General features: G+C 38.2%; 3 protein-coding genes and 1 pseudogene across 8 annotated transcripts; all 4 read left to right on the forward strand.

The window, feature by feature from the left end:
* Window positions 1-332: 332 nt before the first annotated feature.
* TBC1D12 (TBC1 domain family member 12) lies at window positions 333-96,912 on the forward strand. 4 transcript variants are annotated; one of them, XM_055560692.1, is made up of 14 exons: window positions 333-1,389; window positions 44,044-44,167; window positions 45,755-45,814; window positions 68,891-69,006; window positions 73,576-73,658; window positions 75,648-75,765; window positions 76,987-77,093; window positions 85,493-85,573; window positions 87,867-87,955; window positions 88,835-88,906; window positions 91,220-91,348; window positions 91,609-91,718; window positions 93,920-94,178; window positions 95,050-96,912. In XM_055560692.1, the coding sequence occupies exons 1-14, from the start codon at window positions 461-463 to the stop codon at window positions 95,116-95,118; spliced, it is 2,346 nt and encodes a 781-aa protein (XP_055416667.1). In that variant the 5' UTR covers window positions 333-460; the 3' UTR covers window positions 95,119-96,912. The 4 variants fall into 4 exon arrangements, with proteins under 4 accessions (XP_055416667.1, XP_055416668.1, XP_055416670.1 ...); XM_055560695.1 differs by lacking the exon at window positions 45,755-45,814 and adding an exon at window positions 47,541-47,577 and having other exon boundaries at window positions 1,258-1,389; XM_055560693.1 differs by lacking the exon at window positions 45,755-45,814.
* A 5,478-nt stretch (window positions 96,913-102,390) lies between these two features.
* HELLS (helicase, lymphoid specific) lies at window positions 102,391-140,459 on the forward strand. 2 transcript variants are annotated; one of them, XM_055560690.1, is made up of 22 exons: window positions 102,397-102,597; window positions 103,060-103,181; window positions 107,840-107,962; window positions 112,734-112,790; window positions 115,161-115,197; window positions 115,287-115,351; window positions 118,287-118,328; window positions 122,086-122,310; window positions 122,684-122,866; window positions 123,457-123,600; window positions 124,313-124,509; window positions 126,523-126,619; window positions 127,886-128,047; window positions 129,104-129,243; window positions 129,336-129,474; window positions 131,001-131,084; window positions 131,168-131,287; window positions 131,888-132,004; window positions 132,309-132,468; window positions 135,392-135,488; window positions 135,570-135,646; window positions 139,904-140,459. In XM_055560690.1, the coding sequence occupies exons 1-22, from the start codon at window positions 102,567-102,569 to the stop codon at window positions 139,996-139,998; spliced, it is 2,514 nt and encodes an 837-aa protein (XP_055416665.1). In that variant the 5' UTR covers window positions 102,397-102,566; the 3' UTR covers window positions 139,999-140,459. The 2 variants fall into 2 exon arrangements, with proteins under 2 accessions (XP_055416666.1, XP_055416665.1); XM_055560691.1 differs by lacking the exon at window positions 107,840-107,962 and having other exon boundaries at window positions 102,391-102,597.
* A 31,673-nt stretch (window positions 140,460-172,132) lies between these two features.
* LOC129636672 (cytochrome P450 2C18-like) lies at window positions 172,133-215,513 on the forward strand. 2 transcript variants are annotated; one of them, XM_055560244.1, is made up of 9 exons: window positions 172,133-172,300; window positions 179,811-179,973; window positions 180,147-180,296; window positions 183,431-183,591; window positions 188,428-188,604; window positions 192,963-193,104; window positions 195,663-195,850; window positions 213,130-213,271; window positions 215,004-215,513. In XM_055560244.1, exons 1-9 carry the CDS (start codon window positions 172,133-172,135, stop codon window positions 215,183-215,185), a joined length of 1,473 nt encoding a protein of 490 aa, XP_055416219.1. In that variant the 3' UTR covers window positions 215,186-215,513. The 2 variants fall into 2 exon arrangements, with proteins under 2 accessions (XP_055416219.1, XP_055416220.1); XM_055560245.1 differs by lacking the exon at window positions 188,428-188,604.
* A 2,522-nt stretch (window positions 215,514-218,035) lies between these two features.
* Window positions 218,036-242,456, forward strand: LOC129637097 (cytochrome P450 2C42-like; annotated as a pseudogene).
* The last annotated feature ends 21,643 nt before the right edge of the window (window positions 242,457-264,099 follow it).

Consider the following 264,099-nt stretch of genomic DNA (forward strand, 5'->3'; position numbering starts at 1 on the left):
AGGGATGGAACCCAGGTCTCCTGTATTGGCAGGCAGATTCTTTACCATCTCAACCACCAGGGGAACCCGATATAGTACATCAAGTGAATTTTTGCTAAGGGAGCCATACCCGTGCTTCCCTAATGGCCGTCCTGTTTGGAGTGGGCCAACCAGCCTCCACTGTCCAGAGGGCTGATCCCAGATTGCCGGTCGCAGTGTCACGGAGCGGGTCTCTCTAGCTACCGTCTCTATGGTTCGCGGAATCTCCAGGTTGGAGCTTGACCGGTCTGGCTTTTGCGCGTGCGCGAGCCCAGGCGCGTGCCCGCCCTCCTGCAACTGCCCGAATTCTCGGGAGGGAGGGGTGGGTCTGGGAACGTTGCGGCGGTGGCCGCCGCGGCCCCAGCACTCAGGGATCTTCCCCCGCCAAGCCTGAGCTGGGGACCTTCCGTTGCCTCCTCCCGCGGCGCTCACCCGGGCCCAGATGGTGGGTCCGGAGGATGCCGGAGGCTGCTCGGCAAGAAACCCCAAGTTGCTCCTTTTGCCGGCGCCCGATTCCGCGGGCCTGGACGGGAAAATGATTCGGGCCACAGGCGGCTTTGGCGGAGGCGTCGGCGCTGTGGAGCCTCCCGAAGAGGAGGAGGAGGAGGAGACGCCGCCGCCTCAGCAGCTCCTTCAGCGTTACCTCGCGGCGGCCGGGGGACAGCTGGAGCCCGGGCTGTGCTACTGTCCGCTGCCCGCCGGCCACTCCTGTGCTCCGCCGCCCTCGGCAGCCTCGCGCTCGGACGCCTGCCAGCCGGACGCCGGCTCCAAGCACCGCGACGCGGAGGCGGCGGATGCTGGCTCGGCGCGACACGGAGGCATGACCAACGGGGACTCGGGCTTTCTGCTGGGCCAGGACTGTCGCGACCTGGCCCGCGCGGGCAGCCGGGAGCCGGTCCACCGCCGCCTCCGTCCGGACGGGCCTGGCGACGAGGGTGCGGACGGCGCGGGCATCCTGTCTGACTGGGCCGCGCCGCTCGAGGACCCACTGCGGAGCTGCTGCCTGGAGGCGGCGGACCCCGAGGAGCCGGAGGGCGCGGGCAGCGGCGCGAGGGACAGTTCGTCCAGTGACGGCAGCGGCAGCGAGGACTTGGAGCGGCTGGGAGCCGGAGCCGGGGGTTCCGAGGAGGGGGCATCGCCCATCACCTCGGCGGAGAGGACTAGTGGGGGCGCCGGCGCCGAGCCGCGCGTCGGTTTCTCCGACGTTCACTTGAACTCTCGGAATACGTTCGAGGTGAGCCGCTGCCAAAGCGCCCGCGACCACCTGCCGCCGGCGGGGGCGCCGGTGTCCTTGCCGGCCGCGGAGGAGGGCCCTGCCGGGACCTCGGCTCGGGCTCGACGGAGCGGCGGCTTCGCCGACTTCTTCGCCAGGTATAGCGCAGGCTACGCCCGGGATCGGGGCGGGCTTGGGGCCGGGAGCGGGCGGAGAGCGACGTGAGGGCAGCCTCAGAGCGTGGCTCTCGCTGGCGTTAGGATTGAGCTTTGATTTGTCACAGGAGGGACCAGGAACTAGGTCTGCATTGTGTTGTGCGTCTGGATCGGAGAAGTTGTGAGCGCGGGGAGCCAATCTTGGTGCTTCCCTGAGCTGGACGCTCTACCTGCCATTCACATCTGGTTTCTGTGAATTTAGGCCAGCATGCTAGTGCCGTATCTACAGTTTTGCCTCTTCCGGAGAAATAGACAGCCTTCTTCGTCCGCGTGTACTATACTGTTAGGATTTAGGGGCGGGTGGCGGTGCGGGGTGTGTGTGTACAGGTGCGGTTGTGAAAGAGAAAGGGAAGTCATTTTCAGAGCTGTCTCTTTGCGTGGAGTCTAAACCCATTCAAGTAGTTTGGGAATTATTGAAATTAGAGGTGATTTAGCGTTTAGCAGCCTGTTTCAGTGGCCTTTATTAAAATACCGTCAGTTTAGTATTTAAAATTTGATCCAGCCTTTAAAACCAAATTACTATGGCGCTTTATCTAGAAAAATCCCTTTTCCCTCCTTTTGCTAGATAGACCTGTACTTTTTTCCGGCAACTTCTGTTAATTTTTTATGGTGTCGTATATGTGATTTGACCTGCTAGTCTTGAAGTTAAATTGTGGTGCTGGACATTGCAAGTTTCTCAGTGGGACGTTGATAGGGATACATATGTCGTTAGAAAATACTCATCTTAATGCACCTTAGTAACAAAGCAGTTTCCTGTGAGTCAGATTTTGACACGCTTTTTTGAAGTCTTTAGATAAATAGGAAAATATTCCCAACTTGGAAAACCCTCCCTTTCAAAGTTCTTTCTCCTTTCTTCTGTGTTTTTGTTCCCTTTTCAGGGTCATGACAAAAACCAGAAATAAAGAAACAAGTAATGAGTCTCAGATTTGAGAGGATTATACAATTAGCGTGCATATTTGTAGACTCACAGACAGAGTTTTCTGACTGAAATTAGTGTTTCTTATTCCCTTTTCTGCTCTATTAACTGTTGTTTAAATCAAGATTGGGGAAATCCTAATTATGTTTTAGTCATGTGTGTGCTTAGTTGCTCAGTGGTGTCCGACTCTTTGTGACCACAGACTGTAGCCCACCAGGCTCCTTTGTCCATGGGGATTCTCCAGGCAAGAATACTGGAGTGGGTTGCTAGTGCCTTCCTCCAGGGGATCTTCCCAAGCCAGGGATCAAACCCAGGTCTCCTGCATTGCAGGCAGAGTCTTTACCAGCTGAGCTACCACAATCTTTACCAGCTGAGCTATCAGAGAAGCCCTGTTTTACTCATAGGACATCATATATAGTAGTGAAATGTGCATTTGTCCCTCAAATTATGCAAAGATCTGTGCAAAGAGACATACTTAAAGCTAGTAGTGGCAATATTTTTAAAGCTCTTAAGGTGTGTGAAGCTTGTAGGTATTTTTTTTCCTTTCTTTTTTTTTTTTTTGTGGAGCTTGTGGGTATTTATTGATCATGTTTTGATGTCAGGTATCAGGCGGTTTTAGATTTGAACAGGGCTTTGGAGAGCATAGCTAGTTGACATTCATATGGCTTAGTTGATGTTCATGATATACTTTTCATGTGTATCAGAACACTGAGTGTAAAGTCAGTAAACTTAGGTCCCCTGAAGTTAATTTCTCTAAGCTTTGTTTCTGAGATATGAATGTCAAGATTCTAAGCATCATTGCTTCCTTCATGTAACATTCTTGGGAAAGGACAGAATCAGACATTAGGACTATTTTTCTGTTAGCCTTTAGTCAAAACCTTAACTAGATGCTGAACACCTTCAAGGCAAAGACTATGACCTTCATTTCTGAATCTAAAATATCTAGTGTTGCATGAAGAATCCCATTCAGATTGTGTTGAAGTGACAACTTTCATGGACTCTCCCTCTTTTACTGTTCTCTAGGTAGTGTAATTTTGAACAAATCTTCTATTTCCAAAAAGAATAATCAGAAATTTTCTCTTCTCCCTACAACCTAGGAGTGTTTTTCTTCCCATAAACAGTTGTCAGTTAATGGCAGAGCTGGGTTAGAAACCAGGGTTCCTGATTTTCATTCCAGGAATTCAATCATAACTCTCTTCTTTCCCACCTGATTATCTAAATCTTTCCCTTCTCCTTTCCATTTCCTCTCTTTCTCTTAACTGGGTCAAAAAATCTATAACAAGAAATACTTTAAAATACTAGTTTCATATTTGTTTTAACCTTTTACAAGTAAAGAGAGTGGACCATTTTATGGCTCTGTTTATCTGTTACTACAAAAATTTGTTCAATCAAGACACATCATTTACAGAAGCCTCACTGAGTAGGGTAGAAATCATGTAGGAAAAAAAGGAATTTGGTCCAAGATGGGACAGTTCTCATTATCTCCTTCCTGCTTGCCCTCCCTTCTAGATGAAGTGAGTTCTATTTCAGACTCTGTTGGGAGCTTGCCTCAGCTGCACATGGGCATCTGTGTTTATAGTGACTTGATTATGGGAGCCCTAGAAGTAACATTCAGGAGAAGGAAATGGCAATCCACTCCAGTATTCTTGCCTGGAGATCCTGTGGACAGGGAAGCCTGGTGGGCTGCTGTCCATGGGGTCGCACAGAGTCGGACACGACTGAAGTGACTTAGCAGCAGCAGCAGCATGCATTGGAGAAAGAAAGGGCAACCCACTCCAGTATTCTTGCCTGGAGAATCCCAGGGATGGGGAGCCTGGTGGGCTGCCATCTGTGGGGTCGCACAGAATTGGACACGACTGAAGTGACTTAGCAGCAGCAGCATAAGCAGCAGAAGTAACATTCCCTCAGGTCCTTGGCCTTTTCCTGTCTCCAAAAGTTTTGAAGTGCTAGGTGCATGCCACTGCTTCCACTCGCACAACTTAGCAGTGAGAAGATGAAAGTTAAAAGACAAATTTCTTGTGTTTGTAGGCTAGCCTTTGTTTCTCAGGGGTATGTTTATTATTCTGTTCTGAAAGTGAAGTAACTTTAAACCATTTTTATGGGTCCTTTAAGCAAATCCATGTCTTGTTTTCAAACTAGAGTGATGTGTTTTTTATGTATGCTCTTAATAGGTGTATTTTAAAAGCCATTTAATACTTTTGAGTATTAATACTCAACTTGAAAACTTTTGTTCTGATTGCACTGGCAAAGTCACTGTTGTTTAGAAGCGCACAAGTATGTATCTATGTCTCCTGATAGTGTTAATTTTTTTTTTTTTTTTTTTTTTACAAAATCTGCATGATAAATCACAAGAATTTAGTAACTTAAAAGGGCATGACTACGGTAGGCAAAAAATACTAAAGTTTTTTTTCCTTCTATCTGAAAGATAAACTTTATAGATTCTGGAATTTATATAAATCTTTATAGATTGATTTTATAGATTCTGGAACATAGAGATTTATGTAGCTTACCCTGTAGTTACCAACTCTGAAACTTCCTAAACATTGCACAAAAATTTTTTTGTGGATCTCTTTTTATTATGGGTAGCTGAATAGGGAAGACTAGCAATGGTAGGCTCATTTAGTGGTTTCTTTTCACATATTGGGTGTCCCTTGTGGCTCAGCTGGTAAAGAACCTGCCTGCAATGTGGGAGACCTGGGTTCGATCCCTGGGCTGAGAAGATCCCCTGGAGAAGGGAAAGGCTACCCACTCCAGTATTCTGGCTTGGAGAATCCCATGGACTGTATAGTCCATGGGGTTGCAGAGTCAGACACAACTGAGCGACTTTCACTTTCATATATAAGCAGTCTCCAATCTCCCCACTGAAAATTGTTGAGAATATATATTCTTTTTGTTATGATATTGAGAATTTTGAAAATTTGTTATAATTTTTCTTAATTTAAGATTCTCAGAAATAACAGAATCAACCATATTTTCACTACCACTCAAAATTTAGTTGATGTTCACTGCTACTGCTGCTGCTGCTAACTCGCGTTAGTCGTGTCCTACTCTGTGCGACCCCATAGACGGCAGCCCACCAGGCTCTGCCATCCCTGGGATTCTCCAGGCAAGAACATTGGAGTGGGTTGCCATTTCCTTCTCCAATGCATGAAAGTGAAAAGTGAAAGTGAAGTCGCTTAGTCGTGTCCGACTCTTAGCGACCCCATGGACTGCAGCCCACCAGGCTCCTCAGTCCATGGGATTTTCCAGGCAAGAGTACTGGAGTGGGGTGCCATTGCCTTCTCCGTGATGTACCGTAGTTGATGAAATAAATCATTATTCACCTGACTGAGCCACCATTGACTTTCGTCAGATAGGGCTCCCTTATTTGTCCTACAGTGTGTATTCTTCCTAGTCAACTAAAATAAGAGCCACAGTTTCAGGACCAGTTTCTCAAAACAAACAAACGAAAAAAAAAACCAAAAAAAACCCTTCTTTAACACTTCAGTAAAGAAAAGGTAAAATATCAAACCTCTGATAAGTTTGAAAAGATTTTTATAGCTCCCCAAAGCAAACAGTTCTTTATAACAGGTATGGTATGATTATTTAAAAGAAGAATTAAGAAATATCTTGCTCTAAACATTAATTTTTTGTTATTATAATACTATAAAAATATTCATTAATGTGTCACTAAGGGAATTTTGTTGGACATTACTTTTATATTAATATAATTAAAATGTGTAAAATTTTAGAAAAACTGAAAAGAATGTGTAATTAGTTGCTTTAGAATAAAAATGAGTCTTTTAGGATTTTAGAGTGTTGTGAAGCTATCCATTATAATATTAGATTGGGGAGCTAATGGCTGAAGAGTCTTTGTTTCCTTTTCTTATATCTAGCCCTTTCCCCTGCTCAGATCCAATAATTGCTTAAAAAAACCAACCAACTGCAAAACACAGTTATCTGTACCAAACCATTAGAAATCCAACAGTGATTCAAGGAGTTCATGGTTAGAGATGTAATCATCTGAATATAAATTCAGTAGAAAGTATTGGGAAACTCTAATTTTTGTGGGACTTGGTTAATTTTAATCACTCAAACATTATTTCGAAGTGCTAAACTAAACTAACATTTTAACACTAAGTCCCAGTTAGCAAAGCAGACTCTAATATTAACTAGGAATTGGGACTTCCCTGGTGGTCCATTGGTTAAGAATCCAGGCTTCCGTGGTAAGACACAGAGATTTACTTTTTATTTTATTTTTTGAGATTTACTTTTTATTTTTTAAGATACTTTTTTAAGAATAGGTTTATGTTTATAGAAAAGTTGCAAAGGTACTATAGAAAGTTCTGGTATATCCCTTGTCCAGTTCTGTTGACAACATTACATAACTGTGGTTCATTTGTCACAATTAAGCAAAGAGTTGGACACGACTGAGTGACTGAACTGAACTGAAGAATCCATCGTTTGAACATTATTACAGTTAAACTTCACGCTTTGTTTAGCATAGAGTTATTGACTAAAAGAGCCTTCCCAGGTGGTTCAGTGGTAAAGAATCTGCCTGCCAATGCAGGAGACACAGAAGACTCAGGTTCGATCCCTGGGTTGGGAAGATCCACTGGAGAAGGAAGTAGCAACCGGCTCCAGTATTCTTGCTTGGAAGATTCCATGGACAGAAGAGCCTGACTGCCTACAGTCCATAGGGTCACAGGGAGACAGACACAACTGAGCACGTGTGCACCACACCTCTATTGTTGGCTGTAAGACTTTTATTTGGGAAACTATTGTGTTTTACTGTAAAATCAGAGCTGTTTAAAGTAGAAGGAATTTTAGGAGTCACTTTATTCAGTCTTTAATACTCTATGGAAAATCAGGGTTAGCTTCTGTTTGCTAGCCATCACTTAGTAAGATGGTATTAATTTAGTATTGGAAATGAACTAGACATAGTAATGAGTTTAAGTGATCTAAAGCAATGTTTTTTAAAGCTTTTCAGATTATTTGGATTTAACAACCGGTACCCATTTGCCTCTGGAAAAAAAATGTCAAGTATATTTTAATTTTACATAATTTCATATTTTTATAAAATTATTTTAATATGTCTTTCCTTTATATATTTTTTTGATTCCTAAATTATTCCTGTGACCTAAGAAAGGTAGGGTTTATTTTTATTTTATAGCTATTTGACCAGAGACAGAGAGTTAATTAAAAAAAAATCAGAACTAGGCATAGGTATGATTCCTGGGGTTTGAAGCTAATACATTGATTTCTGTGAATTATAAGAAGTTTATGAATGAAAACATAGCTTTTGATGTCGTGAAAATACTCTTGTCTTGAGAAATAAGAAACTTGACTTTTGTCCTGGGTAGTTTCTTTTCTTGTATCATTAAACAATTTATGTGATCTTGGGCAAATTACTAAATTTCTTCACTTCACTTTCCTCATCTATGAAATTTAGAGATTCAGAGTACCTTTCAGCTCCAATACACTATGATGTTGTGTGATTCACTTGCACTCACTGTTGTAAACCTCAAATATTTGTTGGCTAAATACTACATATGTGAATTGAATTGAGTTAAAGAGAAAGCTTTTTAAAAAACAGCATGATTTTTCATCTGTAAAATGAAAAAGTTGCCAGTAAATTCTATCTTGAACATTTTTTTGGTAAAGGCCTAACTCTGCCTGAGAATAATCATGCTAAACATCAGTCTAAACATCAATGATCTTTGTTTAGTGTCTCATAAGCAGTCTCATAAACAGACCAGCAGCTCTTTTTTTTTTTTCTTTAGCAATTCTAGATTTTTTTTTTCTTTATGATTTCTTTGGAGTAGGAAAGTGAGAGAGTAAGATAATAAGTAAATTCTAGTTAATCAGTGAATTGGAGTTTGATACTTTAACTTCCAGACCATGATTTTTTCCTCAAAGTTTGCCAGTGTGCCACTTTGGGGAACTGATAGCTTAGTACACTAGTCCCTAGCCTTGTTATACTGCAAATTAACCTAAAAGCACATTAAAAAAATTAGATGTTTCATAATCCACAACCCTTAGGTGGATGGATTCAGGGGACTTGCCCTTGGCAGGTGGAATCTTTAAGCTATAGGATGGATATAGAAGTGAAGTAAAGTGAAGCGAAAGTTGCTCAGTCGTGTCTGACTCTTTGTGACCCCATGGACTAGACAGTCTGTGGAATTCTCCAGGCCAGAATACTGGAGTGGGTAGCCTTTCCCTTCTCCAAGGGATCTATCTTCCCAACCCAGAGATTGAACTCAGGTCTCCCACATGGCAGATGGTTTCTTTACCAGCTGAGCCACAAGGGAAGCCCTGGATGGTTATAGTGTACTGCTTAAAGATGTTGATTGTGGAGTTAGACTGCTTGGGTTTGAATTAGCTTGTTATTGTTTTATAGTCACTACGTTGTGTCCAACTCTTTGTGACCCCATGCACTGCAGCACACCAGGCTCCTTTGTCTTCCACCATCTCCCAGAGTTTGTTCAAATTCATGTCCATTGATTCGATGATGCTATCTAACCATCTCATGAAAACCTACTCCAGTGTTCTTGCCTGGAGAATCCCATGGACAGAGGAGCCTGGCAGGCTACAGTCCATGGGGTCACAAAGAGTCTGACATGACTGAAGTGACTGAGCACAGGCACAGCACAGGCCCATTGAGTCAGTGGTGCTGTCTAACCATCTCATCCTCTGCCTCCCTCTTCTCCTTTTGTCTTCAATCTTTCCTAGCATCAGGGTCTTTTCCAACGAGTTGGCTCTTCCCATCAGGTGGCCAACTATTAGATCTTCAGCTTCAGCATCAGTCCTTCCAATGAGTATTTACAGTTGATTTCCTTTAGGGTTGACTGGTTTGATCTCCTTGCAGTCCAAGGAGCTCTTGGGAATCTTTAGCAGTTCAAAAGTATCAATTCTTGGGCACTCAGCCTTCTTTATGGTCCAACTCTCATATCTGTACATGACTACTGGAAACACCATTGCTTTGACTATACAGACCTTTGTCAGCAAAGTGATGTCTTTGCTTTTTAATATACTGTATAGGTTTATCATAGTTTTCCTTATAAGAAGCAAGTGTCTTTTAATTTCATGGCTGTAGTCACCATCCACAGTGATTTTTGGAGCCCAAGAAAATAAAATCTGTCACTGATTCAACTTTTTCCCCAAATGTTTGCCATGAAGTGATGGGACCAGATGCCATGATCTTAGTTTTTTTTTTTGGTTTTCAAAAATATTTATTTTTTTTTCCTTAATAGCTTTGTATATTATCTTTTTTTATATTTTATTTTGTTTTTTAACTTTACAATATTGTATTGATTTTGCCATATATCAAAATGAATCTGCTACAGGTATACATGATCTTAGTTTTTTTAATGCTTTTTCACTATCCTGTTTCACCCTTATCAAGAGGCTCTTTATTTCCTCTTCACTTTCTGCCATTAGAGTGGTATCATCTGCATATATGAGGTTGTTGATATTTCTCCTGGCAGTCGTGATTCCAGCTGGTGATTCATTCAGTCTGGCATTTTGTATGATGTACTCTGCGTGTACGTTAAATATGCTGGGTAAAAATATACAGCCTTGTCATACTCCTTTCTCAATTTTGAACCAGTCAGTTGTTCTGCATCTGGTTCTAACTTTTCTTCCTGACCCACATACCCGTTTCTCAGGAGACAGGTAAGGTGATCTGGTATTCTCAACTCTAAGAATTTTCCACAGTTTGTTGTGATCCACACAGGCAAAGGTTTTCTTGTAGTCAATGAAACAGAACTAAATGTTTTTCTGAATTCTCTTGCTTTCTCCATGTTGGCAGTTTGATCTCTGGTTCCTGCCTCTTCTAAACAGAGTTGTTACATTTAGCTTGAAGACCTTTGAGCATAACCCTGCTAGCATGTGAAATGAGCTCAGTTGTATGATAGTTTGAACATCTTTGGCATTGGCCTTCTTTGGGATTGGAATGAAAATGAGCTTACTAGCTGTGTATTTACGGATAGGTAACTTGACCTTTCTGGACCTTAGACAACTCATCTGTAAAATGTGGGTCATAATGATAGCTATCTCATGGGATTGTCATGAGCGTTAAATGAGATAATACGGCAAATGCCTTGTATTTATTATGTGGTGTATAGTGACGACCCACATCTTATTATTCAGACTACAGGAGACTGCCACAATCCCTTTCCCAACTCCCTCACTGAAATCACTGGTTTAAAAAAAGGGAGAGCCCGGGATGAATTTTTTGTGTACTCACTAAAGAAGCATTGCACAATTTGTGTAGTAGATTTTATTTTTTTAACTTATTTATTTTAGTGGGAGGCTAATAATTTACAATATTATAGTGGTTTTTGCCATACATTGATATGAATCAGCCATGGGTTTACATGTGTTCCCCATCCTGAACCCCCCCTCCCACCTCCCTCCCCAGCCCATCCCTCTGGATCATCCCAGTGCACCAGCCCTGAGCACTCTGTCTCATGCATTGAACCTGGACTGGCAATCTGTTTCATATATGATGATATACATGTTTCAGTGCTATTCTTTCAGATCATCCCACCCTCGCCTTCTCCCACAGAGTCCAAAAGACTGTTCTATATATCTGTGTCTCTTTTTTCTATCTCACATATAGGGTTATCGTTACCATCCTTCTAAATTCCATATATATGCATTAGTATACTGTATTGGTGTTTTTCTTTCTGGCTTACTTCACTCTATATAATAGGCTCCAGTTTCATCCACCTCATTAGAACTGATTCAAATGTATTCTTTTTAATGGCTGAATAATATTCCCATTGTGTCTATGTACCACGGCTTTCTTATCCATTCCTCTACTGGTGGACATCTAGGTTGCTTCCATGTCCTGGCTATTATAAACAGTGCTGCGATGAACATTGGGGTACACGTGTCTTTTTCAATTCTGGTTTCCTCTGTGTGTATGCCCAGCAGTGGGATTGCTGGGTCATATGGCAGTTCTATTTCCAGTTTTTTAAGGAATTTCCATGTGTAGTAGATTTTAAAACAGTTTGTATTTGGGATTGGATGGGTGTTAAAATGGACTCTGGTGTAATGATACAGGATTTTTAGAAGTCTTGAAGCTTTGCCTAAAAAGCAAGTCTGAGAAGGAACTGAAAGGAGAGAATGTTGAGAAAGATTAAAATATTTGTATCTTTTGTTGTTTTAAGGACCTTTTATAGAACGGAGAAGGCAATGGCACCCCACTCTAGTACTCTTGCCTGAAGAATCCCATGGACGGAGGAGCCTGGTAGGCTGCAGTCCATGGGGTCGCTAAGAGTCGGACCTGACTGAGCGACTTCACTTTCACTTTTCACTTTCATGCATTGGAGAAGGAAATGGCAACCCACTCCAATGTTCTTGCCTGGAGAATCCCAGGGGTGGGAGAGCCTGGTGGGCTGACGTCTATGGGGTCACACAGAGTCGGACACGACTGAAGTGACTTAGCAGCAGCATAGATAGGGAAAGACACTTTTTAAGTTTAAATTCATGAGCCTTTTAACCTGGCTTGCTCATATATTTTATACTTCGTATGTTGTGGTAGGAAAGCTATGGGGAAATGTGGAAACATTGGGAGATTTTGAAGTGATACATTTGTTACCCATCTCCAAATGTATTATTCAGAAAGGGAAAGCCAAACTTATTCCTATTCCTAGGAGCCCTATTGGCTACATTAAAAGTTGTCCCCAGGGAGTTCTGACTGCTTGTTGCTTAGACCCTACTACAGTAGTTATTGAACATTAGTGTTGAAAACTGGGCTTTCCAGGCAGCTCTAGTGGTAAAGAACCTGCCTGCCAGTGCAGGAGACATCAGATACCCAGGTTCGATCCCTCGGTCAGGAAGACCTCCTCCCTAGAGGAGGCATGGCAATTCACTCCAGTATTCTTGCCTGGAGAATCCCATGGACAGAGAAGTCTGGTGGGCTGTTGTCTATAGGGTCACAAAGAGTCGGACACAACTGAAGTGACTTAGCAGTAGCAGCAGCAGCAGTATTTAAAATTACCTGTGGTGGGAGATGGGGTGGGATGTGAAGAATGCAAATTTCTTGAGCACTCTTTTTGATTCTGTAGATCTTGGGTGGGGTCCTGTAGGAATCCAAATGTTTAACAGAATTTCTCAAGTGATTCTGATGAAAGTGGTTACCACACTATAATTCATGAAATACAGTTGACTGTTTTCAAACAGGAGTTTGAACTGCCCAGGTCCACTTACATGTGGATTTTTTTCAATAATAAATAACTACAGTCCTACACCATCCTTTGTTGATTGAATTCCTGGGTGCAGAGGAGAAAGGGATGACAGAGGATGAGATGGTTGGATGGCATCACCGACTTGATGGATGTGAGTTTAAGCAAGCTTCAGGAGTTGGTGATAGACAGGGAAGCCTAGTGTGCTGCAGTCCGTGGGGTTGCAAAGAGTCGGACATGACTGAGCAACTGAACTGAACTGAGCTGCAGATAAGGAGGGCAGACTGTAAGATTATACTGGGATTTTTGACTATGTTAGGTTCAGGTGTCAGCTGAAATTATTGATAGGCAGAGCTCTCTAGGTAGTAACTAAAAGAAGGTACAACATACATTTAAAGCTTAGATTGCTTTACTTAAAATTGGGTCATATTGAGGTATTATGTAATTGATGAGTATAAATAGAGATATAGGAGAGAACAGATATAAGTACAAATATAGAAGTATTTTACTAACTTTCACTAGATTGAGAAGCTATCTCTGCATAATTAAAATCCTGTTTTCCTTTTTATTAGTGGGAAAGTTCTTTTACTTTCACTTTATGTGGTTTTAGATAGCTGTACTTACATGATCTGTGAAACACTTGAACTCAAAAAACTTTACTCAGCTCTCTTTAACATGGAGTCAGAACTTTACTTCTTATTTATAGTTTATCAAAAAGGGCATTAATTTTCCTTCCTTCTGCTGAGTAGTTGTAATTCTTTTCCATGCCTTTAAGAAAAAATTCTGCATGTTGCATGTGGCTTATTCCCCTCCAGAATTCGCTGCTTCAGCCTTTCTTGCACTTCTTATTTCTGTAGCCAAAACGAGAAAGAGAGGGAAACCCATGTGACTGTCTGGCTTTTCAGCAGGCTCTTTCCTGTGATTAAGAGAAGTTTACCTAGGAAATCAAGCCACAAGTTACATTCCTACTTAGGGCTAGTTTAAGAGTTAACTTGGTAATGTGTTTAATTTTTAATTTACCTTTGAATTTGCTTTTCAGTTTCTTTGTAATTTAAATTTGATTTTGGGTTTCTTGGTTAAAAAAATACTTCCTTCTGTATCTCTCTAACCTCACACAGATGAAAACATTTTAAGTTTGGAAATGAACATGATAGTTTTGAAATCAAATTCTGTGCTGTGTTCTCATATTTTCCTCAATACTGTAATATACAACTACATTATTTAGAATTTCCAAATGTGGTTTTCATCTAGACTGTTTGTAGTCATTTTCTAGTCAAGTAGGCAAAATGCTTTTCTTTTGCTGTCCAAGGAAAAAGTTCTTCAAAAACCACAACACTGTATTGGTTTTTGTTGTTGTTGTTAGAAAAACATAAAATGCTCATTTACCTCCTTTCTAAAAACAGCACAGGGAGTACAAAATACACTAAAGATAAATACTTTGTTTTTACACATTCCAGTTCAGGTAGTAAGAAAGGAGACAAAATTGGGAAGGTGTGGGGGTTTCATTAGAGACAAGAGAAACTGTTAGAGAATGAATTTGAAGAGGTTTGTGCATAAAAAATTGCTGGAGAGAGTAAGTGTTAGCTGGAAGTTAGCTCTGTACTTTGGTCTGTGGGCTTCAGAGTATTACCACAGGTTATTTACATATTTATTTTTCTATTCTGCTTACATCAATGCCCCAGATGCTTCTGGCAACTTCTTAAAGATAGTTGTTGTGCCTCTTCCTCTTAACTTCCCTAATATCCCCATCCTGGGGCTTCCCAGGTTGCTCAGTGGTAAAGAATCCACCTGGCAATGCAGGAGCCACAGGAGATGCAGGTTCAGACCCTGCATTGGCCACCAGAGGAAATCAGTTCACTCCAGTGTTCTTGCCTAAAATTCCATCAACAGAGGAGCCTGGTGGGTTACAATCCATAGGGTCACAGTCAGACACAACTGAACAACTAAGAATCTTCATAGCTTCTTAACAGGTTATGTCTTGCAAAAGAAATATTTTTTAATGACAGATTGTATCAGTTCAGTTCAGTTCAGTCGCTCAGTCGTGTCCGACTCTCTGCAACCCCATGGACTGCAGCACGCCAGACCTCCCAGTCCATCACCAACTCTCGGAGTTTACTCAAACTCATATCCATTGAGTCAGTGATGCCATCCAATCTTCTCATCCTCTGTCATCCCCTTCTCCTCCCGCCTTCCATCTTTCCCAGCATCAGGGTCTTTTCAAACGAGTCAGCTCTTCGCATGAGGTGGCCAAAGTATTGGAGTTTCAGCTTCATCATCAGTCTTTCCAATGAATATTCAGGAATGATTTCATTTAGGATGGACTGGTTGGATCTCCTTGTAGTCCAAAGGACTCTCAAGAGTCTTCTCCAAACCCACAGTTCAAAAGCACTAATTCTTTGGCGTTCAGCTTTCTTTCTAGTCCAACTCTCACATCCATACATGACTACTGGAAAAAGCATAGCCTTGACTAGGCAGACCTTTGTTGGTAAAGTAATGTCTCTGCTTTTTAATATGCTGTCTAGGTTGGTCATAACTTTTCTTCCAAGGAACAAGTATCTTTTAATTTCATGACTGCAGTCACCATCTGCAGTGATTTTGGAGCCCCCCAAAATAAAGTCTGCCACTGTTTCCACTGTTTCCCCTTCTATTTGCCATGAAGTGATGGGACCAGATGCCATGATCTTAGTTTTCTGAATGTTGAGCTTTAAGCCAACTTTTTCACTCTCCTCTTTCACTTTCATCAAGAGTCTCTTTAGTTCTTCTTCACTTTCTGCCATAAGGGTGGTGTCATCTGCATATCTGAGGTTATTGATATTTCTGCCGGCAATCTTGATTCCAGCTTGTGCTTCCTCCAGCTCAGCATTTCTCATGATGTACTCTGCAGATAAGTTAAACAAGCAGGGTGACAATATACAGCCTTGATGTACTCCTTTTCCTGTTTGGAACTAGCCTGTTGTTCCATGTCCAATTCTAACTGTTGCTTCCTGACCTGCATACAGGTTTCTCAAGAGGCAGGTCAGGTGGTCTGGTATTCCCATCTCTTTCAGAATTTTCCACAGTTTATTGTGATGCACACAGTCAAAGGCATTGGCGTAGTCAATAAAGCAGAAATAGATGTTTTTCTAAAACTTTCTTGTTTTTTCAACGATCCAACAGATGTTGGCAATTTGATCTCTGGTTCCTCTGCCTTTTCGAAAACCTATATATAAGGTTTAATTTAGACTTTAAAAGTTTAGGTTGTTAGTATGACAGATTCATATATTAAAAATTACATACATCAAAGTATAAGATAAACGCAATATACAGTTTTACACAATGTATTCTTACTTGAGGTCCAGTGCTAAAAGGTAAGTTTCTCCTACAAGGACCATGGTAAAAGTAGCAATTTAAATCTGTCACCCATAAGAAAGTTATTCATTATCAGGAAGATATATTGTGTATAAATTTAAGTTTTGAAGTAAGTTATTGAAGTTTTAAATTATTAAAGGTCTTAATTGACTACGTAGCTTCTGTGTTGTGAAGAGTGATAAAATTTGAGTTGCTTTTTTGATTACATAGCCCTTTACACTCCTTACCTCATCCATGTTGAATTAACTTTTTAACTTTATCAGTACACCAAGAGTTAAAGAGCTTGGGTGTTGTTTGGAAAACAAAAGATTTGTTGTAATTCATAATTGGGTGTTGAATACACAAAATTTGTTATCTAAAGATGAAAAAATATAGCTTTTGATAAAAATGATATGAGGTAACCAGCACAGTAATTGAACGTATAACCAGAGAGTGATGTTCATCTTTGTGATGTACTTCCAGAAGCACAAGAGTACCATGCTAGGACAGTGATTACCTTTCAAAATAGTTTCTACTATTAACATAAGTGAGAATTATACTGCGTGAAGAAAAAAAAATTAGTAGCTAACCACTATAAAATGTTCTTGATTAAAATAATAGTTACATGTTGTAATGAAGAGATAAGATTGTTTTGCTGTTGTGTGAGACCACCAAAATCTTTTGATTTTGATGGAAATGTCATAACATCAAGTGGAATAAAAGACAGTTGCCTTGGTCAGGAGAGATATTTCAATTATGCTGATGGAAGACGAGTTCAATTCAGAAAGTGCTTCTAGGTCAGATGAGCCAAGTGTCAACTAAACAACAACCCCCAGAGCTAAGTGTCCGCCTCTCTGTTGTGAGAGAGTTTAGGCACCTGATAGATGAAGTTTGGCCCCTGCTTGAATTCTTTCACTAACAAGCAACTCTATTTCCTCAATGCAGCCCATTGAGGGTATTAATTGTTAGAAGGTTCTTTATGTCAAAGCACAGTGTATCTCTTTGTAATGTTCCTGGTCCTCATTTGCCCTTTAGAGCCACAAAGAACAAGTGAGTTCTTTTACGTAATTGCTGTTCAGAAATTTAAAGATTGCTATTGAATCTGTTTTTGACTCTTCTAGCTAAGCACATACAATTCTTATGAATTAGCTTGAGATTTTCTTACCATTTATTCATTCAGCAAATGCTGTTGAGCCCTATTATATATATGAGGCACTAAGGAAATAAGAGAAAAAATATTCTATTAACAAACTTAAGATGGGAGAATCATATAAATCAGGACTTACAATACAAACCTGATTAGTGTTATAAAAGAAAATACAAGGGTGCATCAGTGGCACTGAGAAGGAGTGATAAACTTTGGTCATGAGACATTAGGGAACTTTTCACAGTAGATGAAACATGAATGCGTAATTTTTCTGTTTTGTTTTGACTAATGAGGAGGGTTTGGATTGGAATGAGGCTGAAGTCAGTACAGGCACACATCAGCATATGCAGAATTATACATGAAATAGCACGGCACTTTTGAAACTGTAGAGACTTATTAGTATGACCTCACCTTAGGACGCAGGGCTTCTTTGGTGGCTCAGTGTTAATAAAAAGTCCGCCTGCCAGTGCAGGAGATGCAGGTTCAATCCCTGGGTTGTGATGATCCCTTGGAGAAGGAAATGGCAACCTACTCCAGTATTCTTGCCTGGGAAATCCCATGGACAGAGGAGCCTGGCTGGCTACACTCTATGTGGTCAAAAAAGAGTCAGAAGTGACTTAGCAACTAAACAATAGCAACAATAGAACAACACCTCAGGGCAAGTGAGGTAAAGTGTCGAAAATGGAGACAGAAAGGTTGGGGCTAAATTATCAATGAGTTTGTGTGACAGAACTACAGTTTTAATTGATCCCATGAGGGGTGGCAGCATACCAGACCTTTGATGGGTTTTCAAAACAAGGGCAACATGCTTAAGATTGTGGTTTAGAACAGTGACTCTGGTAGCAGTGTAGCAGATGATTTGGGACTTGAGAAACTGGGGCTTGGATACATTTGTGGTAGTTTATCTGTACTTGTCAGTCTCTTTATTAAAGTGTGATATCCCAGTCATTGATGTAAATTCAGTCTCTATCAGAAGAAGGTGAAGGTGAAGTCGCTCAGTTGTGTCTGACTCTTTGTGACCCCATGGACTGTAGCTTACCAGGCTTCTCCGTCCATGGGATTCTCCAGGCAAGAATACTGGAGTGGGTTACCATTTCCTTCTCCAGGGGATCTTCCCGATCCAGGGATCGAACCCGGGTTTCCCACATAGGAGGCAGATGCTTTAACCTCTGGGCCACCAGGGAAGCCCACCTCTTCTATCAGAAGAGTTAACTAACAAATTTAGTGATATATGCTTACCTTGGGCTTCCCTGGTGGCTCAGATGGTAAAGAATCTGCCTGGAATGCGGGAGGCCCAAGTTTGATCCCTGGGTCCAGAACATGCCCTGGAGAAAGAAATGGCAGTCCACTCCAGTACTGTTGCCTGGAGAATCCCATAGACAGAGGAGCCTGGCAGCCTGGGGTTGCAGAGAGCTGGGACACAACTGAGCAACTAACATATACATGTGCCTACACAGTAGCCATTTTGTGAAGCTTTAATGAAGGCCTAAACTTTGATTTTTGTTTTTGTTTTTGTCTTTCTGAGATACTGATTTTATTTCCTTTGGATATATACTCAGAAATCCTATTAATTCTTTGAACTGCCATACTGGAAAACATAGTGGTTGCACCAATGTATATTCCCACCAATAGTTTACAGAGGTTCCCTTCTTCCCATACCCTCCCTAACAGTTGTCACTTGTCCTTTTGGTCACAGCCATCTTGACATGTTTGAAGTGATATCTCATTGTATTTGCATTTTCTTTTTTTTTTTATTAACTTTTTTTTTTTTTTTTTTACTTTACAATATTGCATTGGTTCTGCCATACATCAACATGAATCCGCCACAGGTATACACGTGCTCCCCACCCTGACCCCTCCTCTCCCCTCTCTCCCTGTACCATCCCTCTGGGTCGTCCCAGTGCACCAGCCTCAAGCATCCAGTATCGTGCATCGAACCTGGACTGGCGACTTGTTTCATATATGATATTATACATGTTTCAATGCCATGCTCCCAAATCATCCCACCCTCTCCCTCTCCCACAGAGTCTAATGAGGTGGATGAAACTGATTTTTGTTTTGAGGGAAGTGGGATGATATGAAATTGGAGAGTCATGTGAAAAATTATGTCTACCATGTTTTATAAGGAATTTGATGAGGAGGGGCAAAGAGCCAGGATAGTTATTAGGCCAATTTTTCCCCCTCTAAATTCAACTACAGTTGATTTACAATAGTATACTAATTACAGGTATAGAATCTAGTGATCTGATATTTTATAGGTTATACTCCATTTAAAGTTATTACAGGGATGTCCCTGGTTGTCCAGTGGCTAAGACTCCATGCTCCCAATGCAGTGGGCCCAGATTCGATCCCTGGTCAGGGAACTAGATTCTGCATGCCACAACTAAGACCTGGTGTAGCCAAATAAAAAGTAATTAAAAATAAATTTAAAAAATAAAATTATTGTAAAATATTAACTATATTCCCTGTACTATATATGACATCCTTGTATCTTATTTATTTTATACCTAGTAGTTTTTAATTGTTGTGGAACAGAAGGGAAACAATTTCAGAGGAAATCCTGTGAGAATAAAGTAGTAAAATAGTGTCTTTATACCCAATGCACAAGGTCTATATATTGCTTCATAAAAGTGGATGGTGGACATGTACCCATCACCTGTTTTTGAGGATTGAATGAGGTAAAGACAAAGTATTGAGACTTTCATCATTACTTGTAGGTGTATGTTTCTCTTCCACTAAAATGAAAACCCCCTGCAGATATGAAACATGTCTTTTTTGTCTTTGTAAAGAGACATAGAGCCATGTATATATGAACACAAAGATTTATTGGATTAAAAACTTTTTAAAAAGTACCAGAGCTTAATAGTTAAATGATTGGAACCTTTGGAATAGTCACTCTGGGAGTAATAGTATCATTTTTCAAAGTATTTTTGATTCCTTTGTCTGGGAGATGTTTCTATAGGAGAGAAATCAGTTGGGCCCATGTAAGATAAGACTGAAGAATTGAACGTGGAGGAGAGTCATAGTTGAAATACATTAGGAAGCCAACTAAGCAAGTTCAGTTATATATTAACTATAGTAATTACTCTAATATTCTAGATATAATAGATTCATCCCCAGGCAAATAGTGAGACACATAATAATATGTAAATGGTTGAGATTTATATAAATAAGCAAAATGATTTCACCTCTGGTACTCTTCTTCCCCTCCGGTACTCTTCTGAAGGATTAAATAAATTCAGTGACTTGGGGGTCTGCCACCCTTGAATTTGGTCATATTTGGGTGGTTAGAGCTATATCAGTTTAATTTTGGTGAAGCCTACAACTCCTGTTAACAGGGTGTTTGGTAAAATCCATAATACATCATCTGTAAAAGAAATACTGAACTTTATAAGTATTGCTTTTATGCTGTTGCCAGTTTTGAAGTATCCTTTATACTTTTCTACTTGTGAGGTAAATATTTTCTTTCACTTTTCTAATTAGCAAAACAAATTACATATTTTCTCCTGTTATATGGTTTGCCTTTATACTTTCTTGAGAGTTTCATTTGATCCACAAAAGTAGAAATGTTTTAAATTTGATATATTACAGTTCTAAGTATGTGTAACCAACTTAGTTTGTACTGTAAAAGGTAAGATATTTATGTAGCTATCCAGAGTACAGAGGCAAGAAATTGGAGCATGTGTGAAAAAGAGTACAGTTAGAGTTATTTAGTTTTAAGGAATATAAGCCAACTTAAGCTACTTAAATGCAGGAGAGTTTATTGTAGGCGTGTAATAGGAATCTTGTACATATTCTGAAGATAGAAAATAAAATATAGCTGGGCTATAGAGTACCTGGAATAGTGGTTTTTCTGTTTTCCACTGAATGCTTGGCTTTTCTCATCTCTTTTCTGCCTCTTGGTTGTTCAGTGCATGGTTTTTACCTGCAGAAGCTGTTTCAACTGTACCTGATTTATCAGTTCAAGCATTTATTGTCATTTGACTCAATCTCTATGTCTTTTATTTAAAAATCCTGGAAATCTGATTGTCTCAGCCTGCGTATGAATTCATCCATGTTTTATCAGCAGTCCAACTTAATCAGTGCTGACTGAGGGGCAAGACCATGAAACACAAATATAGCCATTTTGGGCTACTGCTTCAGGCAGAGTTGGGACAAAGATACTGTCAAAGAAGTGGGTGTAGGTTGCAGGTATTCTAAAGTCACATATATTTCTCCTAGTTGTAAAAAGGGTAGTAGGAAATAATATTGGAAAAATAATTTGAGTCCAAATTGTAAAGAGTCTTTAATGCTCGGTTAAAAAAAAATTATAACTTTTCCATAGATATTAGAGAGGGTTGAGGATTTGGGGCAATAAATGAAATTCTCTATTCTTTTCTGCTTGTACTTTTAAGTTTATTCTAGGCACAATGAATTAATATGTTATTCTCTCCCTTTAATTTCTGTTTGTCTGAATCCTCCCTTGTTAATTCAGTAAACATATTTGAGTACAGACTGTGTAGCAGGAAAAGAAGGAGCTAGAATAAAGCCTTTCTGGTAAAGCCAGTGATGATCACATTGCAAACATAAATTGAAATGCTTATGACGTTGATAGTACCAGGGAGCGTGAGATGAGGGAAGCAATATTATTCCTCTAGCACTGAATCTGGCTTTTAAGTCCATCTTTGTGCTCATTTCAGTGCTTTACAGGGATTGGGAGGGGTAACTACAAAGAGGTAACATGATTGAATTTTGGGGGGATGATACAAATGTTTATCACCTCTACTGAGGTAGTAGTTACACAAATCTATGTGTGTGTGTGCTCAGTCGCTACTGAGCAGTTTCGACTGACTCTTTGTGACCTCGTGAACTGTAACCCACCAGGCTCCTCTGTCCATGGGATTTCCCAGACAACCCACTCATTGCTATTTTCTTCAGGGGATCTTCCCCAGCCAGGAATCAAACCTGCATCTCCTGCACTGGCAGGTGGATTCTTTACCACTAAGCCATGTGGTGAACGAATCTTTACATGTGGTAAAACCTGTAGAACTGTATGCCAAAAGAAAGGCAGTCAATTTTTATTCTCTTTCAAAAGTGAAAGTTTCAAAAAGCAAAAGTTTCAAAAATGAAAATTCCCTGAGTGTTTAAATACCTTATGTGCAGGTTATTGTGGAAATAGCACAAGTCTACTTAATGCATTTAGAGTTTAAAAGTAGCATTCAGATTATTAAATAAGATAGAAAGTAAAATCAGGAGGGAGTGATTTATAGAAGAAATGGCTCATGGGGAGAAAGTTTCATTGAAATAATAGCTCCCCAGACTGCACTCCTCCATTAGACTACTTGTTATAGACTGAATGTGTCCCCTCTAAAATTCGTATGTTGAAACCTAATCCCCATTGTGATACTGTTTGCTGGTGGGGCCTTTGGCACGTGGTTAGATCATGGGTGTGGAGCCCTCATGAATGGGATTAGTGCCCTTATGAAAGAGGCCTGGAGAGCTCTCTTGTGCCTTCTGCCTTGTGAGGACACAATGAAAAGACTACAGTCTATGAACCAGGAAGCCGACTCTCATCAGACACTGAATCTGCCAGTGCCTTGATCTTAAATTTCCCCAGCCTCCATAACTGGAGGGAAGAAGCATCTTTTGTTTATAAACCACCAGGTCTTTGTTTTTGTTGTTGTTGTTGTTGTAGCAACCACGAATGGGTAAGACAGCTAATTTGAGGATAGCAGTTATTTTTTTCTCTGCAGCCTTCAATTAGCAGACTGATGTGTGTGTGCAAGCACAGCACTAGGGTACAATGGTCAACATGGAACTCACAGTCTAATGAGGTGGCAGCATCCATAAAGCTCACATTCTAATGCAGAAAGTGACAACTAATTAAATTTTCAAAATCATTTTGGCTATTCTGCTTCCTTTCCACGTCAATTTTAGAATCAGTTTATCTATATTTACAGATAATCTTTGTTAATTAATGTGGGGAGAATTAACATCTTTAGTATGTTGAGTTTTCCATTCCTGGAACACAGTATATTTCTTTGTTTATAATTTTGGTCTCATGAACTTCTTTTATCAGAGTTTTGTAGCTTTCAGCATACACATTCTGCTTATGTTTTCTTCAGTTCAGTCACTCAGTCGTGTCCAACCCTTTGTGACCCCATGGTACTGCAGCATGCCATGCTTTCCTGTCCATCACCAACTCCCGGAGCTTACTCAAACTCATGTCCAACAAGTCACTGATGCCGTCCAACCATCTCTTCCTCTGTTGTTTCCTTTTCCTCCTGCCTTCAATCTTTCCCAGCATCAGGGTCTTTTCTAATGAGTCAGTTCTTCATATCAGGTGGCCAAAGTATTGGAGCTTCAGCATCAGTCCTTCCAATGAATATACAGGACTGATTTCCTTTAGGATTGACCAGTTTGATCTTCTTGCAGTCCAAGGGACTCTCAAGAGTCTTCTCCAGCACCACAATTCAAAAGTATCACTTCTTCAGTGCTCAGCTTTCTTTAAGGTTAAACTCTCACATCCACACATGACTACGGGAAAAGCCATAGCTTTGACTAGATGGACCTTTGTTGGTAAAGTAATGTCTCTGCTTTTTAATATGCTGTCTAGGTTGGTCATAACTTTTCTTCCAAGGAGCAAGCGTCTTTTAATTTCATGGCTGCAATCACCATCTGCAGTGATTTTGGAGCCCCCCAAAATAAAGTCTCTCACTGTTTCCATTTTTCCCCATCTATTTGCCATGAAGTGATGGGACCAGATGCCATGATCTTAGTATTTTCAGTGTTGAGTTTTAAACCAGCTTTGTCACTCTCCTCTTTCACTTTCATCAAGAGGCTCTTCAGTTCCTCTTCACTTTCTGCTGTAAGAGTGGAGTCATCTGCAAATCTGAGGTTATTGATATGTTTCCCGGCAGTCTTAATTCCAGCTTGTGCTTCATCCAACCTGGCATTTTGCATGATGTATTCTGCATATCAGTTAAATAAGCAGGGTGACAATATACAGCCTTGACATACTCCTTTCTCAATTTGGAACCAGTCCGTTGTTCCATGTCCAGTTCCAACTGCTGCTTCTTGACCTGGATACAGATTTCTCAAGAGACAGGTCAGGTGGTCTGGTATTCCTATCTCTTTAAGAATTTTCAACAGTTTTTTTGTGATCACACGGTCAAAGGCTTTCGTGTAGTCAATAAAGCAGAAGTAGATGTTTTTCTGGAACTATCTTGCTTTTTTGATGATCTAACCGATGTTGACAATTTGATCTCTGGTTCCTCTGCCTTTTCTAAATCCAGCTTGAACATCTGGAAGTCCTCGGTTCACGTACTGTTGAAGCCTGGCTTGGAGAATTTTGAGCATTACTTTGCTAGCGTGTGAGATGTGTGCAATTGTGTAGTAGTTTGAATATGCTTTGGCATTACCTTTCTTTGGGATTGTAATGAAAACTGACGTTTTCTAGCCCTGTGGCCACTGCTAAGTTTCCCAAATTTGCTGGCATATTGAGTGAAGCACTTCAACAACATCATCTTTTAGGACTTGAAATAGCTCAGCTGGAATTCCATCACCTCCACTATGTTTTCTTAGATTTATGTCAAATATTTAATATTTTTGAGCTATGATCAGTTCAGTTCAGTCGCTCAGTCATGTCTGACTCTTTACAACCTCATGGACTTGAACTATTATAGATTATATATTTTTAACATTTCAGTTCCTAAATATTCACTGCTATACTATATAGAAATATGATTAATTTTTGTTTGCTTTCTATCCTATAATCCCGGTAAACTTATTAGCTCTAGAAGCTTTTCTGGGACACTTATTTTTCTTGCCTTAGTGTCCTGGCGAGGATTTTACATTTTTTTTGAGGGGAGTCACGGGAGTAGATAACCTTACCTTGTTACCAATCTCCAAAACATTTGGTCTTTTACATTGAAGGATGATGTTGTTTTTCAGTTGCTGTGTCATGTCTGACTCTGCAGCCCATGGACTGCAGCATGATAGGCTTCCCTGTCCTTCACTTTCTCCCTGAGTTTGCTCAAATTCATCTGTCTGCAACACAGGACATGCTGGAGTTGTGAGTTCAACCCCTGAGTTGGCAAGATTCCTTGAAGGAGGGCATGGCAACCCACTCTAGTATTCTTCCCTGGAGAATCTCATGGACAGAGGAGCCTGGCAAGCTGCAGTGCATAGGGTGCAAAGAGTCGGGCATGACTGAAGAGACTGAACACAGGCACAGCATGTGCCCACTGAGTTGGTGATGCTGCCCATCTCATCCTCTGCCATCCTCTTTTCCTTTTGCCTTCAGTCTTTCCTAGCATCAGGGTCTTTTCCAACGAGTTGGCTCTTGCCATCCAGTGCCCAAAGTATTGGATGTTCTGTCAGTGTCAATCCTTCCAATGAGTATTGAGGGTTGATTTCCATTAGGATTGATGGTTTCATCTCCTTGCAGTCCAAGGAACTCTCAAAAGTCTTCTCTAGCACCACAGTTGGAAAGCATCAATTCTTGGGCACTCAGCCTTTTTTATTGTCCAACTCTCACATCTGTACATGACTATGTAAAAATCATTGCTTTGACTATACAGACCTTTGTCAACAAAGTGATATCTTTGCTTTTTAATATATTGTATAGGTTTGTCATAGTTTTCCTTATAAGAAGCAATCGTCTTTTAATCTCATGGCTGCAGTCACCATCTGCAGTGATTGTGGAGCCCAAGAAAATAAAATCTATCACTGATTCGACTTTTTCCCCATCTATTTGCCATGAAGTGATGGGACCAGATGCCATGATGTTAGTTTTTTAATGCTGAGTTTCAGGCCAGCTCTCCACTCTCCTGCTTCACCCTCAAGAGGCTCTTTAGTTCCTCTTCACTTTCTGTCATTAGAGTGGTATCATCTGCATGTATGAGGTTGTTGATATTTTTCCTGGCAGTCTTGATTCCAGCTGGTGATTCATCCAGCCTGGCATTTTGCATGATGTACTCTGCGTAGAAGTTAAATAAGCAGGGTGATAATATACAGCCTTTTCATACACCCTTCCCAATTTCAAACCTGTCAGTTGTTCTGTGTCTGGTTCTAACTGTTGCTTCTTGACCCACATACAGGTTTCTCAGGAGACACGTAGGGTGATTTGTTATTTCCATCTCTTCAAAAATTTTCCAGTTTGTTGTGATCCACAGTCAAGGTTTTCTTGTAGTCAGTGAAGCAGAAGTAGATGTTTTTCTGGAATTCCCTTGCTTTCTGTGATCCAGTGAATGTTGGCAATTTGATCTCTGGTTCCTCTGCCTTTTCTAAATCCAGCTTGTACATCGGAAAGTTCTCAGTTCAGATACTGCTAAAGCCTAGCTTGAAGGATTTTGAGAATAACTTTACTAGCATGTGAAATGAGTGCAATTCTGTGGTGGTTTGAACATTCTTTGGCATTGCCCTTCTTTGGAACTGGAATGAAAACTGACCTTTTCCAATTTGTGGCCACTGCTGAATTTTCCAAATTTGCTGACATATTGAGTGAAACACTTTTAACAGCATCATCTTTTAGGATTCTAAATAGTTCACCTGGAATTGCATCAGCTCCACTAGCTTTGTTCGTAGCAGTGCTTCCAAAGTTCTTGACTTCACACTCTAGGATGTCTGGCTCTAGGTGAGTGACCACACCATTCTGGTTACCCCGATCATTAAGACCTTTTTCGTGTAGTTCTTCTGTGTATTTTTGCCACTTCTCCTTGATCTCTTCTGCCTCTGTTAGGTCCTTACTGTTTCTGTCCTTTATTGTGCCTGTTCTTGCATGAAATGTTCCCGTGCTATCTCCAATTTTCTTGAATAGATCCCTAGTCTTTCCCATTCTGTTGTTTTCCTCTACATCTTTGCATTATTCATTGAAGAAGGCCTTCTTATCTCTCCTGGCTATTCTCTGGAACTCTGCATTTAGTTGGGTATATCTTTCCCTTTCACCCTTGTCTTTCACTTCTCTTCTTTCCTCAGCTATTTGTAAAGCCTCCTCAGACCAGGAGGAGGTAAACCAGGAGGTTTACCATCTTGTATTTCCTTTTTTTTTTTTGACATAGTTTTGGTCACTGCCTCCTGTACAGTGTTGGGAACCTCCACCCACAGTTCTTCACACACTGTCCACCAGATCTCATCCCTTAAATCTATTTATTACCTCCACTGTATAATCATAAGGAATTTGATTTAGGTCATACCCAAATCACCTAGTGGTTTTCCCTACTTTTTTCATTTTAAGCCTGAATTTTGCTATAAGGAGCTGATGATCTGAGCCACAGTCAGCTCCAGGTCTTGTTTTTGCTGACTATATAGAGCTTCTCCATCTTTGGCTGCAAAGAATATAATCAATCTGATTTCGGTATTGACCATTTGGTGATGCCCACCCACCTGTAGAGTCATCTCTTGTGTTGTTGGGAAAGGATGTTTCCTTGGACCAATGTGTTTTCTTGACAAAACTCTGTTAGCCTGTGCCCTGCTTTATTTTGTACTCCAAGGCCAAACTTGTCTGTTACTCTAGGAATCTCTTGACTTCCTACTTTTGCATTTCAGTCCCTGTGATGAAAAGTACCCACTCCAGTACTCTTGCCTGGAAAATCCCATGGACGGAGGAGCCTGGTAGGCTGCAGTCCATGGGGTCGCTAGGAGTCGGACATGACTGAGCGACTTCACTTTCACTTTTCACATTCATGCATTGGAGAAGGAAATAGCAACCCACTCCAGTGTTCTTGCCTGGAGAATCCCAGGGACAGGGGAGCCTGGTGGGCTGCCGTCTCTGGGATCGCACAGAGTCGGACACGACTGAAGCGACTCAGCAGCAGCAGTGATGAAAAGTATGTCTTTTTTTGGTGTTAGTTCTAGAAAGTCTTGTAGGTCTTCATAGAACTGGTCAATTTCAGTTTCTTTGGCATCAGAAATTAGGACATAGACTTGGATTATTGTGATGTTGAATGGTTTACCTTGGAAATGAACTGAGATCATTTTGTCATTTCTGAGATTGTACCCAAGTACTGCATTTTGGACTGTTTCGTTAACTATGAGGGCTACACCATTTCTTCTAAGGGATTCTTGCCACAGCAGTAGATATAATGGTCATCTGAATTAAATTTGCCCATTCCTATTCATTATAATTCACTGATTCCCAAGATGTAGATGTTTACTCTTGCTATCTCTGGATTGACCATGTCTTATTTATCTTGATTCATGGACCTAACATTCCAGGTTCCTATGCAATATAGTTCTTTACATCATCGAACTTTACTTTCACCACCAGACACATCCACAGCTGAGCGTTGTTTGGCTCAGCAGCTTCATTCTTTCCGGAGCTGTTAGTAATTGCCCTATGCTCTTCCCCAGTATCATATTGGACACCTTCCAACCTGGGGGCTCATCTTCTGGTGTCATATATTTTTGCCTTTTCATACGGCTCATAGGGTTCTTAGAGCAAGAATACTGGAGTGGTTTGCCATATTCTTCTCCAATGGACCACGTTTTGTCAGAACTCTCCTCTGTGACCTGTCCATTTTGGGTAGCCCTGCATGATATGGCTTACAGCTTCACTGAGTTATAAAGCCCCTTCTCCAAGACAAGCCTGTGATCCATGATGAGGAGTGTGATGTTAGCTGTAGGTTATTTTTACAGATGCTCTTAACCGTGCTAGGTAACTTCCATTTTATTCATAGTTTTCTGTTTATTTTTTAAAATCAAGACTAGATTCAGGATATTTTCAAATGCATAAATTGATATGGATCATGTTTTTTCTTCTTTAGATTGTTGCTGCTGCTGCTAAGTCACCTCAGTTGTGTCCGACCCTGTGTGACCCCATAGACAGCAGCCCACCAGGCTGCCCCATCCCTGGGATTCTCCAGGCAAGAACACTGGAGTGGGTTGCCATTTCCTTCTCCTGCATGAAAGTGAAAAGTGAAAGTAAAGTCGCTCAGTCGTGTCCGACTCTTAGTGACCCCATGGACTGCAGCCTACCAGGCTCCTCCGTCCATGGGATTTTCCAGGCAAGAGTACTGGAGTGGGGTGCCATTGATTGTTAAGATGGTCAATTACATTGACTGACTATTGACTACTGAATGAGTGTTGCATTCTTGGAATACATCCCACTTGGTCTTATTGTCTTTTTACCTGTTGTCACTTTTGATATATATTTTTTAAATATAACAGTTTTATTGAGATATAATTCACATGCCATACAACTCATCCATTCAAAGTGTACTCAGCTCAGTGATATTTACTCAGTTCACAGTTGTGCTATAATCACCATACTGTGTACTGATCATGAAGATTAAATATTAGTACATGAAAAGATATTTTACTTTTATGGTAAACAACATTAGCATAGTTTTATTTATGTAAGAGACATTAATGGATAAGTATTCACATGTGGTTAGTTTTATTCAGTCTTTATCTTGCCTTTCTCTCCCAACTTTCTCTTTTTTTCCTTTGGCTAAGCTGCGTGACTTGTGGGATCTTATTCTTCCAGCAGGGATTGAATCTGGGGCCCTGACAGTGAGAGTGCTGAATCCTAACCACTGGACCACCAGGGAAGTCCCCCCAAATTTCTCTTAGAGGTTAAAAGATATCTTACCTCCTGATGACTGAAATGTTTTTGCTCATGTTTTACTGATGTTGTTCCTTTTTACTGCTCATGTTCTTCTCCTAAAAGTTCTTTCCTGTATCCTTCCTCTTTTCTTCTAGTGGTTTCTATCTTTTCTCTGAATGTCTTAGGTACTACACTGGGCTTAACACAACAATTTCTCTTCATGAAACTTTGATACATGATGTAATTAGTATGTAGCACAAAAGCAAGGATATTTTTATAATTATTTTTCCCTTCCTTAGTTGTATTCAATTGTGTTTTCTCCCTGCAAAGTGAAAGTTGGTCAGCCGTGTTTGACTCTTTGCGACCCCATGGGCTATACAGTCCATGGAATTCTCCAGGCCAGAATACTGGAGTGGGTAGCCTTTCCCATCTCCAGGGGATCTTCCCAACCCAGGGATCGAACCCAGGTCTCCGCATTGCAGGTGGATTCTTTACCAGCTGAGTCAGAAGGGAAGCCCAAGATTACTAGAGTGGGTAGCCTATCCCTTTTCCAGGGAATCTTCCCAACCAAGGAATCTAAGTGGGTTCTCCTGCATTGCAGGAGGATTGTTTACCAACTGAGCTCTCAGGAAAGTAAAAGAATAAAAAGATCTGTCACTAAGATATTGCCTGAAACTTATTTGCTAAAAGAAATAACACATACCATAAGATGACTTGCTGACATGAAAACAGGAGAAAGAAGAAAATAATGTATGTGTTTTATTGTTTAAATGAATATCAGGAAGCATTTTGGCAATGTGTAGGATGAAAGGGAACAAGCATAGTTGAAAGCTGTTATGTTGTGATTGTTCCATGGAGGATGTGAACAAGATGAGTGTGATTAGAAAAAAGAGGAATTGTGTGAGAGACCTGGCTCCAACATTTACTATTTATGTGACCTTGGGAAGTGGCTCATGAACCTTTCTTGGGGGTGGTCGGGTGACACATTGAATACTTGGAACATTTGATGAAAGCTATAGATAGCTGCCCAAGAAGAATGTTTATGAATACATCATTTACTTTAAATTGTACATAGAGCTTGAGGAGGCTCATGGACCTCCTCTAGTTTGTTCATGTAGGTGCACTGATTCTTGATCAAGAAACTTTAACCTGGTTTCTGGCTGAGGTCCCTAACTACTGTAAAAAAAGAATTACAACCTTTACTTTCAGCATTGAAATTCTGTTTTTTTACAAAGAATAAATGATACTTAATTCTGTACTTTTCTGATAGTCCTGATCTGTGGTAGTATTTAGATTAGTTAAACAGTGTGTATTAAGTAAAATTCTCTATTATTTTTTGATTTTTAGGATTTGTAATAATGACAAAGACAAGATCCAGAAACGGGCTGTAAAAGAAAATTCTTGGAATTCAAAAAAGCCTAAGTTATTTTGCAAAAAAAAAAAAAAAAAAACAACAAACTTTTTTTTGCATCTAGTCAGCTGAAAGTGTTTTTCAAGTGAAAAATGATTGAGGTTTGGAAAGAATGTAAGTAATCTTCATGCCAGATCTTTAATCCAAAATACTCAAGGGTAGCCAAAGAACTGTGTTTTAAAGAGACAGTACTTATACTTCTTTGAATTAATTATGTAGTCAAACTGTAGCATTCCATGTTCACTAGATAATGTTTTCTTTTTGGCCTTCTATTATACTTTAGGGAAACTTAAGTACAAAGTCCAGGAAGTTGCTGTGTGTTCAGAAGTCCAACTTCTGCTGAGACAGAATTTGAAGATCAAGTCATGATTTCCAGTTTTTTAAGCTGATTTTTCTCTCTTGATTAAAGTTGAATTTTTTCCTGTTTTGAAAAGTATTCTAGCCCCCTTTTAATGTACAACTACATTTAAATGATGATTAGAATTTATTTAATGAATCTAAAAAGTTTTAAAAAGTCATATGTATGTAAATATTAGGCAAAAACAGTGTTGTTTTACTAGAGCTGATGATATTGTTGGTGGTAAGAAGGTTCAGGATTATGTAGTCACAGTTTTCCTGTAACTGTCAGATTCCATAGTCTGAGAAAATATGGAATTTATATGGTTTTTGCTCAGATATATAAGTGGGTTTGCCAATTCTTAAAGACCCAAGTACTGGAGATTCTACTTTAGAAATCATGAGCAGAGAACTTACATGGTGTGAACAAGTTGTGGCCCTTTTTGGTTATTGCTTATTATTTGACCCTAATTGCTATATATATCCTTTAATAAGGAGTAGTAGGCAAGTGATCTCTTTTATATCATCTTTAACTCTTTTAGTGTGGTGAAAGAAGTGAAGAAATCTTAGAAAAATGAAACACATATGTGAAGCAGGTATTAACAGGTATTAACAAGTAAGAGCCATTCATCGACCTTTATTATAAAAACCACTTAAAGGAAAAACTTGGCCTTTTTAAATTTTCTTCCTCTTCTTATCCCCACATCTGTTATTTTGTTGTTGTTGGTGGTGTGTCTCTTTTCTTTTTCTTTATATTTTCAGCAATATAGAAACACTGATCTGGTATTTCTTGAGTTGGTGCTGTTTCTTAACTGTTGCTACAGATTTTCTCAGTTTCTTTTTGTTATGAAGAGTGGACGTAAGTGGTGCAGAGAATAGAAGATGGTGTGTTTGTATCTCTGGTGTGTAGGTTGTTGTGTATGTGAACATAGTGTTGATTGGAGTGGAGAGTGATTTTAATGGAAAGATGAATTACTACTGCCACTCCTTGAATGAAAAGCAAACACAAAAAAGCCCAAACTAGAAAACATCGTTTTAATGTTTCCAGTGTATCTGAAGCAATAAGATACCCAACCTGTAGACCTGACAGTTGGAGTTGGGGGAGAACAGCTCTTTATCAGCCCATATGGGTTTGTTACTAGAAGAGAGAAAGACATGGACACAAATAGGACCTCGAAACATCAGCTTTAATACTCATAAAATCTGGGTTGAAAGATACGCCTTTGTACCTCCTAACTCTAAATGTATCCAGCTAGCCAAAGACAGAGACGCTCTATACAGTCAGCAAAAACAAGACCGGGAGCTGACTGTGGCTCAGATCATGAACTCCTTATTGCCAAATTCAGACTTAAATTGAAGAAAGTAGGGAAAACTACTAGACCATTCAGGTATGACCTAAATCAAATCCCTTATGATTATACAGTGGAAGTGAGAAATAGATTTAAGGGACTAGATCTGATAGAGTGCCTGATGAACTATGGACAGAGGTTCCTGACATTCTACAGGAGACAGGGATCAAGACCATCCCCAAGAAAAAGAAATGCAAAAAAGCAAAATGGCTGTCTGAGGAGGCATTACAAATAGCTGTGAAAGAAGGGAAGCGAAAAGCAAAGGAGCAAAGGAAAGATATAAGCATCTGAATGCAGAGTTCCAAAGAATAGCATGGAGAGATAAGAAAGCCTTCCTCAGAGATCAATGCAAAGAAATAGAGGAAAACAACAGAATGGGAAAGACTAGAGATCTCTTCAAGAAAATTAGAGATACCAAGGGAATATTTCATGCAAAGATGGGCTCGATAAAGGACAGAAATGGTATGGACCTAACAGAAGCAGAAGATAGTAAGAAGAGGTGGCAAGAATACACAGAAGAACTGTAGAAAAAGGATCTTCACGACCCAGATAATCACGATGGTGTGATCACTGACCTAGAGCCAGACATCCTGGAATGTGAAGTCAAGTGGGCCTTAGAAAGCATCACTACGAACAAAGCTAGTGGAGGTGATGGCATTCCAGTTGAGCTATTTCAAATCCTGAAAGATGATGCTGTGAAAGTGCTGCACTCAATATGCCAGCAAATTTGGAAAACTCAGCTGTGGTCACAGGACTGGAAAAGGTCCGTTTTCATTCCAATCCCAAAGAAAGGCAATGCCAAAGAATGCTCAAACTACCGCACAATTGCACTCATCTCACACGCTAGTAAAGTAATGCTCAAAATTCTCCAAGCCAGGCTTCAGCAATACATGAACTGTGAACTTCCAGATGTTCGAGCTGGTTTTAGAAAAGGCAGAGGAACCAGAGATCAAATTGCCAACATCTGCTGGATCATCAAAAAAGCAAGAGAGTTCCAGAAAAAAAACACATTTCTGCTTTATTGACTATGCCAAAGCCTTTGTGTGGATCACAATAAACTGTAGAAAATTCTGAAAGAGATGGGAATACCAGACTACCTGACCTGCCTCTTGATAAACCTATATGCAGGTCAGGGAGCAACAGTTAGAACTGGGCATGGAACAACAGATTGGTTCCAAATAGGAAAAGGAGTACATCAAGGCTATATATTGTCACCCGGCTTATTTAACGTATATGCAGAGTACATCATGAGAAACGCTGGGCAGGAAGAAGCACAAGCTGGAATCAGGATTGCCAGGAGAAATATCAATAACCTCAGATATGCAGATGATACCTTTCTACCCTTATGGCAGAAAGTGAAGAGGAAATACAAAGCCTCTTGATGAAAGTGAAAGTGGAGAGTGAAAAAATTGGCTTAAAGCTCAACATTCAGAAAACGAAGATCATGGCATCTGGTCCCATCACCTCATGGGAAATAGATGGGGAAACAGTGGAAACAGTGTCAGACTTTATTTTGGGGGGCTCCAAAATCACTGCATTGGTGACGCAGCCATGAAATTAAAAGACGCTTACTCCTTGGAAGGAAAGTTATGACCAACCTAGAGAGCATATTGAAAAGCAGAGACATTACTTTATCAACAAAGGTCCATCTAGTCAAGGCTATGGTTTTTCCTGTGGTCATGTATGGATGTGAGAGTTGGACTGTGAAGAAAGCTGAGCGCCAAAGAATTGATGCTTTTGAACTGTGGTGTTGGAGAAGACTCCTGAGAGTCCCTTGGACTGCAAGGAGATCCAACCAGTCCATTCTGGAGGAGATCAGCCCTGGGATTTCTTTGGAAGGAATGATGCTAAAGCTGAAACTGCAGTACTTTGGCCACCTCATGTGAAGAGTTGACTCCTTGGAAAAGACTCTGATGCTGGGAGGAATTGGGGGGCAGGAGGAGAAGGGGATGACAGAGGATGAGATGGCTGGATGGCATCACTGACTCGATGGAGGTGAGTCTGAGTGAACTCCGGGAGTTGGTGATGGACAGGGAGGCCTGGTGTGCTGAGATTCATGGGGTTGCAAAGAGTCGGACACGACTGAACGACTGAACTGACTGTTGGAGAAGACTCTTGAGAGTCCCTTGGACTGCAAGGAGATCCAACCAGTCCATTCTGAAGGAGATCAGTCCTGGGTGTTCATTGTAGGGACTGACACTAAAGCTGAAACTCCAATACTTTTGCCACCTCATGCGAAGTGTTGACTCATTGGAAAAGACCCTGATTCTGGGAGGGATTGGGGACAGGAGGAGAAGGTGACAACAGAGGATGAGATGGCTGGATGGCATCACCATCTCGATGGACATGAGTTTGGGTGAACTCCGGGAGTTGGTGATGGACTGGGAGGCCTGGCGTGCTGGGATTCATGGGGTCTCAAAGAGTCGCACACGACTGAACAAGTGAGCTGAAGTGAGTCAGTTCAGTGACTGAAAGGCTAGCACACCTGGCCTTTCCTGTAGAGATGGGGTAGACGGGTGCAGAGAAAACAGCCTGCATATTAGAAAAATAGAGCAAACAGTATCTTCTCTGCCATTTGGTAACAATGTCTGTCAGCAAAATTTTATCTCCTCAGTTGGAGATGTATAAGGGAGAAAAGAGATGCTAGGAATGTCCCTCTGCTCTGCCACTCTCCTGAAACAGGAAGCAGTCAAAATGAATGACTTCTATCCTCCAACACTGATGTGTAAATCTCATTCATACAGTCAGGCTTTACCTCCAATTCAGCGTGAAAGAATTGTCCCCTTTTAAGTGTGGGTTCTTGAACACATTTAGCAGTTTTGTTCTGCTAAGAAACCTTTACTGTTGCTTTAAAGTTAAGAACTTTGAATGTCTTGGGAGGTGGGGGAAAGGCGAGAGGAAGAGACAGACAAAGACAGTTTGTCTTTAGTTTGCAAAGCTGGTGAGGAGGAACTTTTGCCCACATGTTTATTTGCATTGAGACCTCCACTTTCTCAGTCTCCTCATGGTGGATTGGGGCAGGTGGGTGGCAAAGGAATGCACATGAGAAGAACAACAGAATATGGGACGTTTTTAGTCTATTTTTGTAACTTTTCATTGTATTGTCCCCTTAAGATTTGATAAACTGGTATTTTTCTTCCTAGGCTAGCAAGTAGAAGCCCATTTAGTCTATAATGTCATTTTAATATCATTCTATATATTTGTAACAATATTTTAAAATTATTTTTCATTGAAGATGTATGCCATTTAGCTACGTTATAGTTTTTTCATGGCAAGGGATAACCTGAAAACCCAATCCAAAAGTTATTAGTGGCATAAGAAATTATTGTGAAACATTATCTGATGTCCTTTCTTTGCAGTTGGATACCTGTGGGTTCATATTTATTTTATGACAATCTCTTAGAGTAGCCAGATTTTACTGGATATGTAAATATAAGATACTTGGCTTTGGTTTGTTTTTATGATTTAATGAGAATTTAAACTTCATTCTGGTCTTATTATAATATTGTACTATAATACATATTATAAGCAGACTTTTTATTGTCAGAGTTATCTATTTGTTGTTTGCTTTTTTTTCCCTTTGTAAACCTGCCAGTCATAGCAAGATTCTTCAGAAATTGCATCCATTGAAAGACCAACTGTTGTTTGGTTTAAAAAATTATTATTCCTTGACTTTAATTTTGGAAGTTCAAAATATTCTTGTAAATTAATTTTGCACATAAACATATATATATATACACACACATACATAACATTTTTTAATGATTCAGAATAATTTCTAACAATATTTATTCAAAACTGTATATATTTGACATTTTGTCTGTGATTTGTAAAGGGTTCTGTTCTGTAACTTACAGAGATCTAATGAACAGTGTCAATATATATAGCCTCTAGGTTTTCACATGAGAATGTATTTGGTTGTAATTACAGTATCTAATTGTAGCTAAAGGTTATAGAGACAAGCACTCCCAAACACTCCTTGTAAAACTCTGCACATGAGTTTTCTGATCTGTCATTATCACTGTCCTCTGGTATAATCACATCTTACATTTGTGGTCTTCTCATTCTTTTGCTCTGTTTGCATTCTCAGCCAGGTGACATTCTTTGAAGCTGTGCTTCACTGAGTTTGAAAAAATAATGCTTATGTTCTTTTACTTTACGGTGCTTTAATTAATTATATATGTAACCCTGCAATTCTAGACAATGAAAAGCTATTTTTTTCACTTTACAGGCACTGCCTTGTTCGTGCATTGTTGTGAGGAGAAAAGCAATTTATAGATTTTTAGATCTGAAACTGTTAAAGTTGTAATTAAAGATTTTGTTCTTGTCAGTGATTGGAGTTGGTGGTATCAATAGCTGTGAAAAACAAACAAAACTGCTTGTTCATTGTAGATTCCACCCTCCCCGCACCTGCAAGAGCTAATGGTTAGTGTGAAGGCTTCTGACTAAATAACTACCTCAGTATGATGAAGACAAATTTATATATGAATGTAAATTGACTCTAAGAGGAATGCTTACAATCCGAAATGTTTATCAACTTTGGCCCAAAGAAGTATGTCTAAGCTTGTGACAAAAGTGGATTCCTAAAACTATAGGCAAAGGCTAACTTTATAGCTCCTTAGTGATACTTAAGAATATGAAATCTTTTAATTGGTTTAGTTAGTGCTCTCTAGTTACAAGGGAGTTCCAGTTGGTACATTAGTTTTATATAGCTTAATAAAAACTAATGTGTTTTTTTTTTGACCCATACAAAAGAAATACATATGTAACAGATATATGAATTATGATGCCTGGTATACATTGGTAAACCCTTTGTCCAATCTCAGAAACAGAACATTACCAACACTACTATTGAAAATATACTACCTTGTGAGTATCTTTTTATCCTGGTCACCCATAAGAGGTAGCAACTATCCTGAATTTCCTTGATGTTTTACAAAATTATTTTTGCCCCAATTTTTTATTATTTTTATCGTTTTTGAGCTTTATAAAAATGATACACTGTGTGAACTCTGCATCTTGCCCCACCCCTTGCCTTTCTTTTTAAACTCAACGTTATTTTTAAGATTCATCCATGTTGATAAATGTATCTTTGGCTCATTCTCACGGTGGAATAATATTGCATTTACTAATTAGCATAAGTTAAGTTTTCTATTCTTCTATCAGTGGATCTTTGAATTGGTAAAAGATTTTTGCTCTCTTGAACATGTTGCCTTGGATGTTCTTTATGTGTCTTCTAGTGATATGTCCATAACATTCTCTGGAGTGTGTAGCTAGAAGTATAATGCTCAACAGTAGTATAGTGTATGCAACTGGAACAAATGATTACACCAACATAAAGTCCTCACAGTGTTCCTTTCCCTCTACATTTGATATTGTCATATTTCTTAGTTTTTGCCAGTCCAAGATAAAATATTATTCTAGTTTTAGATTCCAGAAAATCAAGCAAAAATTTAATAATATGTATACATGGGAAAGACCTAGGAAAACTGAGTAACTCTGGGCCTCTTCACTTTTTTAGAAGAATTTGAGAAAGATTGGTATTCTTCCTTAAATATTTGTTAGATTTTTTACCAGTGAAGCCATCTGTTCTTCAGCTCTTCTTTGTTAGGTTTTTGACTATTGAGTCAATTACCTCAACAGATTTTCTGTTTCTTGAGTCAGTTTTGGTAGTGTGTGTATTTCTAGGAATTTTTCCATTTCATGTATTTGATTTGTTTGTGAACAGTTGTTCATAGTATTCATATATACCCCTTATTGGTAGTAATATCCCCCTTTCATTTCTGCTTTTCGTAATTTTATTCTTCTCCTTTTTTCTTAGTCTAGCTAGGAAATTGTCAACTTTGTTGATCTTTCCACAGAACTTGCTTAAAATTTTTTTCTATTGTTTTTCAATTCTCTTTTTCATTTTATCCACTCTAATCCTTATTATTTTCTTCCTTCTGCTAGCTTTGGGTTTTAGTTTGCTCTTCTTTTTCTAGTTTTTTTTTTTTTTTTTTCAGGTGTGCAGTTATATTATTGATATGAGGAATGGTTCTTTTTAAATATAGGTGTTTACAGCTATAATCTTTCCTCTTAGCATTGCCTTTGTTGTATACCATAAGTTTTGATATGCTCTATTTCTGTTTCAGTTCATCTTAGGTGTTTTCTAATTTATAATTTCTTGACTAATTTATTCACTTATTGGTTATTTAAGGCTGTGTTGTTTAGTTTCCATGTATTTGTGAATTTTCCAGTTTTCTTCCTGTTATTTTATATATATATATATATATATTTCTTTGACACACTTATTTATTTATTTATTTGGTGGGCATTGGGTCTCAGCTGCGGCACATAGGATCTCCATTGTGCCATGTGAGATCTTTCATTGGGGCGCACAGACTCTCTAGTTGTGGCACAGTGGCTCCAGAGCACGAGGGCTCAGTTGTGTGGTGCTCAGGCTCAGTTGCTCCATGGCATGTGGGATCTTAGTTTCCCAACCAGGGACTGAACCTGTGTCCCTTGCATTGCAAGATGGATTCTTAACCACTGTACCACTAGAGAAGTTCCTCTTCCTGTTACTGATTTATAATTTCATTTTATTCTGGTTGGAAAAGATACTTTGTGTGTTTCTAATCTTTTAAAACTTATTAAAGCATTAATGCATTAACATATTGTTCATTCTGGAAAATATTCCATGTATCCTTAAGAATGTATATCTTACTGTTGTTGAGTGGGATGCTCTGCATATGCCTATTAGGACTAACTTACTTAATGTTTAAGTCTTCGATTTCCTTTTTGACCTGTCTGATTGTTTTTTTATTAAAACTATGGTACTGAAGTCTCCAGTTATTGTAGAACTGCCTATTCCTTCAGTATTGTCAATTTTTCTTCATGTATTTTTCTTCCGTTGTTAGGTGTGTGTATGTTTATAATTGGGCTTCCCTGGTGACTCAGTGGTAAAAGAATCCACCTGCTAATGCAAGAGAGGTTTGATCCCAGTGTTGGGAAGATCCCCTGGAGAAGGAAATGGCAACCCACTCAATATTCTTGCCTGGGAAATCTCATGGACAGAGGAGCCTGGTGCGTTACAGTCTGTGGGGTCACCAAAGGGTTAGGCACAACTTAGCTACTTAACAACAACAGAAGTGTTTATAGTAGTTATATCTTCTTGTTGGATTAAACTTTGCCCCAACACATAATGTTCTCTTTTGCTTCTTGTAACCTTTTTGACTTAACATCTATTTTATGTGACAATAATATAATCACTGGCATTCTCTTTTGGTTACTATTTGCTTTCAATATAATTTTCCATCTTTTTACTTTTAACCTCTTTGTATCTTTTTATTTAAAGTGAGTATTTTATAGACAACATGTGCCTGCTGCTAAGTCACTTCAGTTGTGTCTGACTTTTTGTGACCGAATGAACTGTAGCCTACCAGGCTTCTCTGTCCATGAGATACTCCAGATAAGAATACTGGAGTGGGTCGCCGTGCCCTCCTTCTGCGGATCTTCCCAACCCAGGGATCAAACCCTGTCTCTTCTGTCTCCTGCATTGGCAGGCGGGTTCTTCACCACTGTGCCACCCAGGCAGACAACATACATAGTATTTTTAATCCAGTCTCAGTCACTCTCCTTTTAATAGAAGTTTAATCAACTTATATTTAAATTCATTGTTGATGAGTAAGGATTTCTGTCATTTAGCTGTTTATTTTCTGTATGTCTTATATATATTTTTTGTTCCTCAGTTCCTCCTTACTACTTTTTATATTTAGTTGAATTTTTAGTGTACCATTTTGATTCTCTTATGTATATTTTAAAGTTATTTTCTAGTGGTAACTTTGGGGATTACAATTGACATCATAAATTTAAAGCAACTTGGTTTGAATTATACCAAATTAATTTCACTGGCATATAAACCAGTTTCATTAGTGTACTAATACTGTGCTAACTAACTATATACATTTCTGTACCTCCTCATTTATATTGTTATTGTCAGAGATTACATGTTTATATATGTTGTATGCCCAATAACATAAATTTGTAAATATTATTTTATGCATTTACCTTTTAAATCACATAGGAAAAATGTGGAGTTATAAACAGAAAAGTACAATAATACTGGCTTTGACATTTACCTGTGTAAATAATTTTACCAGTGTTTTCTCATGGTTTTAAGCTACTTTTCACTTCATTATGAAGAATTCTTGACATTTCTTGTAGATCATATCTGTTAGGAATGAGCACGCTTAACTTGTTTATCTAGAAATATCTTCATTTTTCCTGTATTGTTGAAGGATAGATTTTTGCTGCATGTAGAATTCTCAGTTGTAGTTTGTTTTTTTCCCCTAGAACTTTAGATTATGTCAGCCTGACACTTTATGGCCTACAGGATGGCATATGAGAAATCAGGTGTTAATCTTATGAAGATAGATTGTTTGTGATAGTTGCTTCTCTCTTGATGTTTGCAAAATTCTCTGTCTTTTGACAGTTTGACTATAATGTATCTTTGTGTATATCTCCTTGAATTTATTTTGCTTGGAGTTTGTTGAGCTTCTTGGATGTGTAGGTTTGTGTCCTCCATCATATTTGAAAAATTTTTAGCCATTCTTCAAAATTGTTTCTGCCGCCTCCCTTTTTTTTTTCCCTCTTCTGATTCTGGAACTTTTATAGTATATATCCTAGTATACACCATAAGGTTGTACAAATTTCTCAGGCTCTGCTCATTTTTATTCATTCTTTTTTCTTTGTGCTCTTGAGACTAAATAAGTTCAACTGTCTTATCGTCGTGTTACATGCTGATATTTTCTTCTGCTTGCTGTAATCTGATGTTGAACTATTTTAGTGAATTTTAAATTTTATTCTACTTTTCAGTTCCAGAATTTGTTTGGTTCCTATATATAATTGTCTCTAATGATATTCTCACTTTGTTCCCTGCTTGATTTCCTTTACTTCTTTGTTCATAGTTTTGGTTAGCTCATTGGGTATATTTATGACAGTTAATGTAACATGTTTGACTAGTAATCTCATTGTCTCAGCTTCCTTAGGAATAGTTTTTGCCAAATTCTTTCTCCTGTGACTGGTCTATACTTTGCTGTGTCTTTATATGTATTATAATTCTTTTCTTTTTGAGACCTGGACATTCTGAGCATTATTATGTTGAAACTGTGTAAATCTGTTTTCTCAGTTCTCAGTGACTGCAGGTTTTTGTTCATTGAAGGCTAGAGCCATCTGTTTGTGTTATTTCCAAACTGTTTTTGCAAAGTGTGTAATCCTTTTTGTGTGTGGTCACAAGTTTCTGTTCTGTTATTTCCTGCAGTTAGCTGGTGGCCTGACTAAGATTTCCTTAAATATCTGGGTCAAAAAATGTACCCTTTTTAATGTTCTGATAGATACCACCAATGGAAGCTGCTGCTGCTGCCTGTTTTAGAAACTATTCCTCCTGGAGCCAGCAGGCTGCTATCTCCACTGCTGCAGGAGGGAAGGGCTGAGGAACAGTTGGTGGTAGTTGGTTCACCCATGCTCTTCACTTAGGGAAGATCAGCAGCCTCTCCTTTCATGCACTACCTTGGTGGTTATAAATTTCTGATAAGGTTCTGTAGTTCTAAAATGATTGATTCCAATTGCTCTTTCTGGCTCAGATTTTACTTTGGTGGAGGGACTGATTTCTAGATGCTTCTATTTCTTCATTTTGCATCAGTGATGTCTTTTGAAGTGCAAGTGTTTCAATTTAAGCTTGGTTCATCAGTTTTTCTTCTATAGATCATGCTTTTGATGTCTCATGCAAGAATTCATTGTATAAACCTTGGTGTCAAAGGTCCTTCCCCTGTGTTTAACATGGTTGGATGGGAAACCCTGGTTGGAAGGTGTGTAGGCAGGCCACATGGAGGCTTGTGGGGGAAGCATAGCTTGATGAGAACTTTCTGGGGAGTACAAGTGAGCTGTGTGGGGCTTACAGAGAAAATTAGTGCATCAGTGCTGACAGGAAGCCTTTGGGGTGCCAGTTTACATGTTAAGAGGACTACAGGAAAGCCATCTGCCAGTTGAGTTGCTGAGGCTGCAAGTTTGCTGAGGGACTTGGGCACATGACTGAGCAGAATTCTACTGGCTATCCTCACACCAAATCACTGACCCACTCTACTTCAGCTGGAAACCACAGGAGACTAGAGCCCCTTTCTCCTGCTGTGTCCCTTCAGTGCTCTCTACTTAGAAAGTGTAACAGCTTCATGTTTATTTTAAAAGGAGAAATCCTCAAAGGAATTCTATGTTGTCACAGAACGTATACTGCAGGCTTCATAGTGGAGCTATGAGGCAATAAATTGATGAATAGCACACAAGGTATAAAATAGTATTTAAGTTAATAGGCCATCCTTTGAGGCATGAAACTTTATTGTAAATATACCAGTCCTTCATGTAATCATTATTGAAAACGTAGATATTTCTGTTTCATGTTTTATGAAATAGAAAACTGAGTAACTATATATGGTCTCAGATGAAACTTCTAGAGTATCCTAAGTAGGAATTAGTCTAAATTGTCATCAAAAGTTATCAATTCACTCCCACTGCACACTCAGGAAAATGAGAGTATTTCTTTATTATTGATTAACCCATATTTTGTAGGAGTCCGTTGATATCTTTCTAAACTCGAAGAATAGCCTTAACATTATGCATTAAAAATTTATCCCATTCTTATCACAATAATGTACTTTTAAGAACAGATGTATGTATGTATTTTGAGTATAGATAAACCAAGTTATTTGAGATTTCAAATACTTTGTGACTGTATGTAAAAATTTAAAATTTTCTTAGTGAATATTTATATCACAGCTTATATAAAGTGTTTATATTCAGTTGGATTCATTGTACCTTTCTGATTAGTGTGGTACCCTGGCATGCCATATTGATGTATACGTATTTTGAATATCATTCCTGTTTACATGTACAGTATATACTTAATTTGGTTGGTAAGGGCATGGTGATTATAAGTAAAATCCTTGTTCCTTATGCAGATTTTTGTTTAGACTGTCAATGAGAAATAACTTTCTTACTAGGTTACATGTTGGCCCTTTTACATTAAGCTTTTCTTGTGCATACTTGCCTAGGAAAAACAATTTGCATGTACATATATTATAGGAATAGGCTCAATAGATACTCTTTTATTTCAAACACTAACAAATTGTTACAGAGAATAAAGTGGTATTTTCCCACAAAAATTGTATGGCTTAATCCTTTACCTATTTTATACAAGTTCTCTTTAACTTTTTTGTTCTCAGATTTTTGGCTTTTACTGTCAAGTATAATACATGTATAGTCAATTCTAGTACACTTTGTAGCTAGTTCAAGGCAAATGTTTACATTTTATTTACATCTGCCATTTTTCAAGTAGTTCCCTGGTTACCAGAAGCACAATTCATGTAACTTTTCTGTGTTTCAGAAACCTTTTCCCAAAAAGGACAAAAGAACTCAAATCAGTTGTACATAGTGCTCCTGGCTGGAAATTATTTGGTAAAGTCCCTCCCAGAGAGAATCTTCAGAAAACTTCCAAAATCATTCAGCAGGTAAGTACTAATATAGCCATGTGGTTTGTCTTGCTTTCCAAAGATTCTCTTCTAGATAATCAACCATATTCTACTTTCATTGATTTTTTTTTAACATACAAAATTTTGTGACTATAGATATTTGTAGTAACCTTAAGTTTTTTTTTAAAGCATGATGTATATTTTCAATTATATTTTATGGTTGTGAAAATTATTTATAGTAGCAGAACATTGATTTTCTTTCCTAGTTATTCCTTGAATAGTGTCTTCTTTTTTCTTTCCTTTTTAAAATTTTCTCAGTAAACCATTCTCACCACATACTGTGACTTCTAATTGAACATGGTAGCATTTGCAATGGCACAGATTTTATGTATGATGGGTAGTTGTGAACTGATGAAGCAGTATAAAGTGAAAACTGAGTAGATTTTGAGGTTGAAAATTTCCTTGGTCATTTTCTGATTTTCTACCAAGGACTTTGTGAGATGGGTGGGTATATATTCTATTTCTAGTAATTTAGGACCCAGTTCTTCTGTTACCTCTCTTAATACCCATATTCTTGAGTTCTTAAGAATTTCATGTGTTATTTGACTTCTTAGCTTGTGCTTCTCAGTAATAGGAGATCAGTGAGACTGGACAACAGTGAGACTCTTTTATCAGTTTGTGGCATTTTTAAGTTCAGAGAAGTTACTCCTCAGAAGGAGATAGAATGATAAATGTCTTATTTATCTCCTTCCAATTGTAGTTTATAAAATTTAGCACATCCAGCATTTATAAAAATAATCACCATGAAAACAATAATCGTCATTTAAATTGGGAAAATATTTTCCTATAAGGATTTAATAGTGTTCTTTTTATTGCTGAAAAGAAAAACTGGTTTCCCAAGTAAATAAGAACATAATTTTTATATCTTTAATAGCATTTGTTATAGTTAATTTCATTTTCAAGTAATTAAAATATTGACTAGTTTATATGCTGCTCAGACTTAACACTAAAGTGCTATGATTCCAAAGCTGTGTGCCGAGGGTCCCCCATGTGCTGCAGCAGGTAATGCTGATGGGAACCATGGCAAACTCAGTAATACTCTTCCACCGTTTGTTGGATACGGTGCTGCCTGAGAGCTTGAGGTAGTACACAGTTTTAACATAAATTGGAGATACATTACTTTCTGTGACATTGTGTCTTTGTGAATCTGGTTTTTCTGAGTTTGCTGTGGTAAAAATCAGATATTGTGCAAAAATCAGTGTGGAACAGGAAATGAAGGTGATGGTGTCCAGTCTTATTTCAAGATTTGTGAAATTGTACGCTGCACAAAAGGCACACATGCCCCAATTAGTGATTAATTGCGGTTATTTAAGAATGCAATAAAGCTTTCTTTTAATTTATGTGTATTTTTTCAAATGGCTACTAAGTACTGGGACATAACTACTCATTAAGCAGAATAATTGGGTATTTCTGTTGGTTTAGGGGGTGCCAATAATAATTACTGAGGCACTAAGGTTGCTGTTAATCCAATAAAGTTTGGGAATCTTTGCTATCTGGACGTCTTAAATTTTAACTCGTTTTTTTTTTTTTTTTTTGTAAAGTCTAAAAGTAACCTCTCTTGTCTAGAGTTTTACAGAAGACCAAGTTCGCCCTCTAGAGGCAAAAACAGTGGTCTTGCTATTGAAGGTTTGTATTCTTGACTTTATGGTAGTTTACCTGAAATATGCATGTGCATATAGTACTTTAATATCTTTATGTAAACTAACATTCTGTGATATTTTCTTATGGTAGGTCTCTAATTACTAGTGGATAATTATCTGTTTACTGATGTGCCATTGCCTTTAATCTGCTGTTTTCATTTTGGAGTGCCAAGGCCTCACATTTTCTTTCCTTTTTATATGTATGTTGTTTGAAAATTTGATGAGTGGTCAGGAAAAGAACAAGTCTTATTTTCAAATGGGAAGAAAGAGTGGAATTGAAATGCAGTTTCTATCTTCTACAGTCCCTTTCTGGCCGTTTATTGATTACATGGTTACATGTTGATTTCTCTCAGCTACTGCTTTTAATTTTTGAGTGTTCTGGTATGTGTAGGGACTAGTGTGTATTTTGGTGCCTTTTTCATGCTTCTGTTTGTTTTCTGGGAGCCGTGATGGATAGCAAAGTCATTGTTCCTCTGACTGTTTTCCACCCTCAAAAATGTGTCTGTTTCACCATGTGATGGAATATGTTTCTGCTTTCTCTTTTACTACAGTTTGTGTCCTATACCCCACCCCTCATTTGTCTCATTTTGCTATTCTCTTTCCTGCATTTTCATTTTAAACATGGGCATGATTTTCTTTTATTAGTAATGGAAAAGCTACAACTTTCTGTTTCCACTTGAAAACAGTTTGTTTTACAGTCCTAATTTCTAAACTCTGTAAAACATTATCAGCATAAAACTACATTTGAGATCTTTGACTATGTTCTCATGTAAAATGTGTTTTGTGTTTAGAATCAGAATTTAAAATAATGTAAGAGTAAAACCATGAAGAGTGTTCAGACACATCTGTCATATGTTTTAGGATAAGGTTTTAAGCTGTTACGGCTATAGAAAATGAAGGTAGCTAGTATTTCACTGTAAAACTGCCTGAAAAAGTGAGGCAGTGCTAGAAGTACTAAGGAAAAAATAGATTCCTTTGATCTTTCTTAAGATGCATCACTTGCTTCAAGAAGGGCAAAACTGTAAAATTTGTTAGAATATTAGAGTGCTAGTAGTATTTTATAGGATAATTATTTCACTAAGCAGATATCCAGAAAGGAGTTGCCATATTCTTAAGGATGAGTATATGTTTGGGGACTAGAATTTTTTTCTAATGGAAAGACACTTATAAGATTATAAATTTAACTAAACTACTTTGAATTGCAGCCTTTTTCTCTATTAATTGTTAATTGCACAAATAGCACATGATTATATTCTCTATAAAATATAAAACATTATAGGAAGGTATATCTTATTTTACTTTTCTCTTCACAGTTTTAGGCCTTTTAAAATTCAATTTTTGTGTAGAAAACACAGTTATTTTCATGCGTATATATTTTTACATTCTATGTTATTTTTTCCCCTAAGAACAAAATGTTACAGTATATAAAACTTTTTGCTTTCTTTTAAGTGTTTCTTATCTATAGTTTTTCAGAGATACAAGAAGTTCAAAAGTGAAAGATACTTGTAGGTTAACTATTTTTAAAAAGTTATTAAAAGTTTGATCAGTTTAGTACTTTACATGTTAATAGTAAAGAAGTATAAAAATAATTTTAGGATAATAGCAAAGTCAGACTGACTCAAGTTTGGCATTTAACTTGACAATCAGTCCCCAAATCATATGAATATTCATAATATTATTTTATGAGGATTATCACATGTGTTCTCTTGCAGGTATGAAATTCCTGCTTGTGGCCATCTGAACCAGTTGGTGAGCCATGTTAAAAATCGCATCTATTAATTATAAATAGTATTTCAGTTATATTGTAGTTCAATTGACCTAAGTTTTTGGTTTTTCTAAATTAATAGGCTGAAGTTGGAATACAGCTACAGAGTTTGTCTTATGACCCCCAAACTGCAAGTGAGAATTATTTCAAATGTGCCATGTTATGTGTAACTGTAACATGATTGCATATGAGATCAAACATAGTCTATGTCAAACTCAGTCTTTCAGTAGAAAGTAATTTTTTGCTTGGCACTATTTTTATATTGGCATCTTTTTCATTATGAATAGGTGAGATTATAGTACTTCGATGATGTTTCAAGTTTTTCATCACTCATGTCTTTTTCTGAGTGGTGTTTTAGTTGAGTGTTTGAATCACTTTCAGCTATCTTTTGACAGGCAAGGAAAAAAGTTTTAAGACTCAGTTTCTTAATCTGAGCATTTCAAATTGTCTAAAATAGAATAGGTCATGGACTTACCTGGCAGTCCAGTGGTTAAGACGCCTCACTTCCATTGCAAGGAACGCCTGTTTGTCCCCTGGTCGGGGAACTAAGATCCCACATGCTGTGCAGCGTGACCAAAAAATAGAAGAAAAAATAAAGAAGAATAGGTCACTCTCCTCAACTAAGCCTTTGATTTTAGGAACAGTAAGTAGCATTGTGGAAAGGACTAGAATACACATACTTTGTGAGCACTAATTATGTTACACTTTGTAAGGGTAGAGCATAGTTTTCTGGTTACTAACATTATTGGTTTATGTAGTTAGGATACTTGAAAAATTTGTTGATTTTAGTTATGCTTAAATATAGATACCTTCAGTATAAAATTTGAGTGAGCACTGCAGTAAATGAACCACTTCATTGTTGTTAAATTGTTTAGGGTCTGAACTATGTTCAGAATTTGTTTTTGATAAGTCCTTAAAACTGTTACACACTTGCATGTTCCTTCATCTTTGTTTACCTAATGTATTGTCACCTTGAAAAGGAAGTGAATAATTACCTTTCTAGCCACACATGTGTTCCTTATTTATAGTTAATGATAAATTGCTGTGTCTTTCCTATGTATGAATAAGTTCTGATTTCATAAATGTTGATTTCTGTGGCCTGAAGATTGAGAGAGGACTTTGTACCAGCTCTGGGCCTGTGCTCCTGGGAGAGGGGAGAAGTATGAACCTTAAGAAAGAAGGTTAAATTAGTTAAAGAAATGAAAAGAATAATAATAATAAGTTCTCATAAATTGAACAGGGCAGAATTTGGGGGGATTTTTTTTTTTTTAATTGTTAAAGACAGAGACTTGGAAAAGAGTTGCAATTTGAAAATACTCTTGTTATTTGATTCCAAACATATAATTCAAGCATCAAAGTAGAAGTTATATTTCTTCTGTCATGATGTCAGACTTATAATTGTTAGGCTTCAGATTACACTAAACAAAATTGTGTTAATAGCTTTACCAAAATGAAGTTTATTAAGACACTGCTGTATGTCAGAGGATGATGAAATGCTTTGCCCTAGGTTTCAGTTAAACTTGAATTATAGGATGCATTTTATTTCTTCTAATTCACAGATCCTAGAATCAACCACTAAAGGTATCCTAATTGGCTATCCCCTCTACTACAAGCATGATGATTTCCCTGGCTTTTGGATCAAATTGTATAAAATTGTCTTTATCTTGGGTAGACATGTTCTTAAGGTGATAGAGATGTCCACGTGGGGAGTTTCTTCCATTTCTGAAACATTATTCTGGCTGTCTATAAATGGCTGCCATAATATAGAAACATGAGGGTTTGCTTACTGACACAGATTTAACACTAACCCCTTTAGGAATAGTGTTCTCACTGTACGCTGAAACTCAAAAGTCAAGTCAGTGTATGTGCATCAAGCTTATTTTGGCTTTCACATTGTCTTTAAAGGAGAAGCTCCTATTTTATTCTTCCTTTTCCCCAGACCCCATATTTTACTTCAAGAAGTTGGTCAAAGACTCCTGCCACCCTCCCTTTGAACCCATAGACTTATCTTTTCTCATATCCCTCTCCTAGTACATTCTTTTTCTGGTGAGTCCTTTAGATATAGAGCCTAAGACATCAAAATGTTGTAGGATATCATTCTGTGACCAGCTTATTGTGTGACTTCATATTAGCAAGCTCTAAACCTTTTCTCTTGTAGAATTTGAAGGACAAAATTCTTTAATTGATCCTAGATTCTTCTCTAAGTTTGTCTGGCTTTCATTTTAATGAATGTGTAATTTATTCAACAGACATTGACTGTACGATGAAACAGGCATGGTTTAGGTTCTTGAGAAATAGATTAATATGAGTCCTAGCTTTTCTGTTATTCTAGTATAACTGTGGGAAGGAGGGGAAAGATTCATACATGGTTATCATATAGTATAGTGAGTGCTGTAGTTGTGAACAAAGTACGGGAGTAGAGATGAAAGAGTGATTAATTCTACTCAGGATTACATGCAGTTTGTGTTCTGAAATATACTCGTAGGAGTTCACTAGGTAGACAAGATGGGGAAAGCTGTTCCAGATAGAGAAAATTGAATGAGCAAGCAGGAATGCACTCAGTATTAGGTCAGAAAGAATCTGCCTTCAATGCAGGAGCCCCAGGTTCAGTCCTTGGGTGAGGAAGATCCCCTGGAGAAGGAAATGGCAACCTACTCCAGTATTCTTACCTGGAAAATCCTATGGAAAAAGAAGCCTGGTGGGCTACAGTCCATGTGGTTGCAAAGAGTTGGACATCACTGAGCGATTGAGCAGGGAAGAGGTGAAGGTCATTAGCCACAGGTTAGAAAGCTGGACTTAACCAAAATACTTTCAGTGCTGAGACATCAAATTCATATATTAGAAAAATTCTGGAGGCTTTATAGAAACTAGAAAAGAGTGAGATTGCAAAGGACTTTGAGATTTGTTGTAGTAGTCTATGATTCTTGTTCTCAAACACAGTGGATTACCTAGGGAATGAGTTAAAAATACAGTTTCCTCAACCCCATACTTTGAGTTCTTAATGTCAATTTTGTGTTTTTCAATTCTTGTGTTTCTAGTTGTTTCTTTTTCAAATCTGCTATATCACTTTTTGCAGTTTACAGTTCCCTGCTGAAATTTCAAGCTTGGCCTTTATCTCCTTAAACATAGTAAGTATAGATTTTCATAGCCTGTGTCTAATAATTTCAATGTCTGGAAATTCTATAGGTCTGTTTATATTGAATATTGATTCTGCTAGTTTTTGTTAGTGGATGCTATTTTATTTCTGTGTGTGCTTTGTTACCTTTGCTTGGGTGCTGGATGTAATATTTGAAATATTATATGTAGAAAGCAATTTGAAGTACATCTTGTTTGCTTCCAAGTTTTAGCAATAGTGGATAAAGCTGCCATAAACATCTATGTGTTAAGTATTTTTGTGGGTGTAAGTTTTCATTTCTTTTGGGTAAATACCAAGGAGCCTGGTTACTGAATCATATGGTATTTTAGTTTTATAAGAAACAGCCAAACTGTCTTCCAAAGTAACTGTACCATTTTGCATTCCTACGAAGCAGTGAATGAGCATTTCTTTTGTTCTACATCCTCACCAGTGTTTGGTGGTATCAGTGTTTTGAATTTTGACCATTCTAATAGGTGTGTAGTGGTATCTGATTGTTATTTTAATTCGCAATTGACATATGAATTAGAACATATTACTTGTCATCTGCATATCTTATTTAGTGAGGTATCTTTTCTGATCATTTTTGATTGGATTGTTCATTTTCTTATAATAATAAAAACAGAACTCAGTAGAATTTTAAGAGTTCTTTATGTATTTCGTATAGCAGTCCTTCATCAGATGTATCTTTTACAAGTATTTCCTCCCAGTCTATGTTTTCTCATTCTCTTGACAGTGTCTTTCACAGAGCAGAGGTTTTTAATTTTTATCAAATCCTTCCTCTCAGTTTTTTTTCATGGATTATTAGTTGATTGTGTTTATGTGGAATTGTTTTCGACTGTCTATTCTGTTCCATTGTCTAGTCCTTTGTCAATGCTGCATTGTATTGATTACTGTAGTTTTATATTAAGTCCTGAAGTCAGGTAATGTTTGTCCTCCAACTTTCTTCTTCTTCGATATGAGTTTGGTATTCTGGGTCTTTTGCCTGTGCATATAAACTTTTTTTTTTTTAACTGTTCTTTCAGATTTTGTATATAGACTAGATCATGGCATCTGCAAGCAAAAGCAGTTTTATTGTTTCTTTTCCAATCAGTATACCTTGTATTTCCTTGTCTTGTTGCATTAGCTAAGACTTTTCATAATGTTAACAAGCAGTGGTGGGAGGGGACATCCCTTTCCTTGTTCTTAGTGGGAAAACTTAAAAGTTTCCCACCGTTAGATATAGTATCAGCTTTGGGTTGTTTTGTAGATGTTCTTTATCAAGAAAGGAATGACCCTTTTATTCCTACTTTAATGATAATTTTTGTTATGAATGACTTGAATTTTCCCACTTGATCTTGGCATATAATCCTTTTTATACATTAATTGATTCAATTTACTAATATTTCATTGAGGATGTTTGCATCTGTGTTTCTGAGATGTATTGATCAGGGTTTTCTTTTAATGTCTTTGCCTGTTTTAATATTAGGGTAATGCTGGCCTCATTGATTAAATTAGGAAGTATTGTCTTTGCTTCTGTATTCTGGAAGAGGTCATTGCTTGCTAAGTCCCTTCAGTCGCGTTCGACTCTGTGCGACCCCATAGACAGCGGCCCACCAGGCTCCCATGTCCCTGGGATTCTCCAGGCAAGAACACTGGAGTGGGTTGCCATTTCCTTCTCCAATGCATGAAAGTGAAAAGTGAAAGTGAAGTCGCTCAGTCGTGTCCAACTCTTAGCGACCTCATGGACTGCAGCCTACCAGGCTCCTCTGTCCATGGGATTTTCCAGGCAAGAGTACTGGAGTGGGTTGCCATTGCCTTCTCCGAGGAAGAGATCATAGGGAATTGGTATAATTTGTTCCTTAAATGTTTCTTAAAATCTGCCCATGAATTCATCTGAGCCAGGAGCTGTCTCTTTTGGAAAGTGATTATCAATGCAGTTCTCTTTGTCTTTCCTTCTTTCCCTCCTTCACTCCCTCCCTTTCTCCCTTACTTTTCTTTTCATTTTTCCCAGCTTTTTTGAGGGTATAATTGTTGATTGAATTTTTTAAATAGATAGCAGGACTGTTCAGATCATCTCTTTCTTCTGTGAGTTTTAACAGATTATGTCTTTAAGAAATTTATCCATTTCATCTAAGTTATCAAATTTATGGGCATATGATTGTTCATAATATTTCTTTCAGTTCAGTTCAGTCACTCAGTCATGTCAGACTCTTTGCGACCCCATGAATCACAGCACTCCAGGCCTCCCTGTCCATCACCAACTCCAGGAGTTCACTCAAACTCATGTCCATCAAGTCGGTGATGCCATCCAGCCATCTCATCCTCTGTCGTCCCCTTCTCCTCCTGCCCCTAATCCCTCCCAGCATCAGAGTCTTTTCCAATGAGTCAACTCTTCACATGAGGTGGCCAAAGTATTGGAGTTTCAGCTTTAGCATCAGTCCTTCCAATGAACACCCAGGGCTGATCTCCTTCAGAATGGACTGATTGGATCTCCTTGCAGTCCAAGGGACCCTCAAGAGTCTTCTCCAACACCACAGTTCAAAAGCATCAATTCTTTGGCGCTCAGCTTTCTTTAACATACATCAAATCTGTAGTGATACCCCTCTTTCATTTATGATATTTGTAGTTTGTATCTGCTTTCTCTCTCCCTCTCTCCCTTCCTTCCTCCCTCCCTTTATCCTAGAGCTTGCAATATGCATTTACATCTAATATAAACCCATTTAAAAATAATGTTTACCACTTCACAGTGCTGCAAGTGCTTCATAACATCAAAATATTCCTAATTGCTTCCTTGCATCGTTTGTATGTTTGCTGTCATTCATTTCATTTACACATGAGCATGCTCACATACACATACACACAACCATATGTAACTGAATGTATCATTATTATTTTGAACAAGCTGTTATCTGTTGGACCAGTTAAGGCTAATAAAAATAGAGTTTTTATTTTGCTTTCATGTATTTCTTTCTGATACTGTTTCTTTTATGTAGATAAAAATTTCTGAGGTGTCCCTTTCCCTCTCTCTGAAGAGCTTCTCTCAACATTTCTTGCAAGGCAGATATCTATTGGCAACAAATTCTCTCAATTTTTTGTTAGCTTGGAAAAGTCGTTTTCTTCTTTTTCTTTGAAGGCTAATTTCATAGCGTGCAGAGCTTCTCTGTAAATTGTTATCTTTGCTTTTGTGTAGAGAGGTTTTTTCACCTCTGGCTTCTTTCAAGATTTTTTAAAATCTTTGATTTTCTGCAGTTGGCCACCCACTCCAGTATTCTTGCCTGGGAAATCCAATGGACAGAGGAGTCCCTGGGGTCGCATAGAATCAGACATGACTGAGCGATTATCACACTAACATACTTTCTGCAATTTAAATATGATTTGCCTAGGTGTAGTTATTTGGGCATCTATACCACTTTGTATTCTGACCTTTCTGATCTGTAGTTTGGTGTAGATATTAATTTATAGAAATTCCTGGTTATCGTTCCTTCAAATATTGCTTCTGTTCCATTTTCTCTTCTTTTGGTAGTCCCATTACACGTATATTACATCTTTTGTAGTTGTCCCACAGTACTTGGATATTCTGTTCTCTGTTTCTCAGTCTTTGTTCTCTTTTTCAGTTTTGGAGATTTCCAATGAGGGATCGAATAAAGGGATCCAATGAGAGATCACAATAAACTGTGGAAAATTCTGAAAGAGATGGGAATACCAGACCACCTGATCTGCCTCTTGAGAAATCTGTATGCAGGTCAGGAAGCAACAGTTAGAACTGGACATGGAACAACAGACTGGTTCCAAATAGGAAAAGGAGTACGTCAAGGCTGTGTATTGTCACCCTGCTTATTTAACTTATATGCAGAGTACATCATGAGAAATGCTGGACTGGAAGAAGCACAAACTGGAATCAAGATTGCTGGGAGAAATACCAATAACCTCAGATATGCAGATGACACCACCCTTATGGCAGAAAGTGAAGAGGAACTCAAAAGCCTCTTGATGAAAGTGAAAGTGGAGAGTGAAAAAGTTGGCTTAAAGCTCAACATTCAGAAAATGAAGATCATGGCATCTGGTCCCATCACGTCATGGGAAATAGATGGGGAAACAGTGGAAAGAGTGTCAGACTTTATTTTTCTGGGCTCCAAAATCACTGCAGATGGTGACTGCAGCCATGAAATTAAAAGACGCTTACTCCTTGGAAGGAAAGTTATGACCAACCTAGATAGCATATTGAAAAGCAGAGACATTACTTTGTCAACAAAGGTCCGTCTAGTCAAGGCTATGGTTTTTCCTGTGGTCATGTATGGATGTGAGAGTTGGACTGTGAAAAAGGCTGAGCGCCGAAGAATTGATGCTTTTGAAGAGTGGTGTTGGAGAAGACTCTTGAGAGTCCCTTGGACTGCAAGGAGATCCAACCAGTCCATTCTGAAGGAGATCAGCCCTGGGATTTCTTTGGAAGGAATGATGCTAAAGCTGAAACTGCAGTACTTTGGCCACCTTATGCGAAGAGTTGACTCCTTGGAAAAGACTCTGATGCTGGGAGGGGTTGTGGGCAGGAGGAGAAGGGGACGACAGAGGATGAGATGGCTGGATGGCATCACTGACTCGATGGACGTGAGTCTGAGTGAACTCCCGGAGTTGGTGATGGACAGGGAGGCCTGGCGTGCTGTGATTCATGGGGTTGCAAAGAGTCGGACACGACTGAGCTACTGACCTGAACTGAATGAGGGATCCTCTAGTTCAAGGTTTCTTTCCTCAACTGTTTGCTTCTCCTCCATCAGAGGTGTTTCTCTTTTAGTTATTTATTTTTTTTTCTTAATCTCTAGCATTTCTTTTTCATTCTTTCTTAGAATTTCCATTTCTCTGCTTCCATTATTCATCAATTCTTGCATGTTGTCTACTTTTCCCATTAAAGCTCTTAGCACACTAACAGTATTCAAAAATTCCTTGTTTATAAGTCCAACATTATTACTATATTGACTATGGTTCTGATGTGTTCAATCTCCTTGAACTGTGTTTTTTGCTTTTTAGTATGACTTATAATTTTTTGCTGAAGAGTGGATATGGTGGGCTGAGTAAAAGGAACTTTAGTAAATAGACCCGAGTAATGTAGTGGTTAGGTGTGGGAGGAGGAAAAGTGTTGGATACTCCTGTGATTAGTTATCAGTCTTTTGGTGATCCTGTGCCTTCAGACTGTGCACTTCCTCTACCCTCTTAGGTGGGAGAGGTGGGCTGGAGCTGGACATGCTCCTTTCCCCAGATAGGTTAGGCTCTGATAAGACTGCAATAAATTAGGCTCTGGTGAAATAGTTTTTCCTGAGAGCAAGCTTTGTTAACAACAGATTGCTCTAATATATTTCAAAATAGTTCCTTTCCCCTCCTACTGCCGCAAGCAAGGGCGTTTTTCTCTGACGATCACTGTGAGGACCTGATAGAGTTCCTGGAGGTAAAACTTGCTGAAGTATGTGGGCCTGGGATCTCTCGGAGTCTTAGCTTTCAGACATGTCTGCATTGAGGCTCTAGCAATTTGTCAGTTACAGTTCACTTTTTCCTACCCTGGCTTGGTTCCCACAGAGGTTTCTTCAGGAGTTTCTACCCTGGTAAATTGTGATCCTCGACATCTATCTACCTATTTCTCTAATTTTGTGGAAGCAGTTTGCCTTGTGACCTCATTTCTCTGAGGAATTTAAGGACAGTTGTTGATTTTTTTAATTTGTTCAGCTTTTAACTTAGTAGAATGGGTAGGCAACTTTTAAGCTTCTTACATGCTGGAGCAGAAAAACAAAGTTGAAATACTAATATTTTGTTAAGAATTTTTGCTTCTATTTTAATTTGAGATACTGGTCTGTAATTTTCTTTTACTATTTTTGTCTGATTTTGGTATTGGGGTAATGCTGGAATCATTGAATGAATTGAGAGCTGTTTCTTCCTTCTCTCTATTCTAAAAGAATTTGTGTAGAATTAATATTTTTTCTTCCTTAAATGTTTGGTGGAACTTGGCAGTGAGATATCTAAGGCAAGGTCTCTCAACTTCAGCACTATTGACATTTTAGGCCTTGTCATTTTTGTTCTTGGGGACCCCTCCTTTGCAGTGAAGAATTAGCAGCGTCTTTGGCCTCTGCCCAGGAGATGCCAGTAGTATCCCCTCACAGTTGTGGCAACCAAAAATGTCTCTTAATGTTGTCAAACGTACCCTAGGGCCCAAGTCAACCCCAATTGAGAATTACTGACATAAACGATGTATACTGGGATTTTTGTTGTTGTTACAGTAAGTACCTTACATGTGAACCTTTAAGTTGCACACTTTCAAAAATGTGAAAGTGTGTTCTGTCAGCATCAGGCATGAGTGAAATTGCAGTTTGTCCTCAGTCTTCTTGCCTATTCACTCAGTGCCAGCCCCTGTATGCCAACTAGTCTACTGTAATACTGTGCTTTTCAAGGTACTGTACTGTAGGGTGAAAAATGTTGTGGTTTTTTGTATTTGTTTGTTTTTTTATGTATTATTTGTGTGAAAAGTATTTTAAACATATTACAGTACAGTAAGATATAGCCGTTTGTGTTAGTTGGGTACCTAGGCTAACTTTGTTGGGCTTACAAGTTGGACTTATGAACACACTCAGAATAGAAGTTGTTTATGTGTAGGGGACTTACTGTATTGCTGAATAGCTTTTTAATTATAAAGTTAAATTTTAATTGATATGAGGTATGTTGTTTTCTATTTTTTCTTGAGTCAGTTTTGGTTAACTTGTATCTTTCAAGAGATTTTTATGTTTCATCTCTGCTGTAGGATTTATTGGAATAAAATTGTTAATAATATTCTCTTATCTTTTTAATATCTACCTGTTATGTCATAAATGTAGAGGTGATCTCTCACACATTCCTGAAATTAGTAATTTGTGTCTTCTTTTTTAATTGATCAATATTACCAGAAGTTTATCAGTTTTATTGACCTTTTAAAAATATACCCCTTTTGTTTCATTGATTTTTACCTCTCTATTTTCTATCTCATTTATTTTTACTCTTTATTATTGCTTTCCTCTTGCTTTGGATTTTTCTAATTTTTTAAAGTGGATCATTGATTTTAGACCTTTTATCTTTTTTTTTTTTAGAAACAGTTTATTTTCCATCAACCAAATTTCCATGTATTAAGCTGTGCATTTCCCCCTAACTGTGCTTTAACTGTGTTTAACAAGTATCAGAATTTTCATTTTCACTCAATTGAAAATGTTTTGTTCATGATTATTTAGAAGTGTGTTGTTTTAACTTTCAAATATTTTAGAATTTTCCCAGATAGGTTTTTGTAAATAACTTCTAATTTTATTCCATTATGCTCATGCAATATACATTATGCAATTTCAGTCTTTTTCAATATTTGAAAGTTGTTTTATGTCCCAGATATAGCATGTTTTAGAGAATATTCCTTGGGCTCTGGAAAAGAATGTATGTATTCTGCTGATGTTAGGTCAGTGTTTTATAAATGTCAGTTGGGTCATAGATGATAGTATTGTTTAAGTGTTGTATAATTTTCCTGATTTTTTGTCCTGTGAATTAGTGAGAGAGGAATAATGAAATATCCACCATAATCTACTTGACTGTTTCTTCTTTTGCTCTTTTTTCTTCTGTTTGTATTTTGAAGCTTTGTTTTTATGTCTTTTTGGTGAATTGACCTCTTTACCATTAATGTAATGTCATTTTTGCCCTGGTAATGGTTCTTATTATGAAGTTTTTATCTAATTTATCCACTACAGCTTGCTTTCAATTAGTGTTTACATGTTAATTGTTCTGTTCATTTGCTTTTTTCCATCTTCATATTTAAAGTGGTTTTTTTTGGTATATAGCATATATTTGGGTCTTTGTAGACAGTCTGAATCGGAGAAGGCAATGGCACCCCACTCCAGTACTCTTGCCTGGAAAATCCCATGGGCAGAGGAGCCTGGTAGGCTGCAGTCCATGGGGTCACTAAGAGTCGGACACAACTGAGCTACTTCACTTTCACTTTTCACTTTCATGCATTGGAGAAGGAAATGGCAACCCACTCCAGTGTTCTTGCCTGGAGAATCCCAGGGACGGGGGAGCCTGGTGGGCTGCAGTCTATGGGGTCACACAGAGTCGAAGACGACTGAAGTGACTTAGCAGCAGTAGCAGGCAGTCTGAATACCCTCTTCTTTTTAAATGGAGTGTCATTTACTGTCATTTATTGGTATGACTGAATTTAAATTTGCCATCTTGCAACTTCTTTTCAGATTGTCCCATCTGGTCTTTGTTAATTTTTATCTAATTTCCTGCCCTCTTTTGGATTAAATCAGTATTTTTAATACTCCATTTTATCTCCACTGTTAACTTATTAGATATACATTTGTTTTAGTTTTTCAGTTGTTGCTCTTGGCCAGCAGTTTTCAAATGTTTTATATTTACAACTGCTTTGGATTCTGGCTATTAAGGATCTCAAAGAGTTTTTTGTTTTTGTTTTTTTCCAAAGAGTTTTTGTTCATGGGAATTGTCTATGAATTATTGCTATACCCAGAATTAACACTGACAGGTTGAAATATTTATTAATTCACTTAAAAATAGCAATAATAAAGTCATTACATGTTAACACAAATAATATATATTTTAAAAACTTTTAAAAAACCAACTGATGGGAAGACTAGCATTGTTTTACACTTTTGCACATCTCTTAATGTCTGGTTTAATATTAGAAGATTGGATTATCATTTCTACTCCTGCGTTCAGTTTCTGCTTGTCTATTGTTTTAGTTTAAGTATGTGAAGAAAATATGGCCTTATACTAATGTCTAGATAGTAAAGGAAAGAGCATTTTCATATAGTTGTGTGTATTATTTTTGATGGAGAAGGAAATGGCAACCTGCTCCAGAACTCTTGCCTGGAGAATTCTGTGGACAGAGGAGCCTGGTGGGCTGCTGTCCATGGGGTAGCCAAGTTGGACATGACTGAAGCAACTTAGCATGCATGCATGCATTGGAGAAGGAAATGGCAACCCACTCCAGTATTCTTGCCTGGAGAATCCCAGGGACGGAGGAGCCTGGTGGGCTGCTGTCTATAGGGTCACACAGAGTTGGACACGACTGAAGTGACTTAGTATGCATGCATGCATTCTTTTTGATACGCACAAGGAATCAAAGGAGGAATATTGGTCAGATATTTCCCAAAATGGTCCTTAAAAGAAAAACTATTAATTTTTTCCTGCCCTCAATACTCCTGACACCAAGTGTGTAGGCTGCGTAGGGTTTTTTTTTCACATTGACCAATTCTTCAAACCCCAGTTGGGTGTCCTACAATTCCATTCAATTCTTACACTGTTTATCTGGAGTTACTGTCAGATCCCCCAGGTTAAGACCTTAGTCTTACAAGACTGCCTCTGATGTCAGATGCTTAATACAAGTCAGGCTTCTAGTACTTCTTTTTTTTTTGGCCATGCTGTGCAACATGTGGGATCTTAGTTCCCTGACCAGGGATCAGACCTGCACCCCCTGTGTTGGAAGCCAGGGAAATCCCAGGCTTCTTGTGCTTCTGATCAACAGCCATAAATTGGAGATGCCTGTGACACCCTTCTTGGGTTTGATAATTTTGCTGGAACCACTCACAGAGCTCAGGAAACTGTTGATTTATTAGATTACCAGTTTATTACATAAACAGCCAGATGGAAGAGATACATAGGACAAGGTATGAGGGAAGGCACATAGAGCTTCCAAGTACACTGTGGGTTCATTACCCTTTTAGCACCATAGAGTGCTCACCAACCCAAAAGTACTCTGAACTACTTCAGGTAGAATTTTTTATGGAGGCCTTAGTATAATAAATAGGCATAATTGATTAAATCATTGCTTATCAGTGGTTAATCTAGCCTCCAGCACCTCTTCCCTCTCCAGAGGTCAAGGGGTAGAGCTGAAAATTCCGATCCTGAAAGTATATAGTTGGTACCCCTGGCGACAAGCCTCCATTCTGAGAATATCTAGGAACCTTCAACTACCAGTCATCTCATTAGCATACAAAAAGACACATCATGTCAGAGATTTCAAAGGTTTCAATAGCTGTGTTGCAGGAAATGGGGCAGAGACAAATAAATATTTCTTATTATATCACATCCTCATTTTGGATTTGTCTGATAATTTCCTCATGACTGGACTGGGGTTATGTTTTCTGGCTTAGATAGTAAAGAACCTGCCTTCAATGCAGGAGACCCAGGTTCGATTCCTGGGTTGGGAAGATCCACTGGGGAAGGGATAGGCTACCCACTCCAGTATTCTTGGGCTTCCCTGGTGTCTCAGCTGGTAAAGAATCCGTCTGCAATGCGGGAGACCTGGGTTTGATCCCTGGATTGGGAAGATACCCTGGAGAAGGGAAAAGCTGCCACTCCAGTATTCTGGCCTGTAGAATTTCACGGACTGTGTAGTCCATGGGGTTGCAAAGAGTCAGACACAACTGAGTGACTTGCACTTTCATTTTTCATGTTATTGCTTTGATTGTGCTAGGGGATTAACAGTTTTATTCATCGTTTTGCTTTTAGCAAAATTGTCAACATACTGACAAAGACAAACTATTAGCATTATTAGGACTATAGTTTTGACTTTGCAGACCTCATGAAACCATCTCTGGGACACTGTTATGATATATATCTGTATCACAATCTATCTCCAAATAACATTATACCACTTTGAGTACAATGTAATAATTTTACAACAGTATACTGCCATTTTGTCCCTTTTGATTTTGTGCTATAAACCCCCTCAATACACTGATATTATTTTTGCATTTAGTCAGATATCCTTTTAAAAATTACTTTTATATTTTTGGCTCTTAGTTGTGTCTTTTCTGAAATGTCTTTCCATATTTACTATTTTTGGTGCTTTTATTTCTTTGTGTTTTCATGTGATATATTCTTTCTCTCTGCCTGAAAGATCTCCTTTAAAATATAGAGCAGGTCTACTGACAACAGATTCTTTCAGGTTTTGTTTGTCTGAAAACATTCTTATTGTGCTTTTATTTTTCAAATGTGTGTGTGTGTGTGTGTAGAATCCTAAGTCAACAAGTTTGTTCCCTGTTTTTTAATTATTTTTTTTTCTTTCAGCAATTTAAAGATTTTTCCATTGTCTTCTGACTTGCATAGTTTCAGATGAGTCTGAATAGTCAGGTCTCTTCTGAATATTCTGTGTATTCAGTGATGACTTTCCTATCTGGTTGGTAGGAATGTGAATACTTCTCAGCCATGGGTGAGCTGTGGGAACTGTTTTACTTACCACTCCATAGTAATTGTTCTTTCCCCAGAAGTTTTTTTTTTTTTTTTGCCCAGTCTTATAATATTTTGCCCTACACACATCCATTTGGTATTCAGCTAAGTAATACCTCCAGAGGACTTCTATGCAGATTCCTAGAGCTGTTTCTCACCAGAATGCCTCCTCTTCTGATGATCTGGCCCACAAATTCTGCCTGCTACGGCCCCTGACCATTCCAACTAACAGTTGGGACGTTCTTCCAGTTCTCCCTTGTGCACTGGATGTCCAGAACTGCCCCCATGCATAATTTTTTTTTGTAGATATTAACATTTTATTTTATTTTTTAATTTATTTATTTTAATTGGAGGCTAATTACAGTATTATAGTGGTTTTTGCCATACATTGACATGAATCAGCCATGGGTATACATGTGTTCCACATCCTGAACCCCGCTCCCACTTCCCTCCCCATCCCATCCCTCAGGGTCATCCCAGTACACCAGCCCTGAGCACCCTGTCTCATGCATCGAACCTGGACTGGCGATCTGTTTCACATATGATAATATACATGTTTCAATGCTATTCTCCCAAATCATACCACCCTCACCTTCTCCCACAGAGTCCAAAAGTCTGTTCTTTACATCTGTGTCTCTTTTGCTGTCTCGCATATAGGGTCATTGTTACCATGTTTCTAAGTTCCATATATATGTGTTAATATACTGTATTGGTGTTTTTCCTTCTGGCTTACTTCACTCTGTATAATAGGCTCCAGTTTCATCCACCTTATTAGAACTGATTCAAATGCATTCTTTTTAATAGCTGAGTAATATTCCATTGAGTATATGTACCACAGCTTTCTTATCAATTCGTCTGTTGATGGACGTCTAGGTTGCTTCCATGTCCTGGCTATTGTAAACAGTGCTGCGATGAACATTGGGGTACACGTGTCTCTTTCAATTCTGGTTTCCTCGGTGTGTATGCCCAGCAGTGGGATTTCTGGGTTTATCAGAACTGTCTGCATGCTTAATAATAGGATGATCAATAGGCTCACCTTGTTTGTTTCCACTTTGGAAACACAGAGATTGTTTACAGAGAGACAGTATGAATTACCCCTTCGTTGCCCATCAAGTGGGAATCTACATATCTTTCTGAAGAATTTTTTTTTGTCCAACATGTATATATAACTTTTAGAAATGTATAATAGATGAAAATCAAATACTTACTTGTTTCTAATTACATATTCAATTTGCATATATAATAGTGTATTAAGAAATAGTACCTCTTTATTCAGATCTGTTTGCATACATCTTCGATGTCAATATATTCAGCATCACTGAGCATTTTTGTGGTCTTTAGCCCCAGAACAGAGCATCTTCACTTTTGTCCAAGTTTGTAGCAGGTACAGTGCCTTTTAAGTGTACCATCTTGTTACTAGAAATTTTGTCTCAAGCCACAAACTTCCAGATGCATTATATTTTTTCTTTTATTTGTTCTATAAGTATAAAATTACGATCTCTATGACCTAGTCTCTTCACAGTAATGTTTTAAAGACTCTTCATGAGTGTTTGCAGTTGAATGGTTATACCTCCAGGAATTGGGAATCCTTCATTACTTCATGTCCATTTTCTTCCTTTCCTATTCCAATTAAACAAAGCCACAACAAAAAATTGAACAAAAAATCACCTTCTAAGATTTTCCTGTGGTCCAGTGGTTAAGACCCCACACTTCTCCTATAGTGGGCATGGGTTTGATCCCTGGTCAGAGAAGTTCCACATGCCACAGCAAAAAGTAAATAAAATAAATCACCTTCCAAACTAGATTCAATATTGACTGAGATAATTTCAGGATGACGCACCTCCTCCAAATAGTGCCTTGCCATTTAAACTAATAGAGAAAGCACCCATAATATGAGAGATGTTAAGCAAATATGCTTTCTCTTTTCTAAGAGATTATTTTGAGGAAAAACATCTTTTTCATTTATGTGAATCTAGTATTTCTTTGCCTTGGAATAATAAGTAATTTTTTCTACTCTGTGCTCATGGAGATGTTATCAGTTGCTTACCATCGTTTGACCAGACTTAGAATTAATTGCCTATTTGCCTCAAATTTTCTTACAATAGAAGTGAGTGAAGTCACTCAGTCATTGTCTGATTCTTTGCGACCCCATGGACTGTAGCCTACCAGGTTCCTCTGTCCATGGATTTTCCAGGCAAGAGTACTGGAGTCAGCTGCCATTTCCTTCTCCAGGGGATTCCCAACCCAGGGATTGAACCCAGGTCTCCCACACTGCAGACAGATGCTTTACTGTCTGAGCCACCAATAGCTAGAATAAATTATCCTACAGATATTGCCAGCCTGCCTCTAGCATTGTTTTCATCTTCTATTCTAGTTTTCCAGTTAAGTAGCTTTCATAGAACAATAGTTGAGTGAAAGATGAAAAATAAGTTAAATTGACAAAATAAACAAGGTTCATTGCAATACTTCATAGAAATATATTCCCTAAGTTAAGAGAAAAACTAGATGCTTCTTATCTTAACATTTGGTAGGTAGCTCCAACAACTCAAAATAAGTCAGTTAAAACTGACCTTGGGAATTCCCTGGCAGTCTGGTGGTTAGGACTCTGTTTTCACTGCTCGGGGGGCTGGTTCAATTCTTGGTCCCTGGGGAACTATGATCCTGCAATTGCATAGTGTGGCAGAAAAAAAAAATTAACCTTTGTTGTTAGGAAATGAGGCAGACTGATGTGGTATTTTCAGACAGTGAGTGTTCTATAGTTAGCATTATATACTGATATCCTTGAACTATGATATTTCCTGTCATTTTTTAATATTGTAAGATTTCTTTATGGCTTATGAAATTATCAATTTTTGGTTCATTATTAAACTTCTATGGAAGGAATATACAGGGGATTTTTATGACATGACACACATGGATTTAAAGTGAAAATGGCTTCAGGAATCTCCCCATGATGGACTACTCAGTTGTATTTTTAAATGATGTCTTGGGGATATCAACTACATATCAATAACTTGAACACTATTATCTCTCTCTGTTGTCCTCGAATTGAGTGATTTAAGAATTATGTGATTTTCCTCAGCTACAGTGATAGGCCCTGATTACTCATTGATAAAGCTTATTTCTCAGGTCATTGTGACTGCGTGTTGAATGAAGTGTTTACTGGGACCTTCCAGGAAGGGTACTTTGTTTTTCTTTTGTGAAAGTTATTATTAGAAGAACAGCTAGAGGATCTTTGAAAGTTGTGTTCTAAGGATGTGACAGTTGGCATTGCTACAGTCATTTCTCTGATCAACAAGCCAGCCTCAAGATGAAGCCCACACGTGGAGGAGGGCATAGCTAAGAAAGTGGTGGAGAAGGGAAGTCTCTGACTGGTGCTATGAGCCTCTTGGTCAAACAGAAACCAAAGTTACAGAGAGTTGTTACAGAGACCTAAATATACGGAATATTAGTCCTGTGGTCTGATACATTTGCCTAAATGTATTTGATATCACTTTGTGATTAATTTTGAAAGTACTGATATTTGATATTTTACTATTTCTGATACAGTTTGTACTGTTAATCATGTTAGACTAGCATCTTTATTTGGCAAATATTTGAGTCATTAAAGATGTATAAATCTATCCTATTTTCAGATGAGGATGGATTGATACCATGTTTTAAGCTGTAAAAAAAAATCACCCTCTAGAAATTTAAAGCATTTTTTATGCTCAACATCTGTGATAGGAAATACTTGAATATAAATTCCTTCTTCTTCTCATGTGAAAAATATTTGAGTGACAATTCTGTATGAAGCTCATTTGTAAGGTGAATACATAAATGATATTAGTGAACTTGCTTTCATGTTGCCTTTTATATTAAATGTGTACTTAGTTAATTTTTAATAAAATATTTCACTTTTTGTTCATTCTTTAGTGGCTCTCCATTTTGCTCAGCATGAATTCCAAGTATTTTTGCCCTATAACTTAGTCTATACTTTATTTCCCATCCTTTTTCATATTCATTGAGATTAATATTTCCCTAATCCACACTTTTGCTTATTCCCCCTCACCTGTTCTTTCCAAGTCTTTCTGTCTAATTAATGCTTATCATTTTTGCCTTAGTTCTGATCCCAGCTCTTAAGTAAAATCTTTGTCAGTGATCCACAGTAACTTAATATAAAATGGCCTCTCTTATAAATGGGCTTCCCTGGTGGCTCAGAGGGTAAAGCGTCTGCCTATAATGTGGGAGACCTGGGTTTGATCCCTGGGTTGGGAAGATCCCCTCGAGAAAGAAATGGCAACCCACTCCAGTACTCTTGCCTGGAAAATCCTATGGACTGAGAAGCCTGGTAGGCTACAGTCCATGGGGTCGCAAGGAGTCAGACACGACTGAGCGACTTAGCTTGCACTTTTCTCTTATAAATAAGCTACTTTATTTCTTGTAAGAAAAGTCAGACAACACTGAGTGAAGTAAGACAAGTGCCCATCTAGTCCAGCCCTCCAGAGGGAAACCTAATTGTTCAAATTCCTTGATGTTTTTCTATGTATATTTGACCATAATAGGACTTATTTGGTTATCATGTCTTTTGACTACCATATTGGAGAGTACAGTTCTAAGGACTTAATCATATTTGTTTGATTTTTCTTTTGGCAAAAATACATCAAGAATGATGATATGTACTTCATATTGCATCAGGAAACCCATACTACCTGATGGTCTTTTAAAATAATGTGTAAATGGATTGGTGATTGAGTATTGTTAGCTTGAGCCTCCCATTTTAAAGTTCCCTATTAGCCTCTCACTGAATGATTTTATCTATCTCATCATTTTAAATTATTATAGATAGCTAATTGACTATCTGCTAATATCATCTTTGTGCCTCAGTTTCCTCTACTGTGAGTTAGGTGCCTCACAAGGTTGTTTGAAGAATTAAATGTGTTAAGTGTTTAAAACACTGTGTGGTACGTTGTCAGTGTCAGTAAATGCTAGTTGTTATTTTTAATGTGTTGACTTAGGAGTTTTATTTTGCTCTCTGTGTACTTGCATTTGTTTGCATGGAACATGCTTTATTGGGTAGTATTCATTCATTGCATTCTGTCTGGCAGTGAGTCCAGGTCACATTGTAGGAAAACAAAGTGCCATGTAAGTGATAACAAACCTCATATGTATTTAGCATCTATGGTTTTTAATAAGAAAAACATTAGCAGAAAAGGGGATTACACTTAAGTTTGTAATGAAGAAAAGAAATTTTGATCATAATAACATATATATACTAGATACTGGAAAATTTTGAAAACAAAAAAGAAATGAGTGACTCTACTGTTTTTGACACTGAAAGGCTGTACAGTTCTTTGAGATGGGAGTTAGTAAAAATGAACATACAAAGTTCTAAATAATTTGAGAAAGAAGTCTCTAAAAATCCAATGCAGTCATGCAAAGGAACTGTCAGACTAACAGCTTAGATTTAGTAGAAGGAAGAGGAGATGTAGAATTAAAGACAGTTTTAAAAGAATAGTATAGGGACTTCCCTGGCAGTGCAGTGGCCAAGACTTCACCTTACAAGGCAGGGGTTGCAGGTTCGATCCCTGGTTTGGGAGTTAAGATACCATGTGCCTGGTGGCCAAAAACCCCAAACATAAAATAGAAACAATATTGTAATGAATTCAATAAAATGGTGCGCATTAAAAAAAAATGTTAAAAAAAAGAAGAGTACAAACCATTGTAAACAGTGGCAGAAACCAAAAGTAAAGCTTGAAGTTTATAGAAAATGATTGACATCATAAATTGTTTTTTAAAGTAATATCAAATAAGATGAAGCTTCAACAAGATTATCAGATTTTTAAGAGGGATGGAACCATCGTTTGTATTTTGCAACCATCAGATTCAGTAGTGAGAATCAGTCTTTGAGTTAGAAAAAGTAGTAATTTAAAAGAATTATATGCCATCGTAGGAAAACAGCTAGTTAATAAGAGAAACGCTTGATCACGTTAAGTGCATTTAATTTTCTTCATTTGAGTTAATGTCTTTATCTGCCAGTGAACTTGAAGATGTACTTATGAGTAATCATTGAGAATAATGTGGAAAATATATTTGTTATCTGGAGATGATCAAATACTAGCTTGATTTCTTTTTGTTTTAGAAAGGGAATAATGTGGGTTCTGGAAATTATAAGTCACAATCTTGTTATTGATCTGCAACTTTCTAGAAATTTCAGCAGAAGCTTGTGAACATTTATGAAAAAATGCTCAAATGTAGAAATTTAAATATGTCCAACAAAAACATATCATGTTAAACCAACTTCATTTCTTTTAAGAGAATTATCAATTGAGTTGAATGAGAAAATACCATAGTAACAGTTTTTTAAATTTTAAAATATTTGAGTCTTTGGCCTTTTTTTGGATAAGATATGTTGGTGAATTGTTGTTTCAGTTTAAAATAAATAGGTAGATTTATAGTAATTAGAGTCAGAGTAGGTTGAAATCCAAAACCAGTATGATTAGAGGTTCAATGTCACAGTTGAGAGAGATCTTCAGAGCATTAAAACAGGATTATCTGTTTCTTGTGTCAATGTTTTTATCATTGATCTGGCTGAAAGTTTAGAAAGTAGGCTTATTTGATGTAGATTATTCAAAGCGGGACTTTGAATAATGGATGTGATATGATAGACTTGGAAACTGGAAACTGATATCATAGAATGCAAACAAGAACATCTTCCTAAACCTTACCTAATTAATCTAGTACATTTGTACCTTCCCCTCTTTTAACATTCTTTCATACTTTATATATTACATAAATTAATAGTTTAGATTGCTTCAGGGCAAAAAAGTGACTTTTTTGCCTATCTGATATTTTTACCAAATTAATGTATGAATTGTATGTGTTCCTTATTATAGCGTAATATCTTAAATGACACAGATTTAATTCGAAAAGTCGCTGCATAAGTGTATTTTTATCTACTCTAGGAATATGAAGCACGGACAGGGAGAGCCTGTAAACCACCACCTCAGTCTTCAAGACGAAAGAATTTTGAATTTGAGCCACTTTCTACCACTGCCCTGATTCTTGAGGATCGACCATCGTAAGTATTTCTCATCAGGCACACTGTATTTTAAACCTAAATTTAATTTTTCTTATTAGTATTTCACTTAAAAGATATCAAGAAATTAAAGAAATTGGTTTTAGAAAGTTCTTTTTAATCCCAGTGATGAATCCTAACATAAATAGAGAAGAATTGTTGATCTCCAAGATTTATGCATATTTTCTTTAAGTCTCTATGAGCCAGTGTATGAAACATACAATATATATAACATAATATATCTGTTACTGTGTCAGCCTTACTCTGCCTTATCTTTTTTTAATTGAAATATAGTTGATGTATAGTGTTATATTTCAGGTGTACTGCATAATGATTTGACACTTTTATATATGTTATGAAATGATCTGGATAACAATAATCATCCATCCATCCTGATACAAAGTTATTGAAGTATTATTGACATATTTCTTATGTTATATCTTATATCCCTGTGAATTATTTATTATATAATTAGAGATTTGTACTTCTGTTTTTTTTTTTTTTTTTAAAGGTCTACCAGTTTATTGCTACCAACCCATCTCCCTCCACCCTCATGCATGTGTGCTGAGTCATGTAACCCCATGGACTACAGCCCTCCAGGCTTCTCTGTCCATGGACTTTTTCAGGCAAGAATACTGGAGTGGGTTGCCATTTCCTTCTCCAGAGATTTGTGCTTCTTAATCCCCTTCATTATTTTGCCCACCCCCTCCACCCTCCTCTGTCTTACCTTCACATAATCGAGCAGTTAGTTTTTGTTTCTTTACATTTAATATGCACTTAAGATATATTTGTCTTTTTTGCCGTGCAAGTACTATCAACCGATTGGTTTACTGTTATATTTTTGAGACTTCTTTAGTGGTCTAGTAGTTAAGACTGCCCTTCCACTGCAGAGGGTGTGGGTTTGATCCCTGTTCGAGAAGCTAAGATCCCACATGGTCTATGGTGCAACCAAAAAAAAAAAGGAAAAAAAAAAAAACCCAATATATATATATATCTCCTTAATACCCAGGAAAAAATCTTGAACTCTTCCATTTCCATTTTTGCCCTTCCCATCTTAGCCTTCCACAAAGCTGCTGTTCTTTAAAATAAAGTCTCTGATTTGTTAGAAGACAAAGGACACCTTCCCTAAACCAAGACTACCTGGTCCTTAACTCCTTTTTTTCCTTCTTGGGCTCTCTGGACCTAAACTTTTTCTTCTTCTTCTAGATTTCTCTTTCCTTCCAGTATAAAAACTCCTAACTTTATTTAAAGTCACGTTCCTAGTCTGCAGCTTTTTCCACCCATTATCTTGATGAGTATAATAAAAAAATCTGGAGCCAAACAGGTAGAGGTTGAACATGTTTTTAGATATTATGAGAGAAGAAAAGCTGAACATAAGTAGATTATTTTTTTATTCTTGTTACATTTCTTTATACTAAAGAATTGTGATCCCAGTACTCTTTTTTTTAGGATTTGGTAAATATGTCTATATTCATTGTTCATTAGTATTAAAAAAAGTTTTTAGTTATGAGAACATGTCAAAGTTTTATTAATATTTCAGTCTTGCTGCCAGGTGAATGAACAATGCCAATTCAGAGTGCTTAGATAAGCAAGGAAAGAATACCTGGCTAGGTAAAGAATACTGACTAAAGATCTTTAGACTCTTGACTGACTGACATCTGGGTAAAGTGAAAGTGAAGTTGCTCAGTCGTGTCTGACTTTGTGACCCCATGGACTGTAGCCTACCAGGCTCCTCCCTCCATGGGATTCTCCAGGCAAGAGTACTGGAGTGGGGTGACATTTCCTTCTTCAGGGGATCTTCCCAACCTAGAGATTGAACCTGGGTCTCCTGCATTCCAGGCGGACACTTTCACCTCTGAGCTACCATCTGGGTAGGTAATAGCCAAATTCCCAGACCTTTCTTAAACTTTTAAAAATTCATCCAAAATAGATTAAGCTTTTAACCAAGAATGGTAACTTCCTTCCAGGAGAAGTTTATAAAAATACAATGCAAAAAGTTTTGTTCTAAACAGTGTTTGGGATAAATATTTCTTTACACCTTACTCTTTTATAATTAAACTTTTCTTTTAAGCCATGTCTTCTCATTATTACCCTCATTTGGAATGCAGTTATCCTATATCTACTTCTCACCTGCCTCATCATTTAAGGATCAGGCTTTTTCCTTTCTTTCAAGTCTGTTGACTTTTTCAGCCTTCATTGAATTCTTTTATTTCTGAATGCTTTTAAAAAAGTCTTTGTTCTATGTGATTTTCATGAATTGGATTATGGTATGCTATGGTGTGGTTTTCTTCATGTTCTATCTGTTTGGGGTTCATTGACCTTAATGGATCTCTGCATTTATAGTTTTCTATTGATTTTGGTAAAATTTTAGTCTTTATTTCTTCAACAGCTTTTTGTTCTGCCCTCCCTCCTTTCTTCTGAGATGTACATTAAACATGTTACTTGATATTTTTCCATGTCCCATAGCTCATTTATGTTTTTTTTTTTTTTCTTGAGGGGGTGGGGTTTCTTCTCTCTCTGTACAGTTTTATTTTGTTATATCTCAAAGTTCACTTACTTTTTCTTCTGTAGTATATAATTTGCTGTCAGTCCTATCTTTTGAATTTATCATTCTAGAAATTTTCATCTGTAGACATTGGATTTGGATCTTGGATTTCTCTTATCATGTTCCTTTCTTCTTCTTGAGTATATTTATAACAGGTTTATCATCCTTGAGTTCTAATCTTGTTATCTGACATTTTTGCACTATTTCTGCTGATTGATTTTTCTCCTCATTATGGCTTTTATTTTCCTGATTCTTTGCATCCCTGATAATTTTTATTGGATACGAGATACTGTGTTTTTACATGGTTGGGTATTAGACTTCTTTGTATTCCTTTAAATAAATATGTTTTGGTGGTATGGAATTGCTTTGATCCTTTTGATCTAATCATCATAGTGTAGGGCTAATTTATAATTTATCCTTACTACTGAGGCAGTGCCCTAAGGATTCTATTGAATACCCTATTAGGAGATCTCTCTACTTTGATGGCCCAGTCCGGTGTGATTTTGAGAATGTTCTACCTATTTCTTTCTGGTGTTTCTTTCTCTGGCCACTATAGTTTAATCACACACATACATAGTTCATTGTTCAGCCAAAGCCTCTGCAGCTGCCTTCTCTCTGGTCCACAGTTAACTCAAATTCTATCTCAAACTCTTGTTTTCTCACTCAGCAAGACTGGTGGGCCCTGTTTTGTTACTTCCTCCCAGCACTGAGACCTGGAAATCCAGGGAGTAAGGTCAGGCATCTGCAGGGTTACCTTGTTTCCTTTTTCATAAGGAGCATGGTCTTGTGCTGCCTATGGTCCAGCATCTTAAACTATAGTTTAATGTATTTTATTTATTTTTCTAATTAATTAAGGCAAGAAGATAAACCTGATCCCTCTTAATTCCATTATGGCCTGAAGCAGAAATCTTAACCTTTATTTCTTCCTGCTACAACATACCTAAGGAATCTTAATCTGAGATGGCAAGAAGTAGAATATATAATTTGAAAGTTTGTCACATACCTTTCCCACCTAGCCTGTTGAAAATCATTTAAAAAACTGGTTCTAAAAACTGGACATCATTATGACATATTTGGATATGTGGTAATATTCAAGTGTATTTCATTTTGCATAGTCATATATCTAAATCATGCCTCTGTGAAGCCATTGATTTTATAAACCAAAATATAATATATGCAAGTGAGTAACTGATTATCAAAATTTTATTTAGAATGTTACGTTAAATCTCTAATAAAGTAGAAAGCGTATAAATCCTCCTACTTATTTACCAAGAGAAATGAATGCAGATAGCCACACTTGAATATTTATAGTAGCTTTTATTCATAGCAGCCCCTAACTGCAAGCAGTCTAAATGTCCATCCACATGGGTAAATGGAACATTATTCACCAATTAAAAGAAATCATTACTAATACACAGGACAAAGTGGATGAATATCAAAAATATGCTAAGCAAAAGATGCCAGGCACAAAAGAATCTATACAAAATTCTTATTAGAGACTAATTAATCTATAGTGATAGAATCAGACATGTGATTGCTTAAGGTAGGAGTTTGGTAAGTATTAAGAGTAAAGGGGTCAAAAACTAACTGTGGATTGATGGAAACATTCTATATCTTGATTGATGTGTTTTTTTGCACAGATATATACATTTGTCAAAACTCATCAAACAGTACTCTTAAAATATGTATTCCATTTTGTTGTGTGAAATTACACCTCAAAAAAGTTGACTAAAAAATAAACTATATAGTGAGTTTAACAAATAAGCTAGAATTATTGGCTAAAATCAAACATGTTTATATGACATATAAACAAATATATATGATATTTGATATATATAACAAATACTAGCAACCTGGATTCTGATTCTTTTCTAAAATGCAGAGTTCTTTTCAACCTTATACTTTCTTATTGTATGAAATGTGAAAATTAAGTTAGAAATTCTTTTGTATCTGGCTATAAAAAGAAAGGAGGTCAGTAAACTCAAGTTAGTCTTTAAAAAATTGACTTAAATTTTGTTTTTCCTCAGAAATCTTCCTGCCAAATCTGTGGAAGAGGCTTTACGTCACCGACAAGAATATGATGAGATGGTGGCTGAGGCTAAAAAACGAGGTATAAAATTTAACTCCAGGTGATATATTTTATTTATTGATGTTAGTAGGAAACTCATTTCCTACTAAATTCATTTCAACAGGATGGCAAATGGTGAAATTGACCAAGTCTGTCTTTAAGATGATGCTGACTAAATTTGTTCTTAAAGAGAAATAAAATGTCATACAAGAATCTTAGATTTTTAAATACTTTTACAAAACTAGTATGAGGAGAAAGGCCGCAGACTATCTATGAGAGACCTAGTAATTGCAACATAAACGTAGGACTGCTAGTACTTTAATTTATAAATGAAGATGTTATTCATGAATCCATTCATGAGATTCATTTGTTTTTTCACTAGGCTTTTGATATTTTATAATTTAAGAATTTTGACATTTTGCAGTAACTTTCTATAGGTTATGGGAATATGATTTGGAAGTAAAAATTGATTTCATGACTTATGAAGTTTCTCTCAATTCCCAGTTGTGTCATTTTGACAGGCACAGAAGTGTAGATTCTTATGTGTATAAATTCACACATTTATTCAGTCTCTCTTCCAACCAAAAATAAAACATAAGGATGACTTAGCAATACTTACTTAAGTATTGTTAGTTCAGGGTACATTTTTAGAAAATATTACACAGTTATCTATATTTTTTAGCATAAGCTTTATTAACAACTGATATTTTTTCCTTTGACTTAAGTGAATCAAACGTTACAATAATATATACTTCTGCTTTCTGGCACAATCTTTTTAGAAGGCATAATTATGTAAACATTGGTTAAGTTTATTTTACTATACAATTTGAAATATTTCTAGCATACCCAACAAATTTTAATTGACTCTTAACATTGACATTACTATTTGATTAATATTTAAGATGATTATTGATAAATTAGATGAACCTAACAGTATATGATAAAAGTAACATTGAATTGGGAAGTAAGAAGGTCAAAGCTTTAATCTTATTTTATGCTTCCTGGATGTGATACTCTAAATAAATCTTAATTTTCCTCATCTGTGAAATGTTTGTGTGTGTTGGGGACGAAGGGTGGAGGAGGGGGCAGTTGACTGCATCTGGGCTTTTCAAGCCCTTCAGTCAACACTTAAAATCTGAATACATAAATAAAAGAATATGGAGCTATTTACTTGCCCCCTTAAGATGGTTTGTGAGTCACATGTGAAACACAATTAGAAAACAGTTTAGCCAGCTAATCTCTGAAGTCCCACTGGTTCTAAAATTCATTCATTCTCTGTGTATGTACTTCTCTATTTGGGGGGCATCTCTTATTCCAAAATTGTGACTCCTGATCGTCAGAGTGGTGTTAGGTGTATGTGTGTGTGTTAGGAGGATTTTAAAATTTCCAGGTAATTAGTAAACTGAAACATCATAGTAAAAGAAAGGGTCACTGTAATAGTGCCATGGCAATATCATTTTTCAGTGTCATGTGGGTTTTTGTTTTCTGTGCCACATGGTATGTAAGATCTCAGTTCCCCGACTGGGGATCAAACTCATACCTTGTGCATAGTGAAGCTCAGAGTCTTAACCTCTGGACCACCAGGGAAGTCCCTGTCATGTGGTTTTATGTCAAGAAATTCATAAACCCATTGTATGAAAAAATGGTATTGGTTAGTTGCTCACAGTTGTTTATTTTTACATAGTTAATTCATGACAAATTTTACTTCATTGATTAAGTATAAGTAGACTATGTGATATAGTAATCTATTTAAATTATTTTTTCTGAGCTTTGTTCCATCCATTTTTGTAGAACAGAAGAAGCTACTTTTATGTTAATCAATTTCATTTTTTTCTCTTTTTCCCTCTTTCTCTCCTTTCCTCTTTCTCCTTTTTCCTTTCTTCCCCTTCTTCCCTTCTTCATTTCCATTCTTCCTTCCTTTTACCAGAATATTCTTTATGAGAAAGTCTCTTTTGTAGACTTGGGTAGAAAGAGAAGGGCATTTTGATCTGGCTGTTTTATATTGAAATAATTTTTACTTGTTTAAAACAGAAATTAAAGAAGCACATAAAAGGAAAAAAATAATGAAAGAACGGTTTAAACAGGAAGAAAGCATTGCAAGTGCAATGGTAATTTGGATCAATGAAATACTACCCAATTGGGAAGTAATGTAAGTAAGCAGACTTTTCCTGAATTTCAGTCTGTCTCCAAAGATCTCATGTTTCCAATTTTATATTTATATAACTTCTAGCATGTATCTTATGTTTGGGCTAAATTATACTGTTAACCAGTGTTTGAAAATTTTCATGCTTATCTCTGTTCTTTGCTTTTGTAAATCTCTCAATCTCTAATGCCTGCTTCCCTTACTGACCACCCTCTATGCATATCAGAATTTTATCTATTATTTGAATCGCATCTGAATACTTGATCCATGAAATTTCTAATTTCCTGTTACCATATTTTCTTAATTCTAAAATACTATCTATATTGCTAGATGTACTATTGATGTAATAGCAGGATTTTTGGCAAAGAAAATATTAAACATATACATTCATTGTAATATACATTTATTAAATGGTAAATATTAAAGTGATTTTGATATGCTTCTCATAATCAAGATAATACGTTATATATGACCTTTCCCTTCTGTAATGTCCCATTATACTTTGAGACTAATACACTTCTTGCGTTACTTTGCCTTTTATTTTTTGATAATATTTTTATACATTCATTACTTTTCCTCTAGGCTGGTGGGAGATGACTTTTGCAATGCCAAGTATAGGATGTGCTTTGGGAATGTATTGAATATTGGCATAATGTGACAGATATTATATCAGGCTCTTTACACAAGTAATCACATTTGATTCTCACAACCTTTATTCCCTTTTATCTTATAGGGATTCTCAAAGTCAGAGAGGTTAAGTGATTTGCCCAAGGTTGTACAATTAATGAATGGTTAACCAGATTTGAACTCAAGTCTATCTGATTTTAAAGCCCACACTTCTTTCAGTAGACTATGCTGCCTCCCAAAGACTAAGGCTTTACCCATAGTAAATACTTTGTGATTTTGTTTTTGGTACTGAATTGACAGTGCATTTTTATATTCTTTTTATTATGTTTTTTCATAATTTTCCTATATTTCTTATTCTCTCATTGTACCCTTAGTGTAAGTGGCAATTATGGAAGACAATTCCCTTTAAATTTCTGTATATTTTTTAGGCATTTTTTGCCTACATGCATGAACCCAAGGAAAGAATGTATCACATAATTAAGTCTCTATGTTCTAAAAAATCATTCAGCCATTTGGCCACAGACTAGGTAAACCATCATGGAACTAGTATTTTTGATATAAAAAGTAACTTTCTCCTTTTTTCTCCCCCTTGAATTCTAGGCGTAGTACGAGAAGAGTTCGAGAATTGTGGTGGCAGGGATTGCCCCCTAGTGTTCGTGGGAAAGTTTGGAGTCTAGCTGTAGGAAATGAACTAAATATCACTCCTGGTTTGTATTCTATATTAATTGAGTTACTCCCACACATGATAATAGCCATCTTCAGAGTTACAAAACAGATGAATAGATTGGTCATTTAAAAAGGCACTACATTTTAAGAGCATACTTCATTCCCCACACCCTCTAAAACCTGGTACAATTTAATGTTACTGTATTTCATATTATGTATATACAATTTGTGTTTTCCTTTAGTTTACAACCATCAATAATAATCTTGGCATTCAAATATCTTAAACTGTGGATAGGTCTAGGTAGCAGTAGATGAATAAGCATCAGTTCAGTTCAGTTCAGTCGCTCAGTCGTGTCCGACTCTTTGTGACCCCATGATCTGCAGCACGCCAGGTCTCCCTGTCCATCACCAACTCCCAGAGTTCACTCAAACTCATGTCCATTGAGTCGGTGATGCCATTCAGCCATCTCATCCTCTGTCATCCCCTTCTCCTCCTGCCCACAATCCCTCCCAGCATCAGAGTCTTTTCCAATGAGGCAGCTCTTCGCATGAGGTGGCCAAAGCACTGGAGTTTCAGCATCAGCATCATTCCTTCCAAAGAACACCCAGGACCGATCTCCTTTAGAATGGACTGGTTGGATCTCCTTGCAGTCCAAGGGACTCTCAAGAGTCTTCTCCAACACCACAGTTCAAAAGCATCAATTCTTCAATGCTCAGCTCTCTTCACAGTCCAACTCTCACATCCAGGAAAAATAAAATAGTCTAGTTGTGGACAAGTTTCCTCTTTTTTCAAAAAAACATAAATATTATGGGAAGGATAAAAATTTATTTTCCTGTCTCTCTACCCAAACCAGTAATTTTTGAATGTTTTTATTTAAAAACTTGAAAAAAACAGAAGTAAGATTCTCATTGTTTTTATTTTTTTAAGTTTCTTAAAAACTTGAAGCATAGGAGTAAAATGTAGATAGGAATAAAATGTAGTGTGGTTTTGATGAATTAAAAAAATTAGATAAAATAAGGATAGTATCACATAGAGTAAAATAATTGATATTATTAAAAATGGTCTGAATGATAATGATAATGCCAGAGGCACCACAAAAAGACTTTTAGGGATTCTAGTATAATAATTCTAGTATAATAATATAGTATAATAATATACTAATGTTATAATAATATAATTATTATATAATATATATTATATATATAAATATATAATATATACAATTAATAATATAATTATAATCTAGTATAATAATATACTAATTCTAGTATAATATAAATAATACATTGTTACTTAAAATTTTTTATTTATGTATTATTGAAAAAAATTCAATAGTAAAGTACAAACTGCATGTCTGTCCCCCTCTTTCACCCAAACATCTTCTCTTAATCCTACTATGTATTAGTTAACAATTTGGTATATGTTCTTCCAGATCTTTTTTCTATGCACATAAAAAAAGAGTACATCTACTTATGATACTTTTTAAGCTTTCTTTTTTTCTTCCTTTTATTTTTTTTCCACAAATCATCTGAACATCCCTCCATGTCAGTGCATACAGGTGTATTTATACTTACTATAGCTGCTCTTGCCTGGAAAGTCCCATGGACGGAGGAGCCTGGTGGGCTGCAGTCCATGGGATCGCTGAGAGTCGGACACGACTGAGCGACTTCACTTTCACTTTTCACTTTCATGCATTGGAGAAGGAAATGGCAACCCGCTGCAGTGTTCTTGCCTGGAGAATCCCAGGGATGGGGGAGCCTGGTGAGCTGCCGTCTATAGGGTCGCACAGAGTCAGACATGACTGACGTGACTTAGCATAGCTGCACTGTATTCCACGTTTTGGCTCTACTATAATTTATTTAACTATTTTTCTAGTGAGTGCTAAATCAGAGAGATTTGTGTCAAAACAATGTCAAGGTGCTGTTTTTTTTACTCCTCAAACGTGAGTAAAATGAATGAATATTACCCACATAGAGTATGACTGAAAATAATTTAGAAATATTTACCAAAAGCTTCAAAAAATGTAACCTCTAGCCCATTTATTCTAGTTCTAACACTTGAAGTAAATAAACAGATTTACAAAAGCTTTTCTACAAGGATATTCATTACAGCAGTCAGTATTATATATAGTCATTGTTTAGTTGCGAAGTCGTGTCCAATTCTTTGCGACCTCATGGACTATAGCACACCTGGCTCCTCTGTCCTCCACTGTCCTGGAGTTTGCTCAAATTCATGTCCATTGAGTCAGTATACTATCTAACCATCTCATCCTCTGCCATCCCCTTCTCCTTTTGCCTTCGATCTTTCCCAGCATCAGGGTCTTTTCCAATGAGTCGGCTCTTTGCATCAGGTGGCCAAAGTATTGGAGCTTCAACTTCAGCATCAGTCCTTCCAATGAATATTCAGGGTCGGTTTTCTGTAGAATTGATTGGTTTAATCTCCTTGCAGTACAAGTCCTTCAAGAGTCTTCTCCAGGAGTTTTGCAGAATTTATAACAAAGACCTAAATGTCTATCTTCAGTCTTAAAAGTGATGCAAAAAAAAAAAAAAAAAAAATTTTTTTTTTTTTCCCAAAAACACTGAAGAACATCTTTATGATAGCATGGGATAAAATCCTTCTATAACAGCCTAGATTGGTAAATAGGATTACAAAAAAATACACATACTTTGTACAATAAAAGCACTGTGATTAGTTGTGCAAATATGCAAACTCTGGAATTAAACAGTTAGGCTTTTCATAATTTCTCATGGTGAGAAATTGATGAATTCATGAGATAATGTATTGTAAAATATGCTTTTCAAAGACTGTCTTTAACGAATTAATTTATATGCTTCTCCCTTCTGCCTTTATGGAAGTATTGAAAAACCCATACATAATTGAATTGTGTTTATTTGATTTCTTAAAATATTTGATTTCTTAAAATATGGCAAGTAGTGAATCATAACTGTAGAAATGTAGTCCATTGTGTTAAAATAAATCTGGCTAAGGAGACATAGCAAAAAAAAGTGATGCCAAATGAGTAACATGATCATATATGGTTTATAAAATTGATTTTCACAAATAATGAACATGTCATTTTAACGACTTTTTTTTCAATTAAAAAATAGAATTTAAGGGAAGTATTGAGAATTAAATTAAGCTTAGAAAAGGACTGTATTGGTTTAAGGTCTTAAGAATCAGTTTGCATACAGGTAAGATGATGCAGTATTGGCAGCTATGTTTTATTTGAAGTTTTGTTGAGAACTTTACAGTATTAAGTATATATAACTTAGACATTAAAATATTGATTAAGTTGGTATTAATCTTTTGCAATACTCTAATCAAAAAGTTTTTTTTTTTTAAGCTTAAAATTTATAAGGCTTATAAAGTAACCAGGTCATTCATTTTCAAATTAATTTTAGCTTCTTTCAGTTAAACAGTTATGTATTCAGGAGTGAATGAGGTTCAGTTCAGTTGATCTGTTGTGTCCGACCCTTTGCGACCCCATGGACTGCAGCACATCAGGCTTCCCTGTCCATCACCAACTTCTGGATACTCAAACTCATGTCCATGGAGTTGGTGATGCCGTCCAACCATCTTATCCTCTGTTGTCCCCTTCTCCTCCCGCCTTCAATCTTTCCCAGGATCAGGGTCTTTACAAATGAGTCAATACTTCCCATCAGGTGGCCAAAGTATTGGAGTTTCAACTTCAGCATCAGTCCTTCCAATGAATAATTAGGACTGATTTCCTTTAGGATGGACTGGTTGGATCTCCTTGCACTCCAAGAGACTCTCAAGAGTCTTCTCCAACACCACAGTTCAAAAGCATCAATGCTTTAGCACTCAGTTTTCTTTCTAGTCTAACTCTCACATCCATACATGACTACTGGGAAAACGATAAATAAAATAAACGATAAATAAAATAAATGATAAATAACATTGAAAAACCATTAGCCAGACTCATCAAGAAACAAAGGGAGAAAAATCAATAAAATTAGAAATGAAAATGGAGAGATCACAACAGAGACAACACAGAAATACAAAGGATCATAAGAGACTACTATCAGAAATTATATGCCAATAAAATGGACAACTTGGAAGAAATGGACAAATTCTTAGAAAAGACCAACTTTCTAAAACTGAACCAGGAAGAAATAGAAAATCTTAACAGACCCATTACAACCATGGAAATTGAAACTGTAATCAGAAATCTTCCAGCAAACAAAAGCCCAGGACCAGACGGCTTCACAGCTGAATTCTATCAAAAATTTAGAAAAGAGCTAACACCTATCCTATACAAACTCTTCCAGAAAATTGCAGAGGAAGGTAAACTTCCAAACTCATTCTATGAGGCGACCAGCACCCTAATACCAAAACCTGACAAAGATCCCACAAAAAAAGAAAACTATAGGCCAATATCACTGATGAACATAGATGCAAAAATCCTTAACAAAATTCTAGCAAACAGAATCCAACAACACATTTAAAAGATCATACATCATGATCAAGTGGGCTTTATCCCAGGGATGCAAGGATTCTTCAATGTCTGCAAATCAATCAATGTAATACACCACATTAACAAATTGAAAAAATAAGAACCATATGATTATCTCAATAGATGCAGAGAAAGCCTTTGACAAAATTCAACATCCGTTTATGAGAAAAAAACCCTCCAGAAAGCAGGAATAGAAGGAACATACCTCAACATAATAAAAGCTATATATGACAAACCCACAGCAAACATTATCCTCAATGATGAAAAATTGAAAGCATTTCCCCTAAAGCCAGGAACCAGACAAGGGTGCCCACTCTCACCACTACTATTCAACATAGTTTTGGAAGTTTTGGCCACAGCAATCAGAGCAGAAAAAGAAATAAAAGGAATCCAGATTGGAAAAGCAGAGAAGGCAATGGCACCCCACTCCAGTACTCTTGCCTGGAAAATCCCATGGATGGAGGAGCCTGGAAGGCTGCAGTCCATGGGGTCGCTGAGGGTCGGACACGACTGAGCGACTTCACTTTCACTTTTCACTTTCATGCATTGGAGAAGGAAATGGCAACCCACTCCAGTGTTCTTGCCTAGAGAATCCCAGGGATGGGGCAGCCTGGTGGGCTGCCGTCTATGGGGTCGCAGAGTCGGACACGACTGAAGTGACTTAGCAGCAGCAGTAGATTAGAAAAGAAGTAAAACTCGCACTGTTTGCAGATGACATGATCCTCTACATAGAAAACCCTAAAGACTCCACCAGAAAATTACTAGAGCTAATCAATGAATATAGTAAAGTGGCAGGATATAAAATCAACACACAGAAATCCCTTGCATTCCTATACACTAATAATGAGAAAATAGAGAAATTAAGGAAATAATTCCATTCACCATTGCAACAAAAAGAATAAAATACTTAAGAATATATCTACCTAAAGAAACAAAAGACCTATATATAGAAAACTATAAAACACTGGTGAAAGAAATCAAAGAGGACACTATAATAGATGGAGAAATATACCGTGTTCACGGATTAGAAGAATCAATATAGTGAAAATGAGTGTACCACTCAAAGCAATCTGTAGATCAATGCAATCCCTATCAAGCTACCGACGGTATTTTTCACAGAGCTAGAACAAATAATTTCACAATTTGTATGGAAATACAAAAAACCTCGAATAGCCAAAGCAATCTTGAGAAAGAAGAATGGAACTGGAGGAATCATCCTGTCTGACTTCAGGCTCTACTGTAAAGCCACGGTCATCAAGATAGTATGGTACTGGCACAAAGACAGAAATATAGATGAATGGAACAAAATAGAAATCCCAGAGATAAATCCATGCACCTATGGACACTTTATCTTTGGCAAAGGAGGCAAGAATATACAATGGATTAAAGACAATCTCTTTAACAAGTGGTGCTGGGAAAACTGGTCAACCACTTGTAAAAGAATGAAAGTAGAACACTTTCTAACACCATACACAAAAATAAACTCAAAATGGATTAAAGATCTAAAGGTAAGACCAGAAACTATAAAACTCCTAGAGGAGAAGATAGGCAAAACACTGTCTGACACAAATCACAGCAGGATCCTCTATGACTCACCTCCCAGAATATTACAAATAAAAGCAAAAATAAGCAAATGGGACCTAATTAAAAGCTTCTATCCAACAAAGGAAACTATAAGCAAGGTGAAAAGACAGCCATCAGAATGGGAGAAAATAACTGCAAATGAAGCAACTGACAAAGAATTAATCTCAAAAATATACAAGCAACTCCTGCAGCTCAGTTCCAGAAAAATAAATGACCGAATCAAAAAATAGGCCAAAGAACTAAACAGACATTTCTCCAAAGAAGACATACAGATGGCTAACACATGAAAAGATGCTCAACATCACTCATTATCAGAGAAATGCAAATCAAAACCACAATAAGGTACCATTTCACACCAGTCAGAATGGCTGCTATCCGAAAGTCCAATAAATGCTGGAGAGGGTGTGGAGAAAAGGGAACCCTCTTACACTGCTGGTGGGAATGCAAACTAGTACAGCCACTATGGAGAACAGTGTGGAGATTCCTTAAAAAACTGGAAATAGAATTGCCATACGACCCAGCAATCCCACTGCTGGGCATACACACCGAGGAAACCAGAATTGAAAGAGACACGTGTACCTCAGTGTTCATCACAGCACTTTATAATAGCCAGGGTCCATCAGCAGATGAATGGATAAGAAAGCAGTGGTACATATACACAATGGAGTATTGCTCAGCCATTAAAAAGAATACATTTGAATCAGTTCTAATGAGGTGGATGAAACTGGAGCCTATTATACAGAGTGAAGTAAGCCAGAAAGAAAAACACCATACAGCATACTAATGCATATATATGGAATTTAGAAAGATGGTAACAATAACCCTGTATGTGAGACAGCAAAAGAGACAAAGATGTATAGAACTGTCTTTTGGACTCTGTGGGAGAGGGTGAGGGTGGGATGATTTGGGAGAATAGCATTGAAACATGTATATTATCATATGTGGAAAGAATTGCCAGTCCAGGTTCGATGCATGATACAGGATGCTCAGGGCTGGTGTACTGGGATGACCCAGAGGGATGGGATGGGGAGGGAGGTAGGAGGGGGGGGTTCAGGATAGGGAATTCATGAACACCTGTGGCAGATTCATGTCGATGTATGGCAAGACCAATATAATAGTGTAGAGTAATTAGCCTCCAATTAAAATAAATATTTATATTAAAAAAAATTTTTTTAAAATTTCTTCTTTCCAAACCATGAGTAGTAAATACATTAAAAAAAAAGATTAATTGATGCAAAATATGTTCTTGGTATTTGGGGCAGTATTATATAAATTTTGATATTTGGGCAAGAAATACTTTCTGCTGTTTTGTCATTGAAATTTACTATTTTTATGTAAATTTTAACATATTTGTAGTGGTTAGTTAGAAAGCAGAAACAATTAAAGTTTGAGAGTTGAAAAATTTTCAATTTCTTTTGTTCTTGAAACTTTAATGAGATCCTGTATATGAAAGCACAGAGCAATAGTCTCAAAAAGTAATTGGGCAGAGGGGTTGAGATTTTTGTATGTAGGCCTGGCAAAATCTGTGAAGTTTGGTAGCTTTGAATAGCTTGTTAGCCTTATCATAATATCATAATAGAGATATCATATCATAGCAATTTCATAATAGAGAAAACAATTTTAAGAGAAGGAAAGCAAGAACCAGCATTTGCATTTATTGAGGATCTATATGGTGTCAGGAGCTTAATGTAAATTACCTTACTTAATCATGGGTTTTCTGGATGGCTCAGCAGGTAGAGAATTTACCTGCAATGCAGGAGACTCAGGAGATTCGGATTTGATCCCTGGGTGGGGAAGATCCCCTGGAGGACAGCATGGCAACCCACTGTAGTATTCTTGCCAGGAAAATCCCATGGACAGAGGAGCCTGGCTGGCTGTGGTCCATGGGGTCACAAAGAGTCAGACACAACTGAAGCATCGGAGCACACACACACACAACCCCTTGAGTAGGTGTTACTTTTCTCCAGTTTACTGATGAAGACAGCCTAGTTCCAGAGTGATCAAGTACCTTTCTTGAAGTCTCACAGGTAGTACGTGGCAGAGCTGGAATTTGAATCTAGGTCTGACTGACTCCGAAAATCATATTTCTGCTATTCCACAGTGATATTCCTTTAGCAGAAACATCTTTTCCAGCCTCTTAACATTCATTCTATATGGTAGCTATTTGGCTGAGCACTCTGCAGTATTTTATCTTTCTGGTTGTGTAATGAATAGTTTTGATAGAATCAAGTACTTCAGTTTACCACATTTTTGATACCTGCCACATAAGAGAAATCTGATGATATAGTAAGATTTTTATCTTTATTTTTGAGTAAAAATAGAAATATATGGATAAATTTCTTTCTTATTATTTATGAATTTTTATTCTTGTTTTTCCCCAGAACTTTATGAAATCTTCCTCTCAAGAGCAAAGGAACGGTGGAAAAGTTTCAGTGAAACAAGTTCAGAGAATGATGTAGAAGGTGGGCTATTTTTGTTGTTAATAGAAATTTCTCAAAATCCAGGTGCTGAGATGAGTGTGATTTTTTACAATATGCCAGGAACTGCAATAATTCTTTACATAATCTCCTTTAATGTTAATAACCCTTTAAATAGATGTTATTATACTGAATGATATAAGAGGAAACTGAGGCTCAGAATAGTTAACTTGGGAACAGTACAGCTGTGATGTAAACCCAGGTTGTTGGACTCCAGGGTCCAGTTTTTAATCACAACAGTAAAAGTAATGGGGTGCAGTATTTTTAGGCCACCTGTTACTTAAAAGATTGATGATCTTCACAGCTCGCTTGTGACCTCTCGTGAAGAGGAAGCATGCTCTTCTCTCTTATGCTGTTGGATTATCATTTCAATTTAGTCAGTAACTGAGCTAGGTTCGGCAGGATTGCAGCTTTAGATAGACTTAGTTCATCTTGGGTTTCAAATTTGCTGAAGGAAAGAACCACAGGCTCCCTACTTTAATCAGACATTCTCCCAAGGGCCATGTGCCTATGGATGATTTCATTATGTCTTTCCAGCCTGGCCTTCTGCACAACACTGGAACCCAGCAAAATTCCCACAGAGGAAAACCAGATATACATTCAGGCTTCTCCAAATCAGTCTTATTGGGCCATGAAAAGCTCTTCTGCATTCTTTCCTCAAGCAGAATACCTTCATCTCTGGCAGGCTCAGTCCTGAGCCCATTCCCACACTTGGCAGATGCCCCTAGGAATAAAAGTAGCCACTGGTATCCACTTAGCTGGGAAAGGAAAGGCAAGACTCTTCTCTTTCTGAGATTTAAAACCTTTACAATTCTCGGTGCTCACAATTCTCTTATGCCTTTTTTTTTTTTTTTTTTTTCCTCCCTTTCTTTTCTGGCCACACCACATGGCTTGTGGGATTTTAGTTCCTTGACCAGGGACAGAACCCAGGTCCTCAGCAATGAGAGCACAGAATCCTAACCACTGGATCACCAGGGAATTTCCTCTTATGCCTTTTTTAAAACATATGGTATTTGAAATCTGTTTTTTCCTAGTTGTTATTGCAGGAGTAGTAGTCTTTCCCCTCCCTTTTATAAAACCTAGAAACAGAAATCTTTTACCATAAAACTTTGTGATAAATGTATAGATTCTTTCTTCATATTCAGTTCACTTCAGTCGCTCAGTCATGTCCGCCTCTTTGCGACCCCATGAACCGCAGCACACCAGGCCTCTCTGTCCATCACCTTTCCCAGAGTCCACCCAAACCCATGTCCATTGAGTCGGTGATGTCATCCAACCATCTCATCCTCTGTCGTCCCCTTCTCCTGCCTTCGATCTTTCCCAGCATCAGGGTCTTTTCAAATGAGTCACCTCTTCGCATCAGGTTGCCAAAGTATTGGAGTTTCAGCTTCAACATCAGTCCTTCCAGTGAACACCCAGGACTGATCTCCTTTAGGATGGACTGGTTGGATCTCCTTGCAGTCCAAGGGACTCTCAAGAGTCTTCTCCAACACCACAGTTCAACAGCATCAATTCTTCGGTGCTCAGCTTTCTTCACAGTCCAACTTGCACATCCATACATGACCACTGGAAAAACCATAGCCTTGACTAGACGGACTTTTGTTGGCAAAGTAATGTCTGTGCTTTTTAATATGCTGTCCAGGTTGGTCATAACTTTCCTTCCAAGGAGTAAGCGTCTTTTAATTTCATGGCTGCAGTCACCATCTGCAGTGATTTTGGAGCCCAGAAAAATAAAGTCTGACACTGTTCCCCATCTATTTCCCATGTAGTGATGGGACCGGATGCCATGATTTTCATTTTCTGAATGTTGAGCTTTAAGCCAACTTTTTCACTCTCCTCTTTCACTTTCATCAAGAGGCTTTTTAGGTCTTCTTCACTTTCTGCCATAAGGGTGGTGTCATCTGCATATCTGAGGTTCTTGATATTTCTCCCGGCAATCTTGATTCCAGCTTTTGCTTCTTCCAGCCCAGTGCTTCTCATGATGTACTCTGCATATTAAATAAGTAGGGTGACAATATACAACCTTGACGTACTCCTTTACCTATTTGGAACCTATCTGTTGTTCCATGTCCAGTTCTAACTGTTGCTTCCTGACCTGCATACAGGTTTAAGGCTATAAGTTCCAGGAAAAGCTGTGATGTTTCTTTAAAGTTATTGATTATTCCACTTTTAACTTTCCTTAAGTAACATACATGCTGTGTGTGATCATTCTGTGTTTACAAGACTGAACTTGGTATAATGAGTAATCATTTCAGTTTTATCTGCCTGGCAAATGCAGGTGTATCTGTTGCTGATCGAGAGGCCAGTCTAGAATTAATTAAGTTGGACATATCCCGTACATTTCCATCTCTCTACATCTTTCAGAAGGTAAGGGTATCTCAACTAGCTTGTAGCACCTATTTTTTTTAATCCAAAGGAACAAATTCTGTAAATGCATAGCTATTATTTTTTAAAAGCATAACTATAAAAATTGGATGCCTTTATATAAAAAAGGCAAAACTAGCAGGAAAATAGTAAAGGCATTTCTGTTATTTTACTCCACTGACTGAATGCATTGCAGTTAGAATAGCACACAAAGGTACTGATGAGTTTTCCCTGAAGTGAATTTGTCTAGTTTCTATTCTGTAAAATATCTGAATTTTAACATTTTTGCCTAGTAAATTGGTAAACTATAAGGAAGTTTGCTCCAAAACTTAATTTTTTTTCAGAATTATTATTGAAATAGGAAGGTTTGTTTTTTGTGCAGAGATTATTATGAAATTGCTTACATTTTATGAGGAGAGTAACGATTACATTTTATACGTATATATGACAAGTCTTTATTCATGGAATTTTTCTCTATGTTGACAAAGTGAGATTGAACATTTTACCATTAAGATTAATATTTGTGATTATTAATAAACTTAATTTTGTGTATTCATGGTTTTCTTTTGCTGAAATTGTATTATATCAAATGAAAGAATCAGTGTTCATTATAAATTTATTGTGCCAACTTTAGATGTCTTTAAAATTGCATACAACTCTATAGTTTGTATCCATCCATCAAGTAAGTTTATTTGACTATTTTGGTTTTCCACAATTAAATATTTTTTACCCATACTTTAGAACATATCTTTGCAGAATGATTAAGTATACTGACTAAAACTAGTCATTTAGGAAATATAAAGTTAATTAACATGTTATTTGAGAATTAACTTAGAAACAATTATTTGTATAGTTTGACATTTCATTTTTCTCTTCTCTAAGGGTGGCCCATATCATGATGTCTTACATAGCATATTAGGGGCATATACCTGTTACCGACCGGATGTTGGTTATGTAAGTATTTGTTTCAATCTGTCTTTTGAATATAAACAGTCTCTGTCTTATCTCATAGTAGCTTATGTTGTATTAGCTCTCAAATGTCTGTATCTGTATGGTTTTTTTCTTGGTCCTGTCAGCTTACTCTGAGAGAAATTTTCCCTTTCCTGCCAGAGGCTTGTGAGACTGATTGCCTGCTTTCTTGGAGAGCAGCTGGGGATTTGACCATTCAATTTGTAAACTTTTATTTATTATCTATCCTGTGTTGCCTTCTCCCCTTTTCCCTAACTCTCCTTTTCCTGATTGTCTCTTTAGAGATAAACCTCTTATGTTCATCTGGGTTGAGGCAAGGTAGGTAGGTACCTGTACATACAGAGTAGAGGAGGGGATTTGCTCCTTTTACAAATTTTTAACCAATCCAAGTTTTAGTCCTTCCTCTCAATTTTAGAGGTGCCTGATAACTTCAGTTCTTGAGCCTTCCAGAATTTGTGGCTGAATTGGCTTGCCGCTGACTGGCTTTCTCCTCGGCACATATTTTAGTCTCAATATTCCCTGTATAGTTAAAATTTCCAAAATGCTATTGACATCTTTTATCTACTGTCTATATTATTTTCCATTTTCTTTTTTGTTCTTCTAGGTTAATACTTATCATTTGATTTACTGTTATCTTAGTTGGATTTAGAAGGGAAGGGGACAAAGAAAAATGTGTGTTCAACTTGTCATGTTTTATTGGAAATCATAAAACCTTCATTTTCTTGCCTTTGTCTTAAAATAGAAGAATTTTAGAGATGTCACAATAGGGTGGCTGTCTGATACAACTTACCCTATTTTGTTGCATGTTCATTTGTACATTTGTTTATTCATCCATTCACTCAACAAATATGTACTGTGTGCTTATGGCTATATGCCAGGCTTTGTTCTAGGCATTTTATTCAGCTCTGTGAACAAAAGAAAGATTCCTTTTTGTCTCTTATAATTTAGATGGAGACAGACAATAAACAACAACAAATAAGTAAATCACATGTTATATGAAAAGGTGATAAGTATTATAGAAAAAGCATGACATGGCTTGGGGAGAAAGTGAAGTTTGGGCATGGGGTAGGTTGTAGTATTAAAGCTGTCCTTATGAAGAAACCTCAGATATGCAGATGACACCACCCTTACGGCAGAAAGTGAAAAGGAACTAAAAAGCCTCTTGATGAAGGTGAAAGTGGAGAGTGAAAAAGTTGGCTTAAAGCTCAACATTCAGAAAACTAAGATCATGGCATCCGGTCCTATCACTTCATGGGAAATAGATGGGGAAACAGTGGAAACAGTGTCAGACTTTATTTTTCTGGGCTCCAAAATCACTGCAGATGGTGACTGCAGCCATGAAATTAAAAGACACTTACTCCTTGGAAGGAAAGTTATGACCAACCTAGATAGCATATTCAAAAGCAGAGACATTACTTTGCCAACAAAGGTTCGTCTAGTCAAAGCTATGGTTTTTCCTATGGTCATGTACGGATGTGAGAGTTGGACTGTGAAGAAGCCTGAGCGCCGAAGAATTGATGCTTTTGAACTGTGGTGTTGGAGAAGACTCTTGAGAGTCCCTTGGACTGCAAGGAGATCCAACCTGTCCATTCTGAAGGAGATCAGCCCTGGGATTTCTTTGGAAGGAATGATGCTAAAGCTGAAACTGCAGTACTTTGGCCACCTTATGCAAAGAGTTGACTCATTGGAAAGGACTCTGATGCTGGGAGGGATTGGGGGCAAGAGGAGAAGGGGATGACAGAGGATGAGATGGCTGGATGGCATCACTGACTCGATGGACATGAGTCTGAGTGAACTCCGGGAGTTGGTGATGGACAGGGAGGCCTGGCATGGTGCGATTCATGGGGTCGCAAAGAGTCGGACACGACTGAGTGACTGATCTGATCTGATCTGAACTTATGAAGAAAGTAAAATTTAAACAGAGAATCTCTTTTGGTCATGTGTTCTATAATAGAATCATAAAAACATTATATAACCCCTTCATATTTTTAAGTTGACATTCATTTAAATTTTTTCATTATAAGTTTCATCATAAAGGATTTAATTTTTAGCACTTACTAAATATTGATATTTTAAAATAAAACTTTTATTTTAAAACTGTATGCGCTCAGTTGCTCAGTCGTGTCTGACTCTTTGTGACCCCATGGTCTGTAGCCCGCCAGGCTCCTCTGTCCCTGGAATTTTTCAGGCAGGCATTCTGGAGTGAGTTGCCATTTCCTACTCCAGGGGATCTTCCTGATTCAGAGATTGAACCTGTGTGTCTTGCATCTCCTGCATTAATTTCTCTTCCCTTTGAAGGTCCAAGGGATGTCCTTCATAGCAGCAGTTCTCATTCTCAACTTGGAAGAAGCAGATGCCTTCATTGCATTTGCAAATCTCCTGAATAAGCCATGCCAGTTAGCCTTTTTTCGTGTGGATCACAGCATGGTATGAACATTTAGAATGAATTGTGTTTTTCTTTGTCAGTTTCTATAGTCTGATTGCCCTTACAGAGTAAAATACAGTAATTAGAAGACCAAGGTGATCTAAAATAAGCCTTTCATTGAATTACAGTTTTATGAATGCTTGATGAAAAGACTCAGAAACAGATGCTAAGCAAGATTTTCTATTAACTTATGAGTAAGGATTTAATTTCTCAATTTCTCGAGTATACTCTTAAATAATTTTGTTGAAATTTCTATCTTTAGATGTTGAAATATTTTGCAACGTTTGAAGTATTTTTTGAAGAAAATCTCTCCAAACTATTTCTTCATTTCAAATCTTATAGTCTTACACCAGACATATACTTGATAGACTGGTAAGTTATAGAATATAGTAATTAAAAGGAAACAGAGTAAAACTTTTTGCCTAAAGTAAATCTGATGCACAGGATCATACATATAAGAAAAACTCTTCTCTTATGTATAAAGAAACCCTCACATTTTTGTTGGGAGGCATTTGATTAAGAGTGTGAACTCTGGTTTGAAATCAGAATCCCTGTTTTTTTGTATTTCAATTTCCAAACTATAAAATGGGAATAATAATATCTCTATCTTGAGTTGTTTTGAGAGTGTTTTACATGGATTATCTCACTCAATGCCAGGTACATACTAAGCTCTGAGAAAGAATTAGTTGCTATTCCTTTAATATTCTTAACATACAAGGGTTTATGATAGTTATGATAGGTTTTCTTTACTGAGAGCTTTGTTTTTTCCAAGGCCTTATCCAGTTTTCTGACCAAGTATTGATGCCTTATTTAAGTGCTAATGCCTTTTTTTAACCTTACAATTCTAGCTCTTGTATTCTAACTTGGAAGGTTTGCCTAGGACTCTGCTAAACAGTAGCAGTAGAGTATTTAGACGGGGGTGAATTTTGCCCAAGAGATAGAGCAGTCGATCTTAAGATAGATTGTTAAGAGTACATATGAAATATTTAAATCTTAAATCCTAATCATTAAAAATCAGTGGGTTTCAAATAAGTGATAAGATTTAATATAGATAATGGCATTGATCGGCTATCTTATGGTTGTTTGAGGTTTCTTCTATTTAGACTTTAAAAAAAAGACTAAGTTATTTTTCAACGTATTCTCCTGTTCCCATTAGGAACATTAGAGTTCCTTTGGGTAGGACCTAAGATCATGGGGAGAAGGGTTTTCTATTACGGGACCTGAAGGACCAAGATCAAATACTAAATCTGTAAAGAAGGTGGTAAAACTGCTCAGTTGTCCATCTTAAGAACTGTGAACATGAGCCAAAACAGGATCACAACTGATAAAGGGAGCAGGATGAAATTAATACCGAGTGAGTACTGTATACTAGAAACTGCTTCGGCACTTCTAATACCCTTTCACATTTTGAACAGTGAGTTAGTATTCTCTGTACTACCAAGAGTATGCTTTAGGTTTTCTGGAGGGTTTTTTTTTTTTTTTTGGCCGGGCCTTACAGCTTTTAGAATATTAGTTCCCTGACTAGGGAATAAAACCCAAGCCCTCTGCAGTGGAAACCAGACTCCTAACCACTGGACTGCGAGGGAATTCCCTCTGCTTTCTGTTATGCAATTAAATATGTGTTTATAATTTAAGAAGTAGTCATGGATTTTTTTTTCACTCCATTGAGCTTGTAACATACAAAGCCCAGAACCAATGGTGCAAGAAAAAAGAGGAATAAATAAGTGGCAGTGCTAATGAGGATTTATTTCATTTTTTGGCGGGAGAGCCTTTAGTTGCCTTGCTCATGTTTCATCAGCAGTATCTCAGATAAAGTTCATGTAAAAAATGTGTACCTTCTTTGCCAAGGTAACATCAAGAGAAGTTCTCTAGCATCTTCTCCCCCTACTTCCTCAACTACAGTGCTACTCCAAAGTACTACTGAGTAAAGACATGATCAAACATTATCAGAAAGGATGGGAAAAACCTTTGATGATTCTATTGGAGGGTACACATGCTCCAGAAGTAGTAGTAAGTAAAGTTTGGTGAACGGAAAAACAGTAGGTGTTTGTGAAGAGGAAAAAAAGGAGAGAAGTCAGGCTTTATGGTTTTGTATTTAGGTTAATATAAGGTACTTGTCCTCATACGGTAATAAGAAGTAACTTTTACTGAGCATTTCTTATTTGCCATTCACTATTCTAAACACTTTACATTTAGGTAATTTTATTATCTTTGTTTACTAATGAGCAGACTGAGGCACAGCAAGGTTAAGTATCTTACTCAGGGTACATAATCAATAAATTGCAAATCTAAGATTCAAACTCAGGTACACTGGTTTCAGAGTCCATACCCTTAACCATGAGGTTATTCTGCCAGTGTAGTTTGTATTAGGCTGTATCGCTGCATAAGATTGTAAATTCACATACTTCTGTTATTTATTACTTAATTTTCCACTACTCAAGTTGAGGGAAGGAGCCATATCTTATTTGCCTTTTCAGCCCTAATTTAAGCACTTCTTTTTATATAGAGATGCTTAATGAGTGACTGAATAAATGAATGAAAAATTTCAATGACTTTTCCCCCCCTAATTTTAGGATCTTCACACTATATAGCAAATCACTACCACTTGATCTGGCCTGTCGAGTATGGGATGTATTTTGCAGAGATGGGGAGGAATTTTTATTTAGGACTGGATTAGGAATCCTCCGATTATATGAAGATATTCTTCTACAGATGGACTTTATTCACATAGCACAGTTTCTAACTAAATTGCCGGAAGATATCACATCAGAAAAACTGTTCAGCTGTATTGCAGCCATCCAGATGCAGAATAGTACCAAAAAATGGACTCAGGTAGAGTGACATTTTCCTACTTCTAACAGATGTAGTAAAAGGTTTTTTTTTTTAATTAAAAAAAAAGTTAACTATTTTTCAAATGTTAGTGCTTAAGTTTAAAAAAAAAGCTTTAAAAATAATTTTTGACTTTGAAAAAAACATTGCTTCTCTTTCACTTCTCCAGACCTATGGCTTTATTTTTTATGTAAGTCTAGTAATATTTTGAGTTTAGTGAAGTGCAGCCTACAATAGTCATGTATTTGCCAGGGTAATTATATAAGCACCTTGGTAGTTCAAATAGACAACAATTGTATTAAATACCTGAATGTGTACTAAGGGTTTGCAATAAAAAGAATGTAATGTATGATTCTGACTTTTTAGATGCTTAATCTTGTTAGGGAAGCAAATATATTGACAGTCTAAAGTTATATTACATAAAAAATAGTGTTAACACTTGCTTCATGAATGATGGACAGTAAGCATAAGTTCACAGTTTTATTGCTTATTAAAATGAAAATATAAGAATATTGGTCCAGTCAATGTAAGGCAAAAACCACTATATTATAAAGTAATTAGCCTCCAATTAAAATAAATCAATTAAAAAAATAAATATTGGGAAAATGCAAAAAAAAACGAATATTGGTCCAGGAAATGTTTTGTTACCTAATAGTAATTTTATAATATTGGCAAGTGATGAAAACTGGAATCTAACTGTCTATCATAAAATTGGGTTGAAACAAACAAGAGGATATGAGAATTGACACTCTTTCAGAGAGCAAAGTTACGTATGCTAAAGCTTTTTCATGTTAATAAACTGTAGATTTTAAAATCTCTTTAATCTGCATGGTTGTTGTTTTTAGCATTAATGTTTACTTTATATAATTTCCAGGTCTTTTCATCTGTGATGAAGGATATTAAAGAAGGAGACAAGAATAATAGTCCAGCTTTGAAAAGCTAACCTTCAAAATTAACAAAATAATTGCAATATAACAAATGTTTTTTGATAAAAGTTTTTGTTTCCTATGTAAAAAGCATGGTAGAAAATGCTGAAGAAAGCTAAAAGAATCAAGACATGGAAAACTACTGATTTTGAATTCCATGGGGCTGAAGTAAATGAGTAACCCATTGACAGTATTAATTTAAAAAGTATTTTATAGGGAGAGCCATTTTACAAAGGAGAAAATTTAAATGGCTAGTTCATACTCCATAATATGGAGTGAATAGTTTAATGCAATACATTTTTTAATAGCTTTGGATATAGTTCAAAATTTTTACATCTTTTCTTTAACTATTAGCATAAAGGCACTTTGGAGGTCAGAACAGGCTATTTAAATACTACTTTAACTTCTAAAATACTATTTGAAATAAACGCCTTAGTACAGATATTATCTCCAGTTCCAAACATTTGAAGATATTATAGACCAATAATAAGCAACTTTGATTGTAAAGTGTTTATGTCACTGATGTTGTTTATATTCATTCCCACGTTGGGGCAAATTTGGGTTATCTGGGAACTGGAAATATTGGTAGGAGATTGTTTAGCACTTATGTAAGTGTTTTCCACAGTATCATGTCTGTCTGTTTTTGAAAGGAAATTGTTTCTTTTTCTCAAGGAATTTCTGTCACTCAGAGGAATTTAGCTTTTCTGTTTCTAGTCTAAGAGATTGTTCATCTAGTAATTTAAGAAAGCTAACTGGTAGAAGAAAATTTCTTTGCACTTTAATGGACTGAAGACTTTTTGGAGGGAGTAAGTCCATAAATATAAATGAGGTTTTTCACTGGTAAGAGTAAAAAGTAATGAATTCTGAGAGTTCTTAAATAGCATGCTACTTGGCAAGACTTTAAGTTTGTTAGTTAAAATTTTTTCACTGTCTGTAGAAACAAAATTTGTTAATTCCAGTTTGAATTTTGAAACAATATGTAGCCAAGTCCGTGACTTGTCAAACCCTGTGTATAATTTTCTAATCAATGGAAATGAGAGTAAAAGAAAAATTTAATTTTTTTCTAATGAGTTTAACTTTGATGATATAGTGGATAAAGGAATGACTAATTATTGGTAACCTGACATTAAATTTATTATGATGTTTGATTCTTGAGCTTAAAATAAATCACTTTATTATTATTGATATCTATATAACATGGTATTTGGTTAATAATTAGACTTATAGTGTGCTTTTATGTTGCACTTTGGTTTGAAACAACACTTAAGCACACTATTTCTGTTAGTGGTATATAGTCTTCAAACTAACAAGTCTGAGAACCTTGTTAGTGTAGTGACTGCCTCTTTAGGAATATGGGACCAGATGGTACCCATGTATTTTTACCCCATGGGTCATTCTAACCTAGGGACCACTAATGGAGCCCTCAGAAGTTAACTCCTGTCATAGGAGCTTTCTTAGTGGAAACTAGTAGTGTAATAAAATATTGAGGGAGTACTCAGGGTCTTAATAGGTTTTAGAATGACATATTAACTCTGGTAACTACTTCCTTGGTATTGGTGGCCCTGATAGAGGGAACGAAACCCCTGGCAGTAATCTCATTGAGGTTGTACTACCTGCCAAAATTTAATCTTACTTTTGTGTATTTGTTTCCTAAGTTGGGCCTACGTTACTGTATTTCTTTTTCTCATTTTTATTATTGTACAGTTTCTTTACCTTTCAAGTATAAATGTGTATATAAAATGTAAATACAAGGAATTTACTAAAATCCACTATTAACAATTACTGTGTAAATAAAACTTATAAGCAGAGTAATTACTTGAAATGAGTCTTCATTATTTGGGGAATATTTAACTATGTGTGGAGATAAAAAGGGAATAAACTCTTCTTCCAGATTTCTCTTCCTGAGGATAACTGGGCCTTTTGGCTTTTGAGATTGCCAGTACTGGTAGTGAGAAAGTTGTATCTTCCTTAAACCTCTTATACAGGCATTATAGAGTTACTCGTTATTCATATGGTCAGTGTATGGCAGTTTTTTGGGTAAAGTGTATTTTCAGTTAAAAAATAACTTGCCTGGGAGAGAGGTGGAAGGGAGGTTTAAAAGGGAGGGGACATATGTATACCTGTGGCTGATTTATGTTGATGATGGCAGAACCCATCACAATATTGTAAAGTAATCATCTTCCAAATAAAAATAAAACTAAAAAAATAACTTTCCTAAAAACCTCAAGATAATGTGAAATTGAATATGATGTTTTGTCTGTCTAATCAATATTTCTCTAGTTGGCCTTTTAGCCCTGGTCTGCATTGTATTGTTTAAATGCTACTGGAAGACTCCAGTAACTAGCATAGCTTTCTAAAATCAGAACACATAGTTTTTGCTGATTTCTTTTGCAGTGATGACCTTCATATAATGTTATTGATTTGAGTATACACACACACACACACACACACACACACTATATATATAAGCAGAGTGTGTGTGTGTGTGTGTGTGTGTATATATATGTATACTTTAATTGAGGTATAGTTGATATACAGTGTTGTGTTAGTTTCTGGTGTACAACAAAGTGATTCAATTCAATTATATATATATTCTTGCTTTCTGTTGAAGAACTAAGGATTGAGGAAAATTTCTTCCCCTCTGACACCACCCAGGAAAACTAACTCACCAAAATGACTGAAACCCTCACCTTAAGTACTACCTTCAGCTGAAAACCAAAGATGTTAGGAGTATGGTTTGAGACTTCAAAGGGGAAGCAATTCACATGGAGATGAAAAGCAAATGTTTGGTAAACATGTTTGCTGGGCCTTGCAGAACAGTGAGTGGACTCTGATCTCTCTCGGCCCTGCAGAGTTTTCCCCACCTCACCTAGTCTATATTCTTAGTTCTATTACAGAATAGACCCTCTATCAAAATTCTTTTTGGCAGATAAGGGGGCAGTAACAAGAAAAACTTACTGAGTCTTCTGTTTCTTAAAAATAATTAGCCTAATTTAACCTTCACACCAAAAAGACACATTTTGGGGTGACAAATTTTGCTTTCCTATAGTGCTGGCGGCTCAGCTGTAAAGAATTTACCTGCAGTGCAGGGGCCGCAGGAGACATGGGTGTGATCCCTGGGTCAGGAAGATTCCCTGGAGGAGGGCATGGCAGCCCACTTCAATATTCCTGCTTGGAGAAGCCTGGCAGGCTGCAGTGCATAGGGTAGCAAAGTCGGACACAACCAACTGAACATGCATGCACGCACAGTGGTAAAACCATTTATTTGGACTTCACTGTTTGACAACATGTGAAAGTCGCCATGTACCACTCTTTGTGACCCTATGGACTATAGAGTCCATGGAATTCTCCAGGCCAGAATACTGGAGTGGGTACCTTTCCCTTCTCCAGGGGATCTCCCCAACCCAGGGATCGAACCCAGGTCTCTCGCATTGCAGGCAGATCCTTTACCAGCTGAGCCACCAGGGATGCCCAAGAATACAGGAGTGGGTAGCCTATCCGTTCTCCTGTGGATCTTCCCAACCGAGGAAACGAACCGGGGTCTCCTGCATTGCAGGTGGGTTCTTTACCAACTGAGCTATTAGGGAAGCTTTCACAACATGCAAAGATGAAAATTATATCATGTTTTTAAACAATTAAAAACTTTTTTTAATTTCAGGGAAATTAGCCCCTTCAGAGAGAAGAAAGCTTTGCCCTTTAAAAAATCTGTTTGCTAGAAATGCAAAGCAAAACTGCAATGAGGTATGAATGGCCATTATCAAAAAGTCTACAAATAATAAATCTGGAGAGGATATGGGTAAAGGGTACCCTCTTACACTGTTGGTGAGAATGTAAACTGGTATAGCCATTACAGAGAACAGTATAGAGATCCCTTGAAAAACTAAAAATAGAGTTACCATGTGATCCAGCAACCCCCACTCCTGGGCATATATTCAGAAACGATGAAAACTCAAATTTGAAAAGATATATGCACCCCAGTGTTCATAGCAACACTGTTTACACTAGGCAAGACATGGAAGCAATCTAAGTGTCCGTCGACAGATGAATGGAAAGAGGATGTGTTATGCATGCATGCATACACACACACAAACACATCAGCTATGAAAAAGAATGAATGCCATTAGCAGTGTTGACTTAAAAAAAAATGCACCACTTGAGAATTGTGAGTTAAGTTCTATTTGGGGCAAAATGAGGACTGCAGCCTGCGAGACAGCACCTTAGCAGATAGTTCTGAGAAACTGCTTCAAAGAGGCAGGGGAGAAAGGTCAGTATACATATGGTTTTTGGTGAGAATATATGCAATCAAGCACATATTTTTCCAGAAGGTTTCTACAATCTCATGAAGCCTTTCCTAGTCATAAGGAACAGTCATCACCATGAAGGATTTTAATGTTTTTCTAGATATGAGGAGAATTGGGCTCGTAAACTCAGCTCTTAGAGTATCTATCTGAAGATCTGTCCTGCCAATTTTTCCCTGAGTACAGAGTGCATTTCTGTTCTCCACTCTGAGCTCCTTCAATGGGTGTTGAAAGTCAGCAGCTACAGCAGCACATGATTTCATCCTTTGTAGAGGTAGATGGCAAGCACCCATGGAAAGTGCCAATTTGTAGTTGACAGCACCAAGATGGATGGACCTAGAGATTATCATACTAAGTGAAGTAGGTCAGAAGACAAATACATGATACCACTTACATGTAGAATCTAAAAAATGATGCAAATGAACTTACTTACAAAAAAAAAAAATAGAATCAGACATAGAAAGCAAACTTAAGGTTACCAAAGGGGGAAGAAGAGTTTAACAGATAAACACTGCTGCTGCTGCTAAGTCGCTTCAGTCGTGTCTGACTCTATGCGACCCCATAGATGGCAGCACACTGGGCTGCCCTGTCCCTGGGATTCTCCAGGCAAGAACACTGGAGTGGGTTGCCATTTCCTTCTCCAGTGTGTGAAAGTGAAAAGTGAAAGTGAAGTCGCTCAGTCATGTCCGACTCTTAGGGACCCCATGGACTGCAGCCCACCAGGCTCCTCCGTCCATGGGATTTTCCAGGCAAGAGTACTGGAGTGGGGTGCCATTGCCTTCTATATATAAAATAGAAAACCCACACAATTTCATGGCTGCAGTCACCGTCTGCAGTGATTCTGGAGCCCCAAAAAATCTGTCGCTGCTTCCACTTTTTCCCCATCTATTTCCCATGAAATGATGGGACTGAATGCCATGATCTTAGTTTTTTGAATGCTGAGTTTTAAGCCCGATTTTTCACTCTCCTCTTTCACCCGCATCAAGAGGCTCTTTAGTTCCTCTTCAGTTTCTGCATTAGAGTGGTACCACCTGAGGTTGTTGATACTTTTCCCGACAATCTTGATTCCAGCTTGTGATTCATCCAGCTGGGCATTTCGCATGATATACTCTGCATAGAAGTTAAATAAGCAGTGTGCCAATATACAGCCTTGTTGTACTCCTTTCCCGATTTTGAACCAGTTCATTGTTCCATGTAAGGTTCTAACTGTTGCTTCTTGACCTGCATACAAGTTTCTTAGGAGACAGGTAAGGTGGTCTGGTATTTCCATCTCTTTAAGAATTTTCCACAGTTTTTTTTGTGACCCACACAGTCAAAGGCTTTAGCATAGTCAATGCAGCATAAGTTTTTTTGGAATCCCCTTGTTTTCTCTATGATCCACTGAATGTTGGCAATTTGATCTCTGGTTCCTCTACCTTTTCTAATCCCAGCTTGTACATCTGGAAGTTCGCAGCACAGTGACAAACGTGTCAGCAGATATACCAGTGCAAACAGTGTCAGGTGTGGTACCAGATATTAGATGAAATTTCTGTCTTTTGAAAATCAGATGAAATTGTTTGAATTCCATCCTATTTGTGTTTGGATAAATCGTCCCCATTTGATCTCTGAGGAATTAGAAGGGAAGTTATTGGCCTTGAGCTGATCATTGAAGCTTGCAGAGCAGACTACAAGGAACAAAGTAGGGAAGAGCAACAGATGAAGGAAAGTTTTGGGTAGGTTGGCCACAATTGAGTTCTAAAGAGAGAACAAGAAAAGATTCTCAGCACATTAGGGGAAAACCCTGTAAAAAGCAGTGTTTGAAAAGTTAGGAAAAGAAATTTTGGAATTGATTTTAGGTTGAAAATCTTAGTAATGTGAGACTGATAGCTATTGTCCTTGATTAGAAAAAGGTAGAATTTAAGAGTAATTATTAATGGAGGTTATAATTTATCTTAATGCAATCTGAATTGGCTTTCAAAAGACCTGGGTTTGGCTACTATTTTATCACAAATGACTGTAGGCTTCTGGCTAAGTTATTTATTCTCTGGCAGCATGTTTTCTCACCTATAATGTAGGAATAAAAACAATCTTCCCTGCTAATCTCAGTGTTAACAAAGGTTGCTGAAGATGGTTACAGTGCATTGTAGACCCTTAAGTTTTGTACAATTACAATTAGTAAAGCAGTTGGGAGTCTGCCTTCTATGGGGTCGCACAGAGTCGGACACGACTGAAGCGGCGCAGCAGCAGCAGCATAGCATGGGAGTAAGAAATGGAGGAAACAGATGGTTACATGGCAGGTATACCGTAAATTCTGAGGTTGGGGCGGGGGTGCCACAAGAACTTGTTAAAAGGGACTGCAGGCAAGAAAGTGTGGGACTGAAGACTGAAGTGAAAACCAGGGGCCAGAAGAGCCCAGCTCCTCCCTTCAGGCACTTTCTCTAATTACTGAACCTCTACTGAATTCCTGAACCTTATGTCTTTTCTACTGGCCACTCCGCTAGGTTTATCACTGCATTATCTCCCTTATCCTAAAACAACGTTCTAAAAAGAACTGTACCATCATACTATCTCTCCTATTCCAGCCACAAAAGAGCCCTTTTCTAGGTCACTTCGGGGAATTTTCATTCAAAATGTTAACTGCGGATGGTGGCCAAAGTTGGCAATATGTATTTCTCACATCTTCACCTGGATACTCGGTACCTCTTTCTACCTAATGGATCATCCGCGGGCGGGGTTTAAATCACTTCAGCCAGTGTGTGAAGGTGCCTTTCAAACTGTTCAGAGTGTTGCTTAAGCCTGCATAGTGAGGCATTATCATCAGTTACGTAAGGAAACAGGGCCGTTCGCTAGGCAAACTCGCCCAGCATCACAGAGCTAAAGGCTAACTTCTGCAGCAGAATCCATCTACCCCAAGCCCGAGGTCCCCATAAAACGCTTACCTTCGCCCAAGTTGATTCTGACGAAAACCGAACTCCGCCAAATCTCGCGCCTCTGGGACTCGGGGGCGGGGTGGGGAACACGAAGCATCGCGAGATGACGGCGTTTTCCCGCGAAGGAGAAGCGCGCGTTTTTCTCTGGCTGGGCGCTTGGCCGGGAGACTAGGACCGGGGAGCGGCGAGTGAGGATTTAGCGTGCGGCATTGCAGGCACTGTGAGGAGGGCACCCGGTTCCGGAGTGTGTGTCCAGCCATGCCGGCGCAACGCCCCGCGAACAGCGGCGGTGAGTGAGGAAAACTTGCCTCCCAACGCGGGCTGCGGCGTCGGGGGCGGGGGTGGGGGAGCGGCATGGAGACTGCCGCCGAACTTTTGCGGGGAGAGCCGACCCCGGGCAGAGATTGAGGAGGAAAGGAGGTTTCCCCTTTCCGTGGAGAGTGGGTAGGGGACACCTGAAATTGCCTGTGTTTGCCTAGTGCAGGAGGTTTTACACAGGAGACCTGCGTTTTCCTGCACATCCCCAGTTGTAAACTGGGGTCCGGGCTACTACTAGTTGACATAGTGAAGACCTAGGGGGTCTCTGAGAGGTAACGCTGGCGTCCCCCCTGGGTCTTCAACTTTTGCGTCAAATGCATCTGGGAAGGCGACAAGGGTTGTTTAATAAGAACGTGGAGTAATTAGTCATTTTTTAAAACTGCAATTTAAAAGCCTTGTCCCCCCCCCCCCCTCCCGCCGCCTCCTCTTCCAGGGCCCCTATCTCCAGATGTGGTTGAACAGCCGGAGAATGCCGTGATTACCCCAGCCATGCTAGAGGAGGAAGAACAGCTTGAGGCTGCTGGGCTAGAGAGAGAGCGGAAGATGCTAGAAAAGGTAATTTAGGCATCAAGTTCGTCGTCGTTAAGTAGTAACCTGATGCGTCCTCGGGGGTGTGGTTTGTGTGCTTAAGTTTACTAGTCTTTTTTTTTAATCAACTTTTAAACGGGCTGCCTTTATCGATGCTACTTTTGGGAAAGCTTTGCACGAGCTTGGAATGATGCCTGTATCAGTTATAGTCTTGGTCTGGAAAGTGTCCTCATCTGTCTTAAGTTAGCATTTCAAATTACTTGTTCAGCCATAATAATAATTCTTCCAAAGTCGGTAATGAATTTTTTCAGTGTTCTTTTTCCACCTAAGTAATCAACTTGCTTTTGCTTTCTTTTACATTGTACATTTTCAATGACATTGCCCTTGAGCTTTTCTTATTTTGAAGACTACTAAAAGCAGTTCTTAACCTCTTGACAAGCTTCAGTTTTTAAATACATTTAACTCCAGTACTGTCCCACCCTGTTGCTTACCTGCCAGCTCTTAATGTGCTCCCTACTGAGTGATTTCTTGTAATAATTTATTTAGCCCTCCCAGTATTACGATTATATCAATACTTTTGATATCTCCAGTTAAATATGATGAGACTGAGGCAACTGGGGGTCGTGTCACACACTAATGAACTCAAATTTGACTGCTTCCAGAGTTTTTTTTAACATACCTCACTAAGGACATTAATACTGAATTAACATCCTGTAATTATAAAACTACTTAAATTGGGGAATAATGTACTCCAAAGGCAAGTAATACATTAGTTGATTCCCTCCTATTTTATATCAGTAATGATTCTTTTGTTAGCCTTGTTAACACCTCATGATCATTTACTGTCAGTCACTGTTCTAAATGCTGTACATGTATTTTACTCATTGAATTCTCAACTATTCTATCATGTAGATACTACTATTAACTCATTATTACTATTAAACTTAATAGTTTATTAAGGGGATGGGGAACACATGTATACCTGTGGCGGATTCATTTTGATATTTGGCAAATCTAATACAGTTATGTAAAGTTTAAAAATAAAATAAAATTAAAAAAAAAAACTTAATAGTTTAATTATTAGTATAAATTGTTTTATTAAAGTATTCTATAAAGTAGGTTCTGTTTTCATTCTGTGTTACAGATGAGGAAACTGAGGCACCTAGAGGTTGCCTGGGGTCCCACAGCTAGTAAAGGGCAGAGCAGAGATGGTAATGTAGGCCCTGTGGTTTCAGAGTCACACTTTTTAACCATGTTGCTATACTTTCACTTCAGTAAATTCTAGTTCCGTTGTTGCTGATCATCTGTAGTTAACCATAATTGGTTAAGGTAATAAGTTTAGAAATTTTAATAGAATTGGGAGGTCAACCGTAAACCACTTTTACTCATTCTGTGAATTCCCATAGTACTTACTCTGTTACACAGTATTATCATTACTTACTTTCTCACTTTGTTTCTTGAGGGCACATCGCATTGTTTTTTTTTTTGTAGACTGTGCACTTGGCAGATAATAGGATAATAAATGTCTGTTGAATTTATAACTAAAGTAAAAGAATATTTTATAATATACATAACATATATGACTATATAGATAAAATATACTTTGTGGCCATTGTAACAAGGTGAATTGTAAAGGATGAATCCTGGAGCACAGTCAAGAGTAGAATCAACTTCGGAGATGGCAAGAATGGTAAACCCTTAATTTTGAGTAGTGTAGTTCAGTTTTATAACCCATGAAGATTGTTGGATAAGGAAATGCTATTTGAAGAAAGATAGGTATAATAAAGATACATTTCAAAAATGCTTTAATAGGGACTTACCTGGTGGTCCAGTGATTAAGACTCACACTTTCAATGTAGGGGGCGTGGGCCCAATCCCAAACTGGGAACTAAATTTCTACAGGCCCTGCAGTGCAGCCAAAATTTTTAAAAAATAAAAAACAGTTTTAAAAAGATTTGTCAAAATTTATAGAACCGTAAACATTTGCTGATTAAACTGGGAGTTAATTTCTCCTTTTAGTGAAATTTTTAAGCTTTTGAACACTTTGTCATTTTAAGATTTTTTTGGAATTGTTAACATTTGAGGGATAGGTATGGTACAACTAGCTTTTCTTTAGCAGTTATGCATCATAGAACTTAAAATAGCAATTTTTAAATTCATTTTTCAGATTGTCCATGAATAAAGCTCTTTTCAGTCCCGTTGGTACAAGGGTGAAAGACTGTGGTTCATTGTTATCACATGTCTTTTTATTAACAGGTATTGAAAGAATTTTTTACTTTTTGTCCTTGACATAAATTATTCTTACCTCAGTGACTATCGAGAAAATTCCAGTAAGTCTCTTATAGGTCTTTGGAGCTAAAAAAAATTCAGCATACAAAAGTAATGATTCCTTTTAGGAGAATACAGTATTTATGGGCATATATTTAGAAGTACTTACGAGAGGAAGAACTAGCTTAAGTTCTTAATGAGAAGCATTTGCTTTGGTTTAGGAGATTGGAAGGTTTGTGAAGAGCCTGGAGAATGATTTTGACATTCATTTGCTACAGTTATTTTCTTTGACTTTTCACCTGCATTTCCTTTTGAAAGAAGTCATTGTTAGTCTAGAAGTCTTTAGAGTAGCCTTAATGTCCCTGTAGTGGGGGGAAGGGAAAGGTAAGAGTTGTGAGGGTTCTTGGAAAGGTAAAAGGAAAACAGCTCATATTGTGTAGACTGAAATAGAACCCCCTCTGCAAAAAGAAAAAGAAAAAAAAAATTCTGGGCTTGGGAGAGGTGATGGGATAGACAGTGAAGAATTTATGCTCATGGTATCCATTGGCATACTCTTATTACCCATCAAGAGAAACTTACCACCAGGCACTTAGTACTTTCCACAGATGAAGTTATGATTTACTTTAGTGTAACAAATAACAAAATTAAGAAAGAGGAATGATAGATGAGAAGATTTACTACAAAATTATTTTGAAGTATGGAAGACTGGGTTTAAAGGTTAACCATTGGCATAGTCTAAGTATATTATAAATTATTGTTCCATGATGGCATGTTAAAGGTTTAATTACTTTTAAAATGTATGCTAATTTTTTCTGAACAAGACTTAAAGCAGCAGATAAGTTAAGCACAAAGGATTTTAACTAAAATATACAAATAAAGTTAAATATAGTTATTTTTATAAAAGTCAAGTAATTTCATTTCATTTATAATATCCATTGCATTCAGTGACTGACTGTTGGAATCATAGTAGTATATTGGTAATAGTAAAAGAAAAGCCATCCTAAAATAACTGAAAATAGTTTATGAGATACTAACAGATTATTTGCACAGAGAAGTTTATGGATGATTTTAAAAGAATTTTAATTTTCTTGTAATCCACATATATTACTTTCATTAGATTTATTCTTTGATGTCTTATTGTCACTGCTTTTGTAATAGAAAATAAATAATTTGTTTTGAAAGAAAAGTTAGATGATGTAACATCTGAGAAATACAAGCCAGTGTATAATGGTGTCTAGTTTATAAGGTCAAGCCTTAACCACTGAATTAAATTTATCTCACACACACACACACACATGTAGGAGTGGGATTGCTGGTTAGTAAGATTTGTACATATTCAACTCTTTCTTGATTTCAGCCCACTTAATGCTTTTCTTTTGAGTTCAGATTACAGTATTTAGTTGGCCACTTATAAACTGGATTTGGCCTCTTCCTGTTTATGTAAATAAGGTTTTATTGGAACACAACTTTGGTTTATATATTTATTGTCTGTAACTGTTCAAAGGCAGATTTAAGTATTCGCAGTACAAACTGTATCATGCTTAAATATTTAAATATTTGCCCTTTTGCCAAAAAAAGTTTGTGGACCATTGAACTATGCTATTTATTTGTTGCTTTTGTTTTCTCTCTTGTGCCTTCTGTTTACTTTTATTGTGACTTGAGAGATCCTCCTCAGCCACTAGAATGTTGCATACTTTTATAAATGAACAAATAGATAGTGTGTGACAGTAATATGAAAAGCAGAGTTTTGTAAATAGAAGTTGTACAGGGGTCAAAGATAAAGCTAAGAGTAGGAGAATAAAAGGAACCTAAAAGGTAAGGGCAAATCTTGGGTAACACAATACTGAGAAAAGAAGCTTATAAGAAATTAGCAGTAGATTTAGCTTGTTGAAGTGTTTTAACAATATCGTATTTAAATTCTAAAACTAGATGTTCTAGTCCCTAGCTAATGAGGTTATCTTTTACTTCCAGTGCTCTTTCAAATAAAACTGGTGTATAAAGTTTTTCTTTTTCTGAAATCATTTAGTTTTTTAAAAACTTAATTTCAACTTGAATTAAATATTTACTTTCTAATTGTAATTTCAGATATTTTGAAAATGGGCCTTCAGTTTTGTAAATGCCAATAACCATGTTTTCAGTATCTGAAATTTCAATATTTTGGTAGCCAAGCTATTAATATATTTTACCAGATTGCCTGTTGAACCCCAGAATCATATTTTTTTTAGCGATTCTAGTTTTTTGTTTAAAGATAGACATTTTTAGTAAGTGAATTTAATATTATAAAAGTATTTTTATTAATTATAGGAAATATACTAAACCTAAAGTGCAGTTGTTTAGTCATCTTTGTTACACATTATGCAGAAAGATCAATGTATGTCAGCAAACTTAATAATTATGGAAACTTTTTCTTTGGATAGGCTCGCATGTCTTGGGATAGAGAGTCTGTGGACATTCGATATCGTAGACTTCAACATTTGCTTGAAAAAAGCAATATTTACTCCAAATTTTTATTGACTAAAATGGAACAGCAGCAGTTAGAGGTATGTACGTGTGATTGATTATAGTTAACAGCTTAATTTAAAAAAAAAAAGCTTTATTGAGATATAAATTATATAAAATATAATGCACACATTTTAAAATTTAGAGTTAGGTGAGTTTTGACCTGTGTAATCATCAGTACAGTCAAGATAAAGAACATTTCCATTACCCACAAAAGTTCTCTTCTCTCAGTGATCTCTCCTGGCCCTGGACAACCACTGATTTCTGTTTGCTGTAGTTATAAATTGGTATTGATTTTTCTAGAATATTACACAAATGGAATCATAGGAAAAACATTCTTTTGGTATCTCGCTTCTTTAGCTCAGCATATTTTTAAGATTCGCTTATATGTATTTAATAGATCATTTTTATTCCTAAGAAGCATTCCATTGTATGAATATACTAACATTTTTTAGTTCACCTTTTGACTGAATTTTATTCTGTCCAGTGATTTTTTTTGAATGCTAGAAATTTTGTATTTTATTTTGCTCAGTCCTTTTTTTTTATGCGTTATCGAAATGTAATTGATACACACAAAACTGTACATATTTAAAATGTATACCCGCGAAGCCACCACAATCATGATAATGAACGTAACCATTAATTCCCCAAAATTCTTTCTATCTCCTTTTTAATGAGATATAATTGACATAGAGCATTATTTTAGTTTCAGGTGTACAGTGTAATGATTCAGTATTGCTGTATCTTTCAAAATGATCCCCACAGTAAGTCTAGTTAATGTCACCATACCTAGTTTAAAAATTTTTTTTCCTTACGATGCACACTTTTAAGATTGACTCTCTTAGCAACTTGCAAATATGCAGTAAGTATGGTGGCACACTAGTAAAGAATGTGCCTGCCAGTGCAGAGACGCAGGAGATGCAGGTTTACGTCTGGGTTGGGAAGATCCCCTGGTAGGAAATGCCAACCCACGCCAGTATTCTTGCCTGGAAAATTCCATGAACAGAGGAGTCTGTCTGGTGGGCTGTATTCCATGGAGTAGCAGAGAGTAGGACACAACCGAGCATGCGGCACACACATTATTCACTGTGGTCATCATGCTGTGTAGTGCATCCCCATGACTTGTTTATTTTATAACTGGAAATTTCTACCTTTTGACCCACCCGACCCTCCAACACTAATCTGTTCACTGTATCTGAGCTTTTTGTTTGTTTTTTTTTTTTTAAAGATTCCACATGTGAGATTATATAATATTTATCTTTCTCTTTAATTTTACTTAGTATAAGGCCCTCAGATACATCCATATTGTCACATATAGCAAGATTCAGTTCAGGTCAGTTCAGTTCAGTCGCTCAGTCGTGTCCGACTCTTTGCACCCTCGTGAATCGCAGTATGCCAGGCCTCCCTGTCCATCACCAGCTCCTGGAGTTCACTCAAACTCACATCCATCGAGTTGGTGGTGCCATCCAGCCATCTCATCCTCTGTCATCCCCTTTTCCTCCTGCCCCCAATCCCTCCCAGTATCAGAGTCTTTTCTAATGAGTCAACTCTTCTCATGAGGTGGCCAAAGTACTGGAGTTTCAGCTTTACCATCAGTCCTTCCAAAGAACACCAAGGGCCAATCTCCTTTAGAATGGACTGGTTGGATCTCCTTCCAGTCCAGGGGACTCTCTCAAGAGTCTTCTCCAACACCATAGTTCAAAAGCATCAATTCTTCGGCACTCAGCTTTCTTCACAGTCCAACTCTCGCATCCATACATGACCACTGGAAAAATCATAGCCTTGACTAGACGGACCTTTGTTGGCAAAGTAATGTCTCTGCTTTTTAATATGCTATCTAGGTTGGTCATACCTTTTCTTCCAAGGAGTAAGCGTCTTTTAATTTCATGGTTGCAGTCAACATCTGCAGTGATTTTGGAGCCCCCCAAAAATAAAGTCTGACACTGTTTTCACTGTTTCCCCATCTATTTCCCATGAAGCGATGGGACCGGATGCCATGATCTTCATTTTCTGAATGTTGAGCTTTAAGCCAACTTTTTCACTCTCCACTTTCACTTTTATCAAGAGACTTTTGAGTTCCTCTTCACTTTCTGCCATAAGGGTGGTGTCATCTGCATATCTGAGGTTATTGATATTTCTCCTGGCAATCTTGATTCCAGCTTGTGTTTCTTCCAGCCCAGCGTTTCTCATGATGTACTCTGCATAGAAGTTAAATAAGCAGGGTGACAATATACAGCCTTGACATACTCCTTTTCCTATTTGGAACTAGTCTGTTGTTCCAAGTCCAGTTCTAACTTGCTTCCTGACCTGCATATAGGTTTCTCAAGAGGCAGATCAGGTGGTCTGGTATTCCCATCTCTTTCAGAATTTTCCACAGTTTGTTGTGATCCACACAGTCAAAGGCTTTGGTGTAGCTAATGTAGCAGAAATAGATGTTTTTCTGGAACTCTCTTGCTTTTTCTATGATCCAGCAGATGTTGGCAATTTGATCTCTGGTTCCTTTGCCTTTACTAAAACCAGCTTGAACATCTGGAAGTTCACGGTTCATGTATTGCTGAAGCCTGGCTTGGAGAATTTTGAGCATTACTTTATTCACGTGTGAGATGAGTGCAATTGTGCGGTAGTTTGAGCATTCTTTGGCATTGCCTTTATTTGGGATTGGAATGAAAACTGACCTTTTCCAGTCCTGTGGCCACTGCTGAGTTTTCCAAATTTGCTGGCAGATTGAGTGCAGCACTTTCACAGCATCATCTTTCAGGATTTGAAATAGCTCAACTGGAATTCCACTAGCTTTGTTTGTAATGATGCTTTCTAAGGCCCACTTGACTTCACACTCCAGGATGTGTGGCTCTAGGTGAGTGCTCATGCCATCGTGATTATCTGGGTCATGAAGATCTTTTTTGTACAGTTCTTCTGTGTATTCTTGCCACCTCTTCTTAATATCTTCTCCTTCTGTTAGGTCCATACCATTTCTGTCCTTTATCGAGCCCATCTTTGCATGAAATGTTCCCTTGGTATCTTTTAATTTTCTTGAAGAGATCTCTGGTCTTTCCCATTCTGTTGTTTTCCTCTGTTTCTTTGCATTGATCTCTGAGGAAGGCTTTCTTATCTCTTCTTGCTATTCTTTGGAGCTCTGCATTCAGATGCTTATATCTTTCCTTTTCTCCTTTGCTTTTCGCTTCTCTTCTTTTCACAGCTATTTGTAAGGCCTCCCCAGACAGCCATTTTGCTTTTTTGCATTTCTTTTCCATGGGGAAAAAATAGCAAGATTAGATTCTTTTTTTATGGCTGAATTCTGCCCCCTTTTTAATTCTCTGCCATCCCTCACTTCCTGTCTTTCCTCATTTCCTGTCTTCTGATCTGCTTTCTGTAATTATAGGTTTGTCTGCATTTTCTGTTGTTGACAGGTTCTTTTAGCTTTTATATTTGAAAAAGTCTTCATTTACCTTCAGTTTTAAAAGATTCTCTACAGGATGAAGAATTTGTTTTTCTTTAGTGCTTCCCCCACCCCTGACTCCCCCATGCAGTGTTTTAATTATATTTCACTGCTTTGTAGCTTTCACTGTTTCTCAGAAAGCCCAAATCCTTAGGATCGCCAGAAGACCATAAGCAGTCTGGTTGCCTCTCTCAACCCCATTACCTTGCAGACCTTGTTCCTGGTGTGTTTCCTGCTTAGAACCCTCTTCTCAATAGATTCCTGCCTGGCTTACTTCATTATAATCTTCAAGCTTTGGCTTAAATATTTTCCAATGAGACCTGCCCTAACAACCTTAAATAAAGTTACCTGGCACCTCTTCCCTCATCTCGTTTACCTTGTTTTGTTCTTCCCATTGCATTTATCATCTAACACTGTATAATTTATTTCTAAGTCTACTATATGAAGATTTTAAAACTTGGGTTAATGTTAACACTAAAATAAATCCTTTTGTCCCCATCATTCACAGTTAATGATTATCAGTGAAGATTTTGCTACATTTGCTAAATTTTCTTTTTTCTTTGTTGGAGCCCTTTTCAAAACTCTTTGATAAAATGAAACAGAAAAACAAATACCAAGCTTAATGACTCCTAAGGCAAATACCTTTAACCACCTCTTGGAAATAATTATGTCCTGCTTTTAAAACTTTGTTAGGGGGCTTTGGAACAGCTTCTAGTCTAAGAATAACTTGGTCCATCTTCTGAAAGTTTTTCTTGATGCTATCTGTGTTAATAGGCCTTTCACCTTTGGCTGACAGGAATATGAACTGTTCCTGATCCCTTGTGAGCACAGAGATCGTTCCGCCTGCTTTCTAGTTGCTCTTTTTCTGGCCCTCAATTTCTCTACTCACACACTGATCCTTACTCAGCCTGAGCGTGCCACTGCAGATCTTCAGAGCTGCTTTTGTGTGTTGCTTTCTCCCCTGTGGTACTTTGACCCTGGTTTGCCAGCTCCTCTGAGTTTTGCACTCTGTCTTCTCAGCGCAGACTGCTGAGCTCTACTTGGGTTCTCCCTCCATTATTTGCTCTTGGACATTGCCTCTCGGCAGTAAGCTTAGTAGTCTGAAGATTTACCTTGTTTGTTTCCCTTTTGTCAGTGTTCACTGTCCTTTGCTGCATGATGAAAAGTTGCTGAAAACCATTGGTATGTTTTATCTGGATTTTAGTTGCTTAAGGCAGGAAATCTGTTCCCTATTACTTGGTAAAGGCTTAAAGCTCAAGTTTTTGTTTTTTTAATTTTTGTATACAGTTTCTTCGTTGTGAGCTTACGTTATTTGAGATATGTGTTTCATACTTTGCATTTTCCACTTTTGACACTAAGAAAAAATTATCTTGTAGGAGCAGAAGAAGAAAGAGAAATTGGAGAGAAAAAAGGAATCCTTGAAAGTTACGAAGGTAATAAATAGTAAGCTAGAATATTTTATATACGTTACCTTAGATATTGAAGAACATCCTCTTGTATTCTTTTGACTCTTGATCATCTTTTTAACTTTAACCTTCTTTATCTGATAGCCTTTCTTTGTTGGTTGCATAGAAACATGTAAAATCTGTTTCTTAGTATCTTAGATATGGAAGGAGAGATAAACTGTGACCTTTAATTTCTTATCCTGTGGACTGTATTTCCTAGTAGCAAAATTTCACTTTATAATCTCGGAAAAATCTACAAATATTTTATACCTCAAGGCATTTTATAAGTGGCTAGCTCTTTTGGAGCCTGTAATGATTGCTCTTCTTCATGCCTCTAACCTCATTATGTCAACTTGGAACCATACCAGTAATCTAAATTTGTATCTTGTACATAGCTGTAGCAGTAGAACCAAAACTGGAGTAGATAGCATTTCAGATAGAGCATCCATTTAGGGATAGCCTGAATTTTAGATGTGATCTTTTGGAGGAATATGTTTTAATTTTTTTTTAACATGAGGCTTTTTATGCCATATTGATAGGAATTGTACAAACAACACTTGTGCTAGTGAAAAGAGAAATAATATGGGTAACAACTGTTGAGTACTTACTATGTGCCAGGTGTTGTTCTAAACTTTACATGCCTTAATTCTCAAAGTAGCTCTTTTAGGTAGAGATCCTATTACCAACGTTTTATGTATAAAGAAGCTGATGCAAGGAGATAGAGTACAGTTCATCCTCATTATTCATAGATTCCATATTTTCCAGTTAGCCTACTTGGTATAATTTGTTACCCCAACATCAATACCCATTTTTTTGTGGCCGTTCACAGACATGTGCATGTGTGGAATGGCAAAAAATTTGAGTCTCTCTGTAAGTAACATTCCCAGCTGAGGTCAAAGCTATCTACCTTATTTAAGCTGTCACAGTGTAAACAAGTGTCCTTCTTGTGTCTATGTAATGTCATGATTTCTGTATTTTTGTGGTTTTGTGATTTAAAAGACTATCAATTACATTGTGCTGAAGTGCTGCCTAGTGTTTCTTATGTGAGAAGACTGTGATGTGCCTTATGGAGAAAATATATCTGTTAGATAAGCTTCCTTCATGTGTGAGTTAAATTGCTCTTGGCTTTGAGTTCAGTGTTAATCAGCATGTTTTAAATGAGCTGTCTTTAAACAGTACTGTATGTTTATATACATGAACAGGGTTATGTATTGCTCAGTTAATGAAGATGTGCTTGCAGGAACCTAAACCTGTGTTTCTTCTAGATGCAGTGATTTCGGTATTCACTAATTCAGTATTCATGGTGACTTTATAGAACTCAGCTATTGTGAATGAGAATTGACTAAGTTTGAAGATCACATAGCTAATAAATAGTAACCTAGAATTTGATCCTAGGATTAATTTCAGACTCCACACTTAATTTCTACCCCAAACTGCCTTTGTTAGAAAATACAAAATGCTAATAGGAAAAATAAGGAGGGTATCTAAATCCAGTTACTTGATTGTTAGTGTCGTTAGTGGTGATGTTAAAGTACATAGCAGGTAACTGTACAACAAAAGCAATTGTGGAAAACTGATACTTGACCCAGTTGCTAATTCCAGGGACTTATTTTGGGTTTTTGAAGAATGTACTTAAAATTTTACTGGCTTAACCAACCATTTACACTGTATTCTTCAACCTGTTGCTTTAAAACAGTCTTTACTTTCACCCAGCTAACTTTTTATACCAGGTTTTGGGGTTTTTTCCTTTTATTCTAAAGGTGTCAGCCATCATATTCTGTCTATTCCATTTCATTATTCTCTTGGTATTTTCCTTTTTAATCCTTTAAATTTTTTACTTCATTTTTATATTTACCTTCTTTGTCATTTTTATTTTTCATGCATGTTGTCTACCTGTTCTTTTCCAGCTCTCATTTTGAGACACTTTTTGAATGTCTCTTCATTTCTTTTATCTCCTTTCCATTGGTTTTTCTCTTTGATAATCTACTTTCAGTTGTATTTAACTTACAAATTATACTGAAATGAGTACTCCTTCCATACCATACCCATTGAGTATCTTCAGCATAAACACAGAGAAGAGATGTACATGGTAATTACAAAATAAAAATGCCTCTGTTTAATTTTGAAATTTGTCTTACATGGAAGAAAATGGAGGAAAGTAGAGCTTTGGGAAAAAGTAGAGAGTTACAAACAAGTTGTAGTAGGGAAATAAAGAAAAAGGTTACCTTTTAGTAAGCATGATAGTGAAGAGTTCTGGATTTGGTTCAACTGCAAGGAAAGTTTAGTTAATCGGTGCCTTAAAATTTGTAATACCATAGAAGTTTTGGGAAAATAATAGTCTAAATCCTTGTTTTGTAGGATAAAAATTCCATTGATGCAAGTGAGGAGAATGCAGGTAAATTTCTTTGTTATAGTTTTGAAGAATATGTGTTTATATTTTCTGCTTAAATTACTATAAAAACTAAAATGATGTTGTTTTTTTAGTCATAAAAAAGAAGAGAGGAAGAGAAGATGAATCATACAATATTTCAGAGGTCATGTCAAAAGAGGTAAAAATAAAGGGGGAAGGACACATAAGGTTTTATGTTGTGTGTAACCTATGTGATATTGATAACTATTATTAAAGGTGTACTGATAACTGATATTTACCTGTCTTTTCAGCCAGTTAAGTGTTTTAGGAAAGAAGATGGTACCATCTTCCTGTCTGTTAAAGGAGCATGAGCTTGGCCTAGTGAGAAATTATTATAACTTCTTACAACCTCAAAACTGTATCTTAAGAAAGATTGTTAGGGAGCTAAAACCATAAACTAATTTCTAAAGCCATTTTTGTTTTCACCTTCTCACTTAGTACCTCATTAAATAAAAATTAATTAAAGAATATCTTTAATTACAACAAACCCTAAATATCCCTTAAGCATAATTTAATATATCACATTCTTAATATTAACAAAAATTCTAACTTTATGATCTGCTCTACTTTTCTTTTATCTGAAATTATAACTCTTCACATCTTCATAAAGTATAAAGTTTAACATAATACTCATCTTTTTTAAAAAGTTAATTTATTTATTTTGGCTTGTTGGGTGTTTGTTGTTGTGCAGGCCTTTCTCTAGTTTCTGTGTGTGGGCTTCTCACGCAGTGGCTTCTCTTGTGGGACACCGGCTCTAAGGTGGCGGGCTTCAGTAGTTGCAGTTCCCAGGCTCTAGAGCACAGGCTCAGTAGTTGTGGCAATTGCTCTGCAGCATGTGGCATCTTCCTGGACCAGGGATTGAACCTGTGTCTTCTGCATTGGCAGGCAGATTCTTTACCACTGAGCCACAGGGAAGCCCCATAATACTTGTCTTTACTCTCAGGATATACTCTTTATTTTCCCTTCTTTCCCCATTTAAAAATAATATTCAGGACCCACTTGATTTGTTGTGGAACACACTGAGACTGCAGTGAAAAACACTTATTAATTAATAATAGTGAAAACACTATTAATGAGATTAACACGTCCCGTGATGTGAACTGGGCTTCCCTTGTGGCTCAGCGGTGAGGAATCCGCCTGCCAGTGCAGAAGATGCAGGTTCGACCTCTGGGTCGGGAAGATCCCCCTGGAAAAGGAAATGGCAACCCATTCCACTATTCTTGCCAGGAAAAATCCCACAGACGGAGGAGCCTGGCGGGCTACAGTCGACGGGATTGCCAAAGAGTCAGACACAACTAAGTTACTAAATGACAACATTGATGTGAACCAGGAAATGTTTGACTTTACTCCCTCCTCTTTAAGTATAAAAGGAGCCTGAATTCTAACTCAGGCAAGATGGTTCTTTTGGGGCAGGAGCCCACCATCATCCTGGTTTGTTGGCTTTATGAATAAAGTTGTTATTCCTTGCCCTGACAGCTCTTCTCTCAATTATTGGCCTGTTGTGCAGCAAGCAGTATGAACTTAGACTCAGTAATGTAATCATTCTCTTTGCCTTAGCATTTATCCAGTGAGAAATATTTGGAAGGAAGTAGTCAAATATAATTGGATAATTGGAAAATGCTATTGAGCATATAGACGGGTGCTTAACTCAAGCCTGAGTTTCATAAAGGTTTCATCTAGGAAGTTGAGACTTGAGGGATAAAAACTAAGTCATGTTAAGGTGGTGGGGCAGGTTAATAGGAATAATAAGATATAGGGAAGATGCTGGGGGTGTGTTATAGGAAGAGATGATCATCTTTAACAAATGTCCAGAGGCAGGAGAGTTCCTGGAAGGTTCAAAAAATTTAAAAAGAAATTATATTTGGCTCTAGTTTATAAACAGAAGAGTGGTATAGGATGAAGCTGTAGAGGTAAGCAGCATCAGGAGTTTAGGAAGTTTAATTTCTAACAAGAATACTTCATAGTTGCTTTTGTTTTGATTCATTCACAAATTGTTATCCAAAAAGGTTCATCTCAGCTAGCCATTTTAAAAGACAACTCTTCTATCTGTTCTCTATATAAAATCTCTTTAGCCTTAAAATATGAATATCTATATTTATATGATACTTTACATACACACGAAACATTCACATGTATATATATATGTGCTATCAGCCAATTACATGTCCTTTTATTCTCTTGTGTATCTCAAATTTGAGATATGCTTAAAATTTCTTGAATGTATCATTCTGTTTTATCCACTTTAGCCTTTGCACATGCTATCCTAGAATTTAATTCTGTCTTTAATTATTATGCCCTGATAACAACTTTTTCAAAAAATTTGATATATTGTTTTCCTAAGTCACTAGGTTCATTGTCTCTATACCCTTAGCATCTAGTAGGTACTTCAAAATCAGAACACTTTTATTCTTTATTTTTAATGTATTTGTCTTTGCCTCTTGCTCAGGATTGCATATTCAGGTCTCTAATCCAGAGAGAGGCCTAAAGTGGCCTGGAGTTGGGATTTTAATACATTTAGAAGTGAATCCTTGAATAATGGTGGTAACCACAGCTTGACTCGAGAGCAGAGTTTTGAAAACTTTTTCTGTCAAGGGCTAGATAATAAACATTTTATGACTTTGAATAGTTTTGTGGGTAACTCACCCTGAACTTTGCCGTTGTATCCAGAAAATAGTCACAAATTGTAAACCAATGAGCCTGACTTTTTTCTAATTAAATGTTAGACATTTATAAAAACAGGTTGCTGGCTAGAGTTGATTCATGGGTTATAGTTTGCCTTTTTACTAGAGGACTGTGGATTTGGACTTAAGAAAAACTTCAACTAAGAAAAAAAACAAAGTGGAAAATTTGGAAGTAAATATTCCAGTTTTTAAGTGCTGCTCACAAATTCGGGATTTTATAAGATGCCATGGGCCTACTTTTGTCTCATGTTTGATTCCTCTGTATTTTAGTTACTTTGCGAGCCTTGTCCCCATTTCCTGGCATAAAATCAGAACAAGAGTGAGGTTTGTTGAATAAATAAATGAATGGACCATAATCATTGTTATTTTGTTTCTGTTTTCTCATTGTTTTAGGAAATTTTGTCTGTGGCCAAGAAAAATAAAAAGGAGAATGAGGTAAGAGATTTATAAGAGAGATATATTTACAAGAGAGATTTATTAAATTTAGGAGTCATATTTGTGTCCCTGATCATTAGTGTTTTTTTTTTTCTCTTAATCACCAGTGTACATTTTTTTCTCACTAGTTATCCTATAGCATGCTTCTTTCTTATCTATCAACTTTATTATATGTTCTTAAATATGTAAATATTAATTTTTGACTCTTTGAGAGTCTGGCAAAGATGCAGGTAACTGTAACTATATGCATATATACATTCCACATGTATATATTCCACAGCTTGTGGAAGTCCCTGGGGATACTTCAGTCTTCTTTCTGGCCTTCCAAGATTTTCTTTGGTTTTGTTTGAGAAGGCTTGTTTCTATCCCCACCCCCAAACCCTCATTTTATGTAGAGAGATGCCTTGTGACCTTGGAATTTACTATCCAAGGCTCTATACTTACAGGATTTTTTTCTTTCTTCAGTATGAGGTTTGGTTTATGATGCAGTTACAACCAATTATGTTAAATGTAAATAAAATTAAGCATTTTTTTTTAATAAATCTTAGATGTATTTTAAAAGATAAAGTCCAATCTAATTTTCTATCACAATTTACTCTGGAATTGCCCACACTTTGTAATATATAATAAATAACATACTGATCTTGTGTTCATTCTGATAAGTTTTGTTAAGTGTATATATCTGTGTAACCATCATCCAAATCAAAATTTTAGCACCTTTTCATTATGGTAGAAGGATCTCTGGTGTCCTTGCCAGTCATTTGCCCACCCCTATTTTCTGTTGCTTTTCATTCACCGTGCTGATAATCATTGATGTTGTTTTGTTACTAGTAGGTTTTTTATTGCTGAGTAGTAGTCTGTCAAGTATTATAATGTCTTTATCTATTCTCTTCATGAGCATTTGGGTTGTTTCCATTTGTAACTATTCTGGATGAGGCTGCCATGATAACTTCTGTAAAGATCTTTGGACATGTTTTCATATTTTTTTGATGGGATTGGGGAGCCTGGTGGGCTGCTGTCTATGGGGTCGCACAGAGTCGGACACGACTGAAGCGACTTAGCAACAGTAGCAGTAGGAATGGAATTGCTGGATCATATGGTAAATGAGGTTCAACTTTATAAGAAGGTAGAGCTCTTTTCTGAAACTGAACCCACCGTTTTACTCTCGCTCAGTTCAGTTCAGTCGCTCAGTCCTGTCCGACTCTTTGTGACCACATAAACTGCAGCATACCGGGCCTCCCTGTCCGTCACCAACTCCCGGAGTTCACCCAAACCCATGTACATTGAGTCAGTGATGCCATCCAACCATCTCGTCCTCTGTCATCCCCTTTTCCTCCTGCCCTCAATCTTTCCCAGCATCAGGGTCTTTTCAAATGAGTCAGCTCTTCGCATCAGGTGGCCAAAGTATTGGAGTTTCAGCTTCAACATCAGTCCTTCCAACAAATATTCAGGACTGATCTCCCGAAGGGGACGACAGAGGATGAGATGGCTGGATGGCATCACTGACTCGATGGACATGAGTCTGGGTGAACTCCGGGAGTTGGTGATGGACAGGGAGGCCTGGCATGCTGAGGTTCATGGGGTCGCAAAGAGTCGGACACGACTGAGCGACTGATCTGATCTGATCTCCTTTAGAATGGACTGGTTGGATCTCCTTGTAGTCCAAGGGACTCTCAAGAGTCTTCTCCAACACCACAGTTCAAAAGCATCAATTCTTAGGTACTCAAGATTTTTCTGTGGTCCAACTCTCACATCTATACATGACTACTGGAAAAACCATAGCTTTGACTAGATGAACCTTTGCTGGCCAAGTAATGTCTGTGCTTTTTAACATGCTGTCTAGGTTGGTCATAAGTTTCCTTCCAAGGAGTAAGCGTCTTAACTTCATGGCTGCAATCACCATCTACAGTGATTTTGGAGCCCCCCAAAAAAGTCAGCCACTCTTTCCCCATCTATTTGCCATGAAGTGATGGAACCAGATATCATGATCTTAGTTTTCTGAATGTTGAGCTTTAAGCCAACTTTTTCACTCTCCTCTTTCATTTTCATCAAAAGGCTGTTTAGTTCTTCACTTTCTGCCATAAGGGTGGTGTCATCTGCATATCTGAGGTTATTGATATTTCTCCCAGCAGTCTTGATTCCAGCTTGTGCTTCCTCCAGCCCAGCGTTTCTCATGATGTACTCTGCATAAAAGTTAAATACTCAGGGTGACAATATACAGCCTTGACATACTCCTTTTCCTATTTGGAAGCAGTCTGTTGTTCCATGTCCAGTTCTAACTGTTGCTTCCTGACTCTCCATTAGTAGTGTATAAAAGTTTGAATTCATATCATTGCCAGCATTTCATGTCATTAGTCTTTTTAACCTTAGCCGTGAAATGAATTTCATGTAGTTTTATTTTGTATTTTCTTAATTACTAATGTAGAGTTAATTTTTGTGTTTGTAATGGCTGTTAATGTGTTTTCTTTTGTAAAGTTTCTGTTTGTATCTTTTGCCCAGTTACTGGGTTATTTGTATTTTTGTTGATACATGAGTTCTGATTGTTGTCAGATATATATACTGTATTTTCTTTCTGTTCCTGGCTTGCTTACTCAATTTCTTAATGATATCTTTTTTTAGTGATATCTTTTAATAGGCAGAAAATTTTAAATTTTGTAATAGTCCAAATCATTACTTTTTTCTTTTGATGGTTATACTCTTTTTGTCTTGTATAAGAAGTATTTGTCTATCATAAGGTTATCAAGGTTTGTGATAACCTTGTGAAAATTTATCACAAGGTTCACCACTCCATACATAAAATCTATGATGAAATGATATACCTAAACATCAAACCAAGAACCAAACACAAACCTTGTGATAAATTTTCACAAGGTTATTCTCTGTTTTCTTCTGAAAGCTTTATGGTTCTTGGTTTGATGTTTAGGTATATCATTTCATCATAGATTTTATGTATGGAGTGGTGAAACTCAAGTTCCCTATATTTCCAGTTGAATATTCAGTTGTTGGCATCATTTATAGGACTTCATTTGAATTGACTTAATCCTTGTTTTCATATTCTTAAAATGGAATTTGGACATAGTTAACCAATGAAGTCTACCTTTGGTCATAAGTTGGTGCTGTGTCACAGATAAATTGACACTCTTTAAGTTTGATACAGTTTTAAACTGTATTTACTTTGTCCCTTTCCCTGCAGTGAAGGTAATTACTTATAGAAAGTAAAAAAATTTTATATTCTTGAATGGAACTAACTACAGATTTTTATTCAACATGTGAAATGATCTTCACAGTGATTCAGTTCAGTTCAGTCGCTCAGTTGTGTCCGACTCTTTGCGACCCCATGAACCTCAGCATGCCAGGCCTCCCTGTCCATCACCAACTCCCGGAGTTCACCCAAACTCATGTCCATCGAGTCAGTGATGCCATCCAGCCATCTCATTCTCTGTCGTCCCCTTCTCCTCCTGCCCCCAATCCCTCCCAGCATCAGAGTCTTTTCCAATGAGTCAACTCTTCACATGAGGTGGCCAAAGTATCGGAGTTTAGGCTTCAGCATCAGTCCTTCCAGTGAACACCCAGGACTGATCTCCTTTAGGATGGACTAGTTGGATCTCCTTGCAGTCCAAGGGACTCGCAAGAGTCTTCTTCAACACCGCAGTTCATTATGTAACTACAATTTTGATTAGTAGTTACATTTTGTGATTAATGGAGGATAGCAGCATAATTATGTATTAAACTTTCATCTGAACTTTTTTCTTTACAGGATGAGAGCTCCTCTTCTAATATGTGTGTAGAAGATCTTCAGAAAAATAAAGATTCAAATAGTAAAATTAAAGATAGATTATCTCAAACAGTTAGGCAAAATACGAAATTCTTTTTTGACCCCGTTCGGAAATGTAATGGACAGCCAGTACCCTTTCAGCAACCAAAACACTTCACGGGAGGAGTGATGAGGTGGTACCAAGTGGAAGGCATGGAATGGCTTAGGGTAATACATCCTCAATTTTGATTCAAGATATTGTTTCATTTCTATATAATAACCTATTAATATGATATAACACAACTTGAGCTGTTCTTCTGTGTTTCACTATTATATATAAGACATGTATTTCTGTGTAAATACTTGTTTTCTAATTTATTTACCCAGAGTAAGTTTTTGAAAGTGAAAATTTATCTTATTCCAGGCTACCAACATTTTTATGGCTTTGGAAACTGAGTTCACACAGTGTTTTTATAACTTAAAGTGTGAATATGTCAGTCTCATCATAATTATCCTCTTTGGATTAAAGGAAGAAATAAACTGCTGATTCAATAGATGTTTATATCAGCATTCAAATAGAGTGTATGTTATTTTTGTCCAGATGCTTTGGGAAAATGGAATTAACGGTATTTTAGCAGATGAAATGGGATTGGGGAAGACAGTTCAGTGCATTGCTACAATTGCACTGATGATTCAGAGAGGTGTACCTGGACCTTTTCTCGTCTGTGGCCCTTTGTCTACACTTCCTAACTGGATGGCTGAATTCAAAAGATTTACCCCAGAAGTAAGACATGCTTCCTTTTGTTAAATATATTATCATTACAAATATTTTATTATTTTGTTGCCTGAATTAAGTTATAGATCTCTTATTATAATTATGTTGATTTCTGTGTCTACATCTTATTTAACATATCTTTCAATATCAGCAATACCTTCTGTAAGTTTCTATAGAATATGTATTGGTAATCTCAGAAATCTTGACTGAAATATCCCTGGGTGATTTATAGTGCATTGAATACTTTGACCCACCTGAGACAGACCTTGGTAGAATTTATTTTTTAGTTCTATTCATCCTTATTATAATGTTTTCCTTCCATATGTGTTTTAGCCACATCCTTGCCTTAGGAGAAGTACACATTCCAGAAATAACTGCCATTTCTTTCACTTTACACTTGATTTGTTTTTGTGGCTCTTTTTATCCTCCCACTGTAGCCCAGCAATTAAAATTGGTTGACTATTTTATTATAGAAAGATAGAACTGAAGTTAAATTATGTTTTTTCTCTCAGAAATGTTTAACTTCATATTTTCCAAATTGTTTTTATTTATATTTTGTTCTAAAGTTTGTTACCAATCAATCTAATAAAATCTTTTAGATTCCTACTATGTTATATCACGGGACCCAGCAAGAGCGTCGAATATTGGTAAAGCATATTCACGAACGGAAAGGGACACTACAGATTCATCCTGTGGTGATCACTTCATTTGAGATAGCCATGAGAGACCGAAGTACATTACAGGTACGAATGGTCTTATTGGAGTCTTTGTAATCCATAAACACATTTCTGAAAATTTATATCACCTTCCAGTAGCATTGGTTCAATTTTTTTTTTTTTCTAATGGAATAGATTACATTGGGTATATTCCTTTAGAACCTAGAGGTTTATATTAACCAAAAGATTGAGATGAAGAATTTAGTCTGTAACAGGAAAATTAAAGCCTTTGGCACTTAAATCTTGGTAGCCACAATACCATTTAAATAATTTTTATCTCTTTTCCTATTTTTTTTTTATTATTTTTTTTTTGGCTATGATGAAAATTCTAATGCCATTTAATGTTTCAGAGCATATAGAACTAACAAAGTCTTTCAGTTCCTTTTTTAGGACTCCAGGATAACACTAATTAAAACTTGACAAAGCATTAGAAAGGAAAACTACAGACTACTTTGCCTAAAGAATGTGAATGGAAAATTCTTAAATACATAACAGCAGGTGGACTTTATTAGTTCAAGACCAAGTGAGGACTGTTTTAGGAATACAAGTATAGTTTCAGAAAAGCTAACTTACTCTCTTAGTAGATCAGAGGAAAACATGATTATCTCAATAGATACAGAAATACCATTCAATAAAATTGGACATTCATTCCTAATAAAGTGGTTTTGTTTTTAGAATTGCTTTTAGGAAAAATTGTGAGACCATCGTATAAAATGTTTCCCCTGAATTCCTTTTCTAGAATTGCTATTGGAAATACTTGATAGTAGATGAAGGACACAGAATTAAGAACATGAAGTGCCGCCTAATTAGGGAGTTAAAACGATTCAATGCGGATAACAAACTTCTTTTGACTGGTACCCCTTTGCAGAACAATTTATCAGAGCTTTGGTCATTGCTAAACTTTTTGCTGCCAGATGTATTTGATGACTTGAAAAGGTAGGTAAGCCAGTTATTTAATTATTGCCTATGTTTTTCTAAAAGTCTCAAAATCTGTGTTCATAGATTAATTTCTTTCTTCTAGGTAGCTGGACTTGAATAATAGCTTTTGGCTAGTTCTTTATAGTGTATATGTTCTCTATTTTTTCTAGTTTTATTGAAAAATAATTGATATACATTACTGTATAAATTTAAGATGTACAGTATGATGGTTTGATTTATATATATTGTGAAGTGATTACCACAATAGGTTTAATTAAAATCCATCATCTCAGATAGAATAAAAAGAAAAAGTTTTCCTCCTTGTGATGAGAACTCGTAAGATCTATTCTCTTAACGACTTTACTGTGTATCATAAAGCCTTATTAGCTATGGTTGTCATGTTGTATATCATATCCCTAGTGTTTACTTTATAACTGGAAATTTGTACTTTTTAACCATCTTCCTCCAAATCCCCCTTGCCTAGTAAGTCCTACTTTTGACACAAATTATGAGAAGAGATAAATGAAACAGTTAATTTTAAAGTTTATTGTATTGATTAAAGGAAAACTTTTATACTGTTTAGTTTTTATTTTTATTTTTTTTTGACTACGGCTCATGATTTGTGGGATTTTAACACCCCAACCAGGGATTAAACCTGCATCCATGGCAGTGAATGCTCCCAATATCTTAACCACTGGACTTCCTGGGAATTCTCTGCCTTAAAATATTTTTATAATGTTCCTTATTGTCTTAACTTTCACTTTCATATGGATTTTTCTCATTATATTCTTACAAACAAGGGATAGAGAGGTTGAATACATCCCCTCACACATAAGAAAACCCAAGTGTCAAATTATTAAAAATATAACTAGTTAATGCCAGACTCAAAAATATAACCAAGGTCTCTCAGTTTTGCCCTCATTTTTTTATTCTAGAAGCTGTATTTGAAGCATATAGCATAAAAGAACAAAATATAAACATAGTTTTCAGAAAATCAGTATGCTCAGGATCGAAAAGTAAATAATCTTATCAGACATTAAAAATAGGCAAAATAACTGATTTATACTTTGGTATCAATGAAGTAAGAATGTTAATTTTATATGGGAAAGTAACTTTTAATATTTTTGAGAATGTGTTCCTCCTTGGGTAACAGGATGTTAGCCCAAGGCCAAGCTGTCTTAGGGAACATTTATTGAAAGAGACTTCCAGGTCCTGTGTATTTCTGCTTAGTTAGAACACTGAGGTAGGAGCTGGGAATCTGTATTCATAAAATGTGCCTCAGGTGATGAAATTTTGGGCAAATCTGGTCTAACTACTGTTATTACCATTTTCCCTAATTGTATTTACTGACAATATTAGTGCAAACATGCTTATATTTAATAGTTCATGTTAATAGGGTTTTGTTTTACATTATGAAGAACTTAAGGATATTAATAGAAACCATTATCGGCATACATATATGTTGAGTCTTAAAACATTGTAGTGGGTCACATTTTTACCAAAAGAGAGTCATATGCCCTTGATTTTCAGAGACAGTTTTTATTTCTATAACTTTATTAAAATGTTTCATAAAATGTGTATCTTAGGATGTGAGGGTGATATGGCTGTGACATCTGTCATCCCACTGATAGCTAGGGTGGATTTGACAATCGAGGCCCGTGTCCCTTTCCTCCCATGAAATACATACATTCTTCCTGGAGCTGCATATTTGGTGGAAGAGGACGTTTCCCAATAGAGGTGGACCTGTCTCAAGGTCCATTTGTAGGAGAACATGGGGTAGGCAAGCTTCTAGGACTCCAGACATATCCAAATGAAGTCTGCCTTTAACGAAAGAGGGAGAAAAATGTACCTTATAATATTTATTTGGTGTTTATAACTATTGTAAGATAATATATTTATAAATCAGAAAAAATGTTCCCTTTGGAAAAATGCTGCTTCATAATATACAGATTAATATAAAGTTTAAAATGTAAAAATGTATTAATATAATTTATTTATATTGATAGGTTAACATAATTTTTTCTTTTACAGCTTTGAATCTTGGTTTGATATCACTAGTCTTTCTGAAACTGCTGAAGATATTATTGCTAAAGAGAGAGAACAGAATGTATTGCATATGCTGCATCAGGTTTTTTGATTTTCTTATTCTGCTTACTATAGACTCACAGAATAAAATAGACACCTTAGAAATTACGTATACAACCTGTTGTAGATTTTGAAAAATGAGTGTCCTGCACCCCAATTTAACTTTCTCTCCTGTCCTTTCCCCTCTCCCCGAGGTCTCATGGTGTGACAGCAGCACTAAAGGGCATTTTCAAACTTTTGTTGTTTCCACGTGTACTCATTTTATCCCTGATGGTTATGTACATGTTTGTCAGCCCAAAATAAAAATAAGTGATTTTTATGCAGTGTTTACCAATAATAGTTGCATAATTTACTTACAAACTGTGTGATCCATTCTGCCATTTCATACAGAGTCTATCTATCCTATCTGTCTTTAAACAAATACAATCTTTCAAAAGTCTCGTAGTTTCTTATGTGGGCCTGCATTTCTTCTCAACTGTGCTTTGACAATTTTATTCAAAATCTTTCTGAAAAAGTTTTATGACTTTGAAGTAAGACAGTACAAAAATCAAAACTAAAAATAATATCCCATATCATGAATTTTTTTTCTGATAATTGCATGTAGGTGTATTTGTTTCTGAACTGCTGCCTACAGATACTTTTTTCTTAACCTACTGGTAATGTTCTGTCTCTGGCTAAATTAAAGCCTCGCTGTGCTTGGCTCTATACCTGTGAAGTACTTCAGTACAGAGCCCTAAAAATGAACTTTATATATGTAAATTTTAAGATAAGGCTGTAAAGGATATACAACGTTTTTCTTTTAAACACCTAAACAGTTTAATAATGGTGTAATTATTGCTTCTCTTTTGTTTTTAAAATGTGAAAATCTCTTGTCATCTCAGCTGATGAAAGAATAATTTTAAGTCTGAAGTTTTAAAACTTACAGAAGGAAACTTTTCATGTCTACTTTTCTGGGTCAGTTGTTTTTGGTTTTTACTAATTCAAAACCTCACTTTAAAAAAATATGGCCTATAACTTTATCCCTAAGAAGTATAGATACCATCATATTTTTGCTTTTTAAAATATTCAAGTTATACTAAAATTTTTGTAAAATAATAAGTTGTGAACTGTAACAGATAAACACTGTGAGTTTATCATGTGGTGGTCTGGTCCAGAAAATTTCTCGGAGATATTTTATATCACTTTTTGAGATGTGATAGTTTCATATAGGAAGAAAGGAAGAAGGGATAAAATGGTATTTGGGAGAGTATTCCTTGAAAATACAGAAATGTTTAATATTTACATAAATTTATTCATGTTTAAATTTTAGATTTTAACACCTTTCTTACTGAGAAGACTAAAATCTGATGTTGCCCTTGAAGTTCCTCCTAAACGAGAAGTAGTTGTTTATGCACCACTATCAAAGAAACAAGAGATCTTTTACACAGCCATTGTGAACCGTACAATTGCAAACATGTTTGGATCCAGTGAGGTAGAGTGTGGACTTGAAATAACCTGTAAATGACAGTTGGCATAGAAAATTTTCATGGTTCATTTCAGTCTTAATATAAGGCTCATCGCCTGTTTTCATGACTTTTTACAATAAGGCTCATTACCTGTTTTCATGACTTGTTGAGGGTGAATTTCTAATTGGAGTATAAGGCATCAGGCCAATAGCAAAAACTGTCTAAAGTTCAAGTGATGGTTTCTGCAATAACTGCTTTATAGTCATCTGAAATACTGTGTGGGGATGAACTTGAAAATAAATTTGAACAAGCACACAGTATACTAAGGCTTGCCAACTAGACCAGTCACCTCAAATATATAATCCCTTTACAGGAGATTGTTGGTAGCCAAAAACTTTAATAAAATCCTCTATCTGAAAGAAACATCTCTTAGTCAGCCATCATATTATAAGAAATTGAATTGGAATGTGATTATCTTACAGCTGGAGATCAGGAGACCCTTAAATTTTAAGATGTCCAGATTTTTGACTGTTTGCCATGGACTTATGTCTTTCTTTTTAAAGCACTTAGGGTTATGCATCTTTGTTTTGTACAGTCATTAGACCATTTTTATTTTAATTAAAGGAATCTCTGGCTTTTTAGCTGTTAGAAAATTAAACTAGTTGTCTATTGGGAAGAATTTCATTGCTGTATTATACCAATCCAAAGAAATACCCTCTGTAATGATACACAGGGTTTTATTTCAGCCCAAACCTATTAAATTCCTTTATATAAATTCAGAAGTTTTAACTATAATTTTTTTCCATCGTGATATGAATGCATTAACTCTGAAAGTAGATATGGGCATCAGTGCTAAAATAATGAAATCTCACAGGAAGACATTTAAATTTGGCTATAGTTTATGGATCTTTGGTTTTGCACCTTTGAAAATAATGAAACTCAGTGATGAAAGACAGAAGTTTTTTTTTAATGTCTTAAAACACTTCGTGCATAAAAATATTATGCCCTACTTTGTATATATGTACATATAGAATTTAAGGGTATGCTTTTTAAACATATTTCTTTAATTTGTTCTATTACAGAAAGAAACAGTCGAGCTCAGTCCCACTGGACGACCAAAACGCCGAACTAGAAAGTCAGTAGATTACAGCAAAATAGATGATTTCCCTAATGAATTAGAAAAACTGATCAGCCAAATACAGCCAGAGGTAGACCGAGAAAGGTGTGAGTTTAAAAATAGATTTTTAAAAAGTATTCTTTAAACTGTATTTTTTTTTTAATTTCTTGTATTCATGGATTATACATTTTGGGCAGAACTATTGTGGAAACAAGTGTCCCTATAGAATCTGAAGTTAATCTGAAGTTGCAGAATATAATGATGCTACTTCGAAAATGCTGTAACCATCCGTATTTGATTGAGTACCCTATAGATCCAGTTACACAAGAGTTTAAGGTAAATACTATTTAATAATATACTATTTTGATTTCTGACTTTTTATGTCGTGTAAAAGTGTCATTTTGTTATTATTTGCAGTAAATACTTTGCTGTTTGTCATGAAGATTGTAATCCTTTTAGTAAGTAGAGATGATAGTCTTCTACCTCCAGATAAAGGTTGTTTTCTATATGTAAGCTAATATTTTATTTATATGTTTTATATAAATAGCTAAGAATCCCCCTAAATTTAGAGTGACATTAGAAATATAAGTCTTTTTAGTAACCAGTTGGCTTCTACTCCATGTTTTACTTACTGTCTGTTTTAGAGGTTGTTGTCACCTTTTCAGTATTCCTTTAGTTAGCATTCAGCTTGTCAGTCTGTCTGACAGCTCATTGCTTAAATTTCAACAAGTAGCCACAAAACAGAACAAAAAGTTGATGTTGAGTTGCAGGCTCCCAGATCAAATGAATGAAATTGGTCTCTTGGGTGGTTGATGGGAAGACAACATATATTAAGTGACATTCGTTCTCAGTAACTCTGCTGCTACTGCTGCTGCTAAGTCGCTTCAGTCGGGTACGACTCTGTGCGACCCCATAGATGGCAGCCCACCAGGCTCCCCCGTCCCTGGGATTCTCCAGGCAAGAACACTGGAGTGGGTTGCCATTTCCTTCTCCAGTGCATAAAAGTGAAAAGTTAAAGTGAAATCGCTCAGTCATGTCCGACTCTTACTGACCCCATGGACTGCAGCCTACCAGGGTCCTCCATCAATGGGATTTTCCAGGCACGAGTACTGGAGTGGGATGCCATTGCATTCTCCCTCAGTAACTCTAAATAACCCTATTTTAGAGTAGGTTCCTCATCCTTGGCATATTGATATTTGGGGCCAGATATTCTTAAGGAGATACTGTTTTGTTGTCCAGCATCCGTAGCCTTTAGCCACCAGATGCCACAGTAATTCCCCTCTCCCAGCTGTGTCAACCTAAAGTATATTTCAGGCACTGCCCAGTATACCCTGGGGGTGGAGGGCAAATTTGCCCCAATTAAGAATGACTGCTTTAAAGCTTTTCGTTGAACAAGGAAGAAGATAATCTCTGGAGGGTATTGATGTTTCATCAGAAGATTAATTTCATTTTTGATACTTAGGTTACTTACAAGCTCTTACACTTTCTTTCATTTCTACTAAGAATTTTGGCAGTGATTTTCATACACATTTGGTTGAAAATGTACTCAGTTATAAAGAATAAACCTCAACATTAAGTTGAATGTAATGTTTTATTATACAGAGTTCTGGGGAGGATAAAATACACTTAAACTATAGTTTGTATTTTGTGAGATTGTTGATTTTAAATTCTAGAGTATATCTTTCCTTGAGAACTGTCTCCTGATAAAAATCAAATAACAAAGTTAGTTTAAAAGGTGGGACTTATTTGTCTTTGAAAACTTAAATCTGTAAACATGGTTTTTATTTTGACAAAAACAGATTATTACTTGTTGTGACTTTTTTTTCTGGTTTTTTTTTTTTTTTTTCCTTTCTTTGCTCAAGGTTGATGAAGAGCTGGTAACAAATTCTGGGAAATTCTTAATTTTGGATCGAATGCTGCCAGAACTAAAAACCAGAGGTCACAAGGTGTGGTACTTTTGATTGGGTTTTTGGCTATATAATTATTTTTTGTTAGTAAGTATAGATACTAAGGTATATTTAAATTTCAGGTGCTGCTTTTTTCACAAATGACAAGAATGTTGGACATTTTGATGGATTACTGTCACTTTAGAAATTTCAACTTTAGTAGGCTTGATGGATCCATGTCATATTCAGAGAGAGAAAAAAATGTAAGACTGCTTATGTCATACATACTTAATTCTTTGTAACTTCTTTCTTGATTTCTGAAGTAATGTTCAATAGACCTAGGGACTTCCTGGTGGTCCAGTGGTTAAGACTGTGCTTCCACTGCAGAGGGCACAAGGTTGGGTCTTTGGCTGAGCCACTGGGATCCCACATGCCCTGTGGCACAACCAAAAAATAAAAATAAAAAGACTTACATCTTAGGACCTCTGGCTTATTGCCACAACCTGGGCGATAGGCATGATTATTTCATTTTATGGGAGATGAATCTGATAGTTTTATCTCTTTTCCACCAAATTGGTCTTTTCAACTTTATGGCTTCTGCAGCTGCAGCTGCTGCTAAGTCGCTTCAGGGGCTGTCAGTATTTATTTATCCCACATCAGAAGTCCTGTAGATGCTTGAGAACTATACCCAGCTTGAAGAATGCTGGCTTATTATATCCCATGGCACACCACTGCCTTCCCTCTCCTTTGCTGATAAACAGATGGTGATAAGGTAGCTACTTACTAGTCAGTTTTTTATCCACATTCCAGGAAGGAACAGTTTCTTTCTTAATTCCTTATGTTTACATCCCTTTTGCTTTTAGATACACAGCTTCAACACAGATCCAGATGTGTTTATCTTTTTAGTGAGTACCCGAGCTGGTGGCCTGGGCATTAATTTGACTGCAGCAGATACTGTTATCATTTATGATAGTGATTGGGTAAGTTGGAAGTGTAGCAGTAGATTGTATTTCCATTCTAATCTTTCATTGTATATTTTGCAATTTCATTTACCTGTTTTGAAAACATATCCACTATAAGATGAGAATCATTGCTTTGTGAAGTGTTCTGTGTGTAAAGACTTAAACGTATTTTATCACTGAAGTAACGCTTAGAAGCCTAAATTGAGTTAAGGCACTGTTTAAAAGATTCTGGTTGGATCATCCTATTGACTCTACCCACATAGTATGAGTTTAACTAATTTTAACCTTAAACTGTTAAATGTTTTTCTTTTTAACTTTTAAGAACCCCCAGTCTGATCTTCAGGCCCAGGATAGATGTCATAGAATTGGTCAGACAAGGCCAGTTGTTGTATATCGTCTTGTTACAGCAAATACTATTGATCAGAAAATTGTGGAAAGAGCAGCTGCTAAAAGAAAACTGGAAAAGTTGATCATCCACAAAAGTAAATAATATTTTGTAGTACTTTTTTGCTTCAGTTGTCTATTGTGTGTTGTGAGTTTTGTTGTTGTTGTTAACTTTCTTTATAAAAGAAATCAGTGCAGGATTTAAATAGGCAGTGGGGAATTTGAAGCTATATGTACTTTTAAAGTATCTTATCTTAAAGTCTGAAGTCTGTCATGACGCTTTGACATGATGTTACTGATTATTCTCTTTTTCATTAAAAAGTTTTATTGAAGTATAGTTGATTTCTAATATTATGTTTCAGGTATATAGCATAGTAATTCACAATTTTTATATATTTTACTCCATTTAAAGTTATTGAAAAATAATGACTTTACTGCCCCTTCCCTTCTCCCCACTAACCACTGGTTCTCTATATCTGTGAGTCTGTTTTCTTGTTTGATTTTTTAGATTCCACATGTAAGTTTTAGCATACAGTATTTGTCTTTCTATCCTTTTTCACTAATCATAATACCCTCTAGGTTCATCCATGTTTCAAATGGCAGAATTTCTTTTTTTTTTTTTATGATAACTGATTCTCCATTTTGTACTCTTCCTTATCCATTCATCAGTTGAACACTTCGGTTGCTTCCATATTTGGCTATCATAAATAATGCTCCTATGAACATTGGGATGCATGCATCTTTTCAAATTAGTATTTTTGCTTTCTTCAGATATATACCCAGGAATAGAATTGCTGGATCATATGGTATTGGGTTGGCCAAAGAGTTCATTCTGGTTTTTCTGTAACTATCTTAAACAGGATGGGATGGATTAAGAGATTAGGACTGACGTATATACACTATTATGTACATAGGTAACTAATGAGAACTGACTGTCTAACTCAGGGAAGTCGACTTAGTGCTATGTGGTGTGCCCTAAATGTGAAGGAAATCCAAAAAAGAGGGGATATATGTATACATACAGCTGATTGACTTTGCAGTACAGCAAAAACTAACACAACATTGTAAAGCAACTATAATAATTAATAATTGATAATTGAGGTCGCTCAGTCATGTCTGACTCTTTGCAACCCCGTGGACTGTAGCCCACCAGGCTTCTCCATCCATGGGATTCTCCAGGCAAGAATACTGGAGTGGGTTACCATTTCCTTCTCCAGGGGATCTTCCCAACCCAGGGATTGAACCCCGGTCTCCCGCATTGGAGGCAGACGCTTTAACCTCTGAGCCTATACTCCAATCTAAAAAAATAAGATTAAAGGTATATTGAAGTAGTGCTACAATAAAATTACTTTGCTGAGCCCCCACTATTCAAAAATATTTGATTCCAGTATACCCTTTTCATAGTTTCAATAATAGAATATTAAAAACACAGCAATTTTTTATCTAGAAAAGATTCTGAGAAATAGGGAAAGTAATGTGGGTGAGGCATTGACATTTTATGTTCTGTTCCCTGAGAGTCCTTGTAGATAAAATTCTGTTTGGGCAAATGACTTGGTGGCTGCCTTACAAAAAATTGAAAATCATCTTACGTACATTTTGAAGCATAGAGAAATCATAATAATGTTGAAAATCACTAACAATTTATGTTGCTTTTCTACTCACAAAAACTTTCTCCATTGTATTTGATTTTGAGAGAAATATTGGATTAAGTTTTAGACATCTTTAATTTGACTTGATGGAGCATTCAGATTGTAGTTAGAATTTCCGTTGAAGGAAAAAGGTGCTTGGTCCAAGTAAGATTTTGTGCAGATTAAAGTTTTTTCACCTATGCTGCTTTTAGGGATTTGAATGATGAAATAAATTGTATTTTGTTTATTGAATTTGGTTTCGATTGTGTGTGCTGTGTGCTTTAGTTGCTCAGTTTTGTCCGATTTTTTGTGACCCCATGGACTGTACAGGCTAGGTTCCTCTGTTCATGGGGATTCTCCAGGCAAGAATACTGGATGGGTTCCCATGCCCTTCTCCAGGGGACCTTCCCAACCGAGGGATCGAACCCAGGTCTCCCTCATTACAGGTGAATTCTTTACCAACTGAGCCACCAGGGAAGCCCAAGAATACTGGAGTGGGTAGCCTATCCCTTCTTGAGGGGAACTTCCCAACCCAGGAATCAAACCGGGGTCTCCTGCATTGCAGGCGGATTCTTTACCAGCTAAGGTACCAGGGGATTTTAAATTAGGTACAGTTTATAGTTTTATTTTCCCAAGTTTTATTTTTAGTAATTTTAGATATTAATTTCTGAGAACAAGTTGAAAATAATTTTTTAAATGCTGGCAATATTTTATTGAGGTGTAATACACATAAAGTAAAATTCCAAGCTAAGTGTATGGCTTGATGCCTCTAACAAGTTATACTCAAATAATTGTCATCCATATCAAGGTAACATTTCTGTTTTCCAAGAAAGTTTCCCTTTCCAGTATTTCCCAGACTCTTGCTCCTTACTAGAAGGCAGTCACTATTCCAGTTTTTGTCACATGGGTTAGTTTTTCCTTTAACTTCACACTGGATTCATTTGTACATACATATTCTTCTTTTGCCTAAGCTACTTATATATGATGTATTTTGAGATTCATCTCTGTTGTTGTGTTAGAAGATTGTGATTTTTTTTTAATTGCAAAATAATTAATCCATTCTTTTGTTGATTGATGTTTGGTTTACAGATTTTGGTTCTTACGAATAAGGTCCTCTTGTTACAAGTATTAATGAACATACGTATTTATTTGTGCTTTGTCTTCGGATGGGTATGTTTACCTATAGAAAACTACCAGACTTTTCCCAAGTGGACATACCATTTTACTCCCAGCTGCAAAGTATGAGAACTGCAGTTGCTTTTCTTTTTTACCAACACTGGGTTTGTCTGTCCTTTTTGTTTAATGTAGGGTATTCTGATTGGTTTGTAATGTATTATGTTTTGGTTTTAAAAGCAATTTTGAGTGTTTTTAATTTTTTGTAAATTTTTTCCAGATCATTTCAAAGGTGGTCAATCTGGATTAAATCAATCTAAGAACTTTTTAGACCCTAAGGAATTAATGGAATTATTAAAATCAAGAGATTATGAAAGGTGAGGTTATTTTTACTTTAGAAAAATATAATACATAGTTTTGATTTATCCTATAGACCTGAATATTTTGTTTTCTTACAGGGAAGTAAAAGGATCAAGAGAGAAAGTCATTAGTGATAAAGATCTGGAGTTGCTGTTAGATCGAAGTGATCTTCTTGGTAAGTATCTCTTATGGTTTTACTTACTATTTGTATGGAAACTTTGAAACATATACATAAGTAGAGAAAAGTACAATAAACCCCTGTGTATAATTCATTCTGCCCTAGTAGTTTACAACATTTAGCCAGTTTTGTTTCATTGCCATTTTCTTCAATCAGAATGTTAAATTTATGCCATAGCCACTTTTAGGCATCTTTTATTGGGAAGAACATGTTTTTAAATATCGTCACTATGTCATTATTACATTTGAGAGAATTGGCCCTAAAACTTTAATAGCAGCTAATACCCAGTTCATATCCAAATTTCTCCACTTGTCCCAGTCCGTTTACAGTTTGAATCAGGATCCAAATTCCATTGTTCTTGCTATCTTTTTTCTTCTCTATCACTTTCCTCCTCACTTTTGTTATTCCATGCTGTCGATTTGTTGGAGAAACTGGGTTATTTGTCCAGTGAAACGACCTGCATTCCAGAATTGGCCAACTCTCCCTATCATTGTTCTTTGACTTGTTCCTCAATCTACTTATTTTCTGTGAAGTGGTAAATAGCTGTGAAAATAACTCTACTGGCTTAATAAGATCCAAGTTCTGTATTTTAGGAATACCAGTGCTTTGTTCTCATTTTAAATCATATAAAGTGATGCATCATGTCTGGGTTTCTTATTTTTAGTTAGCTAAGATTAAGATTAATCAGCTGATTCAGGCTGATGCTCATTTAGTGTTCTGTTGTTCTATTTAACCTGACTTTTTAGCATTTATTTATTATGGTTTAGAACCATTTTTTTGAGCATTACAAAATGCTGATTTTCTTATTCTATCATTGCTTTATTAGCTGGAATTAGTCTATTATAACTTTCCCATATAAATTATTTGGTTACTCTGAGATACAATCTACATAAGCAAGATAGGGCTTCCCTCGTAAGTCAGTTGGTAAAGAATCTGCCTGTAGTGCAGGAGACCTGGGTTTGATCCCTGGGTCAGGAAGATCTCTTGGAGAAGGAAATGGCAACCCACTGTAGTAATCTTGCCCGGAAAATCCTATGGGGGAGCCTGGCGGGCCGCAGTCCACGGGGCTGCAAGATAAATTGCTTCTTTTATGTATAAATTGTAAGAATAATGAGTCGATGCCTATAAATGGTGATCATAAGTTATTCTGAATACAAATAAATATTTAAAACTCATCCTTTCCTACTCATTCTGTAACATGGGTATCTATGCTCTTGATTATTTATGTATATTATATCTCCAGAGTGGAAATAAATAATGGTATCTTTTCCTAATTGTGTTCAGCAGTGTTACATTAGTAGCTTGCTATTGGTGATGGGAGGCATAGAAACAGGAAAAAGATAAACTACAGCCCTTTTGAGGGAATAGGGAGTCTATTGTTAAACACCAGCACACCACGGGGTATAGCATCATGATATCTTCAACTTAGTTTCAAATAGCTCTTCTAAAATTTGTCATCTTACTGAATTGAGAGAATTCTTTATATATTCTGGACACAAATCCTTTATCAGATACATGTTTTGCAAATATTTTCTCCCAGTCTGTAGTTTATCTTTGTACTTCCTTTGTGTCTCTTAAAGAGCAGAAGGAAAAATTTTGATGAAGTTACATTTATCTTTTTATTGTTATTACTCACAATTTTGGTGTTGTATCTAATCTTTGCCTAGTAAAGTTGTGATTTTTTTTTTCCTTCTTAACTAAAAAAAATTTTTTGGCCACACCACATGGCATGTGGGATCTGGTTTCCTGACCGGGGACTAAACCACACCCCTTGCACTGGTAGTGTGGAGTCTTAATCACTGGACCACTAGGGAAGTCTGATGTTTTATGGTCTCATATTTGAGTTAATTTTTATATAGGGTATAAGGTAAGGGTCTTAATTCATTTTTTGCACGTTGTCCAAAAAAATTGTCTCTGCACAATTTATTGAAAATTATTCTTTCCCTTTTGAATTGCTTTGGCGCCTTTGTTGGAAATCTGTTGATCATTAAAGTGAAGGGTTTTTTCTGTACTCTCAGTTTTCTCCTACTCCTGTTAATCTGTTTGTTAATCCTGTGCCAGTACCACACTGTCTTGATTTTTGTTTTATGATGAGTTTTGAAATTGTGAAGAGTGAATCCTCCAGTTTTGTTCCTCTTTTTCAAGTTGGTTTTAGCTGTTCTGAGTTCTTTGCATGTTTATGTGAATTTTAATTTTCATATAGTACAGGAAAAATGAGATAAAGATAAACCATTATGGCCAAATCTTAAATATATTCTCAAATAAACAGCAGCAGCATTAGAAGGCATACAAGGACAGGGTAACATATGAAAATATTAATTGATATTAACTGAATAAAAAAGAACTAGATTCTGAAAACCCACTTGACATACCATCATAATCAACCTCATAATTCTTAAATATGACAAAGAAAATGTTCTTAATCTGAAAAAATGCATTCATTTAGTAAATTACTATGAAAATCAAGAACAGTTAGTGTAACAGCTGTTACTCCCACTGTACATTATAAAACATAATGCAATGTACAGGAAAGTCTTAACTAATGCTATAAGATAATAAAAATAGGAATAATTAGTTTCATTATACTGCTTTTGCAGGTGGTATAATTATCTCCATAGAAAATCTGAGGGAATCTAAAAGTTAGAATTCAAAAAGTTGGCTATAAATTAATAGTATATGTATTAGCAGTAATTATTTAGAAAATAGATGTTTACAACAGCTACTAAATTAACATACCTAGAATTAAATATAATAATTTCTTTAAGACCTTTATAGAGAAGCTATGAAACATCCAAGGACAATAAGAGAAGGACTGAATACATGACAAATTTAACTGTATTTTTGGATACGATTAACTTGTATTCCTTACATTAATCTTCTAGTTAAAATCCATAATATTATGGCTTTTTTAAGAGCTTTGACAGGCTGTTTTTAAAATTAATATGGAATGGTAAAGGACCAAGAGCCAAGACAATTTTGAAGAACAACAATACTTTATATCAGGTACTAAGATTCAATTTAAAAATCATAATAATTAAGACTGTTGAATTAACATATAAGATAAATTTACTGCTGATGTGGCAAATCTAGAAAGTCATCCAAACTTCCATGGAAAAATCAATAAATGATAAATGTCATTTCAAACCAGAGAGGGGAAATTCCTATTATTCCTTGCAGATATTGCAGGCTGGGTTCCAGAGCACTGAAATAAGCAAATCACACATTTAAAACAATTTTTTTCAGTGCTTATGAAAGTTATGTCTACACTATAAAGTAGTCTGTGTGAAATAAATGTGAAATAACAGTGTCTAAAAAAAAATGCTAACCATTATCTGAGCCTTCAGCAAGTCATAATCTTTTTGGTGGAGGGTTTAAAACATTGTGAGAATTAGCCAAAATTAAGACAGACATGAAGTGAGCAAAATATGGTTCCGATATGCTTGCTCAACGTAGGGTTGCAACAAACCTTCGATTTGTAAAAAATGTAATATCTGCAAAGCACAGTATCAACAATGGTAAATCTCATCATATTCAAGTATAAATTCTAGATAAATTAAGTCATCAAAACTTTAAAAGCAAAACATTTAACTTAAAAAATAGGGAAATATCTGTAGGGTTTTAGGATAGGAAAAGAATTCTTAAATAGGATACAGAACTCTCAAACTAAATGAACAGATTAATAGATTTTATTAAAGGCTTCTGTAAAAACAATACCATAAACAGGTAAATGACAAACCACAAATATCTGCAATACATAGCAAACAGGAAATGATTACCATACATAAATAAATATCAACAAGAAAACTGAACAACTTAAGAACAAACAATTACCAGGAATGAAAGAAACAACCATTGAACATAAAAAGATGCTTCAGTCTCCCTAGAAATCCGAGAATGCAGATTAAACCAGAAGTAATTTCATTTCAATAGTTATCATGTTGACAAAAATATAAAAGATTTCAAATTAGCTATGGGAGTATAAAGATACATTTTCATGGTATTTTGCATTCCTACTTTTAAACTAACCATTGGGCTTTAAAAAAAAATACATGTATATATATCTCTCTCTGAGAATATAATTCACATTGATGTTTATTGCTAGGTGTATCTTAAATTCAGCAGAAGTGATTTTGATTAGCAAACTGGTGTTGCAGTTTGTTCCCTGGAGGCCAGTTCCCTTAATAAGAGGAGATTTCTTTTTAAGTTCTTACACTTTTTTTTTTTTTAATACCTGTTTGTTTATTTTTCTCTTAGATCAAATGAATGCCTCAGGACCAGTTAAAGAGAAGATGGGGATTTTCAAGATACTAGAAAATTCTGAAGATTCTAGTTCTGAATGTTTGTTTTAAATTGGAGCTAAAAGAATGTCTTCAAAAAGTTCTTGTTCACATCTAGTGATCTGTATTGGTGTTAAAATCCACATTTTTCATTCTACTTTGATTGTATCAGTTTACATAATGTAACTGTACCATTGCATAATTTTTGAACCTTATTAAGAGCAAATACATATATTAAGAGTAAATTTAGGTTTTCAGTTAATTTTTCAGGTTCGGTAGTACTCTTGGGTACAGGATGATGTGTACTTAACCACTGCCAGATTTATACAGTCTTCCTGTGGAAGTTTAATGTTTTTCCCCCACCCTCCTTTTTAGCAGTACAGTTCATGGGTTTTTGGTACTTCAGTTATGGAGTAGACTTTGGATGGGGGAAAGACTGGGATGATTCTGTGCATTGTTTAAATAAGGAACGGTTTGAGTTTTAGGGTCTATTTCTATAAAATAGTTTGCCAAATAAATATTTGTTATAAGATGATCTCATCAGATTATTTTTTCAGATAAATAATGGCTCAGGTGAAATAACGCCAAAAGTCTTGACTGCTATTTTGATTTATCAGTACTTTACACGTGTCATATATATAAAGATTTCAACTGGACACTGGGTCAATGCAGAGAAGGCTTTGGAAGAAATTACAGGTTCTTGACAAAAGAAATTGGTTCTAGAAATTGGAAGTGGCAGGATACCATGCAAAACAGGAACAGAAAAAGAGAGACGAGACCCTGAAAATTATAGCAGGGAGGGGTTAAAATAAGACTTAGGAATATAAGTGACACAGGATCAGTAACAGAGGAGCATAGAGGCCAAGGTGGGAATCATTTAGGCCCTATATGTATACGAAACTGAGGAAGAGAGATACTGAATGTTGCCTGAAGCACACATTTCTGTGAAGGTGGTTACTCTTAGTGCCATGTATATTCCAATGGAGATGAGATTCTCTTTGCTTTAGGGCAATGGAAGCTAGGTAGGACTCAGAAGAAAAAGTATTTTGAGAGAATATTCAGCCAAAATCTGTTCTAAAGAACAGACAACAGAGTGGATTTTCTTCAAAGTGGAAATGTTTACCAGTCTCTGACGAACTATCATCATAACCTTAGTTGGTTGCTTCTTACTCCATTCTCTTACATTCGTCTCAAATGATTATTTCATTTGAGTTTATCTCTGTCCTCATATTTCTGCTACTTCCTCCCTCTGGTCTTGCTCCCTTGTCCTCACAGAAAATAATCAGAAAAGAACTTCTAAACGTTGCCACCATTGCATCTGAAACCCTACCAGCACCTGCGCCCATGTATCCTTTCCTGTATGGATGTAGTCTGTCCTAGCTAGAGCCGACAGAAATGCCCCATTTCTTGTTTTACAGCAAACTCCTTGAAAAGTCTATATTCACTGTTGATTTGTTTCACTTCCATTTTTTTTCCTGAATCCATTCTGTTCAGATTTTTTAAGTCTCCAGTGACCTCTGAGTCATTTTGAGTCTGACCTCAAAGATCATTTACTTGATCTTTCAGAAGCATTTCATATAGATGTTTAATTTCCACTAACCAGTTTCTGTAGTTCCCAAGTTTTTAGCAGACAAATTTGTCTGGTTCTTCCTACTTCTCTGGCTCTTTCTCAGTCTCCTTTGGTATTTATTTGACTCATTAGAATCTCCCAAGAGAACTTGGGACTCCCTTGATGGCTTGTTGCTTTAAATAACAACTATGTATTAAATGGGTTTCCCTGGTGGGCCTGCAATGTGGGAGACCTGGTTTCAATCCCTGGGTTGAGACTATCCCCTGGAGGAGGGCATGGCAACCCACTCCAGTATTCTTGCCTAGAGCATCACCATATAAGGAGCCTGGTGGGCTACAGTCCATGAGGTCATAAAGAGTTGAACACAACTGAGTGACTAAGCACAGCACATTGTTAACCGACTTGGTAGTGGTGACTCTGATTTATATCTCCAGCCAGAATCTTCTGAACTCGCTTCCAACTGCCTACTTCACATTTTTACTTGGTTGCCTGATAACTCCCAATCTGAACTTCATGAACTTGTTATCCAGCCTCTTAAAAATATTGCCATCATGTTGTTATTTTTCAGCTTCTGAAACCCTGTATTGTCTCTTGTGTTCTCTATTTTGAGATTTTAATGACTAATCATTTTACTGTTACTTTAGTTTCCAGATTGTAGTTTATGGGGCAAGGGAAACAGATGTATTCATTCCATGATATTGAAACATGTTCCCTGCTTCATCTGTAGGAAAAGGTATTCTCAAACCAGGACTTGTCTTCCATCACTTGGTCAAACTGCCATGAAAAATAGTTCATTAGCTTTATTATTCAGTGAGTCATTCTGTATTATGAGGCAGATGCTGAATGTATTGGGAGGTATAGTGAAAGTGGTACTTGAACATTTCCAGGCAAACATGTTTGATGGAATTTTTCAGTAATGTCTTAGCAATTTGACTTGTTTAGTCTTAGAACTTTGAAGTAATATATTATGAAAAGCCTGAAATGCAATAATATTTGTATTCAAAACATTAAATAAGTGCTTCTAGCTTTAAATTCTATACTCTATTTCAAAACTTAGTTTTGGTTTTGAGCTTTTTAACTTAATGCTACTTAAGTTTTTATGATTCTATTTGCTGTATTAGTACATCTTCACAAATAACATACTATGTATTAATACTTTACCATCAATTGTGGTTATAAAAATCAAGCCCAAGAAATCCTACTTCTGAGTAAAGTTGAAGATATCTTTTTGGTCTTTATTTCTTTGGAATCACTGTTATCACTGGTTTATAACTGCTACATTCAGAGAAGAGGTAACTTAAAATCTAGGGAAACATGTCTATTACATACATTTTACATCCCTAATTTAGATAATGATTTTAATCCTAAATGGATTTGATTAAAAGATAAATTTTTAAAGTGAATTTTAAAAACAAATTTTTACTTTTTCTCAGAATTTTATTTTTGACTTTAGAAGTGGCAAACCAAGCTTAAAATACCACACGTTGTAATTAGTCCTGTGGTACACACCTGAGACATGAGTTTGACAACAATGCCAAGCAAATGACAGCCAGATGCAAGAGAAATGCTGGCTTTCTAGGTGTTATTTGGTACCAATATAATTTAAAAGTGTTAATGCTTATAGGTACCTGTACTTGATGGTATGGTAGTTGGTCATTGATATGATCTGGAATGTGCTTGTTAGACACTTTGTTTAGATCTGATTGAAATGAATACACATTGCAAAACTCAAATAATTCCTGAGCTATGTCCACAGGTTACAGTGGGGAGATGCAGCCATAGAGACCAAATAATTTGTCCATAATTTTTCCTGAGCTTCCTTTGAATCTATCTCCTTCAGTAAGGTCAGTCTACAGATCTGCCCCCAAGACATATCTCTGGGTCTTTTTTTTTTTTTTTTTTAATCTCTTCCTGTGAGATCAGTCCTGGGTATTCATTGGAAGGACTAATGCTGAAGCTGAAACTCCAGTACTTTGGCCACCTCATGTGAAGAGCTGACTTATTGGAAGAGACCCTGATGCTGGGAGGGATTGGGGGCAGGAGGAGAAGGGGACAACAGAGGATGAGATGGCTGGATGGCATCACTGACTCGATGGACGTGAGTCTGAGTGAACTCCGGGAGTTGGTGATGGACAGGGAGGCCTGGCGTGCTGCAATTCATGGGGTTGCAAAGAGTCGGACACGACTGAGTGACTGAACTGAACTGTGTCAGCTATTTTAGATTCTTCTGTCATTGCAATATTTGCTTAAAAATCACCATCTGAAGGTCTTTGATTGGGGGTGGGGGGATCATGTCAGCTGTTAGTCTTCTCTGCAGTATTTCAGGATGTTTACAAAATACTAATGTATGCCTGCTTCTTTGTTTTCAGTACTCGGCATCCACGCCTACACAATTAACATGCTCAGATGAAGATTTCATTTCTTAGTTTTAAAGTTACTTAAATATAAAATAGTTATTACAGAAGCATACCAAGTTTCATTTTTACTTTTTATTGCAATATAACATCTCAATAAAGAAATCTTATGCTCAGTTTGGTGTATCCACTGTGTAGGTACCATCCAGATTAAGATGGGGTGTTTCTTTTCAGAAGGCTGTCTGCCCTCCCCTACCCCAAGGTAACCACTCTTCTAATTTTCATCACCATAGACTAGTTCTACACAGCAAAATCTATGACAGGTATGCAAATTAATCAGGTTTGGGAAATGTTAACATTTCTCAGTACCCATGAAAACCTTTGGTAAGAAGAGCAATTACACAGGTTTCTTGTCCTTTCCTCTTACTCTTAACTATTTGCTACTGCATTTTTGAGTAAGGATTTTAGTTGCTGCTGTCACTACCAATACTAAGTATTTCTCTGGATACCTGAAAGATACGAGATAAATATCATCTTAATTTTCATCAAAATGAGATTGCTGACATGACTACCTGTACTAGGGAACCAGGCACAGACTCATTTGGGAGTGTGGGGTCCAGGAGTCTTTTTTCACTTTACCCTATTTCTGCTATGTTCCTATTTTTTTCCCCTCCATCTTCCAACGAATTATCTTTATACAGTACTAGGGTGCATGATGAGAGATACTAGAATATGGTACTATTTGGTACATGACAGGTTTAATCTTCTCATGGGACAGAATGGAAGCTCAAGTTCTGAGTGGACCTGAAGACAGGTACCAGCAGTGACAGAGGGAATCAAAATTAATAATTAATCAACTTGTTACTGTTTGGACTTGCTCAGTCACATTCCTCACTCAGATGTGTGAGTGGTTGGCTCCTTGGCATTCAGCTGTCAGGCTTACATTTCACTTAAGACTGTTCATAATTGCCCCTGTTTTTCAGCCCCCAAAGAGCCACACTCTTGCCAATCTTAAGCCTCTCATCATCTCAAGATTGGTTGCTTAATCTGTTTTCTTGATTGTCTAAGAGAGCGTATTGGAAACATGCAGCAGGAATAAACTTAGAAGAATCCACCGAACACACTGGATAAAGAAAGACATTGTATTTAATTCTAGTTTCCTATAATTAAATAAAAATGAAAAACCTCTTATTGAATTGGCTTATTTAGTGCTAAGCAGAATAGAGGGCTTCCCTGGTAGCTCGGCTGGTAAAGAATCTGCCTGCAATGCGGGAGGACCTGGGTTCAATCCCTGGGTTAGGAAGATTCCCTGGAGGAGGGCATGGCAGCCCACTCCAGTATTCTTGCCTGGAGAATCCCCATAGACAGAGGAGCCTGGTGGGCTACATAGACCATGGGGGTTGCAAAGAGTTGGACATGACTGAAGACTAAGTACAGTAACACACCAAACAGAACAGATAAGAAAAACTACTCAGATTCATTAATATCAAAGGCAAAGAGACTCTTCCCAAACCAGATCACCCACAAAGATACAAAGATCAGGTAGACAGCAGATGTGTTATTTTAATAGTAAGACTAAAAATTTCAATGGCTGAAGAAGAAAAATCCCAACCGAGAATCACATCTATTTAAATATGAGGGAACAGTGGTGAAGATACTTCAAGTTATACAAGTTTTGCTATGCAAAAAGATACAAGGTGACTGGCCCAACCCTGTACAACACCTAATGGAGAATCCACATTTCTGACATGGCTCTTTTTTTTTTTTTTTTTTTTTGATCATGCTGGGTAGCATCTGGGATCTTGGTTCCCAGACCAGGAATGGAACCCATGCCCACTGCAGTATAAGCATGGAATCTTAACCACTGGAACATCAGGAAAGTCCCTGACATGGCTCTTTAGTACCTCACTGAAGTGAAGTGAAAATCGCTCAGTCATGTCTGACTCTTTGTGACCCCGTGGACTATACAGTCCATGATTCTCCAGACCAGAATACTGGAGTGGGTAGGCTTTCCCTTCTCCAGGGGATCTTCCCAACCCAGGGATTGAACCCAGATCTCCCACAATGCAGGCAGATTCTTTACCAGCTTAGCCACAAGGGAAGCTATACCTCACTGAGGATCACCCTAGTTCAGTAGTTCAAAATGTATGCCATTAAAAAAAAATATTTTTATTGAGGTACAGTTGATTTATCAAAAACATGAACAACCCAATCAAAAAAGTGGGCAGAAGATCTAAATAGACCATTTCTCCAAAGAAGACATATAGATGGCCAAAAGGCACATGAAAAAGTACTAAACATCATCAATTAAAGAAATGCAAATCAAAACTGCAATGAGGTATCACCTTCAGTCAGAATCATCAAATGTCTACAAATAATAAATGCTGAAGAGAGTGTGGATATAAAGGAACCCTCCTACAGACTGTTGGTGGGAATGTCAATTGGTACAGAATAGAGGATAGTAGGGAGGGTCCCCAAAACATTAAAAATAGAGCTACCCTATGATCCTGCCATCCCACTCCTGGGCACATCTCCAGAAAAAAACTATAACTTGAAAAGATACATGCACTTTCTGTTCAGGACTATTTACTATAGCCAAGACCTAAATGTCCATCAACAGATGAATGGATAAAGAAGATGTTATGGGCAAAGGATACTGTGTACATAATGCATTTCATGCAGTGTCTGTTGGTTAATGTTCAATAAATGACAGGTTCCATTATCACCATCAGTACTACATTTTATTTTTATTAACAATTTCAGTAATGATACCAAAGTTCAGTTCAGTTCAGTTGCTCAGTTGTGTCCGACTCTTTGCAACCCCATGAACTGCAGCACGCTAGGCCTCCCTGTCCATCACCAGCTCCTGGAGTCCACCCATACCCATGTCCATTGAGTCGATAATGCCAACCATCTCATTTTCTGTCGTCCCCTACTCCTCCTGCCCTCAATCTTTCCCAGCATCAGGGGCTTTTCCAATGACATGGTGCTTAAGTGGAAGAGTCAAAATCCAAACCATAGTCAGAATTTTTCAGTTGTACTAGAAAAGAAATGCAAAAAAGTAAAATGGCTGTCTTGGGAGGCCTTACAAATAGCTGGAAAAGAAGAGAAGCGAAAAGCAAAGGAGAAAAGGAAAGATATAAGCATCTGAATGCAGAGTTCCAAAGAATAGCAAGAAGAGATAAGAAAGCCTTCTTCAGCAATCAATGCAAAGAAATACAGGAAAACAACAGAATGGGAAAGACTAGGGATCTCTTCAAGAAAATCCCAGAGGGAGGGTATGGGGAGGGAGGAGGGAGGAGGGTTCAGGATGGGGAACACAGGTATACCTGTGGCGGATTCATTTCGATATTTGGCAAAACTAATACAATATTGTGAAGTTTAAAAATAAAATAAAATAAAATAATTAGAAAAATTAAAAAAAAAAAAAGAAAATCAGAGATACCAAAGGAACATTTCATGCAAAGATGGGCTCGATAAAGGACAGAAATGGTATGGACCTAACAGAAGCAGAAGATATTAAGAAGAGATGGCAAGAATACACAGAAGAACTGTACAAAAAAGATCTTCATGACCCAGATAATCACGATGGTGTGATCACTGACCTAAAGCCAGACATCCTGCAATGTGAAGTCAAGTGGGCCTTAGAAAGCATCACTATGAACAAAGCTGGTGGAGGTGATGGAATTCCAGTTGAGCTATTCCAAATCCTGAAAGACGATGCTGTGAAAGTGCTGCAGTCAATATGCCAGCAAATTTGGAAAACTCAGCAGTGGCCACAGGACTGGATAAGGTCAGTTTTCATTCCAATCCCTAAGAAAGGCAATGTCAAAGAATGCTCAAACTACGGCACAATTGCACTCATCTCACATGCTAGTAAAGTACTGCTCAAAATTCTCCAAGCCAGGCTTCAGCAATATATGAACTGTGAACTTCCTGATGTTCAAGCTGGTTTTAGAAAAGGCAGAGGAAGAACAGATCAAATTGCCAACATCTGCTGGATCATAGAAAAAGCAGGAGAGTTCCAGAAAAACATCTATTTCTGCTTTATTGACTATGCCAAAGCCTTTGACTGTGTGGATCACAATAAACTATGGAAAATTCTGAAAGAGATGGGAATACCAGAGCACCTGACCTGGTTTTTGAGAAACCTATATGCAGGTCAGGAAGCAACAGTTAGAACTGGACATAGAACAACAGTCTGGTTCCAAATAGGAAAAGGAGTTCGTCAAGGCTGTATATTGTCACCCTGTTTATTTAACTTATATGCAGAGTGCATCATGAGAAATGCTGGACTGGAAGAAACACAAGCTGGAATCAGGATTGCAGGGAGAAATATCAATAACCTCAGATATGCAGATGACACCACCCTTATGGAAGAAAGTGAAGAGGAACTCAAAAGCCTCTTGATGAAAGTGAAAGTGGAGAGTGAAAAAGTTGGCTTAAAGCTCAACATTCAGAAAACTAAGATAATGGCATCCGGTCCCATCACTTCATGGGAAATAGATGGGGAAACAGTGGAAACAGTGTCAGACTTTATTTTTCTGGGCTCCAAAATCACTACAGATGGTGACTGCAGCCATGAAATTAAAAAACGCTTACTCCTTGGAAGGAAAGTTATGACCAACCTAGATAGCATATTCAAAAGCAGAGACATTACTTTGCCAACAAAGTTCGTCTAGTCAAGGCTATGGTTTTTCCTGTGGTCATGTATGGATGTGAGAGTTGGACTGTGAAGAAGGCTGAGCACTGAAGAATTGATGCTTTTGAAGTGTGGTGTTGGAGAAGACTCTTGAGAGTCCCTTGGACTGCAAGGAGATCCAACCAGTCCATTCTGAAGGAGATCAGCCCTGGGATTTCTTTGGAAGGAATGATGCTGAAGCTGAAACTCCAGTACTTTGGCCACCTCATGTGAAGAGTTGACTCATTGGAAAAGACTCTGATGCTGGGAGGGATTGGGGGCAGGAGGAGAAGGGGACGACAGTGGATGAGATGGCTGGATGGCATCACTGACTCGATGGATGTGAGTCTGAGTGAACTCCGGGAGTTGGTGATGGACAGGGAGGCCTGGCGTGCTGCGATTCATGGGGTCGCAAAGAATCGGACATGACTGAGCGACTGATCTGATCTGATCTGATTACATCTTGCCAAATACTAAAACAAAATCTCCATTCCTTGGAGACACTGATTGTTTCTCTGAAGGAGAAAATGATTCTCCTTCTGCCCAAGTTACACTCCTTTCATTTCTACTATGATTATGTAGCTGCAATTCTGAAGCATCTTCTGCATTTCTGAACTGCAGAACCCACAGAGAATTTTTAGGAGAACAATTCTCTTAGTCCACAATGAGTAGATCTTGTTAAAGGCTTTTGACAATTAATATGGAAATTTGGAGGCAGGGGCGATAAAACAGTCTTTTGGGTTTAGTATATCAGAAAATAACAGATTTGAAATGAGAAGACCTGGATTTCAGTCACTGCTCTGTCCAAGTAGGCTCTGGATTAAGGGTGTAAGTCTTATCTGCAGTCTTTTGGGTTTCTCTGCAAGTCATTTTCTTGCAATGATTTCTCTGCAAGTCATTTTCTCTACAGTCTTTTGGGTTTAGTATATCAGAAAATAACCGATTTGAAATGAGAAGACCCAGATTTCAGTCACTGCTCTGTCCAAGTACACCCTGGATAAGGCAACCTATCTAAATCTATTTAGGAGAGGAAACATTTTCTCTGCAAGTCTGTATAGGACATTGACAATGTAAAAGGCCAAAAGGAAAGCCTTGATAAATTACAAAGGATCAGTTGCATAAAGACTGTTTTCTGGCCATAATGAAATAAAATTAGAAGCAAATAACAAAGATTTAATGAAATTAAAAAAAAAACATGCTTTGCTAGTATGCAAATTATTAAAAATGAATAAATATAACATAATTTTAAAAGCATACTATGTCAAAATATGTATGTATTGCAGAGTTCAACCTTAATTTTGAGGGAAATTTATTGTGATAGAAATAGATGTGGAAAAAGTGGAAACCGTGACAGATTTTATTTTCTTTGGCCCCATAATCACTGTGGATAGTGACTGCAGCCATGAAACTGAGACACTTGCTCCTTGGAAGAAAACCTATGACAGACCTAGACAGCACATTAAAAAGTAGAGACATCACTTTCCTGACAAAGGTCCACACAGTCAAAACTCTGGTTTTTCCAGTAGTCATGTACGGATGTGAGAGTTGGACCATAAAGAAGACTGAGCGCTGAAGAATTGATGCTTTCAAATTGTGATGCTGGATAAGACTCTTGAGAGTCCCTTGGACAGCAAAGAGATCAAACCAGTCTATCATAAAGGAAGTCAACCCTGAATAGTCATTGAAAGGATGGATGCTGAAGCTCCAGTACTTTGGCCACCTGATGTGAAGAGCCAACTCATTGGAAAAGACTGTGCTAGGAAAGATTGAGGGCAGGAGGAGAAGAGGGCAACAGAGGATGCGATGGTTGAAGGACATCATTGTCTCAATGGACACGAGTTTAAGCAAACTCCAGGAAATAGCGAAGGACAGAGAAGCCTGGCATGCTGCAGTCCACAGGGGCACAAAGCACGGGACATGACTTAGCGACCGAACAACAGCAACAAAAACTGTGTGTGTTTGCTGGAGACCTCCTGTTTCAGAGGGACCTTGTTTTCTAAACACAAATGAGACTTGGAAATTTCAGTCCACCTTTTACAGGCCACTGGCCTCCCCTCTAACCTTTGCATTTGCATCTTTGGGGTTTGTCAAGCTTCCAATCTGTCATGCCCATCTTAGCAACTCCTGAAAGCCTTCCTGGTTTCTTCTTTCCCCTTGTAGGGTCTCTCTGTGGGCCAAGCTTGATCTTCAGTCCGAACCCCAAATTAGCAAATGTTCCCAGTCTGAATCCCTTTGCTGTATTGCAGAAATTAAAACAGCAGTGGCCAATTCTGTTCAACTAACCTCCAAAGGACTTCTTTGGAGTTAAAATTCATGTAGTTCTCATTTACCCGCTGTTTGCTGGTGTCTTAAAACAAACAAACAAAAAACAATCGACAGGTTCTTTATCTGGCCTTTTCTAGTTATTGTAGCAGGCACACTGGGCTGCTGCAACTTATTATATCTTACTCGAAATGGAAAATCCCATCAGTTTTTAACTTCTCAATGCAGAGTATATTTTCAGTATAACAAATCTTAGCTCTTGGATATGCTGAATCCTTTCTATTCTTTCTAGTGAATCATGGAAGCCGGGGGAGTCTTCCCAAAACACGTGGTACAAAAACATAGCCTTTCAAATGAAAAGATGCCAATTATTCAGTTCAGTTCAGTCGCTCAGTCATGTCCGATTCTTTGCGACCCTATGAATTGCAGCATGCCAGGCCTCCCTGTCCATCACCAACTCCCGGAGTTCACTCAGACTCAGCTCCATTGAGTCGGTGATGCCATCCAGCCATCTCATCCTCTGTCATCCCCTTTTCCTCCTGCCCCCAATCCCTCCCAGCATCAGGGTCTTTTCCAATGAGTCAACTCTTTGCATGAGGTGGCCAAAGTACTGGAGTTTCAGCTTCAGCATCAGTCCTTCCAACGAACACCCAGGACCGATCTCCTTTAGAATGGACTGGTTGGATCTCCTTGCAGTCCAAGGGACTCTCAAGAGTCTTCTCCAACACCACACTTCAAAAGCATCAATTCTTCAGTGCTCAGCCTTCTTCACAGTCCAACTCTCACATCCATACATGACCACAGGAAAAACCATAGCCTTGACTAGATGAACCTTTGTTGGCAAAGTAATGTCTCTGCTTTTGAATATGCTGTCTAGGTTGGTCATAACTTTTCTTCCAAGGAGTAAACGTCTTTTAATTTCATGGCTGCAATCACCATCTGCAGTGATTTTGGAGCTCCCAAAAATAAAGTCTGACACTGGTCAACAAAAGAGTCCAAAATGCAGTACTTGGATGCAATCTCAAAAACAACAGAATGATTGTTCGTTTCCAAGGCAAACCATTCAATATCACAGTAATCCAAGTCTATGCCCCAACCAGTAACGCTGAAGAAGCTGAAGTTGAATGGTTCTATGAAGACCTACAAGACCTTTTAGAACTAATACCCAAAAAAGATGTCCTTTTCATTATAGGGGACTGGAATGCAAAAGTAGGAAGTCAAGAAACACGTGGAGTAACAGGCAAATTTGGCCTTGGAATATGGAATGTAGCAGGGCAAAGGCTAATAGAGTTTTGCCAAGAGAATGCACTGGTCATAGCAAACACCCTCTTCCAACAACACAAGAGAAGACTCTATAATGGACATCACCAGATGGTCAACACCGAAATCAGACTGATTATATTCTTTGCAACCAAAGATGAAGAAACTCTACAGTCAGCAAAAACAAGACCAGGAGCTGACTGTGGCTCAGACCATGAACTCCTTATTGCCAAATTCAGACTTAAATTGAACAAAGTAAGGAAAACCACTAGACCATTCAGGTATGACCTAAATCAAATCCCTTATGATTATACAGTGGAAGTGAGAAATAGATTTAAGGGCCTAGATCTGATAGATAGAGTGCCTGATGAACTATGGAATGAAGTTCGTGACATTGTACAGGAGACAGGGATCAAGACCATCCCCATGGAAAAGAAATGCAAAAAAGCAAAATGGCTGTCTGGGGAGGCCTTACAAATAGCTGTGAAAAGAAGAGAAGCGAAAAGCAAAGGAGAAAAGGAAAGATATAAGCATCTGAATGCAGAGTTCCAAAGAATAGCAAGAAGAGATAAGAAAGCCTTCTTCAGCGATCAGTGTAAAGAAATAGAGGAAAACAACAGAATGGGAAAGACTAGAGATCTCTTCAAGAAAATTAGAGATACCAAGGGCATTTCATGCAAAGATGGGCTCGATAAAGGACCGAAATGCCAATTATTGGAGAAATGCAAATCAAAAGTACAATGAGGTACCACCTCACACCAATTAGAATGACCATCATTAAAAAGTCTACAAATAACAAATCCTGGAGAGGATATGGAGAAAAGGGAAGACTCTTACACTATTGGTAGGAATGTAAGTTGGGGCAGCCACTTTGGAAAACAGTATGGAGGTTCCTCATAAAACTAAAAATAGAATTACCATATGATCCAGTAACCCTGGACATCATATACCCAGACAAAACTCTCATCCCCGCAAAAGATATATACACCTCTGCATTCACAGCAGTGCTATTCACAATAGCCAAGACATGGAAACAACCTAAAAGCCCATCAACAGATGAATGGATAAAGAAGCTGTGGTGCATACATACAATGGACTACTACTCAGCCATAAAAAAGAACAAAATAATGCCATTTGTAGCAACATGGATGGAATATTAAGTGAAATAAATCAGAAAGAGAAACAAATATCGTATAATATCACTTATATGTAGAATCTAAAATATGACACAGGGAATTTGCTGGCAGTCCAGTGGTGAGAACTCTGCACTCCCATGCAGGGGACATGGGTTCAATCCCTGGTTGGGGAACAAAGATCCTGCAAACTGTGTGGTGCAGCTGGGAAAAAAAAAAAAAGACAAATGAATCTATCTATGAAACAGACTCAAGGACATAGGGGACAGACTTATGGTTGCCAAGGGGGAAGGGGTTGGAAGAGCGACAGACTGGGAGGTTGGGGTTGGCAGATGTAAGTTAATATACATGGGATGGATAAAGCAGCAGGGTCCTAGTGTATAGCACAGAGAACTATATTCAGTATCCTATGATTAAACCATAATGGAAAAGTATATAAAAAGAACAGTATGTATATATGTGTGTGTATATATATATATATATATATATATATATATATATATGTATGTATACACACACACATATATATAACTGAATCACTTTGCTGTATTTCAGAAATTAACACCATAAATCAACTATATGTCAATAAAAAAATTAAAAAATAGCTGTACACACTGCTATATTTAAAATAAATAACCAACAAGGAAAAGAAAACATAGCCTTCACCCCTTGTATGATGTAGATCTGTGGCCCTGATTTCTCCCAGGTGACCTTTTTCTCCCTGACCAAAGCCCTGGACTGACAGTGAACTTCTTCACTTCTCTACATTGGTGAATGGAGCTCTTTTAATCCTTTATTAATAGAATGAAGCAGTCCTGTAGACACCTAGGTTTTATGTAGTTGTTTCAAAACTTAATGCCCCATTTTGAGGCTATAATTCTGTCCTGTCCTTGGGCTTATGGGCCAATTTTGTATTCTACTCTTTATCTTTTGGATTCTGGAACCTGCATATTTGTCTATCTTTCCTTCGAGTTTGTATAAAAGTATTTTTGTAATATTTTATGCAGCATGTATATGTGTTTATATTACAGTTGATGGATAGGTATTCACATCAGCTCTGTCTACCATATTTCTTTGTGTTCATCTTGACATTCTTATTTTCTGATTGTTGAAATTGGTTGTCAGTCACTCAGTTGTGTCCGACTCTTTGCAACCCCATGGACTATACCCGCCAGGCTCCTCTGTTCATGGAATTCTACAGGCAAGAATACTGGAGTGGGTTGTCATTCCTGTCTCCAGGGGATCTTCCCAACCCAGGGATTAAACCTGGTCTCCTACAATGCAGGCAGATTCTTTACCATCTGAGCTACCAGGGAAGCCCTGAAGTTGGTTAGTGAGTTTATTTCTTTTCTTGATTATAATCCAGTGATTACATGCAAAAATAAACAATTTATGTACTGATAAATATTGGGCATTTATTGTGATTCATTTGCAAATAGTTGGGATTTTAGTTTTAGAATCTTTTCACACATATAATTATTTAGAACGTGTTTTAAGATACTTTGAACAGTACTCTCAACTGGTGGGTGGATTTAAAAAAATTTTTTTGGTTAGACTTAAAAAAATGAATTCTGACTTCATTGCATTGTGATCAGTGGAAGTTGCCTGAATAACAGTTTTGCTTTTCGTGTTCGATTAGCATATTCTTTGTGGCCTACTAAGTGGCTAATTTTTGACAGGTCTACTCTCAGCTTTGTCCTGGAGCTGATGCGAGGTCGACTACATCAAATGCTTTCAAGTTTGGCTTTGCTGCTCCATCCTTTAATGAGGAGGTTGACTGTGCCCTATAAATTCTGCCTAACTACCCCCATTCTACTTGCATCACACCTAATTTCCCATCAGCCAAAGAAAACCACTGGGGAAGCCCAGAATCATGGCGGGGCTGGTGGGGGAGGGCACTGTAAAGTTACATGGCAAAGGAGTGGGAACAGAGACAGCTGAGGCATTTAGGAGAACTACCATTGAGAATTATTTCTTACTCTCAAATGCAAGACCAGTTGGAGATGGTTGAAATCGTATTTGGAAGCCTTGTGATATGTAGTTGGCTCTGCCCAGTCTTCAAAGCTTAGTTCAAATATCAACTTTTCCATTAATTTTTCTTGATTCTCACAACAGGGTATTTTTATCCCTTTCAGATTTCTACAGATCCTTCTACCTTTTTTAGGACACTCATTATTCAGTCTCTGACAACTCTCTGAGAATATGCATTTTATTTTTGATTAGAGAATAATGTCCTGATGGCCTTTTTTTTCCCTGAAAAATTTCCTTAATTCCTAGTTCAGACCTTTGTATATGCAGTAATTGTCCAATAAATATTTACTGAATAAACAGAAGAATGAGCAAATGGAAGGAAGTTTAAGTAAAGCTTCAGAGAGGGTTTTTGGACCTAAGAAAATCCCTTAAATCCTATAAGACATTCTTGTATGTTCTATTTATTATTATTTTTTATTCTTACAAAGAAAATGCTCAATTTCCAGGAATATTAATTTAAAATTGATCTTATTTGAAGTGTTTCCTTAAAGAGAAATAGATGCAAGTCGCACCCAGACTTCCCAGTGACAATTTATTTCTCCTAAAGAGGTATAATATCATATTGTATATAAACGTATATGATAGTTGAACTATGAAACTAATCTCACAGTAAACTAGGTAGATTTCTGAAAATGAAGGGTTTTCAATTGTCTGTAAAGCTAATCTTAAAATCTTTTAAAGTCTATTGTTTTCAAAAAGTCAATTTCATCATTCAAAAATGTCTACTTCTATGAAGTTCTAGTCGAGAAGGCGATGGCACCCCACTCCAGTACTCTTGCCTGGCAAATCCCATGGACGGAGGAGCGTGGTAGGCTGCAGTCCATGGGGTCGCTAAGAGTCGGACACGACTGAGCGACTTCCCTTTCGCTTTTCACTTTCATGCATTGGAGAAGGAAATGGCAACCCACTCCAGTGTTCTTGCCTGGAGAATACCAGGGACAGAGGAGCCTGGTAGGAGACTGTCCACGGGGTCGCACAGAGTCGGACACAAATGAAGCGACTTAGCAGCAGCAGCAGCATGAAGTTCTAGAAGAACTAAAACTAATGGAGAGAGCTAGAAACTAGAGCAGTGGTTTCTTCCAAGGATAGGTATCACCTGGAAAGGGGGTGAGGGACATTTTCAGGGGAATGGAATTATCCGGTATCTTGATAGTGTATGGTTGCTCGGGTGCTGGTGTTTATCAAAACTGACTACACTCAGCTGTACATCAGAAGGGCCCCAGTGTCCCCAAATGAGCAAGATATTAAAGGGACCATTTTCGAAAGGATAGGCATTTCAAAAACCTGAAAATCAACCTTTTCTTAGACCCACTCTGATTTATGCCAGCCATGTCTTTATACGTGCCCTTTCAACACATAGCTGGGCTTTCTGCTTTGCATTATGACTACAATATTTAATCTTGATAAAGATGATTTCTAATGACAAATAATAAAATATTTAAGACTGGTAAGTACATCTGCAGAAACTCTTGAGTCTTTAAAAACTCAAACCATTCTTTCCAAATAACTTTTCTCCTGCTTCTTTCTAAACTAATGCATGCTCTGTGTTGACAGTGTCAAAATATCAGATCCTTTTAAAAAAGAAAGAAAAAAAAATCACTTATAATTTCACCACCCGGCTAAAAACTGGGGGAGACAATTCATTTCCACATTTGTCTTTGTGAACATATACATGTTTGCATGTTTTCTTTAAAATGGAAGTTCTCTGTATGTTTTTTTCAACATGACTTTTATACATACTGAACATTTTGCAGCCAAGACGGTTCCCGACTGAGCGACTGAGAAGGAAAAGGAGTGAAGCCAGACTGAGGACTGCTGGGAAGGGACAAGAGACACAGGACTTTAGGTATCTCTCCATCACTCTGTCTCCCCTTGTCACGTCTGCCTCTGCAGAGGGATCTGTGCCTCTCGGGATGGGCACCCATGGTTCTGATTGTCGGAGGAGGAAAAAGCGGACTTTCTTTCATGGAATCCTGGCTGCACTGACCACAGGAAGCAAAACGGAGCACATGCGTAGGGGGGATCCACTTGCCCACAATGAGTTTAACCAACTCTGAAATACTTATACGCTTCATCAGGGAGATATGAGTCACGTGCTGTTATGGTCATCCGAAGGGTGACATTTGTTTGTTTCAATCAGCAAATTGCTATCCTACTTCAGAAAAATTTTTTGTCACAAGCCAGCTTGTAGACAAAAAAAAAAAAAAAAAAAAAAAAATTCTATAGTGACATCTAACGATAATGCTGGGCTTCCCTGGTGGCTCAGATGGTAAAGCATCCACCTGCAATGCAATAATAATCTTAGCTACTATGTGTCTATAGTGCTGCCGTGTACCATGCACTGTTTCAAGAACTTTACCTACACTAAACCTTTCAGTATAAATTGTTCAAGGCCATCTGTTAGGGATAACTTCCTGTATCCAGTATACCTTTTTTCCTTTAAAAATGAAAGCTTATCCGAAAAAAAAGAAATAAAATAAAATAAATGAAAGCTTATCAAATAACAGCAGAACTATTCTCTAACAGCTGCTTTTATTCTTATGTATTTTAGGGAAAGATAATATAGGTTGGTGCCATCTTCTGCCAGATGTCTGCTGTTATCAACTACTTCCTGAATTTTTTCCTACTTTGTTCTCTGTAAATCTGTCTTTAGCTCTTCTTGCTTTAAAATAGATTGCCTATAGAGGGAGAAACAGAGGGTGGGACGAATAGGGAGAAGAACACTGACATATATACACTGCTGCTGCTGCTAAGTCACTTCAGTCATGTCCGACTCTGTGCGACCCCATAGACGGCAGCCCACCAGGCTCCCCCGTCCCTGGGATTCTCCAGGCAAGAACACTGGAGTGGGTTGCCATTTCCTTCTCCAATGCATGAAAGTGAAAAGTGAAAGTGAAGTCGCTCAGTCGTGTCCGACCCTCAGCGACCCCATGGACTGCAGCCTTCCAGGCTCCACTGTCCATGGGATTTGCCAGGCAAGAGTACTGGAGTGGGGTGCCATTGCCTTCTCCTACCATTGTTAAAATAGATAGCTAGCTGTAAGCTGCTGTACAGCACAGGGAGCTAAGTTCAGTGCCCTGTGATGACCTAAAGGGGTGGGGTTGGGGGAGGGAGGTTGAAAGGGAGGGAGGCTTCAGAGGGAGGGGATACATGTATATATGGTGATTCATATTGTTGTACAGCAGAAATTAACACAACACTGTAAAGCAATTATTTTCCAATAAAAAATAAAAATAAACTGCCTTGAAACTTGCATAACCTGTTAACTCTGTGTTCAGACCTCCAGCTCAGGTGACTCTCTGGACCCACTGTCCCCTCCCACTCTATAACCCTGCCTGGGATTACTGTGCCTGGAAGGATCCCATTCGGCCTAGGCTGGGCTTGGACAAGACTTCCCTGATGGACAAGGGCCCCTGAATAGCTACACTGGTCAGTGTGGCTTCTAAAGTGTCCCTCAGCCCTTTTGTTTTTCACTTGACAATGAACGGGAAAATTTTTTCTTAATGACTCCTTTCTCTCCAAAGAATATAAACATTCTGCCACAGACTTAGTGTTATCATGTTTCAATTGAGAAGGAACTTCAATTAGGAGTCAGCTAACTCAAGGATTTCCTGTTATTGATAGTAGTGCTGAGTTAATACAAACTTGCTTTTTATTTTATAACCATCTTATTTCCTAAACAAACTCTTCTTTGCTGCAAGTAAAGAAATAGAAAGAGAACCTCAAAGTGCAAGCTGGAGGACAATCTCAGAATTTAACCCTGAAATTTGTATTAATATTAAAAATGGTTATATATTGCAGTATACAAAATGACCACAAGGTGGCACAATTTCCCAGATTAAAACTAACCTTCCCGGTTCTAAATACTTAAGTTTTTCTACTTTACTGGGTGAGATTTCAATTTTATTTATTTTATTTTGCCAGTTGAAAAATGGAAAGAGCAACAATTCAGTAACCCCTGTATCTGTAACAGCAAGGGAAATTTCTAAGTTATTTCATCATATTTTAAAGCAAAATCTACTTTTTCTTTTTATAAAATAATTTCAGAAAATTTGGAAAACATAGAAGCACACATTTATGTCTCAGGATAATTTGTATATAAAACCTAGTAAATTGCTTTTTCTGGTAAGAGTATGATACACAATTTATATCTGTAAATATTTCCCAAGAATATTATTGAGTACATAATAAACTATTTTACAGTATACATGGATCATTATTATTCTAAAGAAATTGTTTCTTATTGGATACATGTTGGATATATAAGGATGTTTCCTGTATAGGTGTTTGTAAATCTCTGACTTGCTTCTTAGGATACATTTCTATAAGTCTGAAAGTGTGAACATTTTCTAGACTTTTGATAAATATTGTCTAGGAATGATTTGCTTGTTTTTACCCATTTACCTGGTCTTTTCCAATGGTGCAGTGGTAAAGAATCCACCTACAAATGCAAAAGATGCCAGAGATGTGGGTTTGATCTCTAGGTTGGGAAGATCCCCTAGAGAAGGAAATGGCAATCCATTCCAGTATTCTTGGCTGGAAAATCCCATGGACCGAGAGGAGCCTGGCGGGTTACAGTCCTTAGTCCTTAGGGCTGCAAAAGAGTCAGACAGGACTTAATTAAACAGCAATCCATTATCTAGCACCGTGTGTGTGTGTGTGTGTGTGTGTGTGTGTCTGTGTGCATGTGCATGTGCATGTGCGTGTATTAATTTACTCAATTAATTTTGTTAAATCTGCAGTTGTAAATATTTGTAAGTCTTTTAATACATATAGTCTAGGAATGATTTGTGTATACATCTATATTTCTATATCTATACCACCACAAAATTAAAATAGCACTTACCTACTTTTATTAAGTAAGGTGCATATGTATTCATTTATTTTTAATCTATTAATTTAATTTGTGTGTGGTTGAGAGTGTGTGTGTGTGTGTTAGTCGTTCAGTCATGAGACTTTTTCAATCCCATGGACTGTAGCCTCCAGATTCCTTTGTCCATGGAATTCTCCAGGCAATAATACTGCAGTGTGTGTGTGCATTTTGTCATGTCAATGTGTTTCTTACTGAAAGTGATAGGAAAAAAAGTGTTTTAAATCCCAAACATGTGGATACTGAGCACCAAAACTGCTACCAGAGCTCTGTTATACATTATCCCTCTGTTCGGGGACCCTAGAGAACAAGAAGTTTCCCCGTTTCATTTTATTGATAAGGAAACTAGGGCCACAGAGGAAAGCAATTTTCCCAAAGATGAGGGCAAAAGCCAGACTCAACAACAAAAAAAAGGCAGCCTACTAAGTGGGAGAAAATATTTGTAAATTATATATCTGTTAAGTGGTTAATATGCAGTTCAGTTCAGTTTAGTCGCTCAGTCATGTCCTACTCTTTGCGACCCCATGAATCGCAGCACGCCAGGGTTCCCTGTCCATCACCAACTCCCGGAGTTCACTCAAACTCATGTCCATCGAGTTGGTGATGCCATCCAGCCATCTCATCCTCTGTCGTCTCCTTCTCCTCCTGCCCTCAATCCCTCCCAGCACCAGAGTTTTTTCCAATGAGTCAACTTCACATGAGGTGGTCAAAGTACTGGAGTTTCAGCTTCAGCATCTTTCCTTCCAACGAACACCCAGGACCGATCTCCTTTAGAATGGACTGGTTGGATCTCCTTGCAGTCCAAGGGACTCTCAAGAGTCTTCTCCAACACCACAGTTCAAAAGCATCAATTCTTCGGCGCTCAGCTTTCTTCACAGTCCAACTCTCACATCCATACATGACCACAGGAAAAACCATAGCCTTGACTAGACGGACCTTTGTTGGCAAAGTAATGTCTCTGCTTTTGAATATGCTATCTAGGTTGGTCATAACTTTCCTTCCAAGGAGTAGGCGTCTTTTAATTTCATGGCTGCAGTCACCATCTGCAGTGATTTTGGAGCCCCCAAAAATAAAGTCTGACACTGTTTTCACTGTTTCCCCATCTATTTCCCATGAAGTGATGGGACCGGATGCCATGATCTTCATTTTCTGAATGTTGAGCTTTAAGTCAACTTTTTCACTCTCCTCTTTCACTTTCATCAAGAGGCTTTTTAGTTCCTCTTCACTTTCTGCCATAAGGGTGGTGTCATCTGCATAGCTGAGGTTATTGATATTTCTCCCGGCAATCTTGATTGCAGCATGTGCTTCTTCCAGTCCAGCATTTCTCATGATGTACTCTGCATATAAGTTAAATAAGCAGGGTAACAATATACAGCCTTGACGTACTCCTTTTCCTATTTGAAACCAGTCTGTTTTTCCATGTCCAGTTCTAACTATTGCTTCCTGACCTGCATACAGATTTCTCAAGAGGCAGGTCAGGTGGTCTGGTATTCCCATCTCTTTCAGAATTTTCCACAGGTTCTTGTGATCCACACAGTCAAAGGCTTTGGCATAGTCAATAAAGCAGAAATAGATGTTTTTCTGGAACTCTCTTGCTTTTTCGATGATCCAGCAGATGTTGGCAATTTGATCTCTGGTTCCTCTGCCTTTTCTAGTGGTTAATATTAAAAATATACAAATATTTAAGTTATATTATATAAATATTATATATATTAATATTTAATTTAATATACAAATAGCAAATATATATGTTGCTATCATACAACTCGATAGCAAAAAACCCAAACAATGCAATTAAAAGTGGGCAGAGGATCTGAAGAAACATTTTGCCAAAGAAGACATACAGATGACCAACAGACACATGGAAAGATGTTCTCTATCACTAATCATCAGGGAAATACAAATCAAAACCGTGAGGTATCACTTCACACACCTGTTAGAATGGCTACGATCAGAAAGTCAACAGCAGCAGGCACTGATGAGGACGTGGAGAGAAGGGAGCCCTGGTGCATCACTGGTGGGGATGTAAATTGGTGCAGCCATTAAGGAAAACAGTTTGGAGGCTCCTCAAAAATTTAAAACCAGAACTACCTCACAATCCAGCAATTATACTTCTGGATATTTATCTTCAGAAAATGAATTCACTAACTTGCAAAAACAGATGCATGACTATGTTTGCTGCAGCATAAATTATAATGGCCAAGATACAGGAAAAACCTGAGTGTCCATTGAAGGATGATTGGATAAAGAAAATGTAGTCTATGCATGCAATGGATTACTATTTGGCCATAATAAAGACTGAAATCTTGGCATTAGCAACAACACGGATGAAACTTGAGGGTATGATGCTAAGTGAAATAAGTCAGAGAAAGACAAATTCTATATAATGTCATTTACATGTGGAATTAAAAAAAAACCCAACAACCCCCAAAAAACTAAGATCCTAGATATAGAGAACAGACTGGTGGTTATCAGAGGTGGGGGTTTACAGAGAGCAAAATGTGAGGAGTCAAATGGTATAAACTTCAAGTTAAAAAAGAAAGAAGTCATGGAGATGTAGTTATTGTACAGCATGTTGACTATACTTAGTAGTAATTCTGTACTGCGTATCTGAAAGCTGCTGAGAGTAAGTCTTAAAAGTTTTCATCATGAGGAAAGAAATTCTGTAACTATATATAAAGATGGATGTCAGCTAGACTTACTGTGGTGAGCATTCTGCAATATATACAAATATCAAATCATTATATTGTACACAGGAAACTAATATGTTGTATGTCAATTATGCTTAAAAATATAGAAACATAATTTCTTTTTTTTACTGAGGTGAAATTTAGCAACAGGCAATTGTACATATATTAAAACTGTACAATGTGCTGAGTTTTGATCAGTGCTAACACCTATGTATTAACCATCTGATCAAAATACAGAACATTATCATTACCCCATAAGTCCCATTATGCCTGATCCAGTCAATCAAGGTCCATAATTGTCCTAAGAAAATACTTTTCTGATTTCTGTAACTACAATTTTTCCCTTCCCTGCAATTTGTATACGTGAAATAACATAATCTGCCAGTTTCACAGCAGCAGTTCCCGTAATTTCTGCTATGGAGAAGAATGATACCTGAGTGCTGCCTGCCCTGCATCAGGCTCTTACTCACCAGGACGCCGTGTTCCTCTGCCCTGATTTATCTCAGGGTCAGGTACCAGGTGACCAGGGGCAATGTCCCTATGCCCTGATTATCTCAGGGTCAGGTACCAGGTGACCAGCGGCAGTGTTCCTCTGCCCTGATTATCTCAGGGTCAGGTACCAGGTGACCAGGGGCACTATACCTATACCCTGGAGCCTGCTGAAATTATTCAAACAGTTAATCTTAAACTTCCTAATCCTACCTATTCTGCCTCACCCATTTCTTCCCATGAAAACCAGAATAAAGGCTTCTGCCCATGCTTTCCCTTGCCTTGTTTCAGCTATGAGCAACGATTTCTTCCTTCACGAAGAAAGGAAGCCTGTCTGTGTGTATTACCATACCTGATTAAAACAAATCCCAGATGTATTTTAACATAAGTAGTTTTTACAAAAAATTTCAGATTTTCTACATATAAATTCATCCCTTTGGTGAACATGGAAAATTTTATCTCTTCATTTTCAGTTTTCTTGTCTGTTTTCTCTATTTTTTTTTCCCCTTCCATATCTCACTCACTAAGACCACTACTTAATGTTGAATAGAAGCAATGAGAGCTTGCTTTGTTGTTCATAGAGTGGTGAAATGTTTTCATGTTTCACCAACAGAGATAGTGCTAACTCAGACTCTATTGAGGTACTTTATCAACAGAGGAACTTTCCCTCTATTCCAGTTTTTCCGCAGGGTTTTTCCATAATGAAAGGGAAATTATTTTCTTTCAAATTTCCCCAAACCTATTGAGATGAATTTTTTGTTTTGTCTTTTTTATTTAGTTAACAAAAGTGAACTTTAATTTTGTATTTTTTAAGGTGAACTTGCATTCCTGTTGATAAACGCCACTCGGTCATTATGCTTGTTGCTGAATGAATATATTTTAAGACAACATGAGCACGGCAGTGACTGGTATGTGATTATGTTTCTGAGTGATGTCTGCTGGCTTTGGTGCCAGGATAATGATTGGTTTCCATAAGACATCAGGAAATTTTCTTCCTTCAACTTGATAGAATTCATGAAGAAGCCATCTGAACTCAAAACTAACTTCATGGGGTTAGTTTTGATTATCAAATCAATTTCTCTGACCTACGTGACTTTTTTGATTTTTCTATTTGGTCCCGTGTCATTTGTGTGAAGTTTGATACTCTGGGCATACTGGGGCCTGTCCTTAGATGAAGAGTTCCATCTTCTCAAGCACTCCCTTCTAGGATCTCTTTGACTGGGTGTCTCTCTAAATGCATTCTGAAATTGTTTTCTTATGAAAAAACTGCCCAGCCTGAATCATTGTTATCCACATGAAGGTGAGATAGATTAGCTGGTCCACCTTTGCAAAAGGGTGCAGTTCTCCCATCGCATCACTGAAAGGACATAAAAGGGCCCCTCTTGCTCAACAGCACCACCGCTGTTGTTCCCATTACTCATGGGAACAAGTTTGGGCAGCAGGCTGACCCCTATTCAAAGGCTTTACTCATGTTGGAAGCTGCCCAGGATCACGTAGGCAGTTTTCAGTGTTGGACTCAGGTACCGATGGGAACTTGAGACTCGGTGGTGGTCGGATAGTGTGTGATTCTCCAGCCCCATGACCTGGCTGACACCAAGGATCTGTGACACAGCTCCCCTGAAGACACCGACAGCTGCTCTGCCCTGAGCGTCTGCAGTTCTGGACCAGACTGAGGATCAGTGCAGCCTGCTCTGTTGTTTGTAGTGCGGGACTAGCCTGAGCATGAGACTCAAGACACTCTGCCTAAACACTTGAGCCTACGGTTGTGCTCTCTGCTTCCACACCCTTCCACATGCCAGCCCTGGGGATACAGCTGAGCCTGCGTCAGCCCCACTGCTGGGCAGAGCTGCCTTCACACCTTGTCCACCAGCACCAAGGCCCCCCAGACCAGCTTTGGGGCAATATCCCACTGAGGACATCAGGACATTGTTGTGAGAGTGTGTGTGTGTGAGACTGTGTGTGTGCATGTGTGTCAGAGAGAGTACATGCGTGTGTGTGTGCACATGCAGTAAGTTGCTTTAGTCGTGTTTGACTCTGTGCAACCCTATAGACCGTAGCCTGCCAAGCTCCTCTGTCCATGGGATTCTCTAGGCTGGACTACTGGAGTGGGTTGCCATGTGCTCCTCCAGGGGATCTTCCCAACCCAGGGATCAAACCCATGCCTTTTGTCTCCTGCATGAGCAGGCAGGTTCTTTACCACTAGAGTCATCTAGAAAGCTGTAAGTGAAGTCTAAAGACACTGTTTTGAAGAGGGAGTTATACTGGGATAAGTCCATCTTTCCCCTGAAGAGCCTGAGGGTCCCAGTGGCCACCAGGACTCACCAGGATTAGGGCAGAGGCCAGGAGTGACCACCTGAGGCTACCTCCCTCTTCACTGAACATCTATAATCAGTGCAGCATCTTCCAGAGTGCCACACAGCTAGAGGGCACTGGACACAGATGGGTCCTGCCGTGTTGGACTCCCACTCCACAGGGAGCCCTGTTGCCCTCCCTACCTGATCACCACACACTAGCCATTTAAAGATTCAACAGTAATCCATTGAGACCACAAAGTAATTTTTAGCTCTTTCTTGTAACACTGGTGGATAGAAACATTAACAGAGAAGAGCATTATTTTAAAATTTCAAATGTCTTTGTGGATTAAACTGTAGTGTTTAAACCAAGAAATATCTACTGCTTGTTGTCTCTAGATGTATGAAGTAATGTAATGTATAATGCAATAATATCTTATATTGAATCAATCCTGAAACATTAATATCAAGATGAAAGAAAGCAAAACCACTTGCCAAAAATGAGTTATGTATTTTAAAAATAAATACACACATAGTTCCACAATAGTTTGGGGAAGATAGGAAACTCAGCGACATAGGCGTCTTACTGGTACATTAGGATTTTTACGACAAGTGTCGTGATGGAAGCCACAGGTAAAACACTTCGAATTTCAGAATGGAGTTGTCCAGGGAAAAACGCCAGGACTCGATGGACAAAAAGGTGGACAAAACCCCCTTGACGGGGTCCAATTCACAGGGATATATGCAGGCTTCCTGGACTGGACATGAACATCTTCTTGCCGGGAGCTCCCTGCTAGACTCCCAGGAAACATGGGTTGGGGAATGGAGCTGCAGGGAGAGCTCAGCCTGGCACATGGCGAGGCGGGGGTCTGAGGAGAAGGAGGCAGCACCCTTGCACGGGGGTTGGGGAGCAAGTAGTCCTTTCCAAATCTCCTTAGGGCTCAACAGACGTCTGAGGAACCACTTCTAGAAGTTCAAGTTTCATCACAGGGCTTTTCTTTGTCTCGGGTCTTTAATCTCTTCTCTGTAGATATGACATTTCATTCAGTTCCCTCTCAAACTCTCATGAGGTTTTGGTTCCACAGACAGTTCTGTGTGAAGAAGAAATGGTTCCTGCCAGTTTTTTTTTTTTTTTGAGACCTTTGTTTTCTGTAGGTCTTTAAAAAAAATTATTTATTTATTTTTGTTGCTGAACAGGCTTTTCTTTAGTTGTGGCGAGCAGGGGCCACTCTCTAGTTGCAGTGCTCAGGCTTCTCTTGTTATGGAGCACAGGCTCTAGGGCATGGGGCCTCAGTAGTTGTTGCTCCTGGGCTCCAGAGAACAGGCTCAATTGCGGTGCACAGGCTTAGTTGCTCCTCTGCACGTGGGATCTTCCTGGATCAGGGATCAAACTAGTGTCTCCTGCATTGGCAGGTGGATTCTTTACCACTGAGCCACCAGGGAAGCCCTTCTGTAGGCCCTTAGCTCATCATTCTCACCCTTTACCAGGTCATCTCCTTCAAAACTTCCCACTTGTTGCTACTAAGGACCATCTTCTACAGCAGGTCAGTCTGAGATGCTCTTCTTGTTTCTGTTGACACGACTCAGTCACTTCATTTCCTCCCTCCTTTGGATGTTGAACAGCCCATTTGATTCAGGATATTTCAGTCTGGACAGCTTCGTGATGATCTGTCAGGTGGGCATTTTCTTCTCTTTTTCAGCCGTGTGGGTGTAGGATGAATTATTCCTACTATTTTGAATGTCTGAATATACATGTGACTTTGGAGCATCCTGCTGTGTCAACCTGGATCCTTCCAGGTGGGCAACATCCTCTCCATCCTCTGACTCCAGGTTATCACCTGCGTCCACTTCCTCCAGGGAAGTGGTCAGGGCTTTGATCCTGAGTCAGCATCCTGCAGGGACATGCCTGGACTCTACACTCAGGCCCAAGAGCTCACAGTTGTGACCCTGACCCAGTCGCCAACAGTACTTTTAATTGTGGTTTAGCCTCTTCCACTTTGTATGATGTTATTTGTTCCATCTCCCAGAGGCTGGGTCTTTTGTTGTTGTTGCAGGAACAGAATCAACTGTTCTCGGTCTGAATATTGAGGATTTCCCCCCTCTCTCCGTGTTTTACTACAATGCATATGATGTTCCTTATCGTAGAGTTAAAGGTATCCAGGTCCCAAGGTATTTCTGCATTCGCATCCTCTTCCCTCACAGAAGGAAACATCAAATATTTTGCTACAACCGCTCATGCTGAAGGGCTACTGGCAGATTCCTTGTCTCTGTAGAGAAAGTCATTCTTCGACTGCCTGGAAAATTCTGCTTAAAATCAAGTGAGCTGTGAACACCTGAACTGTCATAGTGCACTCCACCATCTCCCAGTAACATCCAGGAACAGCAAGACTGTGTGTCTCACTGTCCGTGGGTTCTGCCAGAAAACTCTTTAGCATTTGCCACAATTGCTACAATTACACTCCCCCGCCAGGATGTGGTTCCTCAATAGTGGCTCCTGAAGCAGAGGCCCCTACAGCTGCTCCCATGGCCTGCTGGACCACTGCACACTGTGGGGATAACTGAGCTGGTTTCTGTCCAGTGCCACTCCTGAGACAGGTAACTGGCTCGGACCATGCCTGCAGAGGGCTGATGAGCAGCATCACAGCAATAAAAAAAATGCACACGCCTTCCACCCCACCTCTGGTGTTTCCTTTCCTTGACTTAAACTGTTCCCTCTGCAGCCCCAGCAGGTCCATCCAACCCTCTGGGCCTACTGTACTCTCAGCCTGGGAAGATCCTCCTCCCATTGCCAGTGTGGGGTCACACCCTTCCTTTAACAATTGTGTTCACTTGCCTCTGTGTTCAGTGCCCAGGGCAGGGCCTGACCAGGATGAAGAGCCCAGAGCTCTGGGCGTGTTTGTGAGAGAAATACATGAATAAGCATTTGAATAAATGGAGGGAGGAGAAAGCCATGCTATGCCAACTCTGGAGATTCACACATCATGTTCTGCTGACTCCTCAGGCAGTTAAAACTGGTTGACATAGAATGGAGAGTGATGTAATTAAAAATCTTGAACAAATGCTAATGACAGATGACCATATAACACAGGGACATCTGAGGTGGCACTAGCGGTAAAGTATCCACCTGCCAAAGCAGAAGATGCAAGGGTTTGATCAAGGGTCGGGAAGATCCTCTGGAGTGAGAAATGACACCACACTCCAGTATTCTTGCCTGGAGAATCCCATGCGCAGAGGAGTCTGGTGGGCTACCATCTGTGGGGCTGCAAAGAGTCAGACATGACTGAGGACATATAACAGTAATAAAAATTCACCATGTTGGACTATAAAAGATCCTCAACTTGAAAAAGTTAAACAGCATAATGAAGATCATTTCCTATAATTCCACTTCAGGATAATTAAAAACAAAGTGTAAAGCAGAGAAAACAACTGCTTGGAAATTTCAGAACTCTCCTAAATAATATTTTCGCATCTTTAAAATAAACAATATTGTATACTACTTTAAAAATACTAACAACAGATACACTAATGATATGTAGAATAGAGATTATTCAGTGAAGAAAATTCAAGGGCTCCCCTGGTGGTTAAGAATTTGCCTTCCAATGCAGGGGGCGCAGGTTCCATTTGTGGTTGGGGAACTAAGATTCCACAGGCTGCCGGGAGACTAAGCCTGCTCACCACAAGTAGAGAAGCCAGCCTGCCACAATGAGGACCCAGCACAGCCAATTAACTAAAGGGCTTCCCTGGTGGCTCAGATGGTAAAGAATCTGCCTGCAATGCAGGAGACCTGAGACCACAAGCAGAGAAGCTCACCTGCCACAACAAAGACCCAGCATAACCAAAATAAAAGCAAAACAGAATAAGCAAAAAAAGAAAAGCCATGCCATTTATTACTTAACACTTAGTACAAGCATGTCACAAGGAAACAAACAATAATGTAGCTTAAAAAAGTTAGAAACTGAAAAGGAAATACAAAGAAAACGCAGCAGTAAAGAAGTTTTAGCATAATGGGTTTTAGCTCTGAAAATCAGAACACTTGATACAAAAATATAACAGCTGCTTACAGAGTGACTATTTTCCTTTTCTCTGAGGATGCCCAATGAACTCCATGGACTCTTGTCGAAGCTTCCCTCAAAAACAGCTTAAAATCCTATTGGAAAGTACAGGCTCCTATACTAGTGGACATAACAAAAGAAACAGACTCACAGATAGAACAGACTAGTGGTTACCAGTGAGGAGAGGGAAGGGAGGGAGCGGTAATACGAGGGTGTGGGGTTAAGAGGCACAAACTACGATGTATCAAATAAGCTACAAGGACGTGTTGTACAACCCAGGGGATATAGCCAATTTTTATAACTATAAATGAAGTATAGCCTTGAAAAGCTGCACATCACTATATAGTACATCAACTATACTTCAATAAAAAAACAAATATGATGATCTTATGAATGTCTTTGTACAACCATTACTGTTAGTGATGTAGTAATGCGCACGATTCCAGTCACATGTAGCTTCTCAACCACTAAATGTTATTTGAGATGGTTCTGGGCTACGAGCTGTTCAATGAAGTCTTTGTCTTCCATCTTCCACTGAATCCACACCTTTTGTTCTATCTAAAATCTTCCTTTCTTGAGGTGTGTACTTCATTCCATCATGTCTGACAATGACAGAATGAAGAAAGCAACCAAAGCCCCTGTACCTGGACATGACTGAGAGGTGGGGGAGGTCAAGTTTTCTCAAGGCTTGACCCCTCAGTTTTCTGAGACTGCCTTTCCTTAGTACCTGAGCAAGTTTCACCTTGGTAGTGATGGAGAGGGACAAATTCCTATCTTTTATGTCTTCTCTTGAGACACCATGATCCTTTGATCTTTGCATCAAATGAGGAGCATCTATTTAGTGTGAGCTTGTTATTCTGTGAACACCCACTGGGGTATGCATTCGGAGAAACTAATGTTTAGGGGCTTTGGTTTTTCATTTTCCTAAAATTGTTCTTGAGGCAGCTGTGGTATAAACCACGGTGTACCACAATGGGCATTAGAGGACTATTAGTTCAAATACCAGTTCAGTTCAGTTCAGTCGCTCAGTCGTCTCTGACTCTTTGCTACCCAATGAACTGCAGCACGCCAGGCCTCCCTATCCATCACCAACACCCAGAGTCCACCTAAACCCATGTCCATTGAGTCAGTGATGCCATCCAACCATCTCATCCTCTGTTGTCCTCTTCTCCTTCTGTCCTCAATCTCTCCCAACATCAGGGTCTTTTCCAATGAGTCAACGCTTCGCATGAGGTGGCCAAAGTATTGGAGTTTCAGCTTCAACATCAGTCCTTCTAATGAACACCCAGGACTGATTTCCTTTAGGATGGACTGGTTGGATCTCCTTGCAGTACAAGGAACTCTCAAGAGTCTTCTCCAACACCACAGTTCAAAAGCATCCATTCTTCAGCGCTCAGCTTTCTTTATAGTCCAACTCTCACATCCATACATGACTATTGGAAAAACCATAGCCTTGACTAGACAGACCTTTGTTGGCAAAATGAGGTCTCTGCTTTTTAATATGCTGTCTAGGTTGGTCATAGCTTTTCTTCCAAGGAGTAACTGTCTTTTAATTTCATGGCCTCAGTCACCATCTGCAGTGATTTTGAAGTCCAAGAAAATAAAGATTAAAAGATTAAAACTGGTTCAAATAACAGCTGTGTCATTTATTAGCTGTGGGACACTGGACACATCTTGTGTTCTCTATGAATAATTTCCCTTTCCCCATTTGAAAAAGAAAAATTAAAAATTTTTTCTTCTAGTGATATTTTTGAGGGGAGGGAGAGGATAATTTAATGGTTGCTGCTGCTGCTGCTGCTAAGTTGCTTCAGTCGTGTCTGACTCTGTGCGACCCCATAGATGGTAGCCCACCAGGCTCCACCGTCCCTGGGATTTTCCAGGCAAGAGTACTGGAGTGGGTTGCCATTGCCTTCTCCAATTTAGTGGTAAAATATGTAAATTTACTTTTAGCTAAGAACTTGATACATGTTTAGACCTTCAAGATGTATGAGTTATATTACCTGGTTTATGTTTAAGAAGCTATAATGTTAGTACGGTACAGTAAAATATTTCAAAAGGCTTTCATTTTCAAGGACAAATATATTAGTATCTGATAAAGCATTAAAGGATAAGCATTTTGTAATATACAACATTTGCCCTCAAAGTCATAAATTCTCAACTGGTTACTAATCAAAGAATCCAGAATGTTGAGCAAATTTTTGATTAAATCATTTATTAGTTCACTAGTCATCAACCTCCTGGAGTGTTTAAAGAAAAACTCACCAGGTTGTTCCACCCCTGACTTGTTAAACTGGAATGCTCAGATGGGTCATTAAAAAAAAAAAAAAAACGGCAAGAGCAAAACAAACAGCACCATATTTTAATCTTTATTGCAGGGCTAACGTCCCTTCAAAAGAGAGATTAAAGTAGACCTAGCTGACTGTTCACTTTCTGAGTTAGAGGCACAGGTTGAATTAGCAGGGACTGTTATAAAAGCTTTAGGTTTCAGGCTCACAGTCTTCTGAGTAAGAAGAGAAGGCGCCAATGGATCTGGCTGTGGTCCTGGTGCTCTGTCTCTCCTGTCTGCTTCTCCTCTCACTCTGGAAACAGAGCTCTGGGAAAGGGAAGCTACCGCTGGGCCCCACTCCTCTCCCGATTCTTGGAAATATCCTACAGTTAGATGTTAATAACATTGGCAAATCCTTAAGCAATGTAAGTAGGTTTTATGTTCCTCCAGTGGCTTGCAAAGGGAAAGTAAGTGAACATCTGCTCTAAAAAATATATATAAAAATACATTACAATATCTTAAAATTACTAAAATATGTCATTTTAAAGCAAATACTCCAGTGGAATATTACTTTTTGTCTGTCACTGTCAAGAAGAGTGGAAAGCATTTCTTGAGTAGAGAAACATGTAGGTCTCTGTATAACTGAATCAAAATGATAACGTGGCAAAAGATTGGAGTATTGCTTCTCTTCTTTGTTTCACCACATTTGCTATGATTTTTGGCTGAAGATAAATGATAAGGGAAGTGTTTTGTGATTAGCGATGTCATTCAAGAAGTCATCAATTATATAAACTGCGTGTTTTGTTCAGAATAACCATGAAAATTTAACTTCTGTGAAGAAGTGAACTATGCCTGATGTTAAGGAAATAGCTTGGGATCAGGACAAATATGAGTGAATGAAAGGAAAAAGTCATTATTCAGAGCCAGCTGGGTGGTAACAAAATCCTTTTGGATTCTGCACAAAGCTGCTTTCTTCAAGACATGATGCTAGATGAAAGTAATTGTTCTTTCATGAGCTGCTGCGTGTCCTGGCACTGACTCTGTGATGCTTGCTTGCTTCCTGTCAGTAATAGCAGCGGATCTTAAATTGGGCTGGGCATTTGAATCACTGAGGGTGGTTTTTAAAAATGTAGATTTCTAGTACTTATTACTGCTGAGTCAGAATTCCCATGGGATGAGCTTTACAAGTGACCTGGAAGCAGTCAGTTGTATATTGGTTCTGAGGTAGGCACAGGGGTCACCAATAAATGTCTTAGGCACTACAGATCAACTAAGCATGTTGAAATTTGGGTCTTCTCTTTAGTAAAAATTTCTCCGAAGAAAACATACAGATGGCCATAGACACATGAAAAGATGCTCAACATCACTATTAGAGAAATGCAAATCAAAACTACAGTGAGATATCACCTCACACTGGTCCAAATGGCCTAAATAATAAAGAGTCTACAAATAACAAATGTTGGAGACGATGTACAGAAAAGAGAACATTCCTACACTGTTGGTAGGAATGAAAACTAGTGCAGCCACTATGGAAAACAGTATGGAGGGTTCTCAGGAAACTAAAAATAGAATCACCACATGATCCAGCAAATCACTCCTGGACATAACACCCAGAAAAACTATAGTTCAAAGAGATCCAGAGATCAAATTGTCAACATGCGCTGGATCATGGAAAAAGCAAGAGAGTTCCAGAAAAACATCTATTTCTGCTTTATTGACTATGCCAAAGCCTTTGACTGTGTGGATCATGGTAAACTGTGGGAAATTCTGAAAGAGATGGGCATACCAGACCACCTGACCTGCCTCTTGAGAAATCTGTATGCAGGTCAGGAAGCAACAGTTAGAACTGGACATGGAACAACAGACTGGTTCCAAATAGGAAAAGGAGTACGTCAAGGCTGTATATTGTCACCCTGCTTATTTAACTTATATGCAGAGTACATCATGAGAAATGCTGGACTGGAAGAAACACAAGCTGGAATCAAGATTGCCAGAGAAATATCAATAACCTCAGATATGCAGATGACACCACCCTTATGGCAGAAAGTGAAGAGGAACTAAAAAGCCTCTTGATGAAAGTGAAAGAGGAGAGTGAAAAAGTTGGCTTAAAGCTCAACATTCAGAAAACGAAGATCATGGCATCTTGTCCCATCACTTCATGGGAAATAGATGGGGAAACAGTGGAAACAGTGTCAGACTTTATTTTTCTGGGCTCCCAAATCACTGCAGATGGTGACTGCAGCCATGAAATCAAAAGATGCTTACTCCTTGGAAGAAAAGTTGTGACCAACCTAGATAGCATATTCAAAAGCAGAGACATTACTTTGCCAACAAAGGTCCGTCTAGTCAAGGCAATGGTTTTTCCTGTGGTCATGTATGGATGTGAGAGTTGGACTGTGAAGAAAGCTGAGCGCCGAAGAATTGATGCTTTTGAACTGTGGTGTTGGAGAAGACTCTTGAGAGTGCCTTGGACTGCAAGGAGATCCAACCAGTCCATTCTGAAGGAGATCGGTCCTGGGATTTCTTTGGAAGGAATGATGCTAAAGCTGAAACTGCAGTACGTTGGCCACCTCATGCGAAGAGTTGACTCATTGGAAAAGACTCTGATGCTGGGAGGGATTGGGGGCAGGAGGAGAAGGGGATGACAGAGGATGAGATGGCTGGATGGTATCACTAACTCAATGGACGTGAGTCTGAGTGAACTCCGGGAGTTGGTGATGGACAGGGAGGCCTGGCCTGCTGCGATTCATGGGGTGGCAAAGAGATGGACACAACTGAGCGACTGAACTGAACTGAACTGAACTATTACATCTCCATTTCTGCATATGAAGTGACTTGTTCCAAGTAATTTCCAGGTAGTAAAACACCTAGAATTTGAACTCTAAAGCCATGCTTTGGTGACTGTAAGATTTTCTAGAATAAATCTGATTGTAAACCATTTTGTGTTTATGTTTCACTAGATCCTCAGGGGAAAAAGGGGTGCTTACCAGATTTTAGAAACATTTCCGGAGGATCAACTTGTCTAGTGAATGTAGAGCTTAATTTAACTAAAGTCTTGATTCCAAACCCTTTAAATCTGACCTAAATTTTTTTATCCCTTTTTATCTTTCAATATACGCATATAATTGTCCTGTATTCTATCTTGTTGGCTCCTTTTCAGTTCATCTCAAATTGCAATCTGCCTGGGGACAGAATTTGAAACTTAAAACTAAATGTTTATAAATTTATAAAGCATTGCTACCTTTTTTACTAAGCAAAAAAAAAAAAGTTAGGAGTAGATTTAATTCTATGGAACCCAGGAAAGGGACTTGAAAACTGAATAAGAAACTTTCTGAAAAGTCAAGAACTGACTTTTGTTCTCTTCTTTGAAAAGAAACTATTAATATTTCTACCATAATTTCTAATGCCAACTATGGCTTCCTTTAACATTTCTCCTGTTTTAAGGAGAACTATATTAGCTTCCTAAACAACAAAAAAATCCAGTGAGATCTACACCTGATATAAAAGTACCCACAGTTTCTTATACTGTCTCTTTTTCATTGTTCTTGTCTTTAAAAACAGAAAGAAGGACAGGACAGGAGAAATAGCATTTAGGCTTTAATGTAAAGTAATTATTAAAAGAGATTAGCCCTAGAAATCATACTTCTCTGTGGTAGCCCTTAACATTTAAGGATCAGGAAATAAAATATCCCACTATTACACAAACAGAACCAACTTATATAAATAATGAAATCACTCACCTGTGAGCCCTAGAGTATACTCCCTTCTCTGTGGTTTGATTTACATAAGGGAAGAATCTAAGTTCGTCTGTCTTGAGAATGAATGAAGGATATGTTTGTTTAAACCACTGAAAGGAGTTTTCTTAATGGCTGAAGCCATTTTATAATGTAGAAATCCCTTTTTCCTATTTTGAGTAACGAAAGGCCATTCTTAATATGGTGTCCAACAACTAAAACAATCTGAGGATTTGTTACTTGTCTGTGATGTAAACTGACTCCCCCTTCCCTTACCATCCGCTGCCCTCGGGGACTCTTTGGTAGGCGTTTGCTTTACAGCATGCAGGGGCTTGCCCAGTGACTCAGTGGTAAAGAATCCACCTGCAATCAAGGAGATACAGGAGATGCCAGTTCGATCCCTGCGCAGGGAAGATCTCCTGGAGGAGGGCATGGCAATCCACTCTAGTATTCTTGCTGGGATGATCCCCTGGACAGAGGAGCCTGGTGGGCTGCAGGCCATAGGGTCGCAAAGAGTCAGACACGACTGAAGTAACCAAGTACACAGCATGTATCTAGGACGCTTGTTCCTAGAACTGGCTGCCCACTGCCGCTAGGAAGTCTACCAGATGATGCTTCTGGTGCCAGGCTGAGTTGTCCGCCACCTCAGAGCTGCTGGTGGTCCATTAGTGAGGAGCTGCTGGTGATCAGCCTCCAGGGCTGGGATTCCAGACTCAGGACGAGCACATTGCTTTGCACTTGATCCACTTCCAGCACCTCGTGCTCAGTGGTACCACCGCTCAGGTGTCCCGGGCTCCCACTGGCACCTCCCCTCAGTGCAATAGCTTTGTGGCTCAATTGGTGATGGACACCGCCATCTTCATGGTGTCCTGTTACAAGTTGCTGCTGCTGCTAAGTCGCTTCAGTCGTGTCCGACTCTGTGCAACCCCATAGACTGCAGCCCACCAGGCTCCCCCGTCCCTGGGATTCTCCAGGCAAGAACACTGGAGTGGGTTGCCATTTCCTTCTCCAATTCATGAAAGTGAAAAGTGAAAGTGAATTTGCTTGGTTGTGTCTGACTCTTAGCGACCCCACGGACTGCAGCCTACCAGGCTCCTCCGTCCATGGCAGGAGGAGCATTTTCATTTCCTCCATCCATTTTCTAGGCAAGAGTACTGGAGTGGGGTGCCATTGCCTTCTCCACTGTTACAAGTTACTGAACGTAATTCCCTGTGCTGTACAGTAAGCCTTGTTGCTTTTCTGTCTCATGTATAGTAGTTTGTATCTGTTAATCTCTTACCCCTAATTTGTCCCTCACCCACTTTGGTTACCCACAAATTTGTTTTCTGTGTCTGTGAGTCTGTTTACTATTTGTATATAGATTCATTTGTATTTTTTTAAGATTCTCTATATAAGCGATATCATGTAGTATTTTTCTTTTTCTGACTTAGTTCAGTTCAGTTCAGTCGATCAGTCATGTCCAACTCTTTGCAACCCCATGTATCGCAGCATGCCAGGCCTCCCTGTCCATCACCAACTCCCAGAGTTCACTCAGATACACGTCCATAGAGTCAGTGATGCCATCCAGCCATCTCATCCTCTGTCATCCCCTTCTCCTCCTGCCCCCAATCCCTCCCAGCATCAGAGTCTTTTCCAGTGAGTCAACTCTTCGCATGAGGTGGCCAACGTACTGCAGTTTCAGCTTTAGCATCATTCCTTCCAAAGAAATCCCAGGGCTGATCTCCTTCAGAATGGACTGGTTGGATCTCCTTGCAGTCCAAGAGACACTCAAGAGTCTTCTCCAACACCACAGTTCAAAAGCATCAATTCTTCGGCGCTCAGCTTTCTTCACAGTCCAACTCTCACATCCATACATGACCACTGGAAAAATTATAGCCTTGACTAGACAGACCTTTGTTGGCAAAGTAATGTCTCTGCTTTTCAATATGCTGTCTAGGTTGGTCATAACTTTTCTTCCAAGGAGTAAGCATCTTTTGATTTCATGGCTGCAGTCACCATCTGCAGTGATTTTGGAGCCCCCCAAAATAAAGTCTGACACTGTTTCCACTGTTTCCCCATCTATTTCTGACTTAGTTCACTAAGCTTATTCTCTAGGCCCATCTGTGTTGCTGCAACATTTTATTGTTTTTTTTTTTTTTTTATGGCTTAGCAATATTCCATTGTATGTATATACCACATATACTTAAGCCATTTATCTGTTAAGGGCGCTTGGGTTGCTTCTATTTCTTGGCTATTGTAAGTAGTGCTGTTGTGAACATTGGGATGCATTATCTTTTTGAATTAGACTTCCATTTTTCTTTCTTGGTATATACCCAAGAGTGAAATTGCTGGATTATATGGTAGTTTTATTTTTAGTTTTTAAAGGAATTTCCACACTGTTCTCCTTAGTGGCTGCACCAATGTACACTCCCACCAACAGTGTAAGAGGCTTCCCTTTCCTCCACACCCTCTTCAGCATTTAGCACTTGTAGACATTTCGATGATAACCACAATGGTACCTCATTGTGGTTTCAATTTTCACTTCTCTAATTGTTAGTGATTTTTTTTTTTGATTGTTAGTGATTTAAAGAATCTTTTCATTGCATGTTGGCCATCTGTAGGTGCTTCTTCAGAGAAAGGTCTATTTAGGTCTTCTGCTTTATTATGCTGAGATATGTTCCCTCTATACCCACTTTAGTGAGAGTGCTTTTTTTCCCCTCATGAATGGATGTTGAATTATCATACTTCTAAATCCCAAAGAAAGGCAATGCCAAAGAATGCTCAAACTACTGCACAGTTACACTCATCTCACTCGCTAGTAAAGTAATGCTCAAAATTCTCCAAGCCAGGCTTCAAGCCGTACGTGAACTGTGAACTTCCAGATGTTCAAGATGGATTTAGAAAAGGCAGAGGAACCAGAGATCAAATTGTCAACATCCATTGGATCACTGAAAAAGCAAGAGAGTTCCGGAAAAACATCTACTTCTGCTTTATTGACTATGCCAAAGCCTTTGACTGTGTGGATCACAATAAACTGTGGAAAATTCTGAATGAGATGGGAATACCAGACCACCTGACCTGCCTCTTGAGAAGTCTATACTCAGATTGGGAAGCAACAATTAAAACTGGACATGGAACAACAGACTGGTTCCAAATGGAACCAGAGTAAAAGAGTACCTCAAGGCTATATATTATCACCCTGCTTATTTAACTTATATGCAGAATACGTCATGAGAAACACTGGACTGGATGAAGCACAAGCTGGAATCAAGATTACTGGGAGAAATACCGATAACCTCAGATATGCAGATGACACCACCCATATTGCAAAAAGCGAAGAAGAACTAAAAAGCCTTTTGATGAAAGTGAAAGAGGAGAGTGAAAAAGTTGGCTTAAAACTCAACATTAGAAAACTAAGATCATGGCAACTGGTCCCATCACTTCATGGCAAATGGATGGGGAAACAGTGGAAACAGTGACAGATTTTATTTTTGGGGGCTCCAAAATCACTGAAGATGGTGACTGCAGCCATGAAATTAAATGATGCTTGCTCCTTGGAAGAGAAGTCATGACCAACTTAGATAGCATATTCAAAAGCAGACATTACTTTGCCAGCAAAGGTCTGTCTAGTCAAAGCTATGGTTTTTACAGTGATCATGCATGGATGTGAGAGTTGGACTATAAAGAAAGCTGAGCACTAAAGAACTGATGCTTTTGAACTGTGGTGTTGGAGAAGACTCTTGAGAGTCCCTTGGACTGCAAGGAGATCCAACCAGTCCATCCTAAAGGAAATCAGTCCCGAATATTTGTTGGAAGGACTGAAGCTGAAGCTGAAACTCCAACACTTTGGCCACCCGATGTGAAGAACTGATTCATTGGAAAAGACCCTGATAGGAAAAGATTGAAGTAGAGAGGTGAAGGGGACAACAGAGGATGAGATGGTTGGATGGCATCAGCGACTCAATGGACAGGAATTTGAGTAAACTCCGGGAGTTGGTGATGGACAGGGAGGCCTGGCGTGCTGCAGTCCATGGGGTTGCAAAGAGTTGGACATGATAGTGACTGAACTGATACTGATATATAAGATCCAGAAATGTTTGTAGTTATGTGTGGGAGAATAAATTATCAACAATATGATGATAATAACAGTCTTAATCATGAGCAAAATAGACCACATTGTGACTTCTTTTGCTAATATTTGCATTTTCTTTCCATTTCCCAGCTCTCAAACACCTATGGCCCTGTGTTCACAGTGTATTTTGGCTTGAGGCCCACTGTTGTGTTGCATGGGTATGAAGCAGTGAAAGAAGCCCTAATTGATCAGGGAGAAGAATTTTCTGGAAGAGGCAATCTCCCAATGTCTCAAAGAGTTAATAAAGGATATGGTAGGTGTGCATGTGCATGTGTACAATCTTGGTAATGGGGGTGGCGAGAATGGAAAAGAGGAATTTGAAGAGCCCCCTCAGCAGAGCTTGGTCCATCTCTGAGGCTGCCAAGTGTCAGCTCACTCCTCCTTCTCTAGGGTCTCCCTCCTAGTCTCTGTTTCCCCTCCTGGCAGGAATCATTTTCAGCAATGGGAAGAGATGGAAGGAGATCCGACGCTTCTCCCTCATGACCCTGCGGAATTTCGGGATGGGCAAGAGGAGCATCGAGGACCGCGTTCAAGAGGAAGCGCACTGCCTGGTGGAGGAGTTGAGAAAAACCAATGGTGGGTGATTCTATGCTCTGTAATTCTGACCTCAGCAGACCACTCACTTCTCCAGGGACGCCCTTGGAAACATTTCAGGGGCAGTCACATCTTTCATATGGTTCCTGGTTTTCAGCCCTCCCGTGGAGAAGAGAGAGAGAAAGGAGAGAGCCAAGAAGGCTTTTGTGTATCTATGCTTGTTGTGTGTGTACACCCAGGATGGAGCATATAGTGTGGATTAAAGGTCATTTAATCCTATTCTGATTTGAAATTTTTGTTTTCAGATCATTAGGACATGAAGGTAGGAGGTTTTGAGTCTCTCTTTTTTGTGTGTGCATTAGAGAGCAATTTCTCCCCCCATAGTGTCAGTTTGGGTTATCTATTCTAGAATATTTCTTCAGGGAATACTTGTCAAGTGGACACGGTGGGAATGAATTCATCATGCCCCTCTGGAGGGCATGTGCTTTCACTTAATTGGCCTGTATTTGTATGGTCAACCTTACTCAGATGTCTGAGGGTTTCTTCAGACACTCATTGCCTACAGTTCTAGCCAGTAATGATACTTTTCTATGGTTCTAATTACTTAGGTATCCTTCAGTGCAGGCCTCATCTATTGTGATTTCCTTGTAAACAACTGTTTTAAAATTATCACCTTGAGTTATTTAATGTTGCTTCTAAGTTACAGTATTGTTTTATGAATTCTAAGAAATAGATGCTATAGAATAATCCTAAAGTTTACACAAATACAAGGTTATAAAATGATTTACTTGAATAACCCTGTGTACGAGACAGCAAAAGAGACACTGATGTATAGAACAGTCTTATGGACTCTGTGGGAGAGGGAGAGGGTGGGAAGATTTGGGAGAATGGCATTGAAACCTGTATGATATCATGTATGAAACGAGTTGCCAGTCCAGGTTCGATGCACGATACTGGATGCTTGGGGCTAGTGCACTGGGACAACCCAGAGGGATGGTATGGGGAGGGAGGAGGGAGGAGGGTTCAAGATGGGCAACACATGTATACCTGTGGCGGATTCATTTTGATATTTGGCAAAACTAATACAATTATGTAAAGTTTAAAAATAAAATAAAATTAAAAGAAAAAGATTTATTTGGATTTTAGCCTGCCTTCCTAATTAGTTTCTTCTAACTTCAACTTTCTCTTTACATTTATCTCCCCTCCCTTACTGGTAAAGAATCTGCCTGCAGTGTTGGAGACCTGGGTTCAATCCCTGGGTTGGGAAGATCCCCTGGAGAAGGGAAAGGCTACCCACTCCAATATTCTGGCCTAGAGAATTCCATGGACTGTATAGTCCATGGGGTTGCAAAAAGTCGGACATGACTGAAAGACTTTCACTTTCCTTTTCCCATGTTTTGTATTTTCCATATTTTATGATACTTTGACATCTTGGAAGGCCTTGCAGACCTGGGGAGCAACTGCCTCTCCCAGGGTTAGTTAATCCTGAGATAGAGCATCACATCTTTTCTATGAGCGTGCCTTTGATTTTTAAGCCAACCATCCAGAGCCCATACCCTCTGGATCCCTACCTTATGAAACCCTCACACACCAAGCCAATATTCTCCCTGCCCTAAATTAACCCAAGGCATTATGGGACAACCAGGGATCATCCCTACTGCTGCTAAGTCACTCCAGTCGTGTCTGACTCTGTGCGACCCCATAGATGGCAGCCCACCAGGCTCCACCGTCCCTGAGATTCTCCAGGCAAGAACACTGGAGTGGGTTGCCATTTCCTCCTCCAATGCGTGAAAGTGAAAAGTGAAAGTGAAGCTGCTCAGTCGTGTCCGACTCTTTGAGACCCCGTAGACTGTAACCTACTAGGCTCCTCTGTCCATGGGATTCTCCAGGCAAGAGTACTGGAGTGGGTTGCCATTGCCTTCTCCTTACTAACTAGAGCCCTCTGAAATTATCCAAACTATCCAATCCTAAGGTTAGTTAGCATACTGACCCCACCTTGTTCATTTCTTCCGTGAAACCCCTGTGAAAGCTCTGCTCCATGCTGTCTCCTGACCAATCTTGGTGCTTCCCCACGTGGCCCTGGGTGGTGTTCCCCTCCTCTTGGGAACAAACTATCTTCTCTATGGCTATCATCTCCTGATCTGTTGACCTAATCATGTGAATAAAAATAAAACCCCAAGTACATTTTAAAACAATTGGGTTTGGGATTAAAACTCTTACGGTAATTTTTCACCCCTACTGCTAGCTGTACTGATTTATGAAGCGCTTGTCACAATGAATCTTATTTTCAGTCTGGATTCCAAACTATCTGCTTTGTAAGTCTTCCTCTCCAGTGACCTGATAGGAAAGATTAAAAATCAGATTTTAATCTGATTTAATTGTCACACGCATGAACATTTCATTTTAAACTTTCTTGTTTGCTTTGTGATTGAAGTTTGAAGTGGAGAATTCTTACTTTTATTTTAGGCAAACAAATCTTAGAGTTTGCAGTTTATTTGTGTTACTTTTTCTTCTCATACAGTGTGGATGACTTTTACTCATTTTCCCATCAAACACCTGAATTTTTCCATAATCTTTCTCTCTTAAATCTCTTCCTTTCCTGATCCTACCAGTCATTCCTTCAACTATTTATTATATATAAAAGGTTCCCAGGTTCCTAAATATTTTTTCCTTCTTACATCAGTGCTTAATTGTCTAGCTTACCAGATAATGTGATTCTGTACTGATAGATAACTTGAATTGTTGTTTTTAACCAGACCTTTAACATTTTTTTCCATTCTTCAAAATAACCAACAATTTGGCTCAAGGCAGTGAAGGAAATGGAGATTTTGGGAACAAGTTATTAAACAAACTAGGATGGCTGAATGGTTAGGATTCTGGGCTCTCTCTGCCATGGGCCCATGTTCAGTTTGTGGTTGGTGAGCTAAGATCCCTCAAACTGTGCAGCCCAGCTAAAAAGTTAAAAAAAAAAAAAAGTTCTGTTAAACAAACAAAGGATGGTATGGTCAATTCATGTTAAAGGCAATAATGATGTATTTTAAGCATACTTAAATTTTTGCTGATAAGGGAATTTCTATGTAAATGTTGATTCAGAGATTCTATAATTATCTGTTATCCACAGCAAAGTTTTATATTTATATTTTAACAGTGTTTTATAAATCTTTTCCATTCTTTAGGGTCACCCTGTGATCCCACTTTCATCCTGGGCTGCGCTCCCTGCAATGTGATCTGCTCCATTATTTTCCAAAATCGGTTTGATTATACAGATCAGAATTTTCTTAACTTGCTAGACAAATTTAATGAAAATCTCCAGGTTGCAAGCTCCCCATGGATGCAGGTGAGGTCATGCTCCTTTTTTCCTGAGAAGTCATCTGTGTTCTTTTCTCTGACAAGTTCATAATTCAGTATGGACCAAGCTGTGAAGAGAATGTTTGAAAACTGAACATTTTTAAAATTTATTTATTTTACTTATTTATTTTTATTTATTATTTTTTTAATTTAATTTAATTTAATTTTTATTTATTTTTTTTTTAAATTTTATTTTATTTTTAAACTTTACATAATTGTATTAGTTTTGCCAAATATCAAAATGAATCCGCCACAGGTATACATGTGTGCCCTACCCTGAACCCTCCTCCCTCCTCCCTCCCCATACCATCCCTCTGGGTCGTCCCAGTGCACTAGCCCCAAGCATCCAGTATCATGCATTGAACCTGGACTGGCAACTCGTTTCATACATGATATTTTACATGTTTCAATGCCATTCTCCCAAATCTTCCCACCCTCTCCCTCTCCCACAGAGTCCATAAGACTGTTCTATACATCAGTGTCTCTTTTGCTGTCTCGTACACAGGGTTATTGTTACCATCTTTCTAAATTCCATATATATGCGTTAGTATACTGTATTGGTGTTTTTCTTTCTGGCTTACTTCACTCTGTATAATAGGTTCCAGTTTCATCCACCTCATTAGAACTGATTCAAATGTATTCTTTTTAATGGCTGAGTAATACTCCATTGTGTATATGTACCACAGCTTTCTTATCCATTCATCTGCTGATGGACATCTAGGTTGCTTCCATGTCCTGGCTATTATAAACAGTGCTGCGATGAACATTGGGGTACACGTGTCTCTTTCCCTTCTGGTTTCCTCAGTGTGTATGCCCAGCAGTGGGATTGCTGGATCATAAGGCAGTTCTATTTCCAGTTTTTTAAGGAATCTCCACACTGTTCTCCAAAGTGGCTGTACTAGTTTGCATTCCCACCAACAGTGTAAGAGGGAAGACTCCACCAGAAAATTACTAGAACTAATCAATGACTATAGTAAAGTTACAGGATATAAAATCAACACCCAGAAATCCCTTGCATTCCTATACACTAATAATGAGAAAACAGAAAGAGAAATTAAGGAAACAATTCCATTCACCATTGCAATGGAAAGAATAAAATACTTAGGAATATATCGACCTAAAGAAACTAAAGACCTATATATAGAAAACTATAAAACACTGGTGAAAGAAATCAAAGAGGACACTAACAGATGGAGAAATATACCATGTTCATGGACTGGAAGAATCAATATAGTGAAAATGAGTATACTACCTAAAGCAATTTATAGATTCAATGCAATCCCTATCAAGCTACCAACAGTATTCTTCACAGAGCTAGAACAAATAATTTCACAATTTGTATGGAAATACAAAAAACCTCGAATAGCCAAAACGATCTTGAGAAAGAAGAATGGAACTGGAGGAATCAACCTACCTGATTTCAGGCTCTACTACAAAGCCACAGTTATCAAGACAGTATGGTACTGGCATAATTTTATTTTATTTTTAAACTTTACAATATTGTATTAGTTTTGCCAAATATCGAAATGAATCTGCCACAGGTATACCTGTGTTCCCCATCCTAAACCCTCCTCCCTCCTCCCTCTCCATACCCTCCCTCTGGGTCGTCCCAGTGCACCAGCCCCAAGCATCCAGTATCGTGCATCCAACCTGGACTGGCGACTCGTTTCATACATGATATTATACATGTTTCAATGCCATTCTCCCAAATCTCCCCACCCTCTCCCTATATTTATTTTTATTATTATTATTATTTTTACTTTACAATATTGTATTGGTTTTGCCATACATCAACATGCATCCGCCACGGGTGTACACGTGTTTCCCATCCTGAACCCCCCTCCCACCTCCCTCCCCATACCATCCCTCTGGGTCATCCCAGTGCACCAGCCCCAAGCTTCCTGTATCCTGCATAGAACCTGGACTGGCGATTCGTTTCTTATGTGATATTATACATGTTTTAATGCCATTCTCCTAAATCATCCCCCCTCCCTCTCCCAGAGTCCAAAGGACTGTTCTATACATCTGTGTCTCTTTTGCTGTCTTGCATACAGGGTTGTCGTTACCATCTTTCTAAATTCCATATATATGCGTTAGTATACTGTATTGGTGTTTTTCTTTCTGGCTTACTTCACTCTGTATAATAGGCTCCAGTTTCATCCACCAATGTGGCAACCGGGAATCAGATTTTCCCCTCTTTGTTTTTTTTTTTTTTTTTTTTTTTTAGTTTGATATAGCTTCTGTTTGTTTGACTTTTGCTGCTGCTGCTGCTGCGTCGCTTCAGTCGTGTCCGACTCTGTGTGACCCCATAGATGGCAGCCCACCAGGCTCCGCCCTGGGATTCTCCAGGCAAGAACACTGGAGTGAGTTGCCATTTCCTTCTCCAATGCATGAAAGTGAAAAGTGAAAGTGAAGTCGCTCATTCGTGTCCGACTCCTAGCGACCCCATGGACTACGCCCTACCAGGTTCCTCTGTCCATGGGATTTTCTAGGCAAAAGTACTGGAGTGGGGGTGCCATTGCCTTCTCCGTTGACTTTTGCAAGCTGTAGCTATTCATTTATTTAGTGACTTTTCTAAACTGTTTTGGCACAATCTCTTTTTTTTTGTCTAGTGTGGTTGCTGAAATTTCTGTTCCTTTAGCTTATTATGTTCAGCTAGTATTTGAATAGAGTTTTTGATATTTTTTTTTTTTTGCTTTTCTCTTTTTAAAAAATTGAATAAAATATTCTTTAAAATCTATAGTGCTTTACAGTTTTCAGAAGTTTCACACACAAGATTTCATATAATCCCATAAAACCCCTTTTTCCCCCCTCACTACCCTTGTGTTGCCCCTCCATCCTCTCCTCTCCCTCTATAGCTTGTTTTCATATCTGTGAGTCTGTGGATAGCAATGCCATTGAATGTGAGGATCCTAAGAGAAGAAAGGTGAGACAAAGAGATGGAGATGGAGATAGAGAGGAAGGGAGGAAAGAAGAAAGGGAGAAAGGGAGGAAATAAAGGGAAGGAAATGACTCCTAGATTTGTCCTTGTGTGCTTAGTTGGTCAGTCATGTCCGACTCTTTGTGATCCCATGGACTGTACCTGCAAGGCTCCTTCATCCATGGAATTTCCCAGGCTTTTCCCAGTATCCTGGCTTTTTCCCAGGGATTTCCCAGTATCCCAAGGATACTGTGGTGGGTTGCCATTTCCATCTCCAGGGGATCTTCCTGACCCAGGGACTGAACTTTTGCATTGGCAGGTGGGTTCTCTTACCACTGAGCCACCTGGGAATCCTTTAGCCAGGTTATTCTCAACTCTGTCTTGGTCTTTGCTTGTTGCTTGCACTCAGCCTAGAGATCAGCCAGAGGTGATAGCTTAGTCTCTTCTTAGGTCTTTTCTTAGCAGGTGTCCTGCCCTGGGCATGTCTATAGCTTTCTGAATTCCTCAGTATACATGGATGCTTTTGAATGTGCTAATTTCTTAAAGGCACTCCCTCCCCAGCTGTTCTTTCTGGAGTTTGGGTCTCTGTTGTGTGCCTTAACTGTAATCCTTTGCTCCAGGCAACAGTGGGTTTTTCATGCCAGGTCTTTGAGACATCCGTACTGTGTTTCCACCCTAAGTTCCAAGTCAGATGAAACAAAAACAAGTTCCTGTGTCAGTGCCTCAGGTGGCCCCAGACAGGTTAGAACACAGATACACAGTTCCTTGTTAGTGAGGTCTGCCCTGGTACCACCAGAATGAGGAAGCAGGCTCCCATACCACAAGCTGCCCTTGTTAAGGCCACTGCCAAGGAAGGAGGTGGGACAAGGAGAAAAAACAATAACAGATCTTTTCTGCTGTTTTTAAGTTGTCTTATCCTTGATTCAACATTTATGTGATTGCTGTAAACCTTGGTGCTCTAGAGTTCTGACAAGTTGATTCTGATAGTTTTTGCTTAATTTTCTGACACTTTTTAAGGCCTTCTGAGTCATCTACTGCATCATTTTTGCTGATGTTATTCTAAGTGAATGTTTGAATGTAACAATCCTGCCTTAGTGTCATAAAGTAAACATCTGGGAAAGGTGGCTGTGCTTTTATTTTACAAAGAAAAGAAAAGCCTGAATATAAAGCTGGAATTCAAGACTCTTGAATCCCTGGCCAGTGGTTTTTTTCTACTACCCCACCAAAACCCAGTTTCCATAAACTACTTTGGTGACTGCCCAAAAGCATGCCCACAGCACTCAATGAACGTCCAGGCCCTTACTGAAAGGTTTCCATTGTGCACAGGCTTGTCCTCCAATCACACTTAGTGATTTCCTCATCATATTACTTAGCAGAAATATCCTACTTCAGGAAGAAAGAGAATATCTCTTTCAGAGAGGAAGAAAGTTTGTGAACAGCGATGCCACCGGGAACACTGACCAGGGCAGGGGTGTTTGATACTTTAGTTGGTATCCTAGCTGACCAGGTGATTGGGCTTGGGATGATAAAACTTTCAAACTTCCTTAACCTCTGTCCTCATCTATAAAATGTGCATCATAGTAATTCATCTTACTCTGTATTTCAAGGTTGTAAAGAAGAATTAATTTAGAAAAAGAGAGAATTGACATAAAAATGCTTTAATAACATAAGGTTGTTGTATGAATATAGGAAATTACTGTCAACTTTTATCACCTGGTCAGAGTTTTCTCCCTTAAATACCTCTATCAGCATAAAGAATTATTTTATATGTATAATATAAAAAGCTCCTCCTGAAGATATAGACCATTTTTATTCACTTCAGTTTCTAACCAGGGCTAGGCATATGGTATATATGTCTTCAACATATATTTTTAATTTAATAAACACATATTTTTAATCTTTAAGGTCTGCAACACTTTCCCTATTCTCATCGACTATTTCCCAGGGAGTCATAACAAACTATTTAAAAATTTTGCTTATATAAGAAGCTATGTTTTGGAGAAAGTAAAAGAACATCAAGCAACTCTGGACATTAACAATCCTCGGGACTTCATCCATTGTTTCCTGATCAAAATGGAACAGGTAAAATGTTGATGACAGATTGGTTATCTATTTGCCTGAATTTTTTTGTTCATTAAATTGTTCTTTACTTATTAGGGATGTTTAATGGTTAGAGAAGAAATGCTTGATTAGCACTTTGGGTACTATTTGTGCATGGATCTGGATTGAGCATCATGGGAGATTTAAAATTGAATAGTTAAATAACTGGGATACATGGACCTTGTTTGTTGGACACTAATAGACTAGATGAGAAGAAAGAGAACACACATCTCAGGTGAAATGGAAGTGCAGACAAGCGAGAAATACAAAATACTGAGCCATAAAGGGAAAGTGGGTGTGATCATTTCACATAGCATGTGGGAGAGTGAGAAGGAAGGGTTTAGCCTGCTTGGGTTTCCTGTATGTCCTGAAGCTTGACGTATATCTTCAAATATTTGCAATAAGTCATCAGGGAGGGAATTTCAAGTTGGTAGAATGATGTCATGAGAGGTTCAGAGGTGTTTGTGGTAGAGACTAGGTGGGTAGAAGAGAGAAGCCTTAACTGAGTGTAACCAAAAATGATTCTGGAAAGATATAGAGTTGGAAGTTGGTGTCCTTCAAGTAAACATGAAAGTTGGCATTATAAATTTTGATTTTTATCAGGTAGATGTATGAACCAGAACAAGAGTAGAATGCAAATAATTACTGGGGAAGATTATCCTGGGAGTTCTGTAGAATGACCAGTACAATGAGAATGGAGCTCAAGGACCAGCTATGAGATTTTTAATTTCTTTGGACTTTGGCTTGATGAAAGTCTGGAACATGGAAATGCAGAGGATTCTGAAATAAAATCAATCTGTCCATCTTGTCATATTATCAAAGATCCATAAATATTAGTTTTAGTTAGAAGAGTGGATGAGAGCCAAATTATAGGGAGTGTCTGGGAAGTCTCAGTAAAAAGATCAAATTTGTTATCTGAAAAGTTCAACTAAGGAGGGAAAAATTCAGATAGTAAATTTTAATAGTGAATATGATTAGTGGTAGGGTCAAGTTGGAAATTGTGGCAAGAGCAATATAGGTGCCATAAAAAATTTTGTGTAGGTGCAAAGCCGTTCTTGAACTGGGGAAAGGCAGGATCCAGTAAAAGCTGTAAAAAGCACTCTAGAAACTAATTCTAGAGAAATAAATTTCTTCATCTGAGGCCATGATTATTTTATTCAACCACTTTGTAGCACTGGGCAGAAATGAGAAAACAGTTAGTAGGCTAAAATGGCAAGGAGCCCAAGATGCTGATGAAGATGACATTCGAAGAATTGTTCATGGATTTGAACTGGACTGCTCAAATCATGTGTTTTGAACAGAATGAAGGGAAGCACATGGAGTGGCTTAAAGAAACAGGAGGAAGGAAGAAGCAAATCTGCTCTCTGCTTTCTCTGGTGCTTGGGCAATGATTTTTGTCTTTCTGGGGCCCAGTTGATTTGAGAATCTGATTAAGAGTAAGGAAACTGTCCTAGAAAGATGCACCTATATGAGTTCCTGATATTTTGCACATAATTTGAGGGATTCTCATTGTGCTATGAAGTCTCTCCACTAATCCTGGGTTAAGGAGGCTCTAAGATGTCTGGTATTCCATTTAACAGTGGCTGTTTCATCAGTGCTATGTTTAAAACCCTTATTGTTTCTCTGGAGTTCACTATCATATTTATTTTTTTATAGTATATATTTATATATATATATTTTATCTTTATTCAATATAATTTATATACCATAACCCTCACACATTCAGTATACAATTCAGTATTTTCACAGAGTTGAACAACTACCACCACAATCAATTTCTGAATATTTTTATGACCTTGAAAAGAAATCTTATATGCTTTTGGAGTCACCCTCATTCCTCCCCAATCTCCCCAGTTCTAGACTTCACTAACCTATCTTCCATCTTTATAAGTTTGCTATTCTGGACATTTCATGTTAATGGAATTATACAATATGTGTCTTTTGTGTCTAGCTTCTTTCACTTAATGCTTTCAGGGTTCATTGATAATGTAGCATACATCAGTACTTCATTCCTTTAAATGATTAAATGGCATTTCAGTGTGGATATACCACATTTTGTATATCTGTTTGTTGGTTGATGGACATTTTGGTTCCTTCTATTTTGGTTTTTATGAGTTTGTGGACATTTATGTACAAGTTTTATGTATGTGTGCATTTGTTAAGTTGCTTCAGTCATGTCCAATTCTTTGCGACCCTATGGACTGTAGCCTGTCAGCTCCTCTGTCCATGGGATTCTCCAGGCAAGAATACTGGAGTTGGTTGCCATGGCCTGCTCCAGGGGATCTTCCCAAGCCAGGAACTGAACCCATATCTTTTACCCCTGCTGTAATGGCAGGCAGACTCTTTACTACTAGCACCACCTGGGAAGCCCCACAAGTTTTGTATACACATATGTTTTAATTTCTCTTGGATATATACCTAGTGATAGAATTGTTGGTGGGCTTCCCAGGTCACACAGTGGCAAAGAATCCGCCTGCCAGTGCGAGAGACACAGGAGATGGGAGTTCAATCCCTGGGTCAGGAAGATCCCCTGGAATAGGAAATGACAATCCACCCCTGTATTCTTGCTTGGGAAGTCTCAAGGACAGAGGAGCCTGGTGGGCTGGAGTCCATGGAGTCACAAAGAGTTGAACACAACTGAGCACAGCACAGACAGATGATAACTTTATATTTAACCTTCGAAGGAAGTGTGGCAGATCAAAGTCTTAATGTAAGAACTGAAGCTATAAATCTCCTAGAAGAAAACTTACACATAAAATTTGCTGCACCATTTTATATACTCATCAGCAGTGTATGAAGCTTACAATTTATTCACATATTTCACAGTGCTTCAAATTATCTGTCTTTTTGATTCTAGCCATCCTAGTAGGATCTGATCCATTTTCACATGGATCATGTTGCATTTGTAGGTCAGTTTGGGAGTAATGCCATCTTAACTTTTAAGTCTTTCAGTAGATGAACATGGGATGTATTTCCATTTATTTAGGTCTTCTTTAATTTCCTTCAGCAAAGTTTTGTATAGGCTAGTTTAGTTTTGATAGGCTATGTGTACATAACCATTGATTCTTCAAATTCACATGAACAGATAGAAATAGCAATAATGATTTATAAGAACTCTACTCTCCTTCTTGGTCTCAGAGTAATTTTGAGTTGACAAACTTAGAAACTGTATGAAGTTGATGTTACCAATGGGGATAACTACTTTTATCTATCAGGTACAACTGTGATAGGGTTAAGTCTATCTTAATGGTGTTGGGTTCTATAATATTGGGCGTGCCACAGGTCACTTGGGGATTATAAGAGCCTTATTAAATTAATGCTAGTCTAGAAGACTGGATAGGAAGAAATGATTATTTTTGGTATGTTCATGACCTCTGTAGTCAGTATTTCAGATTGTCCCATTCTTATAATCAATTTTATGTCACATATATCCCTTCTCTAAACCCACCTTAGTTGTCCTTGTGAAGGGCTTTTACTCTCCCAACTTCCAATTTGTGAGAGCTTTATTCAGTCAATTCCTTATTCTGAACATCTGCACTCATTTCCTCGCCCAAGCTGCCTATTGCCTCACATCTTGGAATACAGTAGTGGCCAGCCCCATTTTGTCTTTGTATGTGGGATAAATAAACTCACTATTTCTTTAAACCACTGTTAACTTTTTTTTTATTGGTAGGCAAACACAACTTTAATTGATAGAAACGAGCAAATTAGAGCCATATCTTGAAAAATGTTATAAACCAGAATCAAGAGTTTGCAATTCACTTTTCCTTTTAAACCATTTTATCTGGACTCTGCCTAAAGACACATGAAGAAGTTGAAAATGTGCAAAAGCTAACATAGCAGCACATCCTAGAATATATGACAAAGAAAAAGAATGGATTCACCGAGACTCTTATGTTGGGAAGTCCAGGGCTAGCCATGAAGTACATTGAACTCAAGTGCCTTCCATTTTTCTTCAGCATATTTAAGTATGTAGGTTTCATCTTTATGTTCAGATACTCATGTTTCAAAATGATGACTGCACCACTTCTACGTCTGTATCTGTGTTTGACTATGAAGAAAGAAAGAGAGAAACTGGCATCAGCAAGCTCTTTGGCAAGAAGTAGGTTGCTTCACCAGTGTGCCTGCAAAAGAGGCTTGGAATGAAGTTTTTAGGCAAGCTAGGGAAGAGGAGTAGGAAATCAAGACTGCATCAGCCCAGTCCACACACTTTGCCGGTTGTTGTAGTACTGCACTCGAGTGTCTAGGTTTGTTCAGCTTTGTAACAGTGTGTTATTTTGGATTGATTTTAATTATTTATACTGGCAAACTACCAGATAATTACATCAAATAACTTATAGGAAAAACACAATCAAGAGATGGAGTTTACTTTTGAAAACTTGATAGCATCTGTGTCTGATTTGTTTGGAGCTGGGACAGAGACAACAAGCACCACGCTGAGATATGGGCTCCTCATGCTGCTGAAACACCCAGAGGTCACAGGTATGATAACATGGTGGGCAGGGTGAGTTTTGGGGAAGATATTAGGTCTTCTGTCTTATAATTTCTCTTAGAGAAGCTTTAGTTTTGAAATTTCTTTGCCACCCACTATAAGCTGCCCAAATATTAAAAAAAAAAAAAAGGTGAAAGTAAGACAAATTTGTATAGTAGGGAGGATTGCTGAGAAAAGTGAAGACAGTATGAGCAGTATCAAAGGCAATAAAGCTATGGATTTCATCAATAAAAAATTCTGGTTAAGTATCTGGACTTCATGGGAAGGGATTTGCAGCAGGCACAACCAGCATAAATTGGCCTACAATGGACTATTAGTTTTCTTAAGAAGTGGCCACTTTGAATGGTAGATATATTTTTACTTAAATCTTTCCCTGTTCTAAATATGCAGCATTATAATGCTAGGGTAGGGAAGATGGGAGCTATATTGTTGAAGTATAGCAGAAATTCTAGAAATCTGGTGAGAAAGCCTGAGAAAATTTTTGGTCTGAGAAGTACTTTAAAAGGTTAGATTTAGAAAAAGATATATGCTATTTAGACAGAAGATGTACCTAAAAGGCCACCTGATGTGAAGAGCTGACTCATTGGAAAAGACCCTGATGCTGGGAAAGATTGGGGGCAGGAGGAGAAGGGGATGACAGAGGATGAGATGGCTGGATGGCATCACCGACTCAATGGGCATGGGTTTGGGTGGACTCCGGGAGTTGGTGATGGACAGGGAGGCCTGGCGTGCTGCGGTTCATAGGATCGCAAAGAGTTGGACACGACTGAGCGACTGAATTGAACTGAACTGTACCTAAAAGAATTTTTTCCCTTTTTAAACATTAAATAAGATAGCATTTCACGTTGCAAATAAACACACACACAATACATATACAACTGCAAACCATACATACATCAGTTATAGAATTTGATTTTTAAAACATCGTACATTATTTTGATATGAAAATAATACTTGATACCTGTTTTTCTTTCTGTGATTGTCGAGACCAGCTCAACAAGCAGGGTTTCCGAAAGTGTGATACGGTGAGAGAACGAGAAATGAGACACAAGAATTCATAGAAAAGCGAGGATCAGGGGACCAACACCACTCCAAGGCGAAGGTGCTGAAACTGAATCCAACCCAGTTTTATTATACTTTCAGCCATGAAGGAAAGAATATGTGGGGAGTTAAACTATAACTCGTGTGGCCTTCAGGGCCAAAGAACAAAATGATCATTAACCATTTAGTAATTAAGAAACAGTAATCAATAACAAATCAGTAACTAAGACTAATATTCTTATCTATAGATTTTTCACCAGATATATAAAACATGTGACTCTCTGAGATGCCAGTCGAGAAACAGTCTGGGGTCGGTTTTCCGACCCCAAGATCATATCTTGTTTTTAAGATTATGAACTGTTCCCTCTGGACTTGTTCCAAGAGTCTCATGCCTTATAGCATCCAGTTTATCAATAAACTTCTTTTGTGGCCCTTGCTGGTGCCTGCTTTTGTTTTATTCTTCCTGTCTCCTACATGTGATGACAGAAATTTCTTGAGTTAATAATATACTGTTTGTGTTTAAAGTGTTTCATGATGCTAATATATGTGCTTCCCAGGTGGCGCTAGTGATAAAGAACCTGCCTGCCAATACAGAAGATGTAAGAGAGGCGGGTTCGATCCCTGTGTCCAGAAGAGCCCCTGAAGGAGGGCATTGCAACCCACCCCAGTATTCTTGCCAGGAGAATTCCATGAACAGAGGAACCTGGCAAACTACAGTTCATAGGGTTGCAAAGAGTTGGACATGACTGAAACGACTTAGCACGCATGCATGCTAATATATAGGCTTCCCTGGTGGCTCAGATGGTAAAGAATCTGCCTGCGATGCAGGAGGCAAGAGTCGGGAAGATTCCCCTGGAGGAGGGCATGGCAAGCCACTCCAGTATTCTTGCCTGGAGAATCTATGGACAGAGGAGCCTGGTGGGCTACTAGTCCATAGGGTCAGGAAGAGTCAGACATGACTGAGGGACTAACACTTTTTTCACTTTTCATGCTAATATATAGGTGTGCACAGATTTATCCCTGGAGAAGGCAATGGCACCCCACTCCAGTACTCTTGCCTGGAAAATCCCATGGCTGGAGGAGCCTGGTAGGCTGCAGTCCATGGGGTCGCTAAGAGTCAGACATGACTGAGTGACTTCACTTTCACTTTTCACTTTCATGCATTGGAGAAGGCAATGGCAACCCACTCCAGTGTTCTTGCCTGGAGAATCCCAGGGACGGGGGAGCCTGATAGGCTGCTGTCCATGGGGTCACACAGAGTTGGACACGACTGAAGTGACTTAGCAGCAGCAGCAGCACAGATTTATCCCAAAGCCTAGCTTGTATGAGTGTCATTTGTACTTGTATTATGAAAACTCTCTAAGTCTAGGTGTATTTCTGGACATATAATTGATGTTTATAACGATGTTGGAATACCTTTACAGAGTTTTATGTCACCCTGATTTGGTATGAAAATGTGGCATGTGTTTTCCTCTTTTTTCTGGTAGTCTTACTTGTGTCTTATTAGCTAAAGTCCAGGAAGAGATTGACCATGTGATCGGCAGACATCGGAGCCCCTGCATGCAGGACAGAAGCCACATGCCCTACATGGATGCTGTGGTGCACGAGATCCAGAGATATATTGACCTCGTCCCCACCAATCTGCCCCATGCGGTGACCCGTGACATTAAATTCAGAAACTACCTTATCCCCAAGGTAAATTTGTTTCTCTTACAGTGACCTCAACACTCTGAAGTTCCCATATTCACTGTATGATTTCAGTCCTCAAGATGAGAAAATTGGAAAAATCATACATGTGGCAGCTTAATAGGTTTTGTGTTGTTTCCAATTTGTGGCTATAAATCTTCATGATGGCTTTCCATATCTGGCTAAGTCTCCCAAATTGTTCTGCTTCTTTAATATTGTTTTGGCTACTCTTAGCTGTTTATCTTTCCAGGTAAATTTTAGTATTAATTTGTCAATTACCCAAAACATTCAGATGTGATTTTTTTCATGGTAGTATCAAATCAATTTGGAAATTGACATCTTGACATGCTGATGCTTTCAATTCACTGATACAGTTAATTTGGACTTTCTTTAATTTTTTTGATACTGTTTTGTTTTTAGTACAGTGACTTGCACATCTGTTATGTTTTTCTCAGATAAGAAATATTCTTGATTTTATTATATATTTCATAATTTTAAAATTGCTTTTTCCATTTTTTTGGTATATAGAAATATAATTGATTTTATTACCTTGATGACCTTATATCTAGCAACCTTTCCAAATTCATATATCATTGTTAATAATTTGTAGATTTATTTGTAATATCTATATTCACCACAATTCTGCCATCTGGTTTAATATTTGTTTTATTCTTTATTTTCCAATTCTCATGACTTTGATTTACTTTATTGCATTATCACACTAGCAGGATTTCAAGGATAATATTGAACAAGGTGGGGATAGTGGCTGTTGTTTCATTTATGATATCCTGGAAGAGGTGAGGGTTATATATCCCATCATTGAGAATGATATTTTATGTACATTTTTGTAAATATTAAAAAAGAAAGCAGTCTTATGGACTCTGTGAGAGAGGGAGAGGGTGGGAAGATTTGGGAGAATGGCATTGAAACATGTAAAATATCATGTATGAAACGAGTTGCCAGTCCAGGTTCGATGCACGATACTGGATGCTTGGGGCTGGTGCACTGGGACAACCCAGAGGGATGGAATGGGGAGGGAGGAGGGAGGAGGGTTCAGGATGGGGAACACATGTATACCTGTGGCAGATTCATTTTGATATTTGGCAAAACTAATACAGTTATGTAAAGTTTAAAAATAAAATAAAATTAAAATTAAAAAAAAAAAAGGAGATTAGGGAAATACTTCCTAATCCTATTTTTGTATGATTTGGGGGATAAACTTTATTTTTTATAGCAGTTTTAGGTTCACAGCAATTTTAAGCTGAAGATACAGTGATTTCCCATATACTTCCTGCCTCACCTATTATCAATATCCTCTACCACACTGGTACACTTTTTTACAATTGATGAGCCTATACTGACCATCATTAGCCTCCAAAGTTCATCATTTGCATTAGGGTTCACTCTTGTTGTTGTACATTTTGTGAGTTTGAGCAAGAGTCTAAAGATATGTATCCATCATTGTAGTATTATATAGAGTAGTTTCACAGCTCTAAAAATCCTCTGTGCTCTGTCTATTCATCCCTCTCTCTCCCAAACCCTTGGCAACCATTTTATGCCCATTGATTAGGAACTCCCTATTTTCCCCTCTCCCTTGCTGTTCACAATCTGTCTAATTTTTTCCACAAATGTGTGTATAATTTGATCAAATGGATTCTCTGCATTTGTTTATATGGTATATATTTTGTTCCCTCTATCTCTGTCTCTCTCATATATAAAAAGCTTAATTTGGTTTGCTACATTTTATTGAGGACATTTGTATTTTAATTTGTAAGAGGCTGGTCTACAATTATCCTCTCTCAAAATTTGTCAGACTTCTGGTATCAAGGTAATGCTGGCTTAATAAAATAGGTGGGAAATTTTCCATACTGTGGGTATGTTTTTATTATGTATATATATTTCTTTTGGGTGTTCAGTTAGTACTGCCTTTTCTGTGCCTAATAAGTATGGCTTAATCTCAGATATTATATAAGAAAAAACCGCAGTCTTAGGTGATGTTTGTCTTCTCCCAGAAAGTGTTCATCTTTCCTCCACTAGACAGAATTATATAACACCTCCTATTTCAGAATTGTATATGTACACAGTCAAAAATTGACTGCAGATGCCAATTTGCCTTCCCAAGTTTCTTCCATCTGGAATCTGGGGACCGATTTTAGTCAGCAGTTTTCCAGTGCTTTCTAACACATGGTTTCTGTTTTTATTCAGACTTTCCAGTTGGCATCCTACAAGCTATTCTATTTTGAGGACTGCATATGTTACTATTATATATAAAAATAAAATAACTAAAAATTCTACTTTGAGGAGAAAAAGGTTGTGAATTTCTTAAGGTTGAAATTATTACTGCTATCTTCTGGGAAAGATGGGATTCTGAACATCTGTGTGCCCTTATGACAACCACTAGCCACATGTGCCCAGTGAATGCCTGAAATGTGATTAATGCAACTGAGGAACTGAATTTTAAATTTTATTTACTTTTGACTTGCTTTAAGTATAAGTAGCCATAGATCACGCAAGTCTACCATGTTAGAGCTGCTCTAAGTTTTTTTTTTTTTTCCCTCTCACATGGGTTTAGAACTCCCTCATCCTTAATTCTGCAACACTAAAAACCTGAAAAATTAAAAACAAATATACATTTAGTGCAATTTCATTTGGTGGTCAAAACGTTACTGGAACTGAAGTGAATCTATTTTTATTCCTATTTATGTCACTTTGTGTGATTATTCATGTCCTACTGAAGACATTTGTATACTGTCGATAATACTAATCGTGTTTACTTCAAAATGTTGCCAGAATTAAACCATGTAACATATATTTTAAAATATGAGCTAAAACTATGAGACATTTTCGTCTATCAGAATGATGAAGTTAAAGGCTGAAAAAAATCTTTTACTAGTGAGGATATACGTAAACAAGTACTTTCAGGTGCCACTGGTAAGACTGTAAATTAGTATATCTTTTTTTTTCTTTTTTTGAAGGACACTTTGGCCATAATTATTAAAAAATAAAATACATCTTATAATGCAAGAGTTATAATTCTTGGTATCTACTACAAATGCTTGTGAAGGAATATCAAAATGCATCCTTGCATCATTACTTGTAATAAAAATATTTTTAGCTACTAAATGTTCATTGTAAGTGTAATGGCACATTTATATTGTGTAGTATGAATAAGGCAGATGTGTATGTGTTGACGGGCTTCCCAGGCGGAGCTAGTGCTAAAGAGCCCGCCTGCCAGTACAGGAGTCATCAGAGACACAGGTTTGATCCTGTGTCTGGAGGAGGAGAGCATGGCAATCCACTCCAGTATTCTTTTCTGGAGAATCACATGGGCAGAAAAGCCTGGTGGGCTACTGTCCATAGGGTCACAGAGAGTCTGACATGACTGAAGAGACTTAGCAGCAGTAGAAGCATATGTGTTGACATAGGGCAATATCTAAATTATTTCATTATAGAAAAAAATCAGAATCTAGTGGATGTTTGTCATTGGGTAAAAAGAGAAGAAAATGATAAGTAGTGTAAATGTATATAGGATTATCTGCTGATATGCATAATATCTCTGAAAGCACATGTAACTAGTTGGTGGGAATGATTATTTTTGAAAAGTCTAAATGAGTTGGTGCAGCTAGATAGAAGAAGACTCACTTTTTACCATGTATGCTTTTTGTGACAATATCTTCTATTTTTCACTTGAGGTATAAGTTATGTAAAAGAAAAATTACCCTTTTAAGTACAGAGTCTAAAGAGTTTTGACCAATATGTGAAGTTATGTCACTACCACCACAAGTAAGATATAAACACATTTTCATCATCTTGAAAATTTCCCTTATTCTCCTTTTGCAACCAATCCATTTCCCCCAATTTTAGCCCCTGATAACTACTAATCTGTTTTTATTTTATTTTTAAACTTTACAATATTGTATTGGTTTTGCCAAATATCAAAATGAATCTGCCACAGGTATACATGTGTTCCCCATCCTGAACCCTCCTCCCTCCTCCCTCCCCATACCATCCCTCTGGGTCGTCCCAGTGCACCAGCCCCAAGCATCCAGTATCATGCATCGAACCTGGACTGGCGACTCGTTTCATATATGATATTATACATATTTAAATGCCATTCTCCCAAATCAACTCACCCTCTCCCTCTCCCACAGAGTCCAAAAGACTGTTCTATACATCAGTGTCTCTTTTGCTGTCTCGTATACAGCGTTATTGTTACCATCTTTCTAAATTCCATATATATGCATTAGTATACTGTATTGGTATTTTTCTTTCTGACTTACTTCACTCTGTATAATAGGCTCCAGTTTCATCCACCTCATTAGAACTGATTCAAATGTACTCTTTTTAATGGCTGAGTAATACTCCATTGTGTATATGTACCACTGCTTTCTTATCCATTTATCTGCTGATGGACATCTAGGTTGCTTCCATGTCCTGGCTATGATAAACAGTGCTGCGATGAACACTGGGGTCCACGTGTCTCTTTCCCTTCTGGTTTCCTCAGTGTGTATGCCCAGCAGTGGGATTGCTGGATCATAAGGCAGTTCTATTTCCAGTTTTTTAAGGAGTCTCCACACTGTTCTCCATAGTGGCTGTACTAGTTTGCATTCCCACCAATAGTGTAAGAGGGTTCCCTTTTCTCCACACCCTCTCCAGCATTTATTGCTAATAGACTTTTGGATCGCAGCCATTCTGACTGGCGTGAAATGGTACCTCATAGTGGTTTTGATTTGCATTTCTCTGATAATGAGTGATGTTGAGCATCTTTTCATGTGTTTGTTAGCAATCTGTATGTCTTCTTTGGAGAAATGTCTATTTAGTTCTTTGGCCCATTTTTTGATTGGGTCGTTTATTTTTCTGGAATTGAGCTACAGGAACTGCTTGTATATTTTTGAGATTAATTCTGTGTCAGTTGTTTCATTTGCTATTATTTTCTCCCATTCTGAAGGTTGTCTTTTCACCTTGCTTATAGTTTCCTTTGTTGTGCAGAAGCTTTTAAATTTAATTAGGTCCCATTTGTTTATTTTTTGCTTTTATTTCCAATATTCTGGGAGGTGGGTCATAGAGGATCCTGCTGTGATGTATGTCAGAGAGTGTTTTGCCTATGTTCTCCTCTAGGAGTTTTATAGTTTCTGGTCTTACGTTTAGATCTTTAATCCATTTTGAGTTTATTTTTGTGTATGGTGTTAGAAAGTGCTCTAGTTTCATTCTTTTACAAGTGGTTGACCAGAGTTCCCAGCACCACTTGTTAAAGAGATTGTCTTTAATCCATTGTATATTCTTGCCTCCTTTGTCAAAGATAAGGTGTCCATATGTGCGTGGATTTATCTCTGGGCTTTCTATTTTGTTCCATTGATCTATATTTCTGTCTTTGTGCCAGTACCATACTGTCTTGATAACTGTGGCTTTGTAGTAGAGCCTGAAGTCAGGTAGGTTGATTCCTCCAGTTCCATTCTTCTTTCTCAAGATCGCTTTGGCTATTCGAGGTTTTTTGTATTTCCATACAAATTGTGAAATTATTTGTTCTAGCTCTGTGAAGAATGCTGTTGGTAGCTTGATAGGGATTGCATTGAATCTATAAATTGCTTTGGGTAGTATACTCATTTTCACTATATTGATTCTTCCAATCCATGAACATGGTATATTTCTCCATCTGTTAGTGTCCTCTTTGATTTCTTTCACCAGTGTTTTATAGTTTTCTATATATAGGTCTTTAGTTTCTTTAGGTCGATATATTCCTAAGTATTTTATTCTTTCCATTGCAATGGTGAATGGAATTGTTTCCTTAATTTCTCTTTCTGTTTTCTCATTATTAGTGTATAGGAATGCAAGGGATTTCTGTGTGTTGATTTTATATCCTGCAACTTTACTATAGTCATTGATTAGTTCTAGTAATTTTCTGGTGGAGTCTTAGGGTTTTCTATGTAGAGGATCATGTCATCTGCAAGCAGTGAGAGTTTTACTTCTTCTTTTTCAATTTGGATTCCTTTTATTTCTTTTTCTGCTCTGACTGCTGTGGCCAAAACTTCCAAAACTATGTTGAATAGTAATGGTGAAAGTGGGCACCCTTGTCTTGTTCCTGACTTTAGAGGAAGTGCTTTCAATTTTTCACCGTTGAGGATAATGTTTGCTGTGCGTTTGTCATATATAGCTTTTATTATGTTGAGGTATGTTCCTTCTATTCCTGCTTTCTGGAGAGTTTTTATCATAAATGGATGTTGAATTTTGTCTAAGGCTTTCTCTGCATCTATTGAGATAATCATATGGTTTTTATTTTTCAATTTGTTAATGTGGTGTATTCCATTGATTGATTTGTGGATATTGAAGAATCCTTGCATCCCTGGGATAAAGCCCACTTGGTCATGGTGTATGATCTTTTTAATGTGTTGTTGGATTCTGATTGCTAGAATTTTGTTAAGGATTTTTGCATCTATGTTCATCAGTGATATTGGCCTGTAATTTTCTTTTTTGTGGCATCTTTGTCAGGTTTTGGTATTAGGGTGATGGTCGCCTCATAGAATGAGTTTGGAAGTTTACCTTCCTCTGCAATTTTCTGGAAGAGTTTGAGTAGGATAGGTGTTAGCTCTTCTCTAAATTTTTGGTAGAATTCAGCTGTGAAGCCATCTGGACCTGGGCTTTTGTTTGCTGGAAGATTTTTGATTACAGTTTCAATTTCTGTGCTTGTGATGGGTCTGTTAAGATTTTCTATTTCTTCCTGGTCCAGTTTTGGAAAGTTGTACTTTTCTAAGAATTTGTCCATTTCTTCCACGTTGTCCATTTTATTGGCATATAATTGTTGATAGTAGTCTCTTATGATCCTTTGTATTTCTGTGTTGTCTGTTGTGATCTCTCCATTTTCACTTCTAATTTTATTGATTTGATTTTTCTCCCTTTGTTTCTTGATGAGTCTGGCTAATGGTTTGTCAATTTTATTTATCCTTTCAAAGAACCAGCTTTTGGCTTTGTTGATTTTTGCTATGGTCTCTTTTGTTTCTTTTGCATTTATTTCTGCCCTAATTTTTAAGATTTCTTTCCTTCTACTAACCCTGGGGTTCTTCATTTCTTCCTTTTCTAGTTGCTTTAGGTGTAGAGTTAGGTTATTTATTTGACTTTTTTCTTGTTTCTTGAGGTATGCCTGTGTTGCTATGAACTTTCCCCTTAGGACTGCTTTTACCGTGTCCCACAGGTTTTGGGTTGTTGTGTTTTCATTTTCATTCGTTTCTATGCAAATTTTGGTTTCTTTTTTGATTTCTTCTGTGATTTGTTGGTTATTCAGCAGCGTGTTGTTCAGCCTCCATATGTTGGAATTTTTAATAGTTTTCCTCCTGTAATTGAGATCTAACCTTACTGCATTGTGGTCAGAAAAGATGCTTGGAGTGATTTCAATTTTTTTGAATTTACCAATGCTAGATTTATGGCCTAGGATGTGATCTATCCTGGAGAAGGTTCCATGTGTGCTTGAGAAAAAGGTGAAATTCATTGTTTTGGGATGAAGTGTCCTATAGATATCAATTAGGTCTAACTGGTTTATTGTATCATTTAAAGTTTGTGTTTCCTTGTTAATTTTCTGTTTAGTTGATCTATCCATAGGTGTGAATGGGGTATTAAAGTCTCCCACTATTATTGTGTTATTGTTAATTTCCCCTTTCATACTTGTTAGCATTTGTCTTACATATTGCGGTGCTCCGTGTTGGGTGCATATATATTTATAATTGTTATATCTTCTTCTTGGATTGATCCTTTGATCATTATGTAGTGACCATCTTTGTCTCTTTTCACAGCCTTTGTTTTAAAGTCTATTTTATCTGATATGAGTATTGCTACTCCTGCTTTCTTTTGGTCCCTATTTGCATGGAAAATGTTTTCCAGCCCTTCACTTTCAGTCTGTATGTGTCCCCTGTTTTGAGGTGGGTCTCTTGTAGACAGCATATATAAGGGTCTTGTTTTTGTATCCATTCAGCCAGTCTTTGTCTTTTGGTTGGGGCATTCAACCCATTTACGTTTAAGCTAATTATTGATAAGTATGATCCCATTGCCATTTACTTTATTGTTTTGGGTTCGAATTTATACACCATTTTTGTGTTTCCTGTCTAGAGAATATCCTTTAGTATTTGTTGGAGAGCTGGTTTGGTGGTGCTGAATTCTCTCAGCTTTTGCTTGTCTGTAAGGCTTTTGATTTCTCCTTCATATTTGAATGAGATCCTTGCTGGGTACAATAATCTGGCTGTAGGTTATTTTCTTTCATCACTTTAAGTATGTCTTGCCATTCCCTCCTGGCTTGAATAGTTTCTATTGAAAGATCAGCTGTTATCCTTATGGGAATTCCCTTGTGTGTTATTTGTTGTTTTTCCCTTGCTGCTTTTAATATTTGTTCTTTGTGTTTGATCTTTGTTAATTTGATTAATATGTGTCTTGGGGTGTTTCGCCTTGGGTTTATCCTGTTTGGGACTCTCTGGGTTTCTTGGACTTGAGTGATTATTTCCTTCCCCATTTTAGGGAAGTTTTCAACTATTATCTCCTCAACTATTTTCTCATGGTTTTTCTTTTTGTCTTCTTCTTCTGGGACCCCTATGATTCGAATGTTGTAGCGTTTAATATTGTCCTGGAGGTCTCTGAGGTTGTCCTCATTTCTTTTAATTCATTTTTCTTTTTTCATCTTTGATTCATTTATTTCTACCATTCTATCTTCTAATTCACTAATCCTATCCTCTGCCTCTGTTATTCTACTATTTGTTGCCTCCAGAGTGTTTTTAATTTCATTTATTGCATTATTCATTATATATTGACTCTTTTTTATTTCTTCTAGGTTCTTGTTAAACCTTTCTTACATCTTCTCAATCCTTGTCTCCAGGCTATTTATCTGTGATTCCATTTTGATTTCAAGATTTTGGATCAATTTCACTATCATTATTCGGAATTCTTTATCAGGTAGATTCCCTATCTCTTCCTCTTTTGTTTGCTTTGGTGGGCATTTATCCTGTTCCTTTACCTGCTGGGTATTCCTCTGTCTCTTCATCTTGTTTAAATTGCTGAGTTTGGGGTGTCCTTTCTGTATTCTGGCAGTTTGTGGAGTTCTCTTTATTGTGGCATTTCCTCGCTGTGTGTGGGTTTGTACAGGTGGCGTGTCAAGGTTTCTTGGTTAGGGAAGCTTGTGTCAGTGTTCTGGTGGGTGGAGCTGGATTTCTTCTCTATGGAGTGCAATGAAGTGTCCAGTAATGAGTTATGAGATGTCTATGGTTTTGGGGTGACTTTGGGCAGCCTGTATCTTGGAGCTCAGGGCTGTGTTCCTGTGTTGCTGGAGAATTTGCTTGGTATGTCTTTCCCTGGAACTTGTTGGCCCTTGTGTGGTGCTTGATTTCAGTGTAGGTATGGAGGCGTTTGATGAGCTCCTGTCAATTAATGTTCCCTGGAGTCAGGGTTTGGACTTAAGCCTCCTGCTTCCAGTTATCAGTCTTATTTTTACAGTAGTTTCAAAACTTCTCCTTCTATACAGTACCATTGATAAAACATCTACGTTAAAGATGAAAAGTTTCTCCACCATGAGGGTCACCCAGAGAGGTTCACAGCGTTACATGGAGAAGAAAAGAGGGAGGAGGGAGTTAGAGGCGACCCGAATGAGATGAGGTGGAATCAATAGAGGAGAGAGTGGGCTAGCCAGTAATCACTTCCTTATGTGCACTCCACAACTGGACCACTCAGAGATGTTCACGGAGTTATACAGAGAAGAGAAGAAGGATGAAGAAGACAGAGGTGGCCAGGAGGATAAAAGGGGGGAATGAAAAGGATGGAGACAGATCCAGCCAGTAATCAGTTCCCTAAGTGTTCTCCATGGTCTGGAACACACAGAAATTCACAGAGTTGGGTAGAGTAGAGAGGGATTAGGGAGGAGACACAGGCGACCTGGTGGAGAAAAAGGAGAGTCCAAAGGGAGAGAGAGCAGTCAAGCCAGTAATCTCACTCCCTAGTGAAAAATGGGTACTGAAGATTGGGTTCTTAAAGGTATAAAATTGGTAACAAATACCTAAAAGCAAAAATTAAAAATCTAGAGTTTGGAATTTCAAAAATACAATGTTAAGGAAAAGAAGGAAAAGAAAGAGAGGAAAAAAAACAAACAAAAACAAAGTCACAAAAATTATAAAGAAAATATAGGTACAAAATTGATAACAAATACCAAAAAGCAAAAGTTAAAAATCTAGAGTAGAGTTTGGAATTTCAAAAATACAATGTTAAAAAAAGGAAGAAGAAAAAGAGAGAGAGAGAGAAAAACAAACAAAAACCAAATAAAGTCGAAAAAATTATAAAGAAAATATAGGTACAAAATTGATAACAAACACCAAAAAGCATAAATTAAAAATCTAGAGTAGAGTTTGGAATTTCAGATATACAATGTTATATAAAAGAAGAAGAGAAAGAGAGAGAGAGAGGAAAAAAAAGTCGGAAAAATTATAAAAAAAAAATAGGTACAAAATTGATAACAAATACCAAAAAGCTAAAATTAAAAATCTAGAGTAGAGTTTGGAATTTCAAAAATACAATGTTAAAGAAAAGAAGAAGAAAAATAAAAACAAGGTCACAAAAATTATAAAAACTATATATATGAAGTTTGTTTTAAAAAAAATAGGGTCTTTTTTTTTTGCAAAGTAATAGTAGGTTATAAAAGTGAAAATTAAAGGAATAATAGAGGACTTAAAAATTTTTTTAAAAATTAAAAAAAAAAGAAAGAATGATCGTAACAATAGTAAAAATATATCTAGGACTTTCTCTGGTTTTGTTTGGGTATTGTGGGTTCAGTTCATTTTTGGCTAGTTCCTTGGTCCAACTTATATTTCTCAAGATCTATAGGCCCCTTCCTATGTAGTTGGTACTAACCACAGGGTTTTAATCTATTGCCTGTAGCTTCCAAGGCGGTTCCCTCTGTTATAGCTTCTTCTGTTTGCTGGTCTCTTCAGTGTCTGTTTTCCACCCTGACACAAAGGGGACGGTGGTGGACACTTTTTTTTTTTTTTTTAAGGCTCACTTGTTCAGTCACACTGTGGGGAGGGAGGGACGCTGCAAACAAATAACACTGGCGTGTGCTCGCAGTGCCTCAGCCTCACTGGGTCTGCCCCCGCTCACGGAGCATCTAGCCTCCCTGCCCACAATGCTCAGGCTCTAGGTTGCTCCGCCGGGAACCATCCGTGGCTGGCCCTGGGCTGCTTGCACCTCCCAGGTCCAAGCTGCTCAGGTTCAGGCACTCGGGTAGTCCTCAGAGGTGCAGACTCAGTTGGGCCTGCATTTTGTGCCCTTCCCAGATCCGAGCAGGTCAGGTGATGAGCTGTTTGGTGAGCGCGATTGCTGCGACTTATCACCTCCCTGCCACTCGGTTATCTAGGTGTACAACTGGCACACCTTCTCAGGCGGATGTTGACCGTCCAGACCCCTAAGAAGTTTTAGTTAGCAAAGAAGCCTGCTTACAGTTTTATAGATAATGTCTCTCTGCAGCTGCAATTGCCCCCTTCCTGCTCTGGCTGCCTGTCACTGGAGGGGGATGGTCTGCAGCCAGCTATCTCTGTTCAGTCCTTTGTTTCGTGCGCTGGCCTGGCGGTATCTTAGGTTAGGGCTGGCTTTTTGCGTGGTAGATATCCCACAGTCTGGTTTGCTAGCCCAAATTATTTTGCTCAGATAGCGCTCCGGGTATTCAGGCCAGATCCGTACTCTAAGCGATGCAGCCCGCGCCGCGCCTCCCTGCCCAGCCCCCACTTGCTAGTGGCGTGTGCAGGCATCTGCGCTGGTTCTCTGCTAGGGGAGTTACCATAGGGCTCGTAATCTGCGGGTTTTAATTGTTTATTTATTTTTCCTCCCTGTTATGTTGCCCTCTGTGCTTCCAAGGCTTGGCACAGATTCAGCAGTGAGATGGTTTCCTGGTGTTTGGAAACTTCTCCCTTTTTAAGACTCCCTTCCCGGGATGGAACTCCGTCCCTCCCTCTTTTGTCTCTTTTTTTGTGTTTTATATTTTTTCCTACCTCCTTTTGAAGACTTGCATTGCTTTTCTGGGTGCCTGATGTCCTCTGCCGGCATTCAGAAGTTGTTTTGTGGAATTTACTCGGCGTTTAAATGTTCTTTTGATGAATTTGTGGGGGAGAAAGTATTCTCCCTGTCCTACTCCTCCGCCATCTTAGCTCCTCCTCTACTAATCTGTTTTTAGTCCTACAGTTTTGCCTTTTCAAGACTGTAATATAATGGAATGTGATGTAAGTGAAATAACTTATAATCAATATATGCCTTTATCTTTTTTATGTGGCAGAATGTTTGAGATTCATCTTTTATTGCATATATTAGTTTATTCCTTTTCTATTGATGAGTAATCCATCATATGGAGTACCACAAATTGTCTATGCATTAACTGATTGATGAATATGTGGGTTGTTTCCAACTTGGGGCCATTTGAATAAAGGTACTATCAACATTTGCATACAGGTTTTTGTGTGGACCTAAGTTTTCATTTCTTTTAGGTAATACCAAAGGGTGAGAGTGTTGTTTAAATGTTTAACTTCATTTTTAAAAACCCATCAAACGGTTTTCTAATATGGCTGTGACATTTTACATTCCAAGTAGCAATATATGAGAGTTCCAGTTGCTGGGGGTACCCTTCACCACTTGCCTTTGTTAGTGTTCTTAAATTTTTTTTTAAATTAATTCATTATCTTGTATTAATGGCTTCTGACCGTTTGTTTTGTTTGTGGTATTTATTAGTATTCCTCCAGCCAGATCACCTGCTTTCTACCCCAAACAAAGCAATATGTTTTGAAAATGGTTTTATGGGGCTGTTCTTGGGTGGCGGTGGGAAAGGGAATTTTGGCAAGATTGCCATTGATTAGTAGGGGAAAAAATTAGAAAAATATGAAACCAAGTACATGTCTCTCCCCATATATACACCTGTATATATGTCTACTCACATGGCCGGCCAAGCCAGCCCTTGGGGGCTTTGAACAATTATCTCAATGCCTCTTTACGTTTCCCTTGTCCTGAGAATGGAAAGGGGCGAAAGCGAGAGAGTTCAGATCTGTAAGTATTTTTAAACAAACAAACAAACAAAAAAAACATTTAAAGCATCGTTAGAAACTTTGGTGGAATTGATTGTCTGGCATGCTAAAGCAGTCCCACTTTTCCGTAGAAGGCCTTGTAGGCTTGCATCAAAAGAGGGCTGACCCCAAGAGGAAGGTGGGGCGGAGGCAGAGGTTAAAGGTCTTTACCTCGGCGACGCACCGTGGAGCCTCACGGCCTTCCTCTCGTTGGTACCTGTAGTCCCCGCGAGGAGAGTGACAGGCGAGGGGTGGAAGCCGCCTCACGGCTGACACGGTGTGCTCTCCAACGCACTTCTTTCCTGCACAGGGAACTCCTTGGGGTTGTTGGCCGGGCGGTGCCGTGGGACGTAGTCCAACCTGTGGCAAGAGTCTCCTCTCCGAGGGCTCAGGGCACGTGGGGCGGCGCCTCCTGGACCAGGTGGAGAACTCGATTTTCTCTTCCCAGAGTGTGACAGGCTGGCAGCTCTCACAGAACCCTAGCCGGTGGCACAGTTGTGCATCCCGCAGGGCTCGGGGCCTGGGCGCGGAAAGGCTGCACTTGGGATGAGGAGGGATGAGGTCGGAGACTAAGCAAAGGCTCATTCCCACACTGTTTTGTTGTTGTTGTTTGTGGCTTGCATTGTGTGTGGCTAAGTGGGCGGGTCACGGGCAAGTACCGGCCGCTGGCACTAAAAGGAAGGGACCTTGGTGCGCGGTCTACGTGGCCCCTGACTTCCGCGCCCTAACACTTGCTGATGCGCCCTCTAAATTTTAGACACTGTAATAGTTGTGTGGTGATACAACATTTTGTTTTACTTTTGTTTTTTCGGTGAATAGTGATTTTTTTTTTTCATATGTTGATTGGCCATTCATATATGTTGATTGATATTGTTTGCTCAAGTTATAGTTCTATTTTTTATTGGATTGTTTGCCCACTCCAGTACTCTTGTCTGGAAAATCCCATGGACGGAGGAGCCTGGAGGGATGCAGTCCATGGGGTCGCTGAGGGTCGGACACGATTGAGTGACTTCACTTTCACTTTTCACTTTCATGCATTGGAGAAGGAAATGGCAATCCACTCCAGTGTTCTTGCCTGGAGAATCCCAGGGACTGCAGAGCCTGGTGGGCTGCCATCTATAGGGTCACACAGAGTTGGACACGACTGAAGTGACTTAACAGCAGTTGCCTTCAGTTCAGTCGCTGCGTCGTGTCCAACTCTGTGTGACCCCATGGACTGCAGCACGCCAGGCTTCCCTGTCCATTGGAAACTCTGGGAGTCCACCCATATCCATGTCCATTGAGTTGGTGATGCCATCCAACCATCTCATCCTCTGTCATCCCCTTCTCCTCCCGCCTTCAGTCTTTCCCAGCATCAGGGTCTTTTCCAATGCCAGCTCTTCACATCAGGTGGCCAAAGTATTGGAGTTTCAGCTTCAGCATTAGTCCTTCCAATGAATTTCAGGACTGATTTCCTTTAGGATGGACTGGTTGGATCTCCTGGCAGTCTTGTTTGCCTTATTACTTATCGCAGTTCTTTATATATTTTGCATGCAATCCCTTTATCATGTCTAAGTGCTGCAAATATTTTACTCCCAATATGTGTCTTTTTCTTTCTTTTTTTTGGTTTCTAACAATGTTTTTGAAAGAGCAGAAATTTTTTTAGAAAAAAGTGGAAGTTTAAAATTTTGATGGTGTCCAATTTATCAGTTATTTCCCTTATGACCCATGTTTTTGTGTCATACTTATTTTCCAGCATGGTATCAAATATTTATGCTCATCTTTTCTTTTTCAAGTTTTATACTTTTAGCTTTTATATTTAAGTCTATGATCCATTTAAAGTTTATTTTTACTTATGGTGTGAAATAATGATCACACTTTTTTCTTTATGGATATCTACCTGTCCCAATACCATTTGCTAAAAATACACCTGCTTTTAAAACTTAAGGTAACATTTCCTTGTGGTATTTGTTTTGAGATTATACAAGGCAATAATTAAAAAAATAAAATTATAAACCTTAAATGTGATAAACTTAAGGGGTAGAATTACTCCTAACTTTAAATTTAAAAAAACCTTAAATTTAAATAGGATTTAAACACACAGTGGATATATATATATATATATATATGTGAAATATATGTGAAAATGTGTATATATTTACATTTTAACTACATATTTAGCATCTATCACACTTAAACCTAAATAATACTTCAGTATGCATATCTTCTAAACAAGTGAACAAGAACTTTATCTGCATAACAGTAAAAGCATTCACACTAAAGGAATTATCATCTATATAATAATTTTATCTAGTATATATACTATAATTACATTTTCTCAGTTATCCTAATATATCTTGTATAGTTCCTCTTGAAGGGGCATCTAGTGTCCAGTCAAGGAACAAGTATTTAATTTGTCTGTCCCTTTACTCCCCTGTTACCAAGAACAGTTCCTGTTCCTATGTTTATTTCAATACATTGACAACTTTGAAGAGTCTAAGACAATTGTCATGTTAAACCTTTGGCAGTCTGGCTTTGGCAATTGTTTTCTTGAGATTAGATACCAATTCTGTGTATTTGGAAAGAAAATTACATAGGAGATGTTGTGTATGTCCCACTGCATTGGATTTTGGCTGAAGACATGTATTGTCAGTTTATCCCATTATTGGTAATGCTAAAATGATCACTTATTAAGGAGGAATCTTCCATATCTCTCTATTGATGAGTGTCTGTTTTCATAGGTAATTAATTAAAAATCTATGGCATGTACTTTAAGACTTAGTGTATACTGTTTCCTAAAACATTCATCCAACAGTTTCAGTATTAATTGATAATCTTTATCTGCTTTGTTGAAAAATGAGAATTTTTCTAATGTTATCATCTCTGTTTTTTTTAAATCTAGAATTCATCCCTAATGTGTTTCTCCACATTTTAAAATTAAGAGAAACAGATTTCATCCCAAAGATAAATGCTCAGTAGTTGTTAGTGTACTTGTCTAAGAAATCATTTTTTCCTCTTGGGAAGATTTTCTTTTTTATTGTGGTAAAATCCTTGGAAGGAATGTTATGACCAACCTATACAGCATATTAAAAAGCAGAGACATTACTTTGTCAACAAAGGTCTGTCTAGTCAAGGCTATGGTTTTTCCAGTGGTCGTGTATGGATGTGAGAATTAGACTATAAAGAAAGCTGAGTGCTAAAGAACTGATGCTTTTGAACTGTGGTGTTGGAGAAGACTCTTGAGAGTCCCTTGTACTGCAAGGAGATCCAGCCAGTCCATCCTAAAGGAGATCAGTCCTGGGTGTTCATTGGAAGGACTGATGTTGAAGCTGAAACTCCAATACTTTGGCCACCTGATGCGAAGAGCTGACTCATTGGACAAGACCCTGATGCTGGGAAAGATTGAGGGCAGGAGAAGAAGGGGACGACAGAGGATGAGATGGTTGGATGGCATTACCAACTCAATGGACATGGGTTTGGGTGGACTCTGGGAGTTGGTGATGGACAGGGAGGCCTGGCGTGCTGCGGTTCACGGGGTCGCAAAGGGTCAGACACGACTGAGCAACTGAACTCAACTGAAAATAAGTTATAATGTAAAAATTACCATTTTAACTACTTTAAAGTGAGCAATTCAGTGAAATTTAGTACATTCACAATGTTGTGCAACCATAGCTGCTATCTAGTTCAGAACATTTTCATCACTCCAAAAAGAAACCCAACCCATCCATTAAGCAGTGATTGCCCATTCCTCCCTCCCTCCAGCCCCTGACAACCACTAACCTGTTTCCATCTGTATAGATTTGCCAGATGTCATTTTTAATCGTATCAGACCTCTATTTTTGAAAAGCCCTATAAACAGGTTCTAAATACATCTGACTTTTCAAGAGTGATCAGAGGCTTCCATTTTAAAACATAATCCACATATTAGATGTATGAAAACGAAATGATGAAATTGAGCAAAACAAACAGCAGTGTCTAAATACTGTGATAAGCAAAGGGGATTCAGAAACCAAGTAACCAAGTACTCAGTACTTCAGATGCTATTGGAGGCTACTTTAGTAACATCACTGCCATTGATCTTAAACCCATCCGTGTTTATTGCTTGGTCTGTCTCTCTGGAATTGCCACTGCCCTTCTTTGGCCCTGGGGCTCCTCATCTATAGATAAAAGACTGGACTAAATGATTTGCAACATTTCTTTTGCTCCATGATTTCTTATAACTCAGTTGATCTTCATCTTTCATTCCAGGGCATGACTGTAATAACATCACTGAGTTCTGTGCTACATGATGAGAAAGAATTCCCCAACCCAAAGGTATTTGACCCTGCCCACTTCCTGGATGAGAGCGGCAACTTTAAGAAGAGTGACTACTTCATGGCTTTCTCAGCAGGTAATAAAAGTTAATTTCCTTAAGTACTTAGGGAACAAGGTACCTTTCTGGAGTTGGTTGGAACTTAATGATGCCCTCTCTGGGGCTGGTAGAAATGCTTTTTGTCCATGATCACAAGCACCACTTTTAATGCCCTTGTGTTTCCTCCCCTCACCATACATCCCCAATATTGGAACTTCAGGGAGGTGACCCAGTTCTTCCAAAGTAAGAAAGCTAGAAAACAAGTTAATTGAATTATGCCTCTAGCATAATTCAATAATAATCTTAGGTAGCACTGAGTTACCTGTGAGCTCCTCTTAGCAGGTGAAACTTTTAGACTTTCCTTGCCTGCCATGAGAAAGGTACATACATCCAAAAGTTTGAGTATTTTCCATGTGATATCCCTCACTCCCTAGGCTGAGTTCTGGGGTTAAAAGTACAGAATGGGCACCAAAGTGGGCTCACAATCTAGTTAGGGAAGCAAATTACTAAAGAGAACATTGAATAGTGTTGTGAGAGAGGAAAGCACAGGCTGTTCATGAGACCAGAAGGAGAAACCCTGTTTTCTGGTCACTCATACACCACAGTGAGGCATAAAATGGAATAAGGAACATTCTTACAGAAGAAAGCGAATTTGAACTGCCTCACAGGAACAAAGTGAGAAGAGAAAGCAGGGCAATTTTACAGGAGCAGGACGTTCTTTTAGATTGAGAAAGTCAGAACCTGCCGACTAACTGCAGTGTCAGTGAGTCCTTGGAAATGTGGCAGGATACCCTGCAGTGGTTCCAGAGCACTGTGGTCATCTTCCACTGCTGATCATAGATCTTGAAACTGGGTCTCCACAACTACAGTGTGTGCTGAGTCTCTGGCCACAGACTCACCTCCTTGTATTTGGCAGCTTTTGATGCCTGCTTTGTGTCTTGCTCTGTATATACCAAGATGTTAAGGACTGAGCCTTCCCTTCAAAATCACACATTTTAGCATAGCAGAAGAACCAGAATTATGATCAAGGTGATTTATGCTTCAACTGAAACAATGAATGTGATATTGAGGAAACTCAGAGAGGGCAAGATTCTACTGTCTGTGAATATCGCAAAGACCATAAAGAGGAAATGACATGGGACACAGGTCCTGAAGGAAGTGTCAAAGAAATGCATCTTGACCGAATGAAACATCATGAGACAAAACTAGAGGTTTCATGGTGTTTTGGAGGTTGATGAAGAGCGGGTATGGCTAGAGCTGAGAGTAGAGGGTGTGAAGAATGGAAAGAATGATATCGAACATCATACTGGGAACAAAATATGAAGGGCCAGCTCAACTCATTTGGACCTCATAACAGATGGGAGAGACATTTAATGTTTTCAAGTGGGAGACTGACACATTTAGACATGTACTTTTGAAAGCACATGGAGGAAAAATATCTTTAGCTGAATTTTGTGCCAGAAGTAGAAAGGAAGCACATATATACAAGTTCCCTCCTCTCAGGGCTTCCGATAGAAACTGGAAGTGGAAAAGAGCAGTTAAAATGTGGGAATACACAATGAAGTGCTTGACACAGAGTTGACATTCAATCAATATTTACTGAATGAAAAATTCTTATGAAGATATTAGGTGAATAGCGAGTGTGTCTCTCCTTCTGTTTATCTGTCTCTAAACATCTTTCCAGGCCTCTATCTGTTCAATCATTCATACATTTTGTGACAATTCAAAATGTAATGCTCAAGGAACAAATCACCTCTGTGTGTATTTTCAGGAAAACGAAGTTGTGTGGGAGAAGGCCTGGCCCGCATGGAGCTGTTTTTATTTTTGACCACCATTTTACAGAAATTTACCCTGAAATCTGTGGTTGACCCAAAGGACCTCGACACCACCCCAGTTTCTAGTGGGTTTGGCCATGTACCGCCCCCATACCAGCTCTGCTTCACTCCTCTGTGATGAAGGGCAGTCCATCGGCTGCTGCTGTGCTGTTGTCTGTAATTAACTCTCATCTGGGCTATCACTCACCTCCTTCTTACTACCAGGGATACTCTTTCTGACCGCCCATCTCATACTGCCACAATTTTCTCAGTATCCAGTGAATATCCAACTTCCATGAAAGGAAAGTCTCCTGAGTTTTACTGCACAAATGTATTTGTTGTCCTCATGTTCTGTAACACTTATATTGACTACCACATATGCTAATACTTCTTAGTACCATGTTATCTCTGTAAAACAGAGTGGAATTGTTGGTATAAGCCAACACACAGCCATTTGCTCTCCAGATGTTCTAAATAAAAAGCAGCAGTATTTGCTGAGCCAGTCTCAGACTTTCCTTCTTTTGTACGTAACGCAGGTAAGGAATGAATGAAAGTAAGAGTCTGAAGAGGCCGTGCTTGTGCTCGTAATGATACACAGAGAGGGACAAAGGGTAAGAGGGCAGGAAAACTCTTTGCTGAGTATCACCTGGGCTTACTTGAAGATTGGATTTGGAAATGAGAGAAATTGTGTCCAAGAGCAGGTCCAGCCTGTAGGCAAATAGTGAGAAAATCAGCATTTGGGAGGACTGAATAATAAGTGTTGGAATTCATTCCTCTGGTTGGTGTTACTGTGAACACTAAAAGAAGATATGAAATGTTCACATTACTTTGTGTTTCAAACTTATAGTCAAATATTAACCTATGTTTCTCTATTTCTAATCATGTACTCTAAGTGTTATTCTTTTCTCTCTGAGCAAGAACAAAATCCCTAGAAGGTGTCACCAGATTCTATTTTTTTCTACTTTCCATCACATTGTTTTATATGTAACATCAGTGGTGGCCATATGATGCTATGATCCTGAACTTTTTAGTCTCAAGACATCTCTGAAATACAGACAGCGGAGAGATAAAGAATATCTTTGGGACTTATCCCTGAAACACTAATGGAAATGAGAATTAGAAATTCCTGTTGAAGGTTTTATTAATATTATAGTATAGAAGATTTGACTTATTTTAAGGAAACATAGAGTTGGACTGTGAAGAAAGCTGAGCGCCAAAGAATTGATGCTTTTAAACTGTGGTGTTGGAGAAGACTCTTGAGAATCCCTTGGACTGCAAGGAGATCCAACCAGTCCATTCTGAAGGAGATCAGCCCTGGGCTTTCTTTGGAAGGAATGATGCTGAAGCTGAAACTCCAGTACTTTGGCCACCTCATGCGAAGAGTTGATTCATTGGAAAAGACTCTGATGCTGGGAGGGATTGAGGGCAAGAGGAGAAGAGGATGACAGAGGATGAGATGGCTGGATGGCATTACTGACTCAATGGACGTGAGTCTGGGTGAACTCCGGGAGTTGGTGATGGACAGGGAGGCCTGGCGTGCTGCAATTCATGAGGTCACAAAGAGTTGGACATGACTGAGTGACTGAACTGAACTGAACAGAAAGCCTTTGACTGTGTGGATCACAACAAACTATGGAAACTTCTTAAAGAAATGGTAATACCAGACCACCTTACTCATCTCCTGTGAGTCCTGTTTACAGGTCAAGAAGCAATGATTAGAAGCAGACATGGAACACGTACTGTTAAAAATTGGGAAAGGAGTATAACAAAGCTGTATATTGTCACCCTGCTTATTTAACTTCTATGCAGAGTTCGGGATTCCCTGGTGTGAATTCCAGGCTGGATGAATCACAATCTGGAATCAAGATTGCCAGGAGAAATAACAACCTCATATATGCAGATGATACCACGCTAATGGCAGAAAGTGAATTTTTGTGTAGTTATTTGAATATTGAAGATGGAAGAAAATGCAACTTTTTTGCCCTGTGATGCTTTATTATTTCAAGAAAGGTAAAAACATAACTGAAGCACAAAAAGGATTTGTGTAGTGTTTGGAGAAGGTGCTATAATGGATCGAACATGTGAAAAGTGGTTTGCAGTTTCATGTTGGAGATTTCTTGCTGGATGATAATTCCTGATCAGGTAGATCAACTGAAGTTGATAGTGATCAATTATTGACAGCAATCCAGGTGGAAGACAGCCAACATACTCAAAATATCCAAATTAAGCATTGAAAATCATTTGCACCAGCTTGGTTATGTTAATCACATAGATTATTTGGTTCCACATAAGGTATTGGAAAAAAACCTTGACTGTATTTCCACATCCAACTCTCTACTTAAACGTAATAAAAACATTCATTTTTAAAACAAATTATTATGAATGATGAAAAGTGGATACTGAAAAATAATGTGGAATGGAAGAGATCATGAAGCAAGCAAAATGAATCACCATCAACCACACCAAAGGCCGGTCTTCATGCAAAGAAGGTAATGTTATGTTTATGGTGAAACTCTATTATGAGCTCCTTCTGGAAAACCAAACTATTAATTCCCATAAGTACTGCTTTCAGTTAGCACTTGGTGAACAATGTCTGGAATTAACCAACTGAAAATGCATAAATCTCCATGTGGATAATGCAAAACCACATGTTTCTTTGATGACCAGGAAGAAACTTTTAAAGTTTGGCTGGGAAGTTCTGATTCAGCTGCCATACTCACTGGACATTGCACCTTCGGATATCAATTTATTTTGGTTTTTACAAAATTCTCTTAATGGAAAAATTTTCGGTTCCTTGGAAGACTGTAAAAGACACCTGGGACATTTCTTTGCTCAAAACCAAGAAGTTTTAGGAAGATGGAAGTATGAAGTTGCATGAAAAATTGCAGAAGGTAGGGGAACAAACGGTGAATATGTTGTTCAATAAAGTTCTTGGTGAAAATGAAAGATGTCTTTTCTTTTTACTTCAACAAAGGAAGTTTTTGGCCAAATGGATACTTTTTGTTTCTGTAAGTTTGACTCATGTAGATACTTCGTAAAAGGGAAATCATGAATCCTTTGTCCTACTGTGATTGGCTTTTTTCACTTAGTACAGTTGGCTCAAGGTTCATCTATGTTGTATCATGTGGGAAGATTTGTTTCATTTTTATGGCTGAATACTATTCAAGTATTTATATTTATATGTTTTCTTTATTCATTAATCATTGGGGGATATTTAGATTGTTTTACCTCAACTTTTAAGGTCATGGAAGTACAAATATCACTTTGAAAGTTTAGGTCAGTTCTTTTGAATAGAAACTCAGAAAGGGGATTGCTGGGTAATACGGTAATTCTAGTTTTAATTATTTGGGAAACCATACTAGTGTTTTCCATAGGAGCTTCTGGTAGTAGTATTCTACCTCCCCACCCTCACCAACAGTTGTTATTTTCTTCTCCGCTCCCTCCCTCTCCTTCCTTCTATCCCTTCATCCTTCTTTTTTTTTTGGATAGTGCCTATTGGTACCGTACTCCAGTACTCTTGCCTGGAAAATCCCACAGACGGAGGAGCCTGGTGGGCTGCAGTCCATGGGGTTGCGAAGAGTCGGACATGACTGAGCGACTTCCCCTATTCTAACAGATAGAATAGGTGATATTTCTTGCTTCTGATTTGCATTTTCTAATTTGGAGTATATATGATGCTGCTAAGTCGCTTCAGTCGTGTCCGACTCTGTGCGACCCCATAGACGGCAGCCCACCAGGCTCCCCCGTCCCTGGGATTCTCCAGGCAAGAACACTGGAGTGGGTTTGGAGTATATATAAATCTTGACAATTTTCCCACTATTTTGTAATGCAAGTGTCTAATTTGATCCTTGATGGCTGAGGCATCCATTTCAAAGGGGCATCCAAACCTGACTGTCTCAGATAAACAGCCACAGGGCTAGATAAAGAGCTGGTTGCCTCCCACAACTGAGTCTCTTTTGTTTTAGAGCTCTTGCTTGATTTCAGTGACTGACTTTTTGAGCTACGTTTTTTCCTTTTTTCTTCCTGTGCTTTAAATTCCCACTGATATATATTAAGTTCACCAATAAAGAGTATTGAATTGCATTTTCAGTTGTACACTTAAATTAATATATTGTAACTCAGATAAAAAAAAAAACAGTGAGCCCTTCATTGGAAATATGATTAACTTGATTTAAATGATGGGGAAAAAATGAGAATTTATTAAAACTGTGAAATGAAATACTTCTTGCCATATTGGAAGGCAAGAAATGTCACAGCCTTCAGCGATTTTGGACCTCCAAAAGTGAGGGCTCTCAAAAGGGGCCACCAATGCCTGTGATCCAACAGATGCCACCACCCCCCACGGTGATTGCTGAGGAGCTGGGAGTGTGGTGGTGGTGGTGGTGGGGGCGGGGGTGGTGGATGCAGGAAGCAGCCATTTGCCACATCTGCCACCTCTGACTGTAAACCAGGAATTAAGGATGTAAACAATCAAGAAACAGGATTTGGCTCTAGATAGCTAAAGGTGCATATGAAAGGAATGAATTTAGTGAGCCCAGAGGCTTGAACCTTATGAACCACAACTCTCTCATGTTAGCTTCTCTTCTGATTCTACATGTGATTCTTTCAGCGTTCATTAAGCAAAAAATATTTTGAGGTCCCTAATTATTCTCCTTTGTATATAAGTGCTTAATTTCCTACAGGCTTTCCAGACAGATAATAGTCAGCACTCATAATTTTAGTTACTAAATGGTATTTTTAAATGACCTCTTTAATTTTCACCATTTTCTCTTCAAATTAACAGGCATCTTGGGTGAAAAGGGTACAAGAAAATGCAGCAGAAGGGAATTGAATAATAAAAAAACCAACCCATTATTTAATTACCTGTGCTGAAATCTACTCATTTTAAGTTAAAAGTGAAGTATTGATTTTATGCTTGTTGAATATTTGTTAAGGGAATTCGTAGATATGATATTGTTTAAAGTTTCTAAAACAACTTTCATATGTTATCACACACACCAAATGTTTCATCTGTATACTTCAGTGGTGTCTTAAAATTGTTTCTGATTTTTTAGCCTCACCCTGCAATCCCACTTTCATTCTGTGCTGTGCTCCCTGCAATGTGATCTGCTCCATTATTTTCCAGAACCGTTTTGATTATAAAGATCAGACTTTTCTAAATCTAATGGAAAAATTGAATGAAAACTTCAGGATTCTGAGCTCTCCATAGGTTCAGGTGAGGCCAAGGTCCTTTCTTCCTGAGGAATTGTTGCAGGAAGGGGGACCCCTTCCACAGCCTGAAACTGGGCTCTTGTCTAACACTCGGAAATGAATTGTCCAAGGAGACACACGTGCTGACAAAGCAAGAGATTTTATTGGGAAAGGGCACCCAGGTGGAGAGCAGTAGAGTAAGAGAACCCAGGAGAACAGCTCTGCCTCGTGGCTCACAGTCTCGGGTTTTATGGTGATGGGATTAGTTTCTGGGTGGTCTTTGGCCAATCATTCTAATTCAGAGTCTTTCCTGGTGGCGCACGCATAGCTCAGCCAAGATGGATGATAGCGAGAAGGATTCTGGGAAGTGGACAGACACGCAGTGTCTCCTTTTCGACCTTTCCCAAACTTACTAGTTCCATATTCCTTATCAAGATCTCTTGTCATAAAACAACTCATGCAAATGGTTACTATGGTGCCTGGCCAGGGTGGGCGGTTTCAGTGTGCTTCCCCTAACAAAATGGCTTGCAGTCTTGGATTTTATGTTAATGGGGTTAGTTTCCTGGTTGTCCTTAGCCAATCATTCTGACTGAGTCCTTCCTGGTGGTGCATGCCTTGTTCAGCCAAGATGGATGCCAGAGAGAAGGATTCTGGGAGGTGGTTGGACAGGTAGTGTCTCCTTTTGACCTTTCCAGAACTCTTCTGGTTGGCGGAGGTTTATTAGTTCCCTGTTCCTTACCAGGAACCTCGTGTCATAAAACAACTCATGCAAATGATTACTATGGTGCCTGGCCAGGGTGGGCTGTTTCAATCAGTGTGCTTCCCCTAACAGAATCATTTCTGCTGTTTTCTCCATGAGGTCCAGATCTCTATACACCAAACTGTGAGGTGAAATTGTGAAGAGTGCAGTCCTGCCTAGAGCTTAGCATCATGGAGTGCTCATCTGGGGCTGATGGTTGAGCCCTTTGATGATAGACAAGAAAATGCTTGCCCAGAAAACAGAACTGCAGTTCAGTCCTGTTGACACTGTTCAGTGGTTTTTCACACCAATTTCCGGAAACTACTTTGGTAACTTCTCCAAAGGGATGCCCGCAGCAATTGCAGGACTTCTAGGTCCTTCTGGAAAGGCTCCCATTACTCACAAGTCTTGTCATTCAATCTCCACTGTTGACTAAAAAAAATATAGTCACATCCTGAAAGTAGAGAGTTATTTTATTTGGTGGGAATGGTTAGGACTCTGAGTGCGGGTGACCACATCTGAGAAAATTGCTCCAAGGAGGCAGGAGGGGGAGTCAGACTATATATGTTTGCAACAAAGGGAGCAAGCAGCCTGAACATCAAAGATCAGATATCAAGTTAAGGAATTTAGCATTCTGTGTATGAGAAGATGCAAGCCTCTTGGCTCACTGTATTCATTCCTTTCACATGCACGTCAGGTCTCTGGGGCCAAATCCAGTTTCCTTGTTCACCTAGAGGAATGCAGCCTCTTTAAGTTTCTTCTTGCCTTCCCCCAGCTCCTCAGCAGTCATCTTGGGGGGTGGCAGCATCTGTCAGATCTCAATTTTGGGAGCCCTCATTTACATTTGGAGGCCAGAAATCACTAATGGCTATGACATTTCTTGTTTATTGATATAGAAGGAGATACTTTAATTTCATACCACTTAGTTGCTGTTTAGGGCTTTCCCAGTAGCTCATGGGTAAAGAATCCATCTGCAGTGCAGGAGATGTGAGATGCAGGTTCCATCCCTAGGTCAGGAAGATGGGAATGGCAACCCACTCCAGTATTCTCACCTGGAGAATCCCATGGACAGAGGCAACTGTCAGGCTACAGTTCATGGGGTCACAAAGTGTCAAACACAACTGAAGTAACTTAGCACACACACACACACACACACTTGCTACTTAAGCACATGAGTTGACAGAAATATCTGCATTTAGTAAGGAGGAGAATATCTCCTTCAAAGGGGAGAGTGCTGCCAGGGGACAACTAGGATAGGAGGGAGATCTTGATGCTTCATTTGGCATCTTAACCTACAAGGTAATTGCTTTGGGAATGACAAAATGATTGTTTTTCTGTGTGTAAGAAACATAAGCAAACATTACAGGCGTACCCTGTGCTAAGCTATGTTCTACCCTCTGCCTAAGAGACATCACAGAAATCACTTAATTCTTCTGGTGCCCAGTTACTTTATCCATAAAATATTGTTGTGTTTCCTGGTTCTTTAGGATCCTATCAGCCCTAAAATATTGATTTTATGTTTGAGTGTATGAGGCAGAAGTAGAAACATCAAAGACCAGCTCTGTGTTCTTTTCAGGTTATTTAAATTCTCTTGTCATCTACAAATGTAAATCATAGTATTTCATGTCATCCTATATATCATGATGGTAAGGAAGAATTGAGGTAAAATATGAGACAATTGAGATAAAAATGCATTTATGCGATAAACATGATATATGTGTATAGGAAAAAATTATCATATTTGATCCATGGTCATAATTTTCTCCCTCAAATGCATCTGTCAACATATGTGTGTGTGGTTAGTCACTCAGTCATGCCCGACTCTATGTCACCCCATGGACTGTAGCCCACCAGGCTCCTCTGTTCATGGGATTCTTCAAGCAAGAATACTGGAGTGGATTGCCATGTCCTCCTCCAGGGGATCCTCCTGACCCAGAGATCGAATCCAGGTCTCCTGCATTGCAAGCAGACTCCTTACCATCTGAGCCACAAGAGAAGCCTATACTCATATAAACATGATATATGAATATAGGAAGAAATCATCATATTTGATCCAGGGTCATAATTTTCTCCCTCAAATACATCTGTCAACATAGAAAATTATGTATTTGTGAAGTGAAAATTTCTCTCAATACAGAGACCATATTATATTAATATTTATACCACAGTTGTTAACCAGGGCTTGACATATTAAATAAGTCTTCACTAAGCGTTTTTTATTTAAGAAACTACTGCTTTCTCTTCTAGATCTGTAATACTTGCCCTGATCTCCTAGATTGTTTCCCAGGGAGTCATAACAGAGTACTTAAAAATTCTGCTTATTCACAAAATTATTTTTTGGAGCAAACAAGGAAACACCAAGCATCCCTGGACATTAACAATCCTCGAGACTTTATTGATTGTTTTCTGATCAAAATGGAGCAGGTAAAATGTTTATGACAGCTCAGTTCTTTGATTGCTTGTGCATTTTGCAATTCATTGAATAATTTTGAATTTACTAGGAAAGTTTCAGTGGTCAAGTAAGTAATGCCAATAAGCATTTTAAGTGTCTATTGTGTGCATATATTGTATGCACTAAGCATTATGAAAGATACAGTATTTAACTTTTAAATAAATGGAAAAATTGATCTTGCTTTTTGGGTACTAGTTGGACTGTGAAGAAAGCTGAGCGCTGAAGAATTCATGCTTTTGAACTGTGGTATTGGAGAAGACTCTTGAGAGTCCCTTGGACTGCAAGGAGGTCCAACCAGTCCTAAAGGGGATCAGTCCTGGGTGTTCATTGGAAGGACTGATGCTAAAGCTGCAACTCCAATACTTTGGCCACCTCATGTGAAGAGTTGACTCATTGGAAAATACTCTGATGCTGGGAGGGATTGGGGGCAGGAGGAGAAGGGGACGACAGAGGATGAGATGGCTGGATGGCATCACCAACTTGATGGACATGAGTTTGAGTGAACTATGGGAGTTGGTGACAGACAGGGAGGCCTGGCATGCTGTGATTCATGGGGTCCCAAAGAGTAGGACACGACTGAGTGACTGAACTGAACTGAACTGAGTATACCCAAGAAGAGTCAGAATGACTCCTCAGGTGAAAAATAAATAATTACAAACAAGGTATAAAATACAAATATCATAGTATAATATGAAGATGGGCATGATCTCTGCACACACTGTTTGAGGGAATGGAAGAGAATGGCTTAATCTAGCTGGACTTCTGCATGTCAGGTGGTTGAAAATAAATTTAATATGTTTGCATGAAGGAGAAGGAAAGGAATTTCAGATGGGTGAATAGTGTATATAGAGGTGCAAAGGTGTATGATGGGAAAGAGTAGGTGAATGAAAGAGAGAAGCCTTGAGTGTAAAGTAAAATGAATTGTCATAGATATGGAGTTTGAGGCTGGTATCCAAGACTCTGAACCCTGCACCATTAGTTGAAAAGACTGTTTTCCTCACACAAACCATCATGGCACCCTTGTCAAAAATCAGTGGAAGGGTTTATTTGTGTAATCTCAAATCTTTTCCAATAGTCTATATGAAAACCTTATACCATAACACATTATCTGTTATTTGTAATTACTAGCATTGTATTATAGTTAGTTTTGAAATTGAGAAGTGTGAGTCCTCTAACTTTGTTGTTAATTTTTAAGAATATTTTGGCTATTCTGAGTGCCCTGAATTTTCAGACTAATTATAGGATAAACTCATCAATTTTTGCCAGGAATACAGTAATGATTTTGGTAGGGATTGTAGGAAATCTGTAGATTAGTTTGTGGAGTAATGTCATTTTAAAAAATAAGATGAAATTCACATACCATACAGTTATCCATTTAAAGTGTACAATTTAGTGGTATTTATTGCACTCACAATATTGTGTGATTACTTGCTCTAATTTCAAAACTTTTCCATCACTCTGCAGGAACATACCCTTCCAGTAAATGATCACTAACACATCTTGTGTTAACCTGTTATCTGCTTTATATCTCTATGAATTTGCCTATTATGTATATATCATATGAAAAGTCTCACAGCATTGTCCCTTTTGTTTCTAGCTCTTTCACCTAGTATAGTATTTAGGAGGTTCATCTAAGTTGCATGTATCAGTACTTTGTTATTTTCTTTTATGGATGAATAATATTGAATTTTTGCACATATTATAATTTTTAATCTATTCATCTATTGATGAACATCTGTTTTGTTTCTGTCTTTGAGTTTTATGAATAGTGTTACTGTAAACATTTGTGTCGGAGAAGGCAATGGCACCCCACTCCAGTACTCTTGCCTGGAAAATCCCATGGATAGAGGACCCTGGTAGGCTACAGTCCATGGGGTCGGTAAGAGTCGGACAGAACTGAGCGACTTCACTTTCACTTCTCACTTTCATGCATTGGAGAAGAAAATGGCAACTCACTCCAGTGTTCTTGCCTGGAGAATCCCAGGGACGGGGGAGTCTGGTGGGCTGCCATCTCTGGGGTCGCACAGAGTCAGACACGACTGATGCAACTTAGCAGCAGCAGCAGCAAACATTTGTGTACAAGTTTTTGATGGATATTTTTTCATTTTTGTGGGATGTATTTATAGGAGTAGAATTGATGAGCTATGTGGCAATTTTATGCCTAATTTTGAGGAACTGGTGATGCCGGGAGCCAGCATGAGGAACTCCGCCCGTGGCAAAGGTCATAAGGAAGGAGGCTCGGCATACACAAAGGCAGGATTGAGCCTCAGGAGTCCCCCTGGAAATTCTCGAGCATCTACCCCCAAAACCAGAGTCTGCCTACTTTAGTGCTTTATGCTCTCGCCTACACTTCTGACTTTATGGGGGGCTGTCCCCCACCACCTCTCTCTGAAAAAGAGTTAACTTACAGCTCCAGTTAATAAAGTTCCTGGGCGTGACAAGAGTGTTTCAACCTAAAAACTCCTTTGGAAGTCCTCTAGCCTGCCTGAATAGGTTCTTCCAGCCACGTGTGATTGTTCAGAGTCTCCTAACCGTGAGAGGCATGAGATGTTCTAAACTGTCTAAATACAGATTCCTTTGAGCAGTTAAAAGATTAATTAGAAATTGTATTGGTGAAGGGTTTTTCACTTGTTGGGCCAATGTTTGCTGCTAAGTTTCCATATCCCTTACCTACGGTGTCCCTGAGAGTGTATTTATTAATATAATTGGTGTATAGGAATGTAAATAGTAGCTTTAATGTTTGTAACCTTGGACCCTTGAGTTAATTCTTTTCTTATTATAGCCTACCACACCTTTGCCCTATAGGAATGCAACTTTATCTAATGCTTTCGGAGGGTGGCGCCTGACTTGAGAATAATCACCTTTAGAGAAAAATAAGTTTTCTGAAGAAAGGATCATAAAATGTTAACAGGCCTCTTGGCCAGAAGATGATATAATTCACCTAAACTTTTGCATATGATGTTTGCAGGAAGAAAGCCTGGCTTACTGCTGACTCTACCCCTTCCCCCATTATCCTCTATGCACAACTTAAGGTATAAAAACTACTTTGGAAAATAAAGTGCGGGCCTTGTTCACCGAAACTTGGTCTCCCCATGTTGTTCTTTCTCTCACCTTCTGGCTGAATTCCAATCTGGAGCGTGGAGGCTCGTCGAGCCTACTAATTATGCCTGGGCTTCTAAGATCTGACCGGGGAGGCCTTAGTGTCTCCTCTCCTTCAGGAGAACGGGAGGACGCCTGCGACCTACATAGGTGATGCAAATTCCTTATTTTGGAATTTTGTTAGCTTTCCACGTAAACCAAGTTATTCAGCCTCTTTTCTCCACTGAATTTTCTCACTGAGCTATCCTTATTTGATCACTCTTTATATCTTTAATTCTATCGTATCCTGATCGCTGAAGCTGTCTCCCCTTCGAAACCCCTGGATCCTGCTGGGTCTGGACCCCAGTATGGCAGCCTTTTCCACATTGACTACAGCAGTCATGTTCCCACGAGCAATGTACAGGGGTCCTGTTTGCCCACATAGTGGCCAATATGTATTTTATAATTTTTTGTAATTATTAAAGCTAGCCTAATTAATGTGAATACTGGCCAGAATACAGGAGTGGGTAGCCGTTCCCTTTTCCGGGAATCTTCCCAACCTAAGGATTGAACCTAGGTCTCCCTCATTGCAGGCAGATTCTTTACCAGCTGAGTATATCAGAGAAGCCTAGTTGGTCTGGATAGTTCTTCTATTTCAATTAAATAACTTTTTACCTGTCAGTTATACCTCAGTAAAACTTGGAAATTTTTTATGTATATAATGTGTGTGTGCGTGCATGCTCAATCGCTTTAGTTGTGTACAGCTCTTTGGGACCCTATGGACTGTAGCCCACCAGGCTTCTCTCTCCATGGGATTCTCCAGGCAAGAATACTGGAGTGGTTTGCCATGCACTCCTCAAGGAGATCTTCCACACCCAGGGATTGAACCTGTGTCTCCTGCATTGTAGGCAGATTCTTTACCACTGAGCCACTGGAGAAGCCCTTTAACGTGTACAATATGCTGTTTTGATACACGTATGCTGGAGGCTATGCTTAGGATTTGAATGGGATTTTGAACTTGCTTCTCTTCCAGACTGGGCCTGAATGGGATTTTGAACTTGCTTCTCTGCCAGACTGGGCCATAAGATGTACTCTGCACTTCCTGGGTACTTGTGGCTAGGATTACTGGTAGGAAAAAATATTGTAATTTTGCTTGTTTTTCCTATGCTGTTGGTATCATATTGAACAAATCATTGCCCAGACCAATATAAAGAAGCTTTCCCTTTTTGCTTTCTTCTAGGTGTTTCATGGCTTTAGGTCTTATGTTTATGTCTTCAGTCCATTTAGAGGTGATGTTTTGTATGTTGTAAAATAATGATTCAAATTCTTTTTTTTTTTTGCAGGTGGTGATCTAGTTTTCCCAGCACTCTATTTTTGAGAAATTGTGCTTTCCACATTATGTATCTTGAGATAAGTTGATCATAAATTTGTCCATTAATTTCTGGGTTCTTTATTCTTTTACATTGGTCTGTGTAGCTGTTTTTATACTGTTTTGATTATTATAGCTTTGTAATATAGTTTGAAATCAGAAAGTGCAATTCCTCCACCCTTGTTCTTTTTTAGTATGGCAGTGGCTATGCAGGGTCCTTGGTTGTTCCATATGAATTAAAATATTTTTTTAAATTATTGACTTTTGACTGTGCTGGGTCTTCATTCCTCTGCAGGCTTTCTCTAGCTGTGGCAAGTAGGAGCTATTCTCTAGTTGTGGTGCATGGACTTCTCACTGCGGTGGCTTCTTTTGTTGTGGAGCATAGGCTCTAGGGTGCCTGGGCTCAGTAGTTGTGGTGCATGGGCTTAGTTGCCTCATGGCACGTGGGATCTTCCTGGACTAGAGACTGAACTCATGTCCGCTGCATTGGTAGGCAGATTCTTAACCACTGGACCACCAGAGAAATCCTTGCATATGAATTTTAATTTTTTTATGTCTGTGAAAAGTTCTATTTTGATACGTATTTCATTGAATCTGTAGATTGCTTTTGGTAATATAGACATTTAAACAATATTAATTCTTCTTATTCATATACATGGGATATCTTTCATTAATTGATCCTCTTCGTTTTCTTTTTTATAGTTTCCAGTGTACAGATCTTTTGCTTCCTTGATTAAATTTATTTTAAGTATTAGGAGATCCAATCAGTCCATCCTAAAGGAAATCAATCCTGGGCGTTCATTGGAAGGACTAATGTTGAAGCTCAAACTCCAATACTTTGGCCACCTGATGCAAAGAGCTGACTCATTTGAAAAGACCCTAATGTTGGGAAAGATTGAAGGCAGGAGGAGAAGGGGACGACAGAGGATGAGATGGTTAGATGGCATCACAGACTCAATGGACATGAGTTTGGGTAAACTCCGGCAGTTGGTGATGGACAGGGAGGCCTGGCATGCTGCAGTTCATGGGGTCACAAAGAGTCAGACACAACTGAGTGACTGAACTGAACTGATCTGAACTGAAGTAGTTTATTCATTTTGTTTCTATTTCTTGAAGTTCTGTCAGTTTTGCCTCACATATTTAAATGCTCTGATGCACTTGCAAATAACACCATTCCACTTTATAAGTTAATGCCTTATAAGTTAATGTCTCTTATAATGTCTTATAAGTTAATGTTTCCATTATAAGTTAATGTCTCTTATAATAAAAAATAATTCTACTTCTTCCTTTCCATCCTTTATATCATTGTTGTGGTTCATTCCACTTATCTATAAGCATAAGGTAAGGGTAAGTGAAGTCACAGTCATGTCCGACTCTTTGCGACCCCATGGACAGTAGCCTGCACCAGGCTCCTCTGTCCATCGGATTTTCTTGGCAAGAGTACTGGAGTGGGCTGCCATTTCCTTCTCCAGGGAATCTTACCGACCCAGGGATCGAACCCAGGTCTCCCGCATTGTTGACAGACACTTTACCGTCTGAGCCACCAGGGAAGTCCATATGTAAGTCTATGTATATTTGTATATATGTCCATAACCATTACATAATCAAATATACTGTTACTATTTTCTGCAAATTTTTATCTGTTAGAGCAATAAAGTAAATAAGCAAAACCTTTTATTTTACTGTCACTCATTCTTTCTTTATAACCCTTTTTTATGTAGATGTGTTTCTGACCTATATGATTTTCCTTCTCTCTAAAGATTTTTAAAACATTCTTTGCAAGCCAGTTCAACTGGTAACAAATTCCCTCAATTTTGTTTGCTCGTTTGCTCAGAAAGTCTTCATTTCTGCTTCACTTTTTAAGGAAATTTTGAAGGATACAGAATTTAGATTGTTGGTTTGACCATCTGTATGTATTCTTTGGAGAAATGTCTGGTTAGGTCTTCTGCCTGTTTTTCAATTGGGTTGTTTATATTTGTGTTGTTGAGTTGTATGAGCTGTATATTTTGAAAATTAAGCACTGGCTGATCCCATCATTTGCAAATACTTTTCTTCCATTCTGTAGGTTGTCTTTTCGTTTTGTTTATGGTTTCCTTTGTTATGCAAAAGCTTACTAGTTTGATTAGGTCCTGTTTGTTTATTTTTGTTTTTATTTGTATTGCCTGGGAGACTGACCTAAGAAAACATTGGTTCGATTTATGTACCAGACACATTTATCTAAGCATACCCCTGGATGCTGCAAGTGTTTAATTTCCAGGGAACAAAAATAATTGCTCAGACCCTTTGTGCGTGGCCAGTAGCTATTTCAGTGGACGGACTGATTCCTAGAACTTCCTCTCTGCCTTTTGTGTGACATTACTCTAGCAATGCCATCCTCACAATACTGAGTGTCCAGATCTATGACAAGGTAAGTTATTTGTTTATTTAGGTTTTCTTTAATTGTTTTGTGTAATAATGATAGGCTGTGTACACATAACCATTGTATCTGCAAATCAAATTCAAGAAATGGAAACACTAATATTGTTTTATGAGAGCACTGCTTTTCTTACTGACTTGAGTCATTTTGAACTGAGAAGCCAAAAGCTTGTGTGATGCCACTGTTACTGAGGGAAATTAACAAGAGCACACATTCAGTGAATTTAGTTTGTCTTAATTGTGTTTCTTATATAATAATAGACATGGCACTGGGGCCCTGGAGATTATAAATGCATCATAAAATTAATGCTAGTCTAGGGACATGTTTACAAAATATGCTTTTTTTTTTGCATGTTAACGATCCCTTCTACTCAGTATTTAAAACTGCCTGCTTGTTATGTATTCTGTGTCACATCATCGCATCAATCCTAAAACAGCATTACTTGTCCTTTTCGATTGCTGTCTGTCTCCTTATTTGTGAGAGATATTCACTTAGTTTGTCAGCTTTGGCATTGCATTACTCCTTCCCATCCCTTTTTCCCCTTGGGCAGAGAAAGCCTCAACTTTCTGTTTTTATGATTGTAGTGTAACTTCAAGCTGTATATTCTTTTTATTCCTACATTTGTTTCTTAGGTCAAGCTGCTAATTGCATTGCATGTGGAATACAACCATTATGGTCCTGTATTGTCTTTGTGAATCCATCCTCTTTATTATAATTTACATATAGTTCATTTTAAGTTGTGCTGCAGTATTAGCTTTTGTACAATTTCAGCTTCATCGTGAATATACAGACAGTATTGAGTTCATGTACATTTTTAACAAAGAAGAGAATAATGAAATCTTGATTCAGGCTTATAACGTCTTTCATGTTATGGCCCTAATTTATCTATTTCTACTAATTAAGATTTTGTTCATCTATGAATAAGAGAAAACCTGTTAATGAATGCTTTAACGAATAGTGGCTATATTTATCTCATGTACAAAGAATCTTCTGTCAATGGAGGAATAGTACAGTAGTCCTGAAATATCAGGGATTCAGATACCTTCCATTTTTATTTACTTATGCTGAGTATATAGAGCTCATGGGCGTGTAAGCTAAGTTGCCTCAGTTGTGTTTGACTCTTTGCGACCCTTTGGAATGTAGCCTGCCAGGCTCACTCATTATTAAAACTTCTTGTCCCAAAATGATGTTGGTGTATTCTAATAACTCCTTCAAATATTTGTTTTGGGTAGGAAGGAGGGCATAGAGGAAACAATTCCAATAGTCTTCTGCTTGTATCTCACTGGCAAAAACTGTGTTGCTTCTTGTTGTTGTTTAGTCGCTAAGTTGTGTCTGACTCTTTTGTGACCTCATGGGCTGTAGTCCACCAGGCTCCTCTGTCCATGAAATTTCCCAGGCAAGAATCCTGGAGCGGGTTGCCATTTCCTACACCAGGGGATCGTCCCAACCCAGGGGTCGAACTCATGTCTCCTGCATTGGCAAGTGGATTCCTTACCACTGAGCCACCAGGGACGCCCACTGCTTGGCTCACCTAAATGCAAAATAGGCTGATGAATGGGACTTTTAGGCAAATGAGGAATAAGTTATGAGAAACTGATGTTTGAGTCAGCTGATCTATAATCTCTTGCTATATTCTACAGTAGTTCTTTTCTAAAATTGCACCTTGCAGTGTGTGTGTGTGTGTGTGTGTGTGTGTGTGTGTGTGGGTGGCTTCCCAGGTGGCACTAGTGGTAAAGAACCCATCTGCCAATACAGGAGATATAAGAAACGTCGGTTCGATCCCTGGGTTGGGAAGATCCCCTGAAGCAGGTCACAGCAATCCACTCCAGTATTCTTGCCTGGAAAATCCCTTGGACAGAGGAGCCTGGTGGGCTACAGTCCCTAGGGTCACAAAGAGTCAGACACGACTGAAGTGACTTAGCACGCACACACACACATATATAAAATAGGCTTAACTTTAAAATAATGTGAGTTATTTTGGATTACCTGTAATTCTGAAAAGTTAACCTGTCAAATAATTGTATCAAATCATTCCTAGGAAAAGCACAATGAACAATTGGACTTTACATTTGGAAGCTTGACAGCTACTATATTTGATTCATTTGGAGCTGGGACGGAGACAACAAGCACTACCCTGGGATATGGGCTCCTCCTCCTGCTGAAGCACCCAGAGGTCATAGGTATGATAACATGGTGGTCAGGGTGATTTCAGAAGAGATACTGGAAAGAAACTGAGAGTGCTTTCCGTCTTGTTACTCTTAGAGAGTTACTTAAATCTCTGTTTGAGCAGCTTAATGTTTTCAGATTTAATGAAGGGATCCTTCATTAAATAATAAGAGAACATCTTTGCATAACCTGAGAGGTTGAAGACACGGTGGACAGCAGCAAAATCAATACAGTAGCATCTGGATTTCATGAGAGGTCATTTCATTTCATGCCCTGGGACTGCATATTGGTTTTATTATGGAAGGGCCACTTACACGTCTGCTCATTCTGAAAATGCTGTGTTCTAAAGCCAGAGTAGGGAAAATGGAACTTCTCCTTAGTCTGAGTCCTAGTCTGAGTGGAAATTCTAAAACTTAATGAGGTAGCTTGAGATAGCATCCACATTCTGGGAGTGATGAGTGAGTGAAAGTCACTTAGTTGTGTCTGATACTGCCGGGAGCTAGCACGGGAGTCCCCACCCCCATGACAAGGACATGTGGGACAGATCTGGTGGACAAGGTGAGCCAGAACTCTAGGGGTGCCCCTCTGGGCCTGCCTGAGGGCCTACCCCAAAACCTGAGCCTGTCTGTTTTACTGCTTCATGACTTTCACCAACTCCTCTGACAGTCACAAGGGGCTATCCCCAACCACTCTTATCTGTAAGAACAGCAACTTAGAGCTCTAGTTAATAAGTCTCCAGGGTATAATAAGGTGTGTTCCAATTGTGTTTCCCTCAGAAATCTTTCTAACCTGCCTAACAGGTTTCTGGACTCCTACAGCTGTGCATGTGATTATTTACGGCCTCCCAGCCATATGAGGCACAAGGAGACTTAGTTATTTTAACAATGCAGAGCCTCTCGGGGAGTTAGAAAATTGTTAAAATAGAACTGATAGAAGGTTTCTTTGTTGAGTTAATGCCTGCTGTCAAGTTTCTATATTTCTTATCCACTGTGTTCCTGGGAGTGTATTGATTAATATAGTTGATATACAAGAAATATAAGTAGAAGCTTTAATGTTAATAATAACCTTGGACCCCTAAGCTAATAAATTCTTTCTTTAATTACCCCCACGACACTCTTGCCCTATAAGAATGCAACTCTGTTTAGTGCTTTCGGGGAGTGGTACTAAACTCTAAGAAAAATCACCTCTGGAGAAAATAAGTTTTTCTGGTTGACTAATTCTTATCAGAAGAAAAATGTTAGCAGGTCTCCTGACCAGAAGATGATGTAAATCACCCAAAGCCTTTGTATTTGCGATCATGATTAAGGTCTGCTGACCTTACATGACTTTGCATCCCCCATTATCTTCTATGTACAACTTGAGGTATAAAAGTCCCTGCTAAAAATAAAGCTACAGGCCTTGCTCACCAAAGCTTGGTCTCCCCGTGTCGTTCTTTCTCGTCTCCTTTTCTTTTCTTTTGTCTCTACTCTTTCTTCAGGCCAAAGTAATTGGAGCGTGGGGGTATATTGATTTCCCACGTAAACCAATTATAATTAGGCCTCTGATTCTCTCCACTGACGCTATCCCTTTAAATCGCCGAAGCCGTCATCCTGAGGGAATCCCTGGATCCAACAGGGGCTGGACACCGGTATGATACTTTGTGACCCTATGTACTGTAGCCCTCTAGGCTCTTCTGTCCATGGAATTCTCCAGGCATGAATTCTGGTGTGGGTTGCCATTCCATTCTCCAAGGGATCTTCCTGACCCAGGAATTGAACCTGGGTCTCCTGCATTGCAGGCAAATTCATTACCATCTGAGACACCAGGGAGGCCCACATTCTGGGAAGTGCTCTAAGCATTTAGAGTCACAAGAAATTGTACCTTTTAGGCATAAGATGCCTATAAAGGGTTTTTTTTTTTTTTTTTTTTGTCCAGAAGTCTGTTTCTATAAAAATGATGCTCGACAAAATAAGAAGTTTGAGGGTCAACAATTTTATATTTTACAAAGTACTTTTTTTTTTTTTAATTTACCTTGTAAGAGTTTATGATTGTGCATGGTGGGTTAGAAAAGACATTATCTTGTCCTGTTTCACCATCCCATTAAAAACTTATTACAAACAAGACTAAGAGCTTTAAAGTTGAACAAGAGGAGGTCAGGAAATACCAAATCTTCAGTGCATTTCTGAAGCACAGAGAACATACTGAGGAGTAATAATGAACTCTTTAGGGAAGATGAAGTTGCATCCTAAATGTAGAAAGGAAAAGTACCTAATCAAAGTTAATATGTATACCTATAACCCCATAAAGTTGAGTATTTAGAAGTACCAAATGTCAAAGAGGGTAGAAGGAAAAAGAGACTGAAAAAAGTAGCAGTCTCTGCCTCGTCCCCTTGACAAATCCTTTTATCACATAACATTTTCTCCAGTGTGATGAGAGAGGCTTATTCTTCAGAGAAACTGAAACCAACAGGCTCTACACTCAGGGACACTGGGCAGAAAAAGAGGAAAAGAGTGAGGTGCACAGCCGAGAGGCAAGGTTAGGGAAGAATCCACTTCTTGAATTCAGAGACTTTCAGTTCCTTTCTCCATTGTAGTTCCCCGAATGCAGGGAGTTTCTGTTTGTCTTATTATATATACTAATAAAGAAGTATATATAGATGTATCTTAAGCCTAGTTCCAAATAGGAAAAGGAGTATGTCAAGGCTGTATATTGTCACCCTGCTTATTTAACTTATATGCAGAGTACATCATGAGAAATGCTGGACTGGAAGAAACACAAGCTGGAATCAAGATGCTGGGAGAAATATCAATAACCTCAGATATGCAGATGACACCACCCTTATGGCAGAAAGTGAAGAAGAACTAAAAAGCCTCTTGATGAAAGTGAAAGTGGAGAGTGAAAAAGTTGGCTTAAAGCTCAACATTCAGAAAACGAAGATCATGGCATCTGGTCCCATCACTTCATGGCAAATAGATGGGGAAACAGTGGAAACACTGTCAGACTTTATTTTTTTGGGCTCCAAAATCACTGCAGATGGTGACTACAGCCATGAAATTAAAAGATGCTTACTCCTTGGAAGGAAAGTTATGACCAAACTAGATAGCATATTCAAAAGCAGAGACATTACTTTGCCAACAAAGGTCCGTCTAGTCAAGGCTATGGTTTTTCCTGTGGTCATGTATGGATGTGAGAGTTGGACTGTGAAGAAGGCTGAGTGCCGAAGAATTGATGCTTTTGAACTGTGGTGTTGGAGAAGACTCTTGAGAGTCCCTTGGACTGCAAGGAGATCCAACCAGTCCATTTTGAAGGAGATCAGCCCTGGGGTTTCTTTGGAAGGAATGAGGCTAAAGCTGAAACTCCAGTACTTTGGCCACCTCATGTGAAGAGTTGACTCATTGGAAAAGACTGTGATGCTGGGAGGGATTGGGGGCAGGAGGAGAAGGGGATGACAGAGGATGAGATGGCTGGATGGCATCACTGACTCGATGGACGTGAGTCTGAGTGAACTCCGGGAGTTGGTGATGGACAGGGAGGCCTGGCCTGCTGCGATTCATGGGGTTGCACAGAGTCAGACAGGACTGAGCGACTGAACTGAACTGAACTGAACTAAGCCTAGTTCACAGGAGAGTTAAATGTATCTATATTATATCAGTTATCTCTTTATGTTTAGGTGAATTTCTGAACTATAACTCATGTTTATGATGTTGTTGGGACACCTTCATAATGCCTCATGTGTCCTTCAATTTGTATGCAAATGTGGTGTGCACTTTTATTTCTCCATCCTTCTTACTTATCTGTTACCAGCTAAGGCCCAGGAAGAGATTGACCATGAGCTTGGCAGACACCGGAGCCCCTGCATGGAGGACAGGAGCCACATGCCCCACATGGATGTTGTGGTCCATGCCATCCAGAGATACATTGATCTGGTCCCCACCAGTCTGCCCCATGTGGTGACCTGTGACATTAAATTCAGAAATTACCTCATCCCCAAGGTAGGATTGCTTGAGTGCTAGGTTGCTTCAGTCATGTCTGACTCTGTGTGACTCCACTGGACTGTAGCTTGTCAGGCTCCTCTCTCCATGCGATTCTCCAGGCAAGAATGCTGGGATGGGTTGCCATTCCCTTCTCCAGGGGATCTTCCTGACCCAGGGATCGAACCCGCGTCTCCTATGTCTCCTGCATTTGCAGCCGAGTTCTTTACATTAGTGCCACCTGATAAGATTGGGTCCTCTTATACTGACCTCAGTAGTCTTGAAGTTCCCATTTACACAGTATGAGTGCGGTTCTCGATGAACACAAAAATCCTGTGTGTGGTGGCTTGATGGAAGGTGTGCTGTTTCTAGTTTAGTCTGTAAGGCTTTATAACAGGCTTTGGTAGCTGACAGTGCAAGTGTTTCAAGTTTGTTCTGCCTCTTTTGTATTGTTTGTCTGATCTTAGATGTTTATTTTTCCAAATGTTATCAGTTTTTATTTGATATTTGTTTGTATGAGTGTCAGTCAATTCACCAAAACACTCTGCTGGGATTTTTATCTGGGTGACATTAGATCAATCTGAAAAGACTTAACATCATGACACATCGAGTCTTTCAATTAATGGGCATGGTATATAGTCCTTGGTTTGGGGAGCTTTCTTTAATTTTCTCAATTATGTCTTTTTCAGTAAATTGGCTCGCAAAACTTTTTTGCAAGATGCTTAATACTGTTATAAGTTTTAAATAATGACTATCATTTTATTATCTGGAATACAGAAGTATAATTAATTTTATCATTTGGATAACCTTATATAAAGCAGCATTGCTAAATTAAAAAAATTACTAATAATTAATTGCAGTTTCTATATACATTGTCATACTATCTGGGTAAATATCTTTGTTTCATCCTTCATCATTTCTGGTCTTTTGCAGGGTGAAGATTAACATAAAATATTAAGCATGATGTTTTATATACATTTTGTTAGATTTTTAGTCAGTTTCAGTTCAGTTCAGTTCAGTCACTAAGTCGTGTCTGACTCCAGGGACTGTAGCACACCAGGCCTCCCTGTCCCTCATCATCTCCCAGAGTTTGCTCAAACTCATGTCCGTTGAGTTGGTGATGCCATCCGACCATCTCATCCTCTGTTGTCCCCTTCTCCTCCTGCCCTCAATCTTTCCCAGCATAAGGTCTTTTCCAGTGAGTTGGCTCTTTGCAACAGGTGGCCAAAGTATTGGAGCTTCAGCTTCAGCATTAGTCCTTCTAATGAATGTTCAGAATTCATTTCCTTTAGGATCGACTGGTTTGATCTTGCATCCCAAGGGACCCTCAAGAGTCTTCTCCAACACCACAGTTCAAAAGCATCAATTCTTTGGCATTCAGCTCTCACATCCATATATGACTATTGGAAAAACCATAGCTTTAACTAGATGGATTTTTGTTGGCAAAGTACTGTCTCTGCTTTTTAATATGCTGTCTAGGTTGGACATAGCTTTTCTTCCAAGAAGCAAGGGTCTTTTAATTTTGTGGCTGCAGTCAATATCTGCAGTGATTTTGGAGCCCAAGAAAATAAAGTCTCTCACTGTTTCCATTGTTTCCCCATCTGTTTGCCATGAAGTAATGGGACAAGATGCCATTCATGATCTCCATGTTTTGAATGTTCAGTTTTAAACCAGCTTCTTCACTCTCCTCTTTCACTTTCATCAAGAGGCTCTTTAGTTCCTCTTTGCTTTCTGCCATAAGGGTGGTGTCATCTGCATATCTGAGGTTATTGATATTTCTACCAGCAATCTTGATTCCAGCTTGTGCTTCCATCCAGCCCACCATTTCACATGATGTACTCTGCAAATAAGTAGGGTGACAATATAAATATACAGCCTTGACATACTCCTTTCCCAATTTGGAACCAGTCCATTGTTCCATGCCCAGTTTTAAATGTTGCTTCTTGACCTGCATACAGAGTTCTCAGGAGTCTGGTAAGGTGGCCTGATATTCCCATCTCTTTAATAAATTTCCATAGTTTGTTGTGATCCACAAAGTCAAAGGCTTTTAGGGTAGTCAATGAAGCAGAAGTAGATGTTTTTCTGAAATTCTCTTGCTTTTTATATGATCCAATGGATGTTGGCAATTTGATCTCTGGTTCCTCTGCCTTTTCTAAATCCAACTTGAGTATCTGGAAGTTCTTGATTCACGTACTGTTGAAACCTGGCTTTGAGAATTTTGAGCATTACTTCGCTAGCATGTGAAATGAGTGCAATTGTGCCATAGTTTGAGCATTCTTTGGCATTGCCCTTCTTTGGGACTGGAATGAAAACTGACCTTTTCCAGTCCTGTGGACAACAACCATCAACATGAGAATGTTGGATTCCACCAAAAAAGATACCCCACATCCACGGGTAAAGGAGAAGCCTCAACAAGATGATAGGAGGGGATCAACTGCATTTAAAATTAAATCTTAGACCCATCAGAGAAGCTCAGAGGGCACAAACAAAACCCTGTGCACGCAGGATTGAAGGCAAGGAGCAGTGACCCCCCCACAGGAGACTGAGCCACACCTGCCTTTAAGTGCTTGAGTGTCTCCTCCAGAGGCATGGATCAGCAGTAACCTGCTGTGGGGACAAGGGCTCTGGCGGCAGCAGACCTGGGAGGCAAGGCATGTGGCATTAGTCCTCTTGGAAGAGGTCGCCACTGGCCCACCATAGAGCCACTGAGCAGACGACACACAAACTGCAGAACAATTATAGCAAAGAAGTTCTTACACTGTTGCAAAGGTTCCAGGGCCCACAACAGATTTCCTAACCTGGGCATCTGGCAGAAGGACTGAGAACCCCCAGGGAAACAACAAAACCTTCTTTGCACCAGGACCTGGGAGAAAGGAGCAATGACCCCACAAGAGACTGAGCCAGACTTGCCTGCGATTGTCCTGGAGTCTCTGGTGGAGGCTTGGGTTGACAGGGGCCTGCCATGGGGTCAGGGCCACTGACTACCACAGTCCTGGGAGCTGCAATATGTTGGCATAAATAAGTCTTTTTGAAGGCCAAACTATAGGGAGGGAACATAGCCCTACCCATCAGCAGAAAATAGGATTAAAGATTTACTGAGCATTTACTGAGATTTACTTGCCCACCAGAGCAAGACCCAGTTTTACAAAGCCATCCTTTCCATTAGGAAACTTCCACAAGCCTCTTATCCTCATCCATCAGACAGAATGAAACCACAATCACAGAAAACTAACCATACTGACCACATGGATCACAACCTTGTCTGACTCAATGAAACCTTGAGCCATATTAGGAATAAAAGAATTTTATTTGAGCCAAATTTAGGACTAAGCCTGTGAGACAGCCTCTCAGATCACTCTGAAGAGCTGCTGTGGAGAAGCATGGTTTTCAGCACAGTTTTATACTTTGTCAGAACAAAGTACATCAAGCAAATCAGGGAAACATTCCTTCAAGGTTTCTTTTTTTTTCTCCAAAGATCAGCATGTTTACAAAGTCAGTATGGCCTTGAGACCTGGGAAGGGAGTCTTTTCAGCTTTGCTGTCCTAAGAACATTTAATCTGTATTTTAAACATTTTTTATTTCTATTCAGTCAACCCTTTTAAAAAATGATTAAACAGATGGGTAATGTATGTCTGATAGGCCACAAAGAGGCTGCTTTACTTAATGTAAAATTCAAGTTAAATGAAGTATAAGCAAGAATGACTTCCCCATTCCTCAGTATGTAAAAATTTCTTCCATTAATATCAGTTTATCTATCTATCCACCTATCCATCAACACCTCACTACTTTAGTGAGTATGTCTCATTAACAATGATTTTTATAAAGAGAACAATAATATTTACACTCAAGAGTTACCAAGAGTACACTCATATTATCTTATGTACAGCTTATACTTAAAAATTCCCAATTTGCCTAGAATATACTTTATAGCTTTCTTTTTTCTTTGCAATTTAATATGTAGCCTAGGGATAAGTATATAATTTGGTTACCTTTTCTCTTTAGTTTCCTGTTATCAGTTCCCTTTGCTTTGTATTTCTTTTAACATTTAACTTTGTGAGGAATTCAATTTAGTAGTCTTGTAAAATATCCTGCAGGCAATTGTTTTCTAGAGATTAGATTTCAGTTACTATTTGGTTAGACAGCTATGTAGGTGCATTTGTGTTCCACTGAAATTCTTCTGGGAGGTGGGGACACATAATGTCACCCCATTATTGGTATGGGGGGTTCTTCATATAATAAGGTAGTATCTGCCAGATTTCTCTATGGGAGAGTTTCATTTTTTTTTTTAACATTTAATTAATAAAAATCTATGGTGTAGTACTTCAGGGCTTTGTAAATATCAAACTTCTTAACCATTCACTCTACAGTTTTAGCATTTATGGATGACACTTGCTTGAATTAATGATCCTATGCTGAATTGTTATAAAATGATTTTTCTAATTTTATCTTTGCTTCTGTTTCTATGCTGAGATTAATCTGTAATGAAATCTACCCTATACTTACAAATAAGACAATCTGCATGAAAATGATTAACACTAATAGTTGCTCTAGTACTTATTATTATCATAGAAGAGGTTATTTTTGACTAGATCAGATATCTGTTTACAAAAGTACTATGGACAGATAACTCCAAACACTTCAAGTTCCAATAGTGATTTCCATTTCAAACCATTGTCCACATATGAGAAGAGTGGAAATCGAAGCGACAAAGCAGCTGTGATGGATGGACACCAGTGTCCAAATGTGGTGATAAGCAGAATGGATTCACCCTGGGACCCATGTACTCACTGTTTCAAATGCTTTTGAGGTTTACTTGCAACAATTCTGCCACTCATCTTTAATTTATTTTTGTTTATTACTTGCTCTGTCTGCTGCTGTCTTGCTCAAAATGCCACAGCCCTTCTTTAGGCCTAGGATCCCTCATCTATAAATCATAAAATTGGACTAAATGGTTTGCAATATTTGTGCAGCTCCAGGACTTCTGTGTAGTTCAGTTTATCTTCATCTGTTCTTTCCAGGGCACAGATGTATTAACATTGCTGACTTCTGTGCTACATGATGACAAAGAATTCCCCAACCCAGAGGTATTTGATCCAGGCCAGTTCCTGGATGAGAGTGTCAACTTTAAGAAGAGCGAGTACTTCATGGCTTTCTCAGTGGATAGCACAAGTTTATTTTCTTCATCACTTCTTTCTGGGCATCAGCTGGAACTTTCATCCCCACACTAGGGATGGTAAAAATGCTTTTTTGTCCATGATGAGGGGCAGCAATCACAGTGCCTATATACTTTCCCTCCCCTCAATACATCCTCATTATTGGGCTCGATTACTGAAGCTTGGAGAGGTGACCCAGATCTTTCAAATTCAGAAATAAAGTTTAGCTACATTCTGAAAATGTAATAAAAGTGCATCTTAGACAAAAGAAACTCGGTTATAAATCTTTGAAACTTCAAGGTTGATGAAGAGTAAATACACTTAGAGCAGAGAACAGAGGCTGTGGAGAATGGAAAGAAACATGTTGGACCATCAGATTAGGAACAGAAAATAGAATGAATATATGTGTGTTTCTAGAAAAAGATTGAACTTGAAAATATCAGGTTGCAGGTATAGTATTAGAATACTTAATGAAGTATGTGGTATAGTGCTGATGCTCAGTAAATGTTTGTTGAGAGAAGGATACCTGTTAAGATAAGATTTAAGTGGATAGCATGTGTGCCTACCCTTTGCCCATCTGTCTATCCAGCCATTCTTCTTCCTTTCCATTCATTGAAACATTCATCAAATGCATAGTCTCTTTCTGACAGCCAGAAACACAATGTTCTGTACATAAACAAGGAGTATATGTACTCTCTGTGTTTCTTGTTTGCAGGGAAACGGATTTGTGTGGGAGAGGGCCTGGCATGCATAGAACTGTTTTTATTCCTGACTACAATTTTACAAAAATTTGCCTTGAAATCTGTGGTTGACCCAAAGGGCATTGACACCACCCAAGTTGCCAGTGGGTTAGTTTCTGTGCCGCCTTCTTATGAGCTCTGCTTCAATCCTGTGTGAGGAATGTTATATCTGGCTTCAACTGTTCTCATCGGGGCATCACTCACCTCTTTCCCTTTAGTTTTCCTGAAAATTCCTTCTCTGACCTCTTATCTCATTGTGCTGTTTCACTGCAGAAATGTATCTGCTATTCTCCATATTCTGTAACATTTGTATTGGCCATCACATATGCTAATACTTGTCTAATATTGAGTATTATTATGTAATCAGTACAAAATATAACAAGATGGTTAGTGTATACCAATGGAGAGCCTTCTCCTGTGCATGTTTGAAATAAAAGGCATAACTTGATGAGTCAGTTCTCAGACTCTCCCTGTTTTGTGCTAGTGCATGTACGAAATGGAAGAAAAGGTGCAAAAAGGTCATGATGTTTCTCCTAATTATAAGCCTTTACATCTGGCTTCCACAGGACTGGAAAAGGTCAGTTTTCATTCCAATCCCAAAGAAGGGCAATGCCAAAGAATACTCAAACCACCACACAATGGCACTCATCTCACACGCTAGTAAAGTAACGCTCAAAATTCTCCAAGCCAGGCTTCAGCTATACGTGAACTGTGAACTTTCAGATGTTCAAGCTGGTTTTAGAAAAGGCAGAGGAACCAGAGATCAAATTGCCAACATCCGCTGGATCATCGAAAAAGCAAGAGAGTTCCAGAAAAACATCTACTTCTGCTTTATTGACTATGCCAAAGCCTTTGACAGTGTGGATCACAATAAACTGTGGAAAATTCTGAAAGAGATGGGAATACCAGACCACCTGACTTGCCTCTTGAGAAACCTATATGCAGGTCAGGAAGCAACAGTTAGAACTGAACATGGAACAACGGACTGGTTCCAAATAGGAAAAGGAGTACGTCAAGGCTGTATATTGTCACCCTGCTTATTTAACTTCTATGCAGAGTACATCATGAGAAACGCTGGGCTGGAAGAAGCACAAGCTGGAATAAAGATTGCTAGGAGAAATATCAGTAACCTCAGATATGCAGATGACATCACTCTTATGGCAGAAAGTGAAGAAGAAACTAAAAAGCCTCTTGATGAAAGTGAAAGAGGAGAGTGAAAAAGTTGGCTTAAAGCTTAACATTCAGAAAACTAAAATCATGGCATCTGGTCCCATCACTTCATGGGAAATAGATGGGGAAACAGTATCAGACTTTTATCTTTGGGGGCTCCAAAATCACTGCAGATGGTGATTGCAGCTATGAAATTAAAAGATGATTACTCCTTGGAAGGAAAGTTATGACCAACCTAGACAGCATATTCAAAAGCAGAGACATTACTTTGCTAACAAAGCTTCATCTAGTCAAGGCTATGGTTTTTCCTGTGGTCATGTATGGATGTGAGAGTTGGACTGTGAAGAAGGCTGAGCACCGAAGAATTGATGCTTTTGAACTGTGGTGTTGGAGAAGACTCTTGAGAGTCCCTTGGACTGCAAGGAGATCCAACCAGTCCATTCTGAAGGAGATCAGCCCTGGAATTTCTTTGGAAGGACTGATGCTAAAGCTGAAACTCCAATACTTTGGCCATCTCATGCGAAGAGTTGACTCATTGGAAAAGACTCTGATGCTGGGAGGGATTGGGGGCAGGAGGAGAAGGGGACGACAGAGGATGAGATGGCTGGATGGCATCACTGACTTGATGGATGTGAGTCGGAGTGAAGTCTGGGTGTTGGTGAAGGACAGGGAGGCCTGGCGTGCTGCGATTCATGGGGTCGCAAAGAGTCGGACATGACTGAGCGACTGAACTGAACGTCTGGCATTCCAAAGGATAACAGCTTTTTGGGAGACTTGAGTGAGGAACTCGCTTTATCTTACTTGTCTTGGAACATTGATAGGACGCAGTATACTCTTGAAACCTGGTGACAGCTAGAACAGAAAAGCAGGCTGCACCAGCATGCAAGTTTGAGACCTTCAGAATCTTTGTCTGAACTGGCTGGTGAGGTTCTTCACCTACATGAGACTAGTTACTGTAGATTGGAAAAAGTGACTGTTGTCGTAATGTGCAAACACCAATGCAGTGTCAAGAAAAATGAAGAGGCAGAAGATACATGATTTAACAAAAATATAATTCAGAATAATAGCCACAAAGATCATTACTGGGTTGAGGAGAACGATAAAGAAATGAAGCAGAAATTTCAACAAAAGACAATTTAAAGGTACCAAACATAAGTCAGATAATTAAAGAATATAATAATTGAACCTAAGACATCATTAGAGGGTTCACAGCAGACTGGATCAAGGAGAAGTGATCAGTGAACTCAAACACATATCATTGTGTCGAGAGCTGCGTTAGGCTTTACTGACAAAATGGAGCCACGGCCCACAGACATGGTCCCGGAATGAAGGAGTTAGGTTTTGTGGTTCTGAGTTGCTCTTTCCTTTCTTCAGTTGAGTTGGCTGGAAAGAATGTTAAGGTGCTTATTCTTCTTTAGAGAAGCATGAGAAAGCACAAAGCCTTCTGCAGTTGTGCCCAGAAAATAATCTATAAAGTAACCATTGACATTTGTTCAAGGATTTTTACAAAGAATGTCCCAGGTTGAACACAGAGGCCGCAGCTTGAGGCCATGGGAAGGATTGTTATCTGAGACCTGTTTTTTGAGGGAAATGTTTATGGCAAAGGAAGTTTGCTGAGTTTAGGGTTTAGGAATAATTAAGAATAGTTAGAAGCCTTTTTAGGAGATAGTGAGCTTAGGATACTAGGGGCAAGCAGGATTTAGAAAGATGAGAAATAAACTGAGGAATGTGGTATGCAGCCCAGACGTAAGCATGAGTTACAATGTAGTCACAAGTAAACAGGATTCTGAGAGAATCACTGAAGCAGGAACTCTGTTTGAAGGGCAACAATGAGACAATAAATCTGGGTGAGGGGGAACTGAAAATGTCAAACCTCTGACCTAATGCTTTTGTCAAAGTATAAAAGAAGACCTGATGCTTGAAATAAACATGTAGTCCGGTACCTCACGTTAGAGGCTACATCATTCTTCGCTGACACCGCTCATCCCTTCAGGCTAATTCCCTGGCTGCTGGAGCTGGACTCTGGCATCATTGGAGATTATTCAGTCAATTGGGAGAGTGAAAGAAAGAATAGGAAAAAGAAAAGAAAGCTTAAGAGGTTTATGGAACACCATGAAATGGACCAATATAACAATATAGGCGTCTAGAAGGAGAAGAGAGAAAGAGAAAGGACTAAAAAGCTTATTCAAAGTAACAATGTCAGAAAATCTTCCAAGTCTGGAAGAAGTGGACATAAAAATCCTGGGTGTATAAAGAACCTCAGATTTAAAAATTCAAAGAAATCCATGCTGAGACACACAATAATTAAGTTGTCAAAAATCAATGACCATGACAGTGAGAGCAGCCATAGATAATAGCTTGTAATATACAAGGGACCCCACAAAACTGTAAATTTTAGAGCAGAAACTGACAGGAGAGAAAATGGAACATATCCTCAGAGTTCTGAAAGAAAAAATAAAACCTTAGATTTGAGGACACTCATAGGCTAAAAGTAAATGGATAGAAATGACTTTCCTGATGGTTCAGCAGTAAAGAAACCACCTGCAGAGCAGGAGATGTGGATTCAATTCCTGGATTGGGAAGATCCCTTGGAAGAAGAAATAGAAACCAATCCAATATTCTTGCCTGGAAAATCTGATGGACAGAGGAGCCTGGTGGACTGCAGTTCACAGGGTTGCAAAGGGTTGGACACAACTTAGAGACTACACCACCACGACCACATAGTTGAATTTGCAGCATTGTGTTACTTTCTGCTGTAAAGCAAAGTGATTCAATTATGCATATATATAGGTTCTTTTTCATATCCTTTTCCATTATGGTTTATCACAGGATACTGCATATAGTCCCCTGTGCTATACAGTAAGACCTTGTTGTTTATCCATCCTATGTTTAATAGTTTGCATCTGCTAGTCTCAAACTCCCAATCCATCCCTCTCTTACCTTTCTTCCCCTTGGCAACCACAAGTCTGTTTTCTATGTCTGTGAGTCTGTTTTGTAAATAAGTTCATTTGTGTAATATTTTAAATTCCACATATAAGTGATATCATGCAGTATTTGTCCTTCTCTTTCTGACTTACTTCTCTTAGTATGATCATTTCTAGGCCCATCTATGTAGCTGCAAATGTCAACTATTGCTGAGAAGAGGCAAAGAGGGAAATAGATCGCGTGCAATGCTTATATTAGAAAAGAAAAAAAAAATAATGGACGCATCTTTACCTAGACTAAGAAAAAAGTAAGACTCAAATAAATAAAATCATAAAGAGAAACCTGTACAACATTACCACAGAATAAAAGGATCATAAGAGACTGTTATGACCAATTATATGCCATTGAAGAAAGTCAGAAAAGACATACAGTGAGTGAAGAGGTTGAATCAGTAATCAATAGCCTCTCAACAAAGAAAAGCTTGGGACCACTTAGTTTCATTGCTGAATTTTAAATACTTAAATGTAGAATAATTAATGTTAATCCTTTTCAAACTCTTTCAAAATATGAGAGAAGGGAACACTTCAAAATTCATCTTTTTTTGAGGCCAGAAATTCTGTGGTACCCAAGTCTGGCAAGGATGCTACCCATAAAAGTAAACTACAGGTTAGTTAGTATTCCTTATGATGATGGATGTGAATATCTTCAATATAATTCTAGCAGAAAAAATTCAACTGCCCATTAGGAGTATCCTTTCAATATAAAAACACTCAACAAACTAGGAATGACAAAGGCCATATGAAAAGTGATAGCTAAGATCTTAATGGTGAAAAGCAGAAAGCTCTCTGTAGAAGAAGCTCTTTCTCTTGAAGATCTGGATGGAGTAAATATACTCAGTCTCATTACTGATGTCCAAGGTACTAAAGGACTGACTAGAGAAATTAGGCTGGAGAAGGTGATGGCATCTCACTCCAGTACTCTTGCCTGCAAAATCCCACGGACGGAGGAGCCTGGAAGGCTGCAGTCCATGCAGTAGCGAAGAGTTGGACACAACTGAGCGATTTCACTTTCACTTTTCACTTTCATGCATTGGAGAAGGAAATGGCAACCCACTCCAATGTTCTTGCCTTGAGAATCTCAGGGACGGGGGAGCCTGGTGGGCTGCCGTCTATGAGATCACACAGAGTCGGATCTAACTGAAGCGACTTAGCAGCAGCAGCAGCAGCAGAGAAATTAGGCAAGAAAAAGAAGTAAAAGTCATTCACATCAGATGGAAGAAATAAAGTGATATTTATTCACAGATCACATGATGTTATATGAAAAAATCATAAGGATTCCATACAAAAAGCTCTGTTAGATCTAATAAATGAATTCAATTTCAATGCAGAAATCATTTCCATTTCTACCCATTAATAACAAACTGTAAATTAAAAAGTAATATCATTTATAGCAGCATAAAAAATAAAAAACTTATGAATAACTCAACTAGGGAAATGAAAAACTTGTACACTAAAAAATATAAAAATTGCTGAAAGAAATTTACAAAGATGAGCAAATGAAAAGACATCTGTGTTCATAGATTGGAAGAATTAATGTTGTTAAAATGTCCATAGTACCAAAGCCAACTATGTTTTTAATGCAGTATCTATCAAAACCCTAACAATAATTTTTATAGAAACAGAAATAATCCTAAGATTCATATGAAACCACAGCGCTTCAAGTAGCAATGCAGTCTTGAAAAAGAACAACAATGGGACCTAATCAAACTTACAAGCTAATGCACAGCAAAGGAAACCATAAACACAGCAAAAAGGCAAACTATAGATTGGGAGAAAATATTTGCAAACAATGCAACTGACAAGAGCTTACTTTTAAAAATATACAAGCTCATACAACTCAGCAGTAAAAAACAAATGACCTAATTGAAAAATGGAAAAATGACCTAATGACCTAAATAGACATTTTTCCAAAGAAGACATACAAATGTCTTCTAGACAAATGAAACGTGTTCCATGTTGCTAATTATTTTAGTAATGCAAATTGAATAAGGTAGCATCTCACACAGGTCAGAATAGCTAGCATTAGGAAGTCTACAAATAATATATGCTGGAGAGGATTGTGGAGAAAAGGGAACCATCTTACACTGGTGATGAAAATGTAAATTGGTACAGCCACAATGGAGAATAGTATGAAAGTTTCTCAAAAAACTAAAAATAGAATAACCATGTGATCCAGCAATTCCACTTATGGACATATATCCAGACAAAGCTCTAATCTAAAAAGAAACATGCACCCCTATGTTCATAGCAGCACTGGTCACAATAGCTAAGACATGGAAACAACAAAAATGTCCATCAACAGAGGAATGGATCAAGAAGATGAGGTACATATATGCAATGGAATACTGCTCATCCATAAAAAGGAACCAAATGAAATGCAATTTACAGCAATATGGATTGCAACTAGAGATTATCATACTAAGTGAAGTCAGAAAGAGAAAGACAAATACCATACAATGTCACTTACCTGTGGAATCTAAAATAAAACACAAATGAAGTTATCTATGAAATAAACCCACAGATACAGAGAACAGACTTAAGGTTGCCAAGGGAGAGGGTGGGTAGGGGAGGGAAGGATTGGGAGTTTGGGATTAGCAGGTGCAAACTATTATATTTAGGATGGATAAACAGTAGGTTCCTACTGTATAGCACAGGGGACTATATTCAATATCCTGTGATAAACCATAATAGAAAAGAATATATATTAATATATATATATATATATATATATAACTGAGTCATTTTGCTGTGCAGCAAAAATTAAACACAACATTATACATCAACTATAATGCAATAAATTTATTTAAAAAAAAACAGAGCTGGAGGCATCACAGTTCCTAATTTCAAAATACTAATATATTATATTATGGAGCTATAGCAATTAATCAGTATTGCACTGATGTAAAGATAGACATAAACAGTGCAATGACACTGTATAAAGTCCAGAAATAAATCTGAGCTAATAGAGTCACTTGAAGCTTAATTAGTATGCCAAGACTACACAGAAGAGCAGTCTTTTCTACAAATAATGCTGGGGAAATAGATATGCCTGTTGAAAAGAATGAAATTGGACCCTTATGTTACACTAGATATAAAAATCAACTAAGAATGGGTTAAAGATTAAATGTAAGAGCTGAACCTATAAAACTTTCAGAAGAAAACATAGGGTGTAAACTTCATGATCTGGGTTTTGGCAACAATTTCATGGATAAGGCACTAAAAACACAGGCAGAAAAAGAAAAATTAGACTAGTGGAACTATATAAAAATGAAAAGCTACAAATCAAAGGGAATAATCAATAAGGTGAAAAGGCAATATATAGAATGGAGAAAATATCTGCAAGTCGTATCTGATGAGAGGTTAATATCCAAAACATGTAGGAACTCTTACAACTCAATAGTTAAAATCCAAGAACCCAATTTCAAAATGGGCAAAGAGCTAGAAAATCCATCTCTCTTAAATAAACATAACATTGGCCAACAAGTATATAAAAAGGTGTTCAACATCACTACACATCAGGGCAAGGTAAATCAAAACCACAGTGAGATATATCCTTACACCCGTTGGGCTGGATATTATAAAAAAGAAAGAAAGGGGGTGTTGGCAGGAGTGTGAAGCAATTGAAACCCTTGTGTACTAGAAATACAAAATGATGCAGCTTCTATGGAAAACGGAATAGTGGTTGTTCAGAAATTAAAAATAGAATTACCATATAACCAGCAATGTCACTTCTGACATTGCTATTTACCTAAAGAACTGAAATTAGGATATTGAAGAGATACTACACTTCTATGTTAGTTTTGGCATTATTTATAGCAGTCAATATATGAAGAATCCTAAATGTCAATCAGTAGATGAATGGAAACAATGGAATATACATACAATGGAATATTATTCAACCTTAAGAAATAGAATATGCTGGAGTACTTGATAACTTGAATGAACCTTGATCAATTAGGCTGAATGAACTTAGACAACTACGGAGTACAATCACTGTGTGATTCCACTTATATGAAGTATCTAAAATAATGATAGTCATAGAGTCAAAGAACTGAATGATGTTTGCTAAATCCTAGAGAGTAAGACAAAGGGGGCAGTTGTTAATCAACAGATACAAGATTTCAGTAACACAAGGTGAGGCTTCCTTGCTGGCTGAGCTGGTAAAGAATTGCCTGTCAATGCAAGAGATGCAAGAAGCACGGGTTTGATCCTGGGTTGGGAAGATCTCCTGGAGAAGGAAATGGTAACCTTCTCCAGTACTCTTGCCTGGAAAATTCTATGGACAGAGAAGCCTGGCAGGCTATAGTCCATGGAGTCTCAAAGAGTCAGACATGACTGAGCACACATGCACACAATGCAAGATGAGTATGTTCTATATATTTACTGTACAGCAGTGTGTCTATAGTTACCAGTACTGCATTGTACATTTAAAAATGAGCTATAAGGTTATATCTCATGTTAAGTGTTCTTACCACAATAAAACAATTTTAAAAGTGCATGCAAGAAGAAATATAGTCCAAATAGGTATTTATCTATTAAATAAACTGAATCAATAATTATTATATTTCAAATGAGAAAATCCAAGACTTTGGTTTACAGGTGAATTCTCTGAAATATTCAAGGAAGATTTTATGCCAATTGTCTATAATCTCTTCCATAATATAGTAGTAAAGGAAATTCTTACTAAATCATTTTATGAGGTTAGCATTACTCTAATTCCAAAATCAGACAAAGACATTACAGAAGAGGAAAAGTACAGACCAATATTCCTCATAAACTTAGATGCAAGGGGTCTCAGCATAATATTAGCAAATCAAATCCAATAGTGTAGAAAAGGAATTGTATGCTGGGTCCAAGTAAGATATATTCAAGCTATGGAAGATATGAAATCGATTAATGTACAGGAGACAGGGATCAAGACCATCCCCATGGAAAAGAAATGCAAAAAAGAAAAATGGCTGTCTGGGGAGGCCTTACAAATAGCTGTGAAAAGAAGAGAAGCAAAAAGCAAAGGAGAAAAGGAAAGATATAAGCACCTGAATGCAGAGTTCCAAAGAATAGCAAGAAGAGATAAGAAAGCCTTCTTCAGCGATCAGTGCAAAGAAATAGAGGAAAACAACAGAATGGGAAAGACTAGAGAGCTTTTCAAGAAAATTAGAGATACCAAGGGAACATTTCATGCAAAGATGGGCTCGATAAAGGACAGAAATGGTATGGACCTAACAGAAGCAGAAGATATTAAGAAGAGGTGGCAAGAATACACAGAAGAACTGTACAAAAAAGATCTTCACGACCAGATAATCATGATGGTGTGATCACTGACCTAGAGCCAGATATCCTGGAATGTGAAGTCAAGTGGGCCTTAGAAAGCATCACTATGAACAAAGCTAATGGAGGTGATGGAATTCCAGTAGAGCTATTTCAAATCCTGAAAGATGATGCTGTGAAAGTGCTGCACTCAATATACCAGCAAATTTGGAAAACTCAGCAGTGGCCACAGGACTGGAAAAGGTCCGTTTTCATTCCAATCCCAAAGAAAGGCAATGCCAAAGAATGCTCAAACTACTGCACAATTGCACTCATCTCACACGCTAGTAAAGTACTGCTCAAAATTCTCCAAGCCAGGCTTCAGCAATATGTGAACCGTGAACTTCCTGATGTTCAAGCTGGTTTTAGAAAAGGCAGAGGAACCAGAGATCAAATTGCCAACATCTGCTGGATCATCGAAAAAGCAAGAGAGTTCGAGAAAAACATCTACTTCTGCTTTATTGACTATGCCAAAGCCTTTGACTGTGTGGATCACAAGAAACTGTGGAAAACTCTGAAAGAGATGGGAATACCAGACCAGCTGGCCTGCCTCTTGAGAAATTTGTATACAGGTCAGGAAGCAACAGTTAGAACTGGACATAGAACAACAGACTGGTTCCAAATAGGAAAAGGAGTACATCAGGCTGTATATTGTCACCCTGCTTATTCAACTTCTATGCAGAGTATATCATGAGAAACACTGGGCTGGAAGAAACACAAGCTGGAACCAAGATTGCCGGGAGAAATATCAATAACCTCAGATATGCAGATGACACCACCCTTATGGCAGAAAGTGAAAAGGAACTAAAAAGCCTCTTGATGAAAGTGAAAGAGGAGAGTGAAAAAGTGGGCTTAAAGCTCAACATTCAGAAAATGAAGATCATGGCATCCGGTCCCATCACTTCATGGGAAATAGATGGGGAAACAGTGGAAACAGTGTCAGACTTTGTTTTTTGGGGGCTCCCAAATCACTGCAGATGGTGACTGCAGCCATGAAATTAAAAGATGTTTACTCCTTGGAAGAAAAGTTATGACCAACCTACATAGCATATTGAAGAGCAGAGACATTACTTGCCAACAAAGGTCCGTCTAGTCAAAGCTATGGTTTTTCCTGTGGTTATGTTTGGATGTGAGAATTGGACTGTGAAGAAGGCTGAGCGCCGAAGAATTGATGCTTTTGAAGTGTGGTGTTGGAGAAGACTCTTGAGAGTCCCTTGGACTGCAAGGAGATCCAACCAGTCCATTCTGAAGGAGATCAGCCCTGGGATTTCTTTGGAAGGAATGATGCTAAAGCTTAAACTCCAGTACTTTGGCCATCTCATGCGAAGAGTTGACTCATTGGAAAAGACTCTGATGCTGGGAGGGATTGGGGGCAGGAGGAGAAGGGGACGACAAAGGAGGAGATGGCTGGATAGCATCACTGACTCGATGGATGTGAGTCTGAGTGAACTCCAGGAACTGGTGATGGACATGGAGGCCTGGCGTGCTGCAATTCATGGGGTCACAAAGAGTCGGACACAACTGAGCGACTGAACTGAACTGATATGAAAATCAATATACCCCATCACATCAACAGTTTAAGGAGAAGTCCAATGATTGTATATTGATAGATGTATAAAAATCATCTGAGAACATCTAAAACCCACTTGTGATTTAAAAACTCTAAGCAGACCAAGAATGGAGGAGCAGCTTCCTCAACTTGATAAAGAAAATTTACAGAAATACACAACTAACATAATTGTTAATGGTGAGAAACTGGAAGCTTTCCTGCTAAGATAGATATGAGGCATGATGACCCCTCTAATTATTCCCATTTAGTATTGAACTGGAAGACCTAGGTAAATGCAATAAGAAAAGAAAGAAGAAATAACAGTTACACAGATTGGGAAGGAAGAAATGAAACTATCTTTGTTTGACAATAGTGTACTATCTATGTAGAAAATTCCAAAGAATGAAAAAACAACTAAGAAGCAATTTTAGCATGTTCTCATGTATGACAGGGAACAAGCAATAGTCAGTTGCTTTCCTATATACTAGCAATGGACATGAAGTTGGGCAAACTCTGGGAGATAGTGAGGGACATGGAGGCCTGGCATGTGGCAGTTCATCGGGTTGCATAGTCAGACGTGACTTAGTGACTCAACAACAACAATATTAGCGATGAACAATTGGAATTTGACATTAAAAACTCAATATTATCTACATTAAAACAAAACTTAAGTACTTAGAAATCTGACAAAATTTGCATAAGTTCTATTTGAGGAAAACTCCAAAACTCTGATGAAAAAAACTAAAAAGATTTTTTTTAATGGAAATACATTACACATCTATCAATAGGAAGTTTCAATAGTGTTTAGATTTCAGTTGTCCCCAGTTTAGTCTATAGATTCAATGTAATCCCAATCAAAATCTCAGCATGATTTTTTTTTAGATATTGACAGTAAGATTCTTAAGTGTATATGAAGAGGTTAAAGACCCAGAATAGTCAACACGATATTGAAATAGGAGAACAAAGTCAGAGCACTGACTCTCTCTGATTTCAAGACTCATTGCAAAGCTACCATGATCAAGACAGAGTGGTACTGATGAAAACAGAGACAAATGATTTAATGGAAAAAAAAGTGTAGGAATATTAATGGGTAGACAGATATAGTCAATTGATCATTGACAAAGGAGCAAAGCAATTCAATGGAGAAGGCTAGTCTTTTCAACAAATGCTTCTGCAATTACTAGTCTCTCTTTCACTCACACATGTGCACACACACAAGTTATCTTATAACCTTCACAAATGTTAATTCAAATGAATCATGGACCTATGTGTAAAATGCAAAACTGTAAAACTTACAGAAGATAATATAAGAAAAAATACTAGATGTTCTTGATTTTGACAATGATTTTTATGTGTATCCCTACAGGTAGAATCCATGGAAAGAAAAGAATAATTTGAATTGCATTAAAATTAGCCACTTCTGCTCTACTGAATGTTCTGTCAATAGAAACCATTGAGTGGGAAAATTATTTGCAAAAGATGTATCTGATGAAGGATCATAATCCACAATGCACAAAGAACTCTCAAAACTCAACAATCAGAAATATAACAACCTGATTTTAAAATCGGCAAATCAGAAACAGACTCATAGAAAACAAACCGAATGGGAAAGGGTGTGGTGGAGTGGTAAATCAGTAGTTTGAGACTAGCAGCTCCAAACTAATATATCTGTATAAAACAGATAAATAACAAAGTCCTACTGTATAGCACAGGGAATTATTTTCAATACCCTGTAACCATAATGGAAAAGTGTATGAAAAAGATATATGTCTCTATCTGAATCATTTTTTTGTACATCAGAAACTAACACAACATTGTTTATCAACTACAATTCAAAAAAATAAAAATAATAGGACCCACCCTAAAAATGGCAAGAATATATAGACATGGCAAATAAGCATGTGAAAAATGCTCAACATCATATATCATTAGATACTTGTAGAGGAAAACAGCAATTAGATACCACTACAGAATGGCCAAAGTCCAGACCATTGACAAAATCAAATATTGGCAAGGATGTGGAGCAACAGGAACTCTCAATCATTGTTGGTGGGAAGGCAAAACGGTACAGCCACTTTGGAAGACAGTTGACAGATTTCTTAGAAAACTAAACACATGTTTACCATATGATTCAGCAATCACATTCCTTGGTATACCAATGAGTTGAAAACTTATGTTTACATAAAAACCTGCACATGAATTTTTTTTATTATTTTATTTTTTAACTTTACAATATTGTATTTGTTTTGCCATATATCAACATGAATCTGCCACAGGTATACACGTGTTCCCCATCCTGAACCCTTCTCCCTCCTCCCTCCCCGTACCATCCCTCTGGGTCGTCCCAGTGCACCAGCCCCAAGCTTCCTGTGTCCTTCATCGAACCTGGACTGGCAACTCGTTTCATATATGGTATTATACATGTTTCAATGCCATTCTCCCAAATCATCCCACCTGCTCCCTCTCCCTCTCCCACAGAGTCCAAAAGACTGTTCTATACATCAGTGTCTCTTTTGCTGTCTCGTATACAGGGTTATTGTTACCATCTTTCTAAATTCCATATATATGCGTTAGTATACTGTATTGGTGTTTTTCTTTCTGGTTTACTTCACTCTGTATAATAGGCTCCAGTTTCATCCACCTCATTAGAACTGATTCAAATGTATTCTTTTTAATGGCTGAGTAATACTCCATTGTGTATATGTACCACAGCTTTCTTATCCATTCATCTGCTGATGGACATCTAGGTTGCTTCCATGTCCTGGCTATTATAAATAGTGCTGCGATGAACACTGGGGTACACGTGTCTCTTTCAATTCATGAATGTTTATAGTTGTTTTATTTATAATTACCATAAAATAAATTCTATTAATTAAAAAGAAAGATGTGCATCCACAATTATAGCTGAAATCAGGTTTGTATTGCTGTATGACAATGAAGATCTTAATGCTAATCATTTGGACAGCAGCAGGAATGTTACTTAATGTGAGATGTCACTCAACGGGGAGCTGCAAGAATGGGATTCTAATGCAAGGCCTTGTACTGATGCAACGAGGACACTTTGTCTCCCTGTAATCAATTACTCATCAGAAAAGTGAATTAGACTAACTGATCTCAGAAATCCCTTCAGTATTTAAATTATCTTTGACTCTTTCATTCTATGAAAAGCAACGAGCTTCATCAGAAGGCAAGTGGAGCAGAGCAGGCACTTTGTTGTTCACTTGCTAAGTTGTGTCTCACTCTGTGACTCTGTGAACTTCAGTCACACACTCATTTCTCAAAAAATAAAAACAGCTGCCCTAAAACAAGTGATTGAACTTATTTCATTCGATATGAGCTGGCTTGTCTTTTAGAACATAGGGCTGTGTGAGGTAGGTAACAAATTACTAGTTCTTTTTGTAGGAAATAAAGGTTACATTGAGTTTTGTTGTACAGTTGCTAAGTTGTGTCCTACTCTTTCTGATGCCATGGACTGCAGCATGCCAGGCTTTCCTGTCCTCCATCTCCAGGAGTTTGCTCAAACTCAGGTCCATTGAGTCAGTGATGCCATCCAATCATCCAATGACTTGCTCGAGTATGAAGGTTACAAAATTAAACTTGTATGACCCTGATTTTAATGAACTGGTGCAGTAATGATTAACCCACTTGATATATCTGGAAAGTCATTGACTAGGATGAGTCACAGAATACTGAATCATGGCTCATATGCAGTATGTGTGGTGACCCTGGTGAACTGAGTGTTTGCTTACAAGGAGGCACGCCTGACTCAGGAGATGTGAATTCCAGGCTTATCTCTACAACCTGCAAGTGCTGTTTTATCTTTGGAAAAGGTAATTGAGAGAATCATAAGAGATAAAATGGTGTTAAATTCTCTGTTACATGAACTGATGTAAACCTGGGGAATAAAGTATTTTGTAATCAGGTCTTGACAAACACTTATTTTTTTCTTACTAAAAGAGTTTAGGAATAACTTCACTAATCAGTTTTGAACAAATATCATATGTTGTAGAACTCCTATTTGTGAAGCATTGTCATTAGTGTTCTGGAGAAGGTAATGGCGACCCACTCCAGTACTCTTGCCTGGAAAATCCCATGGACAGAGGAGCCTGGTAGGCTGCAGTCCATGGGGTCGCTGAGTCGGACATGACTGAGTGACTTCACTTTCACTTTTCACTTTCATGCACTGGACAAGGAATGGCAACCCATTCCAGTGTTCTTGCTTGGAGAATCCCAGGGATGGGGGAGCCTGGTGGGCTGCCGCCTATGGGGTCGGGCAGAGTTGGATACGACTGAAGCGACTTAGCAGCAGCAGCAGCAGTAATTAGTGTTCTAGTTCTAGTTAACCTTTACAGTGATATTTAGATCTTCATGACCACTAACTGTCATCTCCTGTTCGGGTCTACATGTACTGTACTGTGGGTCTGTTTAATGAAGTCTCTGACTCCCATTCCCCACCAAATCCATACCTGTTGTTCTGTGTACAATCTCCCTTCCCTGCTCTTGATGACAGATTATAATTATAATGGAGTAATCAGAGTTCAGATAAACAAAAATGGAGTCAGGCAGCCATTGAGAATCTGGTCTCGGACGTGTCTTTACACCACTGAGAACCTGACAGTTCTTTAACCTGTCCTAGATCCAAGGACAGGTCTAGCCCTATTCAGAGCAACACTTGGCAGCTGCACTCCTGTAGTCTCAAGGTCTCCCCTTTCAACTGTGCAGCCATTTTGGACCCCAGTTTATCCATACTTAATTGGAACCCTTACTTGCCAGATCCAATTATACTTGTAAAAACACTCACATAATTTTGACTTCCCTGGTGGCTCAGATGGTAAAGCGTCTGCTTACAATGTGGGAGACCCGGGTTCGATCCCTGGGTTGGGAAGATCCCCTGGAGAAGAAAATGGCAATCCACTCCAGTACTATTGCCTGGAAAATCCCATGGACAGAGGGTAGGCTACAGTCCATGAGGTCTCCAAGAGTCAGACATGACTAAGCGACTTCACTTCACTTCATGTAATTTTGAAGGTTTTGCCCTTATAAGCCTCAACCATTTTGTAGTCCAGTGGGGCACCATTCAACTGCTTCTTGAGTCTGTCTCATTCCACAGTCTTACCAAACCCCCAATAAACATCATTTTATTTCAGTCAGGTCTTTTCTAAAATTTTGGTTAACACTGTGCATACTCCATCTTATTTTTTTCTTATTCTGATAAAAACAGACTTCAAAAGTCAACAGAAGCAGTTGTATCTCGAGGCAACTGGGAGGCTTGAGCCATAATTTCTCAAGCCTTCCCCACTAAATTCTTAGAGATTGGTTCTTCCCTCAGTTGCCTGAGTAAGTTTTACCTCTTTGGTGAGGGACAGGGGAGAATCCCTATTTTTGATTTATTCTCTTGAGAATTTGTGACTCTTTGCCCTTGGAGTTCAGGGACATCTGTTTATTGTGAAGCCTGTTATTTTGTGAAAAATCAGGTGTATATTCAGAGTAACATTTGGGAAGTTTGATTTTGTTTTTCTGAAATTATTCTTGAGGCAGCTGTGGTATATATGAGAGAGCATCACAGTGGGCATCAGAAGATCTCAGTTTAAATCCTAGTCTTATTAATTATTAGGTTGGTGCAAAAGTAACTTTTTCACCTGATACTGGAATAAATTCTTAAATGTGGGGAATCAAACCTGGGTCTCCTGCATTGCAGGCAGTTTCTTTACATCTGAGCCACCAGGGAAGCCCCTGTTATGTTATACATCATTTTAATGCACATTTCTCGCTTTGTGTTTTTTGCCAATGACTTATCACTTGTGTTTATTTTATTTTTATTTTAGATTAGGGAAATGATGTTAGAGAAAAAGCAAATTCAAATGATTTTCTCATTTGAGTTCAAAATAGGTAGCAAAGTAGCAGAGATGACTTGTAATATCAACAACGCATTTGGCCTAGGAACTGCTAATGAACATAGAGTGCAGTCGTGGTTTGAGAAGTTTTGCAAAGGAGCCAAGAGCCTTAAAGATGAAGAGCACAGTGGCCAGCCATCAGAAGTTGACAATGACCAACTGAGAGGATTATCAAAGCTGATCCTCTTAAAACTACACGAGAGGTTGCTGAAGAACCCAACATTGACCATACTACGGTCATTTGGCATTTGAAGCAAATTGGAAAGGTGAAAAAGCTCTATAATTGGGTGCCTCATGAGCTGACTGAAAAAAAAATGTTGTTTTGAAGTGTCATCTTCTCTTATTCTGTTCTGTTCCATTCTATTTGTATTCACTCAGTCATGACCAACTCTTTGCAACCCCATGGACTTTATGTATCCCACCAGACTCACATGTCCACGGAATTCTCTAGGCAAGAATACTGGAGTGAGTTGCCATTTCCTTTTCTAGGGGTTCTTCCTGACCCAGGGATCGAACCTGGCTCTCCTGCACTGCAGGTGAATTCTTTACCATTTTAGCCATCAGAACTACACAACAGCAGTGAAACATTCCTTGATCAGATTGTGACATGCAATGAGAAGTGGATTTTATATGGGAATTGGCAATGACCAGCTCAGTGGCTGGACCATGTAGAAGCTCCGAAACACTTCCTAAAGCCAACCTTACACCAAAAAAAGATCATGGTGACTGTTTGGTGGTCTGCTGATCAACTACAGCTTTCTGAATCCCAGCAAAACCGTTACATCTGAGAAGTATGCTAAGCAAATCAATGCAATGCACTCAAAACTGCAACTCCCTCGGCCAGCACTGGTCGACAGAAAGGGCCCAGTTCTCAACGACAATGCCTGACCACATGTTGCACAACGAACACTTCAAAAGTTAAACAAATTGGGCTGTGAAGTTTTACCTCATCCGCCATATTCATCTGACCTGTTGCCAACTGACTTCTGCTTCTTCAAGTGTTTGGACAGCTTTTTTCAAGGAAAACGCTTCCACAGCCAGCAGGATGCAGAAAATGCTTTCCAAGAGTTTGATGAACCTCAAAGCATGGATTTTTATGCTACAGGAATAAACAAACTTATTTCTCATTGGCAAAAAATGTGTTGATCATAATGTTTTCTAAATAAAGATGTATTTGAGGTTAGTTATAAGGATTTAAAATTCATGGTCCAAATCCACAATTCTGTTTGCACCAACTCCTTGGAAGGAAAGTTATGACCAAGCTAGATAGCATATTAAAAAGCAGAGACATTACTTTGCCAACAAAGGTCCATCTAGTCAAGGCTATAGTTTTTCCAGTAGTCATGTATGGATGTGAGAGTTGGACTGTGAAGAAACCTGAGCGCCAAAGAATTGATGCTTTTGAACTGTGGTGTTGGAGAAGACTCTTGAGAGTCCCTTGGACTGCAAGGAGATCCAAACAGTCCATTTTAAAGATCAGTCCTGGGATTTCTTTGGAAGGAATGAAGCTAAAGCTGAAACTCCAGTACTTTGGCCACCTCATGTGAAGAGTTGACTCATTGGAAAAGACTCTGATGCTGGGAGAGATTGGGGACAGGAGGAGAAGGGGACGACAGAGGATGAGATGGCTGGATGGCATCACTGACTCAATGGACTTGGGTTTGGGTGAACTCTGGGAGTTGGTGATGGACAGGGAGGCCTGGCGTGCTGCAATTCATGGGTTCGCAGAGTCAGACATGACTGAGCGACTGAACTGAACTGAACTGAATATGACCTTTATTGCACTTGCTGTTTCTAATCACCCAGAATCTTCCTTTCCCACATTGAAAATTATAAAATTACCATCTCTACCTCCCAATGTTTAATTTTTGGTGGAGTAGACTTGAGATTTCAAGGTAAAAGTCATGTACATTTATTTATATAATTACTTGATATATCTTTGGTCTTTCGAGATGTTTGAATTATATTAGTATTAATGACAAATTCCAAGAATGGCGATCTGGTTGCAATCCAAGAGGTATTTGTTTGGGGTTTATTATGACTTCAGCCCAGGAGACACAGATCCAAGAAGCATTTAAATTGTCTTCTACCTGACTACAACATGGGGAAATTTATAAACGCAAAAAACTGCAAAGGTACATAAATTTATTGTGAAGAATTAGAATTGTTTGTATACTTACGGCTGATGCATGTTGATGTATGGCAGTAACCAACACAATATTGAAAAGCAGTTATCTTTCAATTAAGAATAAATTTAAAAAAGAATTAGAATTGTAGATGACAAGATGTAAGGATACTTGTCAGCAAGAATTTTTTTTGGGGGGGTGTTCAAAATGGTTACCTAGTTGTGAAGGGGGTGGGGAACTTTGAAAATACAAAATTGTAGCAAGCACCTGGTAGCAGATGCTGTTTTGAAATGGTTGGTGGAGTCCTTGAGTTTGACACAGTTGGCAATTCAAGTTCTCAGTAATGCAGAAACTTATCTAAACACAACCCTAATGCCTGAACCACAGTTACTGCATTTTGATTTTTAAATGATCTTAAATATGGCATCATTACCTGTTTTATGTATGCTGCTAAGTCACTTCATTCGTGTCCGACTCTGTGAGACCCCATAGACAGCAGCCCATCAGGCTCCCCCATCCCTGGGATTCTCCAGGCAAGAACACTGGAGTGGGTTGTCATTTCCTCCTCCAATGCATGAAAGTGAAAAGTGAAAGTGAAGTCGCTCAGTCGTGTCTGACTCTTAGCGACCCCATGGACTGCAGCCCACCAGGCTCCTCCGTCCATGGGATTTTCCAGGCAAGAGTACTGGAGTGGGGTGCCATTGCCTTCTCCATAGGCAAATGAAATATCAGTAAGTACATTAAAATATTTTAAAATCTTTCAAATTCAAGGACAGAGTATTCCAGTGTTGGATATAGTATTACAAGATAAACATTAAAAAATAAAATTAAAAAGGCAGAAGAAGAGACATTACTTTGCCAACAAAGGTCCATCTAGTCCAAGCTATGGTTTTTCCAGTAGTCATGTATGGATGTGAGACTATAAAGAAAGCTGAGTGCAAAAGAATTGATGCTTTTGAACTGTGGTACTGGAGAAGACTCTTGAGAGTTCCTTGGACTACAAGGAGATCAACCCAGTCAATCCTAAAGGAAATCAGTCCTGAATATTCATTGGAAGGACTGATGCTGAAGCTGAAACTCCAGTACTTTGGCCACTTGATGGAGTCAAGTGAAGAATTGACTCATTGGAGAAGACCCTGATGCTGGGAAAGACTGAAGGCAGGAGGAGAAGGGGAGGACAGAGGATGAGATGGTTGGGTGGCATCACTGACTTGATGGACTTGAGTGTGAGCAAGGTCCAGGAGCTGGTGATGGACAGGGAAGCCTGGAGTGCTGCAGTCCATGGGGTTGCAGAGTCAGACATGACTGTGCGACTGAATGAACTGAACTGAAGATAAACTGATTGTCCTCAGTGTGAGATATCTCCAACTGGTCATTGATTTGCATCCACAGTTAGGAGCCTGCCGGGAGCCACCACGGGAGATCCCACCCATGACAAGGTCATGTGGAAGAGCCATGACAAGCAAGGCGGATCATTGCTCGAGGGATCCCCTGAATCTGCTCGAGCATCTACCCTAAAACCAGAATCTGTCTGTCTTGCTATTTTGTGCCTTTCACCAACTCTTCTGACATTAACAGGGGGCTATCCCCGACCACCTTTCCCTGGAAAAAGTCAACTTAGGGCTTTAGTTAATAAGTCTCCTGGGCATGAAAGGAATATTTCTATTTTAATCCCTCTGCTGGCATTCTAGCTTGCCTGACAGGTTTATCCATTCTCTTTTAATTAACACACATGATTGTTCACACCTCCCCAACCTTGAAAGGCATGGGAAGCCAAAACATTCTAAAAGTCCTAATGAGCATAGAGTCCTTTAAGGGATTAAAAATTATTAGAATAGATAGTACTGGTAAAGGGCTTCATTACTGGGCCAATGCTTGCTGCCAAGTTCCCATATCCCTTATCCATTGTGCACTTGGGATTGCATTGGTTAACATAGTTGGAATGTAAGAAAAACAAGTAGCAGCCTTGGAATTAACCACATCAGACCTTTGAGCTAATTGGTTCTTTCTTTGTTGTGACCCACTGCACCTTTGTTCCGTGAGAATGTAACTCTGTTTAGCACTTTCTGAGGCTGACATAGATTAGAAATATAAAGAAAAAACACTTCAAGGAAAAATAAGTTTTCTGGTTGAGCAGCCTTTATCAAAAAAGGGTCATAAAATGTCCACAGGCCTCCAAGGCCAGAAGATAGTGTACACAACATTGTTTATGGGAAAGGTATGCAGAAAAAATCCTGGTTTTGATAAAGACAAAACAGATGTAATGTTTGGGCTGACTCTGTATGATTTTGCATCTTTCATTTCTCTCTATGTACAAGTTAAGGTATAAAAGTTCCTTTTGAAAATAAAGTTATGGGCCTCGCTCACCAAAGCTTGGTATCCCCGTGTCGTTCTTTTTTTTCCTTTTCCCTCCTTTTGTCTCTCTGTTCTTCTTTCAGGATGACTCCTGGGAACACAGGAGCTTTATTGGCTTTCCGTGTTAATCAAGGAAGATCAAGCTCTGCTCTTTGCTTTGCTATCCTTTCGCCTAGACCGTCATCCTGAGGGTACCCCTGGATCCTGCTGGGGCTAGACCCCGGCAGGAGCCATTTGTTTGTTTGTTTGTTTGTTTTTAAATTAGCCATACCTGGACCCAATCCCAGGGCATCCCAAGTGGTGCTAGTGGTAAAGAACTGCTCTGCCCATGCAGGAGACATAAGAGACATGGATTTGATCCCTGGGTTGGGAAGATCCCCTGGAGGAGGGCCTGGCAACCCACTCCAGTATTCTT

The sequence above is a fragment of the Bubalus kerabau genome, chromosome 22, assembly GCF_029407905.1.
Source record: "Bubalus kerabau isolate K-KA32 ecotype Philippines breed swamp buffalo chromosome 22, PCC_UOA_SB_1v2, whole genome shotgun sequence".
Taxonomy (NCBI): domain Eukaryota; kingdom Metazoa; phylum Chordata; class Mammalia; order Artiodactyla; family Bovidae; genus Bubalus; species Bubalus kerabau.

Bases quoted from the DNA above. Each gene is read 5' to 3' on its own strand.
- TBC1D12 (XM_055560692.1), top strand. From the start codon at position 461: ATGGTGGGTCCGGAGGATGCCGGAGGCTGCTCGGCAAGAAACCCCAAG. The intron at 77,094-85,492 runs GTTTGTATTCTA...GTTTTTCCCCAG, and splicing joins TGAACTAAATATCACTCCTG to AACTTTATGAAATCTTCCTC. The intron at 88,907-91,219 runs GTAAGTATTTGT...TTCCCTTTGAAG, and splicing joins ACCGACCGGATGTTGGTTAT to GTCCAAGGGATGTCCTTCAT.
- HELLS (XM_055560690.1), top strand. From the start codon at position 102,567: ATGCCGGCGCAACGCCCCGCGAACAGCGGCG. The intron at 107,963-112,733 runs GTATGTACGTGT...ATTATCTTGTAG, and splicing joins TGGAACAGCAGCAGTTAGAG to GAGCAGAAGAAGAAAGAGAA. The intron at 112,791-115,160 runs GTAATAAATAGT...CTTGTTTTGTAG, and splicing joins AATCCTTGAAAGTTACGAAG to GATAAAAATTCCATTGATGC.
- LOC129636672 (XM_055560244.1), top strand. From the start codon at position 172,133: ATGGATCTGGCTGTGGTCCTGGTGCTCTGTCTCTCCTGTCTGCTTCTC. The intron at 172,301-179,810 runs GTAAGTAGGTTT...TCCATTTCCCAG, and splicing joins TTGGCAAATCCTTAAGCAAT to CTCTCAAACACCTATGGCCC. The intron at 179,974-180,146 runs GTAGGTGTGCAT...CCCTCCTGGCAG, and splicing joins AAGAGTTAATAAAGGATATG to GAATCATTTTCAGCAATGGG.